General features: G+C 45.6%; 13 protein-coding genes and 3 long non-coding RNA genes across 25 annotated transcripts; 8 read left to right on the top strand and 8 right to left on the bottom strand.

Moving 5' to 3' along the window:
• Window positions 1-1,931: 1,931 nt before the first annotated feature.
• Window positions 1,932-27,396, bottom strand: KLHL20 (kelch like family member 20). The gene is made up of 13 exons (XM_083507144.1): window positions 27,167-27,396; window positions 25,758-25,844; window positions 23,755-23,820; window positions 22,388-22,961; window positions 18,048-18,206; window positions 16,626-16,720; window positions 14,476-14,591; window positions 9,893-10,076; window positions 8,536-8,679; window positions 7,241-7,374; window positions 6,293-6,501; window positions 5,269-5,375; window positions 1,932-3,791 (listed from the first exon to the last, which is right to left on the bottom strand). Exons 3-13 carry the CDS (start codon window positions 23,775-23,777, stop codon window positions 3,707-3,709), a joined length of 1,830 nt encoding a protein of 609 aa, XP_083363270.1. The 5' UTR covers window positions 23,778-23,820; window positions 25,758-25,844; window positions 27,167-27,396; the 3' UTR covers window positions 1,932-3,706.
• Window positions 27,397-27,665: 269 nt separating this feature from the next.
• On the top strand, window positions 27,666-36,122 carry LOC310708649. 5 transcript variants are annotated; one of them, XR_014527111.1, is made up of 5 exons: window positions 27,673-27,687; window positions 29,037-29,135; window positions 29,327-29,645; window positions 30,335-30,502; window positions 30,889-30,974. It is a non-coding gene; the product is annotated as an uncharacterized lncRNA (long non-coding RNA). The 5 variants fall into 5 exon arrangements; XR_014527110.1 differs by lacking the exon at window positions 29,037-29,135 and having other exon boundaries at window positions 27,666-27,687; XR_014527112.1 differs by lacking the exons at window positions 27,673-27,687; window positions 29,037-29,135 and adding an exon at window positions 27,943-28,121.
• Window positions 36,123-36,595: 473 nt separating this feature from the next.
• On the bottom strand, window positions 36,596-38,608 carry LOC310708627 (uncharacterized protein). Its single transcript, XM_083507259.1, has 2 exons — window positions 38,083-38,608; window positions 36,596-37,094 (listed from the first exon to the last, which is right to left on the bottom strand). The coding sequence occupies exons 1-2, from the start codon at window positions 38,416-38,418 to the stop codon at window positions 36,828-36,830; spliced, it is 603 nt and encodes a 200-aa protein (XP_083363385.1). The 5' UTR covers window positions 38,419-38,608; the 3' UTR covers window positions 36,596-36,827.
• A 5,550-nt stretch (window positions 38,609-44,158) lies between these two features.
• Window positions 44,159-58,697, top strand: LOC310709820 (ankyrin repeat domain-containing protein 45-like; the record flags this gene model as incomplete). Its single annotated transcript, XM_083509862.1, has 4 exons — window positions 44,159-44,272; window positions 53,082-53,400; window positions 54,085-54,252; window positions 58,544-58,697. Coding segments are annotated over 4 exons (630 nt in total), but the record flags the coding sequence as incomplete, so codon positions are not given.
• A 360-nt stretch (window positions 58,698-59,057) lies between these two features.
• LOC310708626 (uncharacterized protein) lies at window positions 59,058-61,165 on the bottom strand. Its single transcript, XM_083507258.1, has 2 exons — window positions 60,654-61,165; window positions 59,058-59,665 (listed from the first exon to the last, which is right to left on the bottom strand). The coding sequence occupies exons 1-2, from the start codon at window positions 60,987-60,989 to the stop codon at window positions 59,399-59,401; spliced, it is 603 nt and encodes a 200-aa protein (XP_083363384.1). The 5' UTR covers window positions 60,990-61,165; the 3' UTR covers window positions 59,058-59,398.
• Window positions 61,166-66,726: 5,561 nt separating this feature from the next.
• On the top strand, window positions 66,727-74,486 carry LOC310708633 (ankyrin repeat domain-containing protein 45-like). The gene is made up of 4 exons (XM_083507268.1): window positions 66,727-66,843; window positions 68,732-69,050; window positions 69,743-69,910; window positions 74,192-74,486. The coding sequence occupies exons 2-4, from the start codon at window positions 68,747-68,749 to the stop codon at window positions 74,218-74,220; spliced, it is 501 nt and encodes a 166-aa protein (XP_083363394.1). The 5' UTR covers window positions 66,727-66,843; window positions 68,732-68,746; the 3' UTR covers window positions 74,221-74,486.
• A 308-nt stretch (window positions 74,487-74,794) lies between these two features.
• On the bottom strand, window positions 74,795-76,831 carry LOC310709863 (uncharacterized protein). Its single transcript, XM_083509907.1, has 2 exons — window positions 76,308-76,831; window positions 74,795-75,316 (listed from the first exon to the last, which is right to left on the bottom strand). The coding sequence occupies exons 1-2, from the start codon at window positions 76,641-76,643 to the stop codon at window positions 75,047-75,049; spliced, it is 606 nt and encodes a 201-aa protein (XP_083366033.1). The 5' UTR covers window positions 76,644-76,831; the 3' UTR covers window positions 74,795-75,046.
• Window positions 76,832-82,115: 5,284 nt separating this feature from the next.
• Window positions 82,116-90,522, top strand: LOC310709862 (ankyrin repeat domain-containing protein 45-like). The gene is made up of 4 exons (XM_083509906.1): window positions 82,116-82,488; window positions 84,531-84,849; window positions 85,537-85,704; window positions 90,337-90,522. Exons 1-4 carry the CDS (start codon window positions 82,174-82,176, stop codon window positions 90,363-90,365), a joined length of 831 nt encoding a protein of 276 aa, XP_083366032.1. The 5' UTR covers window positions 82,116-82,173; the 3' UTR covers window positions 90,366-90,522.
• Window positions 90,523-91,076: 554 nt separating this feature from the next.
• Window positions 91,077-92,864, bottom strand: LOC310709864 (uncharacterized protein). The gene is made up of 2 exons (XM_083509908.1): window positions 92,446-92,864; window positions 91,077-91,458 (listed from the first exon to the last, which is right to left on the bottom strand). Exons 1-2 carry the CDS (start codon window positions 92,779-92,781, stop codon window positions 91,192-91,194), a joined length of 603 nt encoding a protein of 200 aa, XP_083366034.1. The 5' UTR covers window positions 92,782-92,864; the 3' UTR covers window positions 91,077-91,191.
• Window positions 92,865-98,100: 5,236 nt separating this feature from the next.
• LOC310708616 (ankyrin repeat domain-containing protein 45-like) lies at window positions 98,101-124,244 on the top strand. Of its 5 annotated transcripts, none has more exons than XM_083507239.1 (7): window positions 98,101-98,183; window positions 101,076-101,394; window positions 102,095-102,262; window positions 112,642-112,736; window positions 113,249-113,387; window positions 122,919-122,960; window positions 123,763-124,244. In XM_083507239.1, the coding sequence occupies exons 2-7, from the start codon at window positions 101,091-101,093 to the stop codon at window positions 123,771-123,773; spliced, it is 759 nt and encodes a 252-aa protein (XP_083363365.1). In that variant the 5' UTR covers window positions 98,101-98,183; window positions 101,076-101,090; the 3' UTR covers window positions 123,774-124,244. The 5 variants fall into 5 exon arrangements, with proteins under 5 accessions (XP_083363365.1, XP_083363364.1, XP_083363362.1 ...); XM_083507238.1 differs by lacking the exon at window positions 98,101-98,183 and adding an exon at window positions 98,998-99,019; XM_083507236.1 differs by lacking the exon at window positions 98,101-98,183 and adding an exon at window positions 100,611-100,715.
• On the bottom strand, window positions 107,334-109,140 carry LOC310708625 (uncharacterized protein). The gene is made up of 2 exons (XM_083507257.1): window positions 108,704-109,140; window positions 107,334-107,715 (listed from the first exon to the last, which is right to left on the bottom strand). Exons 1-2 carry the CDS (start codon window positions 109,037-109,039, stop codon window positions 107,449-107,451), a joined length of 603 nt encoding a protein of 200 aa, XP_083363383.1. The 5' UTR covers window positions 109,040-109,140; the 3' UTR covers window positions 107,334-107,448.
• On the top strand, window positions 113,396-119,394 carry LOC310708679. Its single transcript, XR_014527152.1, has 3 exons — window positions 113,396-114,722; window positions 115,621-118,223; window positions 118,823-119,394. It is a non-coding gene; the product is annotated as an uncharacterized lncRNA (long non-coding RNA).
• On the bottom strand, window positions 118,959-129,686 carry PRDX6 (peroxiredoxin 6). 2 transcript variants are annotated; one of them, XM_083507247.1, is made up of 5 exons: window positions 129,507-129,686; window positions 125,849-126,005; window positions 122,290-122,436; window positions 121,262-121,408; window positions 118,959-119,705 (listed from the first exon to the last, which is right to left on the bottom strand). In XM_083507247.1, the coding sequence occupies exons 1-5, from the start codon at window positions 129,596-129,598 to the stop codon at window positions 119,574-119,576; spliced, it is 675 nt and encodes a 224-aa protein (XP_083363373.1). In that variant the 5' UTR covers window positions 129,599-129,686; the 3' UTR covers window positions 118,959-119,573. The 2 variants fall into 2 exon arrangements, with proteins under 2 accessions (XP_083363373.1, XP_083363374.1); XM_083507248.1 differs by lacking the exon at window positions 129,507-129,686 and adding an exon at window positions 127,539-127,642.
• Window positions 129,687-160,758: 31,072 nt separating this feature from the next.
• Window positions 160,759-176,940, top strand: TADA1 (transcriptional adaptor 1). The gene is made up of 9 exons (XM_083507204.1): window positions 160,759-160,829; window positions 165,013-165,491; window positions 168,019-168,110; window positions 168,474-168,539; window positions 171,045-171,142; window positions 173,475-173,684; window positions 175,043-175,194; window positions 175,298-175,460; window positions 176,217-176,940. Exons 2-9 carry the CDS (start codon window positions 165,418-165,420, stop codon window positions 176,367-176,369), a joined length of 1,008 nt encoding a protein of 335 aa, XP_083363330.1. The 5' UTR covers window positions 160,759-160,829; window positions 165,013-165,417; the 3' UTR covers window positions 176,370-176,940.
• A 3,305-nt stretch (window positions 176,941-180,245) lies between these two features.
• LOC310709771 (regulator of G-protein signaling 5-like) lies at window positions 180,246-202,516 on the top strand. The gene is made up of 5 exons (XM_083509814.1): window positions 180,246-180,548; window positions 190,993-191,103; window positions 198,596-198,657; window positions 199,411-199,577; window positions 200,450-202,516. Exons 1-5 carry the CDS (start codon window positions 180,505-180,507, stop codon window positions 200,609-200,611), a joined length of 546 nt encoding a protein of 181 aa, XP_083365940.1. The 5' UTR covers window positions 180,246-180,504; the 3' UTR covers window positions 200,612-202,516.
• LOC310709772 lies at window positions 202,152-205,289 on the bottom strand. The gene is made up of 2 exons (XR_014527678.1): window positions 204,603-205,289; window positions 202,152-204,562 (listed from the first exon to the last, which is right to left on the bottom strand). It is a non-coding gene; the product is annotated as an uncharacterized lncRNA (long non-coding RNA).
• Window positions 205,290-222,219: the final 16,930 nt, after the last annotated feature.

Genomic DNA, 222,219 nt, shown 5'->3' with positions numbered 1-222,219 from the left:
TAAGTGGCAAGTGAGGTGCTGGAAGGTTCTGTCCTGGGCCCATTGTTCGATGCCTTTATAAACAACTTGGATGAAGGAATGGAGGAGTTGCTCATCAAATTTGCAGATGACACCAAACTGGCAGGGGTAGCCAATGCTGCAGAAGACGGAATCGGAATTCAGTAGGATCTTGGCAGCAGTGGCATAGCATGGGTTGCCGGGGCAGGACAGGTAATGTGCCCCCCTGGTGGACTGGGCAGCTGGGATGGAGGCATGTGCCGGGGTGTGTGCGCACAGAGCCCATGAGGCACATGGCTGCCAGTGGCAGTGGCCATGTATTTTTAGCTGGGTGGCTTTGCCAACACTGGGCTTGGCCAGCACAGGGGTGCAGGGTGTGGACATTGTGCCAGGTTGTGCCCATCAGAATTTTGCACCTGGGGCCAACCTCTGCTAACCAGTAGCGTAGTGTGGGGGCAGGGCAGAGTGAAAAACTAGGCTTAAACTAACAAGAATTTCAATAGGGATAAATGTACGGTTCTACGCTTATGCAGGAATAACTGTCTACTCAAATATGATGGGGTACAACTGGATTGTGAAAAGGATCCAGGGGTCTTGGTATAGCACAAGCTTAACATGATGTGATGATGCAGCAAAAAAAGCTAATGCTTTTCTAGGTTGCATCAACAGAAGTACAGTGTCCAGATCACTGAAGTAATAGTACCACTCTATTCTGCCTTGGTGAGACCACACATGGAATACTGTGTCCAGTTCTGGGCACAATTTAAGGAGGATATTGACAAGCTGGAATGTGTGCAGAGACAGCAACAAAAAGGGTATTGAAAGCCAACCTTATGAGGAATAGTTGAGGGAATTGGGTATGTTTAGCCTGATAAAGAGACTGAGAGGAAATAATAACCCTTAGATATTTGAAGATGGCTATCACATGGAAGATGGACCAAGATTCCTGCTCTGTGGGGCAGGACCCTGAACCAAGGTTACAAGGAAGAAGATTCCGACTAAACATCAGGAAGAACTGTCTGGTGGTAAGAGTCATTCAACAGTGGAATGGACTCTCCTTGGATGTTTTTAAGCAAAGGATAGGCAGCCATCTATCATGTATGATGTAGTTGAGATTCCTGCACTCTGCGGGGTTGGACTACATAACCTGCAGGATTCTTTCCACTGCTTCCATAAAAACCAGTGAAGCTGAATGATGGAAGATTCAGGACAGATAAAAGAAAACGCCTTACACTGCCCATAGTTAATGGAACTCCTTCCTACAGGAATCAGTGATGGTCACCAACTTGGATGGCTTTAAAAGAGGATTAGACGAACGCGTGGCAGATAAAGGCCATCAGTGGTTATAAGCCATGAGGGCTATGCTCTGCCTCCGTGGTTGGAGGTGGTTGCTGGAAATTGCAGGAAGGGAGAGTGCTCTTGTGTTCAGATCCTGCTTGTAGATTTCCCATACACACCTGATCCAGCAGGCTCTTAAGTTCTTCAGCTGCACATGAACTTGATACCACAGTAAGCCCACAACTTGTGTGCATTCAGCTTTTATGTGCTGGGCAAAAAATATACTTTGGCAAGCCCACCCACCACTGAGCCCAATGTGCTTTGGCGAGACATGATTTGGGCTTTGGACATGATCTCCAGAATGTAACCCCCATGGACTGTATTTACTCAAATCTAATGTGCACCTTGAAACCCTAAAAAAGTATTTGCTGGTGAATGTAAATGTGCCATCAAATCTAATGTGCAACTTAATTTTTGCGACATAATTTGGCCAAAAAAGGTGAGCATTGGATTTGAGTAAATACGGCATATTGTGGGCTTACTGTATATTACAGCTATACAGAGGTATTTTGCTCACTGTTTTCAATTTACTAGCCCAAAGGGTTTGAGTTGGGAGCTATAAAGTAAGGATAAACCAGCAACTTCTGCTCTTTCAGTTAAGTCATGAGAAAACACACCAAATGATTTTATTAAGGTAACACTATTTATACAAATCAACTCATGCTAGAAAAAGCACAAATGATATGTAAACAATTGTTTACAGAATACTTTTTCTTTGTAAAGGTGCAAATGTTCAAAATGTAAACACAAGAATGCCATCTCTCAGGCCAAGAAGGGTTTTCCCCTTTCTTGAAAATCCACTTGTGTTAAGTTCCCCCACCCACCCAAAGACATTGAAGATGTTGAAGTTTACAAATAAAGCTACTTCTTAAAGGAAATGTCAGTAAAACTTAATTTCATTGGCATTCCTTGCAACTCACCTCACCTCACCCAATGCTGTGATCAGCTTTCCTTTCTGCTGCTTCCTTGGCACCACAAGAATAGGACACAAGTTATACATAACTGTTCTTTAGCTCCAGCCATCACTGGCCATGTCTGCTGGGGTTGCCTAGAACCAAGAACTGCAGTGACATAGGTTTCCCATCCTTGCCCTACAGCCCACTAATTTAGCTACAGCCGCGACAGCTGAGTTTTTAGACAGAACTATGCATTAAGGATAAAGATGGCAGCTTAGACAAATTCAAAATGCTTATAATTCTAAGCATGTCTTTCAAAAGTGCCAAGACAGGCATCATTATAGATAGATGTAGATACCATTTCACTAACGGTCAGTGTGTGGCTCTGAAGTACAAATTATTCCTATGAGATAAAATAGGTATCCTATTTCTGATACAGTACTCTGTTCTTTAATCCAAATCAGGCTTGTATGTGTACTTAAGTCACACTAGTTAACATTACTAGTGCACTAACAGTGAGAAATACAAAACAGATGCAACTAGAGCATAAAGTCTATACAAAGGGAGACTATCTACCAAGACATTCTCCTCCACAACCTGTACAGAAATGAACAGAAGCAGCACACAAATTCTGCTGTGCTCCACATTGACTTCAGTGGGGCTTGTGCTGGAGAACTTCCGGGTAGATTGCTCAAATTATTATGTGTCTATTCCTTGTTCCACTACTGTAAATTCTTTGTTCTTACTGACCCACAGTGCCAGCAACCTTTTGTTGGCTAGCCCTTTGCTTCCAAAGATTTTAACTAGGCCAAAGCTTACAAACAGCTTCATTTAGAAAGCTGCATCAGAATTTTATTTGGGGGGAAATCACATTACCATGATATCAACAATATGGTAGAAATGAAATGGAACAGGTTTCAGCATATATAGAATTTCCCCCAATGCAATGTAAAATTCAAGCAGCAGCATCTTCTGCCAAAGCCCTGTTGAAATGAACGGGCTCTTATGCAACTAATTCATTTAAATGAAGCATATGGGCCCTGTTTGACTTGACCTCTTTAAACAAGGCCAATGATGTGTCAGAGAAACATTAGTCTATACAGATGCATTGTCTACCTCTCAATAGGCTCCTGTCTTTGATGGAACTCATATACAGCTTGAGGTCTTCATTGCTTAGAATAACATTACATTCCAGTTTCTTCATTAAGATTGTAAAATTAGAATGGGGAGACAAAGACAATGAAAACTATGTGTTCCAGGTATATTCCTGGGGTTGCTTGGTCTGGTCTTCTGTAACTAGTAGAGGAAGGGGAAATGCTTGCAACATCCATTATAGTCCCATAGAAAGAGGCACCAGCGAATAATATAAATGTGATCTCAATTTTACTAGAGCCTCAGAGAGCTCAGGAGTCACCAAGCTGACCAGCTTCAATAGGAATGAACTTGGAGTGAGAGAGATTTCTCCCATTGGCTTTCTACCATATATGGGATTCACAGTGTGTCATTTTTATAACTCCCACTCCACCTCCAAGCCGACGATAGTTCATTCCTCCATACAGTCTGCAAAGAAAAGACACACTTTGTTACTCTAATTGAACCCCTATTCTTACAGAAGTGCAAGAATCAAATTTATAATAGTCAACATGGATGCTCTCCAAATGACTGTATTAGGAGAGAGAAATTGCCATATGAGAATAATCATTAGCTGGCATGCTTGTTACTAAATAGTGGGATACAGGCCAGCAAAATATGAAGAGACTGAAGAAAAAGGTCTTGAGATTATTTTGATGCCTAGGATTGATAGGAATCTGTACACGGTCTTAATAAAAAGGCTGGTTCACCCACCAAATCAAACCATGCTTTCATATTATGTGAGCAAGACTCAGACTTGTTTGTTCCCTTCCCCCCTTCATTTTGTGACAAGCTGGAGTTTGTCCTCAAGCCCACACTGGAAGCCATATTTTGGGAGGAATTCAGCATAATGCAACCAAATCGCTCTGTCAACAATCTTGCTCTGGATTTTCTAACACACCCCTAGAGCCAACGGAAGCACACAGGGGGAAGAGAGGAGGAAAGTCCCACTGCACAGACTTTCTTTGGTGGGGCTTGTTAGTTGAATCCTGCCCTTGATTGTATCTTTCAATTCTGGCTTCTGGGCAAACCATAGTCTGAAATGATTCCTACTTTAAAGCAGAAACTAAGGTTTTCTGTAGAATTGGGAGGGAATCAAAGTGCACTACGGGAGAAGGAGGAAAAGAGTTTGGATTTGATATCCCGCTTTATCACTACCCAGGGGAGTCTCAAAGCGACTAACATTCTCCTTTCCCTTCCTCCCCCACAACAAACCCTCTGTGAGGTGAGTGGGGCTGAGAGACTTCAGAGAAGTGTGACTGGCCCAAGGTCACCCAGCAGCTGCATGTGGAGGAGCGGAGACTCGAACCTGGTTCCCCAGATTACGAGACTACCGCTCTTAACCACTACACCACACTGGCTCTCAGTGTGAAATGGGCCTGGAAGCCAGTGTTGTTCTTTAAGCAAAGGAAAGATACCTTTCCACCCCCAGGTCCCAGTTAGGAGATCTTGCATTTGCATTCTGAATTAATGGCGGTTTCAGAATCACATGCAAAGGCAGCCCCACATATAATGTGTTATGATAATCTAGCCTAGGGGTTATAATAGAAGAGAAGAAGAAGAGTTTGGATTTGATATCCCGCTTTTCACTCCCCTTCAGGAGTCTCCAAGCGGCTAACATTCTCCTTTCCCTTCCTCCCCACAACAAACACTCTGTGAGGTGAGTGGGGCTGAGAGACTTCAGAGAAGTGTGACTGGCCCAAGGTCACCCAGCAGCTGCAGGTGGAGGAGCGGAGAAGTGAACCTGGTTCACCAGATTACGAGTCCACTGTTCTTAACCACTACACCACACTGGCATGAACTGAAATTCTATCATTTAATGCCAAAGCAAGTGTTGGCATTGTTTCTGAATAGTATTGTTTGAAAAACAAAATGCATCCTAATTATGTTCTTTAAACTTCTTTACCTCCATGTGTTGGCATCTGGGTCAAACACTTCAATAGTCTTCAAGTATGTTGTGCCATCAAAGCCTCCTACGGCCATTAGCTGTCCATTCACAACTGCGAGGCCAACCTACATAATGACGAAATAAATGATTTGTGTAAGTTGGAATGTTGCAATACAGTCTAGTGTTCTAAACACAGGGGCTTCTACAGAACGATATTCAGTGGGGTCAAGTACACAATTTACATTTTTCCATTGGTGGAAGAGCAACTGAGAAGAAGAATATGGATAAGAGGTAAGTAGTTTAACTAGTTCATTGGTCAGGCTATATATCTCAATGCACATACTGTCTACATCCAGAGTTGACAGAATTGTACTGCTTCACTCCAAGTCTGAATTTTCTTTTCAGCCTAAGAGCAGCACTGATGGTCAGTCTTCCTCTGATGGCCACATATTAGTGACAGGTGTAACCAAGGTATGCACACGCACACACACCAAACATGCAAGCATGCAGCACTCTCCCTATCACACCCACCCAGCCTTAGCATTTCCAGCACTGGAAATGCCTTTTATCCTGGAGGATCTAAAGAGCTGCCAGAGGGCTTATCTCCAATCTTAGCATTGTGCTGCTTAGTGTTGAGCAGGCATGTCCAAAGTCCGTTTTAGGTGCCTAATCCAGCCCGCCAGTCGACTTAATCTGGCTCCCGCGGCAGTATAGGTCCCCAGGCAAAATCCTTAAAAGAGCTCAACAACTTGCCAAAGCCCTCATGTGTGTTCACTTCTTTGAAAAAAGTTGGGGCACCCCGGTGTAGAGGTTGGAGAGAAAAGGTCCCTCTTGTCTGCTCTTTAGAGACCCTAAAGCACTCTGATTGCTTTCTAAAGAACAGAGAGCTATATTTCCTGCTCAAAATGGAAGATAAAAGCTGCCGTAGCTGGTAGGCCACTTCCTGTAGCTTAGCAGACTGGATCCAGCGTTCAGGTTAGCCACCTCTGTTCTAAAGAATTCAAGCTGAGCAGGAACAGCAGCCAAATCAACCCCCGCTTACCCCGCTACGGCGTGACGTCATGGCTACCACAGGAGACCACTGGTTCGTTCTGGGGTTGTATCGCTCAGCACTGCTAAGTTCAGTCGTATCATCTCTGCCTCCCACAGCATAGATCATGTCTTGGTATACCGCACAACCTAGGTGCTTACGTCGAGTGCCCATGGGTGCTATTGTGTGCCAACGGTTCTCTTGAGGGTTGTAGCGCTCCACTGTGGAAGATTTGCATACATGGATCAAGGGCAAAAGAACACAGCCACAAGAAAAGAAAAGCCAAAAACACCAATGGAAGCCATTGTCCGTTCTCATTTCTATTTCTTCTGTTGCATCAGACCAAAGGCCCATCAACTGTGCTATCGTGTGTTTCTGATATTGCCTGGATAGCTCAGTTGGTTAGAGCATGGTGGTGACATCACCAAGGTTGCAGGTTTGATCCCCATATGGGACAGCTGCCTGTTCCTGCCTTGCAGGGGGTTGGACTAGATGACCCTCAGGGTCCCTTCCAACTCTATGATTCTATGATCCTGACTAGCCAGAGGCTTCCAGGAAACCCAAAAGCAGCCCCCAGCATTTTCTCCCAGAAGCTGGAAATCTGAGGTATACTGCCCCTGAACCTGGAGAAAATTCAGCTATTCAACTTCAATGGCTATTCAGTTATAATGGTGAGTAGCCACTGCTATCCTACATGAGAAAATTGAAAGTCTAGGATTTAAACAGTTCTCAAATATTTGTCTTGGGAAATTGCCTATCAGATGGAGACATCGGCATATCTACTCAATATAAAATTAGCAAAATATGACAATTTGATTAAAAAAACAACACACCACCCAGAGCTGAACTCTGCTACTACCAGCCCTTTCATTTTCTCAGGAAAACCTTCTTCAAATGAGCCATGTCAGAATTCCTCAGAAGCACCTGGAGAGTAAATTAACGGCTCTTGCATGGAGATACCTGTGTTCAGAGGTGACGTCCCATCAGAGCCTCCAACAGCATAAAGGAAGCCACCTAGCACAGCCACAGCCACCCCAAGGCGCCTGGTACTCATGGAAGCCACACGAGTCCATTTGTTCTCCTTTGGGTCATACCTCAAACAAAACACAAAAGCATCTCTCTCACCAAGACTGACCAATTCCACCAATACCCCTCAAGTATCTGGACCCTGGTACTAGTCTTTATCTTAAATGTGTCTTAGAAGGCATTGGTAAATAGCCTGACCTCTTAAAACTTAAAATAAAGACCGGCAAACTCAATTATCACCTCCTGGGTTCCATACCATAGAGACAACAGAGAAAGATACCAAAGATAAACCAGGATTTGGGAAACATATACGTAGGTAACCAGTCACTCATTTGTCAAGAGGGTCATGTCCTTTCAACTATAAAATAGGCAAGGTAAACAAAATAACAAACAGACAGGAACTTATGGAAACTAAACAATGGGGGGGGGAGGTATTATGACAATTATCTAAAAACCCAGAAAATCCTCCTGGCTCAAAAGAGTACTTAAACCCCAGATTTTAAATGCTTAGGTTGCTGTCAAAGCTCCAACAAGGGACCCGTTTTCACTCTACAATTTTGGGAATCAACCCTTTGCTTCACTGGACCAAGGAGACTAAGGCATGGGTGAGAGATGCTGTAGCCTTGCTAGTATGGGTTACTGATGAGGAGAGCATACCATATTTTTCTGTGTATAAGACTATATTGTGTATAAGACTATAAATTTTTGAAGTTTAAAATAAGAGGTCGTCTGATACACAGATAGTGCCTTTTCTTAATTTTGGGTAAAAAAAATAGGGGTCGTCTTATACATGGGGGTGTCTTATAGACGGAAAAATACAGTAATTATCAAACGAAAGGCACAGTTCTCTTGATCCCTAACTGAGGCTCTGCTTACCTACCTCTCCTTTCTCGCTTGACTTTTAGCATGAGTACTGTGGCAAAATTGTCACATTCACTGTCTCTAAGCTTTTTGGGATAGATAGGGATCTCTTTAGATCATGCTGTGTATGCTCTGTGAGTTGATGCCTTCTTATATTTTAACTCTGCTGTCTGAAAGCAGCATTCATATACTGTCACTTTCGTTTCATGTACTAAACCAATCTTCCTTTATTCCTTTTTGTGAGCATAAGGCTAAGGGCAAAGACGTGTTCATAACTGACACACATTATAACAGTAGCAAAAGATTCCTGGCAGTGTGCATAGGAATGTGTGTGAGTGCTCCCCACTCCCAACTCCTTAAAAAGATACCTTTCAACAATGTTAAGACAGGAGACACCATCCTGTCCACCCACAGCATACAGGTAGCCACCAAGAACTGCCACTCCGACACTGGTTCTGCAGGTGCTGGTGGGTGCTACATCGCTGCTCCACTGATTCGTCTTTGGGTCGTATCTAGAAAAGGCAAACATGTCAGGTCTTTATGGTCATTTCACCTGGATTTCTTAAACCTTCTGCATTTTCTCATTACTTACTGCCCTTCCCTCAAGACCTCTCATTGGTCTATGTCAGTAGAGGCTAAACATTATAACATGGACACAGCTTAATGAATGGAATGGGGTACTCTTTCCAGAGGCAGTACCTCCTTTCCCAAGTTTCAGACCACATGGCATCAGGAGCACCATGCCATCAGTCCCTCTGCTTACGATGTTTAGGCTACAGGGTGGATGCTGTGTTAGTAAAAATGCCACCACACATGCACAAGAGGGAAGAATCGGGAAGCTCAGCTGAGCCCTGAGGTCACCGGAAGTACAAAATGATCTTCTGGGGGGAAAGCCGAAAGAGGCACCTCCCCAAAAATCTAAAAACACAATTGTGGATGCATGCAGCACGTGCCTGACTTGTCCATGTCTACAGGCACAAAAACCCACCTGGAACCCGGCCCTGCGCATGGACAAGGAGAGTTTCCCCACAGTTCAGCTGTGCACCTGGAAGCTGAGTCTGGGGAAGAGAGGAAGGGAAACTAGGGGCTGCTTAGTCTCCTTCCCCTCAGCCTAAAGCCGGAATGAAAGAATTATGTGCTCCTTCATAGTCCGGCTACAATTCACCACCACTAATGGGAAAAGGGGCTGATATCCAAGTTAGATAAGAGAGTGAGGGCCAGAAAAAGTGAATCCCTGCAGTGTGTGTGTGTGCATGTTCAGTTTCTAACCTAAGAAATCTCTATGACAATCAGACTTGGAAACCTTAAAAGAAAAAAGCAATGTTCTCAGAGATCCAAATGATGAGCCAGATACCAGAACTACCGCAAACAGGTGTGCATAGTGTACCATGCGTACAGATAATTTTTTTTTAAAATGCTTGTTTAGGAAAGTATTTGGATCTTGATCAATCTTTTTTTAGATATATTATGCCAAGGTTACAACTTGTGGTGGGGAATGGTTCTCACACTGTTGCAGGAGTATTGGGTTGCAGTTAGAGTAGTAGTCTCTAGTTTGCATTGTGGTTTGAAATGTTCAGAATAAGCTATCTTTCTCGTTCCAAGAAAATAAATAAATGAGAGATGGAATAGCAGCTTGCAAGGGAGCTGATTCAACATCCATTGCTATAATCAGAGCAAGCAGTTAAGCTCCAGAGAACCAGAAAAGTGTGTTTGACAAGAACTTACCTTTCCACGCTATTGAGATAGGAAGAACCATCATGGCCTCCCACTGCGTACAGAAGGTCATCCAAGACACTGACTCCAACCCCACACCGCCTTTTGCTCATGGAAGCCACCATCCGCCACTCGTTCGTTTGAGGGTCGTAGCGCTCAACACTGGAAATGGCATCGCCACTGCACCAGCCACCCACTGAAAGTTGTTGGAGATGCAATGCAATGGAATGACAGGATATAATTAAAATACATAATTATATTAACATTAATATGAACCTCTGGGGAAGAAAAATGCTGGACTAGACATCTGTTGTCAACACACCATGGACAGAGACAATTATGTGGCAAGTAATGACAGCAAAGCCATAAAACTTGGTTATCACATTATCTCTGGGAAAACAGAGGTAACAGGGATTAACCTCTGATGCTCTGAAAGGCTGCTTTCCGTGCTAAGGGACTGAGAAGTTTTTGAGGGACTTGGATGGGGGTGAATGACTGAGAGTAGAGGGAATTGCATTCTTGCCCAAACATCACATAACAGTCTTAAGGGATGTAAGGTTGGCTAACCTTTTCTAAAATTATTTGTGAAACTGTTATAAATTGTGACTCAGGTTATCTGTCTGCCAGTTAAAATATACATCTGGAATGTGACCCAACTGCTAGCTTAAGAAGAGACAATAATTAAAAGGCTGAAAGCAAAACAAAAAGTATGTCTTAATTGGTTGTGCCTAACGGGACGTGGGGGGCGCTGTGGTCTAAACCACAGAGCCTAGGGCTTGCTGATCAGAAGGTCAGCGGTTCGAATCCCCGCGACAGGGTGAGCTCCCGTTGCTCGGTCCCTGCTCCTGCCCACCTAGCAGTTCGAAAGTACATCAAAGTGCAAGTAGATAAATAGGTACCGCTCTGGCGGGAAGGTAAACGGTGTTTCCGTGCGCTGCTCTGGTTCGCCAGAAGTGGCTTAGTCATGCTGGCCACATGACCCGGAAGCTGTATGCCAGCTCCCTTGACCAATAAAGCGAGATGAGCGCCACAACCCCAGAGTCAGCCACGACTGGACCTAATGGTCAGGGGTCCCTTTACCTTTAAAACACATATTTTTATAATAATAATATAATAATAATAATTTATTATTTTTACCCCGCCCATCTGGCTGGGTTTCCCCAGCCACTCTGGGCAGCTTCCAACAGAACACTAACATACAATAACCTATTAAACATTAAAAGCTTCCCTAAGCAGGGCTGCCTGTTTTTTAAACAGCTAAGAGGTATTCCAGCTGTTAGAAATATTTACTGTATTTGATTTTTAACCCTCTGTCCCTCTGCTGAAAGTGCTGGTTGCAAAGTGAAACTAATTAACATAATTATGCTACTGTGAGAAAAGAATGAGCTGTGATAAGCAGCCAGGGGGCTTTGACTTAGAGAAAAGACTGTAAGGTCTTCAGGAAAGTGAGTTGTTAGTAAGACCAAGAACACTCAGTAATGGAAAAATATGGTTGGACACTGACTGTTGTCATTGTGCAGCAACTACTGGATGAGCAACTGAAAGAGCTCACAGCTGAACTGCATAAAAATGTGAATGAAAATGGACCTGAAAAAGATGAGGCTAGGGGGGCTGCTAGGGACGCCTTGGAAGATTGCGGATATTAACATCTATCCAGCTCGCACGAGGTAATTAGAGGCTGATTATGGGGAGTAAATCAGTCTCCCTAACGTCTCTCCAGGGGGGAGAGATGCAGCTTTCACCTGCTGTTCCCACAAATCACTCCCGAGTTCGGAAGAAGGAGGGGGTGAGGCACTGGGTGCACAACCCTTGGCGGGTCTTGGAACTCCTCCGAAGCTACTTCCAGGAGCGAAACTAGTTATGTTACTTAAAAGAAAAAAATTGGTGAAAGATAACGCACATGCTTCAAGAGAGGCAGGAGGTTTTTATCTGCTAACAATTTTACCACTGAAATGAAGAAGACTGAGACAGAAGATTACATCAAACTACAGACAAGCTGGTATGTGGAATGGAGTGCAACAGAACTGAAAAGGGGGGGGTGACTTTTATCTTTTTTTGCTCTATGTGATTAACTAATAACCCCCCCCCCCCTTAGAAGATCCGTCGCAGCAACTAATTGGCAAATGGGACTAAAAATGAACTGTGTGGGAATAATATAATATAATAATTTTAAAGGTTTTACTCTGTAAAGGATTTGGATAGAAGGAGGGCTCTCTTTGTGACGCAGTTAGAATGGAGATTGGATACGAGATCTGTGTTGCAGGGAGGTTTGGTCTTGGGGAGGGCGAGCCGAAGATTTATTACTTTCGATGAGATTGCGAACTGGAAGGGGCAGCCCTCCTGGAAAAAGACTAATTTATGATGCAACGGGTCAGGAAAGTTAAAGAGCGAGCTTTTAGACTGTATTTCATTGGAACGACAAGATGGCGATTGCTTGCTCGAGTGGAAATGCCTGGACTATTGGAACTTATGAGAGAGCAGTACAAAGTCCACACAGAACTACAAATAAGACTGTTTTTTTAACCCACTTGCAGAGCAATTCGGAGGTGAAGGAAAAGGAAAATGAGTAATGATAAGGATTGAGAAGAGGGGACTGGAAATATCATTCTTAATATGAAAGTAGCAGAAAATATTCGAGGATTGGACTCCTGCCGATCAAGAAGCATGGGTACCCCCCACAAAAAGAATTTACAATTTGGAAAATAATTGGATTACATGATATGTATTGTTATAATTTGGATCAATTGGTTTGATGTGTTTAATTTGGTAAAATGAAACTTAATAAAAATTATTTTAAAAAGAAAAGAAAAAGATGAGGCTAAAGAAGACACAGAACCTTTGGAGAATAATATTGATGGAGGACTGCCAGAATACGAGAGTGGAATGGTGGTAGGAGGCAGTAGGTGGTGAAATGGAGGGGATCTTCACACAGGTACTGGAAGAGTAAAACAGCCAAACAGTGGAGTTACGATGTTGGAGGAGTGGAATGAAACCATGGACAGAAAGATTAAGAAATATTCTGAGCTGCCAGAGAGAGATGAGAAAAAGGATTCTGTGTACAACTTCGAATGGACTTATGAGGGAAAAGAATGGAGGAAGAGGAAATGGACCTTTTTTCTATATTAGGATGGAAAACCATGACCAACAGGAAATGGGAATGGAAGATATGAAACTGGATGTGAATTAATGAATATACAATAAGTAAATAACTATAGATTACTGTTTTAATATATGGCCACAGCAAAGAGACCAATGTGAGTAAATTGCTTCTCAACACTGGAGTTGTTGTGTAATACAGTGGAACCTCATGTTACGTACCGTCCTCCTTGCGAACGCTTTGGGTTACGAGCTCCGCTAACCTGGAAGTAGATGCTCCCGGTTGCGAACTTTGCCCCGGGATGCAAGCGAAAGCCATGCATTGGCAGCAGGAGGCACCATTAATGAAAGCACGCCTCATGTTAAGAACGGTTTCGGCTTAAAAATGGACGTCTGGAACGAATTAAGTTTGTAACCGAAGGTGCCACTGTAATAGGAGAACCTCTTTTAGACTTTTGTGTGAAAGAAAAAATGAATGAACTTGAGATGTCTGGATCTGAAGACTGGAAAAAGATCGCCTAGCAGAAGGAGGAACAGCTGGATACCATTCTGGAGTGAATACTTTGAATATGTTGAATATATAACTGACAGATGGAGAATCGGAAACCCTTTTCATTTCCTTCTTTTCTTTTTTTCATTCCTTTATTATTTTCATCTTCCTGTTTCTTTTACTACATTTCTTTGCTTTGCTCTTACTTTTATTTTATTTTTGTGTGTGTGTGTGTGTGTCCTCTGCTCTGGGTCAATGAAAGGGTTAACCTGAACTCGGGTTGCCAGTTGGGGTGGAGTTTAGGGGTGGACAGTTTAGAAGGCTCCCTGGAGCCTTTTGTTTTCTCCCTCCCATTTTTCACTTTCTGCTTCTTGGAACAAGGAAGAAGCCATGTGGCCTGATTCTGCAAGTGAACTGAATCTATCTAAAAGGGCAACTTTATAGTCTGCATCTTTGCTAACCCATCTTTGCTAAGAGTAAGGAAACCAAGTCCTTTACTTTTTGAGATGTTTGGAACCATTTTTCATCTTTATTTTACTGCCAGCAGATGGAGACTTGTTTGCTGAAACTTCTGGAAACTCTGAGTAAAACATTCACTCATTGGGAAATCTAAGGATCTATGATTCATTCCAGCCTAAGTATTTTCATGGGGAACATTTGTTTAATGGTGGATAAGGCAGATGCAAACTAACCAAGTTTTAATGTGCTTGGAGCAATCATCACTTTGCCTAACCCCCCACTGGAGAGTAGGAATCTCTCTTCCAAACCTCTCTCTCCAACACATTACTTTTCCTCAGCCTGGATTTTACCACATATACATTTATACTGAAGTTTTAGGTCACACACATTTAGATAAGTCAATTCTCCCTCAAGTTAAAGGTGGCCCACTACAACCGTCAGAGATCCTATTGCCTGGGACAAGGCGAGGGCCTTCGCTGCCTTGCTATACTGTTGACCCAAAATGGTATGCCCTGCCTCCCTGACCAAGTCTACAGTCATACATACGTACCTGCAAAGAGTACTTCCCCACAGCGGATAGGCTTGCGTGGTCGAGTTCTTGGTCCCTGCATCAGTGGTCGCTCTTGGGGCAATAGCAAATAGTTCTTAGCTTCATCCACTAGGTCTCTGCATGGGAAAGGCCATACAGTATTTTTACTGTACATTTTGCAAATTACCAAAAACTACTGCTCCAAAACAAGGCACAATTTGTAATTTGTTATATAATCAAAACCCAAACACAGTTTAATGTAACATTTTGATTTCTTATCTTACACATTTTGAAAAAAACTGCTGAAAAGCAGCAACACAATTAACATTAGCAGCCATGTTTAAAAGTGGAAGGTGAGTCGCAACATTCTGCTAACTAAATGGATTGACTTGTCAGGATTTAGCAATGCAATTTTCTTGAAAAAAACAAACATCACCCCCATGGCATGTTAACTTATCAGGCCATGCTAAAAATGTTTGATTAGTGAACCTACCCAAACCCCTTACACCTGGCTCACCCCTGGCATCATATCTGACATTGGGTAGAGATACAGCTCCAGTACTGAATGGGGAATTCAACCCTGCTTGGTTCAGGTGAGCCAGTGAATTCCCAGGAGGAACCATCTGCCATGCCAAAACACTACAGAAAGCAGGAATCAATCCACCTGCATTAGATGATGTGCTTGGGCAGTTTGCCCCCCCCCCTTGAGGGCCAACTCTTAACAGTTGGGAGGGACAATCCATCTATCAATCACAAAACATCAGATCACTGACAGGTCAGTGGTCTCAGCCAGCTGTCAAAGTTGGGCATCCAGGGTGGGGGAGATAAAGATCTGGCCAATTAGGCCACAAAGGTTCCCTATGCCTGATGAAGTTGCAATCCTGCACTGGCAAAATGTTATTGATCTTGGAGGGATTTACTTTACAGTAAAGATTCCACAAATCATGCTGTACCAGTTTAATTTGTCAACTGTACAGCTGAATGATAATCTTTTTATATACTGGGCTCATAGAAGCTTGTGCTTCTCAGAATCTCTCAACCCCACCCCAACAAAAGATGCTGGTGACAGAAGATATATTTTATGGGAAGACAGTCTAACTTTATAATAAACTGGTCATTTTAGAAAGAAAGCATTTTACATGATAGTAGGGATGGGGGACGTGTGGCCCTCCAGATATTGCTGAACTACAACTGCCATCATCCCTATGGGCTACTGCTACAGTCTGATATAATGCCCATATGCAGAGCAGAAACACAATTACCGTATTTTTCGCCCTATAGGACACACTTTTCCCCCTCCAAAAATGAAGGGGAAATGTGTGTGCGTCCTATGGGGCGAATGCAGGCTTTCGCTGAAGCCTGGAGAGCAAGAGGAGTCGGTGCACACCGACCCCTCTCGCTCTCCAGGCTTCAGGAAGCTATCCGCAAGCCTTGGGAGCCCGGCAGGACTTCCCGCCGGGCTCCCAAGGCTTGTGGACAGAAAGCTCCAGGAGCGATGGCGAGGTTGCGCAACTTCACCTTCGCTCCCGGATCCCCAGCCCCAAGGCTAAAAAGGAAGCCAGGACAGCTAGCAGGATCCATCCCGCTCGCTGTCATGGCTTCTTTGCTCTTTGGGGCTTGGGGGGGGGAAATATTTTTTTTCTTTATTTCCCCCCCCCCAAAAAAAATAAGTGCGCCCTATGGGCCGGTGCGCCCTATAGGGCGAAAAATACAGTAGTTTCATATTAGAAAGAAAGGCAGCAGGAAAGTTATAAGATAATCCAACATTTGAAGTGACATAATTTTGTCAGGAGTGGAAAATAAGATAGGGTGGACTCTTGCACCCCTCAAGGGATCTACTAGAATCAGCTTTTGTTGTGTGAGCCACAGAGAAGGAAAGTGATATTTTTATTAAATAAATTTGTGCAACTGAATGAAATATTCATGCACCTTCTTTTGCCAACAGAAGATACTGCCATTACCTATTTTTATCCCCTTACCTCTCTATGCTGCATCCTAATTTCAGGTCCTAGAAGGGCACTTTAAACATTCCATTTTATGATAGTTATTTTTTTAACAAGGCAGTCTGACACACAAAAATAATCAAGCTTCCAAAAGATGAGTTCTGACAGAAGATCTCACGGACAAAGACTTTTTGGCTTTCAAAATGTAGATGTACTGTGGCCACTTACCTGCATTCTTCATCACTTTTAATGAGCGGGTCAGAACCAACTGTCCCTACCAGGAACTTTGGGCTGAGCAGCGGCAGGCGCACATGTTGCAACACCTGCAAATCAAGGACAATGGATCAGACGTGGGATGGGGCACCACACTGCTGAAGAGCGCCCAGCGTATGCCAGAAGTTATGGGAATGCTTTCTGTGAAGATCACGTTATCAGATGTAAAAAACCAACATGTTCCATTCACTCATCATGCCAATCATGGTTTGGGCATCTAAACTCTAGGGCCGAGATGAAATGGCACCCCAACTTCCCCACCCTATTTGCAGTGGACAAACTAGATGACGATTCAGCAGATCTTGGTAGCTTTCTACAATTTCTGAGCACTGCTATGCAATGAGGGAAATAAATGCTATCCAGCACAATGGCTGGCAGGAGTGTTGCTGCAAAACAGATGGTGATTGGAAGCGAGGGTGAGTCAGGGAGGTGGTTTTGACACTATTTGCCCCCTCAATCCCGTCCACAAATTATTCAAACCAAAAGTTCTCTGCAGAGAAAGTTGTTGCTCAGCTTTATTTAGAACACCTTCTCACTCAGCTTCCAAGTCTACTCCTGTCTCTATGGTACAGCAGCCTCTGGAAATGATGTGATGCCGTAACCATGGCTTGTCATCACATCAAGCTATAGTTAGCAGAAGCTTTGGTTTGTAAAGCTGCTTCAAATCCAATGTTAGGTTCTCTTTTGCTGGCTGATGCCTTGAAATCATGATGTGTTGCAAGTAGATTCAGAATAGACAGAATAAAGCACTTATTTACACAATGCATGATCAATTTAGAGGACTAACTACAGGTAATGGTGATGACCACTAGTTTACATGCCTTTAAAATGAGATTAGACAAATTAATGCAGAACTGTGTTATTCTCCCCTTGAGAACATGGCATCTGGTCCAGCATCCTGTTTCCCACAGCTGCCAGTAGGTCCTCCTGGGAAGCCCAAGACTGCCTTGGAGGCAGTAGTTGCCTCCCATGGCTACACCCCAGCAATTGGTATCTAATGGGATGCTGCTTCTGAAGCTGAATGTTATGTAAAAGCCAATAAATAGCTCTAATAAAGTATACATTTGCTTTTGATACAATTTGAGAGAGAGGTAAGTGACAAGCGCTCCTTCCTAATGCACTGGCCAGAATACTGGAAGGCAGGAACAAGTCTGTGTTTTTCTTATGGCTCTGTAAGTAAAAGGCTAAAGTGGGAACTGATATTTCTCCCCTCTCTTCCCTCCCTGTAAGGTCTTTGGTGCAACAACCTGTCTTTTTTGCTAATATTGTCTTGGATGATTGATAATGCTATAAGTAAATGAATGCCAGTAGGTCCTGGCAAAGTCCCATCAGCATGCATGTCCTTGTGGAAAAAAAGTCTTGTAATCCAAAGGTCACCTGGGGGAGCTGAGGTCGCCTCTCCTGAATGCTATATTTCACCCAGGCCATCACTGCATTGAACACCTGCTCTTCACTCCGGACATTCAGCTCATCACTGGATATGATGTCAATTAGCTGATTGGCTGGAAGCAGCATGAACTCCTCACTTTCCATCACCTGCACAGAGATGCAAGAATACAGAGTCATGGAAAGCTCTTCAAGCAACCAGCAAGCATTATGAACAGCAGCTGCAAAGTCCTGTTCACCAATGAAACCTTCTGCTTCTCAGTATTTTGGTACAAGCATTTTACAAGCCTCAGAAAGCAACATACTGGTAACTTTTAAATAACAATACAGGTTAGGTTAGGCTGGGCCAGTAGATAGACTGAGCTGCTTTGAATACAGAAGGCTTCATTTCAGATCCTTGCCAGCTATGAGCTTGTCTTGGGCCAAACATCATTGCAGCCTCCGTTTTCTTATCTGTAATCTGGAAATAACAACAACCAACCCTAAAAGGTGGTTGATAATAATAATGTACCAAGTTATTTATGCCTTCCATTACCCATTTTGTAAATCAACAGAAACCATATTCAGGGGTGGATAGGAGGGTTATACACATGAATGAGGAATCTTAGCTATTAAAGCAGCTGCACCTGTAATACAGACAAAAGCCAGAACAAAAAGTATCGGATAAAATTACTAACTGTTTTGCAGATAAATCTGAAAAAGCCTTCTTGACCTAGGCTTGAGGCAGAATACAAGAGCATCTCAGGACAAGGGGGTGGGCTTATTTGATCCCACCCCTGTTCTGCTCACTTTCTCTAAAAATACACACAGAGGCCATGAGTGCAAATGCACTTCAGAGGGAACCAGAGACTCCTAAAAACTGCCAAGGACTTAGCTAGCATGAATTACAAGCCTCTGACATGCTGCAAACAAGTTAATAAATTTGTTCTAGGCTCTGGGAGGAAGCAAGTTTCTCAGAAGATACGAGAAGAATCAGAGAGACTCTCACATTTGAAACAGAGGAAAGAACATTGACTGGACAAGCCCCTTGAAGCCTATCAAACTGAACTGTAGGAAATTTCTATAGTCGCTGGAGTCTTAGGGAAATCACAAAAGTGATTCTATGAGGCCTGCATATCTTATGAGCCACCAATCCACATACAGTTCACCATGGACTTGGACAGTCTATTGCTTTTGCTGTCTGCTTGGGCCAAATATTGTGACTGCTTGGCTATGCACAGGCTTGGTGGGTCTGGCATCAACCCAAGCAGCTAAAACAAGAGAAACCTACTGCTTAAAAGAGGGGCCAGCAAGGTTTATCTTGCCTGGGCCAGATTGGTCCCATGGAAATCTCTCCGTGGGCTGGATCATGCATGCACAATTTTTGGCATCTGCACGTGTGAACCCATAATTTCCGGTGTCTGTGTGTGCGTGCCCGCAATTTCCAGTGTCTGGATGTGCGCAGACGTGATTTCCGGCGCCGTGGAAGCGAGTCCCCACGCCGCACTGCGCTGGTTTAGTGCAGCGCGCGAGTGGGCAACTTGGTTTGAGAGCAGCTTGTGGGCCAGTTAAACGACCTCCGCAGGCCGCTTCTGGCCCATGGGCCTTAGGTTGCTGACCCCTGGCTTAAAACATGCAAGCTCGTTTTTGATAACCTCTAGAAAAGGGAGGAAAGAGAAACAACAGCTATAATCTAGCATGTGAAGGGCCAAATTAGCTATAGATCATACCTCGGAAACAGCCTTTTCTTTCACCAGAACACTCCTCCAATGCAATTATGAGAACAGCTCTAGATCAAGCAACTCAAAGTACCCTGAAGGAAGCCATGGAGACAGCCAAGTGATCTGCTAATAGACAATCCAATTTCTTGCTCACGTAAACTCCACAATATGGTCCCCCCCCTTCCACTGTCATTTGCAGTATTGGTTAATATTATATCTGAAGCCAGGGCTTTTTCTCAGCCAGCACCTCTCAGGTGGTGCCACTGCCATTCTAAGAGAACAAGGGAGGTGTTCATGATGAGTTCTGGCACGTCTTTTTCCAGAAAAATAGCACTGTTTGAAGCTTTGACATCTAACAGAACAGTTAAAGGGATAACAACAGGCCAAGAATTTAACTTATATGCAGATGATGTGGTAGCACTTGTAAAAGACTCTAAGAAAGCATCCAAGAAATTGTGATACTTGATCAGAGGATTTGGTAAGCGCTCAGGATATAAAACTAATATTATAAAAATTGAATGAATGGGTTTTAATATGAATAAACCTGTGAAAGAAAAAATAATAGAATAATATGAAATATCACAGAAAGACATTCTGAGTAAATATCTCATAATGCGGATATCGCATAATTTGGAAGGTTTTAAAAGCATAATCATGGTAACTTATTACGGGAAGTAAAAAATGAGTAAAGTCAATGGACACATCTGAAAATATCATGGATGGGGAAAATATTGGTGTGTCCACAAATATTACTTTTGTTTTTAGACATACCATTATGGCTTGACCAAACGGTATATGGCAACTGGGGGAAAATATTGATATACTTTGGTATTTTTTTAAAAACACCCCAAAGTCACTGGGAAAACACTGACAAATGCATTTGAAAATGAAGGCTTGGATTGCCAAGCAGACAAAAATTACATGGAAAAGCTTGTGGGATATTTACAAGGCAATTTGTTTTTGTTTTATCATGTATTTTTTATTCTCATTTAGTATTTTTTATCTTGTGACCCACCCTGTGAACTTTGAATAAATAATAATAATAATAATGACTGTTTGTAATTATTTCAATACCTATCATTGAGAAGTATTTCCCATATGCTAGTTGTGAGTCATCAAACCAAATAGAGACCACCAGTAGCTTGATATACACCCTGTTTCCCCTACCTACTTGTCCCTGCACAGAGGAGGAAGAAACTGACACCTGATGGGGTGATTATAGGATGAATTCAGTTCGGTATGGCACAGGTGTGCATGCCAGTGCTACATCTGAGCAGGTAGTCCTGCACCAGTGGGCTAATTCAAGCAGATGCAGGCTGGGTTTTGCCTTTTGGTTGAGATTTTTAACACTTTACATCATACATTTTGCAGATGGCCTCATGCCAAGCTACGTAATTGCTTACCCTGAACCCTGCTGGGAAAAGCAACCTATGTCTAATCCATGCACCAGTTATGTAGTATCACAGCAAGCAGTATTAGAAACTCAGATATATAAGCTAGGGGTCAAATGGCTCCTTAAACTAAGGTTACAGTTGCCAAAATGGGATGTCTAATTGCCATTTTTGAGCAAGACGGCTATAAAGTCTTATTTTTCAAATGATGCTCCCAAGACAGTGATAATCTGTAACCATTCTCAGTGAAAGTGCATTCCTGCTACTCTAAGGCCATCCTTGCTTGCTGATTTATGGATTAACATTGATCAGAAAGGGGAAAGAGGTTTATCATAATGTGAGAAGGCTTGCAAAGATGCTTCAAGCTTGGTCTATATATGCAAGGGAAGAATTTTGGTAGACAGAGATTTTATGGTGCAGGGAAATCTAGGCCATATTGCACCACACACGAACTTATGTTATGAGCAGTCATATCAAAGCTTTTCTGTGTTTCTGTCATCAATGAGGCCCCATCAAAGATGACAGCCAGTTAATTGCTTTGAAAAATATGAAGAAAGAGCACAAATTAATGTCTTTACTCAAAAACAAAGTTAAGACACACATGATGCAAGATAGACTCATGGACTGAACTCCAGCCTGTATATAGACGATTCCAGTTTGGAATGCTTCCACATATTATTATTATTTTTTTTTTAAAAAAAACAACCCTTATCAAGAAGCAAGGTTCTAGGACCAACTCTTTCCCTGTTTTGGTGATTTTCTAACTGCAGGGACAGTTCAGGAAAAAATGCCGAGGAGTGCTCAGAAGTGGTATAGATTCCTTTGTTTATGTAAAGGTAAAGGTAAAGGTACCCCTGCCCGTACGGGCCAGTCTTGCCAGACTCTAGGGTTGTGCGCCCATCTCACTCAAGAGGCCGTGGGCCAGCGCTGTCCGAAGACACTTCCGGGTCACGTGGCCAGCGTGACATCGCTGCTCTGGCGAGCCAGAGCCGCACACGGAAACGCCGTTTACCTTCCCGCTGGTAAGCGGTCCCTATTTATCTACTTGCACCCGGAGGTGCTTTCGAACTGCTAGGTTGGCAGGCGCTGGGACCGAACGACGGGAGCGCACCCCGCCGCAGGGATTCGAACCGCCGACCTTTCGATCGGCAAGCCCTAGGCGCTGAGGCTTTTACCCACAGCGCCACCTGCGTCCCTTTGTTTATGTAGACCAGGCCTTAAAGGCAAATGGACCACTTACCTCTTGAAAGTTATGTTGGGTGAATTTGTCAGCAATTCTCAGAAGTTCTCTGCAGGAGTGGGTATCAGCAAATGCGCGGATGCCAAGGCAATTGGAAGGATCCAACTGTCTCTTCAGGAACTCACAGCAGGCCTCTTGGATCTCAGCTAGCTGGAGGAGGCAGGCAGCTGGCAATAACGTCTGAACGTTGCCCTCTTCCACCGTGATTTGGGATGTGTACGCAAAGTCAATCAGAAGCTCCATGGCCCTTTCATCAATATCTCTTATTACCACCTCCGTTTGCCGGCTCTCTGCAAGCTCCCCTGTGAACATTGCTCGGAAGTAAGGGCTGCAAGCTGAGAGGATCACCCGGTGGGCATAGATCTTCTTGGCCCCCACAACCAACACCACATCGCACAGCTCCCGGTGCTTCCGCAACAGGTTTATGACCTCCAGGGTTTGCCGGGGGTGCTTGTCTGAGATGTAAGGCATGCGAGCAGGCTGTGGCACTCCTTCCGGGAGCTTGTTGGGATCTCCGAGAGTGCAGCGGCTCGTTACATCCATTCCTGTTTCGCCTGCTCGATTACTGGCACACCTGGAAAAGGAAAATACCAGTGATACTAATGGGCAATTTGGGGGGCACAGAGGGGTGGGCAGGGAAAGGGAAGGAAAGTCCTGTTCCGCGCATGCGCGGAAGCGGCGAAACGCGACCCGCACACGCGCAGTCGCGTGTTACGTTCTACTCAGAATGCGAACAGGGCTCCGGATCGGATCCCATTCGCATCCAGAGGTACCATTGTAGTCAATGCAACTCTTAGCTTCACCACCACCAGCTGAGTTTTGCGATTTAAAAATTGTTAACAGCAAGTATTGCCAAGCACTGACTCAGCTCAGTCTGCACACCAAAACCTAGTTATTTGTGCTAACTATGGTGTGCTGTGATATCTGAATTAATGAATACAGTGGTACCTCTACATACCTCTACTTACGTACCCCTCTTGTTACGTATCCTTTGCGCACACGGCAAACCCGGAAGTATATTTTCGGGTTTTGCCGCACGCACATGTGCAGTAATGCTCTATGTGTGCACAGAACAGGCACCTCCGTTTGCAGAAACCTCGGGATCCGAATGGACCTCCGGAACGGATCCCGTCCGCAACCAGAGGTACCATTGTAGTTATAATTATCACTCCTATCTTAAGAGGTAATTGCACCACAGAAACAGGTGTACTGAGCAGAAAGAAAATGAGAAGCAAGTCCAAATCATTCTTGTCTCTGTGTATACATAACTTAAACATGGTTTGCGTTCTTCTCTGTGATTAGTATAAACCATGATTTGGTTTAATGTTTGAATTTAACCTACGATAATTTCTCTTTCTGCATCTTACCTGCGCATTGGCTTTCCGTCCATGCACTGCAAAGAGAAGTCTTCAACCTACACTTCTGTGCCAGTGCTAAAGAAAAGAATGAAACAGTGTGTGACAATCCACTCTACTGATCTGTAATCTATGAGGAGTATAATCAGGGCATAGAGTAAATCCAATGAAATCAGTTGACTTACGTTAGCCATTACCAACTTAAATCTATTTGCTGCAATAGGTTTATTAAGAGTATAACTTAGTCTTCATGCTGCAGTTCCAACATTGCAAGAGTTCCAAAGTGTGAAATGGAGTTTCCTCTTCTGACCCTCTAGCTCCCCAGAGACCCTCCAGAAAAGTTTTTGGAGGCACATGGGGGAGGAGAGGAAACAGAGGTCTCCTTTCCTAAATTTCTACCCTGCCTTCCTTGATGCAGATTTTTTTTTTAAAAGGATTAGAATTTTCTCAGGCAATTCTTCTTTAAGATGTTCAAATTACCAAGCTTGTCTAATATTTTACTTCCACTTGGCATCCATATTGGCCTGGTTCGCATGTCACTTTAAACAGTTAAGCTTGACTGTGATTTAAAGGTGAATGCACCGTGTGTTGGTATGCAGGGAGAAGTTTGTGGCTGCTTCATTCCTCTGCTGCTGCACTGCAGGAAACTTAGCCATGGTTCAAGCCCAGGCTCCTGGTTTATCTTGCTCCAAGTTTGGTTCCAAGCTGTAAGCAAGATTTGTTTTTTGCTTACAGCTCATGGTTTATTTGGAAGCGGCAAACCATGAACACAGCTTTTGACAAAGCACTAAGCCAAACCATGTCTTAGTTTCCACAGTGCAGCAGGAGTGAGGGAGAATCTTTTTCCCATGCGCTGGCGCAGTGTGCTTTCACTTTTAAACTAAGGTTAAGCTTAACTGTGGTTTAAAGTGGCATGTGAAAATGTGCACCCCGTTGCCAGATGCAGGAAGGCATAAAAGTAAAATAAACATTCCCATAATATACACAACATAGAACTATAAAATCCAAGAGCTGGAAGGGGTCCCAAGGGTCATCTAGTCGAAACCCCTGCAATGCAGGAACTTCAGCTAAAGCATCCCTGAGAGGTGGTCACCCAACCTCTGCTTAAAACCTCCCTTCTGAGGGAGTCCACTCAGCTATCATACAGCTCTTACCCTCAGAAAGTTACTCCTGATATTTACATTTATATTTCACCTTTCCTCCAAGGAGCTCAATATAGCATGCACACTTTCCCCCTCCCAATTTTATCTTCAGAACAACCCTTGAGGCAGGCTAAGCTGAGAGATGGTGAATGGTCTAAGGCAGAGCTGGTCTGTCCATGAGGCAAACTGAGGCTGAGAAGTGAGGAGAAGGGGCTGCGGTGGCTTCTGGCGAGATTACACAAGAGTCTCTGGAGGCCTCTGCACCCTCTTGCAAGACCTCACTGCAACCACAACTGTGCATCCCTGGTGAGCAAGGGTTTGGCAGGGGCAGCAAGGGGATGTGGATGGCACACGTGCAGGGTGGCACCTTCCCATTTTGCCTCAGGCGGCAAACCAGATAGGCCACCCCTGGACTAAGGTCACCCAGAAAACTCCATGACGCAATGGGTATTTGAACCCTGCTCTCCTAGGAGTCAGTCTGATACTCCAAACACAAGGCCACCCCACTTGCAGTCCCACGGAAGACACAGGCAGTTCAGGAAAGCCCCTTTCCTAATACGTATCCCCAATGGGTCTATTTTACAAGAATTTGGCTGTTATATGCAATACTATTGCCAATATAAAAGTACAATGAAACAGTTATTAGAAAAAGGATTAAAAAAAATTATATACAGTACTCTCCTTATCTAGTAGTCAGAACATCAGGGCAGAGTCTATCTGAAACAGAACTTTATACTTATCCATTACCATATCCAAAGTAAAAGTACCACGTCCAATTATGCTTTTTAAAACATTAAAAAGCATTTCAGCTATCATAACTCATATTAAAAGAAAACAGAGAATGGTGAACGAACCATGTTTACAGTCACTCACCTTGCTATGAAGTTGAGGTAATTCACAAACCCTGAATAATCAAGAATCCCTGCCTTCTATTCATTTTATCCATTGAGATCAACAGGACTGGACAAAAAAAGAAATTGATGAGTGACCACAAAGGTTCCTAAAAGTTAGATTACAACACCTAAGAATTTGAAATGCTTTACCTATTCTATACCAAAACAGCACCTGCAGAATAGAATTCTAGCACTTTTTCAGCCCTGGAAAAATCAAGGTTTCCCAAAAATTGGGCTAGGGACAGATCCTCATTAGGACAAACTTGACAGGTGGTTGGGGTCACATGTGATTAGGGTATCACATGACTAACAGGTAGGCTGTCCCACCCACCTGTTAAAATCCCTTCCACAGGTATGTAAGTCTCTCAATGCTCTGCCTTTAAATAATCAATACCATTGGTTTAAAAAGGCTGAAAAGCAGGGACTAAATCTTGCTGCCTAGGTTGTGTGGTCCTGTTCCCTACTGGGAACAGGGTATGCCACCAGTGCAGAATTAACCTCTGTTCCCTCCTTCCATCAGCAGTGATGTCAGCTGATAGTGGGTGGGCATGGTCTGGGGGAAATGACCTCACTGGGCCCCCTGGTGGGCCAAGATTGGCCTGCAGGCTGTAAATTCCACTTTCCTACCCAAAAATGTATCAGATAACCTCCATGGGATGCTGAAACTGGGCACCAACAGAGTGAATCTCAGATTCCCAAAGAGATTGACGTGTGCAGGCCATCTAAAGTAGCAACCCTATCCACTGATTTCTGGAAGCAAGACCCGTTTGATTTAATGGAACTTAGTTCTGCGTAGGCATGTAAAGGATTATGCAGCCAATCACTGCAGAAGTTTGGGAAGCTGTCAGAGAAGGCAAATCTTCTAAAAGCCCAGGATCCAAATTGATGCATCCTCGAAGGGCAAAAAATAAAGTAACTAAATAAATCCCACGGTACTCAGCGCCTCCTTGGTCCGATGCAGCCGCACTGTATCCCCCCCGCCCTCAGCCGCTGCAAGTCCACCTTCCAGCTTGGTCACCCAAACTCCATTTTCTCCACCTCAAACCACCTGACATATTCTAGGGTCCATTCACCTTCCCCCCTCTGGCCCAGGAGCGGGATGACTAAACAAACAAGATCCATGGGGGTCCATCAACGGCGACAGCTAAATGGAGCCTCCACGTTCGGAGGCAGTATACCCCGCTGCATGCCAGGGGCCGGGAGCGAGGCGGAGAGAGCTGCTGCCTCCGTGCCCTGCAGACGGGTGGACGGGGGAAGCACCCGGCTGGAAGGGAGCAGGCCCCGGGACCGGCGGACCTTTGGCCTGAGGGGCTCTTGTACGCGCTCCCCCTCCTCGCAAACGCCCCCCCCGGCTCCCCCTCCTCCGCCCCGGCTGACTCGGGAACCGACCTCGCAGCGGAGGCGGGGAGCGGAGGCGGGGGGCGGGCGGCCTTTCGAAGGGTCCTTCCCGGCTTCTTTCGGCACCGCAGCGGCTCCCGCAGCTCCTGCTGGTCCCGGAAACTGCCGGTAGGAGCCGCGCACGCAGCGCACACACCCCGCCCCCGAGCCCCCCCCGCCCCAAACCCGGGTGCACCGCCGGCCGGAAGCCGCCCGGTCCTGTTAGGTGTCCGTTCGGGAACGGCGAGCTGCCGCGCGGAAGTTCCGGCCTCAGGGAGTTCCCGCGCCGTTGCTATGGCGACGGCATCCGCTCCTGCGCTGCGGCGCGAAGGAAGAGGTCAGAAAAAGCGGGGCGAGGAGGGGGGGGATGAGCTGGGGGGGGGGGAAAGAGTGCGTGGAAAAAACCATGGGGTTTTAGTCAACTAACTTTTACTCAGAGTAGACCTATGTCGTTAATTGTTAATGGCTCTATTCTGAGTAAAAGAATGCTAAAAACATTCTTGTTCAGGCCTGCCTACCCACATGCTTAGAAAGTTGGGGTGATTTTAATCTCGTAAAACATACAAAAGTTAAAATACAGTACTCAAAAGTATGGTTGTGAATTTTCCCTCAAAATTATTGTTTTATCTCTTTATATTTTTCAGAATCAAGCGGGGTATAAATTTTATGAAATAAAAAAAAAGTTGCTTGAATACAAACCCTGTAGTTTTGCTATCAGGCAGGCAGGATAATCTGAGTGTCCAGAAAATTATTTGGTGGTTATATTTTATTTTATTTTTATTTATTTATTTAGCACCAGCCACATACCCACTGGCACATTTACAAAGAACAAAGAAAGGGACAGGCCTCTGCCTCAAAAGGGACTCATTGTCAAGATATGGGCACAAGGCATGGATAAAATGGGAGAAGACTTCATTTCAGTTAGACTTCCTCACAGTGGGGAACATGTCAAAGGCTTCATGGAGAGGTTGGCACTTGGCAGTCTTAGCAGCAGTGGCGTAGCGTGGGGGGTGCAGGGGGGGCCGGCCGCACCAGGCGCAACATCTGGGGGTTAGGGTTAGGGGGCGCAAATCCACGGGTTAGGGGTCGCAAATTACTTGCCTTGCCCCGGGTGCTGACAACCCACGCTACGCCACTGCTTAGCAGAACACAGGAGTAGCCTTTAACAGCATGGGGCTCCCAAATGTTTTGTACCCCAAATCCCATCATTCCAGGTGATTCCAAGTCACACTGGCTGAGGCTGATCAGGGTTTTGGTCCAACATCTGGAAGGTGCCAAGTTTGGGAGAAGGCTGTACAAGAGGGGTACAAATACCAAAACAACAACAACAACCAAATAGATTTGGTACATCTTGAATGAGATTGACAAATGCATGTACTTCATTTCTTTGGGAAAACCCCAAAAAGGAAAAACTCCCTGGGTATAGCGCACATGCATCCCCTGGAATCTTGCACAGCTCAGGGAGAGAGGGGTGACATCTAACAGTATCTTTGAACCAAACTAGAAAGGAGATAAATTACTTGGGCAAAAGGATTATATTTTGAAACTTTTTACAGATTTTGTGGAATACAGAGAACATTAGATGTTCATATTGGGTAAGTTCCACCCAATTGTTTATGAGCAACAGGAGATAATATTTTGATATCTTCCCTTTTTATCTGACTTCTTCAAACACATGTTGTTATGCCAGTAGTGTAATCAAATATTTGTGGGTCACATTTTGAGAAAGTTATGTTGGAACTTTGTAATCCTATGTGCACTAACTGAACTCAGTGGGACTTTCTTCTGGATGAACATGCACAGATTCACACTGTGAGTGTAGTAATTCTGGTGATACAAGGTTTTTCAGAAGTAGTTTTCCTGCATTCTTTCTTACTCCCAGGAGTCACAGGAAAACCTAGTAGTGGACATGAAAGATGGGAAGCATATTAGTTTTCAGCCACAAATCTGGATGGAAAATGTGTGACTAGAATGAGGAAAAGTAAAAATGTGATCCTGGGTGGGTGAGCTGATAGCTGTTAGGATGGATTTCTTTCTTATTATCTTTCTTCCAACATCCCCTAGTCAAAAAGAAAGGATACTTAGAGACCTAACAACCTTTTGATTTGTCCTTGACCAAATAGTATGAATTTCCTGCAAACAAAAATTAGGTTCCATTTTGTTCCTTTTCAGGCTTATTCCAGGAAAATGGAATCAACAGAGGAGATAGTAGACTCGGCAAACAAAAGTGAGCACGAGAACTTGGGGCCTCAAGAGGAACCAAAGCCTTTCAATCCTCTCCTGAGAGCTTGTCTAACTGGTGACACAGAGGGAGTACAACAGATTTTTGAGGACCTGGAAGATCCTGATCATGAAAAAGCCAACCAGCTTTTAATGGAAAAGGATATTGTGGGCAGAGGCCTGCTGTATGCAACCTGTATGGCTGGGCAGAGCGACGTTATCCGGACACTGGCAAGATACGGGGTTGATCTGAAGGATAAGACGGCCCGAGGTACATAACTGACCAGTTATGCAAAAAATGTACTCCACAATTTTTTTACTAGTTTGCCTGCTCATACTTTTTTCTCTGTAGTTGGGGAAAAAAGCCCTCTTTACCTGGTTGTCTGAGGGCGATCCTTCCTCTCTGCAGAACACCATGCAAGCAGTTCATAACAAGTCTGTTTTTCCATAAAATGCCCTATAAAGCATTATCAGAACATTACAGTTTTCACCTGGAATACATTGGACAGGTGTACCTATATTTATTATTTACAAAATTTGCACCATCTGTTTAGCAGGCAAAAGTTGGGTTTTCTTTTAAAATCTATAATATTATTGACAGGACAATGGGAAACATTTTTGAAGAGATCACTTAGAACAGACTACAATTAAAAAAAAAGGATGTATAACATACATTGTATCTTGAGCACAAAATCCCTTTTTGTACCAGAACCTTAAGTAGACACTAGTTGCTTGTCTGTTTGTAAATGAATGCTGATAACCCGCTTTTAAAAATAATAATAAATGAATGGTTTGAATCCCAAGATTGAGATGCTAAAGGTACATTCTGGTTAAAATATTGGCTTCCAAGTGGCTGGATATGTTTGGTTGTTTTGTGAATGAAGAGAGAGAGAGAGAGAGAATGTTATAAACGGGTATTCTATATACAACTACACATTCTAATTTGGCTCACTCTCTCAGGTTATACACTCCTTCACTGTGCTGCAGCCTGGGGCCAACTAGAGACTTTGAAAACTCTTATAGAACTGGAAGCTGACATTTATGCAACCACCTCCCGGGGTGAAAAGGCTAGAGATATTGCCTGCCGATATGAGCAGACAGAATGTGTTGCATTCTTGGATTGGGCAGGTAAGAGCGGTGACACCTAAGCTTCTTTGAGATGTGGATCTGATCTTACTCATGATAAGACCATAATTCTAGACAGGTGTAAATGAATATGATTTGAACTGCATGAAGATCCTTTGGACTGATTCAGTGCTGGATTTTGGTCAGAGAAACGTAGCTTTGCCTCTCATCTCGGTCACCAAGATTGGGTGGCATCCTGGTCTCCAAGCCTTAGATCCCCATCCATACAACAATGCTCTCAGTCTTGTTTTTCAACTACCCTGTCTGGTTTGGTGCCCAACTGCCACCTAGTGATCTTCCTTCAGTGAGATCAGTTCTGCAAAAATTCACAGTGAGCCTAGAAAGGCAGCTCCTAACAGTGCGTTCTGTTATGCTTCTTCTCATTACAGGCTCATCACCTATTATTTGAAGAATAGCATAAAAGACACTTAAACAAATAAAATTTGCTGTCAAATATCAGTCAGTTGTAACCAAAGAAAACGGTGTCATTCTTGCACACAGTCTCATAGTGGTTTACAGTAATCCCTCATCGTACGTAGGGGTTTGGTTCCAAAAATTGCACATATAAGCAAAAATTGTGTATAATCAAATCCTTGGAACTGCTCCGCAGCTAGTGAGTGAAGGGGAGAGAAAGAGCACCCCCAGTATCACCAGAGCCAGTCAGCTGAGTGCACCTTGCCAGTGGTGGACAGCATTGTTATGGCGGCCCCTGCATTGCGGTGACCAGTGCAACCAAACCAGTCACACTACCTTAAAACTGCCTCAGGCCTTTCCCAGCAAGCAACTTTAGAAGGCTAGTGGTGCTTGTGCAAGATCTTACAGGAACTCAGATTGTCCCACAAAATCTTGCAGGAGTATCCCAGAACCTTCCAGAGCCAGCATGCTGCACAGGCCTTGCCCAGCAAGCAAGGTGAAGAACTTAAAAGCTCTTTATGTGTTGGGCAGCCCTGATTGGACCCAGCATGAAAAGAGCTTTTAAGCTCCCTGCCTTGACTTGTACAATTTCAACCATCCCACCTTCAAGCCATGTTTGGTTGAAATCATGCAAGTCAAATGCACTTGAACTGAGGGATTATCATGGTCTCGTGACCAGCCTTGAATGTACCATGATCAGCAGGCGCTTCTGAAAACGAGTTCCAACACAGTGCAAGTTACTGTGTCCAACTTTTTAACTGACCTCTGTTCCTATGCCTTTAATAGCAGCTTCATCTGCAGATATTAGTATGTGATAATGCTTAACTGTATGCTGTAAAACACTTTAATTGCTGATTTTCATAGAAAAAGAAAAGTCAGAAGATGAGACACTAAACTGATGCAGTGGATGTAGCCTACCTTGATTTCAGCAAGGCATTTGACAAGGTGCCCCATGATATTCTTGTAAAGAAGCTGGTAAAATGCGGTCTTGACTATGCTACCACTCAGTGGATTTGTAACTGGCTGACTGACCGAACCCAAAGGGTGCTCATCAATGGTTCCTCTTCATCCTGGAGAAGAGTGACTAGTGGGGTGCCACAGGGTTCTGTCTTGGGCCCGGTCTTATTCAACATCTTTATCAACGACTTGGATGACGGACTCAAGGGCATCCTGATCAAATTTGCAGATGACACCAAACTGGGAGGGGTGGCTAACACCCCAGAGGACAGGATCACACTTCAAAACGACCTTGACAGATTAGAGAACTGGGCCAAAACAAACAAGATGAATTTTAACAGGGAGAAATGTAAAGTATTGCACTTGGGCAAAAAAAATGAGAGGCACAAATACAAGATGGGTGACACCTGGCTTGAGAGCAGTACATGTGAAAAGGATCTAGGAGTCTTGGTTGACCACAAACTTGACATGAGCCAACAGTGTGACGCGGCAGCTAAAAAAGCCAATGCAATTCTGGGCTGCATCAATAGGAGTATAGCATCTAGATCAAGGGAAGTAATAGTGCCACTGTATTCTGCTCTGGTCAGACCACACCTGGAGTACTGTGTCCAGTTCTGGGCACCACAATTCAAGAAGGACACTGACAAACTGGAACGTGTCCAGAGGAGGGCAACCAAAATGGTCAAAGGCCTGGAAACGATGCCTTATGAGGAACGGCTAAGGGAGCTGGGCATGTTTAGCCTGGAGAAGAGGAGGTTAAGGGGTGATATGATAGCCATGTTCAAATATATAAAAGGATGTCACATAGAGGAGGGAGAAAGGTTGTTTTCTGCTGCTCCAGAGAAGCGGACACGGAGCAATGGATCCAAACTACAAGAAAGAAGATTCCACCTAAACATTAGGAAGAACTTCCTGACAGTAAGAGCTGTTCGACAGTGGAATTTGCTGCCAAGGAGTGTGGTGGAGTCTCCTACTTTGGAGGTCTTTAAGCAGAGGCTTGACAACCATATGTCAGGAGTGCTCTGATGGTGTTTCCTGCTTGGCAGGGGGTTGGACTCGATGGCCCTTGTGGTCTCTTCCAACTCTATGATTCTATGATTCTATGATTCTATGATTCTATGATTTTTTCTGTAGGATGCTAGGTATCCTAAAAGCAAGAAAGCTGTGTATAAAAAGCTCCATGGTCTTTATCAGGGCATAGCTAGTCTGGTGCTGGTATGCATGGGAGAGGTTTTATGGTGCAGCAGCATTTAAGCACGTTGCACCATATATCTGATGTTGTTGTAACAAGCACCCATTTCCAAGACACAGTCCTATGCCAAAATGTTGGCAGCCTGGACAGGCCTTTGTTGGTTAAAAGTGTGGGTGCCTGAGTGTTTCTGTGTCTTTCCGAGAGTACTGTGGCATTTGTATTGTTTCGAAGGCACTTGGGTGGCAATGTCTTGCTGTTGCCATCCTCCCATTGGCTTCCACCACGCCTGGTTGCAGAGGGGGAAGTGTCCTGCAGCAGTGCTGTAATGGACACTAGCAGTGGTGTGTGATGAATTTTTTGTGGGGAACAGTTAGGGCCAGAGGCACCAGCTTGCCAGGGCAGTTGGGGGCTGGTGTCATGCCCGTGAGCATTGTGCCTCCTTCCCTAAGCTGGGCAGAAGCTTCCTAGGCTTTGGGAAGGAGGCCCCAGGCCTCTGACAGGATGTGGCGCTCTGCTGCCTCCTTCCTAAAGCTAGGCAGACTTTGGGAAGGTGGCAGGAGGGCTCTTGGACCCGTAGGAGCATTGCACCTCTCTTCCTAAGCCAGGCAGAAGCTTCCCGGGCTTTGGGAAGCAGGCACTAGGGAAACATTTAGGGGATTAGCCTAGTCTCCCTAGTCCAATGACTGCACATCACTGGACACGAGTGGTGTGCCTATTAGTAGTGCAACAGTCTGAGCTTTTTCAATGCATTTAATTTCTTATTTTTATGTTATTCTGTACTGGGGTTCATTAGAAGGGAGGGGGCTCCTCCTCTTCCCCTTCCCTGTAATTCTATGAGTATATTTGCATAGTACAGGTCAGATGGCTATCTCTGATATAGGTATGAAAACTAGCCACCTGAGCTGCACTTGATGGGTCCACCTCAGATGCCAAAATGTCTTGGGTCCAAAATGGTACCTCCTACCCCACCAGGGAAGATCTGCATGAGACCTACAGGTATAGGGCAGTATACAAATTTAATTAATGAATGAAGGAGAAGGAGAAGAAGAAACAAGGGTGAAGAAAGATAAACATCAATATTTATTATGGTTTTCGAACAGTTCCGGAAGTCGAACGGACTCCTGGAACACATTCTGTTTGAGAACCAAGGTATGACTGTATGTGTATTTTAAAATGTGAATAGTCACATAACACTTTTTAAAAATATTATTGATTTTGAATATAGATTTTACATTTTAATGCAAAACAAATATCCCCCTACCCTTCCTCCTACTCAGTTCCTGCCAATGTTTGACTCGAATGCTAAAACAATTTACTTTGCTTAAAACTATCTGTAATACCAACCTAGTTCCTTAAAAAAAACTTTCTTTATTTGGAATCAGACAGCGGGGTGGGTGCCTGAATGTTTTTGCAAACCCAAGGATCATGTTCTCCTGGCTGGACATTCAGAGTACTATACAGGCCAGTGTATAGTTTACAATGGAACATAGGTGTGAGTCCTAGTGATTCAGACCAAAGGCCTGTCTGGTCCAACGGTGGCTAGCCATTGTAGAATGGGCATACCTAGACATTGGTGAAGTGGCACCCACCAAGGCGGCAATCCCAGTGGGGAGTGAAAATCGTGCCACAGGTGAGTGTGCGCACAGGCAGGAAGGGCCTGTGAATCCACCTTTTCTCCTCCCAGCTTTAGCTGTGCCCAACTTGGCTGGAGCCATAGCCAAGGCTTCCCTATGGATCATCGCTCTCACCAGCTCCCTGCCTCAGGCAGCAGGAGGAGCAGGCATTTGTCTTCAGCATGGCCGTCTTTGCAGTAATAGTGGTCCCCAACACATTACAGTTGGGGCATGAGGGGAGGAGGAAGAGGCGAAAGAAGGAAATCTGAGGAACTTGCCCTGCTGAAGTGAAAGGGTGATGGAGCCGTGAGGGGAGGTGGGAAAGCTGGGTTGCTCTTTGCCCCTAGTAGAGATGGACAGACCAATAATAATACTTTATTATTTGTGCCCCAGCCATTCTGGGCTGTTTCCAACATATATAAAAACATAATAAAACATTAAACCTTAAAAAGCTTCCCTATACAGGGCTGCCTTTAGGTGTTTTCTAAAGGTTATAGTGTTACTCATCTCCTTGACTTCTGATGGGAGGACGTTCCACAGGGCAGGCACCACTACTGAGAAGCTCCTCTGGCCGGATCACTTCTCGCAGTGAGGGAACCGCCAGAAGCCCCTTGGTGTGTGACAGGGCTCTCTGGCACTGCTTGCAACACCTGGGAAAATGGAACCTCTCCCCCCTCCAACCCCCATGTGCAGTGGCTGGCTTTGGCTTAAAGCAGTGCCCTTTGCAATGCCAATATTTGGTGCCCCTAATAGTGCAACCGTGTATATGCCTGCTCAGAAGTCTCTTTTGAATTCAGTGAGACACTTCCTAGGCCAGGAGCTCTGTCTCGCTCACCCCATAGTCAATTTGTTTGTTGGCTTCCACAGTTTCTCCCAGCTTTGCAGGCACCGATACAGCTCTTTGCAAAGGGCACAAGGGAGCCTAGGTATGCCTCTGAGAACGGGAGAAAGGTCAAGGTCAAGAACTTGCTCCATTGTGATGAGGTCACGAAGCTACCTTGTTAATTATAGTATCTTGCCCACCTGAAGACATGACTGAACAGGGGATACCTCAAATCTAAATAGTTAAATTGAGTTGAAAACCAGCTGTGGTCACTGGCAAGGATTCCATGTTTAGTTCTTAGCTGAGTCAGGATGATGTTCTACATGGTGTTTGTGGGATACATTTGATTGCATTTACTGTATTTGGTTTGGTTTGTGTTCTGCGTTGCGTTGGCTTCCCAGGAAGAGTTTGTGTGGATTGGGATGGCATACACACACACTGCGACGATGAGTACTCTTCTATATCATTTCTGTAGGGAGTGTGCATGGCAGCCTCAGTGACTAAAGGGAAGAGATGTTCCTCAACAAGGGCTGCAAAAAGGGTTATTGCTGACTGACCATGCAATGGGTGGCAGGCACAGCTGTTCCAAGGAAAGGGAGGGACGTTGAAGAGGAAACCAAATATATCAGACCAGGTTTTGCTTGGTTGCTGAGGGATCTTTTCATGCCCTGATGTCTTACACTGTTCTGTCAGGTGAGTTCAAGCTCACGTAAACTTGAGCCTCTGCCATTGCATCTCTTGTCCACCCTCCACTTTCCTTGGAGTCACCTGCCTGTTTGCCTGCTTTTTAGGTTTCATGCATTATGACCCTTTTTGCCCATCATTCCAGAGCATAGGCTATATCAGGATAGCAATGGAAGGGAAATCCTTTTTGTTTGCTGCTGCCATAGAAATGCTACCTTAGTGGTAAGGCTAGCTATGAAATATATTGAGGTGGGCTGGTATTTAATTGCTAACATAGTATTTTTGTTACCAGTGAAAAAGGAATCTTCTGACAGACAAATGTAGCATTGTTTATCCTAATTGTGCAAAACTGAAGTTGCTTAATACAGCAGGGTCATATGGAAGAATCACAGCATATCAGATACAGGCTTTAATTTTTGGGTAGATTTTTTTAAAATAAATGTTTAATAGCCTTTCATTTGGGCCTCTTTCACCTCAATCATCCACAAGATTCTTCATTAAATTCTTCTCAAAAAGGTTGATCAAGCATGTTGAGATTTTCGCCATTTATTGTGTTACCCTGTTGACTTAAGTGTATGATTGGAAAGATTGTGAAAGGAAGAGCTGAACATAGCAGGGAAGAACCTGGGGTTTAGGTTTCATGCATTATGTGTCTCCACTGGAGCTGTGGTTGTGGGGACAAATTGGAAAGAACTGTTCGTCTTCATCAAATTCATCTGCTTTGCTCTTTCTGCTTAATTTGCGGTATTTGACTTCTTTCTTGTAACGGTGAGCAACATGCTTCATGTATTTCATCATCTTGGAAGTGTTCGCCACCAGCCTGTAGAGCATTTTGTCCATGTTGTGGGTGTATTCATCATTCACTTTGGTAGCAACTGGAAATGCAGGTGCTTGGACAATTGTCCTACAGGGCTGAGAAAAATGGAAAAACAGGGAGTAATACTTTGCATCGAAAGCCATTTACAAGTTAAATAGTGTTGCCATCTCTTTCACTGACCCTGCTATTATGCCTTTTAAGAGGAATTTGATGTCTGAAATCCCTGTACTCCTGGTCTTAGACTGCTGTTCTGGATTTGACCCTGTGGCATAAAAAACAACATCCCTTTGGCTTTATGGTAGAACAGTGGTACCTCTGGTTACGTACTTAATTCGTTCCGGAGGTCCGCTCTTAACCTGAAACTGTTCTTAACCTGAAGCACCACTTTAGCTAATGGGGCCTCCCACTGCCGCTACAGCGCCGGAGCATGATTTCTGTTCTTAGCCTGAAGCAAAGTTCTTAACCTGAAGTAATATTTCTGGGTTAGCGGAGTCTGTAACCTGAAGCGTATGTAACCTGAAGCGTATGTAACCCGAGGTACCACTATATGCTCATTGATCTTCTATCTGCTGTTCTGTGAAAGCTGAGCTTATTAGATAGCGAGATCACTTGATTCTTTAACATATAAGTAGGTATAAGTAGGTAAAAGTATAAATTAGGCACATATTTAGCCAGTTCACTGTAGTTAGAGTCCCAGGTGGTTCAGTTGTTCAAAATTTAGTTTTTTTGTGTACAAAGTACACATTGGGCATATCTACACACCAGACTATACATGGTTTTGTCCTTGCAAAGAATTAGTGAAATCACAGTTCTGAGAGTGCTAAGGATCTCTCACAGAATTGTCAGCTCATACTACAACTTCCAGGGTTCTGTAGAGGAAACTGATGTTAAATAAAACCAGTAGATTTATAGTGTGGCTGTGCTCACCTTGTCCTGACACATGTTACTTAGAAAGTACTTCTGACTGGGATCAGCATTAAGACTCATGGTTTGTTTTTTTACATATATTTTTCTATTAAATTGGAATCTGAGTTAAAGGTCAGAAATTAAAGCCAGACAATGTGCTAATTGAGAATATCTTACCATTGTGGGTTTCGCCAGTGTCAATTTCAGTTTCAGTTTGGTAAACAAGTAGTGGACAGCTAAACCACTCACTATGAGGAATGCTACTTTACAACCAGCATACACAACTTCTAGAGACTCTTTGGATAGTCCTAAGCCAGTAAAACAATGGCATACTTGACACATTGAATCACGAAAACAGTTAGATTGCTGTTTAGTCGCCAGTAGTTCCAGATCCTGTAGAGTCATTTCCCAAGCAACTCTTGTCCAAGCTGGTCGTTCACAAAAGCCAATAACATCTTGAAACAATAAGACTGTCCAAAGGAGAGAAACCTGACAAGGACCTTGAGAAAACATTCTGTGAAATTTTCAGCAAGAAATGTCTTCTGCTAATTGATGTTCCCTGTGTAGGAATCGTAGCAAATAACTGTTTAAGCTCATATTCATTGTCTAAAAAAAGATTTAAATAAATCAAATAAATCCTTCCATCATGACCAAGCTCTCAGCCTGAGCACTGGAGAGATTTGAATGCAGGGAATATAATCAACCCATCAGCTGGGGAAGGGTTCTGTGATGTCATAAAGGGGGATCCTGATCTTTATATATGAAAGCTTCTATGATGTCATTATGATTGCAAGATTTTTCTCAGTAGCACTTTTCTCAGTGCAAAGTATGGAGAGTTTATAAAACTGGGAATTTTCAAAAGCTTACTTTACATTTGTCAGATAATTCAGAGGGACATGGGTAGCGCTGTGGTCTGAGCCTCTTGGGCTTGCTGATTGGAAGGTTGGCAGTTTGAATGTGTGCGATGGGGTGACCTCCCATTGCTCTGTCCCAGCTTCTGCCAACCTAGAAGTACGAAAGTAGATAAATAGGTATTGCTGTGGCAGGAAGGGAAATGCCGTTTCCATGCGCTCTGGCACTCATCATGGTGTTCTGTTGAACCACATGACCCAGAAAGCTGTCTGTGGAGAAACAGCAGCTCCCTCGGCCTGAAAAGCAAGATGAGCGCCACATCCCATAATCACCTTTGACTGGACTTAACCGTCCAGGGGTCCTTTACCTTTTACCTTTACATAATATAATAGTACAATTGGCTTATGAATTCTGGAGGATGTATACAATTGCAAGGTGAAGAGATACTACATAGTCATTTGGATGAGTCTTATTACTCCTGAATGAGATCCAACATAGCAAGGTAGCTTCTCCTTCCTTTCCTCCCTTCACCTTGGGAATCACTGCACACCCTGAAAATCTCTTCCACAGGGCTGGGGAACACTCTAGAGCAGTGGTGGCGAACCTATGGCACGCGTGCCAGAGGTGGCACTCAGAGCCCTCTCTGTGAGCAAGCGTGTTGTCCCCCAAGAAGGGCCGTAGCTAGGAGGTGAAACTGGCACTCCAGCACTGCAGGAGACTTCTGGCGGCTTCCAGTATGGTCCCAGCACTGCTAGGGCACCGTTTTCACCCTCGGGGCTGCCCAGGGGTGTGGGGGGGGGGAGGGCTTGTGCCAGGAAACTGCCACTCCGTCCAAAGCCTGCACCACCGCTACTCAAGTCACCGATCAAGCCCATCTGCCATTGCAACCAAACCTGACGGCCGCCTCTGAGCTGGCTCCGCCTCCCCACCATCAAGCTCTGTTGCGCCCAACCCGCCTTCCTGCTCTGCTCTCGGGCGCATTTAGAGCTGTGGTAACCCTGGCAAGCGGCTGAGCAGGTGCTGACTTTTGATGCGCCAGGGCCTCCTGCCAGTCTGTTGTTCCTAGTCGGAAGTAAGCCGCCTTGAGTTCAGCAAGGTTAGACAAATTATCAGCATGCGTACAACAGCAAAAATCACATTAATTGTTCAAAAGCATGCGAAATGCAAACCTTTACCTTTCAAAAAAAAAGTTGTTTGTATCATTGAAAGCTCTGCTATTGTGTTTTTCATTTAAGACAAAAGATGTTAATGTATGAGTTGTTTTTTCTAAACTAAAATCTCAGTATTAAGGTTAAATTGCCATGTTGGCACTTTGCGATAAATAAGTGGGTTTTGGGCTGCAGTTTGGGCACCTCAGTCTCTAAAAGGTTCGCCATCCCTGCTCTAGAGCAAATTATGGGGGCATTTGAGGGGCTGTAGGGGGAAGAAGAGAAACTAGAAGTCTCGTTGTACAAGCTGATTTTTGTTACACAACAAAAATCAGTCAGTCAATGCAGTAACATAGAAGCATTTTAAAATAATATTAGACAAGGCATCTCATAGATAACAAAAAAAGCATGGCCTAGAATGAAAATTTATTAAAAGTTGTTCATTTTTTCTGTACGGTTAAAGACTTATCTCAGTTTTGTTAAGTGTTAAATAATTAGTGTGCTGGGTTTTGAAGCAAAATGAGATTTTTTAGTAATCAACATTACAGAAAATTGACTTTATTTAAATTCTACTCTTATCAATGTCTTTAAAAATTCAAGATTATGCAAATATAAACTAAGACTCCATGGTGAATGGTAGAGAGACCCTGGCTGAATTCAGCTGTAAACCAAGATACAAATGACCCTTGTGCCCCCCATGTAGCGACAGTACTTTGCTCATCACAAGTGAGAGTTAATGGCTTCTGAGGAAGTTGGAATATGAAGCTGAATTCAAAGGATGGCTTCATATCTTGGTTTGGTCCAAAGCAATTAACCAAAGTTTCCCAGTTCAGACATAACAGGAAATTATCATTAACAGAGGATTTCCTGGTTTGTTCGCCGGAGCACATGGACAGAGGAGTGAAGCATACTGGGGGACTTGCATGCGGGGGCCAAGACTCATTCACATGATGGCTTATTGAGCGAATTATGATCATCTGAAAGTGGCCACGCTGTGTGTGTTTCAGTGCTCTGTACATCCTGGGAGTACTTATAGGAAGAGAGTTGAAGGGTGTCCAGGACTCATAATCTAAGGCCTCCTTTGCCTAGCTTCTCTTTGGTGTGTCTTGTCTTGCAAGTTCATTTCCATAGGAAGCCAGAGGTTACAAAGTATGTATTTATACTGTATAGGAGAGATACAATAACATCACAACTCACAAAAGGGCATTCAGTTCCCATTTCAGATTGAACTGAAGACCTAGTCAGGGTGGGCAACCTCAGGGCCACGGGTCTAACGCCATCCTCCAGGTCTGTCTGTCTGGCTCTTGGAACGCTCTCCAGACCACACCCCCTCCCTTGCCAACAGAAGAAGAAGAAGAAGAGTTTGGATTTGATATCCCGCCTTTCACTCCCCTTCAGGAGTCTCAAAGCGGCTCACATTCTCCTTTCCCTTCCTCCCCCACAACAAACACTCTGTGAGGTGAGTGGGGCTGAGAGACTTCATAGAAGTGTGACTGGCCCAAGGTCACCCAGCAGCTGCATGTGGAGGAGCGGAGACGCGAACCCGGTTCCCCAGATTATGAGACTACCGCTCTGAACCACTACACCACACTGGCTCTCAGTGTGAAATAGGCCTGGAAGCCAGTGTTGTTCTTTAAGCAAAGGAAAGATACCTTTCCAACCCCAGGTCCCAGTTAGGAGATCTTTCATTTGCAGTCTGAATTAATGGCGGTTTCAGAATCACATGCGAAGGCAGCCCCACATATAATGTGTTATGATAATCTAGCCTAGGGGTTATAATAGAAGAGAAGAAGAAGAGTTTGGATTTGATATCCTGCTTTATCACTACTCTAAGGAGTCTCAAAGCGGCCAACAATCTCCTTTCCCTTCCTCTCCGACAACAATCACTCTGTGAGGTGAATGGGGCTGAGAGACTTCATAGAAGTGTGACTGGCCCAAGGTCACCCAGCAGCTGCATGTGGAGGAGCAGGGAAGCGAACCCAGTTTCCTAGATTAGGAGACTACCGCTCTTAACCACTACACCACACTGGCTCTAGGCAGGTAAACGGCATTATCACCTCCACCAATAGGCCTAATCCACCACTTGCCCCTTGAGTGCATTGAACTGTGATATTGCATCTTACCTGCCTGGATGGAGAGAGAAGTATGTGGAAACCTCTAGATTTGAAAAGGCTTGAATGTAGCCTGTTCTGGAGAGATTACACAAGAGTCTCTGGAGGCCTCTGCACCCTCTTGCAAGACCTCACTGCAATCACAACTGTGCACCCCTGGTGAGCAAGGGTTTGGCAGGGGCAGCAAGGGGGCGCGGGTGACACACGTGCAGGGTGGCACCTTCCCATTTTGCCTCAGGCGGCAAACCAGATAGGCCACCCCTGGACTAAGGTCACCCAGAAAACTCCATGACGCAATGGGTATTTGAACCCTGCTCTCCTAGGAGTCAGTCTGATACTCCAAACACAAGGCCACCACACTTGCAGTCCCACGGAAGACACAGGCAGTTCAGGAAAGCCCCTTTCCTAATACGTATCCCCAATGGGTCTATTTTACAAGAATTTGGCTGTTATATGCAATACTATTGCCAATATAAAAGTACAATGAAAGAGTTATTAGAAAAAGGATTAAAAAAATTTATATACAGTACTCTCCTTATCTAGTAGTCAGAACATCAGGGCAGAGTCTATCTGAAACAGAACTTTATACTTATCCATTACCATATCCAAAGTAAAAGTACCACGTCCAATTATGCTTTTTAAAACATTAAAAAGCATTTCAGCTATCATAACTCATATTAAAAGAAAACAGAGAATGGTGAACGAACCATGTTTACAGTCACTCACCTTGCTATGAAGTTGAGGTAATTCACAAACCCTGAATAATCAAGAATCCCTGCCTTCTATTCATTTTATCCATTGAGATCAACAGGACTGGACAAAAAAAGAAATTGATGAGTGACCACAAAGGTTCCTAAAAGTTAGATTACAACACCTAAGAATTTGAAATGCTTTACCTATTCTATACCAAAACAGCACCTGCAGAATAGAATTCTAGCACTTTTTCAGCCCTGGAAAAATCAAGGTTTCCCAAAAATTGGGCTAGGGACAGATCCTCATTAGGACAAACTTGACAGGTGGTTGGGGTCACATGTGATTAGGGTATCACATGACTAACAGGTAGGCTGTCCCACCCACCTGTTAAAATCCCTTCCACAGGTATGTAAGTCTCTCAATGCTCTGCCTTTAAATAATCAATACCATTGGTTTAAAAAGGCTGAAAAGCAGGGACTAAATCTTGCTGCCTAGGTTGTGTGGTCCTGTTCCCTACTGGGAACAGGGTATGCCACCAGTGCAGAATTAACCTCTGTTCCCTCCTTCCATCAGCAGTGATGTCAGCTGATAGTGGGTGGGCATGGTCTGGGGGAAATGACCTCACTGGGCCCCCTGGTGGGCCAAGATTGGCCTGCAGGCTGTAAATTCCACTTTCCTACCCAAAAATGTATCAGATAACCTCCATGGGATGCTGAAACTGGGCACCAACAGAGTGAATCTCAGATTCCCAAAGAGATTGACGTGTGCAGGCCATCTAAAGTAGCAACCCTATCCACTGATTTCTGGAAGCAAGACCCGTTTGATTTAATGGAACTTAGTTCTGCGTAGGCATGTAAAGGATTATGCAGCCAATCACTGCAGAAGTTTGGGAAGCTGTCAGAGAAGGCAAATCTTCTAAAAGCCCAGGATCCAAACTGATGCATCCTCGAAGGCCAAAAAATAAAGTAACTAAATAAATCCCACGGTACTCAGCGCCTCCTTGGTCCGATGCAGCCGCACTGTATCCCCCCCGCCCTCAGCCGCTGCAAGTCCACCTTCCAGCTTGGTCACCCAAACTCCATTTTCTCCACCTCAAACCACCTGACATATTCTAGGGTCCATTCACCTTCCCCCCTCTGGCCCAGGAGCGGGTCTGCGGGATGACTAAACAAACAAGATCCATGGGGGTCCATCAACGGCGACAGCTAAATGGAGCCTCCACGTTCGGAGGCAGTATACCCCGCTGCATGCCAGGGGCCGGGAGCGAGGCGGAGAGAGCTGCTGCCTCCGTGCCCTGCAGACGGGTGGACGGGGGAAGCACCCGGCTGGAAGGGAGCAGGCCCCGGGACCGGCGGACCTTTGGCCTGAGGGGCTCTTGTACGCGCTCCCCCTCCTCGCAAACGCCCCCCCCGGCTCCCCCTCCTCCGCCCCGGCTGACTCGGGAACCGACCTCGCAGCGGAGGCGGGGAGCGGAGGCGGGGGGCGGCCTTTCGAAGGGTCCTTCCCGGCTTCTTTCGGCACCGCAGCGGCTCCCGCAGCTCCTGCTGGTCCCGGAAACTGCCGGTAAGAGCCGCGCACGCAGCGCACACACCCCGCCCCCGAGCCCCCCCCCGCCCCAAACCCGGGCGCACCGCCGGCCGGAAGCCGCCCGGTCCTGTTAGGTGTCCGTTCGGGAACGGCGAGCTGCCGCGCGGAAGTTCCGGCCTCAGGGAGTTCCCGCGCCGTTGCTATGGCGACGGCATCCGCTCCTGCGCTGCGGCGCGAAGGAAGAGGTCAGAAAAAGCGGGGCGAGGAGGGGGAGGGGGGGAAAGAGTGCGTGGAAAAAACCATGGGGTTTTAGTCAACTAACTTTTACTCAGAGTAGACCTATGTCGTTAATTGTTAATGGCTCTATTCTGAGTAAAAGAATGCTAAAAACATTCTTGTTCAGGCCTGCCTACCCACATGCTTAGAAAGTTGGGGTGATTTTAATCTGCTTAAAACATACAAAAGTAAAAATTCTCAAAAGTATGGTTGTGAATTTTTCCTCAAAATTATTGTTTTATCTCTTTATATTTTTCAGAATCAAGCGGGGTATAAATTTTATGAAATAAAAAAAAAGTTGCTTGAATACAAACCCTGTAGTTTTGCTATCAGGCAGGCAGGATAATCTGAGTGTCCAGAAAATTATTTGGTGGTTATATTTTATTTTATTTTTATTTATTTATTTAGCACCAGCCACATACCCACTGGCACATTTACAAAGAACAAAGAAAGGGACAGGCCTCTGCCTCAAAAGGGACTCATTGTCAAGATATGGGCACAAGGCATGGATAAAATGGGAGAAGACTTCATTTCAGTTAGACTTCCTCACAGTGGGGAACATGTCAAAGGCTTCATGGAGAGGTTGGCACTTGGCAGTCTTAGCAGCAGTGGCGTAGCGTGGGGGGTGCAGGGGGGGCCGGCCGCACCAGGCGCAACATCTGGGGGTTAGGGTTAGGGGGCGCAAATCCACGGGTTAGGGGGCGCAAATTACTTGCCTTGCCCCGGGTGCTGACAACCCACGCTACGCCACTGCTTAGCAGAACACAGGAGTAGCCTTTAACAGCATGGTGCTCCCAAATGTTTTGTACCCCAAATCCCATCATTCCAGGTGATTCCAGGTCACACTGGCTGAGGCTGATCAGGGTTTTGGTCCAACATCTGGAAGGTGCCAAGGTTGGGAGAAGGCTGTTCAAGAGGGATACAAATTGTTACGGCTAAAATCTGGGTGCGGGGTTACTCTGCCACCCAGCTCATCGGACTAAGTCCGTGGGTCCCTGCGGAAGAAAATGAGCTCAGCCGGACACAGGAGCAAACTGCAGAAGGTCCAAGTTTATTGCGCAACAGGTTCAAGGCGAGATTGAACCCAGAGTAAGGGGTGACATGAACTTTTGAAATTTCCCTCCATATCCCAGAATACAGTGCAAAATACATCCCAGTTACATCATGAATACATTAAGAAGAGGTTGGGTTACACAGATTAACATATGGAGGAGGGAGGGATGAATATGCAGAGAGCTGGAGATATGCGCAGATAAGCACATCCTGAGAAGGCAATGGTCCATGTTTGCATAGTCTGTCACCTGGCATCGCCTGGAGGAAGGGTTTGGCAGAGTGATTTTGACTGGATTACTTGAGAGATTATGGAGGACAGGGGAGGGGTGATGGAGTCCTAGAGAAATTGAGCAAATATATTGTAGTGAAGAAGTCATGCCCCCCCCCCTTCCGTAACAGTCCCCCATTCGGAGATAGATTTGCATTAAAGTTCTGTAAGAACTTGCAAATCTTTTCTCCGCACCCTAAATCTCGGTGAATGGGATGTGTGGCTTTATGCAAACCTGAAAGGGACTTAGATATCATGCTGCTTTAAGGATATTTGCACAGAAATATAATGGTGTAACAGTGCACATAGTTAGACATAGGATATCACGTAAATTAATACTTTGTTGCTCAGTTACTTGTGGTATTCTAGCACCTTGGAAGAAATATTTTCTGAATAGTGATCTATGCTTTACATTTAGGCAGGAAGGTCCACTAATGACTGCAAAGTGCAGTTTGCTTCCCCCCCCCCCGCCATTTGTGTGTTCTCAGGTGTCAAGGCAGCTCTTCTGTGGTCTCACATCGGCATGGTGTCGCAGTAGTGGCAATCCCTGCTGAATCCACTTAGGGCTTTCATATTTATCATGTAGCCTGGTACCCACCACAGCTGGCACAGGTTTTGGACACGTCCTGAGAGAAATGTCTTTGCCTTGGCCAAAATCCATGGGATTTCTTATTATTATTACAGGCTCTGGTCTTGTAGTCCTGGGAAGTTGCTCACTTGCACTTTAAGGACCAAAAAGCTAATTGCAGCCTGGATACACTTGCCCAATTCAAACTGAGTCCAATTTGAATTTATGTGCCCATGGTTCTCAACTTTTCAAACCAATCTGTTAAAAGAAAACCATTCTTAAAAGGGGCACTTTGTCCAAATAAGTCAATTTAACTCTATAAGGGATCATTCCTGCTATACCAAAGCATATCCACCTTCATGTACCTGGTGTTTTATGGATCCAGAAGTTTGTCATTGGCAAAACGAGGTTTAACACATATTAAAATGGATAGGGAAAGTTGGCAGAGTGCCAGGTGGAACAATGTGGTTATAAATTGATCTAAACATTGGACTACACAATAGTGTGAGCTATTAGAAGGTATAAAATGCATGAGAATTCTCCATTGGTGTGTAAGCAATAAGACATTAAACATAAAACAGTTACACACAATAAATTGCCCCCCATTGTGGAAATCACACTGTCAGACACATTTCAACATTCTTACATAATAACACATAATACAAAACAAAATAATTAAATATCTGTTGCATATCTTGACACAATTGTGATCTTTTACGTATGTATCTTTTGAATCCTGGAGCAGAGGCTTGAGGTTCAAAAGTGGGAAAATGTCCTTGCAATTCAACTCCTCCCCCCTTTGTCAGCCCCCCCCCCCCGTCAGTCTATAGCCTTTGAAAGAGATAACTGTGGGCACTTTAAAAACTCTGGTGTTGCAGGTCTTGTGAGTTGAGGGGTTGTTGCTGCTTTTCATCATTGCACATCTGTAGAAGTGATATCCTGTAAGGGGCAGGGTTTTGGGGCGACTTAGAAACACAGTTAGACAAGAAAGGGGCAAAAGGCAAAAAGGATGTCCTCCAGTTTCCATGGGAAGCTGCAAATAATAACAATCTTAGTGGATTAAACATTTTATTCATTATCACATTTCCATATAATTACTGTTATTATCTGCTAAGTTTGTTTGCTTTCCTTCACTTAATTTTTGTTGTTGTTGTTCTTTTCATATTATAAAATAAAAAATTACTCCACATGTATAGAAAGAGAACTGTAAAAAATACAAAGGTTAAAAAATAAAAAGAAAGCAAAAAATTAGATTACCAGTTAGATGAAAATGGACTTGACACAAAGACATCAGATTCAGAAAATAACTATTATTAAATAGTACAAAGATATTATCAAAACCACACATATTACTACTGGACTGAAAAAAAATGGAAAAACAATGGGGAAAACTTAAAATTCACCATGTGCTATCCAATAAAAGAACTTCATGAGACTGACTTTCAACATGTGATGAACATGTCCCCCAAAGTAAAACACAAACACACAAAATGAGCTATGAGGAACCAAAAATAAATAAATGCTAAGACACACAATTAATAAGTAACCTGAAGTAATCTGTTTTGGCATTCTAACACCCCAACTGAAAATAAAAGTGTTTCTTGATGTGACATCAGCTGTAATGTTAATAGCGGAATACTGGGAAATGAGTTAATACCAATAAAATGAATGGCAATTTCAAGTTGTGCAGGTACCTTGCACTAGCCAAAATGACAGAATTAGTAAGAAATGCTCAGGCCAAAGGTAAACAAGTACCATTCCACAAACAATGTTTGGTTGTGGTTCGATTAACTTCATAGACATCATGGAGAAACTGATTAAATAAATGAAAACAGATTATTTGTAACTTAAAAAAAAATGTCAAAGGCACAAAGAGATAGAGGTCACTAATACAGCAGGGATTCAGACTTGTTTCACAGAACAGAAAGAAAGTTGCTGCTTGGCTTTAAGGGAAGAAGGAAGAAAAGAAATACAAATGCAATTACTTTTTATAGAGTATTTAAATCACTGTTTGCATCCCCTCTTTATCATTTGTGCTGTGGGAGAAAAGAAAGGACACTCTGTTAAAAAGGAAAATTATTTCATGTGAGAGGTCTGTCAGGAAATGCTGTTCCTAAAATGTATAGGCATATACACATACACACACACACAAGAAAACTGTTATAAAATTTAAATCCCATGGGGGGGGGGGAAACTACTCAAGAGAGGAACTCACAGTGGGAGTGCTTTGATATTTACCTGTGAAAAGAATTTGGCATGTCCAGTACTTAACTCTATTGTCTTAAGTAGCCCTGGAGCAGAACACATTAAGGATGATTTCGCTCAATGGTTCCAAGTTTTACATAAGGAAATTTGTATAGGTTTTACGCTCTCCAAACCTTCTCTCTCCCCCCTCCTTTCTCTCGCTCGCTCTCTTTTTTTTTTTAAAGCTGATCTAGCCTCTGTGCATGTGCAGAGTTCATGTTTCAGCAAACCTTTTATACCATTGAAAATGTTGCATCTTTTGGCTCAATTAGAATAAGGAAGGGAAAGGTAAGGAGTAGATTTTAAAAATAGGGTTAGATTTTAAAACAAAAAAGAGAAACTCAGCAATTCAAGTATTCACCATTCAGCCCAAGCAAAGGAGTGCTTCCTTTATGTACAGGAAAGGGCTATCATTATTGGTCATTTTATCTGGTCATTCGCGGAACAATCAACCGCTCTCTTATTTATGAGTAAAATGGCCAGAGAGTTAGAATTCATAGGATTTTTTTATTTTTTTTTAACATTCTCAGCCTTACCATCTGCAGACAAATTTTACTGCCCTTTATTTACAGGATGGATGGTCAAGGCTAATTCTACTTGATTATATGAATTTTTATGTGCTTAAACTTTTAGTAGACTTTTAAGTCTGATTTTTGTAAATAATAGACAAAAAGATAAACACTGTAATCACTTAAATGCCTGATATCACTAGTTCTGCTTCAAACCTCATGGCTTCACCTCATACCTTTAAAACAAAGAGCAAATCTGGGCTGAATTACAACACATCACCTCACAGCCACAAATTGGGAAAGTTGAAAGGGACCTGGGGTCATCTAGTCCAACCCTAAAATACAGGGTTCATAGCAAGATTTGTACTACCAGAGAGGCATACACATTTAAGTACAGATTTACAGCTGGGAAAGGAAACATCTATGCTCATATCATGTACTAAGGAAGAGGAAAATAAAAGTACATAACTTTACACAGAACCCTTTTTGCAGATCTTGAGATAGTTTGAGTGAGTTTGAAATGATATTTAAGGAAGAAGTGAACAGTTTTCGTAAGATAGGGAGAGGATCTCTTATAAAGCACAGTTAAAGCAGCCCTAGATTTGATTTTTTAAAGGGAATACAGAAGTGTTGCCCCCCTCCCCTCTTTGCAGTTTCCTTTAAAGGAAGCTTACTCGGGAGTAAATTTACCTGGCACAGAAGCAAGAAGGGAGAAAACAACTGAAAGAGGCAGAGTGAAACAAGGGGGAGGGGGGGCATTTTCTAACAAAAGAGGCCAAGAAGTCTTATAGAGACTGATATCAGGAGCCTTACAATAACTCTTCTGTCCAACCAAATCAAAGTTAAAACTGGATTCAAATATTTTTCTTAGAATGAACACCATACTTTTATAGGCATATGCTTAATGAAGTACATACACTGCATTTTAGCTTGAGAGAGCAGTTGGCTCAACTAGGCTTTTGCAGCAGAAACATTAGGTTATCAGCACCTTCCAAAATAAGACTGTAGACTCACAATCTCAAAAGTTGGGGCAAAGCAAGAGGTGGGGTAAACATTTGCACACTTCATTCTCATCTTCTCTTATTTAGGACTGCTAAGATCCAGCATGGCTTCCTTAGATTTAAATTTTGAAGCAAGCTTGCAGTTTAAACTATGCACACTTAAGAAAGGCAGTCTGTCAGAGACAGAAGGAACAGACAACACACATAACAGACAACATGTAAACATACATATTCTCGTATATGTATTAACAGACAACATACATAACAGACAACATGTAAACAGATATATTCTCATCCTTTAGTTGGTTATTGCAAGGAGTTGGGCCACTACCTTTGGCTTCATTAAGTGAAATTAGTAGGAAGGTCCCACATGGTTTTATGAGCCTCCTTGCCTCTTCAAACACACCACCAGGTAATCAGACTGGTAGGGCTCACAACGCTTGGTTGACTGGGTACCCCTTTATAGATGCATGCGTTGCTGTTGTTGCTTTTTTTTTTTCCCTTTTGGGGGGGGTGTCTGGGATAGAGAAGGGGGAAAGAGAGGGGCTGATTAGGATTAGTATGTCTAGGGGTTTGGTATGCTTAGTACAGGGACGTATAGTAAAGAGGAGAAGGGGCTTCTAGTTGCCTGGCAACTTCCTTAGTGGGTTTTAGAGAGCTCTAGCTATCCGGTTCCTTGCGTTCCATTTCCTATTTCCTTATTTCCTTATTCCTATAACCTGGGGTCTCTTTCCACTCTGCCGGTCCTGCCCAATTCCTCATGGGCTATCCCTCCTGGCAACCTCCTACCTATCGTCACATCTCAGGAAAAGGGGCCCTACTGGACGCCCGCGCCATGCGGTGCCAGATCGGGTGGTCCCTGGATAGAATTTCGGGTCGAAAATCCCCCTTGCTTTCGGAAGCGAGCTTACAGTACACGTGGTATGTAGCTCGACCAGTGCGGCTGGGATTAGGATAGAAAGCAAGACCACTTCCTGCCCCCTAGCAAGGACGCTCGGGAAGTTCGGAAAGAGAGCTCCAACCCCTTGCTTTCAACTGGGATGCCCGTTGCAGAGAGTTGGCTATCTTTCAAGTCGGGTCTCTCCGTCTTACTTTCGGGCTCCCAATTGGTGCGGCTGGCTGGAGATTTTAAGGAAAAGGGATAGAGCTCAGAACCCCCCTTTCGGGTTGAGCAGCGGTCCACGGTCTCTCTCACTAACCGGACCAAGAGAAAGGCAAGAAGGAGCGATAGAGAGGAGGGCAGAGAATTCAGTTGCCAGGAGACTTCCACCCCCTTCCCACCAGTGCACTGGATTTTCCTTTTTCCTTATACTCACGCGTCTTCTATGATGATCCCGGGATCGATGAATAAGCCGGCTGGATCCCTCTTTTGCTCCCCGGCTGAACTCCTAGGGCTTTCGATTACCGCCCAGAAGATGGCTGGGGGTCCAAAAGGATCTTCCCAGGCAAAATGGCCTGGAGCCGGCTGAAGATTTCGGGGCCCCCAGTCAGCAGCTCGGGAGAACCGCAAGCCCCACGTTGCGGCGCCAACTGTTACGGCTAAAATCTGGGTGCGGGGTTACTCTGCCACCCAGCTCATCGGACTAAGTCCGTGGGTCCCTGCGGAAGAAAATGAGCTCAGCCGGACACAGGAGCAAACTGCAGAAGGTCCAAGTTTATTGCGCAACAGGTTCAAGGCGAGATTGAACCCAGAGTAAGGGGTGACATGAACTTTTGAAATTTCCCTCCATATCCCAGAATACAGTGCAAAATACATCCCAGTTACATCATGAATACATTAAGAAGAGGTTGGGTTACACAGATTAACATATGGAGGAGGGAGGGATGAATATGCAGAGAGCTGGAGATATGCGCAGATAAGCACATCCTGAGAAGGCAATGGTCCATGTTTGCATAGTCTGTCACCTGGCATCGCCTGGAGGAAGGGTTTGGCAGAGTGATTTTGACTGGATTACTTGAGAGATTATGGAGGACAGGGGAGGGGTGATGGAGTCCTAGAGAAATTGAGCAAATATATTGTAGTGAAGAAGTCATGCCCCCCCCCTTCCGTAACACAAATACCAAAAAAACACACAAAAAACCCCAAATAGATTTGGTACACCTTGAATGAGACTGACATGTACATGTACTTCATTTCTTAGGGAAAACCCCAAAAAGGAAAAACAGGCCCCCGGGTATGACGCACATGCGTCCCCTGGAATCTTGCACAGCTCAGGGAGAGAGGGGTGACATCTAACAGTATCTTTGAACCAAACCAGAAAGGAGAGAAAATACTATGGCAAAAGGATTATATTTTGAAACTTTTTACAGATTTTGTGGAATACAAGGAACATTAGGTGTTCATATTGGGTAAGTTCCACCCAATTGTTTATGAGCAACAGGAGATAATATTTTGATATCTTCCCTTTTTATCTGACTTCTTCAAACACATGTTGTTATGCCAGTAGTGTAATCAAATATTCGTGGGTCACATTTTGAGAAAGTTATGTTGGAACTTTGTAATCCTATGTGCACTAACTGAACTCAGTGGGACTTTCTTCTGGATGAACATGCACAGATTCACACTGTGAGTGTAGTAATTCTGGTGATACAAGGTTTTTCAGAAGTAGTTTTCCTGCATTCTTTCTTACTCCCAGGAGTCACAGGAAAACCTAGTAGTGGACATGAAAGATGGGAAGCATATTAGTTTTCAGCCACAAATCTGGATGGAAAATGTGTGACTAGAATGAGGAAAAGTAAAAATGTGATCCTGGGTGGGTGAGCTGATAGCTGTTAGGATGGATTTCTTTCTTATTATCTTTCTTCCAACATCCCCTAGTCAAAAAGAAAGGATACTTAGAGACCTAACAACCTTTTGATTTGTCCTTGACCAAATAGTATGAATTTCCTGCAAACAAAAATTAGGTTCCATTTTGTTCCTTTTCAGGCTTATTCCAGGAAAATGGAATCAACAGAGGAGATAGTAGACTCGGCAAACAAAAGTGAGCACGAGAACTTGGGGCCTCAAGAGGAACCAAAGCCTTTCAATCCTCTCCTGAGAGCTTGTCTAACTGGTGACACAGAGGGAGTACAACAGATTTTTGAGGACCTGGAAGATCCTGATCATGAAAAAGCCAACCAGCTTTTAATGGAAAAGGATATTGTGGGCAGAGGCCTGCTGTATGCAACCTGTATGGCTGGGCAGAGCGACGTTATCCGGACACTGGCAAGATACGGGGTTGATCTGAAGGATAAGACGGCCCGAGGTACATAACTGACCAGTTATGCAAAAAATGTACTCCACAATTTTTTTACTAGTTTGCCTGCTCATACTTTTTTCTCTGTAGTTGGGGAAAAAAGCCCTCTTTACCTGGTTGTCTGAGGGCGATCCTTCCTCTCTGCAGAACACCATGCAAGCAGTTCATAACAAGTCTGTTTTTCCATAAAATGCCCTATAAAGCATTATCAGAACATTACAGTTTTCACCTGGAATACATTGGACAGGTGTACCTATATTTATTATTTACAAAATTTGCACCATCTGTTTAGCAGGCAAAAGTTGGGTTTTCTTTTAAAATCTATAATATTATTGACAGGACAATGGGAAACATTTTTGAAGAGATCACTTAGAACAGACTACAATTAAAAAAAGGATGTATAAGATACATTGTATCTTGAGCACAAAATCCCTTTTGTACCAGAACCTTAAGTAGACACTAGTTGCTTGTCTGTTTGTAAATGAATGCTGATAACCCACTTTTAAAAATAATAATAAATGAATGGTTTGAATCCCAAGATTGAGATGCTAAAGGTACATTCTGGTTAAAATATTGGCTTCCAAGTGGCTGGATATGTTTGGTTGTTTTGTGAATGAAGAGAGAGAGAGAGAGAATGTTATAAACGGGTATTCTATATACAACTACACATTCTAATTTGGCTCACTCTCTCAGGTTATACACTCCTCCACTGTGCTGCAGCCTGGGGACAACTAGAGACTTTGAAAACTCTTATAGAACTGGAAGCTGACATTTATGCAACCACCTCCCGGGGTGAAAAGGCTAGAGATATTGCCTGCCGATATGAGCAGACAGAATGTGTTGCATTCTTGGATTGGGCAGGTAAGAGCGGTGACACCTAAGCTTCTTTGAGATGTGGATCTGATCTTACTCATGTTAAGACCATAATTCTAGACAGGTGTAAATGAATATGATTTGAACTGCATGAAGATCCTTTGGACTGATTCAGTGCTGGATTTTGGTCAGAGAAACGTAGCTTTGCCTCTCATCTCGGTCACCAAGATTGGGTGGCATCCTGATCTCCAAGCCTTAGATCCCCATCCATACAACAATGCTCTCAGTCTTGTTTTTCAACTACCCTGTCTGGTTTGGTGCCCAACTGCCACCTAGTGATCTTCCTTCAGTGAGATCAGTTCTGCCAAAATTCACAGTGAGCCTAGAAAGGCAGCTCCTAACAGTGCATTCTGTTATGCTTCTTCTCACTACAGGCTCATCACCTATTATTTGAAGAATAGCATAAAAGACACTTAAACAAATAAAATTTGCTGTCAAATATCAGTCAGTTGTAACCAAAGAAAACAGTGTCATTCTTGCACACAGTCTCATAGTGGTTTACAGTAATCCCTCATCGTACGTAGGGGTTTGGTTCCAAAAATTGCACATATAAGCAAAAATTGTGTATAATCAAATCCTTGGAACTGCTCCGCAGCTAGTGAGTGAAGGGGAGAGAAAGAGCACCCCCAGTATCACCAGAGCCAGTCAGCTGAGTGCACCTTGCCAGTGGTGGACAGCATTGTTATGGCGGCCCCTGCATTGCGGTGACCAGTGCAACCAAACCAGTCACACTACCTTAAAACTGCCTCAGGCCTTTCCCAGCAAGCAACTTTAGAAGGCTAGTGGTGCTTGTGCAAGATCTTACAGGAACTCAGATTGTCCCACAAAATCTTGCAGGAGTATCCCAGAACCTTCCAGAGCCAGCATGCTGCACAGGCCTTGCCCAGCAAGCAAGGTGAAGAACTTAAAAGCTCTTTATGTGTTGGGCAGCCCTGATTGGACCCAGCATGAAAAGAGCTTTTAAGCTCCCTGCCTTGACTTGTACAATTTCAACCATCCCACCTTCAAGCCATGTTTGGTTGAAATCATGCAAGTCAAATGCACTTGAACTGAGGGATTATCATGGCCTCGTGACCAGCCTTGAATGTACCATGATCAGCAGGCGCTTCTGAAAACGAGTGACAACACAGTGCAAGTTACTGTGTCCAACTTTTTAACTGACCTCTGTTCCTATGCCTTTAATAGCAGCTTCATCTGCAGATATTAGTATGTGATAATGCTTAACTGTATGCTGTAAAACACTTTAATTGCTGATTTTCATAGAAAAAGAAAAGTCAGAAGATGAGACACTAAACTGATTTTTTCTGTAGGATGCTAGGTATCCTAAAAGCAAGAAAGCTGTGTATAAAAAGCTCCATGGTCTTTATCAGGGCATAGCTAGTCTGGTGCTGGTATGCATGGGAGAGGTTTTATGGTGCAGCAGCATTTAAGCACGTTGCACCATATATCTGATGTTGTTGTAACAAGCACCCATTTCCAAGACACAGTCCTATGCCAAAATGTTGGCAGCCTGGACAGGCCTTTGTTGGTTAAAAGTGTGGGTGCCTGAGTGTTTCTGTGTCTTTCCGAGAGTACTGTGGCATTTGTATTGTTTCGAAGGCACTTGGGTGGCAATGTCTTGCTGTTGCCATCCTCCCATTGGCTTCCACCACGCCCGGTTGCAGAGGGGGAAGTGTCCTGCAGCAGTGCTGTAATGGACACTAGCAGTGGTGTGTGATGAATTTTTTGTGGGGAACAGTTAGGGCCAGAGGCACCAGCTTGCCAGGGCAGTTGGGGGCTGGTGTCATGCCCGTGAGCATTGTGCCTCCTTCCCTAAGCTGGGCAGAAGCTTCCTAGGCTTTGGGAAGGAGGCCCCAGGCCTCTGACAGGATGTGGCGCTCTGCTGCCTCCTTCCTAAAGCTAGGCAGACTTTGGGAAGGTGGCAGGAGGGCTCTTGGACCCGTAGGAGCATTGCACCTCTCTTCCTAAGCCAGGCAGAAGCTTCCCGGGCTTTGGGAAGCAGGCACTAGGGAAACATTTAGGGGATTAGCCTAGTCTCCCTAGTCCAATGACTGCACATCACTGGACACGAGTGGTGTGCCTATTAGTAGTGCAACAGTCTGAGCTTTTTCAATGCATTTAATTTCTTATTTTTATGTTATTCTGTACTGGGGTTCATTAGAAGGGAGGGGGCTCCTCCTCTTCCCCTTCCCTGTAATTCTATGAGTATATTTGCATAGTACAGGTCAGATGGCTATCTCTGATATAGGTATGAAAACTAGCCACCTGAGCTGCACTTGATGGGTCCACCTCAGATGCCAAAATGTCTTGGGTCCAAAATGGTACCTCCTACCCCACCAGGGAAGATCTGCATGAGACCTACAGGTATAGGGCAGTATACAAATTTAATTAATGAATGAAGGAGAAGGAGAAGAAGAAACAAGGGTGAAGAAAGATAAACATCAATATTTATTATGGTTTTCGAACAGTTCCGGAAGTCGAACGGACTCCTGGAACACATTCTGTTTGAGAACCAAGGTATGACTGTATGTGTATTTTAAAATGTGAATAGTCACATAACACTTTTTAAAAATATTATTGATTTTGAATATAGATTTTACATTTTAATGCAAAACAAATATCCCCCTACCCTTCCTCCTACTCAGTTCCTGCCAATGTTTGACTCGAATGCTAAAACAATTTACTTTGCTTAAAACTATCTGTAATACCAACCTAGTTCCTTAAAAAAAACTTTCTTTATTTGGAATCAGACAGCGGGGTGGGTGCCTGAATGTTTTTGCAAACCCAAGGATCATGTTCTCCTGGCTGGACATTCAGAGTACTATACAGGCCAGTGTATAGTTTACAATGGAACATAGGTGTGAGTCCTAGTGATTCAGACCAAAGGCCTGTCTGGTCCAACGGTGGCTAGCCATTGTAGAATGGGCATACCTAGACATTGGTGAAGTGGCACCCACCAAGGCGGCAATCCCAGTGGGGAGTGAAAATCGTGCCACAGGTGAGTGTGCGCACAGGCAGGAAGGGCCTGTGAATCCACCTTTTCTCCTCCCAGCTTTAGCTGTGCCCAACTTGGCTGGAGCCATAGCCAAGGCTTCCCTATGGATCATCGCTCTCACCAGCTCCCTGCCTCAGGCAGCAGGAGGAGCAGGCATTTGTCTTCAGCATGGCCGTCTTTGCAGTAATAGTGGTCCCCAACACATTACAGTTGGGGCATGAGGGGAGGAGGAAGAGGCGAAAGAAGGAAATCTGAGGAACTTGCCCTGCTGAAGTGAAAGGGTGATGGAGCCGTGAGGGGAGGTGGGAAAGCTGGGTTGCTCTTTGCCCCTAGTAGAGATGGACAGACCAATAATAATACTTTATTATTTGTGCCCCAGCCATTCTGGGCTGTTTCCAACATATATAAAAACACAATAAAACATTAAACCTTAAAAAGCTTCCCTATACAGGGCTGCCTTTAGGTGTTTTCTAAAGGTTATAGTGTTACTCATCTCCTTGACTTCTGATGGGAGGACGTTCCACAGGGCAGGCACCACTACTGAGAAGCTCCTCTGGCCGGATCACTTCTCGCAGTGAGGGAACCGCCAGAAGCCCCTTGGTGTGTGACAGGGCTCTCTGGCACTGCTTGCAACACCTGGGAAAATGGAACCTCTCCCCCCTCCAACCCCCATGTGCAGTGGCTGGCTTTGGCTTAAAGCAGTGCCCTTTGCAATGCCAATATTTGGTGCCCCTAATAGTGCAACCGTGTATATGCCTGCTCAGAAGTCTCTTTTGAATTCAGTGAGACACTTCCTAGGCCAGGAGCTCTGTCTCGCTCACCCCATAGTCAATTTGTTTGTTGGCTTCCACAGTTTCTCCCAGCTTTGCAGGCACCGATACAGCTCTTTGCAAAGGGCACAAGGGAGCCTAGGTATGCCTCTGAGAACGGGAGAAAGGTCAAGGTCAAGAACTTGCTCCATTGTGATGAGGTCACGAAGCTACCTTGTTAATTATAGTATCTTGCCCACCTGAAGACATGACTGAACAGGGGATACCTCAAATCTAAATAGTTAAATTGAGTTGAAAACCAGCTGTGGTCACTGGCAAGGATTCCATGTTTAGTTCTTAGCTGAGTCAGGATGATGTTCTACATGGTGTTTGTGGGATACATTTGATTGCATTTACTGTATTTGGTTTGGTTTGTGTTCTGCGTTGCGTTGGCTTCCCAGGAAGAGTTTGTGTGGATTGGGATGGCATACACACACACTGCGACGATGAGTACTCTTCTATATCATTTCTGTAGGGAGTGTGCATGGCAGCCTCAGTGACTAAAGGGAAGAGATGTTCCTCAACAAGGGCTGCAAAAAGGGTTATTGCTGACTGACCATGCAATGGGTGGCAGGCACAGCTGTTCCAAGGAAAGGGAGGGACGTTGAAGAGGAAACCAAATATATCAGACCAGGTTTTGCTTGGTTGCTGAGGGATCTTTTCATGCCCTGATGTCTTACACTGTTCTGTCAGGTGAGTTCAAGCTCACGTAAACTTGAGCCTCTGCCATTGCATCTCTTGTCCACCCTCCACTTTCCTTGGAGTCACCTGCCTGTTTGCCTGCTTTTTAGGTTTCATGCATTATGACCCTTTTTGCCCATCATTCCAGAGCATAGGCTATATCAGGATAGCAATGGAAGGGAAATCCTTTTTGTTTGCTGCTGCCATAGAAATGCTACCTTAGTGGTAAGGCTAGCTATGAAATATATTGAGGTGGGCTGGTATTTAATTGCTAACATAGTATTTTTGTTACCAGTGAAAAAGGAATCTTCTGACAGACAAATGTAGCATTGTTTATCCTAATTGTGCAAAACTGAAGTTGCTTAATACAGCAGGGTCATATGGAAGAATCACAGCATATCAGATACAGGCTTTAATTTTTGGGTAGATTTTTTTTTTAATAAATGTTTAATAGCCTTTCATTTGGGCCTCTTTCACCTCAATCATCCACAAGATTCTTCATTAAATTCTTCTCAAAAAGGTTGATCAAGCATGTTGAGATTTTCGCCATTTATTGTGTTACCCTGTTGACTTAAGTGTATGATTGGAAAGATTGTGAAAGGAAGAGCTGAACATAGCAGGGAAGAACCTGGGGTTTAGGTTTCATGCATTATGTGTCTCCACTGGAGCTGTGGTTGTGGGGACAAATTGGAAAGAACTGTTCGTCTTCATCAAATTCATCTGCTTTGCTCTTTCTGCTTAATTTGCGGTATTTGACTTCTTTCTTGTAACGGTGAGCAACATGCTTCATGTATTTCATCATCTTGGAAGTGTTCGCCACCAGCCTGTAGAGCATTTTGTCCATGTTGTGGGTGTATTCATCATTCACTTTGGTAGCAACTGGAAATGCAGGTGCTTGGACAATTGTCCTACAGGGCTGAGAAAAATGGAAAAACAGGGAGTAATACTTTGCATCGAAAGCCATTTACAAGTTAAATAGTGTTGCCATCTCTTTCACTGACCCTGCTATTATGCCTTTTAAGAGGAATTTGATGTCTGAAATCCCTGTACTCCTGGTCTTAGACTGCTGTTCTGGATTTGACCCTGTGGCATAAAAAACAACATCCCTTTGGCTTTATGGTAGTACAGTGGTACCTCTGGTTACGTACTTAATTCGTTCCGGAGGTCCGCTCTTAACCTGAAACTGTTCTTAACCTGAAGCACCACTTTAGCTAATGGGGCCTCCCACTGCCGCTACAGCGCCGGAGCATGATTTCTGTTCTTAGCCTGAAGCAAAGTTCTTAACCTGAAGTAATATTTCTGGGTTAGCGGAGTCTGTAACCTGAAGCGTATGTAACCTGAAGCGTATGTAACCCGAGGTACCACTATATGCTCATTGATCTTCTATCTGCTGTTCTGTGAAAGCTGAGCTTATTAGATAGCGAGATCACTTGATTCTTTAACATATAAGTAGGTATAAGTAGGTAAAAGTATAAATTAGGCACATATTTAGCCAGTTCACTGTAGTTAGAGTCCCAGGTGGTTCAGTTGTTCAAAATTTAGTTTTTTTGTGTACAAAGTACACATTGGGCATATCTACACACCAGACTATACATGGTTTTGTCCTTGCAAAGAATTAGTGAAATCACAGTTCTGAGAGTGCTAAGGATCTCTCACAGAATTGTCAGCTCATACTACAACTTCCAGGGTTCTGTAGAGGAAACTGATGTTAAATAAAACCAGTAGATTTATAGTGTGGCTGTGCTCACCTTGTCCTGACACATGTTACTTAGAAAGTACTTCTGACTGGGATCAGCATTAAGACTCATGGTTTGTTTTTTTACATATATTTTTCTATTAAATTGGAATCTGAGTTAAAGGTCAGAAATTAAAGCCAGACAATGTGCTAATTGAGAATATCTTACCATTGTGGGTTTCGCCAGTGTCAATTTCAGTTTCAGTTTGGTAAACAAGTAGTGGACAGCTAAACCACTCACTATGAGGAATGCTACTTTACAACCAGCATACACAACTTCTAGAGACTCTTTGGATAGTCCTAAGCCAGTAAAACAATGGCATACTTGACACATTGAATCACGAAAACAGTTAGATTGCTGTTTAGTCGCCAGTAGTTCCAGATCCTGTAGAGTCATTTCCCAAGCAACTCTTGTCCAAGCTGGTCGTTCACAAAAGCCAATAACATCTTGAAACAATAAGACTGTCCAAAGGAGAGAAACCTGACAAGGACCTTGAGAAAACATTCTGTGAAATTTTCAGCAAGAAATGTCTTCTGCTAATTGATGTTCCCTGTGTAGGAATCGTAGCAAATAACTGTTTAAGCTCGTATTCATTGTCTAAAAAAAGATTTAAATAAATCAAATAAATCCTTCCATCATGACCAAGCTCTCAGCCTGAGCACTGGAGAGATTTGAATGCAGGGAATATAATCAACCCATCAGCTGGGGAAGGGTTCTGTGATGTCATAAAGGGGGATCCTGATCTTTATATATGAAAGCTTCTATGATGTCATTATGATTGCAAGATTTTTCTCAGTAGCACTTTTCTCAGTGCAAAGTATGGAGAGTTTATAAAACTGGGAATTTTCAAAAGCTTACTTTACATTTGTCAGATAATTCAGAGGGACATGGGTAGCGCTGTGGTCTGAGCCTCTTGGGCTTGCTGATTGGAAGGTTGGCAGTTTGAATGTGTGCGATGGGGTGACCTCCCATTGCTCTGTCCCAGCTTCTGCCAACCTAGAAGTACGAAAGTAGATAAATAGGTATTGCTGTGGCAGGAAGGGAAATGCCGTTTCCATGCGCTCTGGCACTCATCATGGTGTTCTGTTGAACCACATGACCCAGAAAGCTGTCTGTGGAGAAACAGCAGCTCCCTCGGCCTGAAAAGCAAGATGAGCGCCACATCCCATAATCACCTTTGACTGGACTTAACCGTCCAGGGGTCCTTTACCTTTTACCTTTACATAATATAATAGTACAATTGGCTTATGAATTCTGGAGGATGTATGCAATTGCAAGGTGAAGAGATACTACATAGTCATTTGGATGAGTCTTATTACTCCTGAATGAGATCCAACATAGCAAGGTAGCTTCTCCTTCCTTTCCTCCCTTCACCTTGGGAATCACTGCACACCCTGAAAATCTCTTCCACAGGGCTGGGGAACACTCTAGAGCAGTGGTGGCGAACCTATGGCACGCGTGCCAGAGGTGGCACTCAGAGCCCTCTCTGTGAGCAAGCGTGTTGTCCCCCAAGAAGGGCCGTAGCTAGGAGGTGAAACTGGCACTCCAGCACTGCAGGAGACTTCTGGCGGCTTCCAGTATGGTCCCAGCACTGCTAGGGCACCGTTTTCACCCTCGGGGCTGCCCAGGGGTGTGTGGGGGGGGAGGGCTTGTGCCAGGAAACTGCCACTCCGTCCAAAGCCTGCACCACCGCTACTCAAGTCACCGATCAAGCCCATCTGCCATTGCAACCAAACCTGACGGCCGCCTCTGAGCTGGCTCCGCCTCCCCACCATCAAGCTCGGTTTCGCCCAACCCGCCTTCCTGCTCTGCTCTCGGGCGCATTTAGAGCTGTGGTAACCCTGGCAAGCGGCTGAGCAGGTGCTGACTTTTGATGCGCCAGGGCCTCCTGCCAGTCTGTTGTTCCTAGTCGGAAGTAAGCCGCCTTGAGTTCAGCAAGGTTAGACAAATTATCAGCATGCGTACAACAGCAAAAATCACATTAATTGTTCAAAAGCATGCGAAATGCAAACCTTTACCTTTCAAAAAAAAAGTTGTTTGTATCATTGAAAGCTCTGCTATTGTGTTTTTCATTTAAGACAAAAGATGTTAATGTATGAGTTGTTTTTTCTAAACTAAAATCTCAGTATTAAGGTTAAATTGCCATGTTGGCACTTTGCGATAAATAAGTGGGTTTTGGGCTGCAGTTTGGGCACCTCAGTCTCTAAAAGGTTCGCCATCCCTGCTCTAGAGCAAATTATGGGGGCATTTGAGGGGCTGTAGGGGGAAGAAGAGAAACTAGAAGTCTCGTTGTACAAGCTGATTTTTGTTACACAACAAAAATCAGTCAGTCAATGCAGTAACATAGAAGCATTTTAAAATAATATTAGACAAGGCATCTCATAGATAACAAAAAAAGCATGGCCTAGAATGAAAATTTATTAAAAGTTGTTCATTTTTTCTGTACGGTTAAAGACTTATCTCAGTTTTGTTAAGTGTTAAATAATTAGTGTGCTGGGTTTTGAAGCAAAATGAGATTTTTTAGTAATCAACATTACAGAAAATTGACTTTATTTAAATTCTACTCTTATCAATGTCTTTAAAAATTCAAGATTATGCAAATATAAACTAAGACTCCATGGTGAATGGTAGAGAGACCCTGGCTGAATTCAGCTGTAAACCAAGATACAAATGACCCTTGTGCCCCCCATGTAGCGACAGTACTTTGCTCATCACAAGTGAGAGTTAATGGCTTCTGAGGAAGTTGGAATATGAAGCTGAATTCAAAGGATGGCTTCATATCTTGGTTTGGTCCAAAGCAATTAACCAAAGTTTCCCAGTTCAGACATAACAGGAAATTATCATTAACAGAGGATTTCCTGGTTTGTTCGCCGGAGCACATGGACAGAGGAGTGAAGCATACTGGGGGACTTGCATGCGGGGGCCAAGACTCATTCACATGATGGCTTATTGAGCGAATTATGATCATCTGAAAGTGGCCACGCTGTGTGTGTTTCAGTGCTCTGTACATCCTGGGAGTACTTATAGGAAGAGAGTTGAAGGGTGTCCAGGACTCATAATCTAAGGCCTCCTTTGCCTAGCTTCTCTTTGGTGTGTCTTGTCTTGCAAGTTCATTTCCATAGGAAGCCAGAGGTTACAAAGTATGTATTTATACTGTATAGGAGAGATACAATAACATCACAACTCACAAAAGGGCATTCAGTTCCCATTTCAGATTGAACTGAAGACCTAGTCAGGGTGGGCAACCTCAGGGCCACGGGTCTAACGCCATCCTCCAGGTCTGTCTGTCTGGCTCTTGGAACGCTCTCCAGACCACACCCCCTCCCTTGCCAACAGAAGAAGAAGAAGAAGAGTTTGGATTTGATATCCCGCCTTTCACTCCCCTTCAGGAGTCTCAAAGCGGCTCACATTCTCCTTTCCCTTCCTCCCCCACAACAAACACTCTGTGAGGTGAGTGGGGCTGAGAGACTTCATAGAAGTGTGACTGGCCCAAGGTCACCCAGCAGCTGCATGTGGAGGAGCGGAGACGCGAACCCGGTTCCCCAGATTATGAGACTACCGCTCTGAACCACTACACCACACTGGCTCTCAGTGTGAAATAGGCCTGGAAGCCAGTGTTGTTCTTTAAGCAAAGGAAAGATACCTTTCCAACCCCAGGTCCCAGTTAGGAGATCTTTCATTTGCAGTCTGAATTAATGGCGGTTTCAGAATCACATGCGAAGGCAGCCCCACATATAATGTGTTATGATAATCTAGCCTAGGGGTTATAATAGAAGAGAAGAAGAAGAGTTTGGATTTGATATCCTGCTTTATCACTACTCTAAGGAGTCTCAAAGCGGCCAACAATCTCCTTTCCCTTCCTCTCCGACAACAATCACTCTGTGAGGTGAATGGGGCTGAGAGACTTCATAGAAGTGTGACTGGCCCAAGGTCACCCAGCAGCTGCATGTGGAGGAGCAGGGAAGCGAACCCAGTTTCCTAGATTAGGAGACTACCGCTCTTAACCACTACACCACACTGGCTCTAGGCAGGTAAAGGGCATTATCACCTCCACCAATAGGCCTAATCCACCCCTTGCCCCTTGAGTGCATTGAACTGTGATATTGCATCTTACCTGCCTGGATGGAGAGATAAGTATGTGGAAACCTCTAGATTTGAAAAGGCTTGAATGTAGCCTGTTCTGGAGAGATTACACAAGAGTCTCTGGAGGCCTCTGCACCCTCTTGCAAGACCTCACTGCAACCACAACTGTGCACCCCTGGTGAGCAAGGCTTTGGCAGGGGCAGCAAGGGGGCGCGGGTGACACACGTGCAGGGTGGCACCTTCCCATTTTGCCTCAGGCGGCAAACCAGATAGGCCACCCCTGGACTAAGGTCACCCAGAAAACTCCATGACGCAATGGGTATTTGAACCCTGCTCTCCTAGGAGTCAGTCTGATACTCCAAACACAAGGCCACCACACTTGCAGTCCCACGGAAGACACAGGCAGTTCAGGAAAGCCCCATTCCTTCACACGTATCCCCAAGGAGTCTATCATACAAGAATTTGGCTGTTATATGCAATACTATTGCCAATATAAAAGTACAATGAAACAGTTATTAGAAAAAGGATTAAAAAAATTTATATACAGTACTCTCCTTATCTAGTAGTCAGAACATCAGGGCAGAGTCTATCTGAAACAGAACTTTATACTTATCCATTACCATATCCAAAGTAAAAGTACCACGTCCAATTATGCTTTTTAAAACATTAAAAAGCATTTCAGCTATCATAACTCATATTAAAAGAAAACAGAGAATGGTGAACGAACCATGTTTACAGTCACTCACCTTGCTATGAAGTTGAGGTAATTCACAAACCCTGAATAATCAAGAATCCCTGCCTTCTATTCATTTTATCCATTGAGATCAACAGGACTGGACAAAAAAAGAAATTGATGAGTGACCACAAAGGTTCCTAAAAGTTAGATTACAACACCTAAGAATTTGAAATGCTTTACCTATTCTATACCAAAACAGCACCTGCAGAATAGAATTCTAGCACTTTTTCAGCCCTGGAAAAATCAAGGTTTCCCAAAAATTGGGCTAGGGACAGATCCTCATTAGGACAAACTTGACAGGTGGTTGGGGTCACATGTGATTAGGGTATCACATGACTAACAGGTAGGCTGTCCCACCCACCTGTTAAAATCCCTTCCACAGGTATGTAAGTCTCTCAATGCTCTGCCTTTAAATAATCAATACCATTGGTTTAAAAAGGCTGAAAAGCAGGGACTAAATCTTGCTGCCTAGGTTGTGTGGTCCTGTTCCCTACTGGGAACAGGGTATGCCACCAGTGCAGAATTAACCTCTGTTCCCTCCTTCCATCAGCAGTGATGTCAGCTGATAGTGGGTGGGCATGGTCTGGGGGAAATGACCTCACTGGGCCCCCTGGTGGGCCAAGATTGGCCTGCAGGCTGTAAATTCCACATTCCTACCCAAAAATATATCAGATAACCTCCATGGGATGCTGAAACTGGGCACCAACAGAGTGAATCTCAGATTCCCAAAGAGACTGACGTGTGCAGGCCATCTAAAGTAGCAACCCTATCCACTGATTTCTGGAAGCAAGACCCGTTTGATTTAATGGAACTTAGTTCTGCGTAGGCATGTAAAGGATTATGCAGCCAATCACTGCAGAAGTTTGGGAAGCTGTCAGAGAAGGCAAATCTTCTAAAAGCCCAGGATCCAAATTGATGCATCCTCGAAGGCCAAAAAATAAAGTAACTAAATAAATCCCACGGTACTCAGCGCCTCCTTGGTCCGATGCAGCCGCACTGAATCCCCCCCGCCCTCAGCCGCTGCAAGTCCATCTTCCAGCTTGGTCACCCAAACTCCATTTTCTCCACCTCAAACCACCTGACATATTCTAGGGTCCATTCACCTTCCCCCCTCTGGCCCAGGAGCGGGTCTGCGGGATGACTAAACAAACAAGATCCATGGGGGTCCATCAACGGCGACAGCTAAATGGAGCCTCCACGTTCGGAGGCAGTATACCCCGCTGCATGCCAGGGGCCGGGAGCGAGGCGGAGAGAGCTGCTGCCTCCGTGCCCGGCAGACGGGTGGACGGGGGAAGCACCCGGCTGGAAGGGAGCAGGCCCCGGGACCGGCGGACCTTTGGCCTGAGGGGCTCTTGTACGCGCTCCCCCTTTCGCGCCCCCCCCGGCTCCCCCTCCTCCGCCCCGGCTGACTCGGGAACCGACCTCGCAGCGGAGGCGGGGAGCGGAGGCGGGGGGCGGGCGGCCTTTCGAAGGGTCCTTCCCGGCTTCTTTCGGCACCGCAGCGGCTCCCGCAGCTCCTGCTGGTCCCGGAAACTGCCGGTAGGAGCCGCGCACGCAGCGCACACACCCCGCCCCCGAACCCCCCCCGCCCCAAACCCGGGTGCACCGCCGGCCGGAAGCCGCCCGGTCCTGTTAGGTGTCCGTTCGGGAACGGCGAGCTGCCGCGCGGAAGTTCCGGCCTCAGGGAGTTCCCGCGCCGTTGCCATGGCGACGGCATCCGCTCCTGCGCTGCGGCGCGAAGGAAGAGGTCAGAAAAAGCGGGGCGAGGAGGGGGAGGGATGAGCTGGGGGGGGGGAAAGAGTGCGTGGAAAAAACCATGGGGTTTTAGTCAACTAACTTTTACTCAGAGTAGACCTATGTCGTTAATTGTTAATGGCTCTATTCTGAGTAAAAGAATGCTAAAAACATTCTTGTTCAGGCCTGCCTACCCACATGCTTAGAAAGTTGGGGTGATTTTAATCTCTTAAAACATACAAAAGTTAAAATACAGTACTCAAAAGTATGGTTGTGAATTTTCCCTCAAAATTATTGTTTTATCTCTTTATATTTTTCAGAATCAAGCGGGGTATAAATTTTATGAAATAAAAAAAAAGTTGCTTGAATACGAACCCTGTAGTTTTGCTATCAGGCAGGCAGGATAATCTGAGTGTCCAGAAAGTTATTTGGTGGTTATATTTTATTTTATTTTTATTTATTTATTTAGCACCAGCCACATACCCACTGGCACATTTACAAAGAACAAAGAAAGGGACAGGCCTCTGCCTCAAAAGGGATTCATTGTCAAGATATGGGCACAAGGCATGGATAAAATGGGAGAAGACTTCATTTCAGTTAGACTTCCTCACAGTGGGGAACATGTCAAAGGCTTCATGGAGAGGTTGGCACTTGGCAATCTTAGCAGAACACAGGAGTAGCCTTTAACAGCTTGGTGCTCTCAAATGTTTTGTACCCCAAATCCCATCATTCCAGGTGATTCCAAGTCACACTGGCTGAGGCTGATCAGGGTTTTGGTCCAACATCTGGAAGGTGCCAAGTTTGGGAGAAGGCTGTACAAGAGGGGTACAAATACCAAAAAAACAACAACAACCAAATAGATTTGGTACATCTTGAATGAGATTGACAAATGCATGTACTTCATTTCTTTGGGAAAACCCCAAAAAGGAAAAACTCCCTGGGTATAGCGCACATGCATCCCCTGGAATCTTGCACAGCTCAGGGAGAGAGGGGTGACATCTAACAGTATCTTTGAACCAAACTAGAAAGGAGATAAATTACTTGGGCAAAAGGATTATATTTTGAAACTTTTTACAGATTTTGTGGAATACAGAGAACATTAGATGTTCATATTGGGTAAGTTCCACCCAATTGTTTATGAGCAACAGGAGATAATATTTTGATATCTTCCCTTTTTATCTGACTTCTTCAAACACATGTTGTTATGCCAGTAGTGTAATCAAATATTCGTGGGTCACATTTTGAGAAAGTTATGTTGGAACTTTGTAATCCTATGTGCACTAACTGAACTCAGTGGGACTTTCTTCTGGATGAACATGCACAGATTCACACTGTGAGTGTAGTAATTCTGGTGATACAAGGTTTTTCAGAAGTAGTTTTCCTGCATTCTTTCTTACTCCCAGGAGTCACAGGAAAACCTAGTAGTGGACATGAAAGGTGGGAAGCATATTAGTTTTCAGCCACAAATCTGGATGGAAAATGTGTGACTAGAATGAGGAAAAGTAAAAATGTGATCCTGGGTGGGTGAGCTGATAGCTGTTAGGATGGATTTCTTTCTTATTATCTTTCTTCCAACATCCCCTAGTCAAAAAGAAAGGATACTTAGAGACCTAACAACCTTTTGATTTGTCCTTGACCAAATAGTATGAATTTCCTGCAAACAAAAATTAGGTTCCATTTTGTTCCTTTTCAGGCTTATTCCAGGAAAATGGAATCAACAGAGGAGATAGTAGACTCGGCAAACAAAAGTGAGCACGAGAACTTGGGGCCTCAAGAGGAACCAAAGCCTTTCAATCCTCTCCTGAGAGCTTGTCTAACTGGTGACACAGAGGGAGTACAACAGATTTTTGAGGACCTGGAAGATCCTGATCATGAAAAAGCCAACCAGCTTTTAATGGAAAAGGATATTGTGGGCAGAGGCCTGCTGTATGCAACCTGTATGGCTGGGCAGAGCGACGTTATCCAGACACTGGCAAGATACGGGGTTGATCTGAAGGATAAGACGGCCCGAGGTACATAACTGACCAGTTATGCAAAAAATGTACTCCCCATTTTTTTTACTAGTTTGCCTGCTCATACTTTTTTCTCTGTAGTTGGGGAAAAAAGCCCTCTTTACCTGGTTGTCTGAGGGCGATCCTTCCTCTCTGCAGAACACCATGCAAGCAGTTCATAACAAGTCTGTTTTTCCATAAAATGCCCTATAAAGCATTATCAGAACATTACAGTTTTCACCTGGAATACATTGGACAGGTGTACCTATATTTATTATTTACAAAATTTGCACCATCTGTTTAGCAGGCAAAAGTTGGGTTTTCTTTTAAAATCTATAATATTATTGACAGGACAATGGGAAACATTTTTGAAGAGATCACTTAGAACAGACTACAATTAAAAAAAAAGGATGTATAACATACATTGTATCTTGAGCACAAAATCCCTTTTTGTACCAGAACCTTAAGTAGACACTAGTTGCTTGTCTGTTTGTAAATGAATGCTGATAACCCGCTCCGCTTTTAAAAATAATAATAAATGAATGGTTTGAATCCCAAGATTGAGATGCTAAAGGTACATTCTGGTTAAAATATTGGCTTCCAAGTGGCTGGATATGTTTGGTTGTTTTGTGAATGAAGAGAGAGAGAGAGAGAATGTTATAAACGGGTATTCTATATACAACTACACATTCTAATTTGGCTCACTCTCTCAGGTTATACACTCCTTCACTGTGCTGCAGCCTGGGGCCAACTAGAGACTTTGAAAACTCTTATAGAACTGGAAGCTGACATTTATGCAACCACCTCCCGGGGTGAAAAGGCTAGAGATATTGCCTGCCGATATGAGCAGACAGAATGTGTTGCATTCTTGGATTGGGCAGGTAAGAGCGGTGACACCTAAGCTTCTTTGAGATGTGGATCTGATCTTACTCATGATAAGACCATAATTCTAGACAAATATGATTTGAACTGCATGAAGATCCTTTGGACTGATTCAGTGCTGGATTTTGGTCAGAGAAACGTAGCTTTGCCTCTCATCTCGGTCACCAAGATTGGGTGGCATCCTGGTCTCCAAGCCTTAGATCCCCATCCATACAACAATGCTCTCAGTCTTGTTTTTCAACTACCCTGTCTGGTTTGGTGCCCAACTGCCACCTAGTGATCTTCCTTCAGTGAGATCAGTTCTGCAAAAATTCACAGTGAGCCTAGAAAGGCAGCTCCTAACAGTGCGTTCTGTTATGCTTCTTCTCATTACAGGCTCATCACCTATTATTTGAAGAATAGCATAAAAGACACTTAAACAAATAAAATTTGCTGTCAAATATCAGTCAGTTGTAACCAAAGAAAACAGTGTCATTCTTGCACACAGTCTCATAGTGGTTTACAGTAATCCCTCATCGTACGTAGGGGTTTGGTTCCAAAAATTGCACATATAAGCAAAAATTGTGTATAATCAAATCCTTGGAACTGCTCCGCAGCTAGTGAGTGAAGGGGAGAGAAAGAGCACCCCCAGTATCACCAGAGCCAGTCAGCTGAGTGCACCTTGCCAGTGGTGGACAGCATTGTTATGGCGGCCCCTGCATTGCGGTGACCAGTGCAACCAAACCAGTCACACTACCTTAAAACTGCCTCAGGCCTTTCCCAGCAAGCAACTTTAGAAGGCTAGTGGTGCTTGTGCAAGATCTTACAGGAACTCAGATTGTCCCACAAAATCTTGCAGGAGTATCCCAGAACCTTCCAGAGCCAGCATGCTGCACAGGCCTTGCCCAGCAAGCAAGGTGAAGAACTTAAAAGCTCTTTATGTGTTGGGCAGCCCTGATTGGACCCAGCATGAAAAGAGCTTTTAAGCTCCCTGCCTTGACTTGTACAATTTCAACCATCCCACCTTCAAGCCATGTTTGGTTGAAATCATGCAAGTCAAATGCACTTGAACTGAGGGATTATCATGGCCTCGTGACCAGCCTTGAATGTACCATGATCAGCAGGCGCTTCTGAAAACGAGTGACAACACAGTGCAAGTTACTGTGTCCAACTTTTTAACTGACCTCTGTTCCTATGCCTTTAATAGCAGCTTCATCTGCAGATATTAGTATGTGATAATGCTTAACTGTATGCTGTAAAACACTTTAATTGCTGATTTTCATAGAAAAAGAAAAGTCAGAAGATGAGACACTAAACTGATTTTTTCTGTAGGATGCTAGGTATCCTAAAAGCAAGAAAGCTGTGTATAAAAAGCTCCATGGTCTTTATCAGGGCATAGCTAGTCTGGTGCTGGTATGCATGGGAGAGGTTTTCTGGTGCAGCAGCATTTAAGCACGTTGCACCATATATCTGATGTTGTTGTAACAAGCACCCATTTCCAAGACACAGTCCTATGCCAAAATGTTGGCAGCCTGGACAGGCCTTTGTTGGTTAAAAGTGTGGGTGCCTGAGTGTTTCTGTGTCTTTCCGAGAGTACTGTGGCATTTGTATTGTTTCGAAGGCACTTGGGTGGCAATGTCTTGCTGTTGCCATCCTCCCATTGGCTTCCACCACGCCTGGTTGCAGAGGGGGAAGTGTCCTGCAGCAGTGCTGTAATGGACACTAGCAGTGGTGTGTGATGAATTTTTTGTGGGGAACAGTTAGGGCCAGAGGCACCAGCTTGGCAGGGCAGTTGGGGGCTGGTGTCATGCCCGTGAGCATTGTGCCTCCTTCCCTAAGCTGGGCAGAAGCTTCCTAGGCTTTGGGAAGGAGGCCCCAGGCCTCTGACAGGATGTGGCGCTCTGCTGCCTCCTTCCTAAAGCTAGGCAGACTTTGGGAAGGTGGCAGGAGGGCTCTTGGACCCGTAGGAGCATTGCACCTCTCTTCCTAAGCCAGGCAGAAGCTTCCCGGGCTTTGGGAAGCAGGCACTAGGGAAACATTTAGGGGATTAGCCTAGTCTCCCTAGTCCAATGACTGCACATCACTGGACACGAGTGGTGTGCCTATTAGTAGTGCAACAGTCTGAGCTTTTTCAATGCATTTAATTTCTTATTTTTATGTTATTCTGTACTGGGGTTCATTAGAAGGGAGGGGGCTCCTCCTCTTCCCCTTCCCTGTAATTCTATGAGTATATTTGCATAGTACAGGTCAGATGGCTATCTCTGATATAGGTATGAAAACTAGCCACCTGAGCTGCACTTGATGGGTCCACCTCAGATGCCAAAATGTCTTGGGTCCAAAATGGTACCTCCTACCCCACCAGGGAAGATCTGCATGAGACCTACAGGTATAGGGCAGTATACAAATTTAATTAATGAATGAAGGAGAAGGAGAAGAAGAAACAAGGGTGAAGAAAGATAAACATCAATATTTACTATGGTTTTCGAACAGTTCCGGAAGTCGAACGGACTCCTGGAACACATTCTGTTTGAGAACCAAGGTATGACTGTATGTGTATTTTAAAATGTGAATAGTCACATAACACTTTTTAAAAATATTATTGATTTTGAATATAGATTTTACATTTTAATGCAAAACAAATATCCCCCTACCCTTCCTCCTACTCAGTTCCTGCCAATGTTTGACTCGAATGCTAAAACAATTTACTTTGCTTAAAACTATCTGTAACACCAACCTAGTTCCATAAAAAAAACTTTCTTTATTTGGAATCAGACAGCGGGGTGGGTGCCTGAATGTTTTTGCAAACCCAAGGATCATGTTCTCCTGGCTGGACATTCAGAGTACTATACAGGCCAGTGTATAGTTTACAATGGAACATAGGTGTGAGTCCTAGTGATTCAGACCAAAGGCCTGTCTGGTCCAACGGTGGCTAGCCATTGTAGAATGGGCATACCTAGACATTGGTGAAGTGGCACCCACCAAGGCGGCAATCCCAGTGGGGAGTGAAAATCGTGCCACAGGTGAGTGTGCGCACAGGCAGGAAGGGCCTGTGAATCCACCTTTTCTCCTCCCAGCTTTAGCTGTGCCCAACTTGGCTGGAGCCATAGCCAAGGCTTCCCTATGGATCATCGCTCTCACCAGCTCCCTGCCTCAGGCAGCAGGAGGAGCAGGCATTTGTCTTCAGCATGGCCGTCTTTGCAGTAATAGTGGTCCCCAACACATTACAGTTGGGGCATGAGGGGAGGAGGAAGAGGCGAAAGAAGGAAATCTGAGGAACTTGCCCTGCTGAAGTGAAAGGGTGATGGAGCCGTGAGGGGAGGTGGGAAAGCTGGGTTGCTCTTTGCCCCTAGTAGAGATGGACAGACCAATAATAATACTTTATTATTTGTGCCCCAGCCATTCTGGGCTGTTTCCAACATATATAAAAACATAATAAAACATTAAACCTTAAAAAGCTTCCCTATACAGGGCTGCCTTTAGGTGTTTTCTAAAGGTTATAGTGTTACTCATCTCCTTGACTTCTGATGGGAGGACGTTCCACAGGGCAGGCACCACTACTGAGAAGCTCCTCTGGCCGGATCACTTCTCGCAGTGAGGGAACCGCCAGAAGCCCCTTGGTGTGTGACAGGGCTCTCTGGCACTGCTTGCAACACCTGGGAAAATGGAACCTCTCCCCCCTCCAACCCCCATGTGCAGTGGCTGGCTTTGGCTTAAAGCAGTGCCCTTTGCAATGCCAATATTTGGTGCCCCTAAGAGTGCAACCGTGTATATGCCTGCTCAGAAGTCTCTTTTGAATTCAGTGAGACACTTCCTAGGCCAGGAGCTCTGTCTCGCTCACCCCATAGTCAATTTGTTTGTTGGCTTCCACAGTTTCTCCCAGCTTTGCAGGCACCGATACAGCTCTTTGCAAAGGGCACAAGGGAGCCTAGGTATGCCTCTGAGAACGGGAGAAAGGTCAAGGTCAAGAACTTGCTCCATTGTGATGAGGTCACGAAGCTACCTTGTTAATTATAGTATCTTGCCCACCTGAAGACATGACTGAACAGGGGATACCTCAAATCTAAATAGTTAAATTGAGTTGAAAACCAGCTGTGGTCACTGGCAAGGATTCCATGTTTAGTTCTTAGCTGAGTCAGGATGATGTTCTACATGGTGTTTGTGGGATACATTTGATTGCATTTACTGTATTTGGTTTGGTTTGTGTTCTGCGTTGCGTTGGCTTCCCAGGAAGAGTTTGTGTGGATTGGGATGGCATACACACACACTGCGACGATGAGTACTCTTCTATATCATTTCTGTAGGGAGTGTGCATGGCAGCCTCAGTGACTAAAGGGAAGAGATGTTCCTCAACAAGGGCTGCAAAAAGGGTTATTGCTGACTGACCATGCAATGGGTGGCAGGCACAGCTGTTCCAAGGAAAGGGAGGGACGTTGAAGAGGAAACCAAATATATCAGACCAGGTTTTGCTTGGTTGCTGAGGGATCTTTTCATGCCCTGATGTCTTACACTGTTCTGTCAGGTGAGTTCAAGCTCACGTAAACTTGAGCCTCTGCCATTGCATCTCTTGTCCACCCTCCACTTTCCTTGGAGTCACCTGCCTGTTTGCCTGCTTTTTAGGTTTCATGCATTATGACCCTTTTTGCCCATCATTCCAGAGCATAGGCTATATCAGGATAGCAATGGAAGGGAAATCCTTTCTGTTTGCTGCTGCCATAGAAATGCTACCTTAGTGGTAAGGCTAGCTATGAAATATATTGAGGTGGGCTGGTATTTAATTGCTAACATAGTATTTTTGTTACCAGTGAAAAAGGAATCTTCTGACAGACAAATGTAGCATTGTTTATCCTAATTGTGCAAAACTGAAGTTGCTTAATACAGCAGGGTCATATGGAAGAATCACAGCATATCAGATACAGGCTTTAATTTTTGGGTAGATTTTTTTTTAAATAAATGTTTAATAGCCTTTCATTTGGGCCTCTTTCACCTCAATCATCCACAAGATTCTTCATTAAATTCTTCTCAAAAAGGTTGATCAAGCATGTTGAGATTTTCGCCATTTATTGTGTTACCCTGTTGACTTAAGTGTATGATTGGAAAGATTGTGAAAGGAAGAGCTGAACATAGCAGGGAAGAACCTGGGGTTTAGGTTTCATGCATTATGTGTCTCCTCCACTGGAGCTGTGGTTGTGGGGACAAATTGGAAAGAACTGTTCGTCTTCATCAAATTCATCTGCTTTGCTCTTTCTGCTTAATTTGCGGTATTTGACTTCTTTCTTGTAACGGTGAGCAACATGCTTCATGTATTTCATCATCTTGGAAGTGTTCGCCACCAGCCTGTAGAGCATTTTGTCCATGTTGTGGGTGTATTCATCATTCACTTTGGTAGCAACTGGAAATGCAGGTGCTTGGACAATTGTCCTACAGGGCTGAGAAAAATGGAAAAACAGGGAGTAATACTTTGCATCGAAAGCCATTTACAAGTTAAATAGTGTTGCCATCTCTTTCACTGACCCTGCTATTATGCCTTTTAAGAGGAATTTGATGTCTGAAATCCCTGTACTCCTGGTCTTAGACTGCTGTTCTGGATTTGACCCTGTGGCATAAAAAACAACATCCCTTTGGCTTTATGGTAGTACAGTGGTACCTCTGGTTACGTACTTAATTCGTTCTGGAGGTCCGCTCTTAACCTGAAACTGTTCTTAACCTGAAGCACCACTTTAGCTAATGGGGCCTCCCACTGCCGCTACAGCGCCGGAGCATGATTTCTGTTCTTAGCCTGAAGCAAAGTTCTTAACCTGAAGTAATATTTCTGGGTTAGCGGAGTCTGTAACCTGAAGCGTATGTAACCTGAAGCGTATGTAACCCGAGGTACCACTATATGCTCATTGATCTTCTATCTGCTGTTCTGTGAAAGCTGAGCTTATTAGATAGCGAGATCACTTGATTCTTTAACATATAAGTAGGTATAAGTAGGTAAAAGTATAAATTAGGCACATATTTAGCCAGTTCACTGTAGTTAGAGTCCCAGGTGGTTCAGTTGTTCAAAATTTAGTTTTTTTTTTGTGTACAAAGTACACATTGGGCATATCTACACACCAGACTATACATGGTTTTGTCCTTGCAAAGAATTAGTGAAATCACAGTTCTGAGAGTGCTAAGGATCTCTCACAGAATTGTCAGCTCATACTACAACTTCCAGGGTTCTGTAGAGGAAACTGATGTTAAATAAAACCAGTAGATTTATAGTGTGGCTGTGCTCACCTTGTCCTGACACATGTTACTTAGAAAGTACTTCTGACTGGGATCAGCATTAAGACTCATGGTTTGTTTTTTTACATATATTTTTCTATTAAATTGGAATCTGAGTTAAAGGTCAGAAATTAAAGCCAGACAATGTGCTAATTGAGAATATCTTACCATTGTGGGTTTCGCCAGTGTCAATTTCAGTTTCAGTTTGGTAAACAAGTAGTGGACAGCTAAACCACTCACTATGAGGAATGCTACTTTACAACCAGCATACACAACTTCTAGAGACTCTTTGGATAGTCCTAAGCCAGTAAAACAATGGCATACTTGACACATTGAATCACGAAAACAGTTAGATTGCTGTTTAGTCGCCAGTAGTTCCAGATCCTGTAGAGTCATTTCCCAAGCAACTCTTGTCCAAGCTGGTCGTTCACAAAAGCCAATAACATCTTGAAACAATAAGACTGTCCAAAGGAGAGAAACCTGACAAGGACCTTGAGAAAACATTCTGTGAAATTTTCAGCAAGAAATGTCTTCTGCTAATTGATGCTCCCTGTGTAGGAATCGTAGCAAATAACTGTTTAAGCTCATATTCATTGTCTAAAAAAAGATTTAAATAAATCAAATAAATCCTTCCATCATGACCAAGCTCTCAGCCTGAGCACTGGAGAGATTTGAATGCAGGGAATATAATCAACCCATCAGCTGGGGAAGGGTTCTGTGATGTCATAAAGGGGGATCCTGATCTTTATATATGAAAGCTTCTATGATGTCATTATGATTGCAAGATTTTTCTCAGTAGCACTTTTCTCAGTGCAAAGTATGGAGAGTTTATAAAACTGGGAATTTTCAAAAGCTTACTTTACATTTGTCAGATAATTCAGAGGGACATGGGTAGCGCTGTGGTCTGAGCCTCTTGGGCTTGCTGATTGGAAGGTTGGCAGTTTGAATGTGTGCGATGGGGTGACCTCCCATTGCTCTGTCCCAGCTTCTGCCAACCTAGAAGTACGAAAGTAGATAAATAGGTATTGCTGTGGCAGGAAGGGAAATGCCGTTTCCATGCGCTCTGGCACTCATCATGGTGTTCTGTTGAACCACATGACCCAGAAAGCTGTCTGTGGAGAAACAGCAGCTCCCTCGGCCTGAAAAGCAAGATGAGCGCCACATCCCATAATCACCTTTGACTGGACTTAACCGTCCAGGGGTCCTTTACCTTTTACCTTTACATAATATAATAGTACAGTTGGCTTATGAATTCTGGAGGATGTATGCAATTGCAAGGTGAAGGGATACTACATAGTCATTTGGATGAGTCTTATTACTCCTGAATGAGATCCAACATAGCAAGGTAGCTTCTCCTTCCTTTCCTCCCTTCACCTTGGCAATCTCTGCACACCCTGAAAATCTGTTCCACAGGGCTGGGGAACACTCTAGAGCAGTGGTGGCGAACCTCTGGCACGCGTGCCAGAGGGGGCACTCAGAGCCCTCTCTGTGGGCACGTGTGTCGTCCCCCCAAGCAGGGCCGTAGCTAGGAGGTAAAACTGGCACTCCAGCACTGCAGGAGACTTCTGGCGGCTTCCAGTATGGTCCCAGCACTGCTAGGGCACCGTTTTCACCCTCGGGGCTGCCCAGGGGTGTGTGGGGGGGGAGGGCTTGTGCCAGGAAACTGCCACTCCGTCCAAAGCCTGCACCACCGCTACTCAAGTCACCGATCAAGCCCATCTGCCGTCGCAACCCAACCTGACGGCCGCCTCTGAGCTGGCTCCGCCTCCCTACCATCAAGCTCCGTTGCGCCCGAACCCGCCTTCCTGCTCTGCTCTTGGGCGCATTTAGAGCTGTGGTAACCCTGGCAAGCGGCTGAGCAGGTGCTGACTTTTGATGTGCCAGGGCCTCCTGCCAGTCTGTTGTTCCTAGTCGGAAGTAAGCCGCCTTGAGTTCAGCAAGGTTAGACAAATTATCAGCATGCGTACAACAGCAAAAATCACATTAATTGTTCAAAAGCATGCGAAATGCAAACCTTTACCTTTCAAAAAAAAAGTTGTTTGTATCATTGAAAGCTCTGCTATTGTGTTTTTCATTTAAGACAAAAGATGTTAATGTATGAGTTGTTTTTTCTAAACTAAAATCTCAGTATTAAGGTTAAATTGCCATGTTGGCACTTTGCGATAAATAAGTGGGTTTTGGGCTGCAGTTTGGGCACCTCAGTCTCTAAAAGGTTCGCCATCCCTGCTCTAGAGCAAATTATGGGGGCATTTGAGGGGCTGTAGGGGGAAGAAGAGAAACTAGAAGTCTCGTTGTACAAGCTGATTTTTGTTACACAACAAAAATCAGTCAGTCAATGCAGTAACATAGAAGCATTTAAAAATAATATTAGACAAGGCATCTCATAGATAACAAAAAAGCATGGCCTAGAATGAAAATTTATTAAAAGTTGTTCATTTTTTCTGTACGGTTAAAGACTTATCTCAGTTTTGTTAAGTGTTAAATAATTAGTGTGCTGGGTTTTGAAGCAAAATGAGATTTTTTAGTAATCAACATTACAGAAAATTGACTTTATTTAAATTCTACTCTTATCAATGTCTTTAAAAATTCAAGATTATGCAAATATAAACTAAGACTCCATGGTGAATGGTAGAGAGACCCTGGCTGAATTCAGCTGTAAACCAAGATACAAATGACCCTTGTGCCCCCCATGTAGCGACAGTACTTTGCTCATCACAAGTGAGAGTTAATGGCTTCTGAGGAAGTTGGAATATGAAGCTGAATTGAAAGGATGGCTTCATATCTTGGTTTGGTCCAAAGCAATTAACCAAAGTTTCCCAGTTCAGACATAACAGGAAATTATCATTAACAGAGGATTTCCTGGTTTGTTCGCCGGAGCACATGGACAGAGGAGTGAAGCATACTGGGGGACTTGCATGCGGGGGCCAAGACTCATTCACATGATGGCTTATTGAGCGAATTATGATCATCTGAAAGTGGCCACGCTGTGTGTGTTTCAGTGCTCTGTACATCCTGGGAGTACTTATAGGAAGAGAGTTGAAGGGTGTCCAGGACTCATAATCTAAGGCCTCCTTTGCCTAGCTTCTCTTTGGTGTGTCTTGTCTTGCAAGTTCATTTCCATAGGAAGCCAAAGTATGTATTTATACTGTATAGGAGAGATACAATAACATCACAACTCACAAAAGGGCATTCAGTTCCCATTTCAGATTGAACTGAAGACCTAGTCAGGGTGGGCAACCTCAGGGCCACGGGTCTAACGCCATCCTCCAGGTCTGTGTGTCTGGCTCTTGGAACGCTCTCCAGACCACACCCCCTCCCTTGCCAACAGAAGAAGAAGAAGAAGAGTTTGGATTTGATATCCCGCCTTTCACTCCCCTTCAGGAGTCTCAAAGCGGCTCACATTCTCCTTTCCCTTCCTCCCCCACAACAAACACTCTGTGAGGTGAGTGGGGCTGAGAGACTTCATAGAAGTGTGACTGGCCCAAGGTCACCCAGCAGCTGCATGTGGAGGAGCGGAGACGCGAACCCGGTTCCCCAGATTATGAGACTACCGCTCTGAACCACTACACCACACTGGCTCTCAGTGTGAAATAGGCCTGGAAGCCAGTGTTGTTCTTTAAGCAAAGGAAAGATACCTTTCCAACCCCAGGTCCCAGTTAGGAGATCTTTCATTTGCAGTCTGAATTAATGGCGGTTTCAGAATCACATGCGAAGGCAGCCCCACATATAATGTGTTATGATAATCTAGCCTAGGGGTTATAATAGAAGAGAAGAAGAAGAGTTTGGATTTGATATCCTGCTTTATCACTACTCTAAGGAGTCTCAAAGCGGCCAACAATCTCCTTTCCCTTCCTCTCCGACAACAATCACTCTGTGAGGTGAATGGGGCTGAGAGACTTCATAGAAGTGTGACTGGCCCAAGGTCACCCAGCAGCTGCATGTGGAGGAGCAGGGAAGCGAACCCAGTTTCCTAGATTAGGAGACTACCGCTCTTAACCACTACACCACACTGGCTCTAGGCAGGTAAACGGCATTATCACCTCCACCAATAGGCCTAATCCACCACTTGCCCCTTGAGTGCATTGAACTGTGATATTGCATCTTACCTGCCTGGATGGAGAGATAAGTATGTGGAAACCTCTAGATTAGAAAAGGCTTGAATGTAGCCTGTTCTGGAGAGATTACACAAGAGTCTCTGGAGGCCTCTGCACCCTCTTGCAAGACCTCACTGCAACCACAACTGTGCACCCCTGGTGAGCAAGGGTTTGGCAGGGGCAGCAAGGGGGCGCGGGTGACACACGTGCAGGGTGGCACCTTCCCATTTTGCCTCAGGCGGCAAACCAGATAGGCCACCCCTGGACTAAGGTCACCCAGAAAACTCCATGACGCAATGGGTATTTGAACCCTGCTCTCCTAGGAGTCAGTCTGATACTCCAAACACAAGGCCACCACACTTGCAGTCCCACGGAAGACACAGGCAGTTCAGGAAAGCCCCTTTCCTAATACGTATCCCCAAGGAGTCTATCATACAAGAATTTGGCTGTTATATGCAATACTATTGCCAATATAAAAGTACAATGAAAGAGTTATTAGAAAAAGGATTAAAAAAATTTATATACAGTACTCTCCTTATCTAGTAGTCAGAACATCAGGGCAGAGTCTATCTGAAACAGAACTTTATACTTATCCATTACCATATCCAAAGTAAAAGTACCACGTCCAATTATGCTTTTTAAAACATTAAAAAGCATTTCAGCTATCATAACTCATATTAAAAGAAAACAGAGAATGGTGAACGAACCATGTTTACAGCCACTCACCTTGCTATGAAGTTGAGGTAATTCACAAACCCTGAATAATCAAGAATCCCTGCCTTCTATTCATTTTATCCATTGAGGTCAACAGGACTGGACAAAAAAAGAAATTGATGAGTGACCACAAAGGTTCCTAAAAGTTAGATTACAACACCTAAGAATTTGAAATGCTTTACCTATTCTATACCAAAACAGCACCTGCAGAATAGAATTCTAGCACTTTTTCAGCCCTGGAAAAATCAAGGTTTCCCAAAAATTGGGCTAGGGACAGATCCTCATTAGGACAAACTTGACAGGTGGTTGGGGTCACATGTGATTAGGGTATCACATGACTAACAGGTAGGCTGTCCCACCCACCTGTTAAAATCCCTTCCACAGGTATGTAAGTCTCTCAATGCTCTGCCTTTAAATAATCAATACCATTGGTTTAAAAAGGCTGAAAAGCAGGGACTAAATCTTGCTGCCTAGGTTGTGTGGTCCTGTTCCCTACTGGGAACAGGGTATGCCACCAGTGCAGAATTAACCTCTGTTCCCTCCTTCCATCAGCAGTGATGTCAGCTGATAGTGGGTGGGCATGGTCTGGGGGAAATGACCTCACTGGGCCCCCTGGTGGGCCAAGATTGGCCTGCAGGCTGTAAATTCCACTTTCCTACCCAAAAATGTATCAGATAACCTCCATGGGATGCTGAAACTGGGCACCAACAGAGTGAATCTCAGATTCCCAAAGAGATTGACGTGTGCAGGCCATCTAAAGTAGCAACCCTATCCACTGATTTCTGGAAGCAAGACCCGTTTGATTTAATGGAACTTAGTTCTGCGTAGGCATGTAAAGGATTATGCAGCCAATCACTGCAGAAGTTTGGGAAGCTGTCAGAGAAGGCAAATCTTCTAAAAGCCCAGGATCCAAATTGATGCATCCTCGAAGGCCAAAAAATAAAGTAACTAAATAAATCCCACGGTACTCAGCGCCTCCTTGGTCCGATGCAGCCGCACTGTATCCCCCCCGCCCTCAGCCGCTGCAAGTCCATCTTCCAGCTTGGTCACCCAAACTCCATTTTCTCCACCTCAAACCACCTGACATATTCTAGGGTCCATTCACCTTCCCCCCTCTGGCCCAGGAGCGGGTCTGCGGGATGACTAAACAAACAAGATCCATGGGGGTCCATCAACGGCGACAGCTAAATGGAGCCTCCACGTTCGGAGGCAGTATACCCCGCTGCATGCCAGGGGCCGGGAGCGAGGCGGAGAGAGCTGCTGCCTCCGTGCCCTGCAGACGGGTGGACGGGGGAAGCACCCGGCTGGAAGGGAGCAGGCCCCGGGACCGGCGGACCTTTGGCCTGAGGGGCTCTTGTACGCGCTCCCCCTTTCGCGCCCCCCCCGGCTCCCCCTCCTCCGCCCCGGCTGACTCGGGAACCGACCTCGCAGCGGAGGCGGGGAGCGGAGGCGGGGGGCGGGCGGCCTTTCGAAGGGTCCTTCCCGGCTTCTTTCGGCACCGCAGCGGCTCCCGCAGCTCCTGCTGGTCCCGGAAACTGCCGGTAGGAGCCGCGCACGCAGCGCACACACCCCGCCCCCGAGCCCCCCCGCCCCAAACCCGGGTGCACCGCCGGCCGGAAGCCGCCCGGTCCTGTTAGGTGTCCGTTCGGGAACGGCGAGCTGCCGCGCGGAAGTTCCGGCCTCAGGGAGTTCCCGCGCCGTTGCCATGGCGACGGCATCCGCTCCTGCGCTGCGGCGCGAAGGAAGAGGTCAGAAAAAGCGGGGCGAGGAGGGGGAGGGATGAGCTGGGGGGGGGGAAAGAGTGCGTGGAAAAAACCATGGGGTTTTAGTCAACTAACTTTTACTCAGAGTAGACCTATGTCGTTAATTGTTAATGGCTCTATTCTGAGTAAAAGAATGCTAAAAACATTCTTGTTCAGGCCTGCCTACCCACATGCTTAGAAAGTTGGGGTGATTTTAATCTCGTAAAACATACAAAAGTTAAAATACAGTACTCAAAAGTATGGTTGTGAATTTTCCCTCAAAATTATTGTTTTATCTCTTTATATTTTTCAGAATCAAGCGGGGTATAAATTTTATGAAATAAAAAAAAAGTTGCTTGAATACAAACCCTGTAGTTTTGCTATCAGGCAGGCAGGATAATCTGAGTGTCCAGAAAATTATTTGGTGGTTATATTTTATTTTATTTTTATTTATTTATTTAGCACCAGCCACATACCCACTGGCACATTTACAAAGAACAAAGAAAGGGACAGGCCTCTGCCTCAAAAGGGACTCATTGTCAAGATATGGGCACAAGGCATGGATAAAATGGGAGAAGACTTCATTTCAGTTAGACTTCCTCACAGTGGGGAACATGTCAAAGGCTTCATGGAGAGGTTGGCACTTGGCAGTCTTGGCAGCAGTGGCGTAGCGTGGGGGGTGCAGGGGGGGCCGGCCGCACCAGGCGCAACATCTGGGGGTTAGGGTTAGGGGGCGCAAATCCACGGGTTAGGGGTCGCAAATTACTTGCCTTGCCCCGGGTGCTGACAACCCACGCTACGCCACTGCTTAGCAGAACACAGGAGTAGCCTTTAACAGCATGGTGCTCCCAAATGTTTTGTACCCCAAATCCCATCATTCCAGGTGATTCCAAGTCACACTGGCTGAGGCTGATCAGGGTTTTGGTCCAACATCTGGAAGGTGCCAAGTTTGGGAGAAGGCTGTACAAGAGGGGTACAAATACCAAAAAAACAACAACAACCAAATAGATTTGGTACATCTTGAATGAGATTGACAAATGCATGTACTTCATTTCTTTGGGAAAACCCCAAAAAGGAAAAACTCCCTGGGTATAGCGCACATGCATCCCCTGGAATCTTGCACAGCTCAGGGAGAGAGGGGTGACATCTAACAGTATCTTTGAACCAAACTAGAAAGGAGATAAATTACTTGGGCAAAAGGATTATATTTTGAAACTTTTTACAGATTTTGTGGAATACAGAGAACATTAGATGTTCATATTGGGTAAGTTCCACCCAATTGTTTATGAGCAACAGGAGATAATATTTTGATATCTTCCCTTTTTATCTGACTTCTTCAAACACATGTTGTTATGCCAGTAGTGTAATCAAATATTCGTGGGTCACATTTTGAGAAAGTTATGTTGGAACTTTGTAATCCTATGTGCACTAACTGAACTCAGTGGGACTTTCTTCTGGATGAACATGCACAGATTCACACTGTGAGTGTAGTAATTCTGGTGATACAAGGTTTTTCAGAAGTAGTTTTCCTGCATTCTTTCTTACTCCCAGGAGTCACAGGAAAACCTAGTAGTGGACATGAAAGATGGGAAGCATATTAGTTTTCAGCCACAAATCTGGATGGAAAATGTGTGACTAGAATGAGGAAAAGTAAAAATGTGATCCTGGGTGGGTGAGCTGATAGCTGTTAGGATGGATTTCTTTCTTATTATCTTTCTTCCAACATCCCCTAGTCAAAAAGAAAGGATACTTAGAGACCTAACAACCTTTTGATTTGTCCTTGACCAAATAGTATGAATTTCCTGCAAACAAAAATTAGGTTCCATTTTGTTCCTTTTCAGGCTTATTCCAGGAAAATGGAATCAACAGAGGAGATAGTAGACTCGGCAAACAAAAGTGAGCACGAGAACTTGGGGCCTCAAGAGGAACCAAAGCCTTTCAATCCTCTCCTGAGAGCTTGTCTAACTGGTGACACAGAGGGAGTACAACAGATTTTTGAGGACCTGGAAGATCCTGATCATGAAAAAGCCAACCAGCTTTTAATGGAAAAGGATATTGTGGGCAGAGGCCTGCTGTATGCAACCTGTATGGCTGGGCAGAGCGACGTTATCCGGACACTGGCAAGATACGGGGTTGATCTGAAGGATAAGACGGCCCGAGGTACATAACTGACCAGTTATGCAAAAAATGTACTCCCCATTTTTTTTACTAGTTTGCCTGCTCATACTTTTTTCTCTGTAGTTGGGGAAAAAAGCCCTCTTTACCTGGTTGTCTGAGGGCGATCCTTCCTCTCTGCAGAACACCATGCAAGCAGTTCATAACAAGTCTGTTTTTCCATAAAATGCCCTATAAAGCATTATCAGAACATTACAGTTTTCACCTGGAATACATTGGACAGGTGTACCTATATTTATTATTTACAAAATTTGCACCATCTGTTTAGCAGGCAAAAGTTGGGTTTTCTTTTAAAATCTATAATATTATTGACAGGACAATGGGAAACATTTTTGAAGAGATCACTTAGAACAGACTACAATTAAAAAAAAAGGATGTATAACATACATTGTATCTTGAGCACAAAATCCCTTTTTGTACCAGAACCTTAAGTAGACACTAGTTGCTTGTCTGTTTGTAAATGAATGCTGATAACCCGCTTTTAAAAATAATAATAAATGAATGGTTTGAATCCCAAGATTGAGATGCTAAAGGTACATTCTGGTTAAAATATTGGCTTCCAAGTGGCTGGATATGTTTGGTTGTTTTGTGAATGAAGAGAGAGAGAGAGAGAATGTTATAAACGGGTATTCTATATACAACTACACATTCTAATTTGGCTCACTCTCTCAGGTTATACACTCCTTCACTGTGCTGCAGCCTGGGGACAACTAGAGACTTTGAAAACTCTTATAGAACTGGAAGCTGACATTTATGCAACCACCTCCCGGGGTGAAAAGGCTAGAGATATTGCCTGCCGATATGAGCAGACAGAATGTGTTGCATTCTTGGATTGGGCAGGTAAGAGCGGTGACACCTAAGCTTCTTTGAGATGTGGATCTGATCTTACTCATGATAAGACCATAATTCTAGACAGGTGTAAATGAATATGATATGAACTGCATGAAGATCCTTTGGACTGATTCAGTGCTGAATTTTGGTCAGAAAAACGTAGCTTTGCCTCTCATCTCGGTCACCAAGATTGGGTGGCATCCTGATCTCCAAGCCTTAGATCCCCATCCATACAACAATGCTCTCAGTCTTGTTTTTCAACTACCCTGTCTGGTTTGGTGCCCAACTGCCACCTAGTGATCTTCCTTCAGTGAGATCAGTTCTGCAAAAATTCACAGCCTAGAAAGGCAGCTCCTAACAATGGATTCTGTTATGCTTCTTCTCACTACAGGCTCATCACCTGTTATTTGAAGAATAGCATAAAAGACACTTAACAAATAAAATTTGCTGTCAAATATCAGTCAGTTGTAACCAAAGAAAACAGTGTCATTCTTGCACACAGTCTCATAGTGGTTTACAGTAATCCCTCATCGTACGTAGGGGTTTGGTTCCAAAAATTGCACATACAGTGGTGCCTCGCAAAACGAAAAGAATCCGTTCTGTGATTCTCTTCGTCTAGCGGTTTTTTCGTCTTGCGAAGCAAGCCCATTGAAGGATTAGCGGATTAGCGCTATTATCGCTATTAGCGGCTTTTAGCGTCTTATCTGCTGATCAGATCAGCTGATAAGCAGCTTAGGGCTTAGAAAAAGGGGGGGGGAGGGGAAAAAACCAGCAGGAACTCGCAAGACATTGTCGTCTTGCGAAGCAAGCCCATAGGAGATTCGTTTTGCGAAGCACCTCCAAAACGGAAAACTCTTTCGTCTAGCGAGTTTTCCGTCTTGCAAGGCATTCATCTTGCGGGGCACCACTGTATAAGCAAAAATTGTGTATAATCAAATCCTTGGAACTGCTCCGCAGCTAGTGAGTGAAGGGGAGAGAAAGAGCACCCCCAGTATCACCAGAGCCAGTCAGCTGAGTGCACCTTGCCAGTGGTGGACAGCATTGTTATGGCGGCCCCTGCATTGCGGTGACCAGTGCAACCAAACCAGTCACACTACCTTAAAACTGCCTCAGACCTTTCCCAGCAAGCAACTTTAGAAGGCTAGTGGTGCTTGTGCAAGATCTTACAGGAACTCAGATTGTCCCACAAAATCTTGCAGGAGTATCCCAGAACCTTCCAGAGCCAGCATGCTGCACAGGCCTTGCCCAGCAAGCAAGGTGAAGAACTTAAAAGCTCTTTATGTGTTGGGCAGCCCTGATTGGACCCAGCATGAAAAGAGCTTTTAAGCTCTCTGCCTTGACTTGTACAATTTCAACTATCCCACCTTCAAGCCATGTATGGTTGAAATCATGCGAGTCAAATGCGCTTGAACTGAGGGATTATCATGGCCTCGTGACCAGCCTTGAATGTACCATGATCAGCAGGCGCTTCTGAAAACGAGTGCCAACACAGTGCAAGTTACTGTGTCCAACTTTTTAACTGACCCCTGTTCCTATGCCTTTAATAGCAGCTTCATCTGCAGATATTAGTATGTGATAATGCTTAACTGTATGCTGTAAAACACTTTAATTGCTGATTTTCATAGAAAAAGAAAAGTCAGAAGATGAGACACTAAACTGATTTTTTCTGTAGGATGCTAGGTATCCTAAAAGCAAGAAAGCTGTGTATAAAAAGCTCCATGGTCTTTATCAGGGCATAGCTAGTCTGGTGCTGGTATGCATGGGAGAGGTTTTATGGTGCAGCAGCATTTAAGCACGTTGCACCATATATCTGATGTTGTTGTAACAAGCACCCATTTCCAAGACACAGTCCTATGCCAAAATGTTGGCAGCCTGGACAGGCCTTTGTTGGTTAAAAGTGTGGGTGCCTGAGTGTTTCTGTGTCTTTCCGAGAGTACTGTGGCATTTGTATTGTTTCGAAGGCACTTGGGTGGCAATGTCTTGCTGTTGCCATCCTCCCATTGGCTTCCACCACGCCTGGTTGCAGAGGGGGAAGTGTCCTGCAGCAGTGCTGTAATGGACACTAGCAGTGGTGTGTGATGAATTTTTTGTGGGGAACAGTTAGGGCCAGAGGCACCAGCTTGCCAGGGCAGTTGGGGGCTGGTGTCATGCCCATGAGCATTGTGCCTCCTTCCCTAAGCTGGGCAGAAGCTTCCTAGGCTTTGGGAAGGAGGCCCCAGGCCTCTGACAGGATGTGGCGCTCTGCTGCCTCCTTCCTAAAGCTAGGCAGACTTTGGGAAGGTGGCAGGAGGGCTCTTGGACCCGTAGGAGCATTGCACCTCTCTTCCTAAGCCAGGCAGAAGCTTCCCGGGCTTTGGGAAGCAGGCACTAGGGAAACATTTAGGGGATTAGCCTAGTCTCCCTAGTCCAATGACTGCACATCACTGGACACGAGTGGCGTGCCTATTAGTAGTGCAACAGTCTGAGCTTTTTCAATGCATTTAATTTCTTATTTTTATGTTATTCTGTACTGGGGTTCATTAGAAGGGAGGGGGCTCCTCCTCTTCCCCTTCCCTGTAATTCTATGAGTATATTTGCATAGTACAGGTCAGATGGCTATCTCTGATATAGGTATGAAAACTAGCCACCTGAGCTGCACTTGATGGGTCCACCTCAGATGCCAAAATGTCTTGGGTCCAAAATGGTACCTCCTACCCCACCAGGGAAGATCTGCATGAGACCTACAGGTATAGGGCAGTATACAAATTTAATTAATGAATGAAGGAGAAGGAGAAGAAGAAACAAGGGTGAAGAAAGATAAACATCAATATTTATTATGGTTTTCGAACAGTTCCGGAAGTCGAACGGACTCCTGGAACACATTCTGTTTGAGAACCAAGGTATGACTGTATGTGTATTTTAAAATGTGAATAGTCACATAACACTTTTTAAAAATATTATTGATTTTGAATATAGATTTTACATTTTAATGCAAAACAAATATCCCCCTACCCTTCCTCCTACTCAGTTCCTGCCAATGTTTGACTCGAATGCTAAAACAATTTACTTTGCTTAAAACTATCTGTAATACCAACCTAGTTCCTTAAAAAAAACTTTCTTTATTTGGAATCAGACAGCGGGGTGGGTGCCTGAATGTTTTTGCAAACCCAAGGATCATGTTCTCCTGGCTGGACATTCAGAGTACTATACAGGCCAGTGTATAGTTTACAATGGAACATAGGTGTGAGTCCTAGTGATTCAGACCAAAGGCCTGTCTGGTCCAACGGTGGCTAGCCATTGTAGAATGGGCATACCTAGACATTGGTGAAGTGGCACCCACCAAGGCGGCAATCCCAGTGGGGAGTGAAAATCGTGCCACAGGTGAGTGTGCGCACAGGCAGGAAGGGCCTGTGAATCCACCTTTTCTCCTCCCAGCTTTAGCTGTGCCCAACTTGGCTGGAGCCATAGCCAAGGCTTCCCTATGGATCATCGCTCTCACCAGCTCCCTGCCTCAGGCAGCAGGAGGAGCAGGCATTTGTCTTCAGCATGGCCGTCTTTGCAGTAATAGTGGTCCCCAACACATTACAGTTGGGGCATGAGGGGAGGAGGAAGAGGCGAAAGAAGGAAATCTGAGGAACTTGCCCTGCTGAAGTGAAAGGGTGATGGAGCCGTGAGGGGAGGTGGGAAAGCTGGGTTGCTCTTTGCCCCTAGTAGAGATGGACAGACCAATAATAATACTTTATTATTTGTGCCCCAGCCATTCTGGGCTGTTTCCAACATATATAAAAACATAATAAAACATTAAACCTTAAAAAGCTTCCCTATACAGGGCTGCCTTTAGGTGTTTTCTAAAGGTTATAGTGTTACTCATCTCCTTGACTTCTGATGGGAGGACGTTCCACAGGGCAGGCACCACTACTGAGAAGCTCCTCTGGCCGGATCACTTCTCGCAGTGAGGGAACCGCCAGAAGCCCCTTGGTGTGTGACAGGGCTCTCTGGCACTGCTTGCAACACCTGGGAAAATGGAACCTCTCCCCCCTCCAACCCCCATGTGCAGTGGCTGGCTTTGGCTTAAAGCAGTGCCCTTTGCAATGCCAATATTTGGTGCCCCTAATAGTGCAACCGTGTATATGCCTGCTCAGAAGTCTCTTTTGAATTCAGTGAGACACTTCCTAGGCCAGGAGCTCTGTCTCGCTCACCCCATAGTCAATTTGTTTGTTGGCTTCCACAGTTTCTCCCAGCTTTCCAGGCACCGATACAGCTCTTTGCAAAGGGCACAAGGGAGCCTAGGTATGCCTCTGAGAACGGGAGAAAGGTCAAGGTCAAGAACTTGCTCCATTGTGATGAGGTCACGAAGCTACCTTGTTAATTATAGTATCTTGCCCACCTGAAGACATGACTGAACAGGGGATACCTCAAATCTAAATAGTTAAATTGAGTTGAAAACCAGCTGTGGTCACTGGCAAGGATTCCATGTTTAGTTCTTAGCTGAGTCAGGATGATGTTCTACATGGTGTTTGTGGGATACATTTGATTGCATTTACTGTATTTGGTTTGGTTTGTGTTCTGCGTTGCGTTGGCTTCCCAGGAAGAGTTTGTGTGGATTGGGATGGCATACACACACACTGCGACGATGAGTACTCTTCTATATCATTTCTGTAGGGAGTGTGCATGGCAGCCTCAGTGACTAAAGGGAAGAGATGTTCCTCAACAAGGGCTGCAAAAAGGGTTATTGCTGACTGACCATGCAATGGGTGGCAGGCACAGCTGTTCCAAGGAAAGGGAGGGACGTTGAAGAGGAAACCAAATATATCAGACCAGGTTTTGCTTGGTTGCCGAGGGATCTTTTCATGCCCTGATGTCTTACACTGTTCTGTCAGGTGAGTTCAAGCTCACGTAAACTTGAGCCTCTGCCATTGCATCTCTTGTCCACCCTCCACTTTCCTTGGAGTCACCTGCCTGTTTGCCTGCTTTTTAGGTTTCATGCATTATGACCCTTTTTGCCCATCATTCCAGAGCATAGGCTATATCAGGATAGCAATGGAAGGGAAATCCTTTTTGTTTGCTGCTGCCATAGAAATGCTACCTTAGTGGTAAGGCTAGCTATGAAATATATTGAGGTGGGCTGGTATTTAATTGCTAACATAGTATTTTTGTTACCAGTGAAAAAGGAATCTTCTGACAGACAAATGTAGCATTGTTTATCCTAATTGTGCAAAACTGAAGTTGCTTAATACAGCAGGGTCATATGGAAGAATCACAGCATATCAGATACAGGCTTTAATTTTTGGGTAGATTTTTTTTTAAATAAATGTTTAATAGCCTTTCATTTGGGCCTCTTTCACCTCAATCATCCACAAGATTCTACATTAAATTCTTCTCAAAAAGGTTGATCAAGCATGTTGAGATTTTCGCCATTTATTGTGTTACCCTGTTGACTTAAGTGTATGATTGGAAAGATTGTGAAAGGAAGAGCTGAACATAGCAGGGAAGAACCTGGGCTTTAGGTTTCATGCATTATGTGTCTCCACTGGAGCTGTGGTTGTGGGGACAAATTGGAAAGAACTGTTCGTCTTCATCAAATTCATCTGCTTTGCTCTTTCTGCTTAATTTGCGGTATTTGACTTCTTTCTTGTAACGGTGAGCAACATGCTTCATGTATTTCATCATCTTGGAGGTGTTGGCCACCAGCCTGTAGAGCATTTTGTCCATGTTGTGGGTGTATTCATCATTCACTTTGGTAGCAACTGGAAATGCAGGTGCTTGGACAATTGTCCTACAGGGCTGAGAAAAATGGAAAAACAGGGAGTAATACTTTGCATCGAAAGCCATTTACAAGTTAAATAGTGTTGCCATCTCTTTCACTGACCCTGCTATTATGCCTTTTAAGAGGAATTTGATGTCTGAAATCCCTGTACTCCTGGTCTTAGACTGCTGTTCTGGATTTGACCCTGTGGCATAAAAAACAACATCCCTTTGGCTTTATGGTAGTACAGTGGTACCTCTGGTTACGTACTTAATTCGTTCCGGAGGTCCGCTCTTAACCTGAAACTGTTCTTAACCTGAAGCACCACTTTAGCTAATGGGGCCTCCCACTGCCGCTACAGCGCCGGAGCATGATTTCTGTTCTTAGCCTGAAGCAAAGTTCTTAACCTGAAGTAATATTTCTGGGTTAGCGGAGTCTGTAACCTGAAGCGTATGTAACCTGAAGCGTATGTAACCCGAGGTACCACTATATGCTCATTGATCTTCTATCTGCTGTTCTGTGAAAGCTGAGCTTATTAGATAGCGAGATCACTTGATTCTTTAACATATAAGTAGGTATAAGTAGGTAAAAGTATAAATTAGGCACATACTTAGCCAGTTCACTGTAGTTAGAGTCCCAGGTGGTTCAGTTGTTCAAAATTTAGTTTTTTGTGTACAAAGTACACATTGGGCATATCTACACACCAGACTATACATGGTTTTGTCCTTGCAAAGAATTAGTGAAATCACAGTTCTGAGAGTGCTAGGGATCTCTCACAGAATTGTCAGCTCATATTACAACTTCCAGGGTTCTGTAGAGGAAATTGATGTTAAATAAAACCAGTAGATTTATAGTGTGGCTGTGCTCACCTTGTCCTGACACGTGTTACTTAGGAAGTACTTCTGACTGGGATCAGCATTAAGACTCATGGTTTGTTTTTTTACATATATTTTTCTATTAAACTGGAATCTGAGTTAAAGGTCAGAAATTAAAGCCAGACAATGTGCTAATTGAGAACATCTTACCATTGTGGGTTTCGCCAGTGTCAATTTCAGTTTCAGTTTGGTAAACAGGTAGTGGACAGCTAAACCACTCACTATGAGGAATGCTACTTTACAACCAGCATACACAACTTCTAGAGACTCTTTGGATAGTCCTAAGCCAGTAAAACAATGGCATACTTGACACATTGAATCACGAAAACAGTTAGATTGCTGTTTAGTCGCCAGTAGTTCCAGATCCTGTAGAGTCATTTCCCAAGCAACTCTTGTCCAAGCTGGTCGTTCACAAAAGCCAATAACATCTTGAAACAATAAGACTGTCCAAAGGAGAGAAACCTGACAAGGACCTTGAGAAAACATTCTGTGAAATTTTCAGCAAGAAATGTCTTCTGCTAATTGATGTTCCCTGTGTAGGAATCGTAGCAAATAACTAAGTTCATATTCATTGTCTAAAAAAAGATTTAAATAAATCAAATAAATCCTTCCATCATGACCAAGCTCTCAGCCTGAGCACTGGAGAGATTTGAATGCAGGGAATATAATCAACCCATCAGCTGGGGAAGGGTTCTGTGATGTCATAAAGGGGGATCCTGATCTTTATATATGAAAGCTTCTATGATGTCATTATGATTGCAAGATTTTTCTCAGTAGCACTTTTCTCAGTGCAAAGTATGGAGAGTTTATAAAACTGGGAATTTTCAAAAGCTTACTTTACATTTGTCAGATAATTCAGAGGGACATGGGTAGCGCTGTGGTCTGAGCCTCTTGGGCTTGCTGATTGGAAGGTTGGCAGTTTGAATGTGTGCGATGGGGTGACCTCCCATTGCTCTGTCCCAGCTTCTGCCAACCTAGAAGTACGAAAGTAGATAAATAGGTATTGCTGTGGCAGGAAGGGAAATGGCGTTTCCATGCGCTCTGGCACTCATCATGGTGTTCTGTTGCACCACATGACCCGGAAAGGTGTCTGTGGACAAACAGCAGCTCCCTTGGCCTGAAAAGCAAGATGAGCGCCACATCCCATAATCACCTTTGACTGGACTTAACCGTCCAGGGGTCCTTTACCTTTTACCTTTACATAATATAATAGTACAATTGGCTTATGAATTCTGGAGGATGTATGCAATTGCAAGGTGAAGAGATACTACATAGTCATTTGGATGAGTCTTATTACTCCTGAATGAGATCCAACATAGCAAGGTAGCTTCTCCTTCCTTTCCTCCCTTCACCTTGGCAATCTCTGCACACCCTGAAAATCTGTTCCACAGGGCTGGGGAACACTCTAGAGCAGTGGTGGCGAACCTCTGGCACGCCTGCCAGAGGGGGCACTCAGAGCCCTCTCTGTGGGCACGCGTGTCGTCCCCCCAAGCAGGGCCATAGCTAGGAGCTGAAACTGGCACTCCAGCACTACAGGAGACTTCTGGCCGCTTCCAGTATGGTCCCAGCACTGCTAGGGCACCATTTTCACCCTCGCGGCTGCACGGGGGCGGGAGGGCTTGTGCCAGGAAACTGCCACTCCATCCAAAGCCTGCACCACCGCTACTCAAGTCACCGATCAAGCCCATCTGCCATTGCAACCAAACCTGACGGCCGCCTCTGAGCTGGCTCCGCCTCCCCACCATCAAGCTCGGTTGCGCCCAACCCGCCTTCCTGCTCTGCTCTCGGGCGCATTTAGAGCTGTGGTAACCCTGGCAAGCGGCTGAGCCGGTGCTGACTTTTGATGCGCCAGGGCCTCCCGCCAGTCTGTTGTTCCTAGTCGGAAGTAAGCTGCCTTGAGTTCAGCAAGGTTAGACAAATTATCAGCATGCGTACAACAGCAAAAATCACATTAATTGTTCAAAAGCATGCGAAATGCAAACCTTTACCTTTCAAAAAAAAAAGTTGTTTGTATCATTGAAAGCTCTGCTATTGTGTTTTTCATTTAAGACAAAAGATGTTAATGTATGAGTTGTTTTTTCTAAACTAAAATCTCAGTTTTCAGGTTAAATTGCCATGTTGGCACTTTGCGATAAATAAGTGGGTTTTGGGCTGCAGTTTGGGCACTCAGCTTCACCATCCCTGCTCTAGAGCAAATTATGGGGGCATTTGAGGGGCTGTAGGGGGAAGAGGAGAAACTAGAAGTCCCGTTGTACAAGCTGATTTTTGTTACACAACATATTGGAAGTCAGTCAATGCAGTAACATAGAAGCATTTTAAAATAATATTAGACAAGGCATCTCATAGATAACAAAAAAAGCATGGCCTAGAATGAAAATTTATTAAAAGTTGTTCATTTTTTCTGTACGGTTAAAGACTTATCTCAGTTTTGTTAAGTGTTAAATAATTAGTGTACTGGGTTTTGAAGCAAAATGAGATTGTTTTAGTAATCAACATTACAGAAAATTGACTTTATTTAAATTCTACTCTTATCAATGTCTTTAAAAATTCAAGATTATGCAAATATAAACTAAGACTCCATGGTGAATGGTAGAGAGACCCTGGCTGAATTCAGCTTTAAACCAAGACACAAATGACCCTTGTGCCCCCCATGTAGCGACAGTACTTTGCTCATCACAAGTGAGAGTTAATGGCTTCTGAGGAAGTTGGAATATGAAGCTGAATTCAAAGGATGGCTTCATATCTTGGTTTGGTCCAAAGCAATTAACCAAAGTTTCCCAGTTCAGACATAACAGGAAATTATCATTAACAGAGGATTTCCTGGTTTGTTCGCCGGAGCACATGGACAGAGGAGTGAAGCATACTGGGGGACTTGCATGCGGGGGCCAAGACTCATTCACATGATGGCTTATTGAGCGAATTATGATCATCTGAAAGTGGCCACGCTGTGTGTGTTTCAGTGCTCTGTACATCCTGGGGGTACTTATAGGAAGAGAGTTGAAGGGTGTCCAGGACTCATAATCTAAGGCCTCCTTTGCCTAGCTTCTCTTTGGTGTGCCTTGTCTTGCAAGTTCATTTCCATAGGAAGCCAGAGGTTACAAAGTATGTATTTATACTGTATAGGAGAGATACAATAACATCACAACTCACAAAAGGGCATTCAGTTCCCATTTCAGATTGAACTGAAGACCTAGTCAGGGTGGGCAACCTCAGGGCCACGGGTCTAACGCCATCCTCCAGGTCTGTCTGTCTGGCTCTTGGAACGCTCTCCAGACCACACCCCCTCCCTTGCCAACAGAAGAAGAAGAAGAGGAGTTTGGATTTGATATCCCGCCTTTCACTCCCCTTCAGGAGTCTCAAAGCGGCTCACATTCTCCTTTCCCTTCCTCCCCCACAACAAACACTCTGTGAGGTGAGTGGGGCTGAGAGACTTCAAAGAAGTGTGACCGGCCCAAGGTCACCCAGCAGCTGCATGTGGAGGAGCAGGGAAGCGAACCCAGTTTCCTAGATTAGGAGACTACCGCTCTTAACCACTACACCACACTGGCTCTAGGCAGGTAAAGGGCATTATCACCTCCACCAATAGGCCTAATCCACCACTTGCCCCTTGAGTGCATTGAACTGTGATATTGCATCTTACCTGCCTGGATGGAGAGATAAGTATGTGGAAACCTCTAGATTTGAAAAGGCTTGAATGTAGCCTGTTCTGGAGAGATTACACAAGAGTCTCTGGAGGCCTCTGCACCCTCTTGCAAGACCTCACTGCAATCACAACTGTGCACCCCTGGTGAGCAAGGGTTTGGCAGGGGCAGCAAGGGGGCGCGGGTGACACACGTGCAGGGTGGCACCTTCCCATTTTGCCTCAGGCGGCAAACCAGATAGGCCACCCCTGGACTAAGGTCACCCAGAAAACTCCATGACGCAATGGGTATTTGAACCCTGCTCTCCTAGGAGTCAGTCTGATACTCCAAACACAAGGCCACCACACTTGCAGTCCCACGGAAGACACAGGCAGTTCAGGAAAGCCCCTTTCCTAATACGTATCCCCAATGGGTCTATTTTACAAGAATTTGGCTGTTATATGCAATACTATTGCCAATATAAAAGTACAATGAAACAGTTATTAGAAAAAGGATTAAAAAAAATTATATACAGTACTCTCCTTATCTAGTAGTCAGAACATCAGGGCAGAGTCTACCTGAAACAGAACTTTATACTTATCCATTACCATATCCAAAGTAAAAGTACCACGTCCAATTATGCTTTTTAAAACATTAAAAAGCATTTCAGCTATCATAACTCATATTAAAAGAAAACAGAGAATGGTGAACGAACCATGTTTACAGTCACTCACCTTGCTATGAAGTTGAGGTAATTCACAAACCCTGAATAATCAAGAATCCCTGCCTTCTATTCATTTTATCCATTGAGATCAACAGGACTGGACAAAAAAAGAAATTGATGAGTGACCACAAAGGTTCCTAAAAGTTAGATTACAACACCTAAGAATTTGAAATGCTTTACCTATTCTATACCAAAACAGCACCTGCAGAATAGAATTCTAGCACTTTTTCAGCCCTGGAAAAATCAAGGTTTCCCAAAAATTGGGCTAGGGACAGATCCTCATTAGGACAAACTTGACAGGTGGTTGGGGTCACATGTGATTAGGGTATCACATGACTAACAGGTAGGCTGTCCCACCCACCTGTTAAAATCCCTTCCACAGGTATGTAAGTCTCTCAATGCTCTGCCTTTAAATAATCAATACCATTGGTTTAAAAAGGCTGAAAAGCAGGGACTAAATCTTGCTGCCTAGGTTGTGTGGTCCTGTTCCCTACTGGGAACAGGGTATGCCACCAGTGCAGAATTAACCTCTGTTCCCTCCTTCCATCAGCAGTGATGTCAGCTGATAGTGGGTGGGCATGGTCTGGGGGAAATGACCTCACTGGGCCCCCTGGTGGGCCAAGATTGGCCTGCAGGCTGTAAATTCCACTTTCCTACCCAAAAATGTATCAGATAACCTCCATGGGATGCTGAAACTGGGCACCAACAGAGTGAATCTCAGATTCCCAAAGAGATTGACGTGTGCAGGCCATCTAAAGTAGCAACCCTATCCACTGATTTCTGGAAGCAAGACCCGTTTGATTTAATGGAACTTAGTTCTGCGTAGGCATGTAAAGGATTATGCAGCCAATCACTGCAGAAGTTTGGGAAGCTGTCAGAGAAGGCAAATCTTCTAAAAGCCCAGGATCCAAATTGATGCATCCTCGAAGGCCAAAAAATAAAGTAACTAAATAAATCCCACGGTACTCAGCGCCTCCTTGGTCCGATGCAGCCGCACTGTATCCCCCCCGCCCTCAGCCGCTGCAAGTCCACCTTCCAGCTTGGTCACCCAAACTCCATTTTCTCCACCTCAAACCACCTGACATATTCTAGGGTCCATTCACCTTCCCCCCTCTGGCCCAGGAGCGGGTCTGCGGGATGACTAAACAAACAAGATCCATGGGGGTCCATCAACGGCGACAGCTAAATGGAGCCTCCACGTTCGGAGGCAGTATACCCCGCTGCATGCCAGGGGCCGGGAGCGAGGCGGAGAGAGCTGCTGCCTCCGTGCCCGGCAGACGGGTGGACGGGGGAAGCACCCGGCTGGAAGGGAGCAGGCCCCGGGACCGGCGGACCTTTGGCCTGAGGGGCTCTTGTACGCGCTCCCCCTCCTCGCAAACGCCCCCCCCGGCTCCCCCTCCTCCGCCCCGGCTGACTCGGGAACCGACCTCGCAGCGGAGGCGGGGAGCGGAGGCGGGGGGCGGGCGGCCTTTCGAAGGGTCCTTCCCGGCTTCTTTCGGCACCGCAGCGGCTCCCGCAGCTCCTGCTGGTCCCGGAAACTGCCGGTAGGAGCCGCGCACGCAGCGCACACACCCCGCCCCCGAGCCCCCCCGCCCCAAACCCGGGTGCACCGCCGGCCGGAAGCCGCCCGGTCCTGTTAGGTGTCCGTTCGGGAACGGCGAGCTGCCGCGCGGAAGTTCCGGCCTCAGGGAGTTCCCGCGCCGTTGCCATGGCGACGGCATCCGCTCCTGCGCTGCGGCGCGAAGGAAGAGGTCAGAAAAAGCGGGGCGAGGAGGGGGAGGGATGAGCTGGGGGGGGGGAAGAGTGCGTGGAAAAAACCATGGGGTTTTAGTCAACTAACTTTTACTCAGAGTAGACCTATGTCGTTAATTGTTAATGGCTCTATTCTGAGTAAAAGAATGCTAAAAACATTCTTGTTCAGGCCTGCCTACCCACATGCTTAGAAAGTTGGGGTGATTTTAATCTCGTAAAACATACAAAAGTTAAAATACAGTACTCAAAAGTATGGTTGTGAATTTTCCCTCAAAATTATTGTTTTATCTCTTTATATTTTTCAGAATCAAGCGGGGTATAAATTTTATGAAATAAAAAAAAAGTTGCTTGAATACGAACCCTGTAGTTTTGCTATCAGGCAGGCAGGATAATCTGAGTGTCCAGAAAATTATTTGGTGGTTATATTTTATTTTATTTTTATTTATTTATTTAGCACCAGCCACATACCCACTGGCACATTTACAAAGAACAAAGAAAGGGACAGGCCTCTGCCTCAAAAGGGATTCATTGTCAAGATATGGGCACAAGGCATGGATAAAATGGGAGAAGACTTCATTTCAGTTAGACTTCCTCACAGTGGGGAACATGTCAAAGGCTTCATGGAGAGGTTGGCACTTGGCAGTCTTAGCAGCAGTGGCGTAGCGTGGGGGGTGCAGGGGGGGCCGGCCGCACCAGGCGCAACATCTGGGGGTTAGGGTTAGGGGGCGCAAATCCACGGGTTAGGGGTCGCAAATTACTTGCCTTGCCCCGGGTGCTGACAACCCACGCTACGCCACTGCTTAGCAGAACACAGGAGTAGCCTTTAACAGCATGGTGCTCCCAAATGTTTTGTACCCCAAATCCCATCATTCCAGGTGATTCCAAGTCACACTGGCTGAGGCTGATCAGGGTTTTGGTCCAACATCTGGAAGGTGCCAAGTTTGGGAGAAGGCTGTACAAGAGGGGTACAAATACCAAAAAAACAACAACAACCAAATAGATTTGGTACATCTTGAATGAGATTGACAAATGCATGTACTGTACTTCATTTCTTTGGGAAAACCCCAAAAAGGAAAAACTCCCTGGGTATAGCGCACATGCATCCCCTGGAATCTTGCACAGCTCAGGGAGAGAGGGGTGACATCTAACAGTATCTTTGAACCAAACTAGAAAGGAGATAAATTACTTGGGCAAAAGGATTATATTTTGAAACTTTTTACAGATTTTGTGGAATACAGAGAACATTAGATGTTCATATTGGGTAAGTTCCACCCAATTGTTTATGAGCAACAGGAGATAATATTTTGATATCTTCCCTTTTTATCTGACTTCTTCAAACACATGTTGTTATGCCAGTAGTGCAGTGTTTCCCAACCTTTTTTGGGCAAAGGCACACTTGTTTCATGAAAAAAATCTCGAGGCACACCACCATGCCAGATGGGGAAAGGTCACTTTTTACTTATGTAAAAAATAAAATAAAAAAATAGTAACAGCATAGAAGGTAATGGTTAGGCTAGCATCCCTCTTCCAAATATGCTAGGTTTTTATTTGCAGGGACTGTTCTACATGGGAAAGCATTCAGCACTGTCATTCTCCCATCTGCCATCTGAATTGGTACTATTCTGGGTCAACTTACTCTGCTGCATGTGTAGATGAAAATGGCACCAAGTGTGGGGGAGGGGGCAGAACAGGTTTCAGATACAGGATATTAAGCATACACGTACTTCAGATTGAACTGGTTGCTTGCTTTGCAAGTTTTCATTTCCCAAATGACTGCCTTGGCAAGCGCAATACCTACCAGGCTCAACACCGGTCTCACGCTGCCGCTTCCCGCGCTCTCAAGGACCCGGGAGGAGGAAGGCGTGAAGGGAATCCCGAAGGCGCGAAAACCTCACGCATGCGCAGGCCTTCCGCCTGCGACAGCCCAGTAGGCTGGCCGAAGCGAGCGGCGATGGGATGTGGGAGGGAGCTCGCTCGCCGCCCCGCGTGTGCCTATGTGGGGCACGTTACAGCCCGGTGACGTCAGCGCCACGCAGGCAGCCAGGCAGGCAGACAGCGAGAGCCCCGCGCTGGGCGGCCTCTCCTCGCCGCCACCGCCCCGCCTCTCGCCGCCCGACTCGCCCGCCTCCCTCCCACGGCACACCAGGCAACGTCTCGCGGCACACTAGTGTGCCGCGGAACACCGGTTGGGAAACACTGCAGTAGTGTAATCAAATATTCGTGGGTCACATTTTGAGAAAGTTATGTTGGAACTTTGTAATCCTATGTGCACTAACTGAACTCAGTGGGACTTTCTTCTGGATGAACATGCACAGATTCACACTGTGAGTGTAGTAATTCTGGTGATACAAGGTTTTTCAGAAGTAGTTTTCCTGCATTCTTTCTTACTCCCAGGAGTCACAGGAAAACCTAGTAGTGGACATGAAAGATGGGAAGCATATTAGTTTTCAGCCACAAATCTGGATGGAAAATGTGTGACTAGAATGAGGAAAAGTAAAAATGTGATCCTGGGTGGGTGAGCTGATAGCTGTTAGGATGGATTTCTTTCTTATTATCTTTCTTCCAACATCCCCTAGTCAAAAAGAAAGGATACTTAGAGACCTAACAACCTTTTGATTTGTCCTTGACCAAATAGTATGAATTTCCTGCAAACAAAAATTAGGTTCCATTTTGTTCCTTTTCAGGCTTATTCCAGGAAAATGGAATCAACAGAGGAGATAGTAGACTCGGCAAACAAAAGTGAGCACGAGAACTTGGGGCCTCAAGAGGAACCAAAGCCTTTCAATCCTCTCCTGAGAGCTTGTCTAACTGGTGACACAGAGGGAGTACAACAGATTTTTGAGGACCTGGAAGATCCTGATCATGAAAAAGCCAACCAGCTTTTAATGGAAAAGGATATTGTGGGCAGAGGCCTGCTGTATGCAACCTGTATGGCTGGGCAGAGCGACGTTATCCGGACACTGGCAAGATACGGGGTTGATCTGAAGGATAAGACGGCCCGAGGTACATAACTGACCAGTTATGCAAAAAATGTACTCCACAATTTTTTTACTAGTTTGCCTGCTCATACTTTTTTCTCTGTAGTTGGGAAAAAAGCCCTCTTTACCTGGTTGTCTGAGGGCGATCCTTCCTCTCTGCAGAACACCATGCAAGCAGTTCATAACAAGTCTGTTTTTCCATAAAATGCCCTATAAAGCATTATCAGAACATAACAGTTTTCACCTGGAATACATTGGACAGATGTACCTATATTTATTATTTACAAAATTTGCACCATCTGTTTAGCAGGCAAAAGTTGGGTATTCTTTTAAAATCTATAATATTGACAGGACAATGGGAAACATTTTTTAAGAGATCACTAAGAACAGACTACAATTTAAAAAAGGATCTTGTAGTGTGATCTACAATTTAAAAAAGGATCATTGTATCTTGAGCACAAGATCCCTTTTGTACCAGAACCTTAAGTAGACACTAGTTGCTTGTCTGTTTGTAAATGAATGCTGATAACCTGCTTTTAAAAATAATAATAAATGAATGGTTTGAATCTTAAGATTGAGATGCTAAAGGTACATTCTGGTTAAAATATAGGTTTCCAAGTAGCTGGTTATGTTTGGTTGTTTTGTGAATGAAGAGAGAGAGAGAGAATGTTATAAACGGGTATTCTATATACAACTACACATTCTAATTTGGCTCACTCTCTCAGGTTATACACTCCTTCACTGTGCTGCAGCCTGGGGCCAACTAGAGACTTTGAAAACTCTTATAGAACTGGAAGCTGACATTTATGCAACCACCTCCCGGGGTGAAAAGGCTAGAGATATTGCCTGCCGATATGAGCAGACAGAATGTGTTGCATTCTTGGATTGGGCAGGTAAGAGCGGTGACACCTAAGCTTCTTTGAGATGTGGATCTGATCTTACTCATGATAAGACCATAATTCTAGACAGGTGTAAATGAATATGATTTGAACTGCATGAAGATCCTTTGGACTGATTCAGTGCTGGATTTTGGTCAGAGAAACGTAGCTTTGCCTCTCATCTCGGTCACCAAGATTGGGTGGCATCCTGGTCTCCAAGCCTTAGATCCCCATCCATACAACAATGCTCTCAGTCTTGTTTTTCAACTACCCTGTCTGGTTTGGTGCCCAACTGCCACCTAGTGATCTTCCTTCAGTGAGATCAGTTCTGCAAAAATTCACAGTGAGCCTAGAAAGGCAGCTCCTAACAGTGCGTTCTGTTATGCTTCTTCTCATTACAGGCTCATCACCTATTATTTGAAGAATAGCATAAAAGACACTTAAACAAATAAAATTTGCTGTCAAATATCAGTCAGTTGTAACCAAAGAAAACAGTGTCATTCTTGCACACAGTCTCATAGTGGTTTACAGTAATCCCTCATCGTACGTAGGGGTTTGGTTCCAAAAATTGCACATATAAGCAAAAATTGTGTATAATCAAATCCTTGGAACTGCTCCGCAGCTAGTGAGTGAAGGGGAGAGAAAGAGCACCCCCAGTATCACCAGAGCCAGTCAGCTGAGTGCACCTTGCCAGTGGTGGACAGCATTGTTATGGCGGCCCCTGCATTGCGGTGACCAGTGCAACCAAACCAGTCACACTACCTTAAAACTGCCTCAGGCCTTTCCCAGCAAGCAACTTTAGAAGGCTAGTGGTGCTTGTGCAAGATCTTACAGGAACTCAGATTGTCCCACAAAATCTTGCAGGAGTATCCCAGAACCTTCCAGAGCCAGCATGCTGCACAGGCCTTGCCCAGCAAGCAAGGTGAAGAACTTAAAAGCTCTTTATGTGTTGGGCAGCCCTGATTGGACCCAGCATGAAAAGAGCTTTTAAGCTCCCTGCCTTGACTTGTACAATTTCAACCATCCCACCTTCAAGCCATGTTTGGTTGAAATCATGCAAGTCAAATGCACTTGAACTGAGGGATTATCATGGCCTCGTGACCAGCCTTGAATGTACCATGATCAGCAGGCGCTTCTGAAAACGAGTGACAACACAGTGCAAGTTACTGTGTCCAACTTTTTAACTGACCTCTGTTCCTATGCCTTTAATAGCAGCTTCATCTGCAGATATTAGTATGTGATAATGCTTAACTGTATGCTGTAAAACACTTTAATTGCTGATTTTCATAGAAAAAGAAAAGTCAGAAGATGAGACACTAAACTGATTTTTTCTGTAGGATGCTAGGTATCCTAAAAGCAAGAAAGCTGTGTATAAAAAGCTCCATGGTCTTTATCAGGGCATAGCTAGTCTGGTGCTGGTATGCATGGGAGAGGTTTTATGGTGCAGCAGCATTTAAGCACGTTGCACCATATATCTGATGTTGTTGTAACAAGCACCCATTTCCAAGACACAGTCCTATGCCAAAATGTTGGCAGCCTGGACAGGCCTTTGTTGGTTAAAAGTGTGGGTGCCTGAGTGTTTCTGTGTCTTTCCGAGAGTACTGTGGCATTTGTATTGTTTCGAAGGCACTTGGGTGGCAATGTCTTGCTGTTGCCATCCTCCCATTGGCTTCCACCACGCCTGGTTGCAGAGGGGGAAGTGTCCTGCAGCAGTGCTGTAATGGACACTAGCAGTGGTGTGTGATGAATTTTTTGTGGGGAACAGTTAGGGCCAGAGGCACCAGCTTGGCAGGGCAGTTGGGGGCTGGTGTCATGCCCGTGAGCATTGTGCCTCCTTCCCTAAGCTGGGCAGAAGCTTCCTAGGCTTTGGGAAGGAGGCCCCAGGCCTCTGACAGGATGTGGCGCTCTGCTGCCTCCTTCCTAAAGCTAGGCAGACTTTGGGAAGGTGGCAGGAGGGCTCTTGGACCCGTAGGAGCATTGCACCTCTCTTCCTAAGCCAGGCAGAAGCTTCCCGGGCTTTGGGAAGCAGGCACTAGGGAAACATTTAGGGGATTAGCCTAGTCTCCCTAGTCCAATGACTGCACATCACTGGACACGAGTGGTGTGCCTATTAGTAGTGCAACAGTCTGAGCTTTTTCAATGCATTTAATTTCTTATTTTTATGTTATTCTGTACTGGGGTTCATTAGAAGGGAGGGGGCTCCTCCTCTTCCCCTTCCCTGTAATTCTATGAGTATATTTGCATAGTACAGGTCAGATGGCTATCTCTGATATAGGTATGAAAACTAGCCACCTGAGCTGCACTTGATGGGTCCACCTCAGATGCCAAAATGTCTTGGGTCCAAAATGGCACCTCCTACCCCACCAGGCAAGATCTGCATGAGACCTACAGGTATAGGGCAGTATACAAATTTAATTAATGAATGAAGGAGAAGAAGAAGAAGAAACAAGGGTGAAGAAAGATAAACATCAATATTTATTATGGTTTTCGAACAGTTCCGGAAGTCGAACGGACTCCTGGAACACATTCTGTTTGAGAACCAAGGTATGACTGTATGTGTATTTTAAAATGTGAATAGTCACATAACACTTTTTAAAAATATTATTGATTTTGAATATAGATTTTACATTTTAATGCAAAACAAATATCCCCCTACCCTTCCTCCTACTCAGTTCCTGCCAATGTTTGACTCGAATGCTAAAACAATTTACTTTGCTTAAAACTATCTGTAATACCAACCTAGTTCCTTAAAAAAAACTTTCTTTATTTGGAATCAGACAGCGGGGTGGGTGCCTGAATGTTTTTGCAAACCCAAGGATCATGTTCTCCTGGCTGGACATTCAGAGTACTATACAGGCCAGTGTATAGTTTACAATGGAACATAGGTGTGAGTCCTAGTGATTCAGACCAAAGGCCTGTCTGGTCCAACGGTGGCTAGCCATTGTAGAATGGGCATACCTAGACATTGGTGAAGTGGCACCCACCAAGGCGGCAATCCCAGTGGGGAGTGAAAATCGTGCCACAGGTGAGTGTGCGCACAGGCAGGAAGGGCCTGTGAATCCACCTTTTCTCCTCCCAGCTTTAGCTGTGCCCAACTTGGCTGGAGCCATAGCCAAGGCTTCCCTATGGATCATCGCTCTCACCAGCTCCCTGCCTCAGGCAGCAGGAGGAGCAGGCATTTGTCTTCAGCATGGCCGTCTTTGCAGTAATAGTGGTCCCCAACACATTACAGTTGGGGCATGAGGGGAGGAGGAAGAGGCGAAAGAAGGAAATCTGAGGAACTTGCCCTGCTGAAGTGAAAGGGTGATGGAGCCGTGAGGGGAGGTGGGAAAGCTGGGTTGCTCTTTGCCCCTAGTAGAGATGGACAGACCAATAATAATACTTTATTATTTGTGCCCCAGCCATTCTGGGCTGTTTCCAACATATATAAAAACATAATAAAACATTAAACCTTAAAAAGCTTCCCTATACAGGGCTGCCTTTAGGTGTTTTCTAAAGGTTATAGTGTTACTCATCTCCTTGACTTCTGATGGGAGGACGTTCCACAGGGCAGGCACCACTACTGAGAAGCTCCTCTGGCCGGATCACTTCTCGCAGTGAGGGAACCGCCAGAAGCCCCTTGGTGTGTGACAGGGCTCTCTGGCACTGCTTGCAACACCTGGGAAAATGGAACCTCTCCCCCCTCCAACCCCCATGTGCAGTGGCTGGCTTTGGCTTAAAGCAGTGCCCTTTGCAATGCCAATATTTGGTGCCCCTAATAGTGCAACCGTGTATATGCCTGCTCAGAAGTCTCTTTTGAATTCAGTGTGACACTTCCTAGGCCAGGAGCTCTGTCTCGCTCACCCCATAGTCAATTTGTTTGTTGGCTTCCACAGTTTCTCCCAGCTTTGCAGGCACCGATACAGCTCTTTGCAAAGGGCACAAGGGAGCCTAGGTATGCCTCTGAGAACGGGAGAAAGGTCAAGGTCAAGAACTTGCTCCATTGTGATGAGGTCATGAAGCTACCTTGTTAATTATAGTATCTTGCCCACCTGAAGACATGACTGAACAGGGGATACCTCAAATCTAAATAGTTAAATTGAGTTGAAAACCAGCTGTGGTCCACACATTTAACAGTGAGGGGAACACAGCAAGGCGCATTCACTGGTGAGGATTCCATGTTTAGTTCTTAGCTGAGTCAGGATGATGTTCTACATGGTGTTTGTGGGATACATTTGATTGCATTTACTGTATTTGGTTTGGTTTGTGTTCTGCGTTGCGTTGGCTTCCCAGGAAGAGTTTGTGTGGATTGGGATGGCATACACACACACTGCGACGATGAGTACTCTTCTATATCATTTCTGTAGGGAGTGTGCATGGCAGCCTCAGTGACTAAAGGGAAGAGATGTTCCTCAACAAGGGCTGCAAAAAGGGTTATTGCTGACTGACCATGCAATGGGTGGCAGGCACAGCTGTTCCAAGGAAAGGGAGGGACGTTGAAGAGGAAACCAAATATATCAGACCAGGTTTTGCTTGGTTGCTGAGGGATCTTTTCATGCCCTGATGTCTTACACTGTTCTGTCAGGTGAGTTCAAGCTCACGTAAACTTGAGCCTCTGCCATTGCATCTCTTGTCCACCCTCCACTTTCCTTGGAGTCACCTGCCTGTTTGCCTGCTTTTTAGGTTTCATGCATTATGACCCTTTTTGCCCATCATTCCAGAGCATAGGCTATATCAGGATAGCAATGGAAGGGAAATCCTTTTTGTTTGCTGCTGCCATAGAAATGCTACCTTAGTGGTAAGGCTAGCTATGAAATATATTGAGGTGGGCTGGTATTTAATTGCTAACATAGTATTTTTGTTACCAGTGAAAAAGGAATCTTCTGACAGACAAATGTAGCATTGTTTATCCTAACTGTGCAAAATTGAAGTAGCTTAATACAGCAGGGTCATATGGAAGAATCACAGCATATCAGATACAGGCTTTAATTTTTGGCTAGATCTTTTTTAAAATAAAAGTTTAATAGCCTTTCATTTGGGCCTCTTTCACCTCAATCATCCACAAGATTCTTCATTAAATTCTTCTCAAAAAGGTTGATCAAGCATGTTGAGATTTTTGCCATTTATTGTGCTACGCTGTTGACTTAAGAGTATGATTGGAAAGATTGTGAAAGGAAGAGCTGAACATAGCAGGGAAGAACCTGGGGTTTAGGTTTCATGCATTATGTGTCTCCACTGGAGCTGTGGTTGTGGGGACAAATTGGAAAGAACTGTTCGTCTTCATCAAATTCATCTGCTTTGCTCTTTCTGCTTAATTTGCGGTATTTGACTTCTTTCTTGTAACGGTGAGCAACATGCTTCATGTATTTCATCATCTTGGAAGTGTTCGCCACCAGCCTGTAGAGCATTTTGTCCATGTTGTGGGTGTATTCATCATTCACTTTGGTAGCAACTGGAAATGCAGGTGCTTGGACAATTGTCCTACAGGGCTGAGGAAAATGGAAAAACAGGGAGTAATACTTTGCATCGAAAGCCATTTACAAGTTAAATAGTGTTGCCATCTCTTTCACTGACCCTGCTATTATGCCTTTTAAGAGGAATTTGATGTCTGAAATCCCTGTGCTCCTGGTCTTAGACTGCTGTCCTGGATTTGACCCTGTGGCATAAAAAACAACATCCCTTTGGCTTTATGGTAGTACAGTGGTACCTCTGGTTACGTACTTAATTCGTTCCGGAGGTCCGCTCTTAACCTGAAACTGTTCTTAACCTGAAGCACCACTTTAGCTAATGGGGCCTCCCACTGCCGCTACAGCGCCGGAGCATGATTTCTGTTCTTAGCCTGAAGCAAAGTTCTTAACCTGAAGTAATATTTCTGGGTTAGCGGAGTCTGTAACCTGAAGCGTATGTAACCCGAAGCGTATGTAACCCGAGGTACCACTATATGCTCATTGATCTTCTATCTGCTGTTCTGTGAAAGCTGAGCTTATTAGATAGCGAGATCACTTGATTCTTTAACATATAAGTAGGTATAAGTAGGTAAAAGTATAAATTAGGCACATATTTAGCCAGTTCACTGTAGTTAGAGTCCCAGGTGGTTCAGTTGTTCAAAATTTAGTTTTTTTGTGTACAAAGTACACATTGGGCATATCTACACACCAGACTATACATGGTTTTGTCCTTGCAAAGAATTAGTGAAATCACAGTTCTGAGAGTGCTAAGGATCTCTCACAGAATTGTCAGCTCATACTACAACTTCCAGGGTTCTGTAGAGGAAACTGATGTTAAATAAAACCAGTAGATTTATAGTGTGGCTGTGCTCACCTTGTCCTGACACATGTTACTTAGAAAGTACTTCTGACTGGGATCAGCATTAAGACTCATGGTTTGTTTTTTTACATATATTTTTCTATTAAATTGGAATCTGAGTTAAAGGTCAGAAATTAAAGCCAGACAATGTGCTAATTGAGAATATCTTACCATTGTGGGTTTCGCCAGTGTCAATTTCAGTTTCAGTTTGGTAAACAAGTAGTGGACAGCTAAACCACTCACTATGAGGAATGCTACTTTACAACCAGCATACACAACTTCTAGAGACTCTTTGGATAGTCCTAAGCCAGTAAAACAATGGCATACTTGACACATTGAATCACGAAAACAGTTAGATTGCTGTTTAGTCGCCAGTAGTTCCAGATCCTGTAGAGTCATTTCCCAAGCAACTCTTGTCCAAGCTGGTCGTTCACAAAAGCCAATAACATCTTGAAACAATAAGACTGTCCAAAGGAGAGAAACCTGACAAGGACCTTGAGAAAACATTCTGTGAAATTTTCAGCAAGAAATGTCTTCTGCTAATTGATGTTCCCTGTGTAGGAATCGTAGCAAATAACTGTTTAAGCTCGTATTCATTGTCTAAAAAAAGATTTAAATAAATCAAATAAATCCTTCCATCATGACCAAGCTCTCAGCCTGAGCACTGGAGAGATTTGAATGCAGGGAATATAGTCCACCCATCAGCTGGGGAAGGGTTCTGTGATGTCATAAAGGGGGATCCTGATCTTTATATATGAAAGCTTCTATGATGTCATTATGATTGCAAGATTTTTCTCAGTAGCACTTTTCTCAGTGCAAAGTATGGAGAGTTTATAAAACTGGGAATTTTCAAAAGCTTACTTTACATTTGTCAGATAATTCAGAGGGACATGGGTAGCGCTGTGGTCTGAGCCTCTTGGGCTTGCTGATTGGAAGGTTGGCAGTTTGAATGTGTGCGATGGGGTGACCTCCCATTGCTCTGTCCCAGCTTCTGCCAACCTAGAAGTACGAAAGTAGATAAATAGGTATTGCTGTGGCAGGAAGGGAAATGCCGTTTCCATGCGCTCTGGCACTCATCATGGTGTTCTGTTGAACCACATGACCCAGAAAGCTGTCTGTGGAGAAACAGCAGCTCCCTCGGCCTGAAAAGCAAGATGAGCGCCACATCCCATAATCACCTTTGACTGGACTTAACCGTCCAGGGGTCCTTTACCTTTTACCTTTACATAATATAATAGTACAATTGGCTTATGAATTCTGGAGGATGTATGCAATTGCAAGGTGAAGAGATACTACATAGTCATTTGGATGAGTCTTATTACTCCTGAATGAGATCCAACATAGCAAGGTAGCTTCTCCTTCCTTTCCTCCCTTCACCTTGGGAATCACTGCACACCCTGAAAATCTCTTCCACAGGGCTGGGGAACACTCTAGAGCAGTGGTGGCGAACCTATGGCACGCGTGCCAGAGGTGGCACTCAGAGCCCTCTCTGTGAGCAAGCGTGTTGTCCCCCAAGAAGGGCCGTAGCTAGGAGGTGAAACTGGCACTCCAGCACTGCAGGAGACTTCTGGCGGCTTCCAGTATGGTCCCAGCACTGCTAGGGCACCGTTTTCACCCTCGGGGCTGCCCAGGGGTGTGGGGGGGGGAGGGCTTGTGCCAGGAAACTGCCACTCCGTCCAAAGCCTGCACCACCGCTACTCAAGTCACCGATCAAGCCCATCTGCCATTGCAACCAAACCTGACGGCCGCCTCTGAGCTGGCTCCGCCTCCCCACCATCAAGCTCGGTTGCGCCCAACCCGCCTTCCTGCTCTGCTCTCGGGCGCATTTAGAGCTGTGGTAACCCTGGCAAGCGGCTGAGCAGGTGCTGACTTTTGATGCGCCAGGGCCTCCTGCCAGTCTGTTGTTCCTAGTCGGAAGTAAGCCGCCTTGAGTTCAGCAAGGTTAGACAAATTATCAGCATGCGTACAACAGCAAAAATCACATTAATTGTTCAAAAGCATGCGAAATGCAAACCTTTACCTTTCAAAAAAAAAGTTGTTTGTATCATTGAAAGCTCTGCTATTGTGTTTTTCATTTAAGACAAAAGATGTTAATGTATGAGTTGTTTTTTCTAAACTAAAATCTCAGTATTAAGGTTAAATTGCCATGTTGGCACTTTGCGATAAATAAGTGGGTTTTGGGCTGCAGTTTGGGCACCTCAGTCTCTAAAAGGTTCGCCATCCCTGCTCTAGAGCAAATTATGGGGGCATTTGAGGGGCTGTAGGGGGAAGAAGAGAAACTAGAAGTCTCGTTGTACAAGCTGATTTTTGTTACACAACAAAAATCAGTCAGTCAATGCAGTAACATAGAAGCATTTTAAAATAATATTAGACAAGGCATCTCATAGATAACAAAAAAAGCATGGCCTAGAATGAAAATTTATTAAAAGTTGTTCATTTTTTCTGTACGGTTAAAGACTTATCTCAGTTTTGTTAAGTGTTAAATAATTAGTGTGCTGGGTTTTGAAGCAAAATGAGATTGTTTTAGTAATCAACATTACAGAAAATTGACTTTATTTAAATTCTACTCTTATCAATGTCTTTAAAAATTCAAGATTATGCAAATATAAACTAAGACTCCATGGTGAATGGTAGAGAGACCCTGGCTGAATTCAGCTGTAAACCAAGATACAAATGACCCTTGTGCCCCCCATGTAGCGACAGTACTTTGCTCATCACAAGTGAGAGTTAATGGCTTCTGAGGAAGTTGGAATATGAAGCTGAATTGAAAGGATGGCTTCATATCTTGGTTTGGTCCAAAGCAATTAACCAAAGTTTCCCAGTTCAGACATAACAGGAAATTATCATTAACAGAGGATTTCCTGGTTTGTTCGCCGGAGCACATGGACAGAGGAGTGAAGCATACTGGGGGACTTGCATGCGGGGGCCAAGACTCATTCACATGATGGCTTATTGAGCGAATTATGATCATCTGAAAGTGGCCACGCTGTGTGTGTTTCAGTGCTCTGTACATCCTGGGGGTACTTATAGGAAGAGAGTTGAAGGGTGTCCAGGACTCATAATCTAAGGCCTCCTTTGCCTAGCTTCTCTTTGGTGTGTCTTGTCTTGCAAGTTCATTTCCATAGGAAGCCAGAGGTTACAAAGTATGTATTTATACTGTATAGGAGAGATACAATAACATCACAACTCACAAAAGGGCATTCAGTTCCCATTTCAGATTTAACCGAAGACCTAGTTGGGGTGGGGAACCTCGGGGCCACGGGTCTAACGCCATCCTCCAGGTCTGTCTGTCTGGCTCTTGGAACGCTCTCCAGACCACACCCCCTCCCTTGCCAACAGTCTAGGCAGGTAAAGGGCATTATCACCTCCACCACTTGCCCCTTGAGTGCATTGAACTGTGATATTGCATCTTATCTGCCTGGATGGAGAGATAAGTATGTGGAAACCTCTAGATTTGGAAAGGCTTGAATGTAGCCTGTTTTATAAAGGCAAAAGTCACATATGTTGCTTCACCCCCGTTTTGCTTCTGGCCATGTCTCATGGGTATGCAGCTCACAGAAGGTTGTCTCTGAGGGCATGTGGCCCTCCCAGTGGAAAAGGTCACCCGCCCCAACTCAGAGGGAAGTCCGTAGGAGAAAGGAAGAATAGCTGTCCTGTAGCGCATCATTATCCCCTGCCAAGATAGCCAGGTTATGCTTTTGACTCCAGCAGTTGGGGGATTATAAAAAGGGACTGTTTTTTGGCATGAAAACCATGAAACAAATATATGTTTATCTTGAATGCTGTTGTGTCCCCAAATTTTCCGTTACTAAAAGGAATGTGCTAAACTTTGACACTATGTAATATTTATTATTTATTCATTCATTTGTTCATTCATTCATATTTATATACTGCTTGACTGTAGAAAACCTCAGCGTCTCACATTATATGAGCACCATGGTAAGAGACTGGTAATTGATAACCTATAGGTACCTTATAAAAATGTGTGGATTTAGATGCTGACTGGTTCTTAGTTAATGGCCATTGTTACCTTTGACTATAGCTTTAGTACAGAAATACAAACACTTACCTAGGGCTTTTAATCTCTCTGTCTCTCTCTCTTTTTTTAGAAGCCAAGCAGAATTTACGGAACTTGATCTTCCAAATCCAGACAACAATCACTGATCCTGAGAAAGTTCAGGGAAGGCTTAATAAAGAAGATAAGGTATAGTGGAGAATGCACAATTATGGATCATAAATATGTGTTTTTGTGTGCTGCCCACCATGTTTTGAGATGTTCCAGTAGCAGTGATACCCAGGTTTTGGTTTTCATTGTTGGAGAGAGCATTGGAGACGTAGAGTGTTTTTGTAATATTTCCTTACTTCCAACTTTGCAAGTAAAGCAGAGGCAAGCAACATGTACAGTGGTACCTCGGGTTACAGACGCTTCAGGTTACAGACTCCGCTAACCCAGAAATAGTACCTCGGGTTAAGAACTTTGCTTCAGGATGAGAACAGAAATCTGGCGGCAGCGGGAGGCCCCATTAGCTAAAGTGGTACCTCAGGTTAAGAACAGTTTCAGGTTAAGAACAGACCTCCAGAATGAATTAAGTTCTTAACCTAAGGTACCACTGTACTACTACTGGGCAGCAGATGCCAGTGCCTGATTAGCTACAACTGGTTGGTTAGTTTTTCTAGTTTCCCATATGACACACTCACTTTCCCCCCTCTGTGCAGAATATTTCTCTGAAGGCCTGTCAAGCCAAGTCAGATTGGCTTGAAAACACAAAAGAGGCTACTATGCAAGATTTTGTGGAGCAGAAACAGTTGCTGGAGGACATTATGCTTCCCATCTTCACAAAGTTGGCTACGCCCCGTGAGTACCAGAGCCCCCCTACTAAATGGAAATATTTTTCTTTGTATTTTTATTTTGGAGAATCTTTCTTATGGAGAAAGTTGTGCCGATGTACTACTGAGTATCTGCCTTGGAAACCCTGCACATTCCACAGGATGTGAAATTAGGTTGTGTCTTCCCATTAGTGAAAACTGCAATACAAATGGGAGTTCTGGCCATCTGCAAGGTATCTGATTTGGCCACAATGATACTAACCTTTGTTATATCCCATTTGGATTACTGCAATGTGCTCTACGAGGGTCTGCCTTTGAAAAGTGCTTTGAAACTTTGACTGGCTCAAAGAGCTGCAGCCAGATTGCTGACTGGGGCTGGTTATAGGGGGCAGACGACTCCCTTGATAGAACAGCTCCACTGGCTTCCTGTCTGTTTCCGGACACAATTCAAAGTGCTGGCTATGATCTATAACTAGGAAAGGGCCTTCTCAGTGATTGCTCCTATACTTTGGAACTCCCTCCCTAGAGAAGCTAGACTGGCTCCCTCCAGGTTGTTCTTCTGCCAGCTGGTAAATACCTTTTTGTTCCAGCAGGCTTTTGGAAACTGCTTTTAATGAAAGGGCTGATGTTGTGCTGTTTCTATCGTTAAGTATGTGTATGCTTTGAACAGATTTTATATAGGTATATCGTTTTAATTTTATAATAACATTGTAGAGTTCCTAGGGGTCCCAAGGGTCATCTAGTCCAACCCCCTGCAATGTAGGAATCTCAACTAAAGTATCCATGACAGATGGCTATCCAATATCTGCTTTAAAATCTCTTGAGGGAGACCATTCCACTGTTGAACAGCTCTTATTGTCAGAAAGTTTTTATTGATGTTTAGTTGGAATCTCCTTTCTTGTAAGTTGAAGCCATTGGTTTGAGTCCTAACCTCCAGAGCAGGAGACAAGCAGCTTGCTGCATCTTTAATGTTACAGTCCTTGAGATATTTGAAGATGGCTATCATCTCTTCTTAGTCTTCACTTTTCCAGGCAAAACATACCCAGCTCCTTCAACCGTTCCTCATCAGACTTGGTTTCCAAGTCCCTTGATCATCTTGGTTGCCCTCCTCTATACATGTTCCAGCTTGTCAACATCCTTTTCTAGATTGTGGTGCCCAGAATTGGACACAGCATTCCATGTGTGGTCTGACCAAGGCACAATAGAGCGGTAGTGTTGCTTCCCTTGATCTGGACACTAGACTTCTGTTGATGCAGCCTAGAATAGCATTAGCTTTTTTTGTTTCTGCATCACACTGTTGGCTCGTGTTATGCTTGTGGTCTACCAGGACCACAATGTCCAATTGTTTTTTAGTTACAGATAGGTAGCCGTGTTGGTCTGCCATAGTCAAAATAAAAAAATTCCTTCCAGTAGCACCTTAAAGACCAACTAAGTTAGTTCTTGGTATGAGCTTTCGTGTGCAAGCACACTTCTTCAGATACACTGAAACAGAAGTTGCCAGACCCTTCTATATAGTGAGAAGGTGGGGAGGGGTATTACTCAGAAGGGTGGTGGAAATGGGTGATTGGCAGGTAGCTGAGATGAGCCTGTTGACGACTCTTAACAACTGTAATAGGTCTTACAGGAAAAGGCAAGGGGTGAGAAGGTGAGAAATGGCTTAGTCATGTATAATGAGATAAGAATCCAATGTCTTTGTTCAGACCAGGTCTCTCCATGGTTTTAAGTTTGGTAATGAGTTGCAATTCAGCAGCTTCTCTGAACAAAGACATTGGATTCTTGTCTTTGTTCAGACCAGGTCTCTCCATGGTTTTAAGTTTGGTAATGAGTTGCAATTCAGCAGCTTCTCTGAACAAAGACATTGGATTCTTGTCTTTGTTCAGACCAGGTCTCTCCATGGTTTTAAGTTTGGTAATGAGTTGCAATTCAGCAGCTTCTCTGAACAAAGATTCTTATCTCATTATACATGACTAAGCCATTTCTCACCTTCTCACCCCTTGCCTTTTCCTGTAAGACCTATTACAGTCGTTAAGAGTCGTCAACAGGCTCATCTCAGCTACCTGCCAATCTCCCATTCCCACCACCCTTCTGAGTAATACCCCTCCCCACCTTCTCACTATATAGAAGGATCTGGCAACTTCTGTTTCAGTGTATCTGAAGAAGTGTGCATGCACACGAAAGCTCATACCAAGAACTAACTTAGTTGGTCTTTAAGGTGCTACTGGAAGGAATTTTTTATTTTAATTGTTTTTTAATTATTGTAGCATAGTTCATATTGGTAAATGCACACATTCACCACCTGTCAGAAGTATGCTCTTTAATCTACTATGGAAGACACTGTACAGTTATAAGGAGGATCTTAAGGTCCATAAATACTAACACCCTAGAGGTCCCAGGCCCTAAGGAAGACAGATTAGCCTCAACCAGAGCCAGGGCCTTTTCAACACTGGCTCCGGCCTGGTGGAACGCTCTGTCTCATGAGACCAGGGCCCTGCAGGATCTGATTTCTTTCCACAGGGCCTGTAAGACAGAGTTGTTCCACCTGGCCTTTGGCTTGGAATCAACTTGATCCCCTCCCCCTCTTTCCTTTTTCCTTTCTCTTTCTGTGATGGAACTCCTATTTGGGGACTTCCCTGGCTTTTTCTGGCCCACGTAGGACCAGTCTGGATAGCTGGCCTTGGTGATGACTTGATGTTTTCATCCCCCCAAAAGTTTTTGATTTGAGTTCCTACTGAAATGAGGCTGCATTTGATGTTTTAATGTTGCATTTTAATCTTGTTTTTAAGTTGTATTTCAATCAATTGTTTTTATACCTGCTGTCAGCCACCCTGAGCCCAGTCTTAGCTTATGATGATGATGATGATGATGATGATGTGATAAGCATAATAAAATTATGCAGCTAAGCAATGTGAGCCCTGCCTTTTGGAATCTGCCTGCAACTTTTCTTCTTAGCAAGCCTGTAGGATCACTTTATTAGAATTAATGCCTTTCTACAAAATACTTCCTAGTCTCATAAAGTTTTGTTGGTTCTCTTCTCCTCTTCCACATTCAACTTTTTCTGATGAGAACCAGCAAAGGCCTGAGCTAGGGAATACTTAAAAGGCTCGGCCCCAGGAGCACACTGTTCCTGCTCATACAACTAATCTTCTTATGCAGCCCTTTTCAAATTATAAAAAGTCATTAAATGCTCCAGTGCACTTTTTAAAATCCAATAGCTGAAGTGTTTAAAGCAGAGGTAGGCATGATATAAGCCTTTCCCTTTCTTGCAGCAGGTTTGACTACATTCCACTGCTGTTTGCAATATTTAAGCAGCAGATGCTCTTAGGAGTTGAAAGCACTCTTTGCTGGTAACAGCAGCATAGGGTAGAAAAGTCAGAGTGACTAAAAGCAAGACCAAATAATGCATTCAAGATGAAGTTTGCAAAATGCAGGTGCTCTAACAATTCATTTTTTCAAAAAGCCATAGCGCAAACTAAGGGAAAATGAAGAAGGGGAAAAGTTTAAACAACACTCTTCCAGCAGTGCTGCTCTGATCAAAGATCAGGAAATCTTATAATAGATGTGTCATATCACAGCTATTTAGGCCCTAATAGGAAATACAGGCACTGCTAATATTAAATATGGCACTTGAACCCCCAGGGGTTCATTAAATTTACTGTACCAAAACAGGTTTGGAAAGTGGTCTTGGTGATGCTGCTAGCTCCAAAAGTGTTGCAAGGCAACTTGTACCCAAAATTTGCTGCAAAATTTAAGATGTTGTTTTCCAATGGTTTTCTACCAGGGTGTCGTGGCACCCTGGGGTGCCTTGAATGATGGTCAGGCGTGTTGTGGACAACACTGGCCTCTGTTCCTCTTTCTTTCCCTCCCTCCCTCCCTCCCTCCCTCCCTCCCTCCCTCCCTCGAGACCCTCTCACCTCTACCTTCCAAAGGCTTGTGTGGCTGTTTGTGGCAGCAGCCCTGGCTACAAGCTCCCCAGGTGAATGGTGCCTCTGGGGCTTGGCCAGGGGGTGCTGGTTGCCAGGAGCTGAGTAAGCAAGCAAGTGGGTGAGGGAGGCTGGCCAGCCAGCCAGACCACCAGCCTTTGCTGTTGGAAATGGGCAGACAAGCGAGAGGTAGGGTAGGCAGGCACCATGATGGCCTTTCTTGTGCTTGCTGTGTGCATTTCCTGCCTGGCAGCTGAGAGCTCAGTGCCAAAGGGGAGCCTTTCTGCCATGCAGGACTGGTGGTGCCCGCTGCTGCCACCCAAGGTGTGTAAGGTGCTGGCCTCATATTCACCTTTGGCTCTTCTCCACTGGGCTGCTAAGGCTGGGGGCATCCTCTTCTCAGGCCCCTGTGGGGCAGTGTGAGGAGACAACTCTCTTTGGGTTGGGGCAAAGAGACTGGGGCAGCAGCAGCGGCTGCCTGGAGGACTCCCAAGGAGAGGAGGCTGAGGGAACACTCCACAAGGGAGGGCATTCAAAAAGGGGTGAGGGGTTGCTGGCTCTGCAGGCAACGGGTGGCATAACTGGGCTTCTGAGGCTCAGAGCACTTTTCCCCACAGGGGAGCTGCAGAGAATGTAGTTGGTCAAGGGAGCCGTGGACTCAAAAAGGTTGAAAACCTCAGTTTCTCATGAACAGATGCCAGCAGAATGAAAAAAAACTGGTGGAGTATGACTGTGGTTCATTATGATGAGGGGCATGTTTATCAATATTTTATAGAAACCTCTAGCAACCTAACCTGTGGCCCTCCAAATGTTGATGGACTACAGTTCTCTTTGGCCAGGCTGGCTGGGATTGATGGGAGTCCAAGAACATAGTGGAAGGCCACAGGTTTGCCACCCCTGCTCTACAGTCATGCTTCCATTCTAGCATTGTTATTCTAGTTACCGTATTTTTCGCCCTATAGGACGCACTTTCCCCCCTCCAAAAATGAAATGGGAAATGTGTGTGCGTCTTATGGGGCGAATGCAGGCTCCTTGGCTTCAGCGATAGCAATTCGAAGCCTCCGAAGCCTGCTCCGGAGGCTTCGCATTGCTTTCACTGAAGCCAGGAGAGTCTGCTCTTTGAGGCTAGCGGTGGGGGAGCGCAGCTCTTCCCCCATTGCCAGCCCCAGAGGATGGGGGGCAGCGGGAAGGCGAACGACGCCTTCGCGCTGCTCCCCGACCCTCCACTTTGAGCTGCGCGCTCTTTAAAGGCTGCACAGCTCTTGGGGGCTTTTCCCCAAGGAGGGAGAAGGGACTGACTGGCTGAGTCAGTCCCTTCTCCCTCCTGTGGACTTTTGCGGGAGATGGGGGAATTCCTCCACCTCCCACAAAAGCAGGGAGAAGGTCTTGGAGTAGCGCATAGGCTGCGTGCAGCCTGTCCGCTGCTCCGAGAGCTGCGGGTGTGTGTGTGTGTGTGTGTCATATTTTTTCCCTTGATTTCCCCCCCTGAAAACTAGGTGCGTCCTATGGGCTGGTGCGCCTTATAGGGCAAAAAATACGGTAGGCCTAAACAGATTATTTGAGGGGGATTCCCAGTTTATATTAGCTGATCTGAATAGAGACCTTCTATGCTGCACAATTTGTATTTCAAAAATGCATGATTTTATATATTAAAGAATTAGTGGATAGCAGACAACACATTTTAATAGCTAGTTTTATTTCCTGAATAAGAGGAACAAAAAAAGGTTGAAAGTCCTTTTGGTATAGCCATCTATCCAATGTAACCAATACAGACTAGGTAGTTAATACAAGCCTTTCCAGATTAGGCATTTGGTTAGTAGAACAAATTAATTTGAAATAAAGGCCCAGGAAAACTGCAACAAGCTTCAGCTGTGCAAATAATCTAGTCACAATCATTTGTAGTGAAATGTGCTCAAGAACCCGACCTCATTTGACCCCCCAGCCCGTACAGTGGTTAGCTGAACAGTTTTATTTTGAGATTTTCTGCACATAGCAGTACGAGAGATTGTTTGCCCACTTACTAAAATTTTCAGTGACAAAGAAATAATCTGTTATCTGAAAAGTGTGTTTATACATGGCTAAAGAACAGAAAACTGATTATTCATTTAAAATAAACCCATGACAACTGATCACATGTCTGAACAGAACAACCCCGTGATGACTAGCTGGGATTCAGTCACTCTTCTAAATATTGTGTGCTTGGCAAATCTACTTCCACACAAGATAGTTAATGCAGCTTTTCCTACAGAGCCCCTGTGATCAGCATTCTGGTTTGTTCGATCTCTTCACAGTTGCTATTGAGGCTGAGGGGTGTAACGCAGGTATTTCTTTCCTGATGGAAGTTCTTTGGTGCAAACTCCTCCTGGAAAGAGCTTGTCAGCCTCTTCTTCTGGTACACTTGGAATCACCATGACCTGGTCCCCAGGCTCATGAGGAAAGAAGGAGGGGAGACTTTTAGTAAGAAGTGCCATACTTAAAGAGAGCTGCAGACCCTTGATCCTCCCATTCTGTCAGTGAAGACCAGAACCTGCAGTCTGTTGAAGCTTATTGCATTTCTGAAAAACACACTGATCCTCTTACATAGAAGCTTTCACTGAAGTTGGAGTATATATTCAGTTTCCCACATGGATATTCCCCAATGCATATGTAATATGCAAACAGACAAACCCTACATACCATAGTGGCCCGAATATAAGACACACCCACAAATAAGCATGACCTTTAAAATTCAAGGCTTATTTGCGGGTGCGGCCCACCTCCTGGCTCTGCCACCCAGAACGGGGGGGGGGGGGGGGAGAGGCGCGCGCCACTTCCGACTGCGCTGCATGCCCACCTGCCTCCAACGCTGCCTCCCCAAACCGGCTTGGGAGTTGCAGGTGGGTGGCGCGCTGTTGTCCCACACCCCAGATAGACTTCCTGGGCAGCTGTTTCAGCAGCAATATCATAAGGTTGTGAATATAAGCCGCACTTTAACTTTTCTGGATTGGGACTTGGGGGAAAAGTGTGGCTTATATTCGGGCCACTATGGTACTACATATAAATGCCTGCTGTATAAGGTTGCACAAATGCAGGAGCCAGTTTCAGTCAAGCAATGAAAATCTCACACACACATCATCAGTTCAAGGCAAAGTTGGTCTTTTAAAAGGATGTAAATAAAATAAAGTATCTGTGTGCCCTAAGGGAAGGCAAAAGAGCATACGCCAATGGCCAGAGACAGTTTCATCGTTCTTTCATTTTTGTACTGCATTATATACTGTCTTTCTGTGAAGCCACTAAAGGCAGTGTACAATCTAAACTATGTGAACTACCTTTAATGCCATGGTAGAAAGGAAGTATATAAATGTAGTGAATAAACCAAGCTGCATTCCTAGGCACGCTTACCTAGTAAACCTGCATAAGATTGTGCTGTAAATAATGTTCAATACCACACTTTCATAATGTACAATAAAATCTATATAGTCCCAGAACCCACAGTTGGAAATTGGTCAATTTAGTTATCAAACTGTTTATTTGAACAGCTTATGCTGACACTGTAAATCAGGAACTGTAATTTACAGCCACAGGGATAGTGGGATATGGATCAAGAGCCAGTAGGGGAAACAGAGCAGCAGGGTTCAGAAGTCCCACTATCTGGTCCCTAAAGACAATGCCTTGGTGACTCAATTGAAGCTTTCAGAGGCATATCTGCTGATCTTTTCAGAAACCAAAAGGAGTACGTGGCCCTCCTTCAGCAAATTATTTAGGTCAATAATAATGGTATCACTGGGACTCCCGGGGTAAGTTGCTCTAGCTAACTGAATAAAAGTAACAACATATTCACGCTTACTGCGCTGTTCCCTAGTTAGTTTATCCTAATTGAACTGGATGCAACTTCCCCTTCCCAGAAGACAGAAGACGAATTTAGACTCACATATGTAGCAGGGTACTGCTATCTGACAGTGTGAGGAAACTTCAGAATTTAATGTTAACAAAGTATATTTACCTTCCAATCAACTGGGGTGGCAACCTTCTTAGCAGCTGTTAGCTGTAGGGAATCGACCACTCTTAGAATCTCATCAAAGTTTCTGCCAGTGGTTGCTGGGTAGAGGATAGAGAGTTTGAGTTTCTTGTCCGGGCCAAAGACGAATACCTATAAAAGCAAAGCCACAGAATGAGAACCTGAAAATCATGCCAGATGAGCTATTCTTTTACAACTCATCCCTCACATTCACTCCTTTTCAAAAATATTTTGGAACTATAGTTGTCTGTAGTAGAAAGGGCTACTTTACAGGAAGTGTTCTCATCTGACTTCTGGCATACAATGATCTGACTAATATTTCTGCCCTGAATTTGTAGTCCTAAACAGGCAAAAGTGATAAAATTTATTTACTGGTGAAACTGGGAAGATTTCAAAAGAATTTTGAATATCTCTGAAGGTTAGCAGCTGTCCCCCACAAGGTAACTGATCTAAAAGACAGGAATAATACTACCCTAGAATCACCCATCTTTTTTGGTAACTTTGGAATTTAGAGAAAGTACTTTGGTGAGTGTGAGTCACAAAATGACTGTCAATTCTAAAAAAAGCAGAAAATAGTGTGGCTATGACCCCACCAACATTTCCCCCCAGATGGGAACACTGGGGATTCAATCATTCTCCAGTGTTCCAAATCCAATCAGTTTTGCTGTCCCAAAATAGTCTATCCCTGGTGTCCAGCTGTTGGTGTGAGAAAGTGTGAATTAATGAGAATGAATATGAGTGTGTATGTGCATGAGCATGTGTTTGAATTAACAGCCCAAGGCACTGCCAGCCACATCAACTGGCTTCTGGCCCCCAAGGAGCAAGGGCTGTTGCACTCAGGTCTCGCTTCCAGCCTTCCTGCAGGCTCTTGTTGGCCACTGCGAGAACAGGATCCTGGACTAGATGGGTCACTAGCCTGATCCTAAGCACCCACCCATCATCACACGTGGGCCATAATACAAAGAATGAAAAGCTAATTGCAGCCTGCAGTGTTAGAGGCCCTCAATACTTACCACACGGGCAGTTAGAGGAATACCATCCTTGTCTCTCTCATCTGGGTCTAGCATGCCCAGCTGGACTGCAAGCTCCCGTTTTGAGTCAGCAATTATGGGAAAGGGGAGCTGCTCTTTGGCCTCGTCTCCATTGTAGGCATTGATGTCCTACAGGGGAGAAAATTGTTAGTGTTGTGTCACTGGTACAAAAGAACATGACTCATATTCCTGGTATACAGCGGTATCTTTAAAAAGCAATCCAGGAAGAGGGGTTCAAGGCTTCTTGCCAACAAACCAGTTTTCTGTGTTTAAACAGCATTTTCTTTACAGAGAAATCCACAGTTCAAACCTATGCACATCTGTTTGGTTCCATTCAGTTTAATTGCACTTTTTACCAGGTTTTAAGCCTGTATAGGATTGAAGCCTCAGTCAAGTGAAGCTATCCCTGAAATCTGAAGTGGTCTACAGCCCAAGCCCAGGCTTACCCTCTCAGTGAGAACTAGGCCTTACATGTAAGTTCCACTGAATTATATGACACGTTCAGCCTAACCCTACGCATGGTAACTTAGAAATTAGGTATGTCACTCAAGCAAAGCACACGTTGTCCGCCTGTTTGAGGACAGGGCTAAAATATTTCATTGTTGATGCAGGTGTGCAAGACTCCGTCAACAAAAAAATGGGGACTCCTTTAGGTAAGTGACACTGTAAACTACAACTAGAGTCACAGATAATCATGATTACCAATCTCATTCAGCCCAACAGTAAGTACTTGACAGCAAGTTGCTAATGATCAATCTGTTTGTAAGAAGTATTCTAGAGGGCTTTGGCGATAGCAGCACGTTTACCACTACAGAAACTGTACTGGTGCAGAAACTGTTAAAACTTTTTTTTCAGATATTATACAAGTAAGATTCTATAAGCCTCCTCTCAAGTGAGAGTGCAGGCTGACTCACAGGCTGCATGGGAGAAAGGCCACAAGCTGAGTGCAGTTGCACTAAGGAACTAGCCATAAAGCATGCCGCACATAAAGAGTGGAGGGAACTGGCAGAGAAGGCAGTAGCAAAGTTATGACAAAGAAATTATTGGCAAAGATATGACAAAGAAGTGACTAAGCAGTTTAATCCTCATCATCAACAGGAGGCCTAAAAGTGTGACATACTATATATTATTTAGAATAATCTAATACTGCTTTCCCCCATTTGCCTGAACCTTATGCATAAAGCTTAAGGTGGAAGATTTAAGACACACACCAAAAGAAGAACCTTTGATTTGAGTAACTCCTTTGAGGTGTCCTGCAAGTTCCCAGGACACATTAGTGATCTGCAAGTGAACTTAAGTGATATGTTCTAGACTAGAGAATCTTACAGTCAATCTAGAGTCAGTCTTGAAGTCAGCATGGAGTGCAAATGAAATCAAAGGCTTCATTTCCAAGTGTTAACTTTTCTTTGAAACTTAATTCTACGCAAAACTAATATATATGCATTTTTTCCTCAGCAGAACATTAAAAAGTTTTTCAGTCAACACAGATGGCATCTTGATGTTCAACTGAAGTCTCAACACAAATGCTACTATTCACCTAGCTACAATATCTTCTGAAGACAGGCAACCTTTGTTCATAAAATGTGACATAACTTTTATTTTTCTCCTTATATCCTATTATTCAACCACCAGATGTCCATACTCTCTAGAGAAACACTTTCTTTTTGTTTTAATAGGACCAACTAGTCACAAATAAGCTTCCAAATACTTCCTCACTACTTTGGCTTTTAAGTTGAACCTAATAAAGGAGTCATGATACTGCTACGATTTCTTTTTAACAGACCAGAATTAGTTTTCACCTTTGACAACTAGTGAAATGGCACACTTCCATTTTAAATATAACTGCAATATTCAATTTGTTATTACTGCCCTGGATCCAAAACAAAATAGAACAGTTCCATATATTTCTAATAAAATATATTCTCAAGTTTATACAATCTTATTTTGCATTTGCTTTATATGTACTTCATTATCTAGAGAAAGTGTCAAGCAGAGCCTTGGAAGGAGAACATCTTTGCATAACAAAGAATTCTGTCCTGAAATAACTCTCTCCACCACATAATATGGCTTCACAACAGCCTTTCCCTTGTGCTCTCAGACAACTGACTGGTTTGACAGGGTGGCAATACCAGCTAGTTGGCACCGCATTTTAAAAGAACATATTGGACAACTTGGCAAGGGACACTTCCTGGTATATTTGTGACTAGACTTTAATCATTTTACACATCACAAACTGAGGCAGATAGATCCTTCTAAGTAAAAGGGCGGTTAATTCCTCAAAGTCAATTTAAGCTGAAAGTTTTCTTTTAACAAGAAGCAATATGCAAAAAAAAATCAAAACAAACCCATTGTTAATTGTTTTCAATTCCACAGTAAAGTCCAAATATAGTGTAAAGACTGGTTTCGAACAGAACAGCAACAATTTATACTATAGAATAGTATTCATAGATTACTAAACAATAAAAAATTCATTCACCCTACTCATGAAAAGGTAATGCAAATTATTTCAGTTACATGCTCAAACAGGCACATTAGCTGCAGCCTTCCAACACATCCACTGCTTACTTCATAGCCCCCTGCTCCTAATCATGGCGCCCAGTTTTGGAACACAGTGCATATTTAATCTGAGGTTCTGTGTCCACTTTAGAGCTAGATGCCAATGTTCTGCCTTGTGGAGCTCTAGCATGCATCAGCATCACTAAGAAGACTACGGTAATCTTAATCCACTTTATAAAGATCAGGGTTCAGGGACTGCAAGTTATCAATGTAAAGGGATCAACTTGGTGCTAGTCTTGAGTTTTATGAAGCTACTGTCTATCTGATAGTTCTTGTTTCGGAACCATATTATACAAGGAACATCACTATTATTGTCACAGAATAGCCCACGTGTCAGATCAGCAAAGTTATTAGTATAGCAGCATATAACAGCTTTAGTGTTGGATATACTTTTGATACAATATTGCCTCTACGTTTAGCAATACACTCTGGCACATCTGCTAGGATTTGGGGAGCTTTTACTTTCGACATGCATTAACTGCAGCTTGTCACAACATCCAAACAGAAACGAACTGCAGTTATTCTTAATTACAATTAGTGGAAACAAACCAATTTCAAATCATGGTTTATGAACCTGGTTTGTTTCAAAAGGCAATAGTTTGGTTCAACCACCATTTAGGATTCAGTTGTAATGCTAAACTCTGATTAAACTGATGCAGAAGCCAGTGGTGGAGCTTTATGCTCCGGCACTGGGGGGCAGAGAGCAGGTGGGGGCAGGGCTGGTGCGTGTCCCAGGGGCGTGGCACGCTGTCCGTAGGGGCGTGGTGCCCAGCGCGGTTGGGGCAGCCTTGATGGCTCCCCGCCAGGATCGCGCTGCCAGGGACGGGGCGCTCTCCCCGCACGCCTCTTCCTCCACCAGTGGCAGAAGCTTCTCTTCTTCTCAGAGAAGGGTGGGAGGGTGGGGTGTGTAAGTCCATGTGTGAGCCAAGCCTGCAAGTCCTACACTTCTTCAGTTGATTTATGCTGCTATTTATCTCCATAATACCTTGCTCCAACAGAGATGGTCTTTGACATCATCAATAGAGAGGGCTATCATTTTAATGTTACGCTTTGCAAACTCTGGTGCCAGCTTTGCTGCTCTGCCAAGCTCTGTTGTACACACGGGTGTAAAATCTCGTGGATGAGAGAACAGGATGCCCCATCTGAAAGAAAAACAACATGGCATTGTCTTGATGGGTAGGGTAACACTGAAATCAAGTATTGCAAAACTTACTTAAGACCTCCTGATCAGACTGAACAATTCAAGTTTCTTTTTCCTGTTAGTTAAAACTAAGCAAATTTCCTTTTTAGACTTCCTACTCTCTTTTTGTTATATTTACTTTGACATCCATTCCCTTCAGCAGCAGCAGGAGTTTCATTCTTCACTGGAGTTTTCAGTCTCCATGACTCCATGACCTTCTTAACTGAAGCATCACACAGTTGACAAGCCATTGACAGCTAATACTACCTCCACCCCTCAGAACTGGTCTCCCTGCCTTTGTAAGTCTTTCAGGGAGCCTCACGCACCATAGCTTTCCACAATAGTACACAGCCTGCCAACATTATTTGATTAAAATGACAGCTCCTGTTTGATAAGGTATCCTGAGTCAGCAGTGCTTTTGTATAGTACAAATTGTATAGTACAAACAATCTGAATAAGTACTGGCATTGTCATTTTAGGCAGCTTAGCACATTACTGCTATGGGTGCAAACCTCACTGTAAACTGCTTCCCCCTTTGCTACATTAAGGTGATATTAAAGTCTCCGAGTGTCGTGAAATAGATACCCCACTCTACACCCTACTCCCCCAGGAGGCACACACTTTTTAGACAATATGCCTCAGAATTCTAAGAGGAAATAAATGCATGCATACCACATAGATATATAACTCAAAAAGAGTGACCACTCAGAAGGTGTTTTGAAGAAGTCCCAGAGCTACTGAAATTGTGTCTAACTAGGATTTCTGTCCCACTTCTAGCAGATATTAAGCTTATTCAGCAGATGGTAATTTGTCAAGGTTCCATTAACAGAATGGGATAACCAGTAATTAAGGATTTTCATGTCTTCCCAGATTCTGCCCCCTACTTTCTTTTTTAAAAACAAAGCCTAGGAACACTAAAAAGCAACTTTGATCACTTGGCTGCATGAGACGTTCCACAGTTGGGTGTCTTAATACTTGGGTAAGTTCTGCTTCCTTTTGCAAGAAAGCATGTTACTCAAATGACGTCTTCCCTTTATGATGGCTGCCCTGAGAACTGGTTGTGAGGGGAAAGAACTGAGGAAGTTGCTTAAGGAAGCGTCAGTAAGTCTAACATGTAGGCCTTAGCCATGGGAGAAGAGAAGCACCTTCCTGTTATCCTAGAAGCAGAGGAAGCTCTCAGAGTCGGTTAGGTGTACTTTGGAACCCTGAAATATCAGGTTTGGTTTCAACATGCATTTTACCGCAATATTGCCCTGACAGGTGGTTTAGAATTACTGCAGACCGTACAACAGCCAAATTAAAAAGTGAATTATGCAGCCCATTCATAACTCTTCTCTAGATTTCAGTGGATACAGTAAGCATTTTATTTGCCCTGTAGCCAAGTAACATCTTCTGCCAGGCCATCTTGGCCAACACCTTCCTGTTGCAAAAGTTCATTCTCTAGTCAAACATTACACTCAGCCTCAATAAGTGGCGTCAGGCACCATAAATTTACCCTTTAGTCTCCTGACTATCGCAACTGCGTGTTAGAACACTGCATTGGAGATGAATTTTATTGTTTAAACTCTGGAACTGCAGCGTCATTCCTCAACTATAAAGAAAGCAAATATTTACTGAGTCAGTTAGCAATGCAATTTAAGATATACAAGTTAAACATGAATTTAGAAACATTCATATTTCTGCATCTTTTAAAATAGCTGTTTCTGTTGTTTGCTGCCCACATGAAAAAGCTCCAGCACACAATGTTCTCAAGCTTGCTTTTAGCAGTGGTGGGGGTACTTTTCCAAAGTCACTGTGTGATCTCTAGTACAACTAAATAAGAATAACACATTTGAACTAAAGAGATAATACTGAGTGCAGCATATTTTTATATCAATTATGAGCAAGAAGCCTACTGCTGCTATTTGAAATATGGTATGTGTATATAAACTTTTTGTGCTTTTTTGTATTATAGATACTATTTGAATGTATTCCCTGAATTTTTAAAGACCACTGCATAATTTCTCTTGCCTAACCTATCAAGTTTAAAGTGAACAAGGAGTTTGAAAAAATATTCTTGAAGATGGAAACCTGCCCAAATCATAAGCACTTCACGGAATCCTAAGGACTATTTAGTATATTTAAGACCAAATAGTGTGCTCTGTGACTATGCCACAGGATTGTATTACAGTGCTTAACATACCATTGATGGGTAACATTTTTGAAATGCCACTCATCTACTGCATTTCAAATACAGCACTGGAATCTCACTTATCTTCTTACAATCACTGGGCATGGAGGCATTGTGAAAGAAATACAGTGGTACCTCGGGTTAAGTACTTAATTCGTTCTGGAGGTCCGTTCTTAACCTGAAACTGTTCTTAACCTGAACCACCACTTTAGCTAATGGGGCCTCCCCGCCACTGCCACACGATTTCTGTTCTCATCCTGAAGCAAAGTTCTTAACCTGGGATAATATTTCTGGGTTAGCAGAGTCTGTAACCTGAAGCGTATGTAACCCGAGGTACCACTGTACGACTTACCAACGCTTAAAGGTCTCAAAGAACAGTTAACCATGAGTCCTGGTTTGGAGGACACACCAAGCCCAACCCTGGCTTAGTTTAGCGCAGTGTAGTAGCAAAAAGCTACAGGGATGAGCAGAGCAGCTTGCAAGCCCTCCCTTCAGAAGCCCTTGCACTAAGCCAAAGGTTGGCTCCACATGTTGCCCTACGCTTCCTTCACTTTATACGGAATTGTATCTATTTGTTTACTTACTCCAACTATTTGCACCCCACCTGTTAGGATATTAATTCTTTCAATGCAGCCTACTAGTAAAGTCGGAATGCGTTCAGAAAAACGCAAGAGAGTAACAGAAGAAGCTTAAGGCATTGGGCTATTCCCAAGAAGGCGATGAGGTGCGGGGGAGAGAGACAACAGCTGGAGCAGCCTCGTCTTCCTCGCCAGCCTCCCGCTGCCGGGGTCCTTCCCAGTGGCGTAGCGTGGGTTGTCAGCACCCGGGGCAAGGCAAGTAATTTGCGCCCCCTAACCCCCAGGTGTTGCGCCCCCTAACCCTAACCCCCAGATGTTTTGCCCGGTGCGCCCGGCCCCCCCTGCACCCCCCACGCTATGCCACTGGTCCTTCCCGCAAGGGGCAGGTTGCAAAAGAGGGAAGAGCGCAGGGGGATCCTGAAAACACCTTCCAAGTGCGCGGCTCCCCGCCCAGAGACTCCTGGGAGCTGTAGTCCGAGGGTGCGGAGAAGCGCCGCTCGGCGCCCAGGATTGCTTGGGGAGGGAGCGGCAGCCACGTGCTGGGGGCCCCGCGGCGTTTCCTCCCTGCGCAGCCCTCCGACCCCTCGGCCCTGGCACAAAGCGGAGCCCCTCGCCGAGGAGGAGGAGAGCGCGGGCAGCTGCGCAGCGCCAGCCTCAGGAGCGCAGCCCTTGCGCGGCGGCGGCGGCTAGCCAGCCCAGCAGTGGTGCTACTCACGAGTTTCCCAGGAAGTCGTGGAAGCGGAGGGGGCCGTGCGTGGTGTCGGCGTGGAAGTTGGGCGCCTCGTCGCCCAGCAGCAGGCCCGGCATGGCAGCGGCGAGAAGGGCGGCGAGGGGCGGCGAGGGGGCGTCCGGCGCGCGCGAGGCAGAAGCGAGACCAGGGCGAAGCGCGGGGGCGGGGCGGCGCGGCTGCGCAGAAGGAGCCGCTTTCGGGCGGGGGCGGGACCTCGCGCGCCCAAATGCAGATCAAAAGCAGCAGCAGCAAAAACTCAGCAATGCCCGAGTTGCTGTTACGGGTCTTTTTTTTGGGGGGGGGGGGGAGGTACCTTTATTTTTAGATCTCATGTTACGATTTACAGCTCTCTTTTGTTGTGCACTTTTTGATGTGTTTTACCTGCGTGGTTTGTGGCTACTTTTGGAACTCCGCAAATCCTTTCGCCGCCCAGAGCTCGTGGCTTGACTTCTGGAAAGACGGCCTGCAAATCAAATGACGAGGAGGGAACCTACAAAACCCGGCGGGGGGGGGGGGAAGAGATGAGGAGAAGTGCTCCCGAATTCCGTGGGATATAAACTTCCGAGAAGACAGGCTTGCGGTTGAAATAAAAAAAATTCCTTCCAGTAGCACCTTAAAGACCAACTAAGTTAGTTCTTGGTATGAGCTTTCGTGTGCATGCACACTTCTTCAGACGAAAGCTCATACCAACATAGGCGCCGACCCCATGGGGCCTGAGGGGGCCCGAGCCCCCTCAAAAATTTTATTGGGGGGGCTCCGCCCCCCCAATAATTTAAAAAATTATCGCGCGCCTTGGCTCCCTCGTCGCGCGCCTTGGCTCCTGCGGCCGGCGAGGGGAGCCCGGGCCGCGCGCGGCTGCTGCTGCCGCCTCTCCTGGGGGCGCCGCCTCCCCGGGCGGGAACGCTGCGGTTGCGCGAGGGAGGAGGGCGGCCCCCGGGGGCTGGGAGAGCCGGGCTGCCGTGGCCGAGAGGGCTGCTCTGCCGGGCGCCGCTGACATAATTTAAGCAAATTATCGCGCGCCTTGGCTCCCGCGGCCGGCGAGGGGAGCCCGGGCCGCGCGCGGCTGCTGCTGCTGCCGCCGCCGTTTGTGGTCATGGCGGAGCTGCCGCCTAGGGAGGAGGGGAGAGGGGGCTGGCGGGGGGGGGCAGGCGGTGAAGGGGGCTTGGCTGCGCTCTCTCTCTCTCGGGCTCTCTCTCTCTCTCGGTGTCTCTCTCTCGGTCGCTCTCTCTCTCTCTCTCTCTCGGGCTCTCTCTCTCTCTCTCGGGCTCTCTCTCTTTCTCGCGCTCTCTCTCTCTCGGGCTCTCTCTCTCTCTCTTTCTCGCTCTCTCTCTCTCGGGCTCTCTCTCTCTCTCGGTGTCTCTCTCTCTCTCTCTCTCGGGCTCTCTCTCTCTCTCTCTCTCTCTCGGGCTCTCTCTCTCTCTCTCTCTCTCTCTCTCTCTCGGGCTCTCTCTCTCTCTCGGGCTCTTCCCGCCCAGGGCTTGTGGGCATCTGCTCTGAGACGAAGATGGAGGTGACTTCCCTTAAAGGTCATGGAATCATAGAGGTGGAAGGGACCCAAAGGTCATCCAGTCCAACCCCCAGCAATTCAGGACTCACAGCTAAAGCATCCCTGGCAGATGCCCCCCCCCCCGACCTCTCCCTAAAAGCCCCTTCCCCTGTCTGACTGCTCTCACCACCAGAAAGGCCTTCCTAATGTTTTGTGGGAATCTCATTAAGCCTACAGAGCTATATATGCAAATGGATCTACTTATTCTTTCCCTTGAAGATACATTGATTTGTTTGTTACTGTGGTTTCGATCAATACTTTCCAAAGATCTTTACATTTGTCCATGCATGATCTTTGTCTGAAAGCTCATGGGTTGCAGGAGTTGTCATAGGAGGTTATATTTTTGTCCTTCCAACTGTTATGGAAATTACAGGGGGGGGGGGACATCTTTAAAGTTGTTAAATGTTGCAAATATTATGCCTGAATGTACCCTTTCAACTTGACAGCTCAGGGAAGTTACCTAGATAAAATCCTGTAACACAATGTATCAGCCTTAATCATTTTGCAGATGTTAAGGGGGGGGGAAGAGCCTGCAGCCACCATCCCTTTCCGGTGGGGAGGGGGCAGAGGAAAGACAGGAAGCTTTTCCCTGCAGAGTTAGACCCCTTGGCTGCGTGGCCCTCGGGTCCCTTCAAACTCCTGGGTGTTTTGCTGGTGGGGGGTTGTGTGGGGGCCTGGGCGATGTCAGAAGAGGAAGCTTGCAGGCCTGGTTGTCTGTTGGGGGCAGCAGGAAGAGGCGGAGGGCAGGATGTGCAGCCCCTGCCTGGCTTTCCTGTGGGACCAAGGAAGCGGCTGGGGGGGGGGGGGAACTTGGCCGCTGGCCTTTGTTGCGGAGGCGGCAGTGTGGGAACGCCAGTCCCAAGGGCAGCCTCTGGGGTCTGGGTGCTGCTGCCTGTCTCCTGCCATGGACTTGGCGGGGGGGGGCTGTGCTATTGGGCTGGCAGAGACTTAACGGGGGCTGCCTCTCCCAGCCAAAGCTGCCCCACAAAATTGCAACCCAGTGTGTGTGTTTGTGGGGGGGGGGGAACCAGCCTGCACAGGGTAAGCCCGGATGGGGCTCCTGGGCTCCTTCTGATGCATGAACATTGGAGGTTGTCCTTTACAGCTCAGCTCCCCAAGGGGCTCAAAGCCTCCCAAGTCCATTATCAGTCGGAGACAAATGAGTGGAAGCTGGAAGAAAGGGGGAATCTTTATTTTTCTGTTGAAACAGAGCCCTCCTTCCCACTGACATTTGCAAGGAGGGGAGGACCCCAAACAAAGGTGTGCAGCAGCTTTGAAAGACTTTTCCGGCTCAACATCAGGAAGAGCTTTCTGACAATAAGAGCTGTTCAGACGGTCTCTGCTCCCTGGGAGAGGCTAGGTGGCCATCTGTCAGGGATGCTTGAGCTAAGATTCCTGCATTGCAGGGGGCTGGACTAGATGACCTTGGGGTCCCTTCTGTCTCTATGATTCTATGATTAGCATAATACAAGCATCTCAGGAAGAGGCATCTACCAACAGAAATCCAAGAGTGTGGCTTCTCTCCTGTCTGTCAAGGGACCTGCAGATGCTGATTGCCTTACTTGGCCAGTTCCTTAGGACTGGTACATACAGTCATACCTCGGGTTACAGATGCTTCAGCTTAAGCATTTTCAGGTTATGGATGCACTGAAACCCAGAAGTACCGGAATGGGTTACTTCCAGGTTTCGGCACTTGTGCATGAGCAGAAGCGCTAAATCACAACCTGTGTGTGCGCAGACGCAGCAATGTGAGTTGCGAACACTGCGGGTTGCGAACGTGCCTCCCACATGGATCACGTTCGCAACCCGAGCGTCCACTGTACCTTGGTTCTCGAACAGAATGCGTTCCGGGAGTCCATTGGACTCCTGGAACCATTTGAAAACCAGAGTGCGGCTTCTGCCAGAGGAGCCCCCTGCAGCCAATCGGAAGCCGCACCGGATGTTCGCCCTCCAAAAATCATTTGAAAACCAGAACACTCACTTCCGGGTTTCGATTGTTCAGAAGCCGATTTGTTTGGGAGCCAAGGTGCTCGGCTTCTCAGGTACAACCGAACCTGAGTACTTGGGGGCGCCGCCTCCCCGGGCGGGAACGCTGCGGGTGCACGAGGGAGGAGGGCGGCCCCCGGGGGCTGGGAGAGCCAGGCTGCCGTGGCCGAGAGGGCTGCTCTGCCGGGCGCCGCTGACATTGGAACTTAGAAAACTTCCCGGGGCAGGACCCCGGTATGGGCCCCCCCAATATTTTTTATAAGTCGGCGCCCCTGCATACCAATAACTAACTTAGTTGGTCTTTAAGGTGCTACTGGAAGGAATTTTTTTATTTTGACTATGGCAGACCAACACGGCTACCTATCTGTAAGAGGAACCATGGAAGGCTTGCGGTTGGACTGCCAAAAAATAAAATAAAAATGGTTGCATGCAAAAGTGCACATGTTTAGTCAGGAATATGGATTTCAACACCCCCAGTTTATAGCCAAATATGCCACGCTTCAAGTTTGGCCTTAGACTCAATGGCATCAATCCATCAAGGGAGATTGTATCCTGATGCAAGTGTCCAGATGAGAAAATCTGTGGCGCAGGCAGATTGGATGACGGGGGGCGGGGGGTGAAGCAGGTTGAATCCTGACAAGACAGAAGTACTGTTTTTGGGGGGACGGGGCGGGTGGGTGTGGGGGATTCCCTGGTCCTGAATGGGGTAACTGCGCCCCTGAAGGACCAGGTGCGCAGCCTGGGAGTCATTTTGGACTCACAGCTGTCCATGGAGGCACAGGTTAATTCTGTGTCCAGGGCGGCTGTCTACCAGCTCCATCTGGTACACAGGATGAGACCCTACTTGCCTGTGCACTGTCTTGCCAGAGTGGGGCGTGCTCTGGTTATTTTCTGCTTGGACTACTGCAATGTGCTCTACATGGGGCTACCTTTGAAGGTGACCCAGAAATTACAACTAATGCAGAATGCGGCAGCTAGACTGGGGACTGGGAGTGGCCCCCAAGACCTACATTAGCTCCCAGTATGTTTCCGGGCACAATTCAAAGTGTTGGTGCTGACCTTTAAAGCCCTAAACGGCCTCAGTCCAGTATACCTGAAGGAGCGCCTTCACCCCCATCTCCACTGAGATCAAGTGCCGAGGGTCTTCTGGTGGTTCCCTCACTGCAAGAAGTGAGGTTACAGGGAACAAGGCAGAGGGCCTTCTCGGTAGTGGCTCTCTTCTGTGGACGGGGCGACCCACACAGTCGTCTGTCGAGGAGCTCTGGGTAAGGAGGGTTCATCTGAGACTGTAGGGTTGCCTGCCAGAGATGGGCGCTAAGCACCCCAAAAAGCAGGGAGAGGTTGGGGGTCACTGCAGCCAGGTCTCCTCTCTCGCGTACCCTTGACTCTTTCCCACCTCCCTCCCCTGCTTCTTGCAGGGCAAGGCTGTGGTCCTTGTTGTATAGGAGCTCCTAGGAAGAACTTGGTTGCTGGATCAGGCCAAAGGGAGTGCTTCCAGTTTTTGCAGCCAGGTGTCCATGAGAAGCCCTTAGCCATGTCTGTTGATTTCAGTGGGTGTGTTCTGGAGTGCGAGTTAGTTAGACACCACCCATGGGTGTAGCCAGGGGAGCAGGTGGGGCAGCTGCCCCCACCCATAATCAAGTAAATAAATAAAAACACTTAACTAAAAGTAGAAATTTGTAGAAGGATTTTGACAGATTTTTATGAGCACTTGGGATCAAAATAAAGTAATTTAAAATGACGGCTGTTGAGACATTTCATTCCAAATCTGCTAGACAGAGTCAGACAGAGGGTGATGACAGGTGCGTGTCTTGCCCACCCCCACCCCCCACATAAATCTTGGCTACGCCCAAGATACCACCCATCCCAAAGAAAAAAAGTTGCTCAAATTTATATGTTGGAAACGGGTGGGGAAGCAGTTTTTCTGTTTTCTTCAGGTAGACAGAATAACTTGGAAGGCAAAGATTTACATGCAATTTCTGGTTGTTGTTGTTTCCCTGCTGGCCTGTCGTTTATTTTTCTGGGTTTTATCAGCATGACTCGTTTTCTGTTACGACAAGAAGTACAATTTTGAAAGGACACTGGAGCCTGTCTCCTGATTGCGCAACAGAAGCCGCAGAGCCCTCTGAGCATATGATGTGACTCCCTCGCTCTCTCTGGCCTTCCTACCATTCCTGCCTGGCTGTTTTCTTTCTGGCTTGGCTGTTTTGAAACTGTCAGGTCACGGTCATCGAGGGGAAACTCCAGATAGCTGCAGGAAACACACCCGCCTCAGGGTTTCGTCTCCCTCCCTCCCTTTCCATTTGTCTTAGGGATCACATTTCTAAAGATGCAAGCATGTCACCAATGAGAAGAAGTGTGCATGCACACGAAAGCTCATACCAAGAACTAACTTAGTTGGTCTTTAAGGTGCTACTGGAAGGAATTTTTTTATTTTGACCAATGAGCGAGTGCATGATCTGAATTCACGACCTGTCTCCTTCTCCTAGGATGTCCTTACAAGACATCCTTCAGGAGTTCTCCCGCCTTGAGATTTGCAACCTCACGCCAGACGCGCTGAAGTCGTGCAAGTTCCAGAAGTGAAAAATGGCACTCTACAACAGAACCTGTCAGCGGGGGGAGCACGGCTGGCGGCTGCATAAACTACCCAGGTAGCTCACATGACACGTGATGTGAGTCGTGTGGGATGGGTTTTAGTAGGTAGGAGAGGATAACTTACCGTAATTACAATTCGCCCCTCCAGTCTCCTGTGGTGTTTTTGTTTAAGTTTTAAAATCCCATCCTTGGCAGCGAAAACAGAAGCTTTGAAAATTAGTCTGCAAAGCCTTCCCTTTTGAGAAATTCCAGCTTATGAAATAAGCTGGCTTCCTCTTTGTTAGCCCGCATAACAGAGAAACAAGCAACAACTTGTAAAGTAAGCTTAAAAATAGTGTCTACTTACTGAATAGTCTTGGATTGGCTCACAGCAAAGGCAGCGTAGAACTATGCAATGGAAGAAGTAAGGATTGGTTATAGTATCATCAAATATATGATACTGTATGTTTAAATTAGATTTTAAAAATGGGTTTCCGGATCGAAGCTCACAGTTTGAAAGAGAATTATTATGGAATAAGGATAAATTATTGTCAAAAATGTATAACTTATTATTAGAATGGGAAATGAAAGACGAGTTAGTCAAAACTTCAGCGACACACTGGGCAATGGATATAAGGCATAACATAGACTTCTGGGAGAAGTCTGGAAGTCTGGGAGAAACTGGAAGAATAATTTGAAATTTACTGCATGCTATACTTTGAAAGAGAATTATATAAAAATGATGCATAGATAGTATTTAGCCCCAAGTCAAGATGTTGGAAACACAGAGAAACGGAAGGAATGTTTTTTCACATGTGGTGGACCTGTAAAAAGATTAAAGGCTATTGGGAAATGATCTGCAATGAGTTAAGAATAACCTTTATTCAAAGAGGAGTGGGGTTTTTTTGCTGAATATTTAGAAAATAATTGTGTGCAACTGAAAATGCTTTTAGCATTTAGATAAATTCAACAGTATGGTAAATATTTAAAGGATGTAAAATGGAGAAACGATTAGATTAAAATATGCAGGAATGAGAGATAAGTAAAATGAACCACGAAAGGGGAAGGAGGGAAGGTATTATGTAAAATGTTTATTTTGAGATGTAAAACTGAAAAATTAATAAACATTGTTATTAAAAAAAACCCTATGCAGATAAAATATTTACATTTTACAGCATAACCAGCTTCAGGTGTGAGCCTGAGCTGGATGAAGGACAGCCATATGTGCATTCATTACAGATTGGAGAAAGAAAGAAGAGAGCGGCAGGAACAAGACAGGCTTATATTTCTTGTTTCTTCCTGCTACCGGAAACAGGAAATGACCTCACACAGAGCGCTCTCTACCATTTGCATTCCCATGCTCTGAGTCTGCCTATCTAGCAATACAGCTCTGTGTCCATTTACTAACTCGTGAGAATATGCATTACAGTAGTTGAATTTGACTCCCATCTCCCCAAACCCTTGCACCCCACAGTCTCCTTTCTTCTTTCTTTCTTTCTTTCTTTCTTTCTTTCTTTCTTTCTTTCTTTCTTTCTCCTTCAGCAACGTTCTGGATTAACCCCCAATTCAAAATCCGCTTTGAAGAGATGGACCATGGTGAGGACAGGAGGAAGCCAGACTGCAGTTTCCTCCTGTCTCTGATGCAGAAGCACCAGCAGCGGAAGAGGCGGTTTGGCAAGGGCATGGAGACCATCGGCTTTGCCGTCTACGAGGTACCGGGCAAGGGCTTGGGAGAGCTGCCCTTCAGGATCTGGAGCCCTTCCTCTGCCTTCTTTCGGAATTCGCTTCCTCTCTTCCTTTTGTCTCCTGCAGGTGCCTCCTGAGGTATGTATGCAAAAGAGCAACTCCTGTAACTATGGGAAGCCCCTGCAAGAGCGTCTACTGTCCTGTAAGAACATAGGACCAGGGGCCAGGCCAGGAGAGTCTGTATTGTGTGCCAGTCAGTGGCGGAGGAGGGAGGCGGGGGGGTTGCCCCGGGTGCCATCTCTGAGGGGGGTGACAAGAAGGCACCCTGCGGGGGCATCACCCTGCTGCCCCCGGCCATTGCGCCACTGCAGCCACGTGCAGAGGATCCTCCGTTCGCGGCTGCAGTGGCGGCAGAGGGATCCCACAGTCGTCCGTACGGTGCTCGAGCCCCCCCCCCATCCAAGCAAAATACCTAAAGGCCGGTTCCTTCCCTCAATCCGGCCGCCAGGACACGCTCCTGATGATCTTGATCCTGGAAGGAGGAAAACCAAGTGAGGCTTGGGCAAAGGGGTCCGCCTCTTTTCCTTGGCCTTAGCCCCACCCCCTTCTGGCCCAGGGCGGGGCAAAGGCCAGCCCAAGCAGGTGGGAGGCACCTGCCCAGGTGAGCCCCCCCCCGCTCAGTGCCGCAAACCCCGCCCACCTGTGGGGGAGGGAGGGCGGAAATTATTCAAAATGGTTTTAGACTGCTCTCTCATACAAAAAACCAAGGTGCTGTACAACGAAACATACAGTAGATCATAATACACCACAAAAACGTTCACAAGTTCAAACAACTGGACACAGCAGCTGCAGACCCCCCCAAGTGCCCCTATTTTCCAAGGACATCCCTGATTTAGAGAAGCAGTCCCAGTTTCTTATTTAATCTCTGAATGTCCCACTTTTCCCTACGATGCCCCTATTTTCACTGGAGAAATGTTGGAGGGTATGGTAGAATGCCCCTATTTTCATTGGAGATTTTTAAAAAATAAAAATAATTTTTTATAAGTTTTCATTTGCAGACCAATAATAGTCTCATTCTAACAATACCAATATGTAGTACAATTATTAATACCAATCTTTCAAATATCCAATTACAGTGATACTGAAGGAAGGTGGGGACAGGTGACCCCCCCAGGCCCGAAGTCACTCCCCCCCAAAGCAGGCTCAAAGCTTCTCAAAATCATTTTCTCAGCAGCTAGGCACCTGCGCATTTGCTCTGCTGTTGCAAGGCAAAACCATTACTTTTATCAGCACGAGAAGGCTTCAAAAAGCTAATGAATAGACTCTGTCAGAGCAGGCCTGAGAATCAAATCTTATCTCATTCAGTTGCAACATCTTTGGACATGCTGAACCGCTCTCATTCCCCTTTTCCTGGGAAGGGAGCCAATAGTCCCAAGACAGGAGCTTTCTGTTCATGCTCAGAGGAACTCATGGGGCAGGACTTTGGAGAAGGAGGAGAAACGGGAGGGAACTGGAAGGGGAATATATACTCTGTGCAAATGACTGTGAACTCGTGCTTGTTTGTGAACTATCACACTTGCTCCTTCTACCAGTTCATGGATGGTAGAAATAAAGCTTTTTCTCTGAAACTATTCCTTGAGTGTCTGTTGACTCCCACTTCCCTTTGCCAGGCACAATATTTTTTCCCACCCGAGGGCAAAGCCTCATAAGGCTACAATACTTTGGGTTAAGTACTTAATTCATTCCAGAGGTCTGTTTTTATCCTGAAACTGTTCTTAACCTGAAGCACCACTTTAGCTAATGGGGCCTCCTGCTGCTGCTCTGCAAACACCGTCTGATTTCTGTTCTCATCCTGAAGCAAAGTTCTTAACCCGAGGTAATATTTCTGGGTTAGCGGAGTCTGTAGCCTGAAGCGTATGTAACCCGAGGTACCACTGTATATAATTTAGATAAAATGGGGCCCCCTGTGCTAGATTTGATATTTTGATGGTTTTATTTCCGCATTCCAAAATCTTATTTGTTTCAATTACATTCCGTCATAATAATAATAATCATCCCTTATAAAACAACTGCAATATTAATAAGGTCTATTTGTGTGTTGACACATTAAATGATTTATAACACTGCAAGTGAGGAACTCAAACTACAGGTGAAACTTGGAAAATTAGAATATTGTGGAAAAGTTCATTTATTTCAGTAATTCAACTTAAAAGGTGAAACTAATATATGAGATAGACTCATGACATGCAAAGCAAGATATGTCAAGCCTTTATTTGTTATAATTGTGATGACCATGGTGTACAGCTGATGAAAACCCCAAATTAACAATCTCAGGAAATTAGAATATTAAATGAAATTAAATGAAGTGCCAGATCGCCGTTCCACAGGTGGAGTTCCTGGGCTATCTTATTGACGCCTCCGGCCTTCACCCGACCACATCCAAGATCCGCGCTATCCAGCAGGCCCCCACCCCAAAGAACAAGACAGAGTTGCAGGCGTTCCTGGGACTGCTGAACTTTTATAACATGTTCCTGCCCCACAAAGCCACGGTGACTGAGCCTCTTCACCGACTCCTCAGCACAAAGACGCCTTGGTCCTGGGGTCATCAGCAAACGGCGGTCTTCAACGTGGTCAAGGCTCTCCTTTCACCGGACAGTGTGCTGGTACAGTACAGTGAAGTCAGGCCACTGGTTCTTGCCTGCGATGCCTCACCTTTTGGCATCGGCGCTGTCTTTAGTCACCGTTTTCCAGACGGAAGAGAAGCACCGCTCGCCTACTTTTCCAGGACGCTATCTCCAACGGAACGGAATTACAGCCAGCTTGACAAGGAGGCACTGGCACTTGTGGCTGGAGTGAAGAGGTTCCATGAATACTTCTACGGCAGGACTTTCAACCTCATCACCGACCACAAGCCGCTCCTGGGCCTCCTCGTCGGTGATCATCCAACTCTACCGGTCCTCTCGCTGTGCATGCTGCGATGGACTCTTTTCCTGGCTGCCTACCACTACCGGCTCATCCATCGCCTGGGGAAATCAATTGGCCATGTTGACGCCCTCAGCCGTTGCCCTCTTCCAGCGTTTGTGGAAGACCCGGCTCCTGCTTCATCACTCCTCCTGATTGAGGATCTTCCGGCAGTGCCTGTATCGGCTGCCACTGTGGCCTCCGCATCTGTCCAGGATCGCACCATCAGCTGTGTGCTCAACTGGGTGTGGAGGGGGTGGCCACAAGGGCCTTTTGCATCGGAGTTCCAGCCCTTTGCAACCAGACAACATGAACTCTTGGCTCATTGTGGCTGTCTGCTGTGGGGAGACCGCGTCGTGATTCCCCAAAGACTCCGTCAACGCGTCCTGGAGGCTCTGCACGTTGGCCACCCGGGAATTGTCAAAATGAAGGCATTGGCTCGGTGTTACGTCTGGTGGCCTAACATGGACGATGCCATCACTGCTTTTATATACCTGCTTGAAAAGGGAAGAATGAAAATATATCTGCTGCCTTAAACCCTGGAGACGGACTGCCTTGATAGGGAAGCCAACTAGAGGGCTGTCAATCTGTGAAGGAAAAAACTTTTAAATTGACATTTGAAGTAACTCTGTGAAAAGATACAGCATCGCAGGACTGTTTTGAGCTTGGAATGACTCTGAAATTGAAATTGTGGCCTTTTCTGAGATATTGGGGACTTTTAAAAGAGACATTTTGTTGCTAAAATTGTAAAGTGAAGTTGGAAGTTTCTCCCCCTAGAGGAGACTCTGCTGTAACAGTAACAATTAAGTTACCAGTAGCTAAGCCACTGGAAATTTCCTTTTCAAAACAAATCTACAGGCGTGAGATCGACCTTGGCTTTGCATGAGAGTGTTATGGCAGATGAAAGAACCACTAGGTCTGGCAGACAATACAAGATTGACACTCCACATCAGCGAAGGGCCTCAGTATCTGGAGGCACAGGAGCAGCTGCTGCCGTGCAAATAAAATCAAAAGCTATGTCATCTGACGCAGTGGCACAAGCACTTTGCAAAATTAATGAATCTTTGGAATTTTTGACAAAACAGGGGGCTGAAACAATTAAACAAGGTGCAGAAACCAATAAACAAGTGGCTGAGATTTCAGCAAAAATTGATTTGAACACTACAAGCATTAATGAATTGGGAAAGAAGGTGAACTCTAATACACAGTCTATTGAAAAACTTCTAGAGGAATCGGCCACAACTCGAAAGATTGCAGAGGAAGCCAAGGATATTGCAACTGCTACCCAGGAGAAGATACCACCAGTCTACAAGAAATTAGAGGACCATGATCTGACTTTATCTATGATTGAACTGCAAAGAAAAGAGAGAAATTTAAGAATTAGAGCAGTACCTGAAAGTGAGAAGGACAACCTGGCGGACTTCCTTACAAAAGAATTTTTGGATTTTTGGCAACAGGGTTTAGAGAAGGAAGAATTTAAGATAGTGACTGCATTTAGACTTGGCATAAGACAAAGTAAGAAGAAGGCAAGAGACTGTTTGATAACCTTAAGATCAAAAGAAGAAAGAGACAAAATCTTGAACTTGCACTACCAAAGAACTCTGGAAATTGAAGACTCCTTCGTGGAGATCTTTAAGGATATACCGAAGCATATTTTGGATGTAAGAACCTACTACAAAGACTTCGTCGTTTTACTGAGAAGAAACAAAATACTCTTCAGGTGGGAATTCCCCCAAGGCCTATCCTTCAAATATAAAGGAAGGAAAATAAGAATAAGGACAGTGAGTGACAAAGACAAGTTTTTGAGAGACCACAAAGGAGATCTTCAGAAAGAAGCGGAATCTGGAGAGGAGCTAAATCCATCAGGAAAAGGAATATTAGACATAGTAAACTTATCATTTGGACTGAAACCACCGACAGAAGAAGAACATCTACTTGGAGCAGTAGGAGGGGAAAGTAAATAGTTTCATCATGGCTCTGCAACTGTTAAGCTGGAATTGTAATGGTTTGAACCTTCCCCAAAAGAGAAAAAATGTTTTTCACATATTGAAAAAAGAACAATTGATCTGTTTACAAGAAACACACGTGATGAGGTTACATAGAAAAATACTTATTAACAAAAGATCAGGACAAGAATTCATCTCATCTGATAAAGTTAAAAAAAGAGGAGTGGTGATTTATGCAAAGGAAAAATTGCTACCGAAACTGATCTTTAAAGATGAACAAGGAAGATTTTTGGCAATTGAAATTCAAGTTCAAGGAGGAAAATTTTTGATTGTAGGAATTTATGCACCGAATGAGGGGAAATCTGAATTTTTTAAGAAGTTGCATGAGATTTTATTGGACTATTTGGATTATAACTTAATTCTGATGGGAGACATGAATGGAGTAGTATCTACAAATATGGATAAAGCACAAAGACAGGTAGTCACTAAAGATGGAAGATTACCAAAGACTTTTTTTGAAATGACTGAAAACATGGACTTGATTGACATTTGGAGAACAAAGAACCCTCTCGAGAGAGGGGGAACTTTCTTCTCTGAAGCTAAAATGACATGGACTAGAATTGACCAAATATGGGTTACTAGAGGGATGGCACCAAAGATAAAGAAAGTGGAAATCTGCCCAAAAACGTGCTCCGACCATAATTCTGTAAGGATGGAGATGAAGCAAACAACAGCAGGTTCCTTCAGATGGAGGATGAATGACACCTTATTTAGAGATGAAGAAGTATACAAAAAGGCCCAAAAAACTTTGAGAGACTATTTTGAAATAAACATAAAGACCAATGTTGAAAAAAGAGTAATCTGGGATGCAAGTAAAGCTGCTATGCGAGGATTCTTGATACAACAAAATGCAATAAAGAAGAGAAGCCAAAATGGGAAAAAGGACAAGATTTTGGAAAAGATAAAAGAAGGGGAAAAGAAACTAAGATCCAAACCAAAGTCCCAAGAGATCTTGAGAGAAATTAAGTTATACCAGACACAATATATGGAATTAATGAATCAAGAAATAGAATGGAAAATTAAACAAATGAGACAAAAGACATTCGAATCAGCAGACAAATGTGGTAAACTTATTGGCTTGGCAAATGAAGAAAAGACAAAAATTAAATACGGTTACAAATTTAGAAGTGGAAGGAAAGAACATCTATAATCCAAATGAGATTAGAAATTGCTTCCAGAGATATTTTAAACAATTATACTCACAAGGGCCGCAGAAAGAAATGGATATAGACGAATTTCTTAAGAATAATGGATTACAAAAAAATTCTCATCAAAGTAAAATAGTTTTGAATCAGAAAATAAATGAACAGGAGATAGAAGGTGCCATTCAAAACATGCAACTGGGCAAATCTCCGGGTCCGGATGGGCTGACTTCCAGATACTACAAAGCTTTGAAGGAGTGGTTATTACAACCTTTGAAGGAAGTCTGCAATGAAATTCTAGAGGGGAAAAAGGCACCAGAATCGTGGAAAGAGGCGTATATTACACTTATACCGAAAATAGAGACTGAAAAGACTCAGCTTAAGAACTACCACCCTATATCGTTACTTAATGTGGATTACAAAATTTTTGCTGACATTTTGGCCAAAAGGCTGAAAAAAGTATTGATGGAAGAGATTCATAAGGACCAAGCAGGCTTTCTCCCAGGAAGACACTTATCAGACAATGTGAGGAACATTATAGATATTTTGGAAAAACTAGAAGTGAATATAAACACTAAAGCAGTCTTGATATTTGTGGATGCGGATAAAGCTTTTGACAACATCTCTTGGAGTTTTATGAAGAAGAATCTACATGGGATGGGGGTAGGCCAAGGTTTTGAGAATGGTATAGGTGCAATATATTCTGAGCAAAAGGCTAAGCTAATTGTAAATAATGTGGTTACGGAAGAATTTAAAATAGAAAAAGGGACACGACAGGGGTGCCCAATCTCCCCATTGCTTTTTATTTCGGTCCTGGAGGTTTTGCTGAATATGATCAGAAAGGACCAGCTGGTACAGGTCGGAGTTAAACAGTACAAATTGAGAGCATTTGCAGATGATTTGGTACTTACATTACAAGAGCCAGACTCTAGTACTAAAAGGGTTTTAGAATTACCGTATTTTTCGCACCATAGGGCGCACCGGACCATAGGGCGCACCCAGTTTGTAGGGGGGGAATTCAAGAAAAAAAATCTTCCCCCCCCCCGCAGCCCCAAAGAGCAGCGTACAGGCTGCACACAACCTCTCCCTGCCGGAGGGGTTGCGTGCAGCTATGGATCAAGCCAAGGCAGCGAGCGGGATGGATCCCGCTCCCTGTTTTGGCTTCCCCTAGCCCCGTGCAGCCTCTCCCTCCCGGAAGAGGCTGCGTGGGGCTAAAGAATCCATAGCCCCGTGCAGCCTCTCCTTGGCAGAGGGGTTGCGCGCAGCTATGGAGGAAGCCAAGGCAGCGAGCGGGATGGATCCCGCTCGCTGTTTTGGCTTCCCCTTTAGCCCCGTGCAGCCTCTCCTTGGCGGAGGGGCTGCACAGGGCTTTCCTGGCTTTCCTGGGAGGTGGGGGGATTCCCTCACCTCTCCCAAAAGCCTGCAGAAGCCGTGCAAACCCTTTAAAGAGATCGCGGCTTCTCCTGGCTTTCCTGGGAGGTGGGAGGATTCCCCCACCTCCCGCAAAACCGGAAGAAGCCGCACGCCTTTTAAAAGGGCTGCACGGCTTCTCCTGGCTTTCCTGGGAGGCGGGGGGATTCCCTCACCTCCCGCAAAACCGGCAGAAGCTGCGCGCCTTTTAAAAGGGCTGCACGGCTTCTCCTGGTTTCCTGGGAGGCGGGGGGATTCCCCCGCCTCCCGCAAAACCGGCAGAAGCCGCGCGCCTTTTAAAAGGGCTGCACGGCTTCTCCTGGCTTTCCTGGGAGGCGGGGGGATTCCCCCGCCTCCCGCAAAACCAGGCTCCCCCCGCCAGCCTTCTAACCAAGTCGGGGGACAGCGGGAAGGGCGCGCTGCGCCCCTGCCGCTGTCTCCCGAGTTTGCGGGGCTGGCGACGGGGAGGAGCAGGCTTCTCCCCCCGCCAGCCTTGTAGCCAAGTCGGGGGACAGCGGCAAAGGCGCGCTGCGCCCCTGCCGCTGTCCCCCGAGTTTGCGGGGCTGGCGACGGGGAGGAGCAGGCTTCTCCCCCCGCCAGCCTTCTAGACAAGTCGGGGGACAGCGGCAAAGGCGCATTGCGCCTCTCCCGCTGTCCCCCGAGTTTGCGGGGCTGGCGACGGGGAGGAGCAGGCTTCTCCCCCCGCCAGCCTTGTAGCCAAGTCTGGGGACAGCAGCAAAGGCGCGCTGCGCCGCTGCCGCTGTCCCCCGAGTTTGCGGGGCTGGTGATGGGGAGGAGCAGGCTTCTCCCCCCGCCAGCCTTGTAGCCAAGTCGGGGGACAGCGGCAAAGGCGCGCTGCGCCCCTGCCGCTGTCCCCTGAGTTTGCGGGGCTGGCGATGGGGAGGAGCAGGCTTCTCCCCCCGCCAGCCTTGTAGCCAAGTCGGGGGACAGCGGCAAAGGCGCGCTGCGCCCCTGCCGCTGTCCCCCGAGTTTGCGGGGCTGGCGACGGGGAGGAGCAGGCTTCTCCCCCCGCCAGCCTTCTAGACAAGTCGGGGGACAGCGGCAAAGGCGCGTTGCGCCTCTCCCGCTGTCCCCCGAGTTTGCGGGGCTGGCGACGGGGAGGAGCAGGCTTCTCCCCCCGCCAGCCTTGTAGCCAAGTCGGGGGACAGCGGCAAAGGCGCGTTGCGCCTCTCCCGCTGTCCCCCGAGTTTGCGGGGCTGGCGACGGGGAGGAGCAGGCTTCTCCCCCCGCCAGCCTTGTAGCCAAGTCGGGGGACAGCGGCAAAGGCACGCTGCGCACCTGCCGCTGTCCCCCGAGTTTGCGGGGCTGGCGACGGGGAGGAGCAGGCTTCTCCCCCCGCCAGCCTTCTAGACAAGTCGGGGGACAGCGGCAAAGGCGCATTGCGCCTCTCCCGCTGTCCCCCGAGTTTGCGGGGCTGGCGACGGGGAGGAGCAGGCTTCTCCCCCCGCCAGCCTTGTAGCCAAGTCTGGGGACAGCGGCAAAGGCGCGCTGCGCCCCTGCCGCTGTCCCCCGAGTTTGCGGGGCTGGCGATGGGGAGGAGCAGGCTTCTCCCCCCGCCAGCCTTGTAGCCAAGTCGGGGGACAGCGGCAAAGGCGCGCTGCGCCCCTGCCGCTGTCCCCCGAGTTTGCGGGGCTGGCGATGGGGAGGAGCAGGCTTCTCCCCCCGCCAGCCTTGTAGTCAAGTCGGGGGACAGCGGCAAAGGCGCGCTGCGCCCCTGCCGCTGTCCCCCGAGTTTGCGGGGCTGGCGACGGGGAGGAGCAGGCTTCTCCCCCCGCCAGCCTTCTAGACAAGTCGGGGGACAGCGGCAAAGGCGCGTTGCGCCTCTCCCGCTGTCCCCCGAGTTTGCGGGGCTGGCGACGGGGAGGAGCAGGCTTCTCCCCCCGCCAGCCTTGTAGCCAAGTCGGGGGACAGCGGCAAAGGCGCGCTGCGCCCCTGCCGCTGTCCCCCGAGTTTGCGGGGCTGGCGATGGGGAGGAGCAGGCTTCTCCCCCCGCCAGCCTTCTAGACAAGTCGGGGGACAGCGGCAAAGGCGCGTTGCGCCTCTCCCGCTGTCCCCCGAGTTTGCGGGGCTGGCGACGGGGAGGAGCAGGCTTCTCCCCCCGCCAGCCTTGTAACCAAGTCGGGGGACAGCGGCAAAGGCGCGCTGCGCCCCTGCCGCTGTCCCCCGAGTTTGCGGGGCTGGCGATGGGGAGGAGCAGGCTTCTCCCCCCGCCAGCCTTGTAGCCAAGTCGGGGGACAGCGGCAAAGGCGCGCTGCGCCCCTGCCGCTGTCCCCCGAGTTTGCGGAGCTGGCGACGGGGAGGAGCAGGCTTCTCCCCCCGCCAGCCTTCTAGACAAGTCGGGGGACAGCGGCAAAGGCGCGTTGCGCCTCTCCCGCTGTCCCCCGAGTTTGCGGGGCTGGCGACGGGGAGGAGCAGGCTTCTCCCCCCGCCAGCCTTGTAGCCAAGTCGGGGGACAGCGGCAAAGGCGCGCTGCGCCCCTGCCGCTGTCCCCCGAGTTTGCGGGGCTGGCGATGGGGAGGAGCAGGCTTCTCCCCCCGCCAGCCTTCTAGACAAGTCGGGGGACAGCGGCAAAGGCGCGCTGCGCCTCTCCCGCTGTCCCCCGAGTTTGCGGGGCTGGCGACGGGGAGGAGCAGGCTTCTCCCCCCGCCAGCCTTGTAACCAAGTCGGGGGACAGCGGCAAAGGCGCGCTGCGCCCCTGCCGCTGTCCCCGAGTTTGCGGGGCTGGCGATGGGGAGGAGCAGGCTTCTCCCCCCGCCAGCCTTGTAGCCAAGTCGGGGGACAGCGGCAAAGGCGCGCTGCGCCCCTGCCGCTGTCCCCCGAGTTTGCGGGGCTGGCGACGGGGAGGAGCAGGCTTCTCCCCCCGCCAGCCTTGTAGCCAAGTCGGGGGACAGCGGCAAAGGCGCACTGCGCCCCTGCCGCTGTCCCCCGAGTTTGCGGGGCTGGCGATGGGGAGGAGCAGGCTTCTCCCCCCGCCAGCCTTGTAGCCAAGTCGGGGGACAGCGGCAAAGGCGCGCTGCGCCCCTGCCGCTGTCCCCCGAGTTTGCGGGGCTGGCGACGGGGAGGAGCAGGCTTCTCCCCCCGCCAGCCTTGTAGCCAAGTCGGGGGACAGCGGCAAAGGCGCGCTGCGCCCCTGCCGCTGTCCCCCGAGTTTGCGGGGCTGGCGACGGGGAGGAGCAGGCTTCTCCCCCCGCCAGCCTTGTAGCCAAGTCGGGGGACAGCGGCAAAGGCACGCTGCGCACCTGCCGCTGTCCCCCGAGTTTGCGGGGCTGGCGACGGGGAGGAGCAGGCTTCTCCCCCCGCCAGCCTTGTAGCCAAGTCGGGGGACAGCGGCAAAGGCGCGCTGCGCCCCTGCCGCTGTCCCCCGAGTTTGCGGGGCTGGCGGTGGGGCTCTCCTGAAGCCTGGAGAGCGAGAGGGGTCGGTGCGCACCGACCCCTCTCGCTCTCCAGGCTTCAGCGAAAGCCTGCATTCGCACCATAGGACGCACACACATTTCCCCTTCATTTTTGGAGGGGAAAAAGTGCGTCCTATAGTGCGAAAAATACGGTAATTCAAGAGTTTGGTCATGTTGCAGGATTCAAACTGAACAAACTAAAAACTAAAGTATTAGAGAAAAATGTAACAGCTATTGAAAGGGAGAGGTTCCAGAATGAAACAGGTTTAACTGTGGTCAAGAAAGTGAAATACTTGGGGATTAACATGACAGCTAAAAATGTGAATCTATTTAAAGATAATTATGAGAAATGTTGGGCAGAAGTAAAAAAAGATTTAGAAATCTGGTCAAATTTGAAGCTTTCATTGCTAGGCTGTATTGCTGTGATTAAAATGAATGTATTGCTGAGAATGTTGTTTCTATTTCAAACATTGCAAATTGTGGACAAGAGGGACTGTTTCAAGAAGTGGCAGAGAGACATTTCCAGATTTGTCTGGCAGGGCAAGAAACCTAGAATAAAATTTAAGATATTAACTGATGCAAAGGAAAGAGGTGGATTTGCCCTGCCAGACTTAAAACTTTACTATGAATCAGCAGCTTTCTGTTGGCTGAAAGAGTGGCTACTTCTTGAAAATACAGACATTTTGGATTTAGAAGGTTTTAACAATGTATTTGGATGGCATGCATACTTATGGTATGATAAATTCAAAGTACATAAAGCATTTAAAAATCATATTGTAAGGAAAGCTTTGTTTAATGTTTGGATAAGATATAAGGATTTATTGGAAAATAAAACCCCAAGGTGGTTATCACCGATTGAAGCGAAAGCTTTGAAAAGGCTTAATATGGAGGCCAAATGGCCGAAATATTGGGAAATTCTGGAACAAGAAGGAGACAAATTGAAATTGCAGAGTTTTGAAAAATTGAAAGACAAAGTGAGAGATTGGCTTCATTATTATCAGATAATGGAGGTTTATAAATTGGACAGGAAAATTGGCTTCCAGGTGGAAAAGTCAAAATTAGAAACAGAGCTGTTGGAATCCAAAACTAAGAATTTGTCAAAGATGTATAAATTGCTGTTGAAACGGAATACACAGGATGAAACAGTTAAATCAGCTATGATCAAGTGGGCACAAGATATTGGTCATAACATTGTTTGCTGACTGGGAACAGTTGTGGACCACCGGCATGAAATTTACGGCATGTAATGCCTTAAAAGAAAATATTATGGAAATGATTTATAGGTGGTACATGACCCCAGTCAAGCTTGCAAAAATCTACCACTTGCCTGATAACAAATGTTGGAAATGTAAAGAAACTGAAGGTACTTTTTTTCACCTTTGGTGGACTTGCCCAAAGATTAAGGCTTTCTGGGAAATGATATATAATGAAATGAAAAAGGTATTTAAATATACCTTTGTTAAGAAACCAGAGGCCTTTCTCCTGGGCATGGTCGGCCAAATGGTGCTAAAGAAAGACAGAACATTCTTTATGTATGCCACAACAGCAGCAAGAATACTCATCGCAAAATATTGGAAGACACAAGATCTACCCACCTTGGAAGAATGGCAGATGAAGGTGATAGACTATATGGGACTGGCAGAAATGACCGGCAGAATCTGAGACCAGGGAAAAGAGACGGCGGAAGAAGATTGGAATAAATTTAAGAACTATCTTAAGAAACATTGTAAAATAAATGAATGTTAGAAGGATGATGGTTTAGAAACTAAGTGGATTACAGCTGTAAGGATTAAGTTAAAAGAAAAGAAAGGTTACAAATTAGATAAAATTAAGAGTAAGGATTTGCTGAATTTAAATTTGAAATTGGAATGCAGAAAGGGGAGGTATGGGGAAGTCGGAGAAGCAAGTTATAAGAAAATAAGGGTTTTAAATTATACTTGTTACTTGGTTTTGTGTTTGTCTGTTTTATTTTGTGTTTATAATTTGTGAAACTTTAATAAATATAAAAAAAAACAAAAAACAAAAAGACACCCTGGTCGAGGGTGCACATCGATCTGGCTGGCCCCTTTCACAGCCGGACCTTTATGGTAGTGGTGGACGCCTATTCCAAATGTCTGGAGGTGGCCCTGATGCCCTCTACCACTACCGAGGCCGTCATCCAGGTGCTGCAAGGCCTGTTTGTGACGCATGGGTGTCCTGATGTCCTTGTCTCCGAGAACGGACCGCAGTTCATGTCAGGCACGTTTGAGCGATATCTTTTGGGACTGGGCACCCGCCATGCCCTAACGGCACCCTTTCATCCATCCAGCAACGGGCAAGCAGAGAGAATGGTGCGCTCAGCAAGAGGCACTGGCACGCCTGGACCGGGGAGACTGGCACAAGCGGGTCGCCGAATACTTGTTCGTACAACACATCACCCCTCATGCGGCCACAGGGCGGAGTCCTGCTGAACTGCTTATGGGCCGCCGCCTCAGGTCACCGCTCGACTGGCTGCACCCAGACTTTGCCATGGCCGAAGCCCCAGGCTGTGCCAACGCACCACAGTCATTTGTTCCAGGAAACCAGGTCTTTGCCCGGAACTTTGTGGGGGACATTCCTTGGGTGCCAGCCACAGCAGTGGGAGTCACTGGACCTCGCTCGTACCAGGTGGCACTCGAAGTTGGACGCTTGTGGCGCCGGCACATAGACCAGCTTAGGCGCAGGGTTGGGGACTTGGACACTACCGTGGTGCCCCCAACTGTGCTCGTGGCTCCGGAAGAGACACCTGCAGATGGTGAGGCTCCACATACACCTCTCTCGCAAACTGCCGGCGTGGAGCCGAACCAAGCTGCTTCAGAGGGTCTGCCAGACTTACCACAGACTCAGACCACTGCCGTGCCTGACATTCCGCCAACTCCACTTGCGGAGGTTCCACCCACAGCAGCGGATCCAGGGGACTTGGTTTCAACGCCACCTAGGGTCGTGCCACAGCCTCAGCAAGAATTGTGTGGCCCCGCGGACTTGGCTACCGGTCCCCGGCGGTCTGGCAGAGTTTCCAAGCGCCCAACTTATTTAAAGGAGTATGTTGTTAGACATGTATCACTGTATGTGAAATGTAACCGATGTATGTGAAATGTAACCGATATGCTTAGATAGTTTGTATGCAAATGAAGGATCGAAGGTGACGTTTAGTGATTGGATGGTTTTGGAAGGTTGCAATGGTTGCTTGTTCTGGAGCTCTATATGGGCAGGCTGGCTGAGCTCTTCAGTTCAGTTCTATTCTGGCCTCTGAATAAACAAGAGCTGTTGAAAAATCACTGTGTCGTCTGATATGTTCGCCCACGACTTAACATCTCGTTCATAAAATTGATGAATTACAGTTGCTGATGGCAGCAAACAAGCTTCTTCGTGACAGCTGTGTGGTCATTATTACAGAAACTTGGCTACATTCAGCGGGACCATATGCAGCAGTTGAGCTGATAAATCGAATAATTTATCACTCTGATAGAAACAGTGATTCTGGTAAAGCTAGGGTTGGTGTGTTAACAGCGAAGTAGCTTACACGTATTGCTCCCCAGATGTAGAATTGATGGCAATTACATGTCGGCCATTTTATCTGCCTAGAGAAGTAACTGTCATAATTATTATAGCTGCTTATATTCCACCTGTTGCTAATGTCAGTGCAGCACTTTCTAAGCTATATGACGTCATCTCCATTTTTTAAAAAATAAAATATTTATTAAAGTTTCAGAAAAAGGAATTACATAAAAACAAGAAATACAAAAGTAAAAGACAAAAATAAAAATACAAGGAAAATACAGAATAAAAAAGTAAGTACACTTACAGAAAAAAGGAAAAATAAAAAATCAATCTTTCCATATCTTACATTCATATCCTTGTTTCCCTGACCTCCTCATACCTCCCTTTTTTGTATTCCAATTCAATTAATTAATTCAGCAATTTCTTTCCCTCCTTATTATCCTGATCTTTGATCTTAATATATTATAACATTACATTTTTACCTATTTAGAAATCCAATTTTTCCATATTCTTTTATATCATTACAGCTAGAAACCACTTAACTTCAATCAAATATCATTCTAACATTCATTAATTTTGCAATATTTCTGTAAATAGCCTTTTAATTTCTTCCAATCTTCTTCCACCGACTCTTCTCCCTGGTCTCTGATTCTACCAGTCATTTCCGCCAATTCCATGTAATCCATCACTTTCATCTGCCATTCTTCCAGAGTGGGTAGATCTTGTGTCTTCCAATACTTTGCGATGAGTATTCTTGCTGCTGTTGTTGCATACATAAAAAAAGTTCTGTCCTTCTTTAACACCGATTGGCCGACTATGCCCAGGAGAAAGGCCTCTGGTTTCTTCAAGAAGGTATATTTAAATACCTTCTTCAGTTCATTATATATCATTTCCCAGAAAGCCTTAATCCTTGGGCACGTCCACCAAAGGTGAAAGAATGTACCTTCAATTTCTTTACATTTCCAACATTTATTATCGGGCAAATGATAGATTTTTGCAAGCGTGACTGGGGTCATGTACCACCTGTATATCATTTTCATAATATTCTCTCTTAAGGCATTACATGCCGTAAACTTCATACCTGTGGTCCATAACTGTTCCCAGTCAGCCATCATTATGTTATGTCCAATGTCTTGTGCCCATTTAATCATAGCAGATTTCACCGTTTCATCCTGTGTATTCCATTTCAACAGCAAGTTATACATCTTTGACAAAGTCTTAGTTTTGGGTTCTAACAATTCTGTTTCCAATTTTGATTTTTCCACCTGGAAGCCGATTTTTTTTGTCCAAATTGTATGCCTCCATTATCTGATAATAATGAAGCCAATCACGCACTTTGTTTTTTTAGTTTTTCAAAACTCTGAAATTTCAATCTATCTCCATCTTGTTCCAAAATTTCCCAATATTTTGGCCATTTGACGTCCATATTGAGCTTTTTCAGAGCTTTCGCTTCAATCGGTGACAGCCACCTTGGGGTTTTATTTTCCAGTAAGTCCTTGTATCTTATCCAAACATTAAACAATGCTTTCCTGACAATATGGTTTTTAAATGCTTTATGCACTTTGACCTTATCATACCATAAATATGCTGATTCATAGTAAAGTTTCAAGTCTGGCAGGGCAAATCTACCTCTTTCCTTTGCATCTGTTAGTATTTTAAATTTTAAACGTCATCTCCAGGCAGCAGCAAATCCACCCAGAGAGCGTCCCTGTTGGTGCAGGGGACTTCAATCAAGACAGTTATTCCGAAGTTTGAACAGTTTGTGAAATTTCGCGTATTCCAATTTAAAACAGACATACAGGGCAATCCCCTTCCCAGACTTACTCTCATCCGACCATTCTTCAATTTTTCTATGTCCTAAATTTCCCCCCTCCCCTGAGTCCCCCTCAGAACTTGTCCCACTCCTCTGCTCCCTCTCCCTTCAGCCCACCCCGAATATGCACCCTTGCCCCCTGAACTTCTGGAAAACAACCCCCTCCGCCTGAGTCCCCTTCAGAACTTACCCCACTCCTCCCTCTCCCTTCAGCCCACCCTCCTGCCCCCTGAACTTCGTGACAGCAACCCCCTCCCCCGAGTCCCCCTCAGAACTTGTCCCACTCCTCTGCTCCCTCTCCCGGACCCCCCCGAATATGCCCCCTTCCCACTGAACTTCCCGAAAACATCCCCTCCCCCGAGTCCCCTTCAGAACTTGTCCCACTCCTCTGCTCCCTCTCCCTGACCCCCAATATGCCCCCTGCCCCCCTGAAAACACCCCCCAGAGTCCCCCTCAGAACTTGTCCCACTCCTCTGCTCCCTCTCCCTGATCCTCCCGAATATGCCCCCCTGCCCCCAGAACTTCCCGAAAACATCCCCTCCCCCGAGTCCCCTTCAGAACTTGTCCCACTCCTCTGCTCCCTCTCCCTGACCCCCCAATTTGCCCCCTGAACTTCCCGAAAACACCCCCCTCCCCCAAGTCCCCCTCAGAACTTGTCCCACTCCTCTGCTCCCTCTCCCTGACCCCCCGAATATGCCCCCTCCCACTGAACTTCCCGAAAACACCCCCCTCCCCCAAGTCCCCCTCAGAACTTGTCCCACTCCTCTGCTCCCTCTCCCTGACCCCCCGAATATGCCCCCTCCCACTGAACTTCCCGAAAACATCCCCTCCCCCGAGTCCCCCTCAGAACTTGTCCCACTCCTCTGCTCCCTCTCCCTCCAGCCCACCCCGAAGATGCACCCCTGCCCCCTGAACTTCCTAACAACAACCCCCTCCCCCCGAGTCCCCCTCAGAACTTGTCCCACTCCTCTGCTCCCTCTCCCGGACCCCCCAATATGCCCCCTGCCCCCTGAACTTCCGGAAAACATCCCCCTCCCCCTGAGTGCCCCTCAGAAGTTGTCCCACTCCTCTGCTCCCTCTCCCGGACCCCCCAATATGCCCCCTGCCCCCTGAACTTCCGGAAAACATCCCCTCCCCCGAGTCCCCCTCAGAACGTGTCCCACTCCTCTGCTCCCTCTCCCATCAGCCCACCCCGAATATGCACCTCCCCCCCAAACTTCTGGAAAACAACCCCCTCCCCCTGAGTCCCCTTCAGAACTTATCCCTCTCCTCCCTCTCCCTTCAACCCATCCTCCTGCCCGGAACCTCCCGAAAACATTCCCCCCTCCTTCCCACCTACCCCCTGAGTTCCCCTCAGAACTTATTCCACTCCTCTGCTCCCTCTCCCTTCAGCCCACCCCCGAATATGCCCCCCTGCCCCCTTAGCTTCCTGACAACCCCCTCCCCTGAGTCCCCCTCAGAACTTGAACCACCCCTCTACTCCCTCTCCCTGACCCCCCAATATGCCCCCCTACCCCGACCTTCCGGAAAACATCCCCCTCACCTGACTCCCCCTCAGAACTTGTCCCACTCCTCTGCTCCCTCTCCCTGACCCCCCCGAATATGCCCCCCTCCCACTGAACTTCCCGAAAACATCCCCTCCCCCGAGTCCCCTTCAGAACTTGTCCCACTCCTCTGCTCCCTCTCCCTGACCCCCCCTGAATATGCCCCCCTCCCCCGAACTTCTGGAAAACATCCCCCTCCTCCGAGTCCCCTTCAGAACTTGTCCCGCTCCTCTGCTCCCTCTCCCTGACCCCCCCTGAATATGCCCCCCTCCCCCGAACTTCTGGAAAACATCCCCTCCCCCGAGTCCCCTTCAGAACTTGTCCCGCTCCTCTGCTCCCTCTCCCTGACCCCCCCCCGAATATGCCCCCCTCCCCCTGAACTTCCGGAAAACATCCCCCTCCTCCGAGTCCCCTTCAGAACTTGTCCCGCTCCTCTGCTCCCTCTCCCGGACCCCCAATATGCCCCCCTCCCCCCTGAACTTCCGGAAAACATCCCCTCCCCCGAGTCCCCTTCAGAACTTGTCCCACTCCTCTGCTCCCTCTGCTGACCCCCCGAATATGCCCCCCTCCCACTGAACTTCACGAAAACATCCCCTCCCCCGAGTCCCCTTCAGAACTTGTCCCACTCCTCTGCTCCAACTCCCTTCAGCCCACCCCCGAATATGCCCCTCCCCCCTGAACTTCCAGAAAACATCCCCCTCCCGAGTCCCACTCAGAACTTGTCCTACTCCTCTGCTCCCTCTCCCTTAAGCCCACCCCGAATATGCCCCCTCCCCCTGAACTTCCCGAAAACAGCCCCCCACCCCCCTCAGAACTTGTCCCACTCCTTTGCTCCCTTCAGCCCACCCCCGAATATGCACCCGTGCCCCCTGAACTTCCTGACAACAACCCCCTCCCCCGTCAGAACTTGTCCCACTCCTCTGCTCCCTCTCCCGGACCCCCCAATAGGCCCCCCAGCCCCCTGAACTTCCGGAAAACATCCCCCTCCCCCGAGTCCCCCTCAGAACTTGTCCCACTCCTCTGCTCCCTCTCCCTTCAGCCCACCCCGAATATGCCCCCTTGCCCCCTGAACTTCCTAACAACCCCCTCCCCCCCGAGTCCCCCTCAGAACTTGTCCCACTCCTCTGCTCCCTCTCCCGAACCCCTCCGAATATGCCCCCTGCCCCCTGAACTTCCGGAAAACATCCCCCTCCCCCAAGTCCCCCTCAGAACTTGTCCCACTCCTCTGCTCCCTCTCCCTTCAGCCCACCCCGAATATGCACCCTTGCCCCCTGAACTTCCTGACAACCCTCTCCCCCCCGAGTCCCCCTCAGAACTTGTCCCACTCCTCTGCTCCCTCTCCCTGACCCCCCCGAATATGCCCCCCTCCCCCTGAACTTCCGGAAAACATCCCCCTCCTCCGAGTCCCCTTCAGAACTTGTCCCGCTCCTCTGCTCCCTCTCCCTGACCCCCCCCGAATATGCCCCCCTCCCCCTGAACTTCCGGAAAACATCCCCCTCCTCCGAGTCCCCTTCAGAACTTGTCCCACTCCTCTGCTCCCTCTCCCTGACCCCCCCGAATATGCCCCCTCCCCCTGAACTTCCGGAAAACATCCCCCTCCTCCGAGTCCCCTTCAGAACTTGTCCCGCTCCTCTGCTCCCTCTCCCTGACCCCCCCGAATATGCCCCCCTCCCCCTGAACTTCCGGAAAACATCCCCCTCCTCCGAGTCCCCTTCAGAACTTGTCCCGCTCCTCTGCTCCCTCTCCCTGACCCCCCCCGAATATGCCCCCCTCCCACTGAACTTCGCGAAAACATCCCCTCCCCCGAGTCCCCTTCAGAACTTGTCCCACTCCTCTGCTCCCTCTCCCTGACCACCCCGAATATGCCCCCCTCCCCCCTGAACTTCCGGAAAACATCCCCTCCCCCGAGTCCCCTTCAGAACTTGTCCCACTCCTCTGCTCCCTCTGCTGACCCCCCGAATATGCCCCCCTCCCACTGAACTTCGCGAAAACATCCCCTCCCCCGAGTCCCCTTCAGAACTTGTCCCACTCCTCTGCTCCAACTCCCTTCAGCCCACCCCCGAATATGCCCCTCCCCCCTGAACTTCCAGAAAACATCCCCCTCCCCTGAGTCCCACTCAGAACTTGTCCTACTCCTCTGCTCCCTCTCCCTTAAGCCCACCCGAATATGCCCCCTCCCCCTGAACTTCCCGAAAACAGCCCCCCACCCCCCTCAGAACTTGTCCCACTCCTTTGCTCCCTTCAGCCCACCCCCGAATATGCACCCGTGCCCCCTGAACTTCCTGACAACAACCCCCTCCCCCCGTCAGAACTTGTCCCACTCCTCTGCTCCCTCTCCCGGACCCCCCAATAGGCCCCCCAGCCCCCTGAACTTCCGGAAAACATCCCCCTCCCCCGAGTCCCCCTCAGAACTTGTCCCACTCCTCTGCTCCCTCTCCCTTAAGCCCACCCCGAATATGCCCCCACCCCCCTGAACTTCCCAAAAACAGCCCCCATCCCCCTCAGAACTTGACCCACGCCTCTGCTCCCTCTCCCTGACCCCCCAATATGCCCCCCTACCCCCTGAACTTCCGGAACACATCCCCCTCCCCCGAGTCCCCCTCAGAACTTGTCCCACTCCTCTGCTCCCTCTCCCTGACCCCCCCGAATATGCCCCCTGCCCCCTGAACTTCCGGAAAACATCCCCCTCCCCCAAGTCCCCCTCAGAACTTGTCCCACTCCTCTGCTCCCTCTCCCTTCAGCCCACCCCGAATATGCACCCTTGCCCCCTGAACTTCCTGACAACCCTCTCCCCCCCGAGTCCCCATCAGAATTTGTCCCACTCCTCTGCTCCCGCTCCCTGACCCCCCCGAATATTCCCTCTGAACATCCGGAAAACATCCCCCTCGCCCCCTAGTTCCCCTCAGAACTTATTCCACTCCTCTGCTCCCTCTCCCTGACCCCCCCGAATATGCCCCCCTCCCCCTGAACTTCCGGAAAACATCCCCCTCCCCGAGTCCCCCTCAGAACTTGTCCCACTCCTCTGCTCCCTCTCCCGGACCCCCCAATATGCCCCCTCCCCCCTGAACTTCCCGAAAACATCCCCCTCCCCCGAGTCCCCCTCAGAACTTGTCCCACTCCTCTGCTCCCTCTCCCTGACCCCCCCGAATATGCCCCCTCCCACTGAACTTCCCAAAAACATCCCCCTCCCCCGAGTCCCCTTCAGAACTTGTCCCGCTCCTCTGCTCCCTCTCCCTTCAGCCCACCCCCGAATATGCCCCTCCCCCCTGTACTTCCAGAAAACATCCCCTCCCCTGAGTCCCCCTCAGAACTTGTCCCACTCCTCTGCTCCCACTCCCTGACTCCCCTGAATATGCCCCTCCCCTCTGAACCTCCCGAAAACATCACCTCCCCTCAGTCCCCCTCAGAACTTGTCCCACTCCTCTGCTCCCTCTCCCGGACCCCCCCAAATATGCCCCCTCCCACTGAACTTCCCGAAAACATCCCCCTCCCCCGAGTCCCCTTCAGAACTTGTCCCACTCCTCTGCTCCCTCTCCCTGACCCCCCAATATGCCCCCTGAACCTCCGGAAAACATACCCCTCCCCCGAGTGCCCCTCAGAACTTATCCAACTCCTCTGCTCCCTCTCCCTTAAGCCCACCCCGAATATGCCCCCTCCCCCCTGAACTTCCCGAAAACAGCCCCCCATCCCCCTCAGAATTTGTCCCACTCCTCTGCTCCCTTCAGCCCACCCCCGAATATGCACCCCTGCCCCATGAACTTCCTGACAACAACCCCCTCCCCCCCGAGTCCCCCTCAGAACTTGTCCCACTCCTCTGCTCCCTCTCCCTGACCCCCCCTGAATATGCCCCCCTCCCCCTGAACTTCCAGAAAACATCCCCCTCCCCCGAGTCCCCCTCAGAACTTGTCCCACTACTCTGCTCCCTCTCCCTGACCCCCCGAATATTCCCCCTGAACATCTGAAAAACATCCCCCTCCCCCTGAGTCCCCCTCAGAACCTGTCCCACTCCTCCTCTGCTCCCTCTCCCTTCAGCCCACCCCGAATATGCCCCTGTCCCCCTGAACCTCCTGACAGCAACCCCCTGACCCGAGTCCCCCTCAGAACTTGTCCCACTCCTCTGCTCCCTCTCCCTGACCCCCCCGAATCTGCCCCTCCCACTGAACTTCCCGAAAACATCCCCTCCCCCGAGTCCCCTTCAGAACTTGTCCCACTCCTCTGCTCCCTTCAGCCCACCCCCAAATATGCCCCCCTGCCCCCTGAACTTCCTGACAACCCCCTCCCCCCGAGTCCCCTTCAGAACTTGTCCCACTCCTCTGCTCCCTCTCCCGGACCACCCCGAATATGCCCCCCTGCCCCCTGAACTTCTGGAAAACATCCCCTCCCCCGAGTCCCCTTCAGAACTTGTCCCACTCCTCTGCTCCCTCTCCCGGACCACCCCGAATATGCCCCCCTGCCCCCTGAACTTCTGGAAAACATCCCCTCCCCCGAGTCCCCTTCAGAACTTGTCCCACTCCTCTGCTCCCTCTCCCGGACCACCCCGAATATGCCTCCCTGCCCCCTGAACTTCCGGAAAACATCCCCCTCGCCCCCCTCAGAACTTGTCCCACTCCTCTGCTCCCTCTCCCTGATCCCCCCGAATATGCCCCCTCCCACTGAACTTCCCGAAAACACCCCCCTCCCCCCTCGCCCCCCTCAGAACTTGTCCCACTCCTCTGCTCCCTCTCCCTGATCCCCCCGAATATGCCCCCTTCCCACTGAACTTCCCGAAAACACCCCCCTCCCCCCGAGTCCCCCTCAGAACTTGTCCCACTCCTCTGCTCCCTCTCCCTGATCCCCCCGAATATGCCCCCTTCCCACTGAACTTCCCGAAAACATCCCCCTCCCCCGAGTTCCCCTCAGAACTTGTCCCACTCTATCTCTTCTACCTCCCCTCACTCAAGAACCCACTGCCCTAACTGTCTCTCCAACTGCCTACCAACTGCTTCTCCACCTGCCTTTCCCAACCAGCCAACCCACTAAAACCCACCAACTGCCCACCAACAACTCTAACAAACCTCAGGCCAAGCCCTTATATACACATGTAGGCTCCGCCTCCAGCTTTCCTATTGGTCTATATTTTTAACCCTATCTCTCCCTCCTGTTCAAACATCTTCTAAATGAACCGGCAAACGGCACAGCCTGCTTCTTGGGAGAAAAGCAATGACAAACCTGGACAGCATCTTAAAAAGCAGAGACATCACCTTGCCAACAAAGGTCCATATAGTTAAAGCTATCATTTTCCCAGTAGTGATGTATGGAAGTGAGAGCTGGACCATAAAGAAGGCTGATCGCCGAAGAATTGATGCTTTTGAATTATGGTGCTGGAGGAGACTCTTGAGAGTCCCATGGACTGCAAGAAGATCAAACCTCTCCATTCTGAAGGAAATCAGCCCTGAGTGCTCACTGGAAGGACAGATCGTGAAGCTGAGGCTCCAATCCTTTGGCCACCTCATGAGAAGAGAAGAGTCCCTGGAAAAGACCCTGATGTTGGGAAAGATGGAGGGCACAAGGAGAAGGGGACGACAGAGAATGAGATGGTTGGACAGTGTTCTCAAAGCTACAAACATGAGTCTGACCAGGCTGCGGGAGGCAGTGGAAGACGGGACTGCCTGGCGTGCTCTGGTCCAGGGGGCCATGAAGAGTCGGACACGATTAAACAACAACAAAAGGTGCTGGAAGTTTGAGCTCTGTGAGGTTAATGCTGTGAACAAACAATAGTTCCCAGGACTCTTTGGGAGAGACGCTGATGATATGGATCAGATAATAACATAGGCGCCGACCCCATGGGGCCTGAGGGGGCCCGAGCCCCCTCAAAAATTTTATTGGGGGGGCTCCGCCCCCCCAATAATTTAAAAAATTATCGCGCGCCTTGGCTCCCTCGTCGCGCGCCTTGGCTCCTGCGGCCGGCGAGGGGAGCCCGGGCCGCGCGCGGCTGCTGCTGCCGCCTCTCCTGGGGGCGCCGCCTCCCCGGGCGGGAACGCTGCGGTTGCGCGAGGGAGGAGGGCGGCCCCCGGGGGCTGGGAGAGCCGGGCTGCCGTGGCCGAGAGGGCTGCTCTGCCGGGCGCCGCTGACATAATTTAAGCAAATTATCGCGCGCCTTGGCTCCCGCGGCCGGCGAGGGGAGCCCGGGCCGCGCGCGGCTGCTGCTGCTGCCGCCGCCGTTTGTGGTCATGGCGGAGCTGCCGCCTAGGGAGGAGGGGAGAGGGGGCTGGCGGGGGGGGGCAGGCGGTGAAGGGGGCTTGGCTGCGCTCTCTCTCTCTCGGGCTCTCTCTCTCTCTCGGTGTCTCTCTCTCGGTCGCTCTCTCTCTCTCTCTCTCTCGGGCTCTCTCTCTCTCTCTCGGGCTCTCTCTCTTTCTCGCGCTCTCTCTCTCTCGGGCTCTCTCTCTCTCTCTTTCTCGCTCTCTCTCTCTCGGGCTCTCTCTCTCTCTCGGTGTCTCTCTCTCTCTCTCTCTCGGGCTCTCTCTCTCTCTCTCTCTCTCTCGGGCTCTCTCTCTCTCTCTCTCTCTCTCTCTCTCTCTCGGGCTCTCTCTCTCTCTCGGGCTCTTCCCGCCCAGGGCTTGTGGGCATCTGCTCTGAGACGAAGATGGAGGTGACTTCCCTTAAAGGTCATGGAATCATAGAGGTGGAAGGGACCCAAAGGTCATCCAGTCCAACCCCCAGCAATTCAGGACTCACAGCTAAAGCATCCCTGGCAGATGCCCCCCCCCCCGACCTCTCCCTAAAAGCCCCTTCCCCTGTCTGACTGCTCTCACCACCAGAAAGGCCTTCCTAATGTTTTGTGGGAATCTCATTAAGCCTACAGAGCTATATATGCAAATGGATCTACTTATTCTTTCCCTTGAAGATACATTGATTTGTTTGTTACTGTGGTTTCGATCAATACTTTCCAAAGATCTTTACATTTGTCCATGCATGATCTTTGTCTGAAAGCTCATGGGTTGCAGGAGTTGTCATAGGAGGTTATATTTTTGTCCTTCCAACTGTTATGGAAATTACAGGGGGGGGGGGACATCTTTAAAGTTGTTAAATGTTGCAAATATTATGCCTGAATGTACCCTTTCAACTTGACAGCTCAGGGAAGTTACCTAGATAAAATCCTGTAACACAATGTATCAGCCTTAATCATTTTGCAGATGTTAAGGGGGGGGGAAGAGCCTGCAGCCACCATCCCTTTCCGGTGGGGAGGGGGCAGAGGAAAGACAGGAAGCTTTTCCCTGCAGAGTTAGACCCCTTGGCTGCGTGGCCCTCGGGTCCCTTCAAACTCCTGGGTGTTTTGCTGGTGGGGGGTTGTGTGGGGGCCTGGGCGATGTCAGAAGAGGAAGCTTGCAGGCCTGGTTGTCTGTTGGGGGCAGCAGGAAGAGGCGGAGGGCAGGATGTGCAGCCCCTGCCTGGCTTTCCTGTGGGACCAAGGAAGCGGCTGGGGGGGGGGGGGAACTTGGCCGCTGGCCTTTGTTGCGGAGGCGGCAGTGTGGGAACGCCAGTCCCAAGGGCAGCCTCTGGGGTCTGGGTGCTGCTGCCTGTCTCCTGCCATGGACTTGGCGGGGGGGGGCTGTGCTATTGGGCTGGCAGAGACTTAACGGGGGCTGCCTCTCCCAGCCAAAGCTGCCCCACAAAATTGCAACCCAGTGTGTGTGTTTGTGGGGGGGGGGGAACCAGCCTGCACAGGGTAAGCCCGGATGGGGCTCCTGGGCTCCTTCTGATGCATGAACATTGGAGGTTGTCCTTTACAGCTCAGCTCCCCAAGGGGCTCAAAGCCTCCCAAGTCCATTATCAGTCGGAGACAAATGAGTGGAAGCTGGAAGAAAGGGGGAATCTTTATTTTTCTGTTGAAACAGAGCCCTCCTTCCCACTGACATTTGCAAGGAGGGGAGGACCCCAAACAAAGGTGTGCAGCAGCTTTGAAAGACTTTTCCGGCTCAACATCAGGAAGAGCTTTCTGACAATAAGAGCTGTTCAGACGGTCTCTGCTCCCTGGGAGAGGCTAGGTGGCCATCTGTCAGGGATGCTTGAGCTAAGATTCCTGCATTGCAGGGGGCTGGACTAGATGACCTTGGGGTCCCTTCTGTCTCTATGATTCTATGATTAGCATAATACAAGCATCTCAGGAAGAGGCATCTACCAACAGAAATCCAAGAGTGTGGCTTCTCTCCTGTCTGTCAAGGGACCTGCAGATGCTGATTGCCTTACTTGGCCAGTTCCTTAGGACTGGTACATACAGTCATACCTCGGGTTACAGATGCTTCAGCTTAAGCATTTTCAGGTTATGGATGCACTGAAACCCAGAAGTACCGGAATGGGTTACTTCCAGGTTTCGGCACTTGTGCATGAGCAGAAGCGCTAAATCACAACCTGTGTGTGCGCAGACGCAGCAATGTGAGTTGCGAACACTGCGGGTTGCGAACGTGCCTCCCACATGGATCACGTTCGCAACCCGAGCGTCCACTGTACCTTGGTTCTCGAACAGAATGCGTTCCGGGAGTCCATTGGACTCCTGGAACCATTTGAAAACCAGAGTGCGGCTTCTGCCAGAGGAGCCCCCTGCAGCCAATCGGAAGCCGCACCGGATGTTCGCCCTCCAAAAATCATTTGAAAACCAGAACACTCACTTCCGGGTTTCGATTGTTCAGAAGCCGATTTGTTTGGGAGCCAAGGTGCTCGGCTTCTCAGGTACAACCGAACCTGAGTACTTGGGGGCGCCGCCTCCCCGGGCGGGAACGCTGCGGGTGCACGAGGGAGGAGGGCGGCCCCCGGGGGCTGGGAGAGCCAGGCTGCCGTGGCCGAGAGGGCTGCTCTGCCGGGCGCCGCTGACATTGGAACTTAGAAAACTTCCCGGGGCAGGACCCCGGTATGGGCCCCCCCAATATTTTTTATAAGTCGGCGCCCCTGGATAATAACAACAACAACAATAATAATACGCTGAATTAATACGCCCCATTGTTCTGCCCAGACACTGAGGTCCAGCTCCAAGGGCTTTCTGGTGGTTCCCTTGCTGCGAGAAGTGAAGTTACAGGGGACCAGGCAGAGGGCCTTCTCGGTGGTAGCCTCCGCCCTGTGGAACGCCCTCCCATCAGATGTCAAGGAAATAAGCAGCTATCCTACTTTTAAAAGAAGGCAGCCCTGTTTAGGGAAGCTTTTAATGCTTAATCCTGTATTGTGTTTTTAATATTTGATTGGGAGCTGCCCAGAGTGGCTAGAGAAACCCAGCCAGATGGGCAGGGTATGAATAATAAATTATTACTATTCATCATCATCATCATTATTATTTATTATTATTATTATCTGATCTGTAAGTTCAGTTCTGTGTTGCATGGATGAAGGGTGGCATATATTCATAAAACTTTACACCACTTAGTGGTAAAATACCCCCCTCAAAATGGTTTATGAAATGATAAAGCAAGGGGAAAAAATCACAACCATACTTTAAAACATATTTAAGTTAAAACACTAAAACAGATTAAAATTACCTCAAAATATGAAGTCCCTCGGCTGAAATGCAGAGCTGGCCAGCTTTGATATTTTTAGGGTCAGCTCTCATCTGCTTGAGGGGCTGGAAATGTGTTTTGCCCAAGCAGAGGTGCTCAGGCTGTGGGGAATTGTTGGCACCACCTCAAGGTAAGAGCTTTTTGCATACGGCGCACATGCGTTGGGCCGCTTGGGGCTTGGCACATCACAGAGAGCAATGTGACACTGAAGTGTTTAGTCTTTCTTATCTCTTAAAAATCATAAAGATGTTTCTTTGGAGTGGGAATGTTTTCTGCCACATTTTGATTAAAAGCTGTCTGCCAGTTACTTTGTGGCCACTTGGCTGTCTCTGCAATATGACCTGAATTTTGCCCTTCTACCTATTAGCAGCTGTGACTTAACAACATATTCCGGTTAATTGAGATGGCCACATCCAAGAACAGCAGCCCCGAACCCTAGTTTAGGTTTCCCTCAGCACCCAACTTCCCTCCACTTTATGACTCCAGGTGGGAAACTCTCCTCATTTGGAGGTTCCTTAAGCAGATCTGGAGGCTTGAGTTGAGATTCCTGCATGTTGCAGGGGGTTGGACTAGATGACCCTCGGCTCCCTCCCAACTCTACGATTCTCAGAGGCAGTAAGTCACTCTGGGCGCGCGAGAGGAGCGGAGGAATTACGGCCGGGAGCCGCGAAACCAAAAAGCAAAACGAATCCGTCCAGGATCGTCTCTGAGGTTGGCGCGCCGGGGCCGGCCGGCCAAAGCGGAGCGGGCGGGCGGGCGGGCGGCGCCCGGAGCCATGGCGACCTACGTGAGCGAGCTGGAGGCGGCCAAGAAGAACCTGAGCGAGGCTTTGGGCGAGAACGTCAAGCAGTGAGTGAGGAGCGGGGCCCTTTCACCTTCTGTCTCTCGGCCGCTTAGCCGCCGCGCCCTGCGCGAGGGGCCTAGTAGGCCGTGCCCGAGCGCCGGCCTCGATTTGGGCCTCGCACCCGCGGGGCGGGCGTTGCCGGGGCGGCTCACAAATGGGGGGGGGGCTGGGTGGACGGGCGGCTACTGCCCGAGTCCTTCCGCGCCCCCCCCCCCGCCGCATTCTCATTTCTTTGTTCCGGAGATCCCGAATCTCCGCTCGCCGATATCTCGCTCCAGAAACGCCCTTGGCTGCTGCGGGCATCAAAGTGGCGTCGAGCGGAAAGAGCGGCAAAAGTGAAAATACCAGCAGAATGGATCAAAATTCCCTTCAGCATTTCCGAACGTTTGGGTCTAACCTGGCCCAGACAGGTGTGTGTTGAGCAGGTGCAGAAGAGCGCAGCCCGCTCGGTTTCCAGAGGCAGGGAGTTCCAAAGGCCACACTCCCCAATCAGGGTCCCACACAGGCGGAATGGGTCTTATGGGCACCTGCAGTCGTGCCGATTCCACCAGCTGAAGTGGGCGAGCAGGTGCACGTGGAGGGACCTCTCAAGGTGGTTTAACCAAAAAAGATGAAAACAATAAAAATCAGCACTTACTTTTTTTTACAACCCTAATTAAAAACACGCCCAGAGAGAGAGAGAGAGAGAGAGAGGCAGAGAACCAAAATGGAATAGACTGTGAAACTCACACAAACTTTCTAAACATCTGGGTAAAGGTAAAGGGACCCCTGACCATTAGGTCCAGTCGTGGCCGACTCTGGGGTTGTGGCGCTCATCTCGCTTTATTGGCCGAGGGAGCCGGCGTACAGCTTCCAGGTCATGTGGCCAGAATGACTAAGCCGCTTCTGGCGAACCAGAGCAGCGCACGGAAACGCCATTTACCTTCCTGCCGGAGTGGTACCTATTTATCTACTTGCACTTTGACGTGCTTTCGAACGGCTAGGTTGGCAGGAGCAGGGACCGAGCAACAGGAGCTCACCCCGTCGCGGGGATTCGAACCGCCGACCTTCAGATCGGCAAGCCGTAGACTCATTGGTTTAACCCACAGCGCCACCCGCATCCTTAAACATCTGGGTAGGCTTGTCTAATAGAATAGGAATATCTAAATAAGAGCACAGTGCCCTGTTCTGGAGAGAATATAAACCTTGCAGGGCCGGCCCACCCATGAGGCAAGGTGAGGTGACCACCTTGGGTGGCAGGATCCGCAAGGGTAGCAGATGTGGCCTCCAAGGAATGCATTGCCCACTGCCACAGTGGCAGAAAAGGCTGCATCTACAGAGGAGCTGAAAATAAAATTATAAATAATTTTATTGGACCGGCCCTGAAGCCCTGGGATAAGCTTGTTTGAGTTGCCTCAATATTTCAAAGAACACATGGTATATAGGGGAAAGGGGTAGGTGGGAAAGGTGAAGCTAGTTTCTACTTTCAGTAATAGGTAATTCTGTGATGCCCAATGTAACATTTGTAAGCTTCTTTATGTAATATTTTGTGTCTCAGCTAATATTGTTTAATGCCAATTTAAACTGGTTGTTGGTTAATTGCCTTGATCTTCCTGCTGGCATTCGTCTGTAGACAGATTTTCTTGTTGCAGCTTAATATATATTTAAAACAAAACAGACAAGAATTACTAGGGCAGAGATCTACCAGCCCTTCACTGAATTGAAATGCCCAGAATTATTATTTATTAGGGGGGCAGTACATGACGGTGGGGTGGGGGAGAGGCAGTTGTGACAAAGTCAGCTATGGCTTGTAATGTAGACCAGTTGTTGAAAGACCACCTACCTGTTTTATTTTTCTCCCATGGCGGTGGGGCAAGCAGGCGAAGAAGAGACGTCCTCCCCCTAAAAAATGGCCAACAATTTCCAGTACCTCTTTTTCTTAAAAAAGAAAGAAAGCCCTAGTTTAATTGCAAAGAACACAATTTTTAATTACCCCAGGGGAAGCATTGAAAAAAGCCAGCATAAACTGAATCACTTCCATGGCAATTTCCAGCTGCTTTCTTTGAATTGTGTAATTAGTACACGTAGGATTATGCTGGAGCCAGGAACTTGAGGTGTAAAATTCAACTTTATTATTTTCAGATTGAGTATTGCAGTTACATAATTTTCCATAGTGATATGTTCTGTTTCCAGGCTCTGATATTCAACAGAGAGTCCTGATGGTCAAATTGTTCCTTAAATTTATTAACTCTGATTGAAGTTCTGCTCGTCTTTGGACTAGATAACCCCTGAGGTTCCTCCAATGCAGTGGTGGCCAAACTTGGCCCTCCAGCTGTTTTTGGACTACAACTCCCATCATCCCTAGCTAACAAGACCAGTGGTCAGGGATGAAGGGAATTGTAGTCCCAAACAGCTGGAGGGCCAAGTTTGGCCACCACTGCTCTCATGTATGAAACTGCATGATAGTCTCTGCTAAAGGGTTGAAGGGGGAAAGAGTAGATTGTTGAGAAGCGAAGGCTAGGATTGAGGGTACATTATTTATATATTTCACAGATACTGGGCTAATTTGAAGCTGTGGTTTAAGCAAAAGATCAGCAAAGAAGAGTTTGACCTAGAAGCGCGGAGGCTCCTCACACAAGACAATGGTAAGAAAACTATATGTAAGTTGCTCTATGTGGCTTCCATGAATCTCATGCTGAACTTGGGGGTTAGCTGCAATACTGTACAGTAATGACATGATTCGGCTGTGAGCAGGCCATGGGGTGGGTTGAACTATAGGGCACTGAAATGGCACCATGATCAATGAAGACAATGTTTAGCCACCCCTTTGGTTTCTGAGATTGCATCAGGCATTGCTCAAGCACCTCTAGTTCTGTATCTAGTTCTGTACTTGCTGTGTAGACTCAAGGGGCATCTTCAGTGCCACTATATGATGCTGAAGCAAGTGCAATGTTTTCTTGTAAGATGGCTTGCTGACATCTTTATGTGGACTTCTTTTCTTTTGGCAGTCCATTCTCACAATGACTTCCTGTTGGCTATTCTCACACGATGCCAGATCTTGGTTTCTGCACCTGGTAAGTCGACTGTAAAAATGCTCATGCACCTGGACTTTAGGAGAAAGAGCTGTAGTGTGTTTACTTCAGCAGCAATTCTAATATTCATTTTAGTATGGTTAGATGCATGCTGAGTCTGTTTTACCATATTGGCCTGAATATAAGCCTCACTTGTTTCCAAAATTCTTACTGTGAAAAGTTAAAGTGTGGCTTATATTCGCAACCTTGTGGTATGCAGCCAGGAACGCAGGGCAAACAGCGCCAGGAGCACAGCAAAGTGGTGCCCGCCCCACGTGCAGTCCCCCATCCTCTCCCCCAAGGTCGGGAAGGGAGAGAGCGAGGAAGGGGAAAGGCCGCCAGCAACGCAGCGCAGCTCCCCCCCCCCCCCATGCAGCCAGGAGCAGCAAGGAATGGAGCGGCTTATATTTGGGTATATTTTCTTTTTTTCTTTCCCTCCCTCCAATTTTAAAGGTGCGGTTTATATTCAGGTGCTGCTTGTATTCGAGCCAATACGGTACTTCTCAGAAACAAATAGAGCTGCTTCCTTCCCAAAATAGCTTTCTTTGAAACCTGGAAATATATATATCTTTCATTATTGGCAGGGATCTTAAGGATGCTATTGATAAGTAACTTCAGTTGCAGATGTGTACTGCAGAATGAATAGACCCAGGAAAGTGGGGCACATAAGAATAGAGGAGGGACCCTGAACTTTTCATATTAAGCCTTGGCACGGGAATTGGAATGAAGCACACAGAAGCAGCATTCATTTTCTCTCTGTGGTTTTTTTAAATAGGACATTGTTGTTGTTTAGTCGTTTAATCGTGTCCGACTCTTCGTGACCCCATGGGCCAGAGTACGCCAGGCACCTCTGTCCTCCACTGCCTCCCGCAGTTTGGTCAGACTCATGTTTGTAGCTTTGAGAACACTGTCCAACCATCTCAACCTCTGTCGTCCCCTTCTCCTTGTGCCCTCCATCTTTCCCAACATCAGGGTCTTTTCCAGGGAGTCTTCTCTTTTAAATAGGACAGTTGTAGCTATTCCTAGAATGCTTCCTTAGGCTGCCTCACCGTAAATATCTGCAAATAGGCAAAGGTGATATCAAACTTGATTGACTGGTTGGAAGGCCAACAGTTCCCCCTCTACCCACGATTGCAACTGTGATCATTGCACTGTTATCATACCCTCAGATCTTTGGGTACCTGTACTTTTTCCTGCCTTTCTCTCAGGCCTCCTCACCTGGGGATGCAGGTAGATTGCTCACCAAATCTCTTTATCCTCCTCCTCCTCCCTTTCCATGACTCAGGCTTAAAAGCCCGCAGAAGAAACTGGAGACTTTCATCCTCTCATCAGCCCCACACATGACAAGTGCAAACCATCTGGGTTGATTTCTCTTTGAGCTAATTGTGAGCAGTCTGCCAGCTTCATCATAACCCTGTACAGTGGGACTAATAGGTCTGAGCAGCATACCTAGTTTGTAGGAACAGGTTGAAATGCCCATATTTTGCTTGTCTTAAGATTAAATAAGCCTTATATTGAGCATATCTTACACAGTAAAGTCAGGATAGTGGAAGCAACACACTCATAAGCACATTTACTTGAAATGAAAGTAAGTGTGCTTGAGACTGCAGTGTTAAATGTTTTTCAGAATTCTGTTTCAGAAGTACAAGTCTGATCCCGAATGTGTTGGGAAATAAGACTTGCCTTGATTCTGTCTAATTGGGTAGATTTGTGAGCTGCCACACACAGAACATTCTCCAGAAGTCCTTCAGGGAGTAAGGTAGAAGACCTATTGCGAAAGTGATTAAAATACAGTTTGGAGCTTGCAAGAGAAGATGACAATTTGCTCTTCTTTGACTCACGACAGATTATCCTAAGTCAAGGGGGTCTATTTTTATCTCTCTTCAAAAATGCTTTTGTTATGCCCTGAAGCAGCACACTCTTATTTATCAACTGAGATTCATGTTCTATCTCTGTGTAATCATTGCTCTTCCATGTCCATGGAGTTTTTGCCACAATATGGTGCTGTAGGGAGCCCTGGTGGTCTTGTGCTTCCCCTGGTTCTCCTCATTCCAGCTTTCTAGCAGTTGTACTCTCATCAGGGTAACCCAGCTGTGTTCCTCATTTTGCCAAACTTTGTGATGGACTTCAAACTTTATGCTGCAAAGTGTTGTTTTAAAGTATGCCATTCTTCAGCATCACAACCAGTTAAGTGCCCCACTGATGTAAGTAATGTATAAACACATAATAAAAAGGAGTCCTTTTGCTCCAGAGAGTACACTATAAAATATATTGACTGTGGTTCAGAGACATGAGTGTGATGCTGGGTGTGAGTAGCAGAAAATAGCTCAGCCCAGAAAAGTGGAAACTGTTGTTTGGGAAGTTGAGGTTGCTGGAGTAGAGCATAAGCAACCTCTGGCACGTGTGATAGACGGTGATGACCAGGATATTTAAATTAGACAGGGTGCAATGGAGGCTTAGATCCTTGCCAAATCTAAGACTTACTGTTTTCTTCTTTTCCATTTCCAGAGGGTGCTGGCTCTCTGCCATGGACAGGAGGTTCTGCAACAAAACCAGGGAAGCCCAAGGGGAAGAAAAAGTTTTCCTCCGTTCGGCAGAAGTTTGATGTAAGTTTGTCCATTATTACATGCATTAGAAAGAGGAAAACTAAGCCTAGATGTTGGAAACCAACACGATAAAAAATGCAGAGCTGCTATCATAAATAGCAGCCCCAGCTCAAGTTCCCGACACACTCTCCAAAACCTTTAGTACAGTTCACCAGGCGCATCACTGCGCTGTGCATTTCCACACCTCCACCAGTGGCAGCCACTGAGGTGGTTTAGCAGTGTGGAAATGTTTCTGATAATGATGTTGGGAGAGCAAAGGGAAGAACTCGACCTGGGACTGGAATTTTGGCCAACAGTAACTCGGCAGACTTCTTAGAATTTTTTTTAAAAAATATGAATACCCCACTTTTTGCCATTCACAAAGGAGTTGCTCAAAGTGGCATACAAATGAAATGCAAACACAAAAGCAACCATTACCCAACTATTAGAATACAAATTATGAAGCCAGAAACAGCAGCTGAAAGCAAACACCAAAAGAGCAGCACCAGCAACTGATACAGTTGAGTAGCAATAAAATCAAAAGTGGAACAGGCCCCGGTATAGGTGCCACTTAATAACCATTCTGCATTTGTAAGAACTCAGTCTTTTAGTGTGGCAGCACCTGCTCTCTGGAACTCCCTGCCTATTGGTATCAGGCAGGTGCTTTCACTGTACTCTTTTGGGTACTTGCTAAAACATTTTCTTTAGATAATCCTATCCAGATGCTTAGAAAATTGATATGAGTTTTAATCTGTTTTTAGTATATTGCTATTTTAAAAGTTTGGGAAAGTCTTAAATAATTGTTGTTAACTTTTCTTATTGATTTATCTTTTTTGTAAACCATATTGAGATTATTTTACAATCAAGTGATGTATAAATTGTATGAAATAAAATAAATAAAAGCTGGTTTTAAAAGGAAAGTTTTCAGTTGCTGGCAGAACACAAATAAAGGGGAAGCTAACCTCTTGGGGCAGGGAGTTTTACATATGAGGTGCCACTGCAGCAGAAGCCCTCAGAAGGCCATCAGCGGCACACACAAGAGAAATGCAACAGCCAACCTTAAAGGACAGGCAGATTTGCATAACGTAATTTCAAAGGCTTCTGCATGAGCTTGGATGGAGGAGGAAAAGGGAAGGAGAAGAGCAGAATAGCTTAGGGAGCCAGTAGATGTCATTATTAGCAGCAGTTCTAAAGATGTATGGGTATTAAGGACATGCCACGTCATGCTTTGCCCCTTCTGGTTTTTGAGGTGTCTTCTGATACAGTTTTAATATTATCAATCTCTTCTCCACAAGCATGAAGATAGGGACTCTCAAAAGTGCAAGTGAGATTAATGAGAAACAATATTCCCTGCTTTTGGTGCAAAGAATGTGCTCTCAACTATGGCGGCTATGTGAAGGGAATGATGTTCAATTCAAAAGTAGAAACATTACAATATTTTTTGTTTTATTAATTCCTTTTTAAAAAACAAAAAGTAGCCTACAAATTGCTTACATTAATAACATCACATAACCATCCATATGGTTAAAATTGGTAGAGTTCTATCTTATACTCAAATAAATGGGAAAAAATGCTCAAGAGGCCTCCTGTCTTTCACAGCTTGCAACTAAGAAGTTTATTTAATGTGCAAATATATAAAAGAGGCTTAGACAGAAGAAGATTGTTTTGAGAATTAGTTACACAATAGACTGAATAGCTGAACTCATGTACAGTGGTACCTCTGGTTGTGAATGGGATCTGTTCCGGAGGCCCGTTCGCAACATGAAAAGAGTGCAGCCCGCAGCGGCCCGTCTGCGCATGCGCGGGTTGCGATTGGTCACTTCTGCGCATGCACATGACGTCATTTTGCTCACCTGCGAGCGGCAAAACCCAGAAGTAACCCTTTCCAGTACTTCCGGGTCGCCGTGGGACATAACCTGAAAGAACGTAACATGAAGCAGACGTAACATGAGGTATGACTGTATAAACATACATGCTAGTGATAAAACTGCAAAAACATGATAAGAATGCATACATAAATAAATTGGGTAGGAATAATTGTGAAATGCCCAGTAAGAAGTTGGATACCACACTGTTTTTGTGTATTTCTGTGGAGTTGCAGATGTGATCTATATCCTTAAGAGTTCAATCCTATATGCACTTATCCCAGAGTGTCTACTGTTGAACTCTGTAGGGCTTTCTTCATGTATAGGTTTGCAGTTTAGGGGGCTGCTATGATGAAATAATGTGTTTAATTTCTCTTATCTCTCTGAAGTCTTAAGAAAGTGGCAGGTTATGTGTCCAAATGGAGCATTATTTAATCTTGCTCAGTGTTTTAGCTTAGAGAACTGAAATGTATTGTTATACTTAACAGCACCGATTCCAGCCTCAGAATCCATTATCTGGAGCTCAGCAGTTTGTGGCCAAGGACCCCCAAGAAGATGATGATCTGAAGCTCTGCTCACATACAATGATGCTTCCCACTTGGGGCCAGCTGGAGGGAAGGATGATTGTCACTGCTTATGAGCACGGACTGGATAATGTCACTGAAGAGGCAGTGACAGTTGTTGTCTATGCTGTGGAGGTGAGATAACACAGAAGGACAAATGTGGTCCTGGTTTTGCTGCAGGCAGAAAACATCTTATTTTGTGTATGGTATGGAATTAAAACCAGCTATCACTATAGAAATAAGCAAAACAGATACCCACAAAACACAAAAAACAAAACAAAACCAGCCTTTGCAAGCATATGTGATAGCACTTTTGGTGTTATTTCTCAGAGTATGAGTAAGGCAGGCTGAGCTTTTTCTGTAACTCTGCTGGCATACCAACTTGGACTTTATAAAGCATTTAATACTGGCTTAAGTGCTGAATGAAAGAAAACAAAGCCATATCTGGTTCTGATGAAAATCTGACTCCCTGCCTTGGATTTCTAAGCATCTCAACCTTTTTGCGTTCTCTCTCTCTCTCTCTCTAAGCTCTTAGTTGTACATATGTGCATTGGCCATGATCCAAAGATCAACCAGGCTCTACCACACTCACAAGTACAGGGACTGACTTGCCTTCTGCTTTTCTGTGATGATTCAGTATGAATACAGAGAAGAGGCAGCACCTATGTGAGCATTAGGCCTGTGATTTGCAAAAAGTGTCTGCAGAATTCAGGACCTTATGCTTGTTTCTCACATGCCTACCCCATTCAAATATAAAACAGAATGAAGGGGCTTGCATCCTGCACCAGACTGTGGGTGAGGGTAATTGTACCCTTCTCCACCTGAGGTTCCCATTCTCTTTGCTTCAGGCACCTCTGGAAGCGAGCTGGGCTGGAGGATAAAGGAGTGTGGGTAACAGATTGTGAGGGAGTGAAGTTGGGGAAGTAAAGATGGGGATACATCTCCCCATGTCTATTATCTGCTTTTGATGTTAACCTTGGGGCCACTATTTCTTCTGACCCCCCCTGCCTTTATAGTGGAACATGGCAAACACGAATTAGCAAAAGTTCCTAAGAGCCCTTAATCTAAAGGGCTTATGTAAATTTCCAGCAACTCTAGTTCCAGTGCCGCCAGTCCAATAACTCTGGCCATCCCTCCTCGTTTCAGTTATGAGTCAGAGTCCCTGTTGCTGCTTAGAGTGGGGGTCCTGACACTAAGTCTGCCAGGGTCATCTTCTTAGGAGATAAGTTGTGTAGATTTGGATCAGGCTGATGTGTGGCTATGCTAATGAGATGCACTGATTCCCTGGGTTGCTTCTGGGTAACAATTTAGTCTCCAATTTCTTTGGCAGACTTGACAGTGCAGGGCATAAAGCTCTGCAGCCTGACCAGTGGGTGTTCTGGTTTCAGGCCTGGGTGTCGTGCAGTATTTACAATGTAATAATCACAGGACGGGAACTGGAAGTTGTTCTTGGTACTCATCATGAGCAGTAAATATGAGTTCTATCTCTGCAGAAGCATCTTAAGGATATCCTTGCCTCTATAATATCAAGGAGAAAGGCCTACCATCTCAGAGATGGTCACTTCAAGTATGCCTTTGGAAGCAATGTGAACCCACAGCCTTATCTGAAGAATAGTGTTATTGCTTACAACAACTTAACTGAGTGGTAAGAAAGTACCTATTTTAATGTGGTGCAGGACAGAACTTTAGAATACGAAACTAGTGTTTTTCATTCATTCCTTTTCCCCTCCCTATTTCTCTTTTTCTAGCCCTCCCACGTGCTTAGCTCCCCCTCCTGGTCAAAACCTTGCTTCCCACCCACCTCCTGATGATGCTGAGCAGCAAGCAGCCCTACTCCTAGCATGTTCTGGGGACACCTCTCCAGCCACTCTGCCACCAGTCAACATGTATGACCTCTTCGAAGCTCTGCAGGTAACTTCCTTATTCTGCTAGTTGGCTTGGCTTGGAGAGAGTGATTTCTGGCAAAACCCCAACAGAAGTAACCTTGGGACTGTAGGAAGGAAATGCCCTTTTCTGTATAAGTGCATATGCACTACAGAAACTTCCAGGTTGTATCTAGCTGTTAACCCAGCAACTGTTTTAGATTTTCCAGCGAACTAAATTTAATTTCCTACTGAAGCTCCCAAAATTTAGGCAAACAGGCCCAGTCCCCACTCTATGTACTTCTGATCTTACATACACTTATCAAGCCATCTTTCTATGAATCGCAAACATTATCGGACAGGGCAACAACTCACTTTTTAGCTATGCATGTTGTGTAACATGTGGTCATATTCACCTTACCGTTCTTGGTACAGTAATTCCCAAACTGTATGCTAGGAACATAGGAAGCCGCTCTATTCTGAGTCAGACTATCATTCCGTCTAACTCAGTGCTGTCTACAGTGACTGACAGCAGAAGTCCAGGATTTCTGACAGGGGCCCCTCGCAGCCCTAACTGTAGATGCTGGGGACTGAACCCGGGACCTGTGTGCCCTTCCCTAAAAGAAGGGTGTATATCTTGAAAAATTGGCACATGCATCAAACACTCTTTGTCCCTTGGACTGGGGATTATGTAGTGTATGAAGCACTAAGAATAAGAAACACACAATTGGTTCCAGTTGGACATTTTAGGCCTTTTACGTTGAGAATATGTTGCTAACAACATTTCCTCATTTGTAACCTGTAGGTCCACCGAGAAGTGGTTCCTGCACACACAGTCTATGCCCTCAATATTGAAAGGATCATCTTGAAGCTCTGGCACCCAAACCACGAGGAGCTGCAGCAGGACAAGATCCATCGGCAGCGGCTGGCTGCAAAGGAAGGACTCCTGACATGCTGAGGCAGAAGCAGTGGCCAGTGCTGACGATCGGCTGGGCTGGTATCTCCTGGACCTGCCGGTTGGGCATTTTGACTTTGGGATCACAGGACTTGCATTATTGTGCCAGCTTTCCCAAGTGGAAATGTGGACTTCTTTCCTATGGAAATATTACTTGAGAAACCAGAGTGCTTTGTGCTTGCTTCTAGAAAGGATAAAAGAGCAGTGCCTCAGCAAGGCGTATGCTTTGCCTGGGCACCCTCTTTTAATCACAGTGCACCGCAGTCATTCCAAAAATAGTTTTGTGTCACTGTGGAAAAGGAAAGTGACATTGTTTGCTGTGGAGAACCTGTTCCTGTTATTATTCCCTTCATGGAATGAAGGGTTGTGGCCAGAGATTGACAGAGGCTGGTTCTTAGAGTTGCCAAGTTTTAGGGCTGCAGTTTGAGCCGCTGCCCTGGGCTGCCTTTGCAACTATAGCAAAGAGCTTTGTACATAGCAAAGAGCTTTTGTGTTGGGTTTATATAATGTATGACAAAAGGGAAAAATATTGATCCACATTAATAAAATTGGCTGTATGACAATTCTCATAAAAGAGAATCTTTTTATCTCATTTTTTTGTTTCAAATTTGAGTTTTGTTCAAGTAAAACATCAACAGCCAGTCTCCCAGCTACTGTCAGAGTGGCAAATCACCAATGCATTCCCATGAACATTAATTTTTCATTACAGTGTTGCTGAAAAGTAATTTAAGCATAGAGAGTTCATAAAACCAAATGTGCTAGACTGCCCCAAATTAGCCATGTTGCCTTTCAGCACTATTGTTAGATTTATTTGCAAGCAAGTCTCACTGATTTCAATGGAACATGCTTCCATCAGCCTTTCAGTCCAAACCGTGTGTATGTTAGCTCAGAGGTAAGTGCCACTAAGTTCAGTGTGGCTTAATTCTCAGTACACATGCATAGAATTAAAAGTTTTGCTCTTGATCCCCATTAAACAGGTGGGAATTTGAAGCTTGGTAATAGTGACTTGTTGAAATCCATTTGCACTGGTGTCATGTAGTAGCTAATAGACTTAACCTAGGATAGCTCAGTCAGTAGAGCATGAGACTCTTAATCTCAGGGTCATGGGTTTGAGTCCCAAATTGGGCAAAAGATTCCTGCACTGCAGAGGGTTGGACTAGATGACGCTCAGGGTCCCTTCCAACTCTACAATTCTATGATTCTGTGACTGAGTTACAAATGAAAATGTTCCTGGTACAAATCCCACCTTAGCAGTGAATACTCTGGGTGGCCTGAGGCAAGCTACACACTGAACCCTCTATTTGCAATATGGGGATGTTAACCAACTTGCCTTTCAGGCTGTTGTAAGGATTACCCGCTAACGTGCATGAAGCTCTTTGAACAAGCCCCCTAGCCAGGCTTTGTTTGTTTGATAGCATGACTAAACTGGAGTTTGAACCGGGACCTGAGCTACGCTAGATCTCCAGTGCTACTTTGGATTCTATGTCCAGTAAGACTAGTATAAATTTTATTTCTTCTGATGTGAAAAGGAGGACACAAAAACGATGTATCCTAGACTCAGGGTCTGCTGGGAGGCTGTACCCCTCTCTCCTGGGAAAAACACACTACTGTATGGGAACCCAAGTGTTTTTTCTCTCGTGACTGAGCACTCTTCTGCTGTTGTAGGTGGTGGGTCTGTTCTGTGGTCATCTTCTGAAATGGTGAGTGTGTCTCAAGCACTTGACAGAGTTGCTCCTAAATGCTCCCACTTGGCAGTGTCTCGGTTTGCTGAGGGGATAGATGGGGCAACAGCTGGCATGAAGTATTCCTCACTTCTTGAGACAGTGCATGATCAGAGAGCAGGATCATGCCAAACTAGCTCCCTGTCACACTCTCATCCTGTGACATCAAGTACTCTGGTTGCCCTGACATCCATGTGTGCGCAGGATGACCATCTTCAGCCTTCATGCCCACGGCTGTGCCCCTGAAAACTTCCCTGCTGCAGGTGTTAGGGCTGTACTTGCTGGTGCCAGAGGGTGGGGCAAGCTGGAGTGACTGGCATTGGGAAAGACTGATGATTTATTCTGTTTATTTATTTGCCACTCTCCCGCACTCAAAAGCAACTTACAAAAAATAAATGGCATTTCTGTGCGCTCTGGTTTCTGTCACGGTGTCCTGTTGTGCCGGAAGCCGTTTAGTCATGCTGGCCACATGATCTGGAAAGCTGTCTGCAGACAAATGCCAGGTCCCTCGGCCTGAAGCGAGATGAGCACCACCCCAGTCACCATTGACGACTCAGATCTCTATCTATCTATCTATCTATCTATCTATCTATCTATCTATCTATCTATCATCTATCTATCTATCTCTCTATCTATCATCATCTCAGATCCACTTCTATCCCACCCCACTAAAAGATAAGGTCTGGATGAATAAGAATGTTTTTAACTAGCACCTAAAGACTCTAGTGATGGCACCATGTGTGTCTCCCTGGAGAGAGCACTCTAGAAACAGGGAGTCGCCACAGAGAAGGTCCATTCTTGTGTTGTCACCCTTTGTACCTCCTTTGGAGGGCACACACAAATAAGGACCTCAAATGATGGGTGGCATGCCAGGGTGGGGAAGGGAACTGCTTGGTGTGCCTTGGCTCTCGGCTATTGCCGGAGTGGTGTCTTGCTTTACCACATCTGGCAACAGCTAAGGCTGCACACCTTTCGTGCTGAAGGGGCCAGTGGCCATGCAGTTGTGCCTGCCCTAGCATCCCTGGGTTTGATTCTATGCCCTCCAGCAGCAGAACACAAGAGAACAACAGGAATGCAAAATGGTTGTCATTACTAGCGGTAGCTGTCAATGTTTGCGTGTCTAGGTTTATTAAGAACATTCAAATGGATGTAAAAACACGAGTGGTTTCACTGGAATGCCCTCAGTTTTGTAACTTTAAAGATGTGTAGAAGAAAGAAGAAAGCTAAGCAGGGGTGCCAGGTAAGCCCCACGCCACAAACTGATCACAAGACACAGCGCACCCCCCCCCCATTTGAATAGCAATGCCCATCAACTTGGGGTGGGGGCGCGAAGGGACCTCAGCCCCCTAGGAGTTTGGCAATGGCAGTCACCCCTTCTCCTCTGCTCCTAGGCAGCCCCTGGGACAGAGAACCACCTTACTTCAGCGCTTCTCTGGGGCCTGCCATAGTGAGAAAGAAGGGAGCTCTCTAAGCACTGCTTAGAGAAGGGAACGGCAGGGGGCTGGCCTTGCAAGCTGAGCTGAAAGAGGCCTGCACCTTAGAAAAGGGCCCTGGGGTACATGGACTTGTCAGGGTGCCAGCTGCTCACGGTGTGGATTGTTTCACAAACTATTTCAGGGTTTTTTCCATCGTAAGCCAGTTCACATGATGCAGATTTTAAAGAAATACTTCATAAAACACCACACGCCTAGTATAAAAGCAAATACAGATGCTCTACAACAATCAATGGCTCTGGGGCACTAATTGCTCTACTTGGAAGGCATAAATTACAGCAACAGTGAAATTTAGAACAAAGGTCCCAGATCATGCACGTTTTATCAATCCGATTTATAAATCCTTGTTTATATTGTCTTTATCTGCCTCCCTGTCCAGTTCTCTTCCCCTTTCCTGTTCCCCTTTTATTTGATTATTTGCATATTTATGCTAGTAAGTACTGTGAACATGGCTCTAGAACTTTAAAATGTAATATGTGTGTGTGTGTGTGTGTGTGTGTGTGTGTGTGTGTGTGTGTGTGTGACTAATGGAAAGCTATTATTATATTGGAACTGTAAATAAATCCTTCAGGGTTTTACTGATTTTGCCCCAAAGATTTGGAGAAGGACTGGGTTGTCCATAATTTGCCAGGTTAAATGCTGTCCATGCTTTCTTAAGCAGTCTTGAGTCAACAGCAGCTAACTTGGGAAATGCAAAAAGGAAGGTCCCCTCTTTGCCTCCTCTTTGAGGTCTGTGCCTGTCCGGCTAATGCTCCTTCGCTCAGAATCACCACACGGGACGTGATTGGCCAAAGGGGCTGGCTGGGATTCAAGGCAGCCGCTATATATTTCTGAAAGGAAGCCGGCTGCTGCGTTCCAGACGGAGTCTCAGCCTCCCCACACACAATCTTCTTGGCATCAAGGACACAATAACCACACGGCAAGATGTGCAAAGGACTAGCTGCCTTGCCCCACACATGTCTGGAGAGGTGAGAGAAGCAGTTTGTCTTATTAAGCAGGAAAATTAATGGGTTGATGGGCTGAAAAGGAACACAGCAGCCTCTCTTCTCAGAAGGAGAGTTAGCGTACATTGAAGACAGAAAATATATCCCTAGCATGTTAGGATGTTCTCCTGCTCTCATTCATTTTAGTGCAGATTGTGCAGGAGAAGTGCCAGGCGGACTGTGCCGGTGGTGTCAGGATGGTATAAAATGAGTTTCACCAACACAGTAAAGAAAGAAGATGGCTTAACAGAACAGAAAAGTATGATTAACTGAGTTAATTTGTTTTCTATTATGCATGTGTGGAACCAGAAAGCTAATTAAATTTTGGATTTGTAGAGGTGAACTGTTATTTTGAAGGATGCCATAGAAGGCTCTGTTAAGGCAAAACAAGAATGTGAAGAGTGGGCTGAGTTCTCCGCCGTCTCTCCTTCCCCACCCAAACTACCTTTTAAAAACTTGTTTTTATCCCAGTAGGATTTATTTCCATTTTTAACCCCATACTGGGAGGGGAAAAAATGTCTTAATAGGAGTTTTCTTGAGAACGACTGTGGGTGGGGAGAAGGCTTAGCTCTTACTCTGTTCATCTTTAATGCATTTTAATTCTCCTTTGCACACACACACACACACACACATTCTACTTTATATGGATTTGATACAGGTCCCATTCTGCACATGACCTGCTTTTAAGTTAGCCCTAAGGCATGAGCTGAATGATAATGGCCTTTGGAAATATATTGTGCTCCTTTAAGCCTCAGTTGGCCATCTGAAATATCAGGATAACAATACTGAAATACAGTAAATATATTAGGATTTCCATTAAACCAAATAACAGATGAGATAACGGTATAAACATTTATTTTATAAGCAGCTGATAATAACCGTAGAGATCCCAGCTTAAAACAAAAGCAAAGAAGCGTCTTTGTCTCTTGATGAAACACATCGGAGGCCTGAAGGTTTCCAGATTTTCTGCTTGCTTAAAAGGTTTCCCTCTGGGTGAATCCAAACCATCAAGCCCAGCAAAACGGATAATTTCTGAACAGGAATGGTACCTGCAGTCATCCTGATATTGCTTGCACAGGTCATCATAAAGATTAGTGAAATTATGAACGAAGTTCTTTCAGTATTCTAAGTGCTAAGGATTCTATATGTCCATAGCTAAAGCTGCAGTCAACCTCACTTACCTGGGAGCGAGCCCCATCAAATTAACGGGACTTACTTCTGAGTAGACATGGTAGAATTGCAGCGCAAGTATATCCTCATGTAGCCAAAATGGCACCATCCCTACACAAGGGAGAAGTATCTGAGGGCTGGGTTTTTTTGCAGAAGCAGGACACCTAACGAAGCAAAACAAAAAAACTAAACCCTAAACAACCCTGCTAGGTGTCTGTTGGTGGGAGTGGAAAGAGAAATATCTCTCTCCTCTTTCTGAGAGTGCGTGGAATGGAGTATTTTGAAAAAAGGATGGAAAGCTGACATGCTGACTGCCTGGAGGGCTGGGCAGAGAGGGCACACCACACTGCAACATTTTGTTGCAGGTCTTCTTATTTAGTAGTGAATCTCTTGTTTCTAGCTTGTCACCACAAGCAAGGCAATGGGCTACTGGTCATTCTTTAAAGCCAGGATTTCCATGTTTTTTATTACTCGGGAGTGGGTTCAAGCTATATTTGGATTGTAGGAGGACAGCAATCACTAAGCATGCCGTGTGCAGCCCCTTCTTGGGCTTGTCATGTACTGCTGGTGCTAGCTTGGATTTCTTGGTAAAAGTGCATACCTTTTGGGATTTGGTGGGCGTCAGTGGGTTTTTAAAAAGAAGGTACTACAATGGAAAGCAGCTCTACATAATACGGAAGACAGTAAACGAATTCTGTAGCTTTTTCTTAAGACTTTGGACACCTTAGCAATCATTCCTAGCAAAACACAGCTTTTGACTTTTCAACAGCACTTATTGACACACACACCCTATGACAAATTCTTCGTGGCAGTGCTGGCCCTTTCTCGTATTGCACTGGGCCTGCGGTGCCTCAGACAGGAGGGGACGCCCAGCGAGGGAAACAAAGGAGAGAAAGTGGTGGGAAACAAAGATGGCGGAAGAAACACGGATGGCAACATGGGGGGGGGGAGGGGAGGAGACTGAGGGAGCTGAGAGGAGGAGGAGGAGGAGGAGGCAGAAGCTACATCCCCATGCACCCCCTTTTCTCCAGTTTGCCATTCTTTCACTTTTTATAGAGAATTCAGATTACATTACAATCTTGCATTTCAGCATTTTCTGTGTTATCTTTCTACCTCTATTCATATGTGATTGTTGAGCAGACGATGGAGGTTGTCTGAAAACAATTACAGCACCAACTTCTCAAGTGTGGCCAGGCAAAGGGGCATGGAGAGTTTCCAGAGCTCCTGGGTCTTTAATTAAAAGCATCCTGTTAGCTAGTTCAGCCTGATTTCTGTAGAACATGACTGGGGGTGGGTGGGCTACTGATTATATTTGCCTTTTTTTTTTACTGTTTGAACAACTTTTCAGTAACTGCCACAGAGTGATCATTTATTTTCCTTGGTAGTGGAGAATTATTTATCTTCCGTTTATTTTTAAATTTTTATTTTTTATATAGCATTAGTGTTAATTCACTGTGAGAAAATGAAAAGATTAAAGAGGAGGAAATCAGCAGTGAAAAGTCCTCCACCCCCCAGCTGCTTCTACAATTCACAGGAGCTTAGAAGTGACAATATGGCAATTTAGAAACGGTCTTCAATCAGCAATAAAAAACATTTAATCAGTCATCCCTGAGCCTTGCTCAATAGGAAGAAATGAAATGAACTGGATCAGGAAACAGCATGTTTTTAATTAACATTAACATCAATCTTGGCTAAACGGGACTGACTTCTCGTCGTAGTAATAGTTATTAAATTTGTTTGTCACTTTATCTTGCCCAAGGCAACTCAAAACAATTTGTAACCAACCAACTAAAATAAACAAGCAAGCAAAACCCATTGAGATGCATTAAAACTAAGCGGGGCAGGAAAAATCCCAGTACATAAGTAACATCCCACCCACTTCTGAAAGGCCATAGATAGTTAAAGGTCAAAGGCCTGGTTGAAGAGGAACATTTTTGCTTGGCACCTAAAGATGTAGAATGAAGGTGCCAGGCGAGCCTCTCTGGGAGAGCGTAAGTGGGGAGCCACCACAAAGAAGGCCCATTCTCATGTTGCTCATGGAGGAGGCACACGAAGAAGGGCCTCAGGTGATGGTCTCAGTTCATATGGGAAGAGACAGTATTGCGGTCCTGAATCGCTGAAGGCTTCATAAGGCATGTTATGTGCTGTGTTTAACTACTGTTTTGATATTGCTAAAGGGCTGGCAGAGACATGGACTTCAGAAAGAAAAGAGTATAAATGTGTGAGTGAGATAAGCTGGAAGATTGGGGCAGCAGCGGACGGGGGACGGGACAGGTTGCATGAGGAGAACAATTCCTTCCGTTGGGTAGCAGCAAACCCAGCATTTCTCTGATGAATTGTGATAAACATAATGTGCTCATGCACATGTAACTTATTCTTCCTTTGAAAAAGAAAAGAAAAGCAGAGGAACAGGCGATGATTCCTGCTAGTTGATCAGCTGCCAGAGGAGAAAGATTCTGGCTTGGGCTCCGGGAGAATGCAGTACTAAAATGTGGAAACCCTAACTGGCAGTGTGAAGTAACATAGCCCCAAACCCAGTTTGCCATGTCAGTGAGCTGCCCTTATGGCCAAATGTTCCCGTTGCTTGAGCCGAATCCTGGCTTCTCTCCTGTGCCCGCCCCACACCTGCTCTGCGTCAACACCTGCTCTGCTTTGCTGTGCCCGCCATCCTTCGATTCCAGCTTTGCTTGACAGCAACTCTGGGCGCAATGCTTTGGTGTGCCTGGTGATGTGATGAAAGAAAACAAATGGGTGCTGTCCATGAGTTTTATTAGCCAAAGGCCGTGACAACAGAGGCATCGTGATCAAAGAATAAAACAACAAGAGCAGGGGCCCAAATCTGTGTGGAAAGACACAAGACGAGAACTATCCATCAAAGAAAAAGCCTGGTTTTCATCTGATGAAACAGAATAGCAAGCCAAAGATAATATGAGAACATGAAGACTTAACCAATGAAAAACCACAGAGGTCCCAACTTAAAAGGAAAAAAAAAACCCTCTTTTTATTTTATTTTTTGTGGGGACGGTCTAAATGACTTGGGATCTGCTGCTTGTACATATATGTCTCCTTTCTACAGTTTTACACTAAAGTGGCACCTCCGGTTAAGAACTTAATTCATTCTGGAGGTCCGTTCTTAACCTGAAACTGTTCTTAACCTGAAGCACCACTTTAGCTAATGGGACCTCCTCCTGCTGCTACGCTGCCAGAGGACGATTTTTGTTCTCATCGTGAAGCAAAGTTCTTAACCCAAGGTAATATTTCTGGGTTAGCGGAGTCTGTAACCTGAAGCGTCTGTAACCCGAGGTACCGCTGTACTGGTCACTCAAATCCCTGTCAGGAGAAAGATAATTTCACAAAGCCCACAAGTGTTAGTAGCTGTGGCCTATGCTATTTTTCTAGAAAAAGACCTACCTGAACTCACCACGAACACCTCCCTCGTTCTCTTATAATGGCAATGGTGCCCACCTGAAAGGAGTCGGAACTGAGTTCCGGTGAGTTCTGGCTGAAAAAAGCCCTGGCCATAGGCAATTTCAACACCAGTGGAAGGGGAATGGCACTAGCGCTTCCTAGAATATGTCCCAGGAAACCAGCTGGTGCAAAAGCAACCTCAAAATGGTGAATAAGCCAACAATTCCCTTTATTGTGAATGCCATTTTATTTTGCAGAGCCAAACAAACACACCTCCTTTTGGATCTCTTCCTGATCATGGGATGGGATTAATTGATTTCTTTTTATGTTTTAATGGAATTTTCCCATAGTTGCTTTTGGAAAAACTGGACCCTTGGTAATACAATAGATGTGATTTGTTTTGACAACCACATTTTCTTATCTTCTTTTACCGTTTGGTTTTTGTCCGGACACTTAATAGTTATTTCATCATGTGTGCAGCAGCACCAACTTAGCATTGCTGATTTACAATAAACTGTTAATCTTATTTCTGTGACTGAGCTGGATGGTGTGAGAAAGGGGGCATGCAAGACTCAGGCTCTCACGGGTTGCCAGCTTCGGCCATTGTTACTTGTTCCACAGGCTGTGTACCAAAATAAGGTCCGAGTTCCTCCCCTGGGGTAAATGCTTTGTGACATGCCACCCCAGGCACACCGACACAGGCTTCATGTTTCCTTTTGGAGACAGTGGTGTCTTTATCACATATGGTTTACACATATATACAACCTGAACCTACAATGGAGGGGTTCACAGCATCAGCACCCCAAGAGGGTCTTGCTTCTCCCATAGCTGCAGCCTTAGATCCAGGCAGACCTCCACCACTGCTCTCAAACATTGCTCTGCCTCTCCTATTCGCTGCTTTGTTTCTTGGTCACAAAACTCCTCTATCTCTAGCTCACATAGCTCCCCACTCTCCAAACCCTGGCTTTATCTGTTGAGGGAGGGGCCCCACCTATTTGCTGTCCCACACAAAGTCTCTTTGTGGTTTGTCTTAATGGCTTGTCAACCTGCAGGCTAGCCTGGCTTAATTAACACTTTTAACACTTGCTAAATTGAGGGATTAATGCAGTATCACTCACACGTTTAACACCCAAGGGTTTGATTAGATTTTAACACTTTGCTGAATCCAGGGCTTATAGTGGTCTAGCAATTTCCTGGAATTAGAAGACTTTGATTAAATTCTAACACTTACTGATTCCAGGAATTTAGAAGTGTCTAGCATACACACAATTAATTGCAGCGCCACAGTGCCAAATAATGACAAGACACTGAGAGATGCTTGTTTTTAAGTTAAATTCAGCTGGGAAAGAAGGATCATAAGCTACTCAGATAACTTTTGTTCTTGGGCACTGCAAAAATATTGAACATAGATGAAAACATGGCGTACAGCTTGGGAGGGGACATGATCCATTACTGCCTCCTGCTGATAAGGCTAATAGTTGCTTCATCAGGACTGTGGCGGCTGAAAGGGCCGAACCCTCCTCCACATCCACCAGAATCCTAATCCTGCTTCTACCAGGTCACAGCAGTCACTTAAACTTTGTGTGTATGTTTACTGCATTCTTGCAATTAACCTCATGTTTAGTTTGGCCTTCTCCTGGGAATTGGGCCTAGTCCCATTGCATTCAGGCAGCCACATCTCTACCTGCCCCACACCTGATGTAGGGTTGGGGCAGGAGGGCATGCTTTGGGTAAAAGACTTCGTGGGCCAAATTTGAACCCCTGGCAGGCCAGGTTTGGCCCACAGGCTGGAGTTTCCCCACCCCTGTCCTCATGAGAAGACATTGCTGGACTGAGCATTTGCTCACAGCCCTTCTGTAAAGGGGTTACTGTGTCTAGAATCTGCTTGCTTGCTTGAACTAATCATGCTCCTTGCCTCTGGCTCCCATCCCACCTGGCTTGCTCCCACATGACTTTTGGGCTGTGGTCGTGTTGCCACCTGAGATTCTGATTGCCAGTGAGTTCTGATCTAAGCAGAAATTCAGCAGGTGCAGCCTTTCCTGGCATAGAGATGGGACAATACTTATTTATAAAATAGTTATTTATAAAACTGCCTGAGCAACTGCTGTGCAGATAGAACAGGGCCCAAACTGGGTGCAATCTCCTTGGCTAACTTTCTGGGGATGGGCTAGCAGGAAATGTACCCGTCTGAGTCCATGCTTCATTGTACTCTCAGTTGTGTGCGGTATCAGTAGATGTCAGAAGCACAGGAAGGCAAGATCCCTAAGCTCTGTCGTTTCAAAGAAGTTTTCAGAGCTTCTCCTGCTTACGGTTTTTAATCTGCATTAATTGCAGAGGAGTTCTGCTTATCCAAGAGGTCTTTGCTTTGATATAGGAGATTCATTTGATAACCTGAGGATAAGCAAATAATATTGCTTAAGAAACTTTGGTTAAAGGGAAAACCACTTCCGGTGAAATTTAGGCTTTAGTTACCCACTGGAAGATTCAAAGCAGTTTTTCCTTTGTTTTGAGAGGATGAGCCTGCAAGAACCTCCCTTAGTCTGGCACAACCATAAAATATATCCAAAAAAAGGCAGAAGAAACTGCTATTCTTGCATGCTAAAACCTTGCATACCAAAAAGTATATTTTCTTCGAAATTTCTAAAGCAACTAGTGTGCTTGTGTTTATTTCTAGGCTCAGGGACTCCCAGAATACAGAGTATTTTTTCTCATATTGGGGGTGGGGTGTTCCATTTGCATCCACTCTCAGTCTGCATTTCTAATGAGAGTATCCTTACTCAAGAGACACCTCGGTCAAAAGAGAGCATGGGGACTTAGCCACCCTTTGGCCTGTGAAAAAGGCTTTTCCCAGGTCAAGTGAATACATTTCTTGGAACTACTGATTATGGAAATAGCCTTAGCATCTGTTGACGTCCTCCAAAGAGACGGATGAGTAAGATTTTGACTCCAGGGTCCAAAAAGCCAAGAACATAACGGTCAGTCTTCAGAACTCTTGAGATTTCCTGCCTGTGGAGAAAGGAAAAGAAAGAGAAAAACGGAAAGAAAGGAAAAGGAAAGGAAAGAACACTGTGCAGGGATGGCCTTTTAATAAGGCAATAGAAAGCAGTCCACTTTGGGCTTTGTGGATTGTGCACAACATAGCCATTGCCACTGGAGAAGTGAGGAGAAGTGATGTGGTGGCTTTCAGTGAGATATTGCAAGAGCCCTGCAAAATCTCCTGGACTGCTCACGAGGTCTCAACCAAAGCCACAGCCATGTGAAACAAGCCCATCGGGCACAGATGATGGCACTTTCATATTTTGCCTCAGGTGGCAAAGCAGGCCAGGCAGCCCCTAACACTGTGTCATTTGATATACTTTTAAATTAATGAGGCTTTCAAATTACTTGAGCCACCAATACAGAATATAGCTGCTTATACCCCCTTCCTCATTCTCCCACTGGTTCCCTTACCCACCCTCATCCATTGTCTGAGCTCTATAGATCGCAGAATCATTGTGGTGCGTGTCTATTGTGCTTTTCACAAACCAGGGAGATACGGGTTTCATTCCTGCTTTCTATGGAGCTCACTGGGGAAGTTTGGCTCAGTCATAGCCTCTCTCCACCTGCTGCATAGGGCTGTTGTGAGGATAAATAGGGTATCCTGCGTTCCTTGTAGGAATAAAAGAAGAGTCCAGCTCAATGATACCAAAAGCCCATCTCACTGAAGGTAGCCGTGTTTAGGGAAGCTTTTAATGTTTAACAGACCACTGTATTTTAACATTTTGTTGGAAGCCGCCCAGAGTGGCTGGGGAAACCAAGCCAGATGGGCGGGTATAAATAATAATAATAATAATAGTTAATATAGTATCTTGTATCCTGCAGTGACCAACCAGATGCCTTTGGGAAGCCTGCAAGCGTGACATGGGGTGCTCAGGCTCCCCAGGAACTGGCATTCAGAGATAGCCACCATGATTAGTAGCTATAACTATCAATAGCCTTTGTTGTTGTTGTTGTTGTTGTTGTTGTTGCTGCTGCTGCTGCTCCAGGAATCAATCTAATCCCCCTTTAAAGCTGTTGACATGGGTGGCCATCATGACAACTTGCTGTAGCGAGTGGGATGGTTTACTTACAGTATGTGCTGTGAGAAGAAATTTCTTTCTTTTGTTGTCCTGAATCTCCCAACATTCAGCTTTAATGGTGAAGTATATATATATATATAAAAGATTGCAAAAAATACATTGTGGAAAATAACTTCCCACCACCACAAGTAGTAATTGTTAGTACCTGTCCGTCTCGAGAGACAATGGAGGGCACCTCCAGGAGTGAGTCAAACCGCTGCAATAGCAGCGCCCAAGTGGCGCAAGCCTGAGCGGTGGGGGGGGGTCCTGGGCTGCCCAGACAACAAGACCCCCCTCTCAGCCTTGCTGATGTGGTTGAAAGGAAAAGAGAGCAATATATTTGGCACCAGCTTAGCTGCAGGAGTCGCTGGAAGGAGGCGTCCAAGGTGTCATCCACCTGCCTTAGGGACTCCACTATGAATTTGTGTAGGGTATACTCCTTAGCCTTTTTTCCTCATGTAGATATTCCGCAAGGCAGTGGAGGTTTAGGATCAGAGTATTCCTTCTCCTAGATGGGCTGCCTTCCCAAGTGGACCCACCTGCCCCTCACTTTCCTCTACAGCATGTGCAGAAACCGCCTTCTACTTCTAGGTAGTGGTAGGAGCGAAATGTAAGGGTGCTGAGAGTAGTTAGGAGACCCCTCTCACCATGCTACAATTTCCAGCACCCTTACAAAACTACACTTCCCAGGACTCTTTGAGAGCCAGTGTGGTGTAGTGGTTAAGAGAGGTAGACTCATAATCTGGGGAACCGGGTTCGCGTCTCCGCTCCTCCACCTGCAGCTGCTGGGTGACCTTGGGCCAGTCACACTTCTCTGAAGTCTCTCAGCCCCACTCACCTCACAGAGTGTTTGTTGTGGGGGAGGAAGGGAAAGGAGAATGTTAGCTGCTTTGAGACTCCTTCGGGTACAGTGGTGCCTCGCAAGACGAAATTAATTCGTTCTGCGAGTTTTTTTGTCTAGCGAATTTTTCGTCTTGCGAAGCACGGTGTCGGAAAAGTTTTGGAAAAGCTTCAAAAATCACCAAAAACCTCAAAAAAGGCTACCACACCGCGTTCTATGAGTTGCTCCTCGAAGTCAAGTTGCAACTTATTAACGGTGTTAAGAAAAAGGAAACAAACTTGCAAGACGTTTTCGTTTTGCGAAGCAAGCCCATAGGGAAATTCGTCTTGCGAAGCAGCTCAAAAACCGCAAAACCCTTTCGTCTAGCGAGTTTTTCGTCTTGCGAGGCATTCGTCTTGCGGGGCACCACTGTAGTGATAAAGCAGGATATCAAGTCCAAACTCTTCTTCTTCCAAAACTTTTCTTTGGGGGCAGATACAATTATTATAATGGAATAAGAGCCTTTTAAAGGCATGGTGTGAATGTGGCCAATAGACTGGATGATACCCAGGATAAAAGGGGAGATGTCTATGCAATCAGAATAAGGTGAGGAGGAATGGTTTAAAGTCACTTCAACTGGGGGCTCGTCCACACTTCCCCTTGCCCCATGCCTAGACAGCACGGATCCAAGAGATTTCCTGCTTGTCCTGTGCTTTCTAGGCACAGCTCAGAGTGGTTTTCCATTTGCCCTGTCACTTTCCCTGGGAAAATCTGCTCTTTGCCACTGAATTGAACAAATGTAGAAGCAACTTGAAGAACTACGGTACCTCTCATAAGTTACGACAAATGTATTCAACTGTCTCAGACTAGCATTTATTGAATACAATGTCAGCTACACTTACATATATATTTTTTCTTATATCTCTCCCTCCAGAGCCAAGGAGATCAGGACGAAGTTGGGCACACTGCTCCAGAAGCCTGACTCGGCTATTGACTTGATTATCCCTTACCCAGAGAAGCCGGAAAAGCCAGCAAAGGTCCAGAAGTAAGGATATAATAATTGGTCCACTCTGTGACCCTGTTTTCTGCTGTTTTCGTTTTTCCATTTTGCTGAAGGCCATTTTCTAGCAATGTTACTTTTGAAAGTGTGGTTGGGTGAACTTTTGCAAAACATTTGAAGCTTATTACTCATTATAATACCCTTGTCAGCCTCTTTGAACTCTCAGAAAGGTGGGGCCAAAGTCATGAGGTAGTGGGAAAGTCAGAGGGTAGTGCCTAGGAAGTCAGAGGAAAGTGTATAGACCTTCTTCGTATCATATTTAGTCTGCTTGCAGAGCATTCCCTTCTTTCTACCCTTCTTCCAAAGAACAACCCACACAGTGTTAAGTAAGTTTAAAAAGTTTTACTTACAAAATGTTCCAAAGGTCAGATTCATGCATTTATCCAAGCAGCAGCAAGGAGAACACAGGCAGAATACTCTTGGAAAATATAGAATGATAGCTTCAAACACATGCTCTAAGCTTGAAGCAAAGCTTAGACATGTCTTCCTTGGTTAGTTACATATTGCAGAAAGGGAACAGGAACAGAAGGCGTCACTTCCTCCCTCTTCAGCAAAGAGGATGTATGATCTAGCTGAGCCTAGGAATCTAACTCTGTGGTGTTAACCCCTTCATGTACTAACTAGAACTCATGCATAGCTATGTTTGACTGCAATTTCCCAAAACGTGCCTAATTTCATGAGGATGAGTGCAGCCTGAAGGGATAGGTGGAGGCCAGGAGAGGGAAAAACAGGGGGTAGCCAAAATTGACAAAGTGATGGAACCGGTAGCAAGCCTGGGGAGAAGCTCTCTAGAAGCTTCTGGCACCAGTGAATTGGTCTTTGCCAGCAGGCTGATGAACAAGGAGGGAAAGAGAGAGAAAGAAAAGTGGGTGGCAGAAAGACAGGGAGAAACGGAGAAAGAGAAAAGGCTACTTTGGTCTCTTTGCTACCCAGCACTGGCTTCCTACCCTTTCTATAGAGTCAGGCCCAGGGCATTAGATCTAAGCCAGTGGGACAAATCCAGTTGAAGTTCAAGGCCCAGCAAGGATTTGAATCTGGAGTTTTCTGGTCTAAATCCACCATTTCAGCCATAATGCTACACTGATTCTTACCTCCCTCTCACTACCACATATAGTGGGAAAGGCAGTTCAGGAAGTAACAACACACATTTTCACTTCACTTACGACAGTGGGTTTGTCTGTCTGTTTAAAGCAGTTATAGGCCACCTTTCCAAAGTACTCTCAAGGTCGAGTTCAGCTGAAACAATATAATGTTAAACTTTTAAAATGACAGAATCCAAAGGTAAGCAACATTTTAAAATAAAATGAGTCAACATCAAATAGCACAAACCACAACAGCCAGTTAGCAGTGCATCCAGTGAAATCACATGACTTAAAAGTCACTTGGAGCAAATAGATCTTCAAAGCATTTTGCAACAAGACTGAAGGGGTGAAGCCAACTATATACCCCTTGAGAGGGAATTCCAGAGTCGAGCCACCACTGAAAAGTCCCTGTCCTTCAACCAATCTTAGGCAGCCAACAATCTGGGTCTCCCATGCCGAACTGAAGGCACAGGCAGGTTTGTACAGGCACAGGTGGTCTCATGCAACGTAGTGTCAAATTATGTATGGTCAGCTTGGGAACTGGGGCCAGAAATCAGTGCAACTGGTACAGAGTCAGTGTAACATGTTCTGACCACCTAGCCACAATGAGCAGACTCTTTCTGTGCTGTACAAGTTGAAGTTTCCAAGTAGTTTTCAACAGAAGCTCCACATTCTGAGTGCGTTGCCATAGTCTAGTCTGAATGTAACAACTGCTTGCATAACCAAGACTAGATCAGCTTTTCTAATGTAGAAAACAACTGGCGTAGTGGCATGGGCTGGTGAAAGCATACCTGGCTCTGTGTTTCCACTGACAATGCTAACCCTGGAGGAACTCTGCCCAAAGCTGTAAACGTGGTCTTTCAGAACAGAAGACTTAGTACCTCTTTCTTCATCTTAGTTGCCCTTCCATCCCAAAACGTCCTCTAGACACCTGTCCGGGAGTTCCACAGCCTTCCTGGGATTTATAGCTGGAAAACAGAGGTAGAGCTGTCTGTCACCAGAATCCTGATGACACTGCACATTAATACAGGCATTAACAGGGCTTAGAAATAAGTGTTTAAACAGGAAATTAAATGTCCCTGTGATATATGAGGGAATTAAACTTCATTTTACAAAAAGGGAAATAAAATCAGCTTGAAAGTTGATCCCATGGCTTTCACAGCTTGTCAAAGGGCTGTGAGTCGATATATTGACCCCCTGTCAGTTATTAAAACTTCAGATGTATATTAGCAGGTTTAGAAGAATAAGAGTTTTATAGGAAGTGTGTAAACAATAGTTAATGGTATCAACTGCTGGGAGGCATCTTGGTGGTGGACGGCTCCATTTATGCTGGCCTTGGAGCCCTGGTGGCACTGCCGATCCACAGCATTAATCACTGTCAGTTTTATCTGAAGGAAAACAGTCTCCCATCTGTACTGAAGATAAATCAGTTCCAGGAATTGGAACAAAATGAACCCCAGTAGCATCTGCTTTTGTTAAGGAGAAGGGTGGCCTCGGTGGGAGAAGGGAAACTACTGTATATTGGCTTTTTGGCCCTGAATCTGTTTCCAATTACTTCTAACGAAGGTTCTGCAGATAGACTGATCTGAAGATTGCATTGTGATCTGCATGGCTGTTATTGGCCTAGTTTGAACAATCATTAGAGACAGAAATTAGATAGATTGTGCACTTTTCCTTTTCAAAGTCATTAAGAACAAATTAGGCGATGTGCTTCATCTTGTCCTGATAATGGAAACAGCAGTCTCATCTTGTCAGCCAGCGGCTCCTCTGAGTTTCTGGAAGGAGGAAAGCGTTCTGTTTTCTGTTATTCCTACTGGAATAAAAGTTTGCTTATTTTTACTATTTGCTATTTTTAATTTCTGATTTTGTGAATCATGCAGAAATCCCCACCCCCATTAATTACTGCCAAAGTAGATGCATGCTTAAATACACAGACACAGACAGGCAGCTGCATATCTTGTTTTTCTTTAGCTGTCCGGGGAGCCCGATTCTCACTGTGAAGGCAGCGCGTGGGAAGCAGAAGCTTATCTCTTCAGATCAGAAGGGAGCCTTAGGGTGCTTCCAGATGGAGGTCTATTGTGGAATCAGCACTGCCCCTATGCGGCATTCAGACAACATCAAAATGTCAACTTATATTTTTTTTTACATTTTATTTGGATTTCTTCTTACTGTGAAAAACCAGTGAGATAAAAATCGAGATAAAAATCACCCATCATTTCTCTGCAGTCACTGCTAGTGTGTGGAAGCTGCATTCTGGGGGCTTGGCAATTTGGGGTGTGTGTGTGAGAGAGAGAGAGAGAGGGGGGGAAGATTTATCAGTGGATGGTCCCTGCTATCATACATTGGCACCTGGTGCCCATGGAGCCTGGCAGGGGTGCTAGGAAGTCTTGCCCAGTTGTTCTGGTTTTCTTCCCAGCCTTCTTGCTTGCAAAGACGTGGTTGAATACTTAAGCACTGCAGTTGTCCTAAGACTAGGGCTCAACTACACTTACCTTTCGCTCTTCTCTTTCCAAGCAGAGCTCCACTCTTTAGAGCTCCGTGTCTGAGCATGGGGGTTTTTGTTTGTTTTTGTTTCCTCTTTAAAACCAGCTCTTTCACAATGAATTGGAGCAAATGTTAATCAAGGTTTCTGCAGATTGATGTTGATTCTGATTTATCATCAAAGAGTGGATTTTCCAGGGAAAAGCAACAGGGGTATAAAGTGTGGGTGAACCCACAGTTGCTTTTCTGCTGGGAAAATAGTTGTGTACATCTGTCTTTCCTCATACTCTCCCTATGCAAGTTTTTTTGAAGTTTTATTAATATATAACACCTAACCCCAAGTTCCGTGGCTCAGAATTGCTGTCATAATTTCTAGTCTGGGTTCATGCCAAAGAACCCACATTACTCAGAAGTAAGACCCACTAAATTCTACTGGGATTGCCCTCACACAAGTATTATATAGGATTGCAGTCTGAATTGGTAAGTCTTAACCAGCAGTCCCACCGGGCTGTTTCCAAGGGCCCTCATGACTTTACGCTGCAATCAAATAAACAGTTAAGACCAGGATTTCACCATCTCAAGCCTTGGGGGAAGCATGTGCTTTCTGAAGGAAAAATCAAAGGGCACATTCACCTGAATCTTCTTTGGGGTTGGGTGGATGGAGTGCTTCACTTCATACAATCTCCTTGTCACCCACACGCAGGGTCCTTCAACCAGCTCTTGTCTCCACCAGTTGGCATGCAATGCCCAACTGCCTTCTCAAGCTGAATGTGAAGGGTGTTCTGCATAAAAGCTACCCGCCATTTTCTTTGGATGCTGCCTCAACTCCTGAATGTGTCCTTCAGCGTGAGTGGGGGCTGCAGTGGTCTGGACAGGCCCAACAGATGCTTCCCTCTTTTCCCAGTGGGATGTTGACAGAGATTGTTATGGAGTGCCCTGCTTGAAGTCTGGGCGAGAGCTGTGGATGGACATGAGTGAAATTTGCAAACTCTCTTGCTCTGGAGAAGCATGGAGACATCTGTACAAACAGGAGTTGTGTTCCCTCTCCCTCCCACCTCTTCCACTCCTGAAATTAGGCTACTTTCACTCCAAATAGCCATGATTTCCTCTGCCCTCCTCCACACACCGGACAATGCTGTTTATCTTTTTAAAGAAATATCTTTTTCAAGCATCTTGCAAGTTTATGCATCTTGGTGTTTCTTTGCTACCTTTATATAGAAAAAAGACACACTTCATTTTTTAAAAAAACCTGAAAAGTGAATGTGAGGAGGTGTCTTTATGAGCTCAATCCTACAGGGAAATTTGTGTATCTGACAAAACCAGGGATAAGGCAGCTTGATTACATCTGTGTCCACCCTGGTGGGAGACCTAACACTATTTACCTTTATACAATTAAGAGTGCTTTACAAGTATACTACTATGCTGACTATAAGGTGCTTGTCAACATTTTAATTTTACATATGGGGAACTGAAGCTGAGAGAGACAGGAAGAAGTGGGGAGGAGAGAGAATGTCACTGACTGACTTATTTGCCCAGGCTACACATTTAATCCATGGCAGAAGTGGCAACCCAGAACTCATATTTATTTGGTCTGGGATTCCCAGATCCATGTCCAGCCTCCAGCTCTCCATTCATGGACCAACCACACTGGTGGTTGTTTGCCTTGAAATACTCTAGATATGCATCACCTCTCAGAGCCAGGCAGGTTTATGCCACAGTGGCCTTGCTTCTCTTCTTCTCCCTCCCTCTTGAGTGATGTTGCCAGCTGGCATCCACACACCCCACCCCATACATGGCCGATGTTGCTTTTGTCTTAAACTAATCACTGAGGGCTTGTCCACACTTCCGCTTGTCCGGTGCCCAGAAAGCACAGATTTGATCGGTTTTCCCTTTGCCGGGGAAAACCTGCTCTTTAGCTTTAAATCAGAATAAACACAATATTTGCTCCAATTGAGTGCTAAAGTGTGGTTTCCTCCAGGCCAGGGGAAAGCAGTGAGACAATAAGAAGTGTCAATAAACTCTTGATTTCAAGCCCTGAAGGGTAAAATCAGATAATTATTATCCATGAAGAGTAAAATCAGATCATTATTATCCATGAAGAGTAAAATCAGATCATTATTATCCATTTCATTGCTGTGAGAACCCTCTGGCACATCTTGCCTGAGACAAAGGGGGTTATTGACTACATCTCTTAGGAGGGCGTGGGAACTGATGTTGGATCTCTGGGAGGGACAGAAGCAGACCCCAAAGCCACAGCCAGCGCAGGGGAAAGAGTTCAGCCTTCAGAGAACTTTTGAGAATGAATGAATGAATACTCAAGGGATACGGATGGAGATGGATCATTCCCCACTCTGCTCCAGACTGTTTCTGCTTAGTTCCACACAAAATAAACTGGGGATGTTAAAAATGGAATATTGGAAGGAATGTGGGAGCCCTTCAAGGCATCAGGGAGGAACTGTGTGTTATACTCAAGACAGGACCATGGCCCAATACTACTACCCATGTAGAATTCCTTCTCCCTCGCTCACAGAATGTGGGATCATAAAGTGCCTTTCCCCAAGCCTCACTCCAGCACACTGTCTGCCACGAGAGGGAAAATGTATGGTGTGATTGTCATGGTTTTGCTCCATAATGATCTAGAGCAAGTCACAACAAATAGTTAGCAGAGTAAAAATGTTTAAACTCGATGCAGTTCCAAAAAAGATTCAGACACAATCAGCTTCATCCAGTATTATTTACTGAAGGCAAATGAGCATAACAGTCACAAATCAAGTTGCAGCAAAACCTTAACTTACACTTACAATAAGCATAGCTGTCAACGTTTCCCATTTTTAAAGAGAAATTCCCTTATTCCGAATAGGATTCCTCACAAGAAAAGGGAAAAGTTGACAGCTATGACAATAAGACTAAAAACTTAACACTTAAATATACTATACTGTATACAGATTACCGCCAAGGAACGAAGTAGAGCGAACCAAGAAGGAAAAAGAGAAAGTGAAACCAGGCTCTTTTGTTCTTATAGGCAGAATGACCTTGGGAGAGAAAGAGAACAGGACCAGTTTAAAGCAGCTTAATTTAGGGTTGCCATATTTCAAACTGTGAAAATCTGGATGGAAAGTTAAGCTTTGTTTTTGAAGGTTGTTGAGCTTTTCGGGCAAATTCATAAAAAAAGAAGTTTTTGAGCTATTTTTAAGGAAGATTGCCAAAAACACTGCCGATATGCCATACGTCCGGATTTTCCTGGACCTTTTAGTGATTTCTGCCTGGAATACTGGAATACTGCTTCTGACTGCAGTATTCCAGATATGTCCAGGAAAGTCAGGACGTATGGCAGCCAGTGGTGGGAATCTGTAGGACTCCATTGTCCTTGTTGACCATGCTGGCTGAGATGGATGGGAGGTGGTATCTCAAGTTTGCAGCATCACTCAAACCTGGAGCCTGAGGAAGTATGGAGTCTGTGCACCCATAGGTTTTACCTAATTCCAAATCTCGTTCCCCAGGTCTGTTTTTTACATACGTAAACAAACAAACAAACACAAGAGAATGGAGATGTTAGCCTAGATCTCCATTGCCTCATCTAGTTGAGCCATGAGCTACAAACAAATAGGTCCTAAGTTTGACTCTCCCTTCTGGCATAAACTCAGTTGCTGAACTTATGTGAGTCACTACTCGTCTGCGCATCAGTCTGCTCATAGGGAGGATACCATCAATCTTCCTTCCAGGGCTGTAGTTAAATTATGTGTGTGCAGTGCTTTGAACAAGAATAAAGTCAAAATGCTAAGTGATTATTCTCAATCCTTCTCCACTGTGATGCCTTCAAACGCCGACAAAATCTTTCTGCTATATTTTACCAGTGACTGTTTTCACTGACTTTAATGGGTGTGCCTAAATATCTCCCCCTCTCATCTTTTCAGACCATCACCAGAGGAGGCTTGGCTGTGGCGCAACTCTCTGGAGAAACTCCTGCAAAATCCATGTGAGTTTGCTGTGGGATCTCCCACTACTGGGAGCACCTATTCTAGCAAAGTTAGAGTCCTTGCAGGTTGTGGGTGTGAGCAGGTTAAATCATTCCTTGGGAATGACAAGGTAGAAGTGCAATCATAAGTATTTAATAATAATGACACTACACAAGGGCTTTGGATGAAAACTGAACGGTACTGTGCCACAAACTAGAGACATGGAGGAATCCAGATATACAGGTAATAAAGGTGTTGGTAGTAAGGCAATATGACAGAGGGGAAAACCCAGTATGCCTCAAGCAATTCATAGGCATGTGACATGTGCAGAAGTTGAATTGCAGCCACAAGTTAGTTAGAGCAATTAGACTCTTAAGGATATAGTGATTTAAATGCCATTGTCTCCATTCATAAGGAGCACAACAAATTCATCCCTCTCCCATATAGCTAGCCTTCATGTGAACTGGGGCTTCTGTGGCTAATAGTCCCTTAGTATGGCTTGCTAGAATCCTGCTACATTATCCTCCTCCAAAGACTACTTATTATTATGTGATAGATTCAAACAAAAGAAAATGGAACTGGAATAAGAAGTTGGGGTAGAAATACATCGTTCTGATATAATTTGTAGGTCCGATGGAAGAAAAGCGATACAGATGTTGAATAGGGGAATCTGCATTTTCCATGTCGGAAGCCAATGTTCTCTCTTATTTGAAAGGATTGTGGTGAATCCATTATTTTAAATGATGACCATTCCCCAATTTTTCCCTGTGCAGACGGGCTTGCTAGCTTCAGGACCTTCCTCCAATCTGAGTTCAGCGAGGAGAACATTGAGTTCTGGATTGCTTGTGAAGACTATAAGAAAATCAAGGTGCCTGCTAAAACGGCTGAAAAGGCCAAGAAGATCTATGAGGAGTTTATCCAAAGTGAGGCTCCCAAAGAGGTCAGTTATTTGCATTGAAAGGAGTTCATAAATTTGCTGTATGCTAAGAGTTGTCTCTGGTGGAATGATCTTATGATATTATCCCCCAAATCACAAGACAATTCTCTAAACTATCCCCTGATTGTATATTATAATGATTTGCTGTTGCAGTGACAGTTACAGCATTGCTTCCCAGTCATCATACAATATACTAGGGAACTCTACTTTTACACCTTTAATTTTTTTAAAAAAATTGAATATCTACCATAAATTAAAGTTGTAGTAGAACTTTGCTCTAATTCAAAGCCTGCTAATTTCAACAGGCTCTGCCAACATTTTCAAATTAAAATTTGTATCCTTTGAAATTTTACATCTGCCACATACAGCCCACAACCAAGACTCATGTACTTATTCTAGGGAAGAGCCAAGAGCTCAATGCTCAGGTTCAATTCCTGGCATCCCCTTCTAAAAGGATCTCATGTTCAGAAAATGCTCCATCTGAAAGTCCAAAAGACTGACTCAGAATGAGGTAGCTTCATAACTGGTATTTGTAGCAAAAATTCACAATCTACATTGCAAATAAATTCAAATATTTAATTATTTTTGCATTTGTGTTCTAGATGTTCACTGCATTATGGCCCAGATTATTTTCTGATATTCCTGGTTTCATGTTTGCCATTGTTACAAACTATTATTGTTTGTTTGTTTGTTTATATTTAATTTGCACCCCACCCATCTGAATTGTTCGCATGGGAGAGGCATGTTGGCAGTTCTGCCATAAATCCAAGTGCAAAACATATTTTTAGTAGCTCCCTTGCTTTAAATAACACTGTGAAGGAACAGGATTGGTTCGCTTTCCACAGATAATCACTTCCCCCCTCCTTCTTACCTAGGTGAACATTGACCATTTCACCAAATCTGTGACCATGAAGAACCTGGTGGAGCCATCTGTGAGCACTTTTGACCTGGCCCAGAAGAGAATCTTCATGCTGATGGAGAAGGATTCTCTGCCCAGATTTGTGCGTTCCAACATATATCAGGAATTAGTAAAGTAGCAACGTGGCAGAGCTGTGCGGGGAACTGCTACTCCCACCCCAAGCAGCGTTCTTACTTCCTTACTCCAGTTATCAGTAGCCAGCGTTTGCTAGTCATCTGCGTAGTTGTTTTGCTTTATATATACAGTATATATATATATTTCAAGCTTCTAGAGTTCAAAGGCTGTGTTGTTAAAAGTCTTGCCCACACTGTTTTGGTCTCTCTGTTGTTCCAGATGATTTCATATTACAATTTCTGAAATTTCTGTTCTTCTCCATGAATATCACTGTTACAAAAAAAGAAAGTAAAAGTAATTAGATGGGCACACCTACCTAATATACAACAGATGTCAACTGTTGAAACCTATGCTACTTGTATTTATTATCCCATCACCTATCCATCGCATGTCTGTGTCTAATCAAAGACAAGGAGGTTGTGGGGTCTTGACCTGGTGCTTTGGGACCTACTGGTGACTTGCGGCTGGACCTATTGGTTGGTAGCAGCAGCAATACCACCATTCAAATATATGGTGTGACAATAAAAAGTGGGTCTCCAGTTGCCTGCTTGGGCTAAGGGTGGGTCCCTGGTCTGAGAAGGTTGAGGACTATTACTATAGAAAACAGGTTTTGACCTGCATAGGTAATCCTGTCATTTGCATCAGCCCACAAAAATAACATTCGCTCTTTTGTGCCTTTTTACTTAATTCTTTCACTGAGATCATATTCACATACTCCCACGTCAAAAGTTTGTTATCCACTAGGTCATTTTATTACTGCAATTTCATCCAGGGAATGTTATTCAGATATATTGTTATCGGGTGAGAGCAGACACTTAGCATGCCTCAGTAAACCAAACAAGGAATATGACAGAAAATTACAGCTCTTTGCCAATTAAGGGAGCATTCAAACACGCATTTGCCACATGAAACTGATGGTATAAAAACTCAGCTTGCAATAATGATCTATATGTTGACATGGGGATGTGGGAATTAGGCAGGAACGCCAAGAGGTTTGTCAAGCTTCTTGTGGGTTACATGCAGCTTGGTGGATCATAAGTTACACCAAAGCCTGCTCTGTTGTGAAGAAGGCTGAAGAGAAAGTGATAGTTTTTCGGTCAGCAACTGATGTCGCTCCAGCATGTTCTGCTGGAGCTGAGGGAAGGGATGTGCAATTATATCATTTTCAAAATACCCACCCCAAGTAGCAGTTACTAAAACACATTAAAACTCTTGGAAATGGAGGCAAAGAGGTAAATAAATCTCACCGTTCCAGCCTAAACAGTGTGGCTTGTTTTTAGCAACCCAGGCCTCTTATTTACTTCCATTTCTTACGTTAGCTTTAGTGAGGTTATAATAACTGTAATGGACCTACATAACTCCCAGTGCCAGTGCACAGCCCATGCGCAGGAGCATATGTAATGCTCCAGAAGTATTCTTGTCTGAATTGTGATGAAAATACCTGTAGCAAAGTCTTGTCTTTTCATTCTCTCGGGGGCAGGCTTGCCAAAGCGGTATTTCAGTCTAAACATTTAACCTCAAAATTAGTGTTACTTGTATTCTAATTATAGGCTATCTAGATTTTTGCTTTCTGTGAACTGCATGGAAATAGAAATGCATCTGAACCCAAATGAAGAGAAAAGGTGGCAGTGCTAAGCACCATCTTGCAATCCCAGCCTGCGGATGCCTAGCTGGGGAGATACCCTGAATGAGTCAGCCATACAGCATGCGAGAACTACCCTCCTGTTAATCCAGATTCACCTTTTCCCACAGAAAACCCATTTTTTAATAAATAAAAATAAAACCCCTTCTGCCATTGACCAGTTCATGATATCTAAATGACTCATTTGCCCCTTATTTTTGAAAACACTGCGATCTGGGCAATTATCAAGATGGGGGAATTAATCCTAAATGCTAAAAAGAAAAAGAAGGCACAATAAAAAGCAGGCTGCCAAACCCTTTTAAGTTCAAGATGAAAAGAAAATATAAAATTTAGACAGCTCTAGCAGGAGGATAGATTGCTTTTCTGTGTAAAGATTTGGTTCATTACATTATTGTTGGTCAGACTCCACAGGACAGACCTAATTGGGTCACTAATATTCTATTTCAAGGTAAGGTTAGAACCATTTCCCACTAAATGTACATGGCCACTCCACTACTTAAACCAGCCTTGGCCAAAGAAAATTTCTTATTACAGCTTGCCTGTCATGAAGAAAGTCTTTGGTCTCACTCCAATTTCAAGATGTGCTGACATCCTGTGAACAGATGCTCATTTCTAGCCAGCCCTAACTCCGTCTTTTTCCTGGTAGCAGTAAGTCACTAGTTATGTCCCTTTACAGACAGGGTAGAACGTCCCGTGGGATTAGGCACCAATCCAATCCTATTATTTCTATATGGATACAGAAGGGGGAAGCAAACTAATGGCTGCAATGTATGAAGTGTGTATAAGCAACCTTAATCAACAGAGTTAACCTTTCTAAGGGCCTGACTTAAAGTTTCAGGGTTTTAGCCCCATTCAGAAGGTCATCTAGGCGAAAAGGCTAAAATCTCGGAGTCAGGGATAAGAACAGGCTTTTTTTTTGCCTTTTGTTCCACCCTCCATATGCATCAGGCTCCAGGCACAGCCAGTCTCCACCTGCTGCCTCACCAAGTGCAGTCATTTAACTTCATCTGGCACCACTAGGCTTTGTGGCCACCTGTTCCTTTCCTCTCACCTGCCAACTACAACTTATGTCTGGAGTATAATTGTCTGAGGGTCAGGGCTGCCTGACCATCAAGCCCAGCAAGGATGGCTAACGGCCAGAGGTGCCAGAGGTTGTAGTTCAGCAACCTCTGGAGGGCCAAAGGTTTCCACACACCCGCTTTACAACCTATTTCATTACAATGCACTTAAATAGCTTTACATATACTACGAATAAGTGCTGGACTTATTCCCAGTTTTCTTAAATTTCTCAATAAACAAAATTATTTTCTTCTAAATTATAAAGACATACGATGCAGTCTTTAAAGAAAAAAAGTCACCATGAAAGGAAATTCCAGGCAATAACTAATCTAAGTTGGTTAAATAATCTTATTTTCCTGGGAAATGATATGACAATGAGTGATTAATCAACCTTGGTTTTAGCCCATGTTTTGATCAGTGGCGATCCCTGATGTTACATGCACTTGTTTGTGGGGAACTATGTGGGAAAGGCTGACTAATCCCCAGGGACCATTTTTGGGAACACACATTTCCTTGAGATGCTGATAACAGAACAAGCTGTCGAGATTCCTCTCCCCCGAGAGGCAGATTTTCCAGCCCATGATGTATGAGGTAGCCTGCATGGTTACAGCTTAGGCTAAACCTGTTCTGTTTCTCTCCCTCTGAAATTATAAAGAGCTTGTCAACATGTTTAAACTAGCAGCCTGCTCTCTTGGGTCCTGGAAAGAGAGCTTAACAAGACAGCATGTGACATACCATGAAATAAACAAAGGCTCGACAAACCTGTTTTCAGAAGAGTAAGAAAAATAACTTCTAAAAATTGTTTCCATGCTGAAAATATAAAAATATAGCACATGGCTGAAGGGTCAGGCTTCCCAGGAGAAAGAAAACAAATCTATTTGTTTTTATTGTTTAGCTTCAGGCAAACATCTAAAGAACCATTACAGCGTGAGAATGAGGATTTTATGCCCCCCCCCCGATTTCTCAGTATAGACCTGGTTCACACATCAATTTAAGCCATAATTAAAAACAAATTATGGTCTGTGAACAAGCAGCATGCTTGCACACACTACTGAAAACGTCTTATTGTACTCCTCTGCTTCTCTCTCCTTGCTGGGAAAGAAGCAAGAGATTAAGTTGTCATGTTTCTCTTGCAACAAACCATGTGCATTAGCCAAGGTTTGCTCTTGGCTGGTTAGGGAGCCATTTTATCAGGATTGCAGTGCATTCTGGGTGACTTGGAGAATACCTGAATCAGTTGCGGTATGGCAGATTCTGTGCAGAAACGCTTAGAATTTGGACAGTGTGACAGTACTGTCACACTGTCCAAATTCTGAGCATTTCTTACTAATATTTTAAGGCAGGTTTCAACTGGGGTTTTTTTGCTGCCTATTGTTGAAGAAAGATGACAAAGAGAGAAACAGGGGCTATGACAACGACAACAACAACAACAACAACAACAACAACAACAACAACACAAGTTCCCACACCCCTGTCACTTTCCCGTCCCAAGCAGAAAACAGTGATTTCAGAACTGGATCAGGGATGGTTGAGCCCAGTAGCTTCATCAAAGGAAGAATTTAGTCAGTCTGTGATAGAGAAGCACTTTGAGCCCAATGGATGCTCAAGGCAAGTGCTTCTCAACATCCTCAAAACGTGTCTTGGAAGATGCCTCTAAATGATCCAATATTTTAAAAAATTATTATGACATCTTCATCCTGTCCCTCTTTGAGTCCATATTACCCTCCCAAATCCTCCCAAATAAGTGTTGTCTCCCAAATATTTGTGGGGCAGATTAGGCTGGAAAAGAGTTTCTGGCCCAAGGCTGCCAGGTGAGTTCACTGGTTGACTGGTTTCCAGAATCCACAGCCCAATAAGGAATGTGACAAGAAAATGCCTTGGAAAGCATGAGAGAACAATTGCTTGACAAAACATTGTATAACCTTCGCACGAGCAAATCAAAATGAATGTTCAGAAAACAGATGGTGTCATCTAACCTCCCTACAAGGAGGTAGTCTGGAAGCGACCTCAGATTCAAGGCCTCAGACCTGAACCTATAAACTTGTGAAACCACTGGAAGTCCCTCAAGATCATTTGTTTGTGAAATGGCAGGCCATCTGTTTCTCTAAACATCTATAGGTGTTAAATGTAAAGAAAAACATTTGCCTAATGATCTGTTATGTGGAATGTCATCAGGTGATCCGATCTCTTTCTAGCCCCTCAGTTTCCCATATTCAATACCAACCATGCTTTAGTTTTAGCTTTCAAAAATATTTTTTAATTTTAAAAAATATATTTTTAAAAACATATTTTTTAAAAGCTGAGATTAACGTGATTGGTCTCTCCTTTTGAGCCTGTTCATACCTTGCCATATCAGTAGTTATCCATTGACTTGATTAGACCAATTAAAATACTGAACAGCCATTTTGCAAAGCATCATTGCCCTGGACAGCACAGGAAGTCCTTAGAAACCAAAGCAAGAACTCTGGCACTGTGTATTTGCATTTATTACGCAGCTTAGGGGGCTTACCTTGAATTGCTATTCTTCAACGCTGCCACAACAAATGCAAAAAGTAATCTCCTTTTAGGCACATTTTTAACAATGTGCCTGTGAAGCCAGATTGTTATAAGCCACTTCATACCACAGAAGCCTTGGCAGAAGCCCAGAATTTCTAATAAGGCGCAGTTGTGCAGCATCCTCTATTTAATCTTTCTGGTATGCAAATCAGGTGGAGGGAAGATGCAATTAAAAACCAACCAACAAAATCGCCAACTTTTGGGGAGGAGCCTTCTACAGAGACGTTTGGGTGGTGATAGCTTTATTTTCAGTTATGTTAGATTTTTATCCTACTTTTGTCATTTAATAATGCACATGTTATTGGTGATATCATTATATTTCTCCATTATTATCTACAGGCTTATACAATATATAAAAATTATGGGCAAATTCCACTTAGAACTTCTCCTCATTGGAATGAATGTGATTTACAGTCTCCTGAGACTTGTTTTCATTTCACTGGGAGATGTTCCCATTGGATTTTTCATATTCATATATTCACATATATATTTCTAGAATGCTGTAATTTGTGTTTTGGATTGTGTTTTGGATTGCACATAGACTGAACGACTGCAAATTTAAAGATGACTAGTTAAAACTATTTACTCAGCTTTTTATCCAGTATGAAATAAAGTGTCCCTGAGTGTTCTCTGTGACCTTCCTTCTTTTGCTTAGTTCTGTTAGGCAAATGCCTTTTGGACTGTTAGCACCTGCACCACCCACAGAACGATTGTCTGGTATATGGTGACTCTTTGCAAGATCACGGGACTCAAGGCTTCACTTTCTCCCGAGCCTCCAAGTTTCAGATTTGTGGCAAGGGAGTTGTGTATAAATCACTCACCTCTATAAATAGGGTTGTTTTGTGACTTTTTCCATTTCTCTTCTTGTGGCTATGATTGTGCTAGATTCTCAAACAGGATCATGCTCGGTTTAGTGAAGGGCTGTGGCACTCCAGATACTGTACAGGTAAGGCTACAACTCCCATCATTTTTACCATTGCCCATGCTGATTGGGACTGATGGGAGTTGTAGTCCAACACATCTGGAAGGTCATGGGTTTCTCATCCTTGGTTTAGTGCAAGATTTCAGACTCGCAAATTTATTTTTTTATGCTGCTTACACTACTTATCATAAATATAGTCCCTGGTCTTTGGGTTTAGTCTCTTTGTTACAATTCTGCTATCTTGAAGGGGTGGGAATATGTACGCAGACAGACGGTGGCAAATAAAGAAACCGTAATCGGAAATTTTAACAATTGCTGCCTTTGGTGTCCCTGAGTACATCCCACTGTTTTGGTTGGCCAGATAAAATGGTCCAGAAACAGAATAGTGTTATATTTCCTCCCAGAGAGCAGGAGGCACTTCGAAAATGATCACTCTTCTGGTGGGTACACTCACCCCACTCTGCCATCTCTACCTTATTTCCAGAAGTGTAAGTGGGACAAAATAAATATGTATGTGTACACCTTGGGAAGGAGTGCCTTTCTCCTTCTGCTCTCACCATTCTTAAAAACTATTGTCTTTATCCAGCTACGAATGGCGGCCATTTCTGGGGGCAGAGTATTAAGTTAGGCTACACTGAGGGAGAGTGTTGAAATGAGAGCAAACCCTGCCCTTGAAACAAGGTTGCTCAGCATCCGATGAGGAGGACCCCGTGGAATTTCAGTCTGTCTGTGTTGGTGGCCATCACAATGACAGGCATGTTCCTTGTTTCTAATATTGGGCAAACAGCATCCTTCCCACCAACACATTGGGTGGTATTCAGTGGTAATCCTGCTGAGAGTTGACCCATTAAAATTAATGCACATAACTCAGTTAGGTTCTTTAATTTTAATATACTGTATCTCCTCTGAGTAAGGCATCATTGAATATCACCATTGAGTATGGGGGGAGGGGCTATACTGTGGTGTGAAACTGCCTAGATCAGGGGTCTAGCCGCATGTGGCTCTTTTACATCTTTGCTGCGGCTCCGGGGCGGATACTAGCGAGGGGAGGAGGCGCATTGTGCGCCCCGACACTCCTCACTGTGGCGGGCGCTGTACTGGCTGTGACGTCGCATGGGGGCGGTGCGTGCGTTAGTCATGCACCGTCCCGACGTTACCTTCCCGCCCGCTGTCAGATCGTGGCTCCAGAGATATATTTGTTTTAAATGTCGCAATGGTTTTGTGGCTCCCAGTTGTTGTTTCTTCTTCGGAAACGGGTCCAAGTGGCTCTTTTTGTCTTAAAGGTTGCAGACCCCTGGCCTAGATGTAACTCTATCCACCCATTCATTGGTCAGGTATGCCTAAAGGTCAAACCTATGTTTTTTTTAAAAAACACATTAAAAATGCTAAACAGAGACCACAGCCTCCAGAGGAAGGGAATTAAACCCTTTATCTGTGTCATGTTATTGATTAAAATTGCTGCTCAAAGGCGCTCTTTGACAAAATAGGAGGAAACTTAATAGGTGTCACACCTAATCTAATTCCACAATGCAAAGAGCAGCTTTGCAGGGTGATTTTAATCAGGAAAGCAGTGCAAGAGAAAAGGTTAAAAACCACCACCAAGTGCTGAGACATACACCACGGAGGGGTGTGGATGTGTGCATGTTTGTGTATTGCAGGGAATCCTGCTCATGTTTCCTGCCTCATCAGATCCACAGTAACTACACCTTAGCCTGCTGTCGCCTTCAGCCATTGAAAAAATAAGGATGTCCCTCCCAAAGGCCTCTCAACAGCACTTCTCCCTGGAGAGCCACAACAGTTTATTGGACTTTGTGGGAAAATGAATGAACAAAGAAGTCTTTTTTAAAAAAAGATTTGTATTGTTACCATTCACATTAACACGCCATACAGAAAAAGAAAACAAACTTCCATTACCACCAATGGGAAAAAAGAATTAATACACCAACTAATATCCTTCAAGACATAAAATAAAAGTGGTCTTTTTCTATCTACCCGACTTCCCATCTATTCCTTATTACAGATTCTGTATTAATTGTTTGCTGCCATTGCATAACGAGTTTTGTTCAATTTCAGTATCTCTTAATCCATTCATTGTTTTTTTCACATTTTTAACACTACTACTGAAATTATTCGAACGCTGCATATGACCTTAGACTACTAATATTATTTTTCAAATATATTTTAAACACTGGTTTATTTTTTATCTTTTCTGACATGCTATCTAATTCTGTGTATTCTGCCAATTTTTGAATCCATTCTCGACGGGACTTTATCACTTTTCCAATTTGCTGTAATGAGAACTCTTGCTGCGACCGTAGCATATAAGAAGATCTCTTTAGCCTTTTTAGGAATATCCGAGTCTGTGGTTCCCAAAAGGAAAGCTTCCAGTTTCCTATTAAAATATATTTTTAACATTTTTTCCAATTCTGTGTGGATATCCTCCCAAAACACCTTGATTTCTTTACACTGAATGACCAAAGACGTCTTAAAGGGATTTAAGGCAAGAGACCCTTGAGTCTGCCTGTTGGGCACCAGCCACATAACCTCAGGCTTGAATGTTTGCCAGCTGTCGTAGGAAGTCTGGCTGAGGAAATTGTCTGTATTACAAACCACAGCTGTTCTCTGCAGTGAAGAGCTGGGATGTTCAAACAATTCGACAGCAACGCTCTTCCAGATATACACAGGGATACTTATTGTTATGGTGGCTATTTTTGCATTCCCCTCCCCAGAAAGATGAAACATTTCACCCCAAACTAGAAGACATAAATGAGGTTTATATTTGCATATGGTAATTTATATGTATAGATGCAAATTTAGAAATGACTGCTATGGTTTACCTAGAAAAGCAATACATGTGAGCCTGCTCAGTTTGCTGTCCAGGTGTGAATTGTTGATGGTAGACTTCAAGGCCCTCTCCCCCCCCCCCCCACTCCTGGACAGCCTTTCAGATAAACAGCACCTTCAAATAGAGGACTCTGACAGCCCTTCAAATTAGAGGACTGAATGTCCTCTGTAAAGTAGGACACACGGACACCTTACTCAGTCATAATACAAAGCAAATAATTTGGGGGCAATAGGCACTTTAAAATCCGGCTGGTTTATTGTGCGCTCATTTTTGGGGGTTGGAGGGGTACAACTAGAGGCCTCTTTGCCAGACCCATGAAGTACTACTGTCAAGTGGGGAAGAAGGGCAAGAATTGTCAATGGTGGGATGAAAGGGCCGTTGGGTCTCTGATGTTTCTCTGCAGAGCCCAAACCTCAACAAATCTGTTCATCTTTGAGATGCCAAAATACATTGTTGATTATCTACCATGGACAGAAGTCTAAGCCACATGTAATGTGGGAGCTCTCCCTTGGGGTTTTTAAAACAATAATATAAACTTTTGATTGGAACCCTTGCAATATGCTGGCCAAACATGGGGATGGTAGGACCGTAGCAGTCAGGCGTGTGAGTGTGGTGGGACAAGGCTAGCCTGCTGGGCTCCATGATGCCCTTCAGGGGGGGTTGTCTTTCAACACATAGCAGGGGCTCTTTTGTTTTCCACCATCACCCCTTCATGACAGACTCTAATAACGCTCATCTTCTGGCCTGCTATCCTCTGACAACAATGCTCTTCCTGTTGTGATGTGGGGTTTGTGATTTCAGCTCTCTTGACATAATATGCTGGAGACAGTTCTCTAGTAACACTTCTTTATTACAGCAAACAAGACTGAAGACTGAGGAGGGGAAAGCTACATTTGTAGGGACAGGGAACTAGCTAGAAAGGATGCATTTTGGAGGGAACAATATCAGGCAATCACAGTCCTGCCTTTTGGAGGAAACCAATAAGACAGAGGATCCAAATACAGCAGCTTAAATGAACCAATAGTAGCTGTACCCTCTGGAACCAAAAGGCAGTTACTTTACCCTAATGCAAATACAGACAATAATAATACAGATATAAAATCCTTTGACTCAATACACAACACTTCCGTTGTCTAATAATTGGGTTTTTTGTTTTGTTTTATGGCATTTATATCCCATCTTCCCCTGCCCCAGGAGCTCAAGGTGGCGTACGTGGTGTTTCTCCTCTTCAGTTAATCTGCACAACAACCCTGTGAAGAAGGTTTGGCTGAGAGGCAGTGACTGCCCCCAGGTCACCCAGTGAGCTTCATGGTTGAGTGGGGTTCAAAGCCTGGTCTCACAGAATCGCAGAACTGCAGAGTTGGAAGAGACCATGAGGGTCATTTAGTCCAACCCCTTGCAATGCAGGAACCTTTTGCCCAGTGTGGGGCTCAAACTTGTGACCCTGAGATTAAGAGTCTCATGCTCTACTGACTGAGCTATTCTCGGGGACTCCAGGTCCTTAGTCCAACACTTTAACCACTGCTCCACATTGGCTCTCAATAAATCTCAATTAGTGCCTTTAGTGTGTTTGATGTGATGCATGTAATATTGTACTGTTGTAAACTTTATGGCAACTGTGGTATAAGGCATCATTATTCTCTCCCTATTGCAAGTATGTGTGAGAGAAATAGAAAGTAGATGATGACTCAGGTGTTTCGGTTACTGACATTTCAAGGCAGCATCTATCTTTAAACTACTAAGCTAAGCTAATATCCTATTTTTCCTATATAAAAACACGTAGGTGAAAGAGTGTAAAGAGTACAGAAGGATAACAAATGTTGCCCATGGCTGGTGCATTTATAATTATAAAAGGATATTGTTGCTTTGTTTTAGCTGCATCATTCTACTTAGTATTAGAAACTGCTTTTGTTGCAGTTTCATATTATGGTTTCATATTATGGCTCTGTTAATACAGGATGTTCCATATAAGTTACAATGGTTATTTACAAAGCCAAAGTGAATATGCTACACAAACGTGCTGGCAGATACAGCAATAAAGGAAAAACACAAAGTGATTGTCCAACCCTTTCTGTAAATGTGTGGCTTGACGTGGCTATGTGGCTATTATACACGTCTACACAGACATTAGTCTCTCTTGAGTTCCATATTTGTCTCAGGTAAGTGGATATAGGATTGCACCCTAAGCTTACTTCCTTGAGGCATCTGTTCTGGAGCCACTTATTTGCACATTAGATAAACGGACAGCTCTTGTACTGAGCTGCACTGCTTACTCTGGACAGGCACCAGATCTTCTGATCTGAAGAGATGGGAAAATCCAGTGAAAATATAGGCTTTGATCTCCCCCCACCCCCACCACACTGCCCTAGAATGTTCAAAACAAGCTTTTAATCCCTATAGAACTTTTCATCAGGCTTCAGCACTCCAGTAAAAATAAAATAAAATCAGCAACTCATGGCTTGGCTGATGTTTACCCAGACATGCCTGTTGCCTATCAGAACAAAGAAGCAGGAGGTTAATCAGCCCCTGTTGCTAATTAGATTACAAATCATTAGGCCTTGCTGTTTGGATTCAAGTTCTGCAAGTCCCTTCAGGGGGAAAGTGGCTAATATAATAAAACTAAAGAGGCAAGTTATGTTTGCATTCACCAGCCTACCATTACGAACCCTTGAAGTCAAAGCACCAGTACACCCACTGGATTTCTTTTCCCCTCTAGTGGTGGTCAAGAGCTGCATTTCCAGTCCATCTCTTCCATGATTTGCTGCATTCACCTGCAAAGTGATGCTACTCCCGCATCTAGACAAGGCTTTAAAGGTTAGTGGCCATGTGGACGGATCCATTTGGGCGAGCTCAGGGTGCTTTGCCATCCACAGCTTGACAGAATGGGCTCTTCTGCTTTTCAATCCTTTTCCCTGCCCTCCACCAACCTATTTCATTCTGGGTATGTGCACAGGTGTTCATGTTCCTGCATTTCTATACCTCTTCACTATTCCTGGACCTGTGTCTGCAAGAGCAAACATTACCAGTCTTATCCTTTCACACGGGCCAAATAGAAGCTTCCGGTCTTTTTGCTTTGGGGGGACATATCCATTTTCTCTTGTTTTTTCTGTTAAGTAAACATAGAGGAGTAGCACAAGAGCATTCAATAAATCTTGCTCAAGAACTCTATATTAATACTTATTTGTTTATTTTAAAGCTTGGTGTATGTTCTATGATGACAACCTCCTGGGGAATCCCTCACATCTACTATTCAGAGGTCTTTGAAATAATATCTCATCCAAACCAAGTGTTTGGCAAAAAGTGAAAATTCTTTGGTATTTCTGGGAAGTGGGCACTGGAAACGAAATGGGTAGCTTGTGCTCCGGTAAGTAGTGAACAGTAGTGGGGGCCTGGCAACAGAGACCACCCACCAAAACATCATCAAACAAATGGCAAACTGCCCCCAAATGCTAACAAGCTCCCACACCATTTGTGACTGCATTTTCACCTATTGAATCATAGAACTGTATAGTTGGAAGGGGCCCTGAGAGGCATCTAGTCCACCCCCTGCAATGCCAGAATCTCAACTATATCACACATATAGAATCACAGAATATTGGATAAGGGGAAATCTGGGTTAATTGTAAAGAAAGTATTGGCTGGCATTTTGATGATGACAATGTCTTGTGGATGCCACAGAACAATTGTGGACATGAGCAAGCAGTGCCAATTCCACAAATAACTCCTATCAGAAGCTGCCACTTCTTCCATGGAGGCAGGGGAGGGGTGGGGTGGGGGCCTGCCTCAGTTCACCTCATGGGTGAACCGGCCCCAGTGAGACCTAAGCCTTCATTATTTAAATGTCCTGACCTATACTATGCATGCTCCTGGACTTCATTCATGATCAGAGGTATATCATTAACAGATACTTTGGGGGAAAGAATTACAGAGTGTGTGCAGAATAAATCCTACAGTTTGACTGGCAGTGAACAAATGGACAGGGAGGAGAGGAAGTCATGCTTCTTAGGAATTCTCCCCTCCAGCACATCTCCCACTGGGACAACTGACTGCTCTCAGCTAGAAATTAAGAAAAATGGCCCCATTGTACTGAATGGTGGGAGCTTCCCTTGCCTGCCTGACCTGCGGCTCAAGGGCCCGGGGCCAAAGGGGCGAGGAGCAGCTCTCCAGGGGCCCTGCTGTATCAACTGCTATCCAACGTATGCTCTGATCTTCTCTGAGAACGATGGAAACAGCACATTTCTGGCACCAAGTCTACAAGGAAAACAAGAAAAGTGCTTTGCTGCCAAGCTACTGCGGTCGGCACTTTGAACAGAGACATGGCGTAGGCACAAAGGACCTGTAAATGCAATGGGGTCAGATCCATATTCATTCCTGGTGCCACAGGGGAGACCTGAGGCATCTGGGGAAAAGTCTAGTCAAATTTCTTGAAACAAATTATGGTACATTGACACAAATTACATTGGCACCTGAGACTTGTGTGATGAATTGTTTATTGCCTCAAAAAATATTGTCATAACCTAAAAAAAAAGTATGGGAAAGAATTGGGTTAGAGTATAGCTTTAGTACTAGAGGTACTTAAGTACTTAGGGATATTTTTTTGTAAGCTTGGTTAGACAAGCTCTAGCTTTGCCTGGCCTTTCCCCTCCCCTCCATGTTTTGGGAGCATCAATAATTTTGCCTGCTGTTTTCTAGAAATAAAAATCCCTTTGGTTTTGGTGTCCAGGGCTTGGACAAAAAAATATGATTCTTAAATGTGCCTTTACAATTGTTTATACAATAGGGATTCTTTTTCCTCTTTGTTTAAAGTTTGGCCTGTGTGATTCTTTGCAGGGGTAGTCAGCTAAACAAGCAACCTAAATTTCACTTTCAGAAGTGCATGACTAGTTTCCCACATCACTGATGCCCACATGACCACTGACTCATCCCCAGCCCCGTCTACCCAGCTATCTAGATGATGCACAACATCTGCAGTCTTTGTGCCAGGCAGCCAAGTCACCAGGCAGTCTGCATGCCAATGCCCCTAGCAATGCAATCCTTCCCTACCAGGATCCCTCCATATCCTTGGCATGAGACGGTAACTGCTTGTCCCCCAAGAAAGGTGTCCCTTCTAAGACCTCATATTTCCCATTCATTTCCCACAGACTGATGCCCTCTTTTCCCGAGTCTCTCATTCTCCACAAAAGCAGAGCAGCTGCCACCTTGGGGCTCCAGACACAGCTATCACATCCCTGAAGGCCCTGTCCATCTGCTTCTCCAGGCCATCCACCATAGTCTCAAGGGAACAAACTCATTCCCTGAGGGTAAAGAACTAATTGCATCAAGCAAACATCCATAACTTCTGTAGAGGAGGCAGATGAAACATGAAACATTACGTGCAATGCACTGGCTAGCCCCACTCCAGCTGGCTGAACGCTGCTGCCATTGCTTATTGGGTCAATTTACTTGGGAGATTTGTGATTTGTTAGGTCACCAAGAGCAGCCTGGCCTGGTGTCTTCCTTCTGCTGCCAAACCTGCTTGCTGCCTTCATGTTTTTTCACTCAGGCTGAGACTTTTCATCAGCTGGGGCTCCCCTCTTGCTCGTGAACTAGCGGGCAGCACACACATTGAGGCAGCCTAGCTCCTTTCGGAGGACAGGGCCGATGGCTTGGGATGTTGATCAGGTACATCAGTCCATGCTCAGTACATTCTAGGCATATTTTTTTGGTGAAGAGGGTCCTAAAGGGAAGGCTGAACATCAGTGCAGAACCTAAGCCTTGCAACTTGGGATAAGCCAGAAGCAGATGCCCCAACCTGGGCTCTCCTGAGGTTTTGGACTACAACTCCCATCCGTACCACAATATTTAGGGGTGATGGGAATTAGGGGTGGCACCTCCAGTTTCACTGCTTGAGGCGGAATGGGAAATGCTGATCTGCCAACCTTCCCCCTGCCACTCCATACCTGTTCGCTGCCACCTCTGCCTCCACCACATGCTCCATTGCCACTGCTGCCACCACACACCCTGCTGCATTGGCCATGGCTGGAGGAGTCAATTTCAGGCAAGATGGTGCCCATTTGGGGTGAGGTCTTACCTCAAATGGACGTGATCTCACTTGAAATCTGTGCCAATGTTGGTGCCATTTCTTCACCACTGGTAGAGGCGGTGGGGCAGGCAAGGCACCTTGGAGGCTTCTGCCACCTGAGGCAGTGACTTCACCTTTTCTAGTGGGAGTTGAGGTCAAAAGAGTGCAGGTTAGGGAAGATTACGAATATCTTACTCGTGGGAGATTAGGCACACCAAGCTTCCAAGAAGGGCGCATTCCATCCACTCAGCTAACAACACAGGGACATAAACATGCTCCTTCTGTCAAGAAGCAAGTGGGAAAAGAAACAGCGGTGTCCCACAAAGGAAAACACCCATCCATCCTCTGATGTCTGAAACGAAATAATCCCACCACCACTGCAAAGCGTCACACAGCTCTTTGGCTCAGCTCACATAAACAACCATATTCTTGCTTCAATTTTCTAAGAGGAAATAAGTCATATGAGAGTGGTCATAAAACTGACCTTTTTATTCAAGGCTGCAGCGAGAGGTGGGGTGAAGAGGTGGCTTCTAGAGCCAGTTAGGGATTTGGGGGCTTGTGTGTATCCAATGGCCGGGTTAATAGACCTGGCTCAAGATCTGGCCTGGTCTGGAGTTAAAGGAACTGGTGGGAATCAAGTGGAGATCAAGTCAGCAACCATCCAAGACACACCTCTATTGTTGTGGTTTTCAAACAGGGCTCCAGAGCAGTGGGTCCCAGCCCTTTTGGTATGGTGACCCAGATGTCCAAATGTGCCTGGTATGGTGACTCTTCAATTTGTTGTCACATGAATTTTGGCTCCTAGGTCTTTGGTGGCTGTTGGTTTCATGCATTTTCACTGCATGCTGCCTATTTATTTTATAAGCATTAGTTGAGGCATCCAAGCAAAAATTTACTTAACACCCCAATTAATGTGGAACCTGTTGAAATATTTCTAGAGTTGAGAGAAGTTTTTAAAGGGCAACCTAAATATTCAAGGGGAGAAAGCAACCTTGATCAGCTGACCACCAGGAATTGCAAAGCACCAGACATGGAACTGCTGAAGTCCTCTTGATTCTTGGTGCTTGGAGAGCACTGTGCGCAGGGCTTTGTTGGTGCCACCCCCTGGCTACAACCCCCCTTTGGCCCAGCTGCATCTTTACCTGCCCCACACCTGAGGTCAGGTATTGTGTCAGGCATAGGGTATGTGAGCCATGGCTTGGCCAAAATGGCTCCACAAGCCAATGATCATAGGCCCATGGGAGGGAGGTTCCCCGTCCCTGCTGTAATCAATGGGAAAAATAATTCCTCATCCGTGACTGAGGTCCTGTTAATTAAACACATATTGTTATGCATTTCCTATCATATTTCTGTGAACAGGACAATCACTGTGGTTTGCCTGCTTTCCCTACACCACATAAGAATCCTGGAGTTCTAGGGGGAAACAAAGGAGAGATCCCACATGATCTGTCAATCCCTGTTTCAGAATATCCCTTTCTGTGAGTCACCCCTTTCCATGGAAATTTTGACCTCAGAAGCCTTCGCCATCCTTCTTAAGCCAAGAGATGCAAATCTGCAGCTTTGCTCCAACTGCCTGGGTTGAAAGAAATGAAGAAACCAAGGTGATAAGGTGGGGTGCCACTCCTGACAAAATTCCTGTATCTCTAGCGTATTTATTTTCTCCTTACATGGTCTGGTGAAAGTAGAACAATGTGCCAGCCAAAATATGTGACCTTGTAAGGAAAGTGGCTTGCAACAATACGTAAAAAACATCAAAATCTAGCCACTGGGTTTCCTGCAGTTACTGTGTAATGGAAATTCTCTACTCCAACAATTAGTTATTCTCCTTTATAAACAGTCCCACAACATTGAGAAATGGGAGATATTTGGCTGCAGAAAATAGCTTGGATACATAGAAGCGTCTTTGTATATGTAATTATAAGACCCAACTCAACCATGTTTAACTCAGAGTAGAAGCATTGAAATTTATGGACCTAACTTAGTCATGCTCATTATTTTCAATGGGTCTACTCTGAGTAAAAATTAATTGGATACAACCTGCTACTTTCTCAGTCTTTCTCCCAAGACATCTCTGGTTCTTTTCCTGAAAATCGCGGGCACAGTTTTACTGGAAGTTCGTTTCCATTGAAATGACTGGGAGCTTGAAAGGCTCTGCCAACATGGCTGGGATTTCAGTCCCCATCGAACTAAACACAGGTGGGGCGTCGCTTAATTCTCTTTGCTTTGACTACATTCCCACTGCAGGCTCCTTCAGATCTGATTGGTGCAGTGGGCTGAAGAGTGGTTAACCCTTTCCCCAAGGGCAGGAGCACTACATCCCTTTTTGCTGCTTGAGGCAAAACGCGAAGTGCCACCTTGCCCTGTGCTGCTGCCACTGCCACTGCCACCATACCTGCTGCCACCAGCGCAGTTTCTTCACCCACCATCCTGCGTCTGCCACTGGCAAAGTAGTGGTGCCAGCATCAGCCCAAATTTTGGGTGAGATCACATGAGATCTTGCATAATTTCAGCTGGTGCTGGTGGCGCTTCTCCACCAGAGGCGACGGGAAGCCCAAAGGGCTGCTGCCTTGAGGGCTTCTGCACCCCTGAGTCTGCCTAACGGCTGAGCCAGCACCGCCCACAGGCCATTTGTACTAGTAAATATCATCCTTCCTGACCTGCTTTCCTCAATGCATGGGATAAGATTGGTGGGACCAATATCTTTTCTTCCAGATGCGTGAGATATTGATTGAGGAAAGGGTTACGCACCCCCCCCCCCAGCATCACAGACCCAATCAGTTCAGAATCTTCTACACCAGGAAAAACAAAGTTATGGGGATATTCCATGTGTCTTTTTGGCCATCAGGCCTGTGACTTGCTGGGTGACCTTCAACAAATGGCTCACTCTCAGCTCAACCTACCTTACAGTTCCATCTCTCTTTGTTTCTCTTAAACAGCCTGCAGTCTGAATCTCTCCATCTTCAAGCTGCCATAGTGCTTCATGGTGTAAGACATCTGGTGCCAGGGATCATGGCTGGTGATTTAACACATTCCCCTTTCGGGGTATTTTGGGTTTTTTTGCTGCTTTCAGTGGATGGTAACTGCATTGAAACATAGTGGTTTGTTTGTTTAATTAATTTATGAGTAACGTCTTACAAATAAAGAAGTATTGAAGAGATTTACAACCACTATAAAAAACCAATACAACATATCAGTTAAAATACCAAACCTCAGGAACTGCATCCAACTGGGACCTTCACTCCACTTTGGAAATATCTCCTTTGTGATATTAATCAAGACTTCAAATCAGAGTTTGAAGGGACCCTGAGGGCCATCTGCTCCACTCCCCCTGCAATGCAAGACTCCTGCCCACCGCTGTCCCTGGTGGCCTTGAACCACCAGCGTTCTGATTAACAGCTAGATGCACCGACCTCGTGTCACTGGAAACCCACTTCTTTCAATGTGGATGAGCATCCCATTCTGGGGCCACATAATGAAGCCTACATTAAAGTGTGACTGTCTTTTTTATTTTTATATTGCATTATTTTTTATACTATGGGATAAACTCAGAAGCAACTGGTAAATAAAGGTAGGTAGGTTAACTCCTTCCCTCTGCACACCCCCATACATTATCTGACAGCCTCTTTCTTCCCTTAATTATTAGCAATTGCTTTATATCCTCGAGATTTAAAAGGCTGGCTAAGAGGAAAATTATTCCCCCTGAAGCAGGGCTTTAATGTGATTTTAACAAGCAGAAAATTGTTTATATGAGAAAGAGTGTACATGGGGGAGGGAGGGGGGTCATGCTGGCCCTCCCTTGGTACACGGCCCTCCCATGGGGAAGAGCAAGCCCAGAAGGGCTCTGTGTTCATCTGGGGGGGGGAGATGTAAACCAACAAACAACCCCCCCACCCCCCCACCATGGTCCCAATCCAGCTTGGCCCCCTTCCTCACGCCAGCTATTTGCGTTAAAGCAAAAACAAAAAAACAGCTACCCAAGGCAAGCCGCATAACAAAATCCACCATATCCTCACCCCACCCTGGAAAATATTTCTAGGAGTTCTGGGAGGGAAGCAAGGAGCTGTGTCCAAATGCCAAACCTCTCTTAGCCGCTAGATGGCGACACTTAAACACCACAGCCCTTATTTCCCCTTCACTTGCTTCACTGAGGGAGAAACTAGACATCTAAAAAGCTGGTGTGAACTGGGCTTTGTCCTGGCATTGTAACCTAAAAGACATACTGTATTTTTCGCTCTATAAGACGCACCAGACCATAAGACGCACCTAATTTTAGGAGGAGGAAAACAAGAAAAAATAATATTCTGAATCTCAGAGCCAGAACAGCAAGAGGGATTGCTGCGCAGCGATCCCTCTCGATGTTCTGGCTTCTGGGATAGCTGCGCTGCCTGCACTCGCTCCATAAGATGCACACACATTTCCCCTTACTTTTTGGGAGGGAAAAAGTGAGTCTTATAGAGCAAAAAATACGGTATTTCTGCATCAGGTCACCAAAGAGCAACTGTGGACTGGAAGGATGCTTCAGCCTCAGTCAACTCACTGCTCTTTCTGCTTCTCTGACTCCAAAAAGTGAGTCTTACAGAGCAAAAAATACTGTAAATACATACCAGTGTGTGCCATTTAGACATGTTTGGATGGACAGTAGAGGAAGCAAGACATTTGCTGGAAATGACCAATAAATCTCCTGTGAAAACAAAGAAAAACTCACGGTAAAATACTAAATGTTTGTGCGTCTCTCTCTCTCTCTCTCTCTCTCTCTCTCTCTCTCTCTCTCTCTCTCACACACACACACACACACACACACACAGCATCCTGTCCTCTGTCTGGCTCTGTCTGGGGCATCTCCCTTGGGCTTCTTCCTCTCTGCTTTTCCAGTTTTTTCTTCCTGTAAATATTTCCCTCCCATTGTGTGTGAATTCACCAGACCAGCTCAAGGACTGGAGGAGAAAAGGTGAAAGAAGACGAAGACCCCCCACACTAAACCCTGGATGTGGCGACCTTGGTGGATGATGAGAACCCACAGCACAGTCCTGCTGGGTTTTCTCCCTGGTTTGGGGGCAGGGCAGGGAGCTGGGGGTCATGAGATCCAGGCCTCCTTCCAGCCCAGGCTGGGCATGTCCTGAATATGCCCAGGCACAACAGCTTTTCAGTCCTACCCAACTTGGCATATAGATATCCATGAAATTCTAGGCTGTCCTGTTTCCACATGGGTCAGGGCCAGACTCCATCTCATCCTGTTTTTGTGAAGAAATCTGGAAAACTTGTTTTAAAAAGATCTATATGAGGAAGCAAACTTCGGAAAGGAACTGTGAGGTTGCCTGAGGGCTATGGCACCTGCTGGGAATGCCATGTAAAGAATGTGGAAGGTTCTCCTGGGGTCGATGGGATTGAAGAATACGTGGTCCCTTTGCACTGAAGAAACATGGCCGCCCCCAGGGCTCCATCTGGGCTGTGGGTTCTGTAGGGAACTTGTCTTCCAATCTGTACATGGGTCTGGCCAGAGCAGGTCCAGCAAATCCACTTGGCAGATCCCATCTCCATTGCCAACACCAGTAGGACAGGGGCCGCAGAAGTTTCCCTGGTGGCTGGGAGAAGGCATCTGACGCTGGACTCCCAGGCTGGATCACTCTCTGCCCCACTGGCTCCACACAGTGGCGTAGCGTGGGTTGTCAGCACCCAGGGCAAGGCAAGTAATTTGTGCCCCCTAACCCGTGGATTTGCGCCCCCTAACCCGTGGATTTGCGCGCCCAACCCTAACCTCCAGATGTTGCACCTGGTGCGACCGGCCCCCCCTGCACCCCCCACGCTACGCCACTGGCTCCACATTAGTGTTGCAAAGAGGACTGGTGTCAGGAAGCCCGTTGTTCCCTTGTTACACCAACATGAACCAAGGAAGGCAAATTTTTGAAATCCCATCCCTTGAAATGTGTGCAGTTCACCACATGTTGCATGTGCTCAAATGCTGCAGTTTCAGTTCCTCAAAGTTCCAGGACAACTGCTGCTTTGTTCCCAGGAGAACAATGTGATTCAGGAAGGTAAACTGGCTTCTCCCATGCCTTAGTGCTTAAGGTAAACCTTTGTCTTCCAGCTGAGTTCCCTTTGGGATTAGATGGAGACGTGGGGCAGCTGTGCTGATGGCAGGGGAAGGGGCTCCAAATTCAGGATCGGAAATGTGATTTGTGTGGTACAGGATGTAACAGAGTATTGCAAACCACACAGGAAGCCAGTCAGTGTAGCGATGATTCTGCAAACCTTGCAGTAGAATGATAACAAACTTTGTTCCCATGACCTTGAAATCCAGATCCATACTGCTCTTTTCTATTGTATACTAGTTTATTGCAAGGCCAGACCATGTCAGGGCTGAACATGTTTGCTTCCATATTGTAATCCAGTGCAAGCTGTAGACTCTTGAAAAAGGAGGAACATTCTAATTTTCATAGTTGCAGCGACAAAATGCTTAACAGAGAAGGCAATATAAGGGCATTTTCAGAAGAGACACTTTATATTTCTCCAATGAAAATAGGGACATC

The sequence above is a fragment of the Podarcis liolepis genome, assembly GCF_965112155.1.
Source record: "Podarcis liolepis genome assembly, chromosome: 6".
NCBI lineage: Eukaryota > Metazoa > Chordata > Lepidosauria > Squamata > Lacertidae > Podarcis > Podarcis liolepis.
Note: the sequence above shows the minus strand (reverse complement) of the source record. Positions and strands in the feature narration are given on the sequence as shown.

Excerpts from the sequence above, each read along its gene's own strand:
- LOC310708626 (XM_083507258.1), bottom strand. The coding sequence starts at position 60,989 with ATGTTTTCTCAAGGTCCTTGTCAGGTTTCTCTCCTTTGGACAGTCTTA. Across the intron at positions 59,666-60,653 it reads CACTGGCGAAACCCACAATG|CCCTGTAGGACAATTGTCCA; the intron begins GTAAGATATTCT and ends CATTTTTCTCAG.
- TADA1 (XM_083507204.1), top strand. The coding sequence starts at position 165,418 with ATGGCGACCTACGTGAGCGAGCTGGAGGCGGCCAAGAAGAACCTGAGC. Across the intron at positions 165,492-168,018 it reads TTGGGCGAGAACGTCAAGCA|ATACTGGGCTAATTTGAAGC; the intron begins GTGAGTGAGGAG and ends TATATTTCACAG. Across the intron at positions 173,685-175,042 it reads TTGTTGTCTATGCTGTGGAG|AAGCATCTTAAGGATATCCT; the intron begins GTGAGATAACAC and ends CTATCTCTGCAG.
- LOC310709862 (XM_083509906.1), top strand. The coding sequence starts at position 82,174 with ATGCCAGGGGCCGGGAGCGAGGCGGAGAGAGCTGCTGCCTCCGTGCCC. Across the intron at positions 84,850-85,536 it reads GAAGGATAAGACGGCCCGAG|GTTATACACTCCTTCACTGT; the intron begins GTACATAACTGA and ends TCACTCTCTCAG. Across the intron at positions 85,705-90,336 it reads TGCATTCTTGGATTGGGCAG|GGAGTGTGCATGGCAGCCTC; the intron begins GTAAGAGCGGTG and ends TCATTTCTGTAG.
- LOC310709863 (XM_083509907.1), bottom strand. The coding sequence starts at position 76,643 with ATGTTTTCTCAAGGTCCTTGTCAGGTTTCTCTCCTTTGGACAGTCTTA. Across the intron at positions 75,317-76,307 it reads CACTGGCGAAACCCACAATG|CCCTGTAGGACAATTGTCCA; the intron begins GTAAGATATTCT and ends CATTTTTCTCAG.
- PRDX6 (XM_083507247.1), bottom strand. The coding sequence starts at position 129,598 with ATGCCGGGCCTGCTGCTGGGCGACGAGGCGCCCAACTTCCACGCCGAC. Across the intron at positions 126,006-129,506 it reads CACGACTTCCTGGGAAACTC|ATGGGGCATCCTGTTCTCTC; the intron begins GTGAGTAGCACC and ends TTTTTCTTTCAG. Across the intron at positions 122,437-125,848 it reads ACCATCTCTGTTGGAGCAAG|GACATCAATGCCTACAATGG; the intron begins GTATTATGGAGA and ends TCTCCCCTGTAG.
- LOC310708616 (XM_083507239.1), top strand. The coding sequence starts at position 101,091 with ATGGAATCAACAGAGGAGATAGTAGACTCGGCAAACAAAAGTGAGCAC. Across the intron at positions 112,737-113,248 it reads GGCTTAATAAAGAAGATAAG|AATATTTCTCTGAAGGCCTG; the intron begins GTATAGTGGAGA and ends CCCTCTGTGCAG. Across the intron at positions 113,388-122,918 it reads CACAAAGTTGGCTACGCCCC|GTGTGCAAGACTCCGTCAAC; the intron begins GTGAGTACCAGA and ends TTGTTGATGCAG.
- KLHL20 (XM_083507144.1), bottom strand. The coding sequence starts at position 23,777 with ATGGACGGAAAGCCAATGCGCAG. Across the intron at positions 10,077-14,475 it reads TGGGGAAGTACTCTTTGCAG|TGGGTGGCTGGTGCAGTGGC; the intron begins GTACGTATGTAT and ends AACAACTTTCAG. Across the intron at positions 5,376-6,292 it reads TGACGTCACGCCGTAGCGGG|GTTGGCCTCGCAGTTGTGAA; the intron begins GTAAGCGGGGGT and ends GTCATTATGTAG.
- LOC310708633 (XM_083507268.1), top strand. The coding sequence starts at position 68,747 with ATGGAATCAACAGAGGAGATAGTAGACTCGGCAAACAAAAGTGAGCAC. Across the intron at positions 69,051-69,742 it reads GAAGGATAAGACGGCCCGAG|GTTATACACTCCTTCACTGT; the intron begins GTACATAACTGA and ends TCACTCTCTCAG. Across the intron at positions 69,911-74,191 it reads TGCATTCTTGGATTGGGCAG|GGAGTGTGCATGGCAGCCTC; the intron begins GTAAGAGCGGTG and ends TCATTTCTGTAG.
- LOC310709771 (XM_083509814.1), top strand. The coding sequence starts at position 180,505 with ATGTGCAAAGGACTAGCTGCCTTGCCCCACACATGTCTGGAGAG. Across the intron at positions 180,549-190,992 it reads CCCCACACATGTCTGGAGAG|AGCCAAGGAGATCAGGACGA; the intron begins GTGAGAGAAGCA and ends CTCTCCCTCCAG. Across the intron at positions 198,658-199,410 it reads GAAACTCCTGCAAAATCCAT|ACGGGCTTGCTAGCTTCAGG; the intron begins GTGAGTTTGCTG and ends TTCCCTGTGCAG.
- LOC310709864 (XM_083509908.1), bottom strand. The coding sequence starts at position 92,781 with ATGTTTTCTCAAGGTCCTTGTCAGGTTTCTCTCCTTTGGACAGTCTTA. Across the intron at positions 91,459-92,445 it reads CACTGGCGAAACCCACAATG|CCCTGTAGGACAATTGTCCA; the intron begins GTAAGATGTTCT and ends CATTTTTCTCAG.
- LOC310708625 (XM_083507257.1), bottom strand. The coding sequence starts at position 109,039 with ATGTTTTCTCAAGGTCCTTGTCAGGTTTCTCTCCTTTGGACAGTCTTA. Across the intron at positions 107,716-108,703 it reads CACTGGCGAAACCCACAATG|CCCTGTAGGACAATTGTCCA; the intron begins GTAAGATATTCT and ends CATTTTCCTCAG.
- LOC310708627 (XM_083507259.1), bottom strand. The coding sequence starts at position 38,418 with ATGTTTTCTCAAGGTCCTTGTCAGGTTTCTCTCCTTTGGACAGTCTTA. Across the intron at positions 37,095-38,082 it reads CACTGGCGAAACCCACAATG|CCCTGTAGGACAATTGTCCA; the intron begins GTAAGATATTCT and ends CATTTTTCTCAG.